Genomic DNA, 288,358 nt, shown 5'->3' on the forward strand with positions numbered 1-288,358 from the left:
CCGCCAGCATCCCTCCCTTAGTTCATGTCCATGGGTCGTACATATAAGTTCTTTGGCTTCTACATTTCTAATACTACTCTTAATCTCCCCCTGTCTATTTTGTCCCTGCCAATTATGCTTCTTATTCCCTGTACTTTTACCCCAATTCTCTCCCCTCTCCCTCTGGGCTAACTCTCCATGTGATCTCCATTTCTGTGATTCTGTTTCTGTTCTAGTTACTTGCTTAGTTTGTTTGTGTATCTCTTTTCTTTTTTGCTTATTAACAGGGTTGATTTAATTTTATATTTTATTTACTTATTTTGTTTTGCTTATTAACTGGGTTAGTTTTTGTTTGTTTTCGTTTTTGGTTTAGGTTCAGTTTTTTATTTATTATTTATTATTTATTTATTTATCTTTAGAGGGGAAGGGAAGGAGAGAGGGAGAGAAATATCAATGCATAGTTGTCTCATGTGTCCCCTGCTGGGAACTGGCCTGCAACCAAGGCATGTGCCCTGACTGGGAATCAAACCACAATCCTCTGGTTCGCAGGCCCGTACTCAATCCACTGAGCTACACTAGCCAGGGCTAGGTTCAGTTGTTAATAGTTGTGAGTTTGTAGTTTTATTGTTCATAATTTTGATCTTCTTCTTAGATAAGTCCCTTTAACATTTCATATAATAAGGGCTTAGTGATGATGAACTCCTTTAACTTGACATTATGTGGGAAGCACTTTATCTGCCTTCCCATTATAAATAATAACTTTGCCAGATAGTGTCATCTTGGATATAGGTCCTTGCTTTTCATCACTTTGAATCTTTCTTGCCAGCCCCTTCTTGCTTGTAAGGTTTCTTTTGAGAAATCAGCTGATAGTCTTATAAGAACTCTTTTGTAGGTAATTCTCATCTTTTCTCTTGCTGCTTTTAAGATTCTCTCTTTATCTTTAACCTTTGGCATTTTAATTATGATGTGTCTGGGTGTGATCCTCTTTGGGTCCAACTTGTTTGGGACTCACTGTGCTTCCTGGACTTGCGTGTCTACTTCCTTTTGCCAAATTAGGAAAGTTTTCTTTCATTATTTTTTCAAATAAGTTTTTAATTCCTTGCTCTTTCTCTTTTCCTTCTGGCACCCCTATGATTCAGATGTTGGAATGTTTGAAGTTGTCCCCGAGGTTCCTAAGCTTCTCCTTTTTTTTTTTTAAATTCTTGTTTCTTCATTCTGTTCCAGTTGAATGTTTATTTCTTCCTTTTGTTCCAAATCATTGATTTGAGTCCCAGTTTCTTTCCCTTCACTGTTGGTTCCCTGTATATTTTTCTTTATTTCATTTTGCATAGCCTTCATTTCGTCTGTTTTGTGTCAGTAGTCGATCATTTCTGTGAGCATCCTGATTACCAGTGTTTTGAATTCTACATCTGATAGGTTGGCTATTTTCTTGTCACTTAGTTCTTTTTCTTGACTTTTGATCTGTTATTTCATTTGGGCCATATTTATTTGTCTCCATGTTCCTGTTACATTGTAAGAGGCTGAGCCTTAGGTATTTGCTGGGGGTGGGGGACAACCTACTCTTCTGTGTTGTGGCACTGTCAATTGGGGAGGGGTCAGAGAGGGAACAATGCCACTTGCTCAGCTCTTGGCAGGCTTTCTTTCAGTCACTTACCCCCTCTACCCACAAGAAAATTGTGCCCTTCTGGTTCTCATTCCCGGGTGGATGGGTTTCTGTATGTTCTAGGACCCCATGTGACCCTTAAATGGATGCCCCTGAGAGAGTGGCTGTTTCTTTCACTGCCACAACCCCCACAGGTTTTCACAGCCAGAGGTTATGAGGCTTTATTTTCTGGTGCTCAAGCCGTGGGTTGCACAGTGTTCACTGGGCTGGAATTGCTTGCTTGCCAGTTATTCCTCCTGGTTTTTACCCACATGCAAATGTGGGACTGCCTGGTCTGCCAGCCACCATCTTGCCTGTCCAGTGTGCCAGCCTCCGCTTTGCCACAGGTCCTGCATCCTTTCCACCCTAGCTGCCTATCTCTGCCCCTCCTACCTGTCTGGATGAATGTTTCTTCTTTAACTCCTTCATTGTTGGACTTTCATGCAGTTTGGTTTTCTGGCAGTCCTGGCTATTTTTTGTTTTTAAATTGGTTGTTATCCTTCCTTTGGTTGTTCGAGGAAGCCAAGCATACCTACCTATGCCTCCATCTTGACCAGCAGTTGCTTTATTATGTTTTTGTATAAAAGCATTTGCAGTGTTTGTTTTTTCCTTAATTATCAGTTTATGTTTCAAAGTTGCTATACTACAAGGGCAATTTTGGGAAATAAACAAAAACATAGATGAAACCCCATTAAGGTAATGGTTGAAGGGGATGGCTAAGTTTAAGAAGAATTCCCGCTTTGTCTAATTCTAATGGCCATGAATGTGTCTTGCTCTTCACCTTCATTATTCTTACATTCCATTTCCAATGCATCAGGAAATTATGTCAGCTTTATCTTCAAAATCTATACCAAGTCCAACTACTTTTCTCTAACTTTAGTCTGATTCATCAACATCTCCATTTAGTTAGTGTAATATATTTGTCCCCCTACCCCACCAGCTTCTTTCAAGGGGTTCTATTTGTCTTTGGTTTTCTGCAGTTTGAATATAATAAACTTAGGGGTAAGGGTTTAGGTATTTATCTTGCTTAGTGATCTCTGACATTCCTAATCAGTGGTTTGGTGATGTTATAAAACAGAAAGAGTTTTTTCAACTGGTGCTAGCAAAATGAAAGTCTAGACAGCAATAATTATATTGGAGAGATATTGGATATTTTACTGATGAGTGGCACAGTCCAGGAGAATGGGAAGCTGATACTCAAAAGCCCAAATGCCCCAACGACATGTAGGTTCCAGAGGGCAAAAATCACCAGACCTGTGTGTTAGCAGATTGTAGTCATGCTAGGAGCTGAATGGTCAGAGGTGAGAAAAAGGTCAGGGATGGTTTCATCCAGTTTTGAAGAGAACTCTGAGGTCTTTTTTGGTGTCCCTCTTTTTGGTCTCAGGAGAGTGTTTCCAGGGGATTGTTCCACCTTAGGGCCTAGGAACTGAAGCAAAACTTAGGTCAAAGTATTCTCTGTAGCCTGCCAGAGTCCCAAACCCTATGACCATTAGTTGGGTTCAGGCTAATGTTTTTCAGGGGTTGCTGGTTATCTGGAGGAAAGGCTCGGTCTATGAGGGGGATAAGAAGAGAGAGAGAGAGAGAGAGAGAGAGAGAGGGAGAGAGAGAAGGAGAGAGATATCAAAATCATAAGGACCCTTGGTTTTAATTCCTCCCTTTCTTTTGTTTATACCTAAGTCTTGAGAGAGAGGAGATGAAAACTGCTCTGGAAGTCTCCTGTTGAAAAGGGGCAGAGATCAAGATTAGAGAGAGGAAACCCTCTTACATTCAATTGAAAATATTCTCTAGTTCCAGGTTTACGATGAATACTCTACTCCTATATTATTTGCTCTTTTTCCTAGGAGTCCTGCTTTTAGCCCTATAAGATGAAATATTTAGTCTAAGACATATGTCCTCTAAAAGTTACATAACATACCATGATAAGGATCATCAATGTAATGCTTCCCTATAAATAAAAACAAAGGCTAATGATCAGAGCAAAATATAAACCAGCTTTTGAATTTGTAGGGCTGTCAGCCAAAGTTTCTAGATGTAAGGCTGGAAGCATCTGTTGTTTGAAATGTCCATGATGATGTCATCAGGTGCTCAGGTAAACTTTGATATGGTTTAAGCACAAGCTCTTGGGGAGAATCTGAATTTTATAACAAGTTGCACATCTTTAGCTTGCATGACTTTGGAAAAAGGCAATTTTAGCTGTCAATGATTCTCACTAAAAGGAAGGCAGAAAAATTGGAAATGTATTTGGAGAGCTATAGGCAGATACTGGAGAAAACTAAAAGAATTCAAGATCCAGTCCAGTTTGCAAGTAGAAAGAAAAACAAAAGACAGTAACAGCACTAGAACGTAGTATCTACAAAGGTATATTACAATTTCTACTGAAATATAATTTTCCTCTTTCTAGTCACTCCTATTTTTTATCAAAGACAGCCAAATTAAGACTAATTTATTTGCAAACTAAGTCTAGCTTCAATAAATGGCCTAATTACTTCTGTAAGTCGCACAAGAATATTAATTTACTATTTATGCACTTTTAAATGTACTTAGCTGGAATCTTTCATAAGGAATCTTCAAATTGAAATTAAAAGGCTTCTCAAGGCCAGAAAAGGCAAGGCAAGGACGTACGACTAGATGTTGCCTGCCATACCTATAAGTTTTGGTTAAGTTCCTCTTTTCCTGAGGTCCTCAAAATATCTGCACATGTCAAGAAGTGAAAATTTTAAAAAGATTTTATTTATTTTTACTTTTAGAGAGAGAGGAAAGGAAGGAGAAACAGCGAGAGAGAAAAACATCAATGTGTGGTTGCCTCACGTGCACCCCCTACTGGGGAACTAATCTGCAACCCAGGCATGTGCCCTGACTGGGAATTGAACCAGCAACCCTTTGGTTCAGAGGCTGGCACTCAATCCACTAAGCTACACCAGCCAAGGCAAGAAGTAAGATTTTTTTATTCACATGGTAAGGCTGCTGGGAACCATGTAAGCAAACTAACAAGCCAAGATTTCCAAGGGTTTTTATTGGCTTTATAAGTTAATCTTAATTCCTTAAAGCTGCCTGGTCATATCTGATTCTACACATTTCTCTCACAAACATGACATTCCAGTCAAAGCCTTGATAATGAAAACCAGTTTCCAATTATGTCCTGTTACAAGGAGAATGGACTTTTAGTGAACTTGTGCAAATAATCACATTGCCATGAAAATAAAAATACCCATTAAGAGTTTTTGAATTCTGGAGGGATCAAGTAGGGAGAAAAAAATTATTCTTGCAATTCTTTTTACAAAGGCATATAATTTACCAAATTGCTAAGTTGTAGATAATTTAGGAGAAACAAGTTTCCTCTTATCTGGAAAATAAAAGATTAAAAAATAGCAATATTTTAGACAAAATTTTATAAAAATTTATAATCATCCTAAGTTCACTCAGTGTTATATAATCAGTTCTGGTTTATCTTGATCACTTGCCAGCATTTTATGAATACAGTTATTCTTTAGAGTTCTATAAATCTTTATGCACTTTAAGGGTGTGATCCAAAAGTTTATTCTCAGAGATCTGATTTTGGAATAAGTCAAAGTTCTCTCTAACTTTCTGAAGATGAAAACATATTTATATGTAAAATTATTAAGGTAAAATAATGACTGTCTGTAAATGACAAGAACTTAAAACAGCATAGCTATAGATCTGATTATAATGAAATTGAGAAAAAAATTTGCTTTTATCTGCAACATAACATTTTAAGAAACTAACTAGAATTGCAAAATCTTGGAGATTATTATCTCTTGAGAATTTATTTTTAGTAATAAGGGTATATCCACACAAATAAAAGACTATCATTTCTTTATTTGACAAAGCTTCCTATGTCATTTTAGTATATCAAATGTACTTAATTTAAAATTTTCTCTTTTAAAAAGAAAGGCAGAACAAATCTTTGAGACATTCCAGGGGCCCAGTGGGATAACCTAAAGTCATTTCCAGATTAACAAAAGTCTCCTTTTACACCCTGAACCCTGGGAATTTTGTCAAACATGTTTGCCCAAAAGGATTATATATCATTATGAAACAATATTAAATTACCCAATTACTCAAAGTAAAAGATGTCAAATGTAAATACAGGTTACCTACTACTAGCAAAACCTTACTTTTTAAAATTGAGAAGACTCATTTCTTGAGTAATCAAGTACCTGATTAAGACAGTGTAAAACAAAAATAAAAGACAATGTAAAATACATAAAAACAATTTCACTATAATATATAATCCTTTCTAAGTAGAAAACTTCACATATCTTATCTGAATCAGAACAATATAGGAAAACTTTGTCCTTTTGACGGTGTGAAAGAGAACCAAACTGTAATTTTGTATTAATTTACTTTAAGTACTTAAATTAACTTACTTTATTCAATTTATTTTAATTTTATTCAGCCTCACAATAGGTAACCATTTCCTTTCTCAGGATTCCTTTTCCACAAACCTTCTACAACTTTCCTAGTCCCTCTTAGTTTGTCTCTTCTTACTCATTCAGAAATAAACAGCCTTATATGATGACAAACCAATTTTGTTTAAATCCTTCAAAACTGTACCTTATAACTATTTCTATATGTTATAACTTCCTTCACTGAAAACACACATCATTTCCTTCCATATTAATTAGAATTTATAATCCTCAGAACCTTAATATTTACTGACAACTGAAATGTAAGTAATCAGATTGGTACATTTATGAATCTATTTTATAACTTTTAGAAGCATACATTCAGGTTTTGTGGTCCCTCCTACTTTTTTCTTCTTTCTCAACATTGCAGCTGCTATTCGGGGTCTTTTATGGTTCCATAAAAATTTTTGAAGTGTTTGTTCTATGTCTGTGAAATATGCCATTGGTACTTTAATAGGTATTTCATTGAATCTGTAAATTGCTTTGGGTAGTATGGACATTTTGATGATGTTAATTCTTCCAATCCATGAACACGGTATATGTTTCCATTTGTTTGTGTCTTCCTTGATTTCTGTCTTCAGTGTTGTGTAGTTTTCTGCATACAGGTCTTTTACCTCCTTGGTTAGGTTTATTCCCAGATATTTTATTTTTGTTTTTGCTATATCGAATGGGATTTTTTTTTCTTGATTTCTGCTTCTGCTGATTCATTGTTAGTATACAAAAATGTCTTTGATTTCTGGATATTGACTTTGTATCTCGCTGTTTCGCCAAATTCATTTATTAGTTCCAGCAGTTTTTTGGTAGAGTATATAGGATTTTCCATGATATCAAACTGTATTACAAGGCCACTATAATCAAAACAGCCTGGTACTGGCATAAAACCAGGCAGATAGACCAATGGAACAGAACAGAGAACCCAGAAATAAACCCAACTCTCTACAGTCAATTAATATTTGACAAAGGGGGCAATGACATAAAATGGAGTAAAAATAGCCTCTTCAACAAATGGGGTTGGGAGAAATGGACAGCTACCTGCAAAAAAATGAAACTCGAGCACAAACTTACATCATACACCAAAATAAATTCAAGGTGGATAAAAGGCTTAAATATAAGCCGTGAAACCATTAAAGTTCTAGAGGAGAACATTAATAAGAAAATATCAGATATTTCACACAGCAACATTTTTACTGATATGCCCCCTAGAGCAAGGAAAATAAAGGAAAGAATAAACAAATGGGATCTCATACAAATTAAAAGCTTCTCTGCAGCTAAAGAAAACAGTATTAAGATAAAAAGACAACCAACTTTTTGGGAAAACATATTTGCCAATGATACCTCAGACAAAGGTTTAATCTCCAAAATATACAAAGAACTTACTCGACTCCACTCTAAGAAGACAAGCAACACAATTAAAAAATGGGCAAAGGACTCGAACAGACACTTCTCCAAGGAGGACATACAGAGGATCCAGAGACACATGAAAAGATGCTCCATATTGCTAGCTATCAGAGAGATGCAAATTAAAACCACAATGAGATACCACTTTACACCGGTCAGAATGGCCATCATAAACAAAGCAACAAACAACAAATGTTGGAGAGGGTGTGGGGAAAAGGGGACCCTAGTTCACTGTTGGTGGGATTGCACCCTGGTACAACCACTATGGAAAACAGTATGGAATTTTCTCAGAAAACTAGAAGTGAACCTGCCTTTTGACCCAGCCATTCCACTGCTGAGATGCTGAGATTATATCCTAAGAACCCTAAAACACCAATCCAAAAGAACCTATGCACCCCAATGTTCATAGCAGCACAATTTACAGTAGCCAAGAGTTGGAAGCAACCTAGGTGCCCGTCAGTAAATGAACGGATCAAAAAAATTATGGTACATTTACACAATGGAATTCTATGCAGCAGAAAGAAAGAGAAGGAGCTCCTACCCTTTGCAATAGCATGGATCGAACTGGGAAGCATTATGCTAAGTGAAATAAGCCAGGCAGTGAAAGACAAATACCATATGATCTCACCTTTAACAGGAAGCTAAACAACAAAACAAACAAGCAAGCAAAATATGACTAAAGACACTGAAATCAGAACAGGCTGACAGGGACCGGAGGGGAGAGGGGAGAGAATTTCAGGGGAAAGGGGGAAGGATTCACAGCAACTAGTATAAAGGACATATGGAGAACAACTAAGGGGGGTGGAAATGGGAGGGAGGTGAGGAGCATGGGGAGGAGGACTGGGATGAGAGTGGGGGACAGAAAACTGTACTTGAACAATAATTAAATAAATTTTTAAAAAATGGGAAAAAAGAAGCATACATTCTTCCACTAGCAAAGCACAAAATGTTTCCATTAACAAATTTAAACTTATCTTTAAGTTTCTTTGTAATAAGAGGCCAAAATTAGGTACACTTAGACTTATCTACCAATTAGTGTTTCAGTATTTCATGCTATTTGGAACTATCTTGATTCGGAGTAGGGAAGGACATGGGTTAGAATTTAACAAATGAGCAGAGATGATCCTAAAGGAGTGGTTAGTAAAGTAAGAATAAAAGCAAAAGAGAAGGATATTCTAGAACCCAAGTGAAGAAAATGTTTCAAGGCTCCTGGCTGAGTAGCTCAGTTGTTTACTGCATTGTCCTGATACACCAAGGTTGTAGGTTCATTCCACCATTCAGGGCACATATGAAAATCAACCAGTAAATGCATAAATAAGTGGAACAACAGTTCTCTCTCTGTCTCCCTCTCTCTCTCTCTAAAATCAGTAAGAAAATAAATGGAAGGAAAGGAAGGAAGGAAGGAAGGAAGGAAGGAAGGAAGGAAGGAAGGAAGGAAGGAAGGAAGGAAGGAGAAAGAAAATGTTTCAAGAAATACAGTGAGCAACTATGTCAAATAGGTAGTGTTGGGTGATCACTTACCTTGTGCAAAATAGGATACTTTTGAGATGAAAGAGAATGTTATTAGCAATCATGTGGGGAGAACAGGCAAAACCAAGACTATCCTGGGCAAATTGGGACATACAGTCAGTGATATAGGTCATGTAAGATGAGAACTGAGAATTGGCCATTAGATTTAGCATGACAGGAGCCATTTTAGTAGAATGGTGACAAGAAAGTTTGACTGAAGTGGATTCAAGCCACAATATGGAAGAAGAATTGGAGGTAACATGGCTACACATCTCCTTTGAGGAGTTTTGCTGTTAATGACAGTAAAGGTAAAGGCTGGATGAAAATGTGGGATCAAGGAATTTTTGTTTATTTTGGAGATACATGAAATGAGAGCATGTTTGTTAATGGAAAATGATCCAATGGAGGACAAAATTTATAACACAGAAGAGAGTAGAATTGCTAAGTAAAGTTTTTAAATAGTCAAGGGGAGGTAAGAACCGATATACAAATTATTATCACAATTAAGTAGTTATTGTTACTTTTATTATTATGTTAATTCCTTCCAGTACAAATATTCAAATGCTCTTTGGCTTGCATGATTCACATGAATCTGTTTCTACTGTTCCATGTGAAGTTTTCTAGCCCTTTGCTAACATTTTAACTAGCCTTTCCCTGTAATAAATTATAGCTTGGACAACAGAATTGAGTCTTAATTCTGCTAAATAATAAGGGTCCCTCACTGTATGGGATGATGTTTTTAAAAGCAGGGAAGCCTAGAATTTATGATAAAAGTTAGTATTTTAATAGCTTCTACTACATTCCAAGCACTGTTATAAACACTTCCTATGTACTGGCTCATTTTGTTACCACAATAGTCCAATGAGGTTGACGCTACTGTTATTCCCATTTTACATACTGGGGAAACTGATATACACAGCGAGTAAATGGAGGAGCCAAACTGTAAAAAGCAACTATTGGGCTTGGAATCTACACACTTAATCCCACCATAGTATTCTTCCTCTCTTCTGAACAAGAATTAATTCAAGGCCCTGGTGACGATCTCGGGGTGTATTGAGCTTAGTTTAGTCTCCAAAGAAAAAAAAGTGACCTGATTTCCTTATTACAGTGCCTTAGGCTATTCTCCAAAATCTCAGAAGAACTGCTCAGATTAATCTCACTTCATTATGGGTCATTATTTATGGATTTGACTTTGTTCATAAACATGTAAAGAACAGTCAAAATGCCTTTCTGAGAGTAAAGGATCTGGCTTTAATTTACATTACTATTGTTATACTCTATGAGGAGCCCCAAACACTTCTTTTAAAATAACATTTTTATTTAAGATTAAATTCATAAAAATACATAAATTATAAATCCACAGTTAGATAAATTTTCACAAAGTAAGCACACCCATGTCACTACTACCCAGATCAAGAGCCAGAACATTGTCAGTGTCTCAGGGCTCCACTCTTGCCATCTGTCAGTCACTATTCTTCTAAAGATAACCACTATTAGTTTTATATGTTTTTTTAAACCTAAATCCAAACCTTATTTATTTATTTTTTAATATTTTATTTATTTATTTTCAGAGAGAAGGGAAGAGAAGGAGAGAGGGAGAGAAATATCAATGTGTGGTTGTCTCTCATGTGTCCCCCACTGGGAACTGGCCTGCAACCCAGGCATATGCCCTGACTGGGAATCGAACCGCGATCCTTTGCTTCACAGGCCTGCACTCAATCCACTGAGCTACACCAGCCAGGGCTATTTTATTTATTTTTAAACATAGAACACTTCACGATTTTGTGTGTCATCCTTGCACAGGGGCCATGCTAATCTTCTTTGTATTGTTCCAATTTTAATACACATGCTGCCAAAGTGAGCACAGTCCAAAACAATTTTAAAGTTCACCCTTACTTCCATTAAAAATCCATATATTTCTTGCCTGATTTTGTTGTTCTTTCCCACTCATTCAAGGGTGGAAGCTAAAATCATATCATGTCCTATCTACCTAAATGACCACTTTTTTATTCTTCTGAGTTTTTTGTGAACTACATTCATGTCGTAAAATTACAAATAATTGCCCTGGCTGGTGTGACTCAATGGATTGAGTGCCAGCCTGCAAAACCAAAGGGTCGCTAGTTCAATTCCCAGTCAGGGCACGTGCTTGTGTTACAGGCCAGGTCCCCATTAGGGGGAACATGAGAGGCAACCGCACATTGATATTTCTCTCCCTCTCTTTCTCTCTCCCTTCCCCTCTCTAAGAATCAGTAAATAAAAAAATAAACAAAATTATTGGAAACAAATTAAACAAAGATGGGCCAGGTAAGTTAAAAGTTATCTGTATTAAAAGGGGGCATGAAGGCTCAACTTGCAACTCTCAAGAAACTGCCATTTTATTGGTTGTCAGAAAGAAGGGGTGGAAAATAAATAAAGGACAAAATATAAGCAGGAAAGAGTACATAAAATATAGTTGTCAGTAGCTGGGGAAATAGTAGATTCTGTTTTACACAGGGGGTACAGTTTACAATTTATAAAAATGACCTAGATGGAAAATATGGTATGTAATACTAGCAATACATGAACAGATATCCTTGTAAGTGTGGACTTTGGGAGAGAGTGGGTGGGGGATAAAAGGTGAATGAACATGGGGGAGAATCCTAATGAAAGCCTGGTATCCCAGCTGGATTATGTCTGTGTCTCTTGCCCTGCATAATACTTCCTTCCCCCATCTACTCTTTACTTTTTCCTCCTGGCAACTTTCCTGACTTCTCTTTCTCTTTCTGCCTTCTTCCACTCCTTTTTCTTCTCTTCATCTCTTCTCTACCAGTAATACCCAATTATATCCTCACATTAGCAGTCCTGATGGCTACAAGGTCAGAGACCTCTAATTTTGAACAGGATTGAAAACTACATTCATAACCTAAGGTGTGGGCTTTTAGAAAATAAAACACTATGAAACCCAGTACAAAGATGAACAAATAGTTTTTGTATGTGACCAATAGCTGTGACTAAACTTAAGCAGTATAGAACTCACAGACAAGTTATGTATGTTCTATATATAGGAACTGTAGATATGGGAACCAACAGTTTATGATCAAAACATTAACCAGTAATTTACATAGACTGGAAGGAAAAAGTTCAAAGTCCACAATCCTCTATCTTCTATATAAACGTGATCTTCTATACAGTCTCAGATGATCACCTCTCATAACTGAAATTGTTAGGAATACTTGTGTTTCTGTCCAGTTCTCACCATGGTGGATTACATGTTTATATGGACTCGAGTTCTGTTCATCTACTGCTGTTTTCTGACTGTACATTGTGTGCAACGTAAGAAAATTTGCTTTATTTCTGTAGGTTGGATATGTAAATAATTAATTAGATTTTAATTAAAGAGGGAGTCTAAGCCTTGGGAGGTAGCCTAAGGGACTAGATAATATTCCAAGCAAGGAAAGGCTCTGTTGCTTAAAATTCACAAAATTGAAAGTATCTGATTTTTTTTAAAAATTACTGTTTTAGAAGGCATAAATAATTGTTTTTTCTTGAAGCTATCGTATTTGTCTCTGATCTCTGAGATAAATATAAAAAGTTCTATGAACTACCAACTAAATTTTTCACTTCTGTCGATATTAGTGATAGTATTGTACTACTTATATTTAAAAGCACTTTGTTTTTATAATATGTAAAGGTTATAGTTTATTTTTTCAGGAAAATTTCTCTCTGCAATATGTTCAAATCACATCTGCCTATAAAACATAGCCTAAGACATTTGCCAAGCCAGGAAGTACACTACTTTTTCAAAACACTGTCTGTTGAAAACAGATGTGACATATTTCTCCAAACAGCACCATTAGACATCCCCCCAGCAGCCCACAATTCTGGTGTGGAATTTTTGCAATGTTGGTTAGTTAAAGAATTGCTGGACCATTTTGATCAACTGAAGTTACTTCCATATTCAAAGGATAGGGTCATTGAAACTGTTTTATTAAAGTACTATATTGCATTTTCACTTAAGAATGTTATGTTTTCTAATGTCACTTTTTCATCTTTACAAATATATGTATGTGTTAAAGTCAGTGTGTTGTGTTTTCTGTTAGGGAAAATCTGCTGTCTAAAGTATAGCATTTCTTTGGATCCTATAGGCTTGATCTTATCTGAGACCTTTTCCTTTCATGCTGGCCACCTCTACCTTCAGATACTCAGAAACCTGGGACTTAGACAATCTGAAACCTTACTCTATAGAATCTCTCTGTGTTTAAGCTGGAGGAGAGTCAAAATAGTTCCCCCTTTCTTAAAACTGCAGTTTCTGTGCATGTTAATTGGTCCTGTGACTACTAATAAAATTTCCTACTCATCAATTTTCAGAATCTAGAAGGCCATTGCTTAGTCTGGAGTACTGGAGAGGATACATCAGCCATATCATTGGCAGAATGACATTTCAGGATAGCCTTAGAAATAATCATTAAGGGCTCGGACTGATGTCCCTACTAATCCCAGGGGCCTCCTAGTGGGGTAACTAGTCTGTCTGTAAAGAGAGAAGTATTAATAATTAGTCCCAGAACCAGACATAAACTGGAACTGTCCTAGCAAATTAGGATTATGTTGACCCTTTCGTCTTCAGATAGATCATTTTGTCTTCCTTTAGCCAAAGATGATATGCACATTTTGTCCAAAAGAACTTTATTTCAAATGTTAGATGTCCTTTGGGCTGTAATATTGTATATTGACTGTTTTTAAAGCCATGCTGTGAAAGCTATTAGGTTCAAAATAATAGAATGAAATAGTGTTTTTTGTTTGTCTTCATTTTTGGAGACTGGTACTTAAAAACATGATATTTGAATATTCTCAAAGTACCACAAATTTATTTTCATGGTTTAAGATTCTTGAACAAAAATAGTTTGTCTAACATGCTGAACTTTTCACATGTATATTAGCAAAGTTTGAAACATTTGTTCTCCATTGTTGAGGAATGTTTTGATGTTATTTACAGCCAATTGTGCCTCTGTGACTGACTTTGACAACTGCCTAGGGAATGTAACAGGCTTCTGTCCAAAGGATATTGTTTGTGCATGCAAAGATGGAGAGCCTTTTTGCAAGTAAGTGGTTATACATGCTGTTAAAGCAGAGTAAGCACAATATTTTGTGAATAATAAATTCACTTTGTATTTGTTTGCTATATTCAACAGGTGTGATACTTCTTTTAAAAAATATTTTAATCAGAAATGCCTCTTACACATGTGATACACATGTGATAGCTCTTGTTGACTATCTAAAATATTTTAATCTACTATTTTAAATACAACATATATAATTTAAAAGATTAACTGAGAGAATTGATATTCACTTTAAGAGAGTAGCACCATTCAAAACCACTTTCCCAGACAGACTTTTTAGAGATAAATTAGACATTCATCAATAAATGGCTTCACTGTTCTAAAGAAGAAAAATTAAGGTATATCTCATGTTATGCAGTGACAATAATCCTGTTGTTATATAGAATGATTTTTTGTAATTCCAGAAATATTTAAAATATACTCACTGACCTCTTTGTTTCCAGGTTTACTTCCTATTTAAAAAGTGTGTTTTTTTTCAGTTATAAATACATTTTCTTTTAAAGGTTAGGAAGATTTTCTAGTTTGTTCTAGTCATAAAAAATTAGAGTAGTTAGGTCAAAAATTGGAAGAAGATCCAGGAAAAAACATATAAGAATAAGAAAAATTATGTATGTGAGAAAAACATTTTCCAGGATCCATGCCTCTTGAACTGAATTTTTGAAACTGATAGAAAGAAAAGCAGGTATAGGTCCAAGATCTGTCAGTCTATTCCATGATCTCAGAGGTGAAGGGGTGAGGGGACTGGAAGAAGAAGAAATTAGCCAAAGGACATATATGCAGGGCCCATAGACACAGTCAACAATGTGGTTAAGGCCAGGGTGGGGGGTAGGGTAAGGGCTGGGTGGAGCAGGGCAAAGGGGAGAAGTGGGGGAAATCTGTAATAGTATCAACAGTAAAAATATATATACATATATATGTAATAGTACTTTAGTGACCATTAGAAACAGAATACTATAACAAAACTACTTTGTGAAAGAAAATGAAGTTAGAAAAACAACTGACCAAAATATCACTTTAAAAAATACCATTAAGTGAAATTTAACCACACACAAAACAGGTGTAGGCAAAGGGATTAATGTGGACAAAGCCATGAGATTTTAGAGAACTTTGTGTTTGCAGAAATGTGATTAGTTTTTAATCATGCTATTGATTTTTTTAATCCTCACCTGAGAATATGTTTATTCTGTTTTTTTTAGAGAGAGAGGAAGGAGAGGAGGGAAGAGAGAGATATAGAGACACAGAGAAAGACAGAGACAGAGAGAGAAACATTGACGTGACAGAAACATCGTTCGGTTGCTCCCATAGGAACCCTGACCAGAGATCCAACCCACAATCTTTTGGTGTATGGGATAATGCTCCAACCAGCTGAGCCACCCAGCCTGGACTTACATCATGCTCTTGACATACTGAATGAACATATATTTTCAGCCCCTCAAGTGCACCATTTCCTCTCTCACCTTTGGCTGTTCATATATACTGTAACTTCTCAGGTACTCTTCCCTTACTCTCCTCTTCTCATCACAGCTCTTCTTTCCACGAGAATTTCCTACTTAACCTTCAATACTAAGCTCCATCATACTGCTAAGATAGTACTTTAAACCATTCTTCTGCAATTTCTTTGAATGTAGGGTATGTTTCCTTTTTGAGAGCACTATAAAAGCCAAAATCTAGCACAATGCCTGTCATATAGAAGGTGTTCGGAAATGACTGGTGGAATGAATTGGTCATTCAATGGGAGTGGTTGCTCACTAGTGCAAGATGTTAAAAGACTATTGAAGAAGATGAAAAGTGAAGAAAACATTGGATTTAGCATTCAAGAGTTGTTGGTGATAAGCTTTAAGAATATTATTCCAAGCTTCAGAGGAGAATACAAGCCAGATTGTGAAATTACATTCGAGGAGTAGGGAGTAAATGTAATACAGCAATCAAGAAATTGTCATTTGACAATTTTAATGTTATTTGTAAACTCATAGCTTGAGGAATTCTGAAGGCATCTAATCAACATTTTGGCTAAAAACTAATTACCCTTGATTTATCATCCTAATCCTTATTATAATTATTTGCCTCATTTGTTTTACAAGTGTTAATTGCCACATCACATTAACATCATGTCTATTTTGAAATTTTTCTTTACCAAGTTGATTCAAATGACTTACTTCAAATTATTTAATGATGGATCTCAATGTGGAACATAATTAACTGCTCTGGACTTGGGTGACATATTTATATCTGTCACCTTCTTTGAATGATATCATTTTTATGACTAAATATATTTAGCACCACTTGGTTTGTGTCAGTTATTTTGACACTGTGAATCAGAGTTAGGCACTAACAAATCAAAGTTGACCGTAGAAAACTAAATGATATAATAATAATTTTAAGTTTTTTAAACATTTTAACAGCATTACTGAAATTGTCTAAGGGTACTCATACCATCACCACCACCCACAGTCTTTCACACACACACACACACACACACACACACAGAGATGTTACAAATGTTCCATTTCTATAAAAAATGAACACAATTAAAAGCCAAATTTAAAATGTTTAACAACAATCGAATAACATTGGAGAAACTAAGAACTCCTGCCTGATACATAATTTTTAATATTTCTGTTGTTTATTTCTATATTTTATTTCATTTTATTATTATTTTTTGGTTTTTAGTTCTTTTTTAAAATATAACTCTTGTTCAAGTACAGTTTTCTTTCTTGTATTCCCAGCCCTGCCCCCCCAGTGCTCCCCACCTTCCTCCCATCTCCGCCCCCCACCTTAGTTATTGTCCATGTGTCCTTTATACTTGTTCATGTGAGTCCTTCCCCTTTCCCCCTGTGATTCTCTCCCCTCTCCCCTCTGGACCCTGTCAGAACGTTCTGTATTTCAGTGTCTTTGGTTACATTTTGCTTGCTTGTTTGTTTTGTTGTTTAGATTCCTGTTAAAGGTGATATCTGGAAAGCATTATGCTGAGCGAAATAAGCCAGGCAGTGAAAGACAAATACCTTATTTCTATATTTTAAAAAGTATTTTCTTATTTATCATTTTTTAAGATTTTATTTATTTATTTTTAGAGAGGGAATGTGAGAGAGAAAAGGAGAGAAACATCCATGTGTGGTTGACTGTGGTGCGTCACCTATTGGGGACCTGGCCCACAACCCAAGCATGTGCCCTGACGGGGAATCAAACCAGCAACCCTTTGGTTTGCAGCCAGCACTCAATCCACTGAGGCACACCAGCCAGAGCTCTTTTTTCCCCTCTTTTTTACTGAATTTTTTGGGTTGACTTAATGTTATCTTTTTTAAAGAGAAACATAAAAATCACTGCATATTTAATTAAAATTTTAATTAAATTCTCTTTTTAGGTAAGATAGGGTCACAGCTTCTCTTTTGATAAAGACAATGGAAAAATATTTCCTATGCCCTATAAATTACACATTTACTATCTCGTTTCTAGATTTTGTGAGTAGCAGATTCTTATTAGGTAAAAGAATATTCTAAAGTATGAAGAAAATGTAAACACCAAAAGAAACAAACTATCAAACAAGCCAACTAAGTTATTTATTAAAACAGTACTTGGATTGAGTATCAAGAAATAACCAAAGAAACAGTGTAAATTTCTTAATTTAAATTTAAAAAAATCTTCTTTAAGCAACAATAGAAATTTAAAGAGGCTGTGAGAATGGGTGTTCTTATTTCTGAGATCCTCATTAACCTACAAGATAAATAACGGGGGATATTGTTGGAAGGAGAACGAAGGGGGATGTTTAAGGCCAAGAACGTAGTCTGTTTGGAAAACAGATGGCTTGTAAAAATCAAGCTGTATGAATCAAAGTTTGAGGGAATCTTGCTGGTTAGATTTAAGAAGGTTTTTTTCCCTCCCCTCTTAGTATTTCCATTTAGTCAGAGAAAAGCTTTTTGGTGATATTTCTGAAGCTAGTGATTCTGATGCTGCCAGCCAAGGAGTTTCAATGGTTTTCTCTGAAAAGTAGTTTCATACTTCCTTTTCCAAGACAGTAAATTACCCAAACAAAAGTAACATGTGTAGTTTGCTGGAGGCCACAGAAAGAAAGAGAGAAATGTGTTTGCACAGCAACAAAAGACTGTGGCTTTATTGGCAACACCATCAAAGCTAATCCATTTGCTTGCCAAGGCAGTGTGAATCCATTGCAAGATGTGTCAAATCTGTCAGAGAAACATTTTCCTGGAGCGCCCACTTGCAGACCACAGCTCTTTCGTCGGGTGCCCTGATTGAGAGTGAAGACTTGCCGTGACAGTGCCGAACTGCTTTCTTCTTAGTTTCCCTTCTTGCAGAAATTACATATGTGAGTAACAATTTTGATTCTCATTGGTCAGCAAATTTTCTATCAAATCACTGAAAAGATTTACTCAGGAAACACTCTCACATGTTTCTGATTAACAATCACTTCTGATCTTAAGGAGTTGGAATCATTCAAGATGTGATTCCAAGAATTATTCTGAACCATTTTAATCTACTCATTTTAAGTGTTCATTGACTGTTGTGAAGACATTTTGGAGAATTAATAGGGAGTATTTTAAGTCATGGAAATTTCACCTTCTGTCTTATGACAATATATGCTCAATCTATGACTACAGGGCAATACAAGTCCACAAATATAGCTTGTTTAGCTTCCATCCAAAGAGTAATTTAAGCTAAAGTCTTTTTGCTCACCAAGATAAATCTCTTTACACAGCAAGTATCGAACTGAGAATGTTTGGGTTGTTATTATCTGGTTGAGCTTGAAACCAGCCAGAATGCCACAAAGAAGCCAAAAAACAAAAACAAAAACAAAAAAACCAACCCCAAACAAAAAACAAGAGAGTGAGAAAATACATAGGACCCTGTTTCACATTATAAAAGTCTTGACTTTGAATCCTAATAAAGTGGTACATACTGTAAATAATCCTGTGCTGTAGTTTGTGCAATGTAATTCAGTATCTTCTAAGTTTTTTGAATATTATTTGATTTATCTTTGGTGTAGAAATGGTCAGTGTTACATGGAATTCACAAATCTTAAGTTTAGGCCTCAGTGATAGGTTTCATTGTGCATATGATTTCCTCATTTAATATATTTGATATGGAAATCTTTTTAAAAATATTTTATTTATTTATCTTTAGAGGGGAAGGGAAGGAGAGAGGAAGAGAAACATCAATGTGTGGTTGCTTCTCGTGCATCCCCTGCTGGGAACTGGCCCCTGCCGGGAACCGGCCTGCAACCCAGGCATGTGCCCTGACTGGGAATTGAATCGCGATCGTCTGGTTCGCAGGCCTGCACTCAGTCCACTGAGCTACACCAGCCAGGGATATGGAAATCTTTTAAAGATAATATTAGAATAATTTTTTTATGATTCTGGTGTGTTTATATTTGCTGTTGAGTAATAACTTACATTTGCTAGCACATAATAGTACTGGCTTGTGTGTTGCATCTGACCTATGATATCTAGGTAGACCATAAAAATGTATTTTTGCCAAGCCATTCAGTGTTACTGGGAGATACCTTCTTACAATAATTGTGGGAAATGTTCTTAAAGCATTTAAAGCATAAAGACAGAACTAGAACTCTTGGTCAGAATGGACATCAGATGGTCACTAAGCGCTTTTTCTTTTATCTAGGTCCATGGTCTCCTGGGCTAGCAGTGCAAAAAATGAGCCATTGACATATAGAAAAATGTTAGCCCTGTTTATATTTCTTGTATTTCATCTTTTAAAAACACACATTCATTTTACTCTTAAAACATACATAAAAATACATAAAGACCATGTGTAATATTAGTATCTATAATCAACTTATAAAAATATACATATGTTGTAAAGTTACAACATAAAACTGTTTGGAGATCATGTCTTTAAGTGATACTGATATCAAATAATCCTGGCAAAACATTGAAAACATACTGAAGAAGTGTTCTATAGTCCAGGTACCATATCTCACTGCTTATAAGAAGTAGATACTCCACATCTACATGACGGAATGCTATGCAGAAGAAAAAAAGAAGGAACTCCTACCCTTTGTGACAGTGTGGATGGAACTGGAGAGCATTATGCTAAGTGAAATAAGCCAGGCAGTGAAAGACAAATACCATATGATCTCTCACCTTTAAGTGGAACCTAATCAACAAAACAAGCAAGCAAGCAAAATATAACCAGAGACATTGAAATTAAGAACAATCTGACAGTAACCAGAGGGGAGGTAGAAGGGAATAATTGTGGGAAAGGGTTTAAGGAACACCTATAAAGGACACATGGACAAAACTGACAAAACAAAGGTGGGGTGTAATCAGGGGATGGAGGTGGGGTGACGGGTGAGGGGAGTAGTGGGGGGAAATGCAGACAACTGTATGAGAGCAACAATAAAATAAAAAAGAAGTAGGTACTTCATAAATGGAATTGAATAATTTTCAAGGCTTAAATTATTCTTTTTGATTATCTACTTGACAAATGAGTTGGACAACTGTAAAAATATTCTCTTCTTTGTGTTTATAAAAATGATTCAATTATTTGGGAATGTAAACATGCTTATCTTTAAGAGGAAGTAATTGAGAGGCAGAAAGAAAGAGGAAGAGAAAGGGAGAGGGAGAATATGTGTATGTGTTTAAGAAAACATTCACCAGATTAGAAAATATTTTATCTGGAATTTTTCTGTTGCTGTATGTACTATCTGATTGAGATTTTCTTATTTAAACATGGTTATACAAGTGATGTTTTTAAAATCTATATAAAGGTTGTGAAAGTTAAAAATATAACTATGATTCTAGATCATCTAATTATATACAAATGATATACTCAAATTCATTTCCACTGAAGTTTGCTTTGATAATAAACAAAATCTGTTTGTTCTTGTCATCCAAATTCAGCGTAACAGATTACTATGGTTTTATTTTAGGTGTTCAGGTTCAGTAATTCACCTTGCTTTTTCACCATCTAGGAATTATTACCAGTGCAGTTATTGACTCAACATATTTGTTTTTACCCTATAAAGAGATTGGTTTATGAATATTGTAATATTAATAATTAGGATAAAAATAACAACATATTGATAGTAGCAAGAGATACTGAGACCATCACATTTAATCCTTATAAGAACCCTATAAGGTGAACAGTATTAATTCCATTTTATATATAAGGAAACTGAGTTTCAAGGAGAGAAGTAGCTTTCTCACATTGCTGGCAACATGAAAATCAGATGTGAATATCAGATGTGAACCCCATTCTGCCTGGCTCCATAGTCCGTTACAGGGAAACGCTTCCTATGGCTATAGTGCAAGTCCTGGCTTCAGCCATTTGTTTTATGTATATAAACTACTGGTGATAAATTTGAAGATATAAGATCACTATTCCTGGAAAAACAGTTTAAGTCACACACGCAACATGATGATTTAAAGTATCATCCATCTACTTAAAAAGCCAGGTTTTTGTGCTTTAAACTAGACCAAAGCTTGAAGTTGGAGTAAAATTAATTCAAGTAACATTCTCCACAACATATTATTATTATTATTAATTGATTGCAATAACATGTACAGATTCTTCCTTGTTGAAAAATGCTACTTTCCACCTTAAATAAAATTCCCTAGTGTTGCAGATAAAATTTTTGAAAGCTGAAGTTTAAACTTTTCAAAAGAAAATAGTTTTCAAAACTAGGTGTTAAGAAATCAGTCTTGATAGCAAAGACAACTAATTAACAAATTTTGTATACCTACTAGATGTTCTGAAAAAACTGCCTTGGGTTCAGGGATAAATGACACTTTTCTCTCCTTCCAAGACACATAAGTGCCCAATTAATTAATTATAGTAATATGATAAGTGCTATAGCAATCTAGGCATCCACCAGGTGCCATGGGTGTACTGAAAAAGGAGTAGTGAAGAAGTCCATTGGAAAGGAGAGAGGAAGGAAGGTAAACTTGTCTTGAAAGAATTTCACTAAGTTGTAAAGACAAGGATGAAAGACATAACCATATGTTTTAGTGATTTAGGGCTAAGGTTATAGGATGAAATTATTCTAGGATAAGCTTATTTGCCATTTTGACCACTGAAGAGGATTCTGGGAATATGACTGCCTGGATATGTCTCAACTCTCTTTACTGCCTAACTTCCATCAGAGTTTCCTTAGTCAAATTGTTTCTGGAAATGTAGAAAACTATGAGTCAGACAAAGGAGGCTCAGTGGGAAAAAACAGTAAGTGGCTTTTGCTTCTATGGGTCAGATAATAANAATGGTATGCTATTAAACAACGAATGGGTCAAGATTGAAATTAGGGAAGAAATCAAAAAGTTTCTGGAAACAAATGAAAATGAACTCACAACAACCCAAAACCTATGGGACACAGTGAAGGCAGTCCTGAGAGGGAATCCATAGCAATACAGGCTTACCTAAAGAAAATAAAAACATTTCAAACAAACAACCTAACCCGACGCCTGCAAGAACTCAAGGAACAACAACAAAGACAGCCCAGAGCAAGTACAAGGAAGGAAATAACCAAGATCAGAGCAGAATTAAATGACATAGAGAGTAAAAGCACAATTCTAAGGATCAATGAATCCAGGAGCTGGTTTTTTGAAAAGATAAACAAAATAGACTAACCTTTAAGTAGGCTCATCAAGAAAAGAAGAGAGAGGACCCAAATAAACACAATCAGAAATGAAACAGGAGAGATTACAACTGATACCACAGAAATAGAAGGGATTGTAAGGAATTACTATGAAGAACTGTATGCCAAGAAATTTGAAAACCTAGGTGAAATGGAAAAATTTCTAGAAAAATATAATCTTCCAAAACTCAATGAAAAAGAAGCAGAAAACCTGAAGAGACCAATAACAGCAGATGAAATTGAAGCAGTAACCAAAAACTTCTATCACACATAAGCCCTGGACCAGATGGTTTCACAGGAGAATTCTACAAAGCATTTAAGAAAGAGCTAACCCCTATTCTTCACAGATTATTCCAAAAAATCCCAAATGATGGGAAACTTCCAAACTCTTTTTATGAAGACAGCATCATCCTAATTCCAAAACCAGAAATGAGACACAACAAAGAAAGAAAACTTCAGGCCAATATCGCTGATGAACATAGATGCTAAAATCCTCAACAAAATATTGGCAAATCGCATCCAAGAATACATCAAAAAGATCATAGACCATGACCAAGTGGGATTCATCCCAGGGATGCAAGGGTGGTTCCATATTCGCAAATCAGTAAATGTAATACACCACATAAACAAAAACAAAGACAAAAACCACATGGTCATATCAATAGATGCGGAAAAAGCTTTTGATAAGGTACAACATCCATTTATGATAAAAGTACTCAGCAAAGTGGGAATAGAGGGAGCATTCCTCAATATAATAAAGGTCATATATGAAAGACCTAGAGCCAACATCATACTCAATGGGCAAAAACTAAAAGCTTTTCCACTAAGATCGGGAACAAGACAAGGTTGTCCACTTTCACCACTTCTATTTAATATAGCATTGGAAGTTTTAGCCTCAGCGATTAGGCAAGAAAAGGAAATAAAAGGTATTCAAATCGGAAAGGAGGAAACAAAACTGTCATTGTTTGCAGATGACATGATAGTGTACATGGAAAATCCTATAGACTCTACAAAGAAACTGCTTGAACTAATAAATGAATTTGGCAAAACAGCGGGATACAAAGTCAATATCCAGAAATCAAAGGCATTTTTGAATACTCACAATGAATCAGCAGAAGCAGAAATCAAGAGAAAATCCCATTCGATATAGCAAAAACAAAAATAAAATATCTGGGAATAAACATAACCAAGGAGGTAAAAGACCTGTATGCAGGAAACTACACAACACTGAAGAAAGAAATCAAGGAAGACACAAACAAATTGAAACATAAACCGTGTTCATGGATTGGAAGAATCCGCATCATCAAAATGTCCATACTACCCAAAGCAATTTACAGATTCAATGCAATACCTATTAAAGTTCCAATGGCATATTTCACAGACATAGAACAAACACTTCAAAAATTTATATGGAACCATAAAAGACCCCGAATAGCAGCTGCAATTTTGAGAAAGAAGAACAAAGTAGGAGGGATCACAATACCTGATATCAAACTGTATTACAGGGCCACTGTAATCAAAACAGCCTGGTACTGGCATAGAAACAGGCACATAGACCAATGGAACAGAATAGAGAACCCAGAAATAAACCCAACTGTCTACAGTCAATTAATATTCGACAAAGGGGGCAGTAACATCAAATGGGGTAAAGATAGCCTCTTCAACAAATGGTGTTGGAGAACTCTACAGCTACCTGCAAAAAAAAATGAAACTCAAGCACCAACTTACATCATACACCAAAATAAATTCAAGGTGGATAAAAGACTTAAATATAAGCCATGACACCATTAAAGTCCTAGAGGAGAACATTGGCAGAAAAATATCAGATATTTCACACAGCAACATTTTTACTGATATGTCCCCTAGAGCAAGGAATATAAAGGAACGAATAAACAAATGGGATCTCATAAAAATTAAAAGCTTCTGTGCAGCTAAAGAAAGCAGCATTAAAATAAAAAGACAACTAACTGTATGGGAAAACATATTTGCCAATGATACCACAGTCAAAGGTTTCATCTCCAAAATATACAAAGAACTCACATGACTTCACTCAAAGAAGACGAGCAACCCAATTTAAAAATGGGGAAAGGACTTGAAGAGACACTTCTGCAAGGAGGACATACAGAGGATCCAGAGACACATGAAGAGATGCTCAATATTGCTTGCTATCAGAGAGATGCAAATTAAAACCACAATGAGATACCACTTTACACCGGTCAAAATGGCCATCATAAACAAAGCAATAAACAACAAATGTTGGAGAGGGTGTGGGGAAAAGGGGACTCTGGTCCACTGTTGGTGGGATTGCAGACTGGTACAACCGTTATGGAAAACAGTATGGAGTTTTCTTAGAAAACTAAAATTGGACCTGCCTTTTGACCCAGCAATTCCACTGCTAGGATTGTATCCTAAGAACCCTAAAACACCAATCCCAAAGAACATATGCACCCCAATGTTCATAGCAGCACAATTTACAATAGCCAAGAGTTGGAAGCAACCTAGGTGCCCGTCAGTAAATGAATGGATCAAAAAACTATGGTACATATACACAATGGAATTTTATGCCACAGAAAGAAAGAAGGAGCTCCTACTTTTTGCAACATCATGGATGGAACTGGAAAGCATTATGCTGAGTGAAATAAGCCAGGTGTTGAAGGACAAATACCATATGATCTCACCTTTAAGAGGAAGCTAAACAACAAAACAAACAAGCAAGCAAAATATAACCAAAGACACTGAAATAGAGAACAGGCTGACAGTGACCAGAGGAGAGAGGGGAGGGATATCAGGGAAAATATGGGAGGGATTTAGAGGATCATATATAATGGATACATGGACAACAACTGAGTAGGGTGGAAATGGGAGGGAGGGGGGAGTACGGGGGTGGGATGGGATGGGAATAATTGACAGAAAACTGTACTTGAAAAATAATTTAAAAAAGAAAATATGAATTATTTGCAATAAATAAAAATTGCCACTGACATTTATTTCAGACTGAATATCTTTTGATAAATTTTATAGAATGACAATAGGGGAGGGAAGAGAGAGTGAAGAGAATAGAAAAGCAAAAGATTTTGAAGGAAAAAAACTGGTTTTACTATGCTGTACCTCTAAAACTAATACAACATAATACTGAATGTAAACTATAATTGAAAAATAAAAAATACTTTTCAAAATGAAGGGGAAATTTGGACACAGACATACACAGAAGGAAGACTGTGTGAAGAATCAGGTAAAAGACCAGCTATAAGCCAAGGAGAGAGGCCTCAGAAGAAACCAACCCTGTCACCACTTTGCTCTTGGACTTGTAGCCTCCAAAATTTTGAGATAACAAATTTTTTTGATTATGCCATAAAATATCTGGTTTTATCTATCTCTGCAATCTGCCAACTCTCCCCAAGCCTAGTATAGAGCTTTGTACATTATGAACACTCAAGGTATATTGTGAAATTGAAGTGTAAAGAAAAATGAGGGTGGTAGAAGAACTGACTTTTAAATCCTCCTTGACCTTCCTAAAACAATTGACCCTAACTTAAATTTATTTAACCTGTGTTTTATAGTTACTTCTCTGTAAAATTCATAGGGTCACTGTGAGGAGTAAGATGCGATGTATATAAAGTATTTAGCATACTTCCTGGTACATAAGTGCTAAACGATGTGAGTAACTATTACTGTTTTTAAAAAATAATTCAGGAGGCAACTCTAGTTCAATGAAAAGAAGATTATTAAAGTTAGACTTCAAAGACCTGGTTTTGAATTCTGGTTCTATTACTTATTTCTCTGATTATGTGTGAGTAACTTATCTTATCCTTGATTTACTCCTATTGATTTATTTGTTTATTTATATTTAATATATAACAATTTATTTCTTTTCTTTATTTTTATTGTTGGTACTATTATGGTTGCCTCCACATCCCACCCCTGGGGATCATGACCCTCCTTTTTGGCCATCTCCACACTGTTGTCTATGTCTGTGGGTTATGCATATATGTTCTGTGGTTGATCTCTTCACCTTCCTTATGCAGGAAGATCATGAAGATTAAAAGAGATATCATAGGTTATCTCATAGATATCTCATGATGAGGAATATGCTTGGCATATGGTAATGGTTCAATAAGTTTTGGTTCTTCTCTACTTCATTACCTTACTCACATCCCAGAGGACTCTGATCACAGTAAAGCCTTAATGAATAGTGAATGGGTGATTGAAAAAAATTGACTGAATATGCTTGATGGCCATGATTCAGGAGATTCAGATTTTATAAATTCAAAATGTAAACAACTCAAGGTCACAAAACTATTTCTCAGACTCTGAATGCATGATTCCAAACTCAGAGCTTTTTTACACTATAACCCAAAGAGAGAAATGAAGGAACATACACAAAAGATATTCTTAGATTTAAAAAAATATTAGAAAAGAGACTGCATGAGTTATTTTCATTAGTTTTTACTGAGAGAAAATAATAATAGTGCTTGTTTGAAAGTGTTTGGTAAAGCAAATAGGTCAGAGGCATCAAAAAATTATTTTAAATATGTAGGATGATCTATGTGTATTCTATCCAAAATGGTAGAAATTAGCCAGATTTGTGGGTTTAAACTTAAATTAGTTAAAATGAAATAAATCCACTCCTTAGCTGCATTTCAAGTCTGCTATAGTCACATGCATTAGTGGCTGACACATCGAACATCATTGACATACATTTTTGTCATTGTAGACAGTTTTATTTAAAATAACTCATCAAGACTTAATTAATGCATTAGGTGTAGGAGAATCATACAGAGCACCTCTTGAACTGTTCAAAGAAACACAAAGTTGAAATTGTGGAATAGATGACCATGAAGTATTATATTTTGTTATTAGTGAGCACAATGCCAACTCCAAGCCATAAGAATAGAATCTGAGAACTATAGATCAATAATTCTTATGCCTCCATTGTGGGTGTGGTGGTTGATCAGCAAAGAGCAATATCAACAAATGCTTAAGAAAAAATATAACCTTCTAGGTAAAATCAATCATAATTTCTGAAAAAGGCAATTATGACTGATGACATCAAGTAGGGTTTTTGAGCATTTTGAGTGAGAGGGTTGAAATGGTTATAATCTATTTGGACTTGCAAAAACCTTGAGAAGTATCCACACCAAAGGCCTTTTAAATTTAGATCACCCTAGAGCTACATACAGAGAGTGTCTGTTATTGAACACATAGTTCTAAAATTTCTTCCAAGTAACATTTTATGCCAGCCTTCCTGAAAATGAACTGCCAATCTGACAAGGACAATGTGCATGGACATCTTCCAAGGCTGGATGAGTGGGTAGAACTCAGCAGATAAGCTTCAATGAGCTAAATGTTATTTGTTAGAAATCGAGCTTCAAAGAATAACCTTGGCATTTAACATACTGAGAACACAGAGTTGAAAGCAAAAAACAAGAGCTCCTTTGATTGTTCAAATATGAATGAAGCTAAAGCAAATCGAAAGTATGATATGCCAAAAGGGATACAGAATTTAAAAGTTGACTGCAGTAGAATCTTAGCTGTTATCTAGTCACCTCTCCCACCTAAAGGGGTCACTCCTGTCTCATCCTAGCCTTTTCTGGAATACTTCCACTTTTGAGGAGTGTGTTCCCCCAGTAGGACAATCCATTGTTTTTGATTCTTCCTTTTGGAACCATGCAACATAAATATAACCCCTCTTCTATTTAAATACCATACTCATGCTTTAAGACACCTATTACATACAATATGTGCATACGTTTCCCTGTTCCTGTTAAACTTAGAATCTAGTGGCAGAAGTAGACATTTAAAAATTAACTATCCAAATGAGTGTATAATTGCAATGTCATACGAGCTATGAAGGAAGAAACATCTCCCTACAAGAATGTATAGCAAAGGAATCTGAGTTACACTTGTCCATTGTTTCATGGATGTTTATCATATCCTTGAATACCGTGTCTTCCCACATGTCACAGCAGGACTGGGGACCAAAGAGGTTTTCAAGCAATGCTTATTTTAAAATAACTATTTATTTTGAAATAACTTTAACTTACTGACAAGTTGCAAAAATTGTATGATGAGTAACTACATTACCTTGACTGAGCTTTCTCTAATGTTAACACCCTACATAACTGTGGTACATTATCAAATCAGGAAAGTAACAATGGCACAGTATTACTAACTAAACTACAGACCTTAGGTGAATTTCAACAGTTTTTCCACTAATGATGTTTTCCTGGACTAGGGTCCAATCCAAAATCCCACAGTACAATCACATGTCACGTCTCCTTAGTGTCTTCCAATCTGTGATTGACCCTCAGTCTGTCTTTGGTTTTCATGACCTAGATGCTTTTGAAGAATTCTGATCAGTTATTCTGTAGAATTCCCTTTAAATAACTTTGTCTGATGATTTCTCATGATTACATTGAGGCTATTCATTTTTAGCAAGAAAACCACAGAAGTGATATGCCTTTCTTAGTGCATCACATCACAGGATACATAATGTCAATGTCTTATTACCAGGAATGTTAACATTGATCACATGGTTAAGGTGGTGTTTGCCAGATTGTTTTTTTAAATACAGTTTTTTTAAAAAGATTTTTTTTATTCACCTTTAAAAGGGAATGGAGGGAGAGAGGGAGAGAATATCAATGTATGGTTGCTTCTCATGTGTCCCCTCCTGGGAACTGGCCCACAACCCAGGCATGTGCCCTGACGGGGAGTCAAACCGTGATCCTCTGGTTCGCAGGCCTGCGCTCAATCCACTGAGCTACACCAGCCAGGGCTAAATACAGTTTTATTTATTGCATTTAAAAGCAAAGCACTCTTTAAGAATATTTGACGGACTGATACTTTAAACAAAGAAGTTCTTCACACCTCTGTCTCCCAAGTACTCAGTTTTCACCCCTGACCCCCAAGCAATAATCAGTTTTACAGTTACTTGTGTATTCCATCCAGTTTCTTTCTATAAATGTAAGCAAATATGAATATACATATGTTCTCTCTTCCTCCCCTTTGTTACACAAAAGAAAGCATACTATACACACTCTTTTGCACCTTTTTTTCGCTTAACATAACTTACAGAGCTTTTTATATCAATACAGACATAACTTTCTTGTTTTTGTTAAGTTCCATAACGTTCCATTGTATGCTTGTACTATAGATTATGTAGATAGCCTATCTCAATAGGCATGTGTGTTGTTTCCAGTTCTGTTCCATTGCAATTGATCCTGCAAAAACAATCTTGTAAATACACCAGTTTACACCTATGGGAATTTATCTGTAGGATATACTCCCAGAAGTGATACTGTTGGGTCAATGATATATGCACTCATCATTGCCAAACTGCCTTTTCACCAGTTCTTTTTCCTCTCAACTTTATAATCTGTATTGCATTGATTTAATCTTTATTGTATTTTTATATTACCATTTAGCCCCCTTATACCTCCCTTCCCCCAGTAATCACCACACTGTTGTACATGCCTATGAGTCCTTTTTTCCTTTTTGCTTAGTCCCTCCACCCCGTAACTTCCTCCACCCCATACCTGTCATCCTGCTCTCCATCAGAATGTGCTCCCATTTTCCTTGTTAGTTCAGCTTGTTCATTAGATTGCCATATGAGTGAAATCACATGGCACTTGTGTTTTTTTTCTCTCTTTACCAAAATGACAGGCAAAAATGACATTTCAGTGTACAGTCACATTTGCCTCATAATAATGAGGGAAGATGAACATCCTTTTATATGTTTAAGAGCCATTTGAATTTACTTTTCAGTGAACTGTCAGTTCATCTAATCTGTCCATGTTTTACTCAGTTGTGGATTATTTACTTCATCATTATGAAAAGTCTTTACATATTAGAAAAATTAGCCATTTGTTATATTTATGCTAGATATCTTTTTTGCTTACTTTTTTAGATCCACCCCCCACCTGTCTCTTCCCTTTTCTCTGCCCCAGGATGCTTACCCAGGTCATATTAATGGGCTCGAGTGCCCTGCAATATGTTTGGTTAATTGGAAGACTCGTTAGGAGATTAAAGGGTGGAAGGAGCATGAAATTGAAGTATTTATTCCTTCAGCTCCCTCCCTATCCAGTTGCCTTGGGATGACTACATTCATAGACCAATGTGATCTTCTCCACACACAACCTTCCTTTCAGGTTCCAGTAACCATTCCCTCTCCTTGGTCCTTCAAGCCTAGTGGTCATAAGAGCCCTGATGTTATTAACTCTGGGGTATTACATCATCCTTGTGGTTCCCTTATTTACCCTGTCCACGCCTTTCTAAAAAGTCTTTTTACCAAATTCTCCTTGAATTGACCATCTGTTTCTTACTGGGACTCTGATTAGTGCAATATGAGTTGCAAATATTTTTACTTTGTCTTTTGTCTTTGCTCATGGTGATTTGACTATGTAGAAGCTTTTGTTTTATTTTGTTTTTAAAACGTAGCAAAATTTCATTAGTCACTTTTGACAATGGTTGTATTTTGAGTCATAGTTAGAAAGCACTTCCCTATTCCAATGTCATAAAGAATTTTTCTAATGTGTTGTTCTAGTAGTTATATGATTTCAGTACTTTATATGAAAGTATTTTATCCTTTTTTATTTCTATTACTAATGGATTGGTTTCTTCTAAACTTGCTATTTGTACAAATGGAAGCTACTGATTCTCTGCAAAATTCTTTTTTTCTACACACATAATTTTACTTTAAATACACACAGACACTTCAAACTTTTTAATTTTTATAACTCTCATTTCATTCTTTGTCCAGTTATGTTGGCTGGTACCTCAAATACTGTTAAATAATAAGGATGGCAGTAAGCATCCTTGTCTTGCTCCTTACTTTAAAGGGATTAATTGTATACTTCTTATAACTGACAGTGACTTTTGGTCTAGGGGAGATATATTTTATTATGTGCAGGAATTTTTATTGAGTAATTTTTTTCATGAATGGGTATTACATTTTGTGAATTGCCTTTTGAATACTTGTGGAGATCATCATATTTTTCCTTAGTATATTAATATGATTAATTATATACCCTTGCATTCCTGGAATAAAGCTTATCACAGTGGCTTCCTTTTTAATGTGCCCCTGCATACTGTTTGCTACTATCTTTTTCATTTTTGTGTATATATTCATAAAAGTAATTGGCCTATGGCTTTCTATCTTTCTTTTTCCAAAAAGAATTAGTGTTTTAAAATTACAGTATAGCTAACACACAAAAGTAAATGAGTTTCAGCTGTACAACATAGCGATTCAACATCTGTATACCTTAGGAAGTGATCACAGTGATAAGTCTATTAACCATCTGTCACAGTACACAGTTATTATGACACTATTGACTACATACTCTATGCTGCACATTATATGCCTGTGACATTTATTTTATAGCTGAAAGTTTGTACCTCTTATTCTCCTTCAGCTTTTTTTGAAGCACCCTGTTATGGTTTTCTTTTTAAATGTCATCTTTATTATTATATTTTTGGAATTTTTTTCTTTTTTACTCTTCTAAAATAGTTTAAATATCATTGGAATTCCTCAGTGAAACTGGTGGCCCTAGGGCTTTGTGTGGCAGGGTGTAGTAGCTTTCTCTCTCAGTTCCAAGGAAATCAGTCTGTTTAAATGTACTACCTTTTCTGGAAATAGTTATACTTTCCTAGAAAATTATCTAATTCATCTTATAAAATGTATCTGTATAGGGTTAAGGAAAGTTGTCTCTTGTGATCCTTTTAATTTTTTCTGGCTTTGGAGTTATATTCCACTGTATCATCTACTTTGTATATTTGAAAAAAGCTTGCTTTTTTTCTTTTGTTGATTAGGTTTCTGTTAAAGGTGAGATCATAGTATAACCAGAGACATTGAAATTAAGAACAACCTGTCAGTAACCAGAGGGGAGGTGGGAGGGGATTATAGGGGGAAGGGTTTTCAGTAACGACTATAAAGGACACATGGACAAAACTAAGGGGTGGGGTGGAAGCAAGGGCGTGAGGTGCGTTTGGCTGGGGTTGGAGAGGAATGGGGGGGGTGGTAAATGCAGACAACTGTAATTGAACAACAATAAAATAATTAAAAAAAAGAAAAAAGTAAAAAGCGAATAATTTTTCATTTGGAATTTTGAAAAACATGGAGAAATAATAGAGAAAAAGAGCACTTAGAATCTCCCATCTGATGAAAAGCATCATAAGTATTTTGGAAGATGCATTTTCATCACTTATGTGTATTTTAGAAAAAGGATAGCTGTGATCCTTCAGCGTCTGTTGTTTGTATTTTCCTATTTTCATGTGATTGGTTCTTGCTTTACAATGCCATTATCTGTGACGCAGGTCAGTTGAGGGGGTGGGTCCAGGTGGAGGTTGGCAAAAGGAGAAATAACAACAACAGTAATAGCATAAACAATAAAATAAAAATAAGTAAATATATATTTATGAGTTCCAAAAAATTTATCAGAATCGTCGTAATTTGATACTGATGGTACAGTATTCTGAAAAATTTGCCGTTGAGTTCTTAACTACAGGTTTTATGCTTTTTTCACATTTACGTAACTTTTATTACAGTATATATTATAATGTTTCTTCTTTTTTCTTCCTGTTTTTGAAATTTTAGAGGAGTCTCTTCTCCATACTGGGATCGTCAACAATGTAATGGTTAGTTACTGCCATCTACTGGTCACAATGGAAAATGTCATGTAGTGACTTTTCCTTAGGGCATGGATATTTTCATGTGTACAAAAACACATTTAAAAAATAATTCAGCAAGATTTGGGGACACAATAATCTTTAATAAAATTGGTATAAAAATTAAAGAATCAGAAGTTTAGTCAAAACATAGTGCTCTTTCTCTTGGCTTTTCTTTTTAGTATAGATGTTCGTCTTACAGATGTACAAAACCAATGTAACCTTACTGCTCCCAAACTAATAGCTCTCTAAAACCTGATTTTTATGTTTATCATTATCTACAGTACCATATAGTCTTGTAGATGTAATAGTAGTGGTTTAACATAAGGTAGAGATTGAACATTGATTTTAATTACTTAGTTTTTATTGTTGATTCACATAGTATTTTTTGCTTAATACATGGCTATATAAGCCCTAAATGAAGACAATCAGTCCAAGAGGTGCAAGGAACAGAAGGAGAGATGAAAGGATGGTAATCATTTGAGGCACAGAATAACTGAAAGGACTGTCGCTCTGTCCTATTACACATACCATTGGAACTTAAACAGAAAAGAGATGATTTGTTTACCTAACACAATCTTGCTTTGAATAGAACATGTAAAGGTTCACACAAGAGACTTTATTATCCATTTCATAAGCAGGAGAATGCTAGTTATACCCCTAATCTATTGAATGATTTATTGCTGTACATAGTTACCCCAAGGTGTATGGGTTTTGTCATCGCTTTGTAGCTGGTAAAACTGACCCTTGGTGAGGTTAAGTGACTTGCCCAAGATCACAGCTAGTACATGTTGCAGTTCTTTATTCTTGATCCTCCTCTCTTCTTACTCTATGTTATTTCCCTAGACAAGCTCATGGACTTTCATTTATATGCCTGTGACTTAAAGCGCTTCAGTCTGGTCCACCTCTCATTACCCATTAGCTATAGACCAAAGCTCTTGTAGTGATTTGTTAGAAAAAAATCCTGAAAAAGTCATAGTATGCAGGCCAGAGTGTACATCCTGTTATTCTTGGAGATTAGGATCATGTGATGCTCCCCAAGTTTGACGCTGATGCCTGCAGTGCCCGAGGCATCATGGATGAGATATGAGGCAAATTCACACAGAGTACCAAGTCCTGTGGAGGAAAAGGGATGGCATGGCTACTCTCTCAAGGGGAGAGTGAGCCGACCCTTGCCTAGACATGCTTTTATTGGGTTTAATTTGCTCAGGAATACAGGTACACCTCATTAGTCATTGTCAGGCAGTAAGGATCAAACAAGTAGATAGCATACCAAAAACTATTAGGGCTTCTTCTGAGTCAGGGTCTATCAGCTAAGAAGCTACAAAACTTGGGTAAACAAACTCATTTCCTGCTTGGGCCTTTATCATTTAACTAAGAGCATTTTTAGCAAAGCAGGCTTCACAGGATTTTACACATCTTCTCTCAGGCCTGATCACCTGGGGAGCCGGCCTTTTCCAGCACAGGGCTGCACCACCCTCTGTCATTGTTTCAGGCTTAAGTCAGGCATAGGAGGCAAGATAGCCAAGGAATTAGGAGAAATGAGGACTCAGACTCCGTCAAAGCCGAGGGGCGAGGGTCCATTACCCCCTTTCTCCATAGCCCCCCAAGTCCTTCCTTGGGGCCTCCACGTGATCATGCCTGTCTTAGGCATGATCATTCCCCCCTTGGGGAATCTTACCTGTCATTGGCTAACTGATCAAGCACTGAGGGGCCAGTTATGGAAAAAGGAGCAGCAGCAGAGCTCCTGCCAGGGAGATAAGCTTTGCCTCTTTAGTGGCTTATGGCCCGAATGTCGCTCACTCTGCCTTAGCTATGGGCGGAGGTTTACAGCTCCTGAAACCAGGCAGTATGACTCCCAACACAAGTTTTATTATCTGGTACAAATTTGGGGGGCTAGAAAATTTCTCAGGGCACCACAGCCTCTGTTGCCTTTTAAAAATTCTCTTGCATGAGACAGAAAGCCTGATTGGCGGTTTTAGCAGCCCGGTACAAAGGTGATAAAAAAGAGTAGCTAATTCAGGATGGCGGTTCCACTTGTTTGACATGGCTGCTCTAGGTTATGATGTCTGGAAGTATCACTACATGGTACCCAGCCCCTTCAACACAGCCTTGAAGCTTCAATGAAATATTGATAGCCAACAGCTGTTAACTCAGTATGGAAAAACTACTTCCTAAAGAAGTAAACATGAAGATGACAAGCTACCACCTGGGTTATCTTGTGACAAAATAGCCTGCCTGCTCCATGGTCTTAGAGGCATTGACTGCAGCAGTGGCACTGTCTTTGGTTGAACAGGAAATGATACTGCAATTTCACTTCCAGACATTCAAATACATACCTCAGCATTGGCTCAAAAGCAGATAATCTAGGCCTAAATGATTCAAAGGTTCTAGAGGTCAGGTATACTGATTAGATGACGATATCATTAGGTATAGATGGAAGACCCTTTGATCTATAGGGTCACTCTACCAAGTCACTTTACTCTTATCCAGTAATCATTGAAAGACAGTATGCTTATGTCATAGGTTATAAAAACTAACTGTGTACTCAAATTAAGATATATTTGGAAGGTTCTTTTACATATACCACTGCTCATATCATTGTAGGTATCCCAAAGTTCCAGCGTTACTTATATTTTTTCTCAACAAATAGGAAATGATGGAGTTATAGAATGCCAACCAGGAGAGGTTGAAGACCGAGTAGATGATGGATATTACTAGCCTCTGCAGGCAGCCCCCTATGTATAGCTCAGTAACTATTAGTTCAGAGAAAGTTACTCATGAGCAACGATTTTGAACCAGGTCTTGTGGGATAAACTCTGGGGTATGCCAAGCCAGTTACTGGTCCACAAGACTGCCTACTGTTCCCAGGCCTATCATGGCTTGGACCTGAAAGCCAGTATCTGCCACCTTCTTTTTCATTGAGTGAGGTTGTAGGGTATCAGTCCCTTGTCTTTACAGCTGGTGAAGACTATATTGAATGCAGTTCTGTTAGTTATCCAACATCAGAATTTTATTTGTTTTGCCAGCAACCAGCATGAATTTTTTTAGGCCAGATACCAGCTTGCCAGCATGCAAAGAGTTTCTTTCTTTTATGCCCTTGCTAAGGGAACCAATAAGAACAAGTACAGAGTTAGCTTTATAGGTTCGTGCTCACCACAAAGGAATGAGGGAGTCTGTTGAGACAGTAAGGAGATACCAGTGGGATACAAACAACTTTTGCAGCACAAAGATCTGGGCCATGGGAAGCCCAGAGTCTTGGTGCCTCTTGCCCCATCATAGGCCCTTCTGCAATTAGGTCAACAACTCAGGTTAATTTTATGATAGTTGCTGAGCAAAACATTGAAATTTAATGAGAATTCAGGCTACTACCCCATATTCCCTCCACTATCCCTCTGCCCACCTTTGGCATTGTTTCTTTGACTACACATCAGTGAAAAGTACTATAAGAGGGTGCTATTTGGGGTACTAGGATTATTAGATCTACACACATAGATTTCTAGAATGCCACAGGGGTATAGCATCCTGCTTGCCTCCTCCTGAAAGACAGCTGGCATAGAACATTCTACGCTTGCTTACCTACCATAAATGTCAATAACATATCATTTTGAGATTGTTGACTATATTCAGGCATTGGTCCAAGCTTCTTGTATATAATATCTCATGAATCCTTTCCACAACCTTATAAGATCAATTAATTAAAATCTCAGACCCAGAATGTTGAAGTAACCATCCAATAGCTACTAAGTCTCAGGCTTCTGGCCCAACATCTTATGTTCTTATAACATTTTCATGTTACCCCATGATATTCAAACTCTGGCTTTACCTGTAAATCCACACCCTGGCTTTAACTACATGATTTGGGGGCATGTGGTCTAGAGAAATTCTTTGAAATGTTTTGGGTGCTAGGAGCACCAGAAGCCTGGGGAGAAAGTCAGGCAGTGTGCTGTTCGTAAGTGCAGTGTCAGTGTTTCACCTCTGCAACTTTGTAGTGAACAGCCTCAGTCAGGCAAGATCAGCCTGCAGCACAGTAGTATTACCTGTATATTGAGATTCAGGTTTGGGACACGGGCCAGCTGTATAAAGTGCTAGAGAGAGAGAGGACATTTACCAGGATTGATGCTAAGGTTGGAGAGAATTCTAAACACAGTGAATGTAAATGAATAAAGGGGAGAGAATGATATTGTTGTGTAGTGGAGAGAAGAGAATATATGAAAGGTATGACTGGAACATAAAATTTTAGTTGATTTGATAAGTTTGTGGGCCATCAAGTAGATTAAGTGTTTTTCTTACTAACTCAAGAGAAATGATCTAACAAAATACTTAGGAAACCAAAGATCAACATCTCTTTCCTCACTGTTTTGGTTGAACATTCCCAAAGAACTGCCTTAATTAATAGACTGTTAGAACTGTCTCAGTGCCAAACTCAAGTGTTTAAATAGCAATGGAGAAATAAGCAGATCAATTTTGAGCACGTATTTAAGAAGGAGAAAATGTCCAAATGGCACATGAAGTGTAGCATTAACAGCATGCTATTATTTTCTTTTTAAACTTCTATCATCAATTTATGTCTAACAATTTTTATCGTGAGTCTCAATGAAGGATAATGTCTTTTCTAACAACCTGCTTCATTAAAGAGTCTTTAATGATAAAGTTTCTGGGTATGAGAGATAATTTTTCTCTTCTTTTTTCAGGCTTGGGGTATTTATACTATTCAATGTATATGCAAGAAAACACAGACTTTCTTACCACAGATTGAACACAAGAGTTGGAAGGACAAGATTTTCTCAACATGAAAACATTTGTTCAAAACCACAATGACAGCTGTCAGAAGGGAGGGGGTTGTTGGGCTGAGTAAAGGAGGTGAAGGGATTAAGCAAAAAAAAAAAGAGAGAGCAAGAGAAGATTCATGGGCACAGACAGCAGTATGCCAGTGGTGAGAAAGAAAGTGGGTGGAGGAGGTAGAAGAGGGTAAAGGGGGGATGCATGGTCATGTGCCCTGACACCAATATAATTTTATTAATCATCACTGCAATAAATTCAATCAAACATAAAAAACAAATGAGATACCACCTCATACATGTTAGAGTGGCTATTATCAACAAGACAGGTAATAGAATATGTGTAGGAGAGGCTGGGGAAAAGAACATGTGGAGAAAAGGAACCCTCACTCACTGCTGGTGGGGATGTAAACTGGTGCAGCCACTATGGAAAACAGTATGGAGGTTCCTCAAAAGTTAAGCATAGAGTTCCCATATAACCCAGTGATCTCTCTTGTAGGTATCTATTCCCCAAAATTGAAAACATTTATTCATAAAACAATATGTACCCCTCTATTCATCGTGGCATTATTCAAGGTAGCCAAGATATAGAAATAAGCTAATGTCCTTCAACAGATGATTGGATAAAGAAGTGGTACATCCTATACACAATGGACTACTCAGCCACAAAAATGATGAAATCGTGCCATTTGTGACAACACAGACGGATCTTAAGAGAATCACATTAAGTGAAATAAGTCAGATGGAAAAACACAAGAACCATATGATTTCACTCACATGTGGGATATAAAGCATAAAACAGCAAATGAACAAACTGAACTCATACATTCAGACAACAGAGTGGTAGTTACTAGAGGGAGGAGGGTGGGGAGGATGCAAAGGGTAAAGCAGGGGTCAAATACATGGTGATGGAGGGAGCTTAGACTTTGGGTGGTGAAGCCACAATGCAATATATTGATGTTATATCATAGAATTGTATACTTGAAAGTGATATAATAGTACTAACCATATCATCCCAATAAATGTAATTTACAAAATAAAAAAAGGTAGACATGAGTCAGACAGGAAAAAGAACACATTCAAATGATGCTGCAGATTACAATTATATATTCATTAACAATATTTCAATAACATTTTTTAAGAAGATACCAAGAAAATATAGGAGTTAAATAATGTGTTGATGCTTTTATATAAATAAACCTTCATAGTTCAGCTGTAATGTTATCTTGGATTTGATTTTTCTTAGGTTACACAATAAACAATAAAAGGAATCTTTAGTCCTAATTAGATTACTAACTTACCTTTAAATAGTGTCCTGTCTTTTGTCTTGTGATCAGAACAAAAGACTGGGAACAGGGTTACCCTGATTTATGTTAACTCTCATATTTGTTTTCCTATAACCAGTGGTTTGCATTTACGGTTTGTAACCATGAGGAGCTATTATTATTCTATCAGTATTGTGTAGTTTCAGATCACCATGCTAGATATTCTGTACTCCAGACATGTCTTTTTAGTGAGCAGATCATCAACATAAGAAACACATGATAATATGACAGTTTATACAAGGGGTAGACTAAACCACATGGGGGAGTACTCCATGACCCAGTCATGCTCTAATTCATTTATTCAAGCACTCAGTTTCTACCATATGCCCAGTGCTTGCAGTAGGCAATGTTGACAAATAGGATGAAAAATAAGATTCACAAGTGATCCTCTGCCTAGACCTCTAACAATAGAGATGACTTATTTCCTTTATATGTTGTTTCTTGATTAAAGACTACTACTAGTTTAACTACACTTACATATTTACAAATGAAAACTTTGAAATGAAAGGGAAAACAGAAGGATAATTCATGACTTTGCTAACTGTACATTCCTGCTGTGGACATTGCCTAAGATAATAAGATACACTATGTGCTTTTCATCAGTGTATAGGATTGCTGTCAATCATCTTTTAAATCAATTAAAATAATATTTAGTGGAAATAAAATATTTCCACCATTGATTTGGAAAAAAGATAAAATACTACAGAATAATATTTAGTTTATAATTACTTGGATTCATTTACTGTTTCTAGCCAACTTAATATTTTTTATCCCTAAGCAAAACATGGGATTTTGAAAAAAATAATCATAATAAAAGATGTTATTTCTACCTTGGTGATTTCCAGTTCACTTTACATAGATGGTTGTCTTGAGCAAATTAATTTCATGAATTGGATAAAACTATAACCATTTACTGGTAAGGTAGAGTTAATAATGTATGTATTGAGTGATAACGTATACTGAGAATGTAGCAGTGGTCTGCAGATTATCGCATTTTGCACAGTGTCACCTGTAGCAGAGTGCTTGATAATGTCTAACCACTCAAAAATGAATGTGTATAAAGGACCCATGGACAAAGCCAAAGGGGGTAGGATTGAGGGTGGGAGGTGGGGGTGGGTGAGGCAGGGGAAGGTAGTAGTGGGGAAATGGAGACAACTGTATTTGAATGTTAATAAAGATGATAGAGAAGACGATATAAACAACTTCTAAAGAGATATTATTTAAATTACGATAATATTCTCAGGTACATTAAAATAATATCCACTCACACAATGATTGGATACTATTTTCATATATTATCTAGGAAGAATAACTTGTTAGATTTAGTAAATGGAAACTTTTAAGCTTATCTTACCATCTTTCACTTTCAATTATTCTATTTGAAAACACAATAAATCCAGCAATTTGGTTTGTAATTATCACTGCCAAATCTAGAAAATTTTATTTTTAGTCAAACTACTCTTTGTTTTCAGCGAGTATTTGTCATTGATTGTTGCCTCTACTATATGGTTTATTATATGCTTTTAAGCCATATCAATATTTATTTCAATGCCAATTTCTGGGTCCCTATGTAACAAATGTAGCCCCCTGTCCCCCAGTCATAGTTGGCATATATTTTCACTAGATGAAAGTATTCAAACATGATATATCCTGTGGAAATGGCCGAATCATGCCATCTAAGGTTGGTTTAAAAGCAGAAAAACTTCAAAAGCATATTTATGATCAGAACAACAGCTGAAAATAACAAAGGCAATGGTGAATTCTTCTCACAGGACTAAACTGCAGTACACCTTCCTGCAAGAGATTCACAGAGCACAGTGGGATTTCTAATTATACACTCCTGCTAGGACTGTAATAACTCTGAAAGTCACAAGCTACTTTGTGCTAATTGTAAAAGTGGGGGGTGGGGTGGGTAAAGAAATGGTAGCAAATATGTAGTCTTATTTCCAACCACGCAAATCTAATTGCTAACTAAATTAGAAAGGATTAGCTTTGACAATTCAAGAATGAACTCAGGCTGTGCCTATTAATTTCTGGTTCTATGTGTGTGAGCCAGGTGAATAAAGAAAATGGTGGCAAATTTGCATGAAAAAGCATTATTCAATTCTATGGAAACCTGAACTGGGCCTTAGCTTCTGAGAAGTCATCACATGCCAAAGTCAATATTTTAAATGCACATTTGGAGCACAGTGCATCTGGACACCTTTCAAAACAGTTTAACTCAATTGGAAAGTTTCCTAGTTCTGTATTAAATTGTTATCCCTAATTCCCCAGACTTTGGGAAACAATCAGCAAGAGAAGAATAGGGTAGATTGAGAAAAGGCATAGTAGTTCACTTGTGGTATCCTCAGTTAGGGGAAGTTTAGGAAATGGTCACAGCACTGAGAAAACAAGGAACAGACTGACAGGGACCAGAGGAGACAGGGGAGAATGTTAAGGGAGGAAAGAAGGGTAAGGGTGTAGTTAAAGAACATGTATGAGAGACCCATGGACATGGACAGCAGGGTGTGGACTGACTGTGGGAGTGGAGAGAGGGAGGATGGGGCAGGGGAGAGCAAAGGGGAAAATTGGGACAATTGTAATTGAACGACAATAAAAATATGTGCAGTGGAAGTATTCACATAGATGTAACAGAACTAAAACAGGCTTTCCTTCTGAATTTTATCCACAATTAAAGCTTGTATAGCATTAAGTAAAAAGGGATGATGAGAGAACAAGAGGAGGTCAACTAGATTTGAAATATACATGGGTGGCTGAAGTAATAAGGCTAAGAGTTTAAGTGAAGTCTTAAGAAAAGAAAAGCACCTCCTACCTGTAACATTCTGTAAACCTTAACAGCCACCTACAAAACAGCTGGCCACTTCAAGAGAAAATGTTGACAGCTAAGTCCACTTGACAACCTTAGAGTAAGCCTTTTGTAGCCATCAACATTATTTACCATGGTATATTCACCCAGGGGATCTTAACCATCTATTCACAAAATATTATATATAACACTCATGCATACCTTCTTCTTCCATGGTGTAGCATAAGTCTCAACATTTAACCATTCTGACCGTGAGTCAAACATGTTTGACCACTAGCCTTTCAATATCAGCCCTTTAACTTTTAAAAATATATTCTATTGATTATGCCATTACAGTTGTCCCATTCCCCCCCTTCATTCCCCTCCACCCTGCACACCCCTCCCCCCCATTCCCCCCTTTAGTTTATGTCCATGTGTCCCAAGTTCTTTAGATTCTATATTTCCCCTACTATTCTTGTCCTCCCCCTATTTTCTACCTGGTACTTATTCTCTGTACCTTCTCCCTCCTTCTCCTCCTCCCACTCCCCTGTGCTAACCCTCCATGTGATCTCCATTTCTATGGTTCCGCTCCTGATCTAGCTGTCCTCTTGGTTTGCTTTTGTTTTAGGTGTGGTTGTTAATAACTGTGAGTTTGCTGTCCTTTCACTCTTCATATTTTTATGTTCTTTTTCTTAGATAAGTGCCTTTAACATTTCATATAATAAGGGCTTGGTGATGATGAACTCCTTGAACTGTTTATCTTCACCTTTTTATGAGTTTCAATTTTAACTGACCTTGATATTATTGACAGGGTATCACATCAGGAACATATGTAGAATTATACTGAGGAGTTAATATACCATAACAAACAATGATTCTGTGGTATCTTACTAGTGATTTGTTTGATTTGAAACAATAATAGTAAATTACTGCTGCTTCTGATACTTGTATTTTTCTGTATTTAGAGATATTCTGAAAGTACAATGAATTTAAAAGATCCCCACAAATCTTATGTTTTAGAGGATCTGCACTACTGATACCACATTAGATGTTTTAAAAAAGAGATTTTCAACTAGTGTAAAAAGGAGTCACAAGGCTTGAATTTTTGCCCTCTTATCCATATCTTTCTGGCCTGCTGCCCTGTTTTACATACTTCCATTCCCCTTTGTTATGTGTTTTCACTTTTCTTAAGACTGCTTTCCATAGATGTTTTAAGTTACGTTTACCTGGAAACAAATGATGGAGAGGCAAGGAGAGAGCACTCCCATTGTAATTTGACCCAGGCCTGGCCTGCACTCTTCTGATAAATAAGCTGTCATCAACCTTTCCTCATTTGTGTGATTTGATCTTCTGATAACACTTCATTCTGCTCTCTGTGAGTACTTCTTTAATCTCCCAAGTTTCTTTTTGTTTTTGCAAAGCATTTCTGTCTTTGGTGTCTTTTGTACGCTTAGTCTATTTGGCAAATGGTTCTTGGTGTTTACCTGGCCTTGGTGAGGTTGAGAAAATATCACAGCATTATCGAAAGCATATGCAGAATTATGCTCAGGTTGGAGGCCTGATGAACTCCTCTGTTGTCTGGAAAGTTAAATGAAAAACAACACATAGTTAGGATAGAGCATTTGCTTGAGTAGTTATGAATCACTGTCCTTGATAAACTCATTTTGACCATACAGAATGAATGTTCCCATCTTAAGATTCTATTACTATATGAACCTGAGACAAGACTATAATAAATGCTACCATTTGTTGAAAAATTTCCATGTTCAAAGTGTTTTAACTATCTGATTTTCCCCAACAGCTTCTTATGAAAATTTTCAAACATATAGCAAAATCAATTATTTACAGTGAATGTCCATGTATCTATAACCTCAATTTTATTGCTAATATTTTACTATACTTGCTTTAACATGTATGTGTCCGTGTGTCCATCCCTCTATTCCTCCATTAATCCATCTTAGGTTTTTGACACAATTGAAAGTAAATTTCAAATATCAGTTCATTTCAAAAGAATCATATTATCTTATGTGAATATTTTTAAAAACCTGCAGGATAGGTATTGTTAACTCCATTTTTCCAGATGAAACAAACTGATGCTGAAAAATTTTAAGGAACTTCTCCAAAGCCACACAGTCAGTGACCTAGGGCAAGGATTTGAGCCCTACTCTGTCAGGCTCCATTACTTCACTTTTCCTACTATACTGAGGAATCTCCTAGAGTTTACACAAAATCACCTTGTCAATTCAAAATTGATAGATGGGAAAAGGGAAGTTTAAATTACATTTTTCCAGAGTAAAATAGGGCAGTTTAATTCTTTACCCCAAAAGCCTATAAATAATCCCAGATGATTGTGAAGAGTACTACTATCCTGGCTTAGAATTTTTTGTTTGCCTTGCTTTTCAGTGCAGTTTTCCATTAACTATGTTCTTTGATTCTCACAACTGTGGAGAAGTCACATCTGTCACTCAAATCTTCATTTATCAAGAAAGAAAAAGGGACTAAGAGGTTCATTAAAAGTCATAGCCATTTAGTAGAAGATAGATGATTGGAAAACAAATCCAGTGTTCTAGAAAGCTTCAGAGTAGAAAAGCTATGGAGAACGCTTAAAAGGTGACTTGTTTACAAGTATGAGTTCTAATGACAATAATTCTTTAAAATCTCAGGAGGTTTCTAAGCTAAGTCACAGGGTAGTATGAAATTCTCCACAGTAATTTACTTAATTTTTTATTGAATTTATTGAGGTGACATTGGTTCATAAATTTATATAGGTTTCAGGTGTACAATTCTATAATACATCATCTGCATATTGTATTGTGTGTTAACTATCCAAAGTCAAGTCTCCTTCTATTACCATGCTGATGAACATTGATTTTATGCATGTATACATAGTCACATTGTGATGCAACCATTGATGTGTGTGCATATCTTTTGGTTGTACTGTAGAAATACACTGTAAAGTATTTCAGTCAAAACTTGCCTCCTTGCTAATATCTTAAAAGCAAAGATCGTAATAAATCCTATTAGAAGCATTGTATTCCATGTACCCTATTGCTTTGTGTCTCATGTTTGATTGAATATTAAGGGAATACAGTATTTTAATTGCAACTTTGCCGGTATCTTTATCTAGGGGTCTGTTGCTATTTTTGTCCTTTATGAAATTTTTGTCACCAGAAAGGCAGGATTACACTTTTTTCTTCCAGAGTTGGTGCAGTGTATTCTTGGTTATCAGAATATTTGTATAGCTTTAAGACTATGAAGTGGTAAATATTCACGATGTGTGAAAAATCATAATTCATAGCTTCATGATCTTAATTACACAAAATGGAAGTTTAGTTGTGTAGATACACAGGGAACTGAGGACATGTCAGGCTGTAAACTGCTTGTGGTTATGGATGATTCTGTTCTTTGTTTCTTGTGTTTATCAGTTTCCTATTATATGTACCTGTTAACTCTTAAAAATAAATGTTGTTTTTTAAAAACATTGATTTTATGTATACATACATGTGTACCACGTGGCATTTTAAAGAGTATGGAATAAGGGTACAAACAAAGATTAGGAATTTGAAATTTCAGAACAGTTGGAGAGTTTATCGCACCCCTCCCAGAAGCAAATATCTAAGACTATTCAAATTGTTGATTTAATTACAATTTGTAATCATAGTCTTAGAAGTGTGAGGCTCACATTACCAGCTACTTCCAATTTAAAAGTAATATTTCAAATTCTCCTCACACTGTATACGGGGTAACATTATCTTGTCACTGGAGAATGATGCCTCAGTCAATGCTAATTTGAATTAACTGGTATAAATTGGATGAGATTTTAACTTACTGGTATTTACCCCTCATATCTCTATGGTTCAAAGGCAGCACAAAGTAAAAAGGGTATTGTTTCCTTTTAAGCAAAGAAATAAAGGGGAACATCCAGGCTTTGCAGCTTTCAAAGCAGCTTTTTATCTTATGAAATTCCATTCCTATAGCATGGGGGTTAAGAGTTTAGGCCTGGAAACCAGATTGTCCGGGTACATACTTAGCCCTGTAATTTCAGCCAAGTTATTTGATCTGTGTCTTGGGAATCTCATCTGTGCTTTATAGGGTGCTGGTGAAGATTATCTGGATTGATACATATGAAACACTTATAATTCAGCCTGACATACACAGTGAACCCTTAGTAAATGCCTATGGCTTTTGGTATCATTCTCACCATCTCTGTAAGGTGGGTAGGCCCGATTATATGAATCTCGATTTTATAGATGAGAAAATAGAAGCCCAGTGAGGAGAAGAGATTTACCCAAGATAGAGTCATATTACAGTGAAGTCCATTGTATTCCTCTTCTCATTTTGGTGACATTGTTGCTAGGGTTTGGGGTGAATAGGAAGGACGGCAGTCCCACCCCTGCTTAGGACAGTACATGTAGTGTACACAAATAGAAGAAAGACACTGAAATAGGACAATTCTTTAGTGAATTACACTTGGCTGTATGGATACTTTCTGTATCCACATTCTGACCAAAATATATTTGGTTATGGGAATTTTGTTCCAATATAATTAAATGTTATGAATGCGAAAGAGAATATACCATGTATATGCATGATAAATGATATCCATTATTTCTTGACTCATATGTTTATGTCACAAGAGATTTCCCATCATTCTTGGAGATACTTAGAAATGTCTTACCTTTGATCATTTATATTGTTCTTTGACTTCTTTTTACAGTAGTGGACGGTCTGGATTGTTACACCAACTATTAAAGCCAGTCCTATTCCAGGCAATGCTGCCACTAAAACCAGGTCCAGAGTATTCCAGAGTTGGTCACATTTGGCTCCCATATACCAGTAATTTCCCCACTGACCTCTGAAATTTGGACACCTAGATATAAATAATAGAAATAGGAAAAGCTCACAGATCAGAAAACAAATGTATTTCCCTGAATGAATCAAACCTTTCATTACTAATAAACCATAAGGTTTCCCTTTAAGGTCCTTAAGAGATTTATGTTGTCCCATTTTCCACTTGAGCAAACACTCTACAGCCTACAGGTTTGAACACATTGAGTCAGCACACAGAAGGCTGTCAGGATTTCCCAACCATTAGCTACCAAAGATGGGGAACTTAGAAATGAAAAAAAAAGCCTTTTTCAGAATGGCTGTCTCAAGACTGCTGTTACAACTATCCACATTTTGCCCTCTGTTCATACATCACCTCACTTCAGCTACTTTAGTAGCTGAAAAAAGTTCAAAGAGTCTATTCTACCAGTTATGTAATTGCAGGCTAGGCGTTCCCCCCACCCACTCTTACAGTGATGAATGCTGGTTAGCATACTGACTCTGTCACTCTACAGCAACTACAAGAAGAAACATGAGAAGGCGAGACTACACTGTCTGCCAGCAAAATCTGCCCCCATTGTTCCCATGACTCCAGATTCTCCTCCTCTATTTTATAGAAATAAATGACTCATATAAGAATGTCTAGTGTTTTTATAAAGCTTTGACACTCTGCCAAATAATCTGAATGTGGTTTTCTGATGCATAGAGTGAACTGGCATGCAATACACCCCCATAGAAATGTCTATGGGTTTGTGGAGAGGAATAATATAACTTTTCACCATCTTCCATGGGAGTGACTAATGCTGAGGTTAGCTCTTGTAGTATCTTTAGAGATTGCTTCATTGTCTTCTGCAAAATTGATAATGGATTATCCCATTGAACAACAGTTGTCAAATCCTAAATTGGCTTCTTTAGGTTAGCATCATTCCAATAAATTAACAAGTACTGTTGCTGTGGCTGGTGTGTCTCAATGGGTTGAGCATCACCCTACAAACTGAAAAGCCTCTGGTTTGATTTCCAGTCAGGGTGCTTGGGTTGTGGACCAGGTCCCTGGTAGGGGGTGTGTAAGAGGCAACCACACATTGATGTTTCTCTTCCTCTTTTTCTCCCTCCCTTCCCCTATTTCTAGAAATGAATAAATAAAATCTAAAAAAAAGAAGCGCTGTCATGGATAACACGAATGGATTCATTAAATGATTATCATAATCTTTTATAGTTCTGATAGTCTAAGATTCTATAAGGAAATGAGCCTACCAGGCTCAAGTAGGTAATAATCTGCTCAGTTAGACAAGGCTTCTAATATGTAACATAAAGTCCCTGGTCGGGTTGGTTGGAGCATTGTCCCATATATACCACAAGGTGGCAGGTTCATTTCCCCTTTACTATCTAAGAAAAAGAAGATAAAAAACATGTACAGTAAAATGACAGCAAAGTCACAATTATTAACAACCACACCTAAAACAAAAACAAAAACAAAAACAAACTAAGCAAACAACTAGAATAGGAACAGAACCACAGAAATACAGATAACATGGAGTGGGAGGGGGAGAGAGGGGGAAAAGGTACAGAGAATAAGTAACATAGATGATAGGTAGAAAATAGACAGGGGGAGGGTAAGAATAGTATGGGAAATGCAGAAGCCAAAGAACTCATATGGCCCTGGCTGGCATAGCTCAGTTGATTGAGCATGGGCCTGTGAAGCAAAGGGTTGCCGATTCGATTCCCAGTCAGGGCACATGCCTGAGTTGCGGGCGAGGTCCCCAGTGGGGGACACAGAAGAGGCAACCATACATTTACGTTTCTCTCCCTCTCTTTCTCCTTCCCTTCCCCTCTCTCTGAAAGTAAATAAATAATTTTTTTAAAAATAATTTATATGTAGGACAAATGGACATGATCTAAAGGGGGGGATGTGGTGGGAGGAGGAATGCAGGGTGGAGGGTAGTGAAAGGTTGAAAATGGGACAACTGTAATAGCATAATCAATAAAATATATTTTTAAAAATGAAGATACTATCCACATACCATAAAATATACTTTTGTAAAGTTATGAAAGAATATGTAACACAGTATAATTCATTTAAGGAAGTCAAAATATATTTTATGTTATTATTCTCATTTAAGCACATTTTTATTGCTTTAAGAGAGTGAGGTAGAGGGAGAAAGAGAGAGAGGGAAAGAGAGATGTGAGAGAGAAACACCAATCAGTTGCCTTCTTATAGGGCCCTAACCAGAGATCAATCCACAACCTGGGTAGGTGCTGTAATTGGGAATCAAACTTATGACCTTTTGGTCTATGGGAGGCAGCTCCAATAAAATGAGCCACTCTGGGTAAGGTGTGTTGTTGGAAAAAAAACTTGCAACAAAAGACCTACACAGACTAAAAGTGAAGGGCTGGAAACAAATTTTCCAAGCAAACGGACAAGAAAAAAAGCCGGGGTAGCAATACTCATATCAGACAAAATAGACTTCAAAAACAGGGCCATAAAGAGAGACCCAGAAGGTCACTTCATAATACTCAACAGAAGAATCCACCAAGAACACATTAACATCGTAAATATATATGCACCCAACATAGGAGCACCCAAATATATAAAGAAAATCCTAGAAGAACTCAAGAAAGATATTGAGAGCAACACAATTATAGTAGAGGACTTTAACACCCCACTGTCTAAAATGGACAAATCATCCAAACAAAATATCAACAAAGATATTGCAGCATTAAATGACACTCTAGATATAATGGACCTAACTGATATATATAGAGCCCATCATCCCAAAGAAGCTAAATACACATTCTTTTCAAATGCACACGAAACATTTTCAAAGATAGACCACATGATAGGGCACAAAATGAGCCTCAACAAATTCAAAAAAATTTAAATCATACCAAGCATTTTCTCTGACCACAACGGAGTGAAACTGAAAGCCAACCCCAAAGGAAAAAACCCCAAACACTCAAAATCATGGAGATTGAATGCCATGCTATTAAACAATGAATGAGTCAAGAATGAAATTAGGGAAGAAATCAGAAAGTTTCTGGAAAAAAATGAAAATGAACTCACAACAACCCAAAACTATGGGACACAGTGAAGACAGTCCTGAGAGGGAAGTTCATAGAAATACAGGCTTACCTAAAAAAGATAGAAACATTTCAAACAAACAAACTAACCCTATGCCTGCAAGAACTCGAGGAACAACAACAAAGACAGCCCAGAGCAAGTTCAAGGAAGGAAATAACCAAGATCAGAGCAGAATTAAATAACATAGAGACTAAAAGCACAATTCTAAGGATCAATGAATCCAGGAGCTGTTTTTTTTGAAAAGATAAACAAAATCGACAAGCCATTATGTAAGGCTCATCAAGAAACAAAGAGAGAGGACCCAAATAAACACAATCAGAAATGAATCAGGAAAGATTACAACTGATACCACAGAAATAGAAAGGATGGTAAGAAATTACTATGAAGAATTGTGTGCCAAGAAATTTGAAGACCTAGGTGAAATGGAAAAATTTCTAGAAAAATATAATCTTCCAAAACTCAATGAAGAAGAAGTAGAAAGCCTGGAGAGACCAATAACAGCAGATGAAATTGAAGCAGTAATCAAAAAACTCCCATCACACAAAAGCCCTGGACCAGATGGTTTCACAGGAGAATTCTACAAAGCGTTTAAGGAAGAGCTAACCCTTATTCTTCACAGATTATTCAAAAAAATCCAAAATGATGGAAAAATCCCAAACTCTTTTTATGAAACCAGCATCATCCTAATTCCAAAACCAGATACAGATACAACAAAGAAAGAAAACTTCAGGTCAATATCGCTGATGAACATAGATGCTAAAATCCTCAACAAAATATTGGCATATCACATCTAACAACACATTATAAAGATCGTACACCATGATCAAGTGGGATTCATCGTACAGATGCAAGGATGGTTCAATATTCGCAAATCAGTAAATGTAATACATCACATAAACAAAAGCAAAGACAAAAATCACATGATTATATCAATAGACACGGAAAAAGCTTTTGATAAGATACAACACCCATTTATGATAAAAAACACTCAGGAAATTGGAAATAGAGGGAGCATTCCTCAATATAATAAAGGCCATATATGAGAAACCTACAGCCAACATGATACTCAATGGGCAAAAACTAAGATCCTTTCCACTAAGGTCAGGAACAAGACAAAGTTGCCCACTTTCACCACTTCTATTCAACATAGTATTGGAAGTTTTAGCCACAGTGATCAGACAAGAAAAGGAAACAAAGGGCATCCAAATCGGAAAGGAGGAAACAAAACTGGCATTGTTTGCAGATGACATGATAGTGTATATGGAAAATCCTATAGACTCTACCAAAAAACTGCTTGACCTAATAAATGTATTTGGCAAAATAATGGGATACAAAGTCAGTATTCAGAAATCAAAGACATTTTTATATACTAGCAATGAATCATCAGAAGAAGAAATCAAGAAAAGCATCCCCTTCAATATAGCAAAAACAAAAATAAAATATCTGGGAATAAACCTAACCAAGGAGGTAAAAGACCTGTATGCAGAAAACTACACAACACTGAAGAAAGAAATCAAGAAAGACACAAACAAATTGAATCATATACCGTGTTCATGGATTGGCAGGATTCACATCATCAAAATATCCATACTACCCAAAGCAATTTACAGATTCAATGCAATACCTATTAAAGTTCCAATGGCATATTTCACAGACATAGAACAAACATTTCAAAAATTTATATGGAACCATAAAAGACCCCGAATAGCAGCTGCAATTTTGAGAAAGAAGAACAAAGTAGGAGGGATCACAATACCTGATATCAAACTGTATTACAGGGCCACTATAATCAAAACAGCCTGGTACTGGCATAAAAATAGGCAGATAGACCAATGGAACAGAACAGAGAACCCAGAAATAAACCCAACTCTCTACAGTCAATTAATATTTGACAAACGGGGCAATGACATAAAATGGAGTAAAAATAGCCTCTTCAACAAATGGTGTTGGGAGAAATGGACAGCTACCTGCAAAAAAATGAAACTCGAGCACAAACTTACATCATACACCAAAATAAATTCAAGGTGGATAAAAGGCTTAAATATAAGCCGTGAAACCATTAAAGTTCTAGAGGAGAACATTAATAAGAAAATATCAGATATTTCACACAGCAACATTTTTACTGATATGTCCCCTAGAGCAAGGAAAATAAAGGAAAGAATAAACAAATGGGATCTCATAAAAATTAAAAGCTTCTCTGCAGCTAAAGAAAACAGTATTAAGATAAAAAGACAACCAACTTTTTGGGAAAACATATTTGCCAATGATACCTCAGACAAAGGTTTAATCTCCAAAATATACAAAGAACTTACTCAACTCCACTCTAAGAAGACAAGCAACACAATTAAAAAATGGGCAAAGGACTTGAACAGACACTTCTCCAAGGAGGACATACAGAGGATCCAGAGACACATGAAAAGATGCTCCATATTGCTAGCTATCAGAGAGATGCAAATTAAAACCACAATGAGATAACACTTTACACAGCTCAGAATGGCCATCATAAACAAAGCAACAAACAACAAATGTTGGAGAGGGTGTGGGGAAAAGGGGACCCTAGTTCACTGTTGGTGGGATTGCACACTGGTACAACCACTATGGAAAACAGTATGGAATTTTCTCAGAAAACTAGAAGTGAACCTGCCTTTTGACCCAGCCATTCCACTGCTGAGATGCTGAGATTATATCCTAAGAACCCTAAAACACCAATCCAAAAGAACCTATGCACCCCAATGTTCATAGCAGCACAATTTACAATAGCCAAGAGTTGGAAGCAACCTAGGTGCCCGTCAGTAAATGAACGGATCAAAAAAATTATGGTACATTTACACAATGGAATTCTATGCAGCAGAAAGAAAGAAAGAAGGAGCTCCTACCCTTTGCAATAGCATGGATCGAACTGGGAAGCATTATGCTAAGTGAAATAAGCCAGGCGGTGAAAGACAAATACCATATGATCTCACCTTTAACAGGAAGCTAAACAACAAAACAAACAAGCAAGCAAAATATGACTAAAGACACTGAAATCAGAACAGGCTGACAGGGACCGGAGGGGAGAGGGGAGAGAATTTCAGGGGAAAGGGGGAAGGATTCACAGCAACTAGTATAAAGGACATATGGAGAACAACTAAGGGGGGTGGAAATGGGAGGGAGGTGAGGAGCATGGGGAGGAGGACTGGGATGAGAGTGGGGGACAGAAAACTGTACTTGAACAATAATTAAATAAATTTTTAAAAAATGGGAAAAAAGAAGCATACATTCTTCCACTAGCAAAGCACAAAATGTTTCCATTAACAAATTTAAACTTATCTTTAAGTTTCTTTGTAATAAGAGGCCAAAATTAGGTACACTTAGACTTATCTACCAATTAGTGTTTCAGTATTTCATGCTATTTGGAACTATCTTGATTCGGAGTAGGGAAGGACATGGGTTAGAATTTAACAAATGAGCAGAGATGATCCTAAAGGAGTGGTTAGTAAAGTAAGAATAAAAGCAAAAGAGAAGGATATTCTAGAACCCAAGTGAAGAAAATGTTTCAAGGCTCCTGGCTGAGTAGCTCAGTTGTTTACTGCATTGTCCTGATACACCAAGGTTGTAGGTTCATTCCACCATTCAGGGCACATATGAAAATCAACCAGTAAATGCATAAATAAGTGGAACAACAGTTCTCTCTCTGTCTCCCTCTCTCTCTCTCTAAAATCAGTAAGAAAATAAATGGAAGGAAAGGAAGGAAGGAAGGAAGGAAGGAAGGAAGGAAGGAAGGAAGGAAGGAAGGAAGGAAGGAAGGAGAAAGAAAATGTTTCAAGAAATACAGTGAGCAACTATGTCAAATAGGTAGTGTTGGGTGATCACTTACCTTGTGCAAAATAGGATACTTTTGAGATGAAAGAGAATGTTATTAGCAATCATGTGGGGAGAACAGGCAAAACCAAGACTATCCTGGGCAAATTGGGACATACAGTCAGTGATATAGGTCATGTAAGATGAGAACTGAGAATTGGCCATTAGATTTAGCATGACAGGAGCCATTTTAGTAGAATGGTGACAAGAAAGTTTGACTGAAGTGGATTCAAGCCACAATATGGAAGAAGAATTGGAGGTAACATGGCTACACATCTCCTTTGAGGAGTTTTGCTGTTAATGACAGTAAAGGTAAAGGCTGGATGAAAATGTGGGATCAAGGAATTTTTGTTTATTTTGGAGATACATGAAATGAGAGCATGTTTGTTAATGGAAAATGATCCAATGGAGGACAAAATTTATAACACAGAAGAGAGTAGAATTGCTAAGTAAAGTTTTTAAATAGTCAAGGGGAGGTAAGAACCGATATACAAATTATTATCACAATTAAGTAGTTATTGTTACTTTTATTATTATGTTAATTCCTTCCAGTACAAATATTCAAATGCTCTTTGGCTTGCATGATTCACATGAATCTGTTTCTACTGTTCCATGTGAAGTTTTCTAGCCCTTTGCTAACATTTTAACTAGCCTTTCCCTGTAATAAATTATAGCTTGGACAACAGAATTGAGTCTTAATTCTGCTAAATAATAAGGGTCCCTCACTGTATGGGATGATGTTTTTAAAAGCAGGGAAGCCTAGAATTTATGATAAAAGTTAGTATTTTAATAGCTTCTACTACATTCCAAGCACTGTTATAAACACTTCCTATGTACTGGCTCATTTTGTTACCACAATAGTCCAATGAGGTTGACGCTACTGTTATTCCCATTTTACATACTGGGGAAACTGATATACACAGCGAGTAAATGGAGGAGCCAAACTGTAAAAAGCAACTATTGGGCTTGGAATCTACACACTTAATCCCACCATAGTATTCTTCCTCTCTTCTGAACAAGAATTAATTCAAGGCCCTGGTGACGATCTCGGGGTGTATTGAGCTTAGTTTAGTCTCCAAAGAAAAAAAAGTGACCTGATTTCCTTATTACAGTGCCTTAGGCTATTCTCCAAAATCTCAGAAGAACTGCTCAGATTAATCTCACTTCATTATGGGTCATTATTTATGGATTTGACTTTGTTCATAAACATGTAAAGAACAGTCAAAATGCCTTTCTGAGAGTAAAGGATCTGGCTTTAATTTACATTACTATTGTTATACTCTATGAGGAGCCCCAAACACTTCTTTTAAAATAACATTTTTATTTAAGATTAAATTCATAAAAATACATAAATTATAAATCCACAGTTAGATAAATTTTCACAAAGTAAGCACACCCATGTCACTACTACCCAGATCAAGAGCCAGAACATTGTCAGTGTCTCAGGGCTCCACTCTTGCCATCTGTCAGTCACTATTCTTCTAAAGATAACCACTATTAGTTTTATATGTTTTTTTAAACCTAAATCCAAACCTTATTTATTTATTTTTTAATATTTTATTTATTTATTTTCAGAGAGAAGGGAAGAGAAGGAGAGAGGGAGAGAAATATCAATGTGTGGTTGTCTCTCATGTGTCCCCCACTGGGAACTGGCCTGCAACCCAGGCATATGCCCTGACTGGGAATCGAACCGCGATCCTTTGCTTCACAGGCCTGCACTCAATCCACTGAGCTACACCAGCCAGGGCTATTTTATTTATTTTTAAACATAGAACACTTCACGATTTTGTGTGTCATCCTTGCACAGGGGCCATGCTAATCTTCTTTGTATTGTTCCAATTTTAATACACATGCTGCCAAAGTGAGCACAGTCCAAAACAATTTTAAAGTTCACCCTTACTTCCATTAAAAATCCATATATTTCTTGCCTGATTTTGTTGTTCTTTCCCACTCATTCAAGGGTGGAAGCTAAAATCATATCATGTCCTATCTACCTAAATGACCACTTTTTTATTCTTCTGAGTTTTTTGTGAACTACATTCATGTCGTAAAATTACAAATAATTGCCCTGGCTGGTGTGACTCAATGGATTGAGTGCCAGCCTGCAAAACCAAAGGGTCGCTAGTTCAATTCCCAGTCAGGGCACGTGCTTGTGTTACAGGCCAGGTCCCCATTAGGGGGAACATGAGAGGCAACCGCACATTGATATTTCTCTCCCTCTCTTTCTCTCTCCCTTCCCCTCTCTAAGAATCAGTAAATAAAAAAATAAACAAAATTATTGGAAACAAATTAAACAAAGATGGGCCAGGTAAGTTAAAAGTTATCTGTATTAAAAGGGGGCATGAAGGCTCAACTTGCAACTCTCAAGAAACTGCCATTTTATTGGTTGTCAGAAAGAAGGGGTGGAAAATAAATAAAGGACAAAATATAAGCAGGAAAGAGTACATAAAATATAGTTGTCAGTAGCTGGGGAAATAGTAGATTCTGTTTTACACAGGGGGTACAGTTTACAATTTATAAAAATGACCTAGATGGAAAATATGGTATGTAATACTAGCAATACATGAACAGATATCCTTGTAAGTGTGGACTTTGGGAGAGAGTGGGTGGGGGATAAAAGGTGAATGAACATGGGGGAGAATCCTAATGAAAGCCTGGTATCCCAGCTGGATTATGTCTGTGTCTCTTGCCCTGCATAATACTTCCTTCCCCCATCTACTCTTTACTTTTTCCTCCTGGCAACTTTCCTGACTTCTCTTTCTCTTTCTGCCTTCTTCCACTCCTTTTTCTTCTCTTCATCTCTTCTCTACCAGTAATACCCAATTATATCCTCACATTAGCAGTCCTGATGGCTACAAGGTCAGAGACCTCTAATTTTGAACAGGATTGAAAACTACATTCATAACCTAAGGTGTGGGCTTTTAGAAAATAAAACACTATGAAACCCAGTACAAAGATGAACAAATAGTTTTTGTATGTGACCAATAGCTGTGACTAAACTTAAGCAGTATAGAACTCACAGACAAGTTATGTATGTTCTATATATAGGAACTGTAGATATGGGAACCAACAGTTTATGATCAAAACATTAACCAGTAATTTACATAGACTGGAAGGAAAAAGTTCAAAGTCCACAATCCTCTATCTTCTATATAAACGTGATCTTCTATACAGTCTCAGATGATCACCTCTCATAACTGAAATTGTTAGGAATACTTGTGTTTCTGTCCAGTTCTCACCATGGTGGATTACATGTTTATATGGACTCGAGTTCTGTTCATCTACTGCTGTTTTCTGACTGTACATTGTGTGCAACGTAAGAAAATTTGCTTTATTTCTGTAGGTTGGATATGTAAATAATTAATTAGATTTTAATTAAAGAGGGAGTCTAAGCCTTGGGAGGTAGCCTAAGGGACTAGATAATATTCCAAGCAAGGAAAGGCTCTGTTGCTTAAAATTCACAAAATTGAAAGTATCTGATTTTTTTTAAAAATTACTGTTTTAGAAGGCATAAATAATTGTTTTTTCTTGAAGCTATCGTATTTGTCTCTGATCTCTGAGATAAATATAAAAAGTTCTATGAACTACCAACTAAATTTTTCACTTCTGTCGATATTAGTGATAGTATTGTACTACTTATATTTAAAAGCACTTTGTTTTTATAATATGTAAAGGTTATAGTTTATTTTTTCAGGAAAATTTCTCTCTGCAATATGTTCAAATCACATCTGCCTATAAAACATAGCCTAAGACATTTGCCAAGCCAGGAAGTACACTACTTTTTCAAAACACTGTCTGTTGAAAACAGATGTGACATATTTCTCCAAACAGCACCATTAGACATCCCCCCAGCAGCCCACAATTCTGGTGTGGAATTTTTGCAATGTTGGTTAGTTAAAGAATTGCTGGACCATTTTGATCAACTGAAGTTACTTCCATATTCAAAGGATAGGGTCATTGAAACTGTTTTATTAAAGTNGGAGCATTTAATCCATTTACATTTAAGGTTATTATTGATAGGTACTTATTCATTGCCATTTATGTACCTGTGTTCCTCTCCATCTCTCTCTTTTCCTTCCTTTCTTTAAAGCAGTCCTTTTAGTATTTCTTGTAGAGCTGGTTTGGTAGAGGCATATTCTTTTAGACTTCTTTTGTCTTGGAAGCTCTTTATTTGGCCTTCTATCTTGATTGAGAGCCTTGCTGGGTAAAGTAGCCTTGGTTGTAGGCCTCTGGTTCTCATTACTTGAAATATTTCTTGCCATTCTCTTCTTGCTTGGAGTGTTTCCATTGAGAAGTCAGTAGCTCACCTTATTGGGGCTCCCTTGTATGTTACTTCCTTTTTCTCCCTTGCTGCCTTTAAGATTCTCTCTTTGTCTTGGAAGTTTGCCATTTTAATGATGATGTGTGTTGAAGTGGGCCTCTTTGGATTCCTCTTGAATGGGACTCTCTGTGATTCCTGGATTCGGGTAACTTTTTCTCTCATCAAATTAGGAAAATTTTCCATCATTACTCTTTCAAATAGGTTTTCTATCCCTTGTTCTTTGTCTTCTCCTTCTGGTATTCCTATTATTCAGATATTATTACCTTTCATATTATCTTGCATTTCTCTTAGTCCCTCTTCATTGTTTTTGAGCCTCTTTTCCCTTTCTTGCTCTTTCTGGGAGATTCTTTCTACTGTGTCCTCCAACTCGCTGATCCGATTTTCTGCCTCATCGATCCTGCTTTTCATTCCTTCTACTGTGTTCTTAGTTCCGAAATTGTATTCTTCATTTCCTCTTGGCCTTTGCTGATAGTTTCTATTTCCTTTTTCTTGTTGCTATAGTTTGCGGAGAGCTCCTTGTAGCTCCCCTCTAGTTTCTGGTAGCTCCCCTCTAGTTTCTGGTAGCTCATTGTGAGCTCTTTGAATTTCCTGATAACTAGTGCTTTGAATTCAATATCTGATAGCTGACTTGCCTCTCTTTCATCTGACATTATTTCTGAGACTTCCACGTTTTCTTTCATTTGGGCATTGTTTCTTTGTCTTCCCATTGCTTATGAGACTCTTCTTGTTAGCTTCAGCTTCTTAAATTGATCTGTTCTGACTCCCTAGGTTTATAGTGTGAACTTCTGTGGTAGAATACCTGTGAAATTCAGTGGTGCAGTTTCCTGAAGGTATCTTGATGTTCTCTGCTTCCACCTACTCCTTTCTTTGTGTGTGTGAGGTCAGCTCAAGGGGGAGGCAAAATGGTTGATGACAGCAGGAGAGTACTTTATGATGTTTACAGTCACAGCCAGTAGAGAAGAGATAGAAGATCTTTAGGCTCTATATAGTGTTAACTGTAATCTTCAACCCAATTTGCCACTTTTATGAAAGTATAGACCAAAGATAAGACTCTGGTTGGGGAGGGAAGGCTTGTGAGTTGTATCTAGAAAGCAGTGAGGTTGCAGGTGGTCAGATTTTGAGGTAAGGTGAGAGTAAAGAATAGTAAATAGATGTAGCATGTGAGCAAGTAGAGTTAGTCACTACAGTAAAAGAATTCAGGAACCTGTAAAGTGGGCTAAGACCCGAGAGATGTGTTGTGAAGTATTTATAGTGGTATAGAAAGCAACAAACAAACAAACACACACACAAAAAAAGGGCAAGAGAAGTGAGGAAAAAGCAATAAGTTTGGGGTGAAAGGAAGAAGGACTAAAACAGGAAAAAAGAAAGGAGAGGAACAGAGTACTGAAAGATACAGTAACAATAAACTTTTAAAAAATATACGATTACTGAAAAAAGTTTTTTAAAAAGTAAAAAAAAAGAAAGAAAGAAAAAAACTCCTTCCTTGTTGGTTTCAAACTGGCCAATCCGGCTTTTCTGGTTTTGGCAGGACCCCTCTGTGGGCTGGGTTGTAGGCCCAGGCGCACACCCGCCCGCCAGCCAGGCTACCAGACTGGGGTGCTGGCCCCGCCCACCCAGCAGCCTGCCTCGGTCCCACGGGATCTGGTACTGGTCCTTTCCAGTCCTGTGGCTGAGTGAGAAGCAAGTCAAGGTGCCTTCACAGGAGAACACCTCAGTCCACTTTCCAGTAAAAACTTCTCCAGAAAGGGTGCCTCTCAGCCCAGCCCAATCCCCAACCTGACTGGTTAGGACAATGCTCCTCTCAAATTTCCTGGGCTGGCAGGCTGTTGGGCTGGTGACCACAGAGATCGCAACTGAACATGGCCCCCTGTCCTTGCCACCCTCCCTGCACACCTAGGCAGACAGGTCTCTGCCTCCCAGCCCCGCCTAGATGGTGAGGGAGGGAGCCAGCTCTTCCAGGGACCCCACAGCCAGCCCAATGTTCCACTGGGTGCTGGGCTCCCTACGAGTCCTCCATGGCACTGGCCACAGACGGAAGCCTCTACACCCCTAACACAGAGGCAGTGGCGGCTCTGAGGTGTTTTGGGCTGGCCCAGGGCAGCCGGTCCTGCCACTGCCGCTTTTGTCTTTACTCACAGTTGCTGGGCTCCCGCCGAGTCCTCTGTGGCAGACGCCCTGACGCTGGCCGTAGACAGAAGCCTCTGGGCCCTGGAAGCTGCGGCAGCAGCAGCTCCGAGGTCTTTACGAGCCGGCCAATGGCTGCTGGTCCCGCCACTGCTGCTTTTGACTTTACTCACAGGTGCTGGGGTTCCGATGAGTCCTCTGTGTCAGACACCCCTGTCGCTGGGCTCAGGGGGAATCCTCTGGGCCCCGACCGCTGAGGCAGCCAAGGCTCCAAGGTCTTTATGCGCCGGCCAATGGCCGCCGCCACAGCTGCCGCTGCCCTTGACTTTTCTCAGGGTTCCCGGGCTCCCGATGAGTTCTCCGTGGCAGACGCCCTTGTCACTGGGCACAGACGGAAGGAAGCCTCTGGGCTCCAACCGCTGCGGCAGCCGCAGCTCCGAGGTCTTTACCCGCCGGCCAATGGCTGCTGGTCCCGCCACTGCTGCTTTTGACTTTACTCTGGGGTGCCTGGCTCCCGAGGACAGCCGGCCCTGCCGCTGCCTCTTTTGTCTTTACTCACAGGTGCCACGGTCTGATGAGTCCTCTGTGGCAGATGCCCCTGTCACTGGGCCCAGGTGGAAGTCTCTGGGCCCCGAGTCCTGCGGCAGCCTCGGCTTTGAGGTCTTTACGCGCCTGCCAATGGCTGCCATCCTGCCACTGCTGCCTCCGCCACCGCTGCTGCCCTTTGTTTTACTCAGGGTTGCTGGGCTCCCAATGAGTTCTCTTAGCAGTCACCCCTGTCGCTGGGCACAGAAGGAAGAAAGCCTCTGGGCTCTAACCGCTGCGGCAGCCACGGCTCCGAGGTCTTTATGCGCCGGCCAATGGCTACCGCTGGCCTGGCTACCTCTGTCCTTACTCGTGTCCCTGAGACCCCAACAACCTGTAGCTGTGTGGTTCATCACTATCTCTAGTCTCTTATTTTCATAAATGCTGGGGAATTGTTGGTTGGGGAATTGATTGTGCTGTTCTTCAGTAAATCTGCCAGGATTATCTCCCAGGGGTACGAGAACTGGAGTCGCTCCGTCCTACTCTGCTGCCATTTTCCTCTCCAATAATTCATATTTTAATTATGTTGAGGTAGGCAGGCCCAAGATGGAACATTAGACTGGTCTCAAAATTACTACTGAACTAACAAGCTAATTCTTGTTTATAAATTCATGACCCAGTTTTTCCAATATTGTTTCATTACTTAGATATTCTACACTGTCTCATGCATCTCAATGTTTCCTTTTCAGATCTTTCATTTTTTATCATAATACTAAAAACGTATTTGCAGTCATTTTCAAGCTTATAGTGATTTCCCTATTCAATTCCTTTTTTTGTTTTTGTTGTTGGAGACATTAAGTATAATCTACGTGGACAGATTAGAGCTAGCGGTGACCAAACTCATAAAAATTATCTAACAAGAGTAAAATCTATCATCTGATAAATAGCTCAACTGGAAAAATAAGTGAAAAGTACCTGGTGTGTGTGTACACATGCACATGCATGGGCACACACATACACATTTCCCTCCTGGAACTAAATATTGAGGGAAAATTTCCATGAAATAGTTGCTTTCCTCTGCATCCTTTAAAAAGAAAGATTTTATTTATTTAGTTTTAGACAGAGGAGGAGAGAGGGAGGGAGAGAAATATTAATGTGTGGTTGCCTCTTATGCGCCCCTTAATGGGGACCTGGCCTGCAACCCAGCCATGTGCCCTGACTGGGAACTGAACAAATGACCCTTTGGTTTGCAGGCCAGCACTCAGTTCACTGAACCACACCAGCCAGGGCTCTTCATCCTTTTTGGTAGTCCATTTCTGGTTCAGTCTGGGGAAGAACAAGAGGATAATCTGAAATTGAGAGTAATTCAAGATGCTGACTGCTTAAAACTGAAGACAGTTCACAATTTAAAGTGGCATTTCCATTTCAATTTGTGGGGAACTGGGGGGTGCAGTGTAGACCAAGATCTCTGGGAGCATTCTTGCTTGCCTCAGAGCAGACTCAAATCTGACTTGCTTGGAGAAAGAGTCGGATTTTTATGAGTTGTAGTTGACAAGTCACTCTCATTGAACTCTGAAAGCAAAACCTGAATATAGCTTGTTTTTAAAAAGCCCTTAAATAATTTCAAAGATCCTGATTTCTCAGATAGAACACAGAACTGTGGGTTTGGCTATGTGAACACAGTCAAATCACAGCTCTCTTTATTAGTTTCATGATGTATAGAAAAGAAGATGGAAATATACATCATCTATGCCTATTTCACAAGCCTGTTTTGAATGTTCAATAAGGTAATAAAGTGCTTCAAACACCCTAAATTGTTACACAAAATAATACATTATTACAGGGAAAGAAGCAAGACTTTTTTTTAGCATTAAGCACTAAAATGAGGTGTATATTTTTCTGTGTTTTAACATTTAAATATACATTTAAAAGATATATCTCTCAAAATAAAGTAAAACTATTTTTAAAAGTTCTAAGCCCTTTAAATTCTCCTGGAAATGTACAATCCTTATGATATAAGTATAAAAATTTTAAAAAATAGCACAAAATTTAAATAGTTTCTAGTTTGTTCATCTAAAAACATAATATATTTGGTAAAAGCCTCTAGTGTATTTCTAACACATTCTACTATTTATTATCTCTTTGGAAATAAATTTTTACCTTCCTTGCATGCAAAATGTAGTGTGTCAAAAGATATTTGTCCATAGCATACACATAACAATGCAAAAGGTATCTTTTAATCAGGTGAAGTTACAGGGCAACTTCACTTACTTTCCATGAAATAATTATTAAAAATTTCAGCCTGGTATGGGTTTAAAGATTGTTTTAAATGTCTATGAGCTGGTTGGGGTGTGAGGAAGTGGAGAGATTTAAGGAAGAATTTGGGAAGATGTGTGTGTGCCCATGGGTGTCTATTTCATGGTTAACAAGTAAAAATAGTTAAAATTATGAAAGGGAATTTCTTTTTTAAAAGGTTTTATTTATTTACTTTTAGACAGGGGGAAGGGAAGGAGAAAGAGAGGGAGAGAAAGATCAGTGTGTGGTTGCCTCTCGTGCACCCTCTACTGGGGACCTGTCTCACAACCCAGGCATGTGCCCTAACCGGGAATTGAACCAGTGACCATGTGGTTCACAGGCTGGCACTCAATCCACTGAGCCATACCAGCCAGTGCATGAAAGGAAATGTCCAAATGAAAGTAATGGATAGAATAAATTAGCTATGTCCTTTTTCGTGCAGAAATATGATTCTCAAACATGTACATACAAAAGTACATTATAAAAAGAATATATTGTAAAATATTGGTAGGAGATGTCTTTATTACTTTTCCACTTGAATTGCAAATTTCTTAATAAACAGATGTTACATTCATCTTGATATTCCTTGATATTCCTTAAATAAGTATTATGTGCCTTGTGATTGCTCAAGTAATGTTATTCAATAATAATAAAAAACAGAGATATCTAGTACACGGTGCTCCTTTTCACTTCTCCTTTCTAACTCTCATTCTGTATTAAAGGCAAAGCATAAGCTACATCAATATGTGGCTACCAAATTGGTCACAATATTCTCAGGTTTTATATTTCAGTGTATAAAACAAATTGTTGGTCACACAGTGAATTAACTCCACCATGCAGTAATATAATTCAGCCATTAGGCTGATCGGAATAACCACATCAAATACTTTAATGCTCCTGTTACTTTAGTCATATATGTGAATGCCAGACATAGAAACTGCGAACTTTCATTTCTGTTAGCTTTGCTAGAGTGTCATATTTTGAAAGTTGCTATCCCTCATTCTGTGAGCATGACATCTCAGAAAACTTGCTGGAAAGGGGGTCCCTTCTAGAAGCAGGCAAAATATTGATGTGTCCATTTTGTTTTTTTTCCAAAAAGTCTTCATTCAGATTCCACCATTGAAACTTGGTGAATTATGAATATGTCTGGAACAGTTTTTGGCTTCCCCACAGTTCAAGGCTTAAATCTAATCACATAAGATTTCCTGACAGCTGCAGAGCACCCAAAAAGGGAACCACTTTGTATAACTCTTGCTTCAGAACTTTGCTCAGTTAAAAGTTCTCTATGCGAAGAATGCTAATATCCACTTGAATCGTACATGGAGTTTTCAGAATCAGGCACAGCAAGAGACATCTGTAACACAGGACTATGAATTCTCCTTGGCAGGATTTGACATTCAATTGGTACGTATTTGCTCTAATATGGATATTGCACAGTTGGAGCCAGACAACTGCTAGTTATACAGCATGGTCAGAATAGCTAACAACAGCATTTAATAAGTGAATGCACACAGAAATCAAGCTCTTATAGCTACTTTAATCATTTCCTTGCTGATGAGTTCTAATTTATTCCCAAACCAATCTATTACTAAATTGAAAACTATGATTGCCAAGCTCCTTTTAGAAATGTAAAAACTTACAAATTTGAGCATTCAATTATTCATGCTTAAACATGTTCTTTTATTGAATTATGAATTTAATGCTCAGTCTCAGCCTTTACAGTTATTTGAGGTTGGTATTTCATAAAATTATTTTTAAAACATATTTATTCTGAAGTTATGGCTATATAACACAGCAACATTTGGCCAATTGTGACTTTATTTGTTATATTGAGCTAAGGACAAACTCATCTAGCCTGTAAGATTGACAAAAAAGGTAGAATTAACAGAAATAAAAGTTAGTGTTAAAATTTTTTGCCTCATCAAGAAAATTCTATTCTAACAACCAATGTCTGTGTGCAATGGTATCAGTCTTGTTTGAATAAGTTAAAGTCATAGTCATCTGATATAAAAATAAAATAACAATAGTAATAATACTAAAAAGTCATGATTTTTTACAGAAGGTTAATCCATACATGTTGGCATTTAACCCAGCTGGATAAATGTGATGGTCCTATTTTTCAAGGAACTTAGTCCAGCTTGCATTATTCTATGAATAAACATAATAACTGTGTCAACATTAATCACCAGCAAATGTGCTATAAATAAACTATCAACATGAATAACAAAATATCTTAAATAATACCCACTACAAATAAACTAGATGTTAGAACAAATACTGTGCTATATAGTAAAATTAATAAGTGAATGGAACTTATTCAGTTAGGAGTTTAACTTAGTTGTGTTATCACTAGACTCTATCAATCATTCCAAAGAGAAGCAATTTTATGATTCTACTATAAAATAATGAAGCCAGTTCTCAAAAGCTAAACAAAAAATTGGCCTCATTAAATTATTATTGTAATCCTATTATGACCATGGCAGAAAGGCTAGTGTAAATGTGAAAACTGAGCCTATTAGAATAATATCAATTATGTAGTCAATTGAGTAATTTCATGTATCCTAGAAGACATTACTTTTATACTATTGAATACTATTGAAATAGTATTTCAATAAAGCAATCCAATATCTCATTGCTAGGTGTTCTGTGAAATAATCAAGAAGTAAGATGTATTCCCTTGCCTCTGTGAGCTTATCAAAAATTGGAAAGACCAAAGCAACATATGACATTCAACTATAGTTAAAAGCTAAACTGACAATAACAACCATTATAGTTTAGAAAGAAATCAGTGTGAGCTAGAATCGTTAGTTTAATCATGGTGAAGTTAGAACTTGAGTTGGCTCTTAAAGGATCACCCTTTGACAGATACACCAATAATCAATCATGGTAATATACTTGGTAAAAGGTACAGATCAATACATAAAAATTAGAATGTCAAATGCATGTAGGTGGTACTTTATTTTGTAAATACAGAGAGCTTACAGTCTCATTCTGAATAGAGTGCCTGGTTCGAGCTTTCTCTGTTTTCATCTTAGACGCTAATATTATTGAGAAAAAGAAAGTCACTCTCAGCCTAACAAAAGTTGAACACTTACGCATGTAGATGCAGAAGAAAAATGATGTATCAACTATCATAAGGCATGCACTACCATGAAACAATTGAAACCAAATGTACATTATGTGACATATGTTGACATCTGCTCATAAGGGAATTGCTAAAGTACTGAAGTGAATGAGAATCAAGGTCAGTATTACAGCATAGCTGGGTGATGTTATCATTGTTTCCTTAGCAGGAATATTCTTCCAGCCTCAGTTGAGGTCAATTGCTCCTTTTAAAAATGTGAATGCAATTACTTGAGGTTCGAGTAACAGTGATGTGGTGTTCTCCAGAATGTAGCTCAGGATCTGGGCATGATGCTGTGGGGTCACTGGGTGGTCAATACTCAACTGTGACCAAGGGCTATGACGTTGTGAGAAATATCCCTATGAAACATAAAGCCTGACTTCTGACGCAAAGATAGAGCTAGGAATAGTCAGTGCCTGGGCTCTTGCCCAAGAGGTCAACTCCCTGGCTCTTATTCAAGCTATATGAGAGAATATAATGAAAAAGTGGTGATTTAGGAATTCGCTATTGTGTTTTCTTTTCTACATTCTCTGGAAAAAGCTAATGGCTTCACTGTCCTTAAAATCCTTGTTCAGTGATCTTTCATTACATGATATACCCACTATAAACAACTAACTGTATAATCCATTAACAGCTTAATCTCTCTCAGTAACATAGCATCACCCACCCAGCCATGTTACCAAAACATGGATTTGATACTTGGTTATTCCCTCTTCCTCTCTCACCATATCAATGACAAAGTCTCACCTGCTGGCTCTTCCTATTTCTTAAACACATCAGTTGCTTCTATTTCCATTGCTACTGTTATAATTCAATCAGCTGTCTTCTTTCACCTGACTTATTACATAGCCTTCTAACTGGTCTGTAATCTTCTAGTCCTATCCCACTCCTAATTTCACCATCCATTTTCCACAGTAGTCCCAGCATGATCTTTCCAAGACAGAAATCAAATCCTATTAGTTCCATGATGAAAATCTTTTTAATGGTGTCCAGTAACCTATAGGATAAATGCCACGCTCCCTTGGAATAACTCATTAAGACTTTCATGGCAGGTTCCCTGAATTCTTTGCCAATCTTATTCTCTATGATTTTCCTTCCATCCATTCTATGTTCTAACAATTTCAAGGTACTTGGACAAGCATTGTCCCAACTTTCACAAGCATTCCCTATATATATGCACACTTTCCATACTTTTTTTGCACATGCTATTTTCTCTGCCTCAAATGCCATTCCTTTTATGTGATTACTACTTCCATGTATGTAACAAACTCATACTCATCTTTCAAAGCTTAGTTCAAAAACACATTCTTTATAGAATCTTTCAAAGATAAAGTCAGGAAGTCATTTTCTTCACCCACTTGTGCCCACAACATCTTGACCACACTGTTTCTATAGTGTACACTTCTTTGAATTATAAGGATTTACAACTATATTCATTATAGCTACTACTTAGCCATCAACAATTATATGTTGGACAATTTGTGTTAGTGTGTTTATAGACGATATTTGGCAAATGAGTTATAGAAAAAATGCTACAAATAAAACACATATGCATGTGTTTTGAAGTCAGTTTTAATCTTAAGTGTTTGACCTCCACTCTATTCTTGATGTTTTCACTCTAAAAAGGTGGGAGAATCAAACTAAAGATGATAAAAACAGTTTTAGTTAAGGGCAAGGAATGGTTGTAGGTTTAGTGAGAGTTATATATTTCTGGAAGATATGCCAATATCAGGAGTCTAATAGTACTCAAAATCACAGTGTGGTAAGGAGAAAAAAATGACCTCGCAATACTATCACGTCTATAATTGAGAAGTACTCACAGGATGCTGCGTGATCGCATATGTGCCTAACCCAGGGACCGTTAAGAAACGTTTCCCAGAGATTAGTATGAGTTACTGAGGCAAAAAAGCAGTATAGATAATTCAGACACAAAAGCCCATGAAAAGGCATGGCAGTGAATGAAAGGGTGGCTTCTTTGGAGAACTGCTTATGATACATGAATGTCACACATATCTAAAACACAGGGAACATGCATTAAAAAGCATAGTCCAGTGTAAGGCAAAGATTGTGTAAGGCATGGTAACAGATTTTATCCTGAAGACTGTGGTAGTGGGTGGGGAATTGGGGCGAATAGTTGAAGAATTTTAAATAGAAGTGCGTCATGATCAGAATTGCATTTTAGAAATATTACTGACTGTTGTGTGCACAATGGATGGAGTTAATTTTGTTAAGATGGCAATACTCCTTGAATTGACCTACAAATTCAATACAAGCTCTATCAAATTTCCAACTACTTTTCTGGCAGAAAGAGACATTCTTATTTTTTTAATATTGCATTAGTTTCTTTTTTAAAAAAAGATTTCATTTATCTATTTTTAGAGAGTGGGTGAGGGAGAAATAGAGGGAGAGAAATATCAATCTGAGAAAGAAACATTGATCAGTTGCTTCTCCTATGCTCCCAAATCAGGGACAAACCTGAAATCCAGGCATGTGCCCTGACCAGAAATTGAACAGGTGACCTTTTACTTTGCTGGATGATGCCCAACCAACTGAGACACACCGGTCAGGGTGAAAAGGACATTCTAACTTTAAAATATGACACATAAAATATGAAAATGCAATAGAACAAGAATAGAAAAAAACTGAAAAGGAAGAAGAGAAAGTACTCACACTTCTCAACAAAGCTACTATAATCATAGTGGTAAGGTGCTCACATAAGGATAGACATATAGATCAAGGAAACAGAACTGAGTAATCTGAAATAAACCATCACATTATAGTCAACTGATTTTTCGATAGGGAACCACTACAATTCAATGAGGGGGATAATAAGTCTTCTAAAATGTGCTGGGATAACTAGATGTTCATATGCAAAAGAATAAAATTGGACACCTATCTCATACAATAACTAATTCAGAATGGATTGAAGGCCTAAATGTAAGAGCTGAAATAATACAAATCTTCAAAGAAGAAAACAGCTATAAATCTTCGTGACTTTGGTTCAAGCAATGGTTTATTAGACATAACACCAAAAGCACAAATGATGAAATAAAGAAAATAGGTAAATAGGTAAAATAGGTAAATTTTCACCAAAGTGAAACTTTGTGCTTCAAAGGACACCTTCAGGGAAGTAAAAAGATAACCAAAAAATTTTTGGTATGTTACATATCTGATAAGAGACTTGTATCTAGAATATATAAGGAGCTCATACAACTCAAAAATAAAAAAGATAAATAACCTACTTAAAATTTTGTCAAATGGATTTCTCTATAAAATGTACACATGACAACAAGCATATAAAAAGATGTTCAACATCATTAGCCATCAGGGAAATGCAAAATAAGATTCTGTTTCACACTCACTCAGATTTCTATATTTAAAAAAAAACAGACAGTAATAAGTGTTACCAACAATGTGAAGAAATTGGAACCCTCTTACACTGCTGGTGGGAATGTAAAATGGTACAGGCTGGAAAACAGCCTGGCAGTTTCTCAAAAAATTAAACATAGAGTTCCCATATCATCTGAAATTCTACTTCTAGTTATTTACCTGAGATAATTGAAAACATATCCAATCAAATCTTGTACATGAATGTTTATAGAAGCATTATTCATAATAGCCAAAAAGTAGAAACAGCTCAAAATGTCCATCAATTAATGAATAGTTGAACACAATATATCTGTAGAAGGGTCAAGCCAAGGAGCACATACAAAGGACTAGAACAACGGGGTGGGGTTTGTCTTTGGGAGGACAGGGCAGGGGAGAGCAATGGGGAAAAATGGGGACAACTGTAACTGACCAACAATAAAAAAATTGTGAAATACTGATACATGCTACAACATGGATGGCCCTTGAAAACATTGTGCTAAATGATAAAAGCCAGTCACCAGGGAGATTACATGTTGCATGATTTCATTTATATAAAATAGAGTAGGCATATCCATAGAGAAAGAAAGTAGATTAATGCTGGCCTAGGGTAGGGGTGGGAAGGACAGCATTTGAGGGAAATGATGAGTAAGTGCTGGTGGATACAGAGTTTCTTTTGAGTGTGATGAAAATGTTCTAAGATTATAATGATAGAGCCCCAACTCCATGAATATTCTAAAAAGCATTCACCTGTATAATTTAAGGGGAGGAATTTTGTGGTATGTGGATTATATCTGAATAAAACATCTTAAAAATGAAACTGAATAAGTGTAAGTGACCAGGATTCTCTTACTATAGTGTTCAATTTTTAAAATATTTCATGTATGTGCTTCACTGAATCATTTTATCATCCTTTGGACATGGAGGCTAAACTGTTTACTTACCTGTTTTCCCTTCCCCCAAAACTGTAATATCTGTGTCTTACCTCTACGGCACATAGAATGTGCTCTATAAAAAAGAAATTATGCCATAAATAATTAAAGAAGTTAAATCCCTATATTAAAGATTTTCTTTAAGATGGACCCAATGAAAAAATATGCCTTGCCAGGCATTGGGCTCAGCACTTCATATGCATTGTCCCATTTAATACTCATAACAGAAACCTCTAAGGTAAATATTAATATTATTACCATTTGTATTTATTTATTTATTGCCCAGTTACAGTTGTCCCACCTTTTCCCCCTTTGACCACCCCTGCTCCACCCCTGCTCCCAAAGTCAATCCTCCCCAGTGTCTGTGACTATAAGTCCTCTATGCCTGTTCCTTTGCTTGTCCCTTCCCCTTGTATTCCTATGTTTAAATAAGGGAAGTGAGGCTCCAATAATGCAGAACTGGTAATCAAATCCTAGGAGTAGATGTAATTACCCATTAAGAGCTCATGGATAATAAAATGGAGTAATGATAGAAACTTGCCCTTGATCTTCAGGCTCACCTCACTAAATTTTGTGCTCTCTTCCTTATCACTGGTTCATGTAGGAAGTTTTTAAAAATAAACTGCGATGCATGAGTGGTAATTATATTTTCTTTTAAAATTTATTTATTTTAATTGTTGTTCAAGTACAGTTTTCTGTCTTCTACTCCCATCCCAGCCCACCCACCCCCAGTGCTCCCCACCTCCCTACCATTTCCACTCCTGTTAGTTTTCTCCATGTTTCCTTTATACTTGTTCCTGTGGATCTTCCCCTTTCCCCTGAAATTACCTCCCCTTTCCCTTCTGGTCCCTGTCAGCCTCTTCTCTATTTCAGTGTCTTTGGTTATATTTTGCTTGCTTGTTTGTTTTATTGCTTCGGTTCCTGTTAAAGGTGAGCTCTTATGGTATTTGTCTCTCACTGCCTGGCTTATATCACTCAGCATAATGCTTTCAAGTTCCATCCATGCTGTTGCAAAGGATAGGAGCTCCTTCTTTCTTTCTGCTGCATAGAAAGTAACTATATTTTCTGATCTAAAAGTTTCTTTAGGAAATTAGGAAATGTGCTTTGAAACAATTGTTTCTTATCTGTGCATTTATTTTATTTTTAATCTGTATATTTCTTGCATAGACACAGCATTGTATTTAAGTAATATATTTAACAAATTTCCATCATTGAAAGTTTTTCATTTGCTTTTTATTGAATTTATTGAGGTGACATTACTTAATAAAATTATATAGATTTCAAATGTACAATTCTACATCATCTGTATTGTGTGTTCACCACCCAAAGGCAAATCTCCTTCCATCACCATTTATTCCCCTTTCACCCTCTTCTACTTTCCCCCACCCCCTTCCCTCCAGTAGTCACAATACTGTTGTCTGTGTCTATGAAGGTTTTTTTTTGCTTTAATCCCTTCACCTTTTGCATCCAGCCCCCAACACCCTCTGTTCTGACAGCTGTCAGTCCATTGTCTATCTATAAATCTGTTTCAATTTTGTTTGTTAATTTATTTTGTTCATTAGATTTTATATAGGAGTGAAAAGAAGTCAGTGTTTTCCCTACAAAAATTTGAGACATATGGTCTCTCTATTAGGTGTAGTGCCAATGAAGGAAACTGTGAGTAACATGAGTCAGATTCTCCTAGGATTTAAATTACTGAACACTTGTAAAATGTGTACCTTTGGCAGATGCACTCACTCTTTCTGGTTTACGACACCTCAGGGTACTCTTTTGTGGTACAAGCTAGAACCCAAGGGAGGTGACCGCATTTTGATATTTTAATGCAGCTTCCAACACACATAAATACATGTGCATGTGTGTATTTTCTGTGTGTGACTTAAAACAAGAGTAAGAAAAAGTGTTTGTCAAAACTTTACAATACATTGAAATTAAGAACAATCTAACAATAGCCAGAGGGGAGGGGGAGAGGACAGTGGGGAGAAGGGTTTTCAGGAACTACCATAAAGGACACGTGGACAAAACCAAGGGGGAAGGTGGCAGCAAGGGAGGGAGGTGGGTTTGGAGGGGGTAGGAGGTAGGGGGTAAGGGTGGGGAGAAAATAAGGACAAGTGTAATTGAATGGTAATAAAATAATTTAAATTAAAAAAGAAAAAGAAAAAACTTTACAATACATACTTAATTTCATTAGACTTCTGTGCTTCTGGCTAGAGAGGATTGAAACATAACCTAGAGAGTATTAATAAATGTGAAATTTTAAAATAAATTAAGAGCCCATTACACTATTTAAAAAAGTTTAAGATATTGTATTGTGTGTTAATACAGAGTTGATGTTTTTAAAGTTGTGGTCTCAGTGAGTTGTTTTAACTCTGTGTATGTGTGTGTATGCAGATGCATGGTTTTTTTGAGTCATAAGTGTTAAACTTTTCTCTCAGTTTTGCAGACCAGTCTAGCATAAATTAAAGAACATTGAGAAAGTTAAGATTCACTTCACAATTCATCCAAAAGAAATGAAAAGTGGCCTAGAGTAACTATTTTTTTTGTGTGTGAACAAGGCTATTGTTTGTGGCAGAAACAGGAATAAAAAAAAAAAAACAGCCCCTTTATGACCACTGGAATAATCCTAGAGTAGGTGGTTGAAGACTATTGACCTCTTTCTTTTTCTTCCATTTCTTTGACTCCCGTATATATGGATAGGTGACCACTATTTCCCAGATCTTAAATAGCCCATGTCTAATTATCTTTAGTCGCAATCCAGGACTTTCTCCATGGTAATGATTCTGAACAGTGTGCAGAGAATGGTTTGGAAGGAATAGCAACTGGAAAAAGGAGGAGTTCAGAGTCTGACAGTAGTTTGAGAGATCTAATGATGTCTTGGACTAGGGTAGTGATGGTGTAGATAAAGAGAAGTGATTTATTTTACAAGCAGAACAAACAAAAGTCACTCAGAGATTGGAAATGAAGCACAAGAAAAAGAGAAGAACCAAGGACTGTGGTTTGAGCAACTGGGTGGATGAGAAGCACTGTAGGATGAGCAGCACTTTTGCGGTGAGGGGAGGGGACATCAAAAATTTTGCTTTTGACATGGTTATTTTCAGTGACCTATTAGAAATCTAATTGGAAGTCTTGAATAGACAGTTAGATATCAGGAAATAAATATGGACTAAAGATATAAACTTGATAGTCATCAGAATATGGGTGCTATTTAAAGTCATGCTACTGGATTTATGGGTAGGGTATAGACATAAAGGAAAACAGAGGTTAGTAACAAGCCCTCAGGTATTCCAACATTTAGAAGTCATGTAGCAAAAGAGAAGCTGGGTCAGCAAAAGGAGCTGGGATGGGTGATAGAGAGCAACAGGGGAAAACCCAGGAGAGTATAATATCATGGAAGCATAGAGAGAAAAGAAAGTATTTCAAGAATTAGGATATGGTTCACTATATAAATGATACTGAAAGATAAAGTCAGACAAAGACAAAAAGGCAACACTGGATTTTGTAATGTGAAATGGTTGATTACCTTCATAAAGTGCTTGTGAGGGCAAAAAAAAGAAGGGTCCTGAGCATGTTTGGAGGAATTGGTCTTCCACACAACAGTTATCTATAATAGAGTATGTGAATACCAAATGCAGTTAGGCTGGTAAATTTGGCTGTGGAAGGATGCAATAGTTCTCTTCTGATTGTTCCTTTTTTAATTTTTAATTTTTTAAATTATTGTTCACATACAGTTTTCTGTCTTTCACTACCATCCCAACCCACCCACCCCCAGTGCTCCCCACCTCCCTCCCATTTCCACCCCCTTTAGTTTTTGTCCATGTGTCCTTTATACTTGTTCCTGTGGATCCTTCCCCTTTCCCCTGAAATTACCTCCCCTTTCCCTTCTGGTCCCTGTCAACCTGTTCTCGATTTCAGTGTCTTTGGTTATATTTTGCTTGCTTGTTTGTTTTGTTGTTTTGGTTCCTGTTAAAGGTGAGTTCTTATGGTATTTGTCTTTCACTGCCTGGCTTATATCACTCAGCATAATGCTTTCAAGTTCCATCCATGCTGTTGCAAAGGATAGGAGCTCCTTCTTTCTTTCTGCTGCATAAAATTCCATTGTGTAAACTTACCATAGTTTTGGGATCCATTCATTTACTGATGGGCACGTAGGTTGCTTCCAACTCTCGGCTATTGTAAATTATGCTGCTATAAACCTTGGTGTGCATAAGTTATTTTGGATAGGTGTTTCAGGTTTCTTAGGATATACTCCTAGCTGTGGAATTGCTGGGTCAAAAGGCATATTTATTTTTAGTTTTCTAAGAAAATTCCATACTGTTTTCCATAATGGTTGTACCAGTCTGCAATCTCACCAACAGTGAACTAGGGTCCCCTTTTCCCCACAACCTCCCCAACATTTGTTATTTGTTGCTTTGTTTGTGATAGCCATTCTGACCAGTGTAAAGTGGTATCTCATTGTGGTTTTAATTTGCATCTCTCTGATAGCTAGCGATATTGAGCATCTTTTCATGTGTCTCTGGATCCTGTGTATGTCCTCCTTGGAGAAGTGTCTGTACAAATCCTTTGCCCATTTTTAATTGAGTTGCTTGTCTTCTTAGAGTGGAGTTGAGTAAGTTCTTTGTATATTTTGGAGAGTAAACCTTTGTCTGATTGTTTCTATTATTCTAGTGTAATAACAAGTGAGGCCAGCCACTGGGAATAAAGAACATGGAGAAACTGGAGGTTTGTGGAGATAGATGGTTGCCTGGGATAGTAAAAGAGTTAATTAATTGGAGAATTGGATGATGGCCAGGGAGTGCTGTTGAACCGTTTGGAGATTTTTTCTCATAAATTTATTTTTATGAGAAAAATTCATAGAACCTGCAATTTCAGGTTCATAAAACTAGAACCTCAAATGCATCTGAGAAAGTCAGATGCAGCCTTCCATGATACAGTCCACTCCTGGTTCTAGTTATTGCTGCTTTAGATGGAGCCTGAATCTGTACCAATTGGTAAAACTTTATCAGCATTGGACAAGGGGGATGAATAGGATGACCTCTTCATGACCTCCGATATAGGGAGCACTTAGGCAGGCTATCCCTGATAGACTAGATGAACCTGTGTGTCTTCTTGCACACAATGATTTTGGTCTTTTAAATGCAATCAGAGTTCCAGCAACTTCTCTTGATTTCTTTACTTTTCTAACTCTCAGATGATGTTTTGTTCTTTGATCATATTCTAACGGCCCCTCCACATGGCTTTTCCTTTATCCTTTGAAACTGCCAGGCTGGACCATGGCTTAATGATATACTGAACACATATGTCCCACATACTGTCACAATGTCAACCTCACTGTGGGTGGTGAACAATGGAATGAATAGTAGTGCCTAAGTAACATCAAATAGGGTGTTTCAATGTTTTCTGAAATAAGATATGGAAGAGCAATTTCTTTTGATATAGAAATTGGAAGTCACATTGACTGTGTTTCTGAAAAACATGGTGAGGCTCATCTTTGGGCCCAACAATGGTGATTTTAAAGGAGGGTGACCAAGATAGTCCTATTTTCTGTCAGTTGTTCCCGTGTAAACATTAACAGTTCCCCCGGTCACACTCATATGTGTTCTTCTTTGGACAATTAATTATATGGTCACTATGCTTTAAGGGTCTAAAATATCTACTAATTCTGGAGAAAAGTGTCTTCAGTACCTAGCTGCTATTTTTTTAGGACACTGATATGCTTATAAGAGTAGAGTGCCACACTACTGTCACCAGTACTCCTAGGACCTTATCTAAAACAAAAAACCTCACCATATTAACGTGGCCATGCTTCTACTCTGTAATTTCCTACATTGAGTCTCTATTTTATAATTTACTACTTTGAGGCTCTACAGTATGCCATCGCTGTATGGTGATGCGGGTCTCTGTATCCATCCTATGTATTCAGTGTCTGAGCTGCTTTTGTGGAGTGTATTTTCTCTGGGCATAAGTGTTTTGCACTCAGTGACAACAGAAAGTTGAATTTATATTTACCGTATTTTGCCATATATAATGTGCAACCACATTTTTGTGTACATTATACACAGGGTTGTTTTTTTTTTTTTGCCTGTTGTTTGTTATACCCATGGTATATGATCATTATATCCACAGTATGTAATCATTATACCTATGTATATTGTGCATCCTTATTTTTCCCTTAAAAATTTGATCAAGAAAGCATACAGTATACATGGTAAAATATGGTAATCCTTTTAGTTGTAAGGGTCACTTAAGGCTTAGAGTGGCAGCTAATATGAAATATTTTTCTACATCTACCTATTTGAAACCAAGGGCTAGGTTGGGATCAATGTGTTTAAATTCTACTAAAACTAGAAAAATTAAAGATAAACAACAGATTCTCTACATGTTGAGATCCCCACTACCACTTTCTATGGGATCCTTCACCCCACTGTATTCATACTGCTGAAGCTAGAGAATCTGGTTATGGCCCCCAAATCCAAATTTTAGATAGGCCTCTTTTCATCATATTAGGTATACTACTGTCTCTTGCTTGCTACAGAAGAAGGCCTGGACCAATGAGCTTCAATCCTCCATAAAAGGAAAGGTAGCCCCTTTAAGACCTGATGTACAGAATGTTCAGAATCCCTGGATTCTGTCCACTGTGACATCACAGAACAGAGGCAGAGGTGCTGGCTACAGACCCACAGGGAGCTTCATCGCCAAGTTGTCTTTCAATCAAGCTTTCAGGAATAATGATTTTCTTATTATGTTTTCTTTTGTTCTTTTGTTTTCTTTTAAAGATTACAAAAAGAAACCAGAAAAAGAAAGGCCCAAAACAGAACACAGATTGTTAAACAACGGAGGAGTAATACTGGTCTGTCTCATTCTTCCTGTTTGTATTAGTTTGTTGTTTAGATGATGCATAATCTTTATCTTATCTTTAACATTGTTATCAGTCTGAAATTAACCACCTCCAGGAGTAGTTGTAGATATGAGCTGATACTTTAGGGTGAGTCATGGTATATATTTCACATACTACTTGTTTAAATCAAAGTAAAAAGGATCATTTTAAACTCTGCCTCATATTTCCCCATGTCAAATTATGTCTATCAAAATAGCTATGTAAAACAGTCCATTGAAATGGCCATGTCACTATGTTATAACTAATGTCAGTATAAAAATAGGTTCTGGGTAGGTCTGGTCTGGATCCACCATTATTTGCCTCATGTTTGTGTCAAAATGCTAATATCTTGCTTCAATGACTGCTGACTACAATTTACTCTTTTCTTCTACACTTACTCAAAGTACAGTCTTTAAGTACCAAGTTTTTAATCAATGGATTTATATGTGTTCCCTTCCCCCAAAACTCTCCGTCTGTTTGATGATGCAGGTCTCTGTATTCACCCTGTGTATTCTACATCTGAGTTCCTTTTGTAGACTATTTTCTCTGAGGATATGTCTCTTATACATGGTGAAAATAGGAAGTGGAATTTGTATTTGATCCTTTTGGGTGTAAGGGCCATTTAATGCTTAGACTGGCAGCTAAAATGAATCTTCCATATGTATTTCCCCTTCAGTAAGCCATTCTCCATTGTAGGTAGGAAGGTAGACAGGTAGATAGATGATAGATACATAGATACATAGATATATAGATAGATAGATACATAAATAAATGTAGAAATAAAGAAATTTGCTAAGGTATTATTGTAATACAAAAACATTTGTGGGGATGTCTGGGGTGGGAGAGTGGTGGTGGTATCTCCTGTATTTCCATGGAGACAACTGTATTTGAACAACAATAAAAAAAATTTTAAAAAGGAAAAGGTGCAGGGAATAAGTAGCATAAATGGTACATACAAAATAGACAGAGGAAGGTGAAGAATAGTAAAGGAAATACAGAAGCCAAAGAACTTAAATGTATGACCCATGGTCGTGAGCTAAGAGGTGGGGGGTGCAGGGCAGAGGGTAATAAAGGGGAGAAAAAATGGGACAACTATAATGGCAGAATCAATAAAATATACTTAATAAAACTTGTTTAAAAATTTGCCTTTTAGCAATATCTTTGTCATTTTTTAGGGCCAGAACTGGAGATACCTGGACATTTAGATATTTAACATGCACAGTCTGTGTGGGCTATTGTATCTCAAATTTCCTTAAAATCATGGCTAACACTGTCCTCTCTTCTTTAAAAAAAATCTATGTGCAGAATCCCTGGAGCTTACCCCGTCAGAATGGCCTTCCTACAAGTCCTGTATCTCTACAACAGCAATTCTCTGAAAGAGATTACAGGTAAGCTATGTCTTAAAGAAATATGAATGCTTGTAAATACAAAAAAAAAGAAAAATAGGATCTTATTTAGAAAGAATTTTAGGAGAGAGTTTTATGTATTTATTTTTCAGTAGGAGGCAGGGTTGCAGGCAGGAAGGGATACAGTTTCTAACGATAAATATTTACTGGTGTTCATGACAGAGAAAAATGAAGGGATTAGCCAGAGAACATATGCATAATGCAGAGGCACAAACAGCAGTGTTGGATGATGGGAGGACAGGGTCTGGGAGGAAGAGGGCAAAGGGGGCAAGTAGGGACGTCTGTAATAGTGTCAACAATAAAAGTGAAGTAAAAAAGAAGATAACTCTTTAACGTATTTTCTCAGAAAAAAATCAGCATTGATGAAAATTAATGTGTAAGATTTGTAAAATTGTGCTTCCTTCATTTGTCTAACTATCATAGACAAATGTAATGACATAAAATATATGTAATTTTTCATATATTCCACAAAGGAGCATAGAAAGTATCCCCTACCCAAACCCCTAATTTTATCAAGAAATAGCATAAAAGGAGAATGGTTTTCTTTATATCATGAGGATGTCATTTTTTTATTATATCTACTTAAGCAATCTAATGTGACTTTTGGATGTTTGGATGATTTCATTTATTTGTTTTCTATAAAATATAGTGATAATTTATTTCATCATAACTCAATACTATGTGTCTAATTTTTTAAAGTATCCTGAAATTTTTCATGTTTATTTTGTCATTTAAAATAGTTTGGGGATTCATAAAAAGAACAATCCATACATTTGTCCATCTTATAATTTGAATAGGTCTCCAGGGACAGCTAAACCTGAAGCAAATTATGGGAACAAGTACTCCTCAGCCATGCACATGAAGCCGCTCTTTGTATGTATCATGCATTCAATTTCTATACATGGTTATCACAACAATTTAAGTAAAGATAACAAGGCGATTGATAAAACAATTAGTTGTGATACAGATGTGGAAATTTAAGTTTATTAGAATCACTATCACTATTTCATTGTGTAAAATGAGATTAAGAAATATGAGTCACAGTTATGGTATATATAATATTTCATGGTATATATAATTATACCCACAATTATATACAACTATGTATATAATTATATATGTACTATGTATATAATTATATATATAATTATGTACATAATTATATATATAATTATATATATAGTAGTAATTCTTTATACTTATGTACCTAAGTACATAATTATAAAGAATAATACAAATTGAAATGTTATAGATACTATGTATAATTGGATAATTATAGAGTATCTGTAACATTTCAACATTACATATATTACATATAGTATATAGTATCTGAGTATATATTATATAATATTTAGATACTATATATAATCCCTAATTTTATACAATATACATAACATTGAAATTAATATGCTAGATATTGTAGTATATAAAATTTTATTTATATAAATATTACATATAAAGATTTTATGTAAAGCATATATGAGTCATATGAGAATAACGAATGGAATAGTGTATATACTATTTGATATGTATTAATATACTATACATATAAATGTATTTATATCCTACTGAATTTTACAATCTTTAGAAAGGAGATTAGAGGTCAAAGGAAGGCTGGTTAAATGCCATAAGACTAACTCACAGGGCTGACTGGTCTTGTTAACATAATCATTGCATTATCATAATTTAACAAGGTAAATGCTTTTTTTGTATTTTAGTATACTTAAATAATACATTAAATAATACGTTGCTCAAACTAATGGTGACCACTTAGCTAAGTGCTGATCTCTACTTAAAAGACATATTAATGTAAAGTGCAAACTGTTTCTTTGTACAAGTTTTTAAATAGCAATCATATAAAAACAGTGAAATGGATGATTACTTTAATGTAATCTTTTATGAGTTTTGTTGACAAATGCAATGAATTACAGAAAAATAGAATGAATACCTGGTGTTTGTTGACATTTTAAGGGTTTTTATTATGGTGGGGGACATTTTTAGTTGAGTAGACCACATGAACAAAATAACTTTCTCCAAAATCCACTATGGGGAGAATGATAGCACCAAGATGGCAACCTAGGTTGTTCCTAACTTTACCTCCCCTCACAAGAAAAATAACTAGCAACCATTCATGAACAAGACACAACTGAGACAATCCTAGGACACACGAGGGAGGCTGAAGCCATGAGAAACTGCATTAGATGGTTAACAGAAGTGGCTACACAGTGTCTACATTGCTCCACCCCAGGCCAGTGCAGCACCATGCAGAAGGGCGTCCTCTGAGTCTCTGGTTCTTCCAGTAGGAAAGAGAGCCCAGCACTCTGACCGAGGAATTCACTGGGAGACATATTTGCCTGATTTGGGTCCTCAAAGGAGTTTTTGTGGCCCTAGAGCCTGGTTTGCCCATAGTTAGTCAAGGGGTTGAGTCATAGACCCATCCACCAAGGAGTGTTTCCTGGCCTCATCTGGTCAGATGAGCTGGAGAGAGCACCTGGAAGCTGTGGAGACCCATGGTGCTTCAACTAAGAAAAGAGCAGAGCTGATTGCCCCTGAAGAAAAGCCAGCGCCTGACATGGAAGGCTTTCCTGCTATACCCAGGCAGGGGGATTAATTCATAGCCAAGGTTGACAACTGGACAGCTTGTTTGGAAAAAAATAGGAGAGGCCTGGAGTAGCTCCTCCCAGTCTAGTCCAGGCAAGGGAAATGATACAGACCCCTATCCACTGTGGGGAGTGTCTCCCAGCCCCATTTGACCAGAAGGAGTGGTTAGTACACCTGGAAGCTAGATAACTCACAATAGTCCAGCTGAGAGACAGGCAGGCCAGAGCTGATAGCCTGCAGAGCAAGTTAGTGGCCCTATTCAGTCAGGGAACTTGGGTGTGGTTGGTTCGAATTAAAACAACAAACACAGAGCATTACTGGCTTAAGAAGCTGCTTCTCACACTGTGCCTGGGAAAGAAACTAATTCCCAGAGCTGCTCATTCATAAATACAGCTATTATGGGAGAAACTCCCAGAAACTGGGTTCTTCTCATGGATGCAGTAAAGAATTATAGGCCAAACCCATAGTGTTCAAGCGAAGTGTATTAATGCTGAGTTCTAATAGGAAAGCAAAGCAAGGGTGGATACAGCAGGGGTAGCAAAAGTGGGGTGGCCAGAGGCGGGGTGGCCAGAACCCAGAGGCCAGGAGCCAGCTGGCTATAAGTCGGATGACCTAAAGTGGTGACCAGGCCCACTCTGCTCCCACCAGCCAGAGGTTGGCTGGCCAAGGGTGTGGCCAGAGAGCTACCAGGCCAACAGAAGAAGCCAAGAGAGGGAGTCCTTTTTTTCTGAGGGCTGACATGGTTGGTGGGGTGGGGGTGAGGGAGTTACACATTGATTAGCAGGTAAAGGTGGTGCCAGCTCTCCAGGGGAGACATGATGACCCAAACGTAGGTATGGGTGGGGGTGTGTTAGCCCAGGTCCTTATCTTGCTCCAGACTCCATTTGTTCATCTTGCATACATGAGCAGGCAGGCAGTTACCCAAAGTGGTGTTATGGGCTTTTTCTCTGGGTGCTGTAGACCTTCCTCTCCCTCCTTCCAGATCTTGAGGTGAACACACCATCTCAGGGTTTCCTTTTCCAGCTAGTGGAGATGATATACAGAGATTTTCAAGGCCTCTGCACTATCATAGTTTCACTTGTTGTTTGGGATGCCTGTCAGCCTTATCAGACCAGGCTCAGGTTTGCTGGGTCTACAGGTGACACATGCCTCCCTTTGCTTTTAGCCTCCTGGATTAAGTTCTTTGTTAGATTGTGATGGTGAAGGCTCTGCCTTTATTTCCTCTCTGGCTGGCTATTCCACTGTAACATTCCCCCCTAGAGCAATAGGGACCCCAATCTTTGCAGACTGGGGTCCCTTTGTGCTCAGACCTCCTGGGTCAGTGGGTGAGACATGTCTCCCTCCTCCCTGCCATGGTTTGCTGTCAATCCTACTGAATATTCCCCCTCAAGCACTTGGAACAAAAATTTGGGGGGCTTTGGGGTGAAAACTGCTCTGGCTGCTTCCTGCTGTAAAGGGGATGTTCAGCCTTCTTTGGGTTCTGTTTGCTTGCTATCAGTCAGAGGAGGTATGGGGAAGTGTCCTGCCATTGGCCCATGATAGATGTCTGGAGCCTCCTGTCCCAGAGTTTGACAGTTGTTCATGATGATTATCTGTAGCCTTATAGCCTCCATCCTAGAACAGATAAATTTAGTTAGTAAGTTGCCAAATAATAACATTATTACTATAATTAATCATGGTGCTCTGTGGTGGATCCAGGGCTTGATTCCTATCATCTTTAGGGAAGAATCCATTGTCAACAGGATGTCTAGGGACCAGGTGACTGTTAATCCAGCTGCTGTTCAGGGTCTTGAATCTTCCAGGTTTTTTTAGTAATACTCAGTCCCCTGGCAGGAAAAAGTGCAGGGGCTCATGCAGTGGATAGACAAACCTGCAATGAGCAAACATGTACAAAATAGTTAGTTCCCACAAAAACCTACAAACTTGTTTCTGAGTCTGTGAAACTGTCTTTTGGGAAGACACCCAGTTGCAAGGTCTTTGCTGGAATGACCTTTAACAGTGGCAATTGACAGGTCCTTTGTGTCTGTAAATTGAAGATCTTTGATGATATTACAAACACAGTTTTAACTTCCAAATGAGAAGAAACGTTGAAGACAGCTGTACTAGTCTAATGTCTACCACTGAGCGTTGTGATTTTCCTTGAATCATGATTTTTTCTTAAGATCATTCTTATTGTCATTAAAGGGACTACATTGAATCCAGTTTTAATATTGCCTGTTCATTTGCATAAACATAACAAGAGCAGCGATTGATCTTTAAGTCTCCTTTGCTGGTACTCACACAAGGAACCTTTATTTTTAATTATTATTAGGTTTCAAGTACAGTTGTCTCCATTTCCCTCCCCCCACCCATCCTCACCTCCCACTCTCAATCCTACCACCTTTGGCTTTGTCCATGGGTCCTTTACACATGTTTCTTGACAACCCCTCCCATTCTTTTCCCCATTGTCTCTTCTCCTCTCTGGTAACTGTCAGTTTGTTCTTTATTTCAATGTCTCTGGTTCTATTTTGCTTGCTTATTTGTTTTGTTGAATAAGTTCTACTTATAGGTGAGGTCATATGGTATTTGTCTTTCACCACCTGCCTTACTTCACTTAGCATAACACTCTCCAGTTCCATCCATGCTGTTGCAAAGGGTAGGAGTTCCTTCTCTCTTCTACTGCATAGAATTCCAATGTGTGAATGTACCACACTTTTTTGATCCATTCATTTACTGATAGACACTTAGGTGGCTTCTAATACTTGGCTATTGTAAATTGAGCTGCTACAAACATTGGGGTGCATAGGTTCTTTTTGATTGGTGTTTAAGGGTTCTAAGTGTGTAATCCCAGCAGTGGAACTGCCAGGTCAAAAGGCAGTTCCATTTTTAGTTTTCTGAGGAAATTCCATACTGTTTTCCACAGTGGCTGCACCAGTCTGCAATCCCACCAACAGTGAACTAGGGTTCCCTTTTCTCCACAACCTCACTAGCACTTGATGTTTGTTGCTTTGTTTATGATGACCATTCTGAGTGGTGTGACGTGATATCTCATGGTTTAATCTGCATCTCTCATGGCTAGTGATGCTGAGCATCCTTTCATATATCTCTGGGTCCTCTGTATGTCCTTCTTGGAGAAGTGTCTGTTCAGGTCCTTTGCCCATTTTTTAATTGTGTTGTTTATCTTCTTGGTGTGGAGTCATGTGAGTTCTTTACATATTTCAGAGATCAGACCCTTGTCCGAGGTATTCTTTGCAAATATATTTTCCCATATGGTTGGTTCCCTTTTCATTTTGCTGATGTTTTCTTTAGCTGTGCAGGAGCTTTTTATTTCATTGAGATCCCATTTGTTTATTCTTTCCTTTATGTCCCTTGCTCTAGGGGACATATCAGTGAAAATATTGCTGGGTGGAATATATGAGATTTTCCTGCCTATGTTCTCCTCTAGGACTTTTATGGTGTCATGATTTATATTCAAGTTTTTAATCCATATTGCGTTTATTTTTGTGTATGGTGTAAATTGGTGGTCAAGTTTCACTTTTTTGTATGTAGCTGTCCAGGTCTCCCAACATCATTTTTACTCCATTTTATGCTTTTGCCCCCCTTTGTCAAATATTAATTGACCATAGAGACATGGGTTTATTTCTGCATTTTCTATTTTTTAATTGATCCTATGTGTCTGTTCTTATGGCAGTACCAGACTGTTCTGATTACAGTGGCTTTGTAATGTAGATTGATATCAGGTATTGTGACTACCCCTACTTTGTTCTTCTTTCTCAAAATTTCTGCAATTATTCAGGGTTGTTTACAGTTTCATATAAACTTTTGAAATGTTTGTTCTCTGTGAAACATGTCCTTGGTGTTTTATTAGGGATTGTGTTGAATCTATCAATTGCTTTGGGTAGTGTGGACATTTTGATGATGTCTATTCTTCCAGTTCATGAACATGGTACATGCTTCCATTTGTGTCTTCCTTAATTTTCTTCTTTGGTGTTGTGTAGTTTTCTGAGTACAGGTCTTTTACTTCCTATACAAGGAACCTTTAGACTGACTCTTTAGTCCACCCCTCAGGGCACAGAAGCTGAGATACACACCTGCCATCTTGCCTCACCTGTAGTGCCTGCTTCTCTCAAGTCCTCCTAGCTATCTTCCAGGAAAGCAACATTTGTTCTCTCCCTGGAAAGACTGCTACTAACTGCACAACAAACTGAGGTACCAGGCTTTTCCTCCAGTGGGCTTTCACTAGCTTTGGAAGTCAATCCTGGTTCCCTAAAGGCTTTTTGGTGACAACTAGAGCTCAGGCATACCTCCTTCAGGTGTGACATTCCAGTCAAAATCTTGGTTGACAAAAGTACTATTTGTAACTGGCCTTACTGGCTTTATGCCTAGAAATCTTATGTCTTTATCTATTCCTTCAGAATAGTAACTTCTGGAGGGATGAGGTAGGGAGAAAAACATAAAGTGTAAAGGAAAAATCCTTGTCCTTAACTTAGAAGGGGATCATCTAGAATGTCATCAGTAGACCCCAAAGTAGATGTTTCCTTTGACCCAGAACAAAGACATGGAGCATGAGATAACAACAACAACAACAAAAGCTTGTATGTAGGGGAGCTCCGACCACTTGCCTAGCCTCTGACAGAGTGGATGTAATTGGAATATGGTGTTGCAAATGATACTGAGCCAGGCTGTATCACACAAGGAAATTAGCTTTCTTTGTCTTGAGTGTTTCAGGGTCAAATGTATCCCAGTTCCTAAGAATGACTATTCATTTGGTATATTTTCTGCAAGGACTGGAGGCCAATATAATATTATTCAGCCCAATAAGGGAGGTCCCTACTGCGGTAACATATTTGCCACCTATTTGACCCTGGGTTACTCTGGTCTTGAAGGCCTATTAGATAAGGAAAGCCTATTTTTGTAAAATACTGGGGGCTGGGGAAAGTTATCTGGGAGTTTAGAGTCTTCCTCCAGCCCACCACTTTCCTGCTCTGAGGCTAGAGAAAGAGGAAAAATTATTATAGGTGATTACTGTATTCCTTTAGAGTGCTCAAAAGTGGACTGTTTCATTGCCTAGTGACCTTGACAACTTTTGATGCTTTTGATATATAAATGTACCATAGATTATACTCTAAAAACCCTGAAACACCAATTCAAAAGATCTCATGCACCCCAGTGTTCATAGCAGCACAATTTACAATACCCAAGTGCTGGAGACAACCTAAGTGCCCATCAGTCCATGAGTGTATCAAAAAACTACGGTACATGTACACATGGAACACTATGCAGTAGAAAGAAAGAAGGAACACCTACCCTTCTTGACAGCACGGATGGATCTGGAGAGCATTATGCTGACTGAAGTAAGGCAGACAATGAAAGACAAATACCATATGACCTCACCTATAAGTGGAACCTAATCAACAAAACAAGCAAGCAAAATAGAACCAGAGACATTGAAATAAAGAACAAATTGACATAACCAAAGGGGAGGGGGGAGGGGGTAATGGGAGGAAAAGGAGGAAGGGTCATCAAGGAACATGTATGAAGGACCCATGGACAAAGCCAAAGGAGGGTAGGATTGAGGGTGGGAAGTGGGGCTGGGTAAGGCAGGGGGGAGTGGTGGGGGGATGGAGACAACTGTACTTGATCAACAATGAAAAAGGAATAAATAAAAATAGAAATATAGTAAAAAAAGAAAAACCATAAAGACCACACAAAGTTTACCACTTTAGATTATCAGAGTATCTTTATAGACTTCTATGTACATATATAAATTTTAATGGAGTCATTTTATACATCTTTATAAACCTTTTCACTTAAATATATATGACATTTTTCATGTAAATAAAGTTCTATATCTACAAAAAACCTATAATAAGTTATCACCTTGTGCTTGTTAGAATGACCATCATTAAAATAAGAAGAGATAACAAATGCTGGAGTGAAGGCAGAGAAAAGGGACACTTGTGCACTGTTGATATGTTTGTCAGTTGGTACAGCCTACGTGTGGAAAACAATATGTAGTTTCCTCAAACAATTAAAAAGAGACCTGTCATAAGATCCAGCAACTTCAATTCTAGGACTAGATCCAAAGGAAAAGAAGACACTAACTTGAAAACATACATGCACCCCCATGTTCATAGCAGCATCATTTACAGTAGCCAAGGGATGGATACAAACCAAGTGTCCCTCAATGAATGAAAGGGTAAAGAAGTCATGGTAATCCAGGCCCCATTACCATGACTTTTTTCATCCATTCATTCATTGAGGAACACATGCCATTGTAAATAATGCTGACACATAGACACAGACAACAATGTCATGACACCCAGAAGGAAATGGTATTGGTGGGTAGGTAGAAGCGGGCAAAGGGGAGATAAATCAGGGTGGCAAGAGACCTTGTTTGGGGCAATGAACACATGATGCAGTGTGCAGATAACATTTTGTTGGCTCATACTCCTGAAACATGCATGGTTTTGTGAACCAATGTCAACCCAATAAACTCAATAAAAAATACAGAAAAGTCTATAAAGTAAAACAATACAGAATAATAAAAACTAAATTTCCTATAAAAATAAGTGATGGTATAAATATACAATGGAATGCCATTCAGACATAAAAATGGAAATCCTACCATTTGTGATAACATGGATGGACCTTGAAGGCACTATGGTAATTGGAATAAGTCAAAGACAAATACTTTAGTACAGAGATTTTGGGTTACACAATATCTAAACTTGTCTGGGTGAATTATATTACAAGTACAGCATTTAATGTTTATTCGAAAGCAGCCAAAAATTCATTTGCTAAAATAAAATATTTTTGTGTTATTTTAAATCATTAAAACTTATGGTGGTGATTAAACAGATTTCAAAAATGACTCAGATATTATATGCTCATTTTTCTAATAACCATATCTAAACAGAACAGAAATTTTTTTAACCAATGTCATTGCAATAAATTTAATAATAAAACCTTTATTAAATGCCATTAATTTACATTTGATATTTTTAACTTCTTGCAGAATTTTTCCACACCAGGACTTCCAAAGTCAAACTACATTCCCAGGGAGAGACAACAAATTGGATACCCAAGTTCTGAAGAGCAAGAAATCCCTTATAGGATTGGCCGTGTGCAGATAAAATCTAACTATTAAAAGTTTCTTGCCACCAATTCTTATCTCTTTTATATATACCTTTAGCTTTTCCTTTCCCCTCCCCCTGTGGCCAAAAAGCAAACTTCCATTTCCAATATTTAAGTTCATTAACTCAGTAGGGGAGGTAAATACTTGTTATCTCTAAAATTCAGCATAAAACTTGGTTCCTGATTTATGGCATGTATCTTTATAAATTGCTCAGTGTAATGCACAAAAGGATGGTTACAAATTGCTTTTAGAAAATTTTGAATACTTTAGAGTTACTGGATAAATCTAAGAAATTGCACCAAAGCATCAGGATATAAATAATAGATTTTATTTGAAATGTGCAATTTGATTGTACAATAATTCCTTAAAATAAACTAAGAATTGCTAAATGATTTCTGTAAACTAATCAATGCAGTGGAATGATCCCAAGATCTGGGTTCCCCTTCCCTTTCTTTCCTTTCTTCCTTTCTTTCTTTGCTTCTTGTATTCCTCCTTCCTTTCATATGCGGAATCTAATGAAAATAAACTGACAAACAAAATAGAACTAGTGGCATGAACACCTGGAACACACTGACAGCTGTCTGAAAGGAGGGGGAAGGGAGGATGGAAGAGATTAGCCAAAGAACATAGATGCATATATGCAAAGCCTATGAACATAGACAACAATGTGGTGAGGACAGAGAGGTGGGGATGGGTGGAAGAGGGCAAATGGGGGGAATGGGGGACATGTGTAATAGGGTCAACAATAAAAATAATAATAATATAAAATACAAATAGAAAAAAAGGTACTTATTTGAGGCCCTGGCTAGGTAGCTCACTTGTTTTGAGTGTTGTCCTGATACACCAGGTTGTGGGTTCAATCTCTGGTCAGGGCACATAAAAGAATCAACCAATGAATCTTTAAATAGGCAGAAAAACAAATTGATGTTTCTTTCCCTTTCTCCCCTTCCTCTCTTTCTCTCTCTCTAAAAATCATTTAATAAAAAAAGAGTTATTTCACAACAACTCTGTGCCAAACACTGGTTAGTTACTGATGTACAAAGATGAAGCTGAGATAGTCCCTGGAGCTCAGACTGGTAGAAGAGACAGAGACAAAAAAAATCCACCACACTAATTACCCAATGTGATCAAGTGATCAATAAAATAATAAAATGTATGCAAAAAAGCAGAAAATTTCAAAGAACAACTAGCCAAGCCTAAGCAGAACTGTGATGATATGGTAGAGAAATAAGGCCATAAAAATGAGATGATGCCTAAGTTATTGTAAAGGTAAGTGGGAGTTAGCTTTACGAAGGGAGGCTGGGAGACAGTTTTTGAAAGAGAAGAAGCACAGAAGTGAAAAACAACATGGAATATGCAGGGAACTTTAAAGAGTGTAAAAGTGAGGAAGAGAACAGTGTACAAAATCAGGCTGAGAAGGTAGTCAAATATGTAATGGAGGGTCTCGGATGCCTCGTTTAGACTAAAGCTTATTAGTGACGGGGATATATTGAAGGATTATAAAGAATCATAATCAGATTTTATGGTTTAGACTGACCACTCTGATGGCCGTGTAAAGAATGGATGTGAAGAAAATAAGATGAGAGACAGGGTCACCAGTTAGAAGGCATAGATGATGAGTCCTGTAACTGGAGCAGTGAGGACCTAGAGCAGGGGTGTCAAATTCATTTTCACCGGGGGCCACATCAGCCTCATGGTTGCCTTCAAAAAGCCAAATGTAATTTTAGGACTGTATAAATGTAACCACTCCTTAATAGGGGCAAGGAGCTCAGGGGCTGCCACTGGGTAGAAACAAGGTGCTGGGCCAGATAAAACAACACAGAGGGCGGGATTCAGCCCTCGGGCCTGTGTTTGCTGCCTGTGACTTGGAAAGACTGATCTATGCAACCTCTAGGAAGTACACTGATAGAATCTGGAGGCTCATGAGATGTCACTGATGGGAGGAAGGAGCTTTCATGAGTGAAAAGATGTTGGCACTGTTCAGGGAGGTAGGTCTCTAACAGGTCAGCAGGTGAATAAGCAGGCTGGGTGCAGGTAACAATAAAAAAGCTGGAAGAATAGGGGCAGATCAATTCCAATGTAAACCCATGACTGCCAGACTCAATTGGGCCATTAACATTGTCCAGTCATGTGACCACAAAATAGGTCAGTTTCTAACACCCCACAGTAATTATGTGACATCTTTCCCTGAGCGCTGACCATCCGTACTCTCACACCCCCCATTCTCTGGAGATGACCTCACCCTGTAATTTAAAGAGTAAATGGAACCCACCATGCGAGAACTCCCAACCCTGTAAACGGTGCTGCATTCACCCTCTTTTTCAAGGTGTCTCATCCCATCTAACAGTGGCACCTTTAGTTCTCTCTGAACCCCGTCTTTCCTGCCCTGTACCTTGCTGCAAGTTCCTTCCTTTTCTCCTGGGTAACTTTGACCTCTCTCTCCACTGGCTCCACCTTCTCAGCCAAAATATATATTGCACTTTTGAAAGTACATAAAAACCCTCTATGGAAGCCACAAGAATATGCTCAGAGACCTCTAAGCAAGGGCCCAAGCTACTGTGTTCTGAAATTCATACTTGCATTTGCCTGGAACCTATGCTTCCCCAGGCTGCTCCTAGTTTGTGCCAGAGACAAGTCTACTCTTGTGAGTGCATTCCTGAGAATCATCCGACTCACTCCTCTGATGGAGGGCTTTTTAATGGCTTTGCCAAACCTTCCTTAGATTGCACAGCAATCAAAGACACTTCCAACTTTTCTTCCCTTTCTCCTTCACTCCAGGCCAGACTCTCTCAGACTTTTAAAGATCCCTCCTCACTTTCTTTCAATGGTTATTTCCTCTTTAAAAAATCATTGCATATTCTGACCCCATAGTGACGTTTGCTTCTAGGAGTATCTACTTAAACATCCACCCTTAATACTGTATCCACTGCAAATTCACTGTTGTTTCCTTCACACTCAGGCTTCTGGAATGAGTTGTGTACTCCCTGTCCATTTCTTTCTCTTTCCCTTATCTCTCAATTCACACAAATGTAGTTTGAATGCCTACCACACATAATATCCTGTCCAAACTGCACTTAATGGGGTCATGGATAACCTTTGTGTCACAAAATCTATGACTTATAGTCTTTATTGTACCTCTCACCAGCATTCATCACCAATGACCCTGTTTGAAACTTTCTCTTCCTTTGGTTTTGTGAGGTCATAGTCCCTCTGTCTTATGCCTAACTGCTACTTCTCAGCCTCTTTTGCTGGCTTCTCCCCCTATTCAACTCACTATTAGACTTAGGCCCTTTTTTCTTTTTACTGTATTCATCCTCCATAAGCAATTTAATGTCACCATTATTTTAATTATCATCTGTAATAGCTCTCAATTCTGTATTTGTAGTATCTTCCTGACACGCCCATGTGGCCATTTCCTTATTGGACATCTCCACTGGATTGATATCTCAAAAGCACTAAAACCTTAATATTTCTAAAAGTGAGTTCACCTCTCTAGTTGCTTGTATTTTTTTCCTTTGGCTACTGTAACAAGTTATCAGAAACTTATTTGGTATATAACACAAATTTATTCTCTTATAGTTCTATAGGTCAGAAGTGTGAGAGACTCTGACGTATAAGGTATGGGCGTGGCTGCATTCCTTCTGCCATAGGAGGGAATCCATTTCCTTGCCTTTTCCACCTTCTAGAGGCAGCTCGCATTCCTTAGCTCATAGCCCTCATCAATGCCAGTAATGGTGGAATGAGTCCTTCTTACATTGCACCGCTCCAAACTCTTCTGCCTCCCTCTTCCATTTTCAAGAATTACATTGATAAAGACAAATACCATATGACTTCAGTTATATGTGGAATCTAAAGAGCAATATAAGTGAACAAAGAACACAGAAACAGACTCACACAGTTAGAGAATAGGTTGATGATTACAAGACGGAAGGGGGGTTGGGGAACTGGGTGGAAAAGTTTTAGGGATTAAGAAGTACAGATTGATTGTGACAAAATAGTAGTGGGGATGTAAAGTACATCATAGGAAATATAGTCAATAATATTGTAATAACTATGTATGGTGCCAGGTGGGTACTGGAAATATTAGGGACAACACTTTGTAAAGTATATGATTGTCTAATCACTATGCTGTACATGGTACATGTGGAAGCAATAGAAAATATTCAATATAAACAAATTAAAAAATAAAACATAAAAAAGTTAAATTGGGTCCACCCAGATAAATCCAAGATAATCTCCCTATCTTTAGGTCAGCGGACAAGCAACCTTAATTCCATCTCAAATCTTAACATCCCATTACCTTTTAAGGTAACATTCAAAGGTTCCAGGGATTATGACCTGGATGAATTTGGGGCAAAGACATTATTCTGACTGTTGCATAAAACAGAAACTTGAGAGTCATCATTTAATTCTTAATCTCTTTAGCAGTCTATGTCTTTTAGGATTACATTTGTGTACATGTAAGAGAAAATCTGATTCCAGTACCTTCAAGAGATAGGTTTATTATTTCACATAAAATGAAGTCTTGCGCTAGGTGTTCTGGTGCTGGTTCAGATCCTCAAGAATATCTTTCTAGTCCACTCTCCTCAGCATGTGGCTTTCATCCTCAGCATGTGACAAACATCCACATATGTTACATGGTGACTGCTTCAACTACAGCCTTCCATCAACGTCCAGGAGGAAGAGGTAATGGCAAATGAATAAAGGGGTGAAAGGCCAAATACTTGTTAACTGTCTATTTTTGAAAACTTTCATGAATATCCCTGCTCAGACATTTCTCCTTACACCTAAATGGTCACATGGCCAGTCCTAATTTCTAAATTAGTGACTTGCTTTGATAGTAATGAGGATTTTGTTAGGAACAGGGGAGGAGAAAATAGATATTGTAATAGTATCTAGAAATGTCTGGCACATACCCCAAATACAATTCTAACCCATGCAATGCTTTTTTTTTCCTTTTTACCAAAAGGCAGTTAAAGATGGATAGATGAGCCCTGGCTCGTGTGGCTCAGTGTACTGAGTGCCAGCCTGCAAACCAAAGGGTCACTGTTGGATTCCCAGAGTATATGCTTGGGTTGCAGGCCGGGTCCCCAGTAAGGGGTGAGGGGTGTCCACGCATTGATGTTTCTCTTTCTCTCTTTTGAAAAAATATATTTTATTGATTATGCTATTACAGTAATCCCACTTCCCCCTTCACTCTCCTACACCCAGCACACCCTCTCCCACCCACATCCCCCCTGCCTTTAGTTCATGTCCATGGGTTATACTTGCAAGTTCTTGGCCTCTACATTTCCCATACTATTGTTACCCTCCTCCTGTCTATTTTCTACCTACCATCTATGCTACTTATTCTCTGTACCTTTCCCCCCACTCTGCTCCTCCCACTCTCCTGTTGATAACCTTCCATGTGTTCTCCATTTCTGTGGTTCTGTTCCTGTTCTATTGCTCGCTTAGTTTGTTTTTGTTTTAGGTGTGGTTGTTAATATTTATGACTTTGCTGTCATTTTACTGTACATGCTTTTTATCTTCTTTTTCTTAGATAAGTCCCTTTAATATTTCATAGAATAAGAGCTAGGTGATGATGAACTCCTTTAATTTGACCTAATCTGAGAAGCACTTGATCTGCCCTTCCATTCTAAATGAAAGCTTTGCTGGATAGAGCAATCTTGGATGTAGGTCCTTGCCTCTCATGACTTGGAATACTTCTTTCCAGCCTTTTTCTGCCTGTAAGGTCTCTTTTGTGAAATCAGCTGACAGTCTTATGGGCACTTCTTCGCAGGTAACTGTTTCCTTTTTTCTTGCTGCTTTTAAGATTCTCTCCTTCTCTTTTAATCTTGGCTAATGTAATTATAACGTGCCTTGGTGTGTTCCTTCTTGGGTCCAACTTCTTTGGGACTTGCTGAGCTTCCTGGACTTCCTGGAAGTCTACTTCCTCAGCCAGAATGGGGAAGTTCTTCTCTATTATTTGTTTAAATAACTTTTCCACTTGTTGCTTTTCCTCTTCTCCTTCTGGTACCCCTATAATTCCAATGTTGAAACGTTTAAAGATGTCCTGGAGGTTCCTAAGCCTCTCCTCATTTTTTTGAATTCTTGTTTCTTCATTCTTTTCTGATTGGATGTTTTTTTCTTCCTTCTGGTCCACTCCCTTGATTTGAGTCCCAGTTTCCTTCCCATCACTATTGGTTTCCTGTACATTTTCCTTTATTTCCCTGAGTGTAGCCTTCATTTTTTCATCTAATTTGCAACCAAATTCAACCATTTCTGTGAGCACCCTTATTACCAGTGTTTTGAGCTATGAATCTGATAGGTTGCCTATCTCTTCGTTGCTTAGTTGTATTTTTTCTGGAGCTTTGTTCGGTTCTTTTGTTTGGGCCATTTTTTTTTGTCTTGACTCACCTGTTACATAGTGAGGGGCAGAGGCTTAGGTGTTCACCAGGGCAGGCCAACCCACGTTTGTTGGATTGTGATGCTATATGTGGGGAAGGGGTCCAAGAGGGAACAATGATGCTTGCTCTGCTCTCTGCCAGATTTCAGTCACTTCCCCCACTTCCCACAAGCAAATTGGGCTCTTCTGGTGTTGATTCTCGGGTGGGTGGTTTTGTGTACATTCTAGGACCCTGTGGGTCTCTCAAGGAACTCTCCTGTGAGATTGGGAGTTTCTCCCACTGCCACCTCAACCCCCACAGGTGTTTTAAATCAGTGGTTTAAGCTTTATTTCCCCATGCTCCTCCCTCTCTTTATTTCTCCCTTTCCAGCTCTATAAAAATAAATAAATCCTTTAAAAAGTTGGGCAAACAAATGCAAATTAACAGCACAAGCATATATCACTAAACATCAATTAGACCAGCTGAAGTTAAAAATAGTGATGATACCAAAGACTGGTGATAATGCTGAGAAACTGATTAGAAGGTTCAAGTGATGATAATCTCAGCTTCTTTATAACGTTCCCATCAGTTTTACATCTAATATTTCCCCCACTGATGATCACTGCTAGATCTTCTACTTAATTATAAAATTGTGATTTATGTGATTATTTTCTACAACAATTATTTTCATTTCTTGTGAAAAGAAGAACTTGCTGCCCTGGCTGGTGTAGCTCAGTGGATTGAGCGCGGGCCTGCGACTCAGACGATCGCGGTTCGATTCTCAGTCAGGGCACATGCCTGGGTTGCAGGCCAGTTCCCTGCAGGCCAACTCCCAGCAGGGGACGCAGGAAAGGCAACCATACATTGATGTTTCTCTCCCTCTCTCCTTCCCTTCCCCTCTAAAGATAAATTAATAAAATAAAATAAAAAAGAAGAACTTGCTTTCATCAAACTAGGGCTATGTGTCTGTCCTGAAAAGGTTTGTACAGGAAAAGCAGAATAAAATTCTTAGTTATTTTCTTTTAATTGGTCATTGTCAGAGTAAGGAGTTGGTCTTATTTACTTCAAATGGTACCCAATGATTTCTTTGAGAAGATGGGGGTGGGTGTTTCTCCATTTCCTTCTTTCAGGATTCTTAATACACTTGGGATTTTTTATATATTCAATATGTTTCAATCATTTGCAGTTATTATTATTTTTGATACTTTACGTCCTTTTGACATGATCCTATTAGTCTCATTGTTTTCTTGCTCATTGACACAACCAGATAACACAATCTCATCTTATTTTCTTTAAATCAAGATTTTATTTATTTATTTTCAGACAAAGAAAGGGGAAGGGAGAGAGAAAGAGAGGGAGAGAAACATCAATGTGTGGTTGCCTCTTGCACACCCCCTACTGGGGACCTGGCCTGAAACCCAGGCATGTGCCCTGACTGGGAATTGAACCAGCAACCCTTTGGTTCACAGGCCAGCACTCAATCCACTGAGCCACACCAGCCAGGGCACAATCTCACCTTATTTATTTCTTATGTCCAATCCAAAATTAGCTATTCCACCAAACAAGTCCTGATACTTCTTATGTAGGATTATATTTAGAGGCCTTTTGTGGATCACTTGATATTGTTTATTACAAGCTAATTAAAAAATTGTACTCTCAATGTTGATTTAAATTGTTCTATTATAATGTCATTTAAACATTATAGAGCTATGCATAAATAAGTGCCTTAGGCTTACAGTGCTTATTAATCATAAAACCAAACAACAAGAAAACTAATAAATGAACAGTATTGATTTTATGTTATGCATTACATTGTTTTGCTAGAACTAAATTACAGTTCACAACATGAATGTGACTCCACAATGGCATATTGAGTGCAGCTTGTCTTATTATACACTATAGGATGACTCCCTTTCCACACCACTTTATTCTAACTACCAAGAAATTGTATTATGTACAGCACACCTGATACAGGAGCATGTAATTTACAAAGTCTGACTCCATTTCAAGTCAACCTAAAAACAATGAAAGTGCTAGTACCTGGTGTCAGTGTGCTTGTAAATAGAAAAACAAATGTGAGTGTTGATAATGTATGCCAGGGGTCAGTTATAAGGTGGTCTTCTAGAGGACCCAGATTGTGTTATGTTAATTTATTATGGACTATTTCCTTGTGAGATGGTCAGGTTACTATTAAAGTAAGAAGAAACTCTTAAGTTTTCATAGAAGAGGTTGAGGTCAAAGGGAATATAGCTCACAACAGACTGTGACTGCAGAAGCAGATAAGGAAGAGCAGACAGCAATATGTGGTTTCTAAATGTACCATAGCAAGATACTATTAGCTTAGATTATGGAGGTAAGTAGAAGGAGTGAAGTGAGCAAGCTGCGAAACAAAGCAAGACACAAATTACAAAGAGTATGGCATCTAATTAATATTATTGATCTTGGGGTAATATGAAACTGCAAAAAAGTTGAAGCATGGATATAAAAAACACTATTTAAAATAACAGCACAAACAGCCAGCCTTAATGTAGCATTCGCTGCTCCTTTTTAAAGAAATATTGGCAAAGGATCTACAAGACATATGTTGGATGGTATTCTATGTTGTTGCCTAAGTAGGGTTCCCATAAGCTTCCTTTGGTCCTTGCCTGAGTGTCAACCTTGACTTCTAATGGGAACTGACAGCAATGGTTAAACAGGAGAGTGAGATAATCAATTTTGTTTGTTTTGTTATGCAAGTAATCTCTGTGGTAGTGTAGACTGTACACTATAAAAGTTAGCAAGTGAAGTAAAGAGAGACTTGAAGCAGAGAAATGAGTCAGGAAGTTATTTCACAGTCTGATTTGTGAGTAGGCCTCAGCTGAGGTGAAATTGTAGTGGGGAGGCTTCATTTGAGATGTTTTTATGATTTGGTGGTGTCTGATTGCAGGATCTGATGAGCAAATGTTCACAGAGAAACTAGGTAGGAAGGTGCTGCAGCAATCTAGGCAAGGAGGGATGTGAATCCGAACAAGGTAATCACATTAAGGGTGGAAAAAAGGAATGAATTCCAGGTATTAAGGAAGTAGAATTCTCAAGACTTCTTTAAAAAGTTTATTTATTTATTTTTAGAGAGGGGAAGGGAGGGAGAAAGAAGGGGAGAGAAACATCAATATGTGATTGCCTCTTACATCCCCCCTACTGAGACCTGGCCTAAGCCGAGGCATGAACTCTGACTGGGAATCAAACCAGCGACCCTTTGGTTTGCAGGCCAGTGCTCAATCCACTGAGGTACATCAGACAAAGATGCATCCTCAAGATATTTTGATGAACCAGATGTTGGAGAAAGAGGGGAGAGCGAGGATGATCCTCAAGTTTTAAAAATTAGCTACTACAGTCTACCATTCACAAAGGTAATTGATATAAAAACCCCACATCTTTCTTAACTTTCTTCCAGCCATGTCCAGTTGGAATTGTCACTGGCAGAAGACCTTTCAAGTAGTATGTGCCAGAGTAGGCAACATAGAAACACATCATGTATAGGAACATAATCATAAAATACCTTTCTTCATCTAGGAGGGGAAATAAAAGTATAAATACAGGGTCTGGCAGAAGTGAGGCCTGCTTGAGTGTGGTTGGTAGGTAGGGTAATAATATAGATGTAATAATTTATAGTTTTAATTTGAACGTTTCACCTAAAATGTCATATGGTGTGCTTGAGTGTGATATTGTTATGTTACAGGATTACATGCTTATGACCTTGTAATAAAAGATTTTTGTAATAAAAGAGGGACATTATTTGTGTTGGACCCTGTATAGCACCTACAGGGGTTGGCAAAGTACAGCTCACAGGCCAAATCCAGAGAGTTGCCTGTTTTTTAAAAACTCTTGTTTATACTTTCTTTCTTTCTTTCTTTCTTTTTTTTTTGCCCCTTTTTAATGGCTGTGACTAAGAATGGTTTTTACGTTTTTTTAAAAAACTTGGAAAATATTCAAATAAGCATTTTGCATGACACACTAAAATGACATAAAATTCAAATGTTAGTGTCCCTAAATAAAGTTCTACTGGAACAGAGTCATGCTCATTTGTGTACATGGGGCTGCTTTTGTGCTATACAACTGCAGAGTCGGATAGTTGTGACAGAGACCCTACAGCCCTCAAAGCCTAAAATATTTACCATCTGGTTCCACACAGAGAAAGCGTGAGGAACCCTGGTCTGGTACTGTGGTAGGGCGTTCACATTGTGTGTTTATTTTTCCCAAAACGTTTAGTGGTGTATTAGGTTAAGCAATCTGGAGAAAATGTCTAGTTAACAGAGAACCACAACATGTTTTATTTGTAAAATAGTCAAATTATTTACACAAAGGTGGTGAGTTACCTTCTTTGTTTTTAAAGGAGCCTATCGTCTCCCGGCTTAAACAGTGCTGTTTACTTCAAAGGCTGATAGTACTAAAGCTAAATTTTCAGAATACAGGATAATGCTCTTCGCAAATGCAACCTTTTAGCCACATTTTATCACTTTTCCCCCCCACCAGTCAGCAATGAGTTTCTCACTGTTCTCCCATTTTGTTTAGGCACAAGTCGAAAGTGATATATTGAAAAGATATTTAGTGTTCACTTCATTTAGGTGCCTTGCCCACCTTTCCCTTGTGTGCCTTACTTCACTGTACTTTGTTCAACGAATTGCCTACCATTACGAAATAGGAAAGGAATGAAGGGAGAGAGGGAGGGAAACTGCAAAACACACATAGGTTTACTGGGGAGAGGCATACCTGTTATCACTGTGGCCAGCCTAATTGGTCAAATCCTCGAGGGTAGGGCCGATTTTTAATAAACGTAGTCCAACATCTGAGGTTCAGTGAGTAGCCATTCAGTCATTGATTCCTGCCTTTCCCCCGCCTCTCCCCACCGCCTCCACTCCCTCGGGAAACCAGGAAAACAACCTCTTCCCAAGGAAACTAACTATTCAGGGGCGAGGCAAGATCGAGGCTTGGTCATTTGGACTCGCCAGGCGCCGCAGCCCCAACTGCCAGTTGGCTGGGTCTCTAAGCCCCGAGGCAGCGCGGGCTTCTCTGTCTCCCCCGTGCGCGCGTGCGCGCGCTCCCCCTCTGGGCCCCTTACCCTGCAGCATCGATAGCGTGACGTAATGCAACCTCAGCATGTCAGCAGTGAAATAAAGGAGGACGAGAAGGCGCGCCTCCCAGACGCAGAGTAGCTCGTGATTGGCTCGGGCCGCGGAACCTCGGAAACCCGAATGTGAGGACCTTACAGATCCACAGCTGCCGCCCCCCGCAGAAATCCGGAGCGTGGTCAGAATCCAACTGGCGGCAGCGGAGGCGGCAGCAGCAGGTAAGGAGACTGTTAAGGACAAAGTACAGGGATTCGGGTCCCCTGTGCTCAGGGTCGTTGCTGTGCAGGGAAGAGAGGCTTATACCCAGCGTATACTGGAGGGCGAAGGGAACAATGGAAGTGGCGTCCAGTCCTTAAGCTTCGCTCCCCTCGGGCGCACGGTTCTCCTCCCTTACCGCAGCTGGTGGCCGGAGGAATCGAGGCGAGTAAAGCGTCTGATCCTTAGCTGATCTCTTCTTTCCGCAGGCGAGAGCCATTGGGGGTGAGAGCCCTCGTTGAGGCCGTCGGTTGGTTTAGGGTGACGGGAAAATGGCGGAAAACAAAACGGTGAAGTGAAGAATGCGACGTCCTACTGGCATTTCATTTCTGCGATCGCCCCCCCCCCACATTCGTTTCACTCGCACCCCACCTTCCCCCAGCCCCTACCCCCGCCCCCACGAATGGTAACCGTGGAATTCGAGAGGGATGGCTGCATTTATGAGGAGGTGGCACCGAATCGGGCATTTTAGGGGATAGGGAGCCGTCAGAGCTGGGAGGGGGGGGGGCGTGTGCTGCAAGTGTCGCCTCCGCTAAAACACCACCATTTTGGTTCTCTGCCGTCTCCGTGTAGCGGAGCCGAAACAGCGGGAGGAGGAAGGATGAAGGGCTGGGCCGTGCAGCGTGGATAGCAGCGGTGGCGACCGCTGCACCAAGTGAAAGGAGGGAGGAGGGGAAAGGTATTCTTGTCTCCGCTCTTCGCCTTTTCGCCGCGAAGGTTCTCTTGTTAGCTTAAAGATCCGCTCAGATGGGTGATATTTGAAAAGGCACGTGCGTGCGTTTTGCTCGAAATGATTGAAACTTGTCATGTTCTCGGGAAAGGGAGACTTATGCTGGAAGAGGGTTGCGTCCAAAGCTGCAATACTGCTACTTGCCAGGGCTCCTTTGTCTCCTATCTCTGCAAATAGTTCTTTCACATTTTTTTTCTCTGCTGCCTTAAGATTTCTCTTGCATCCTTTACCCTACTTGCATCACTAAAATCCTAGGTCCTGAATGAGCCATGTTTACAGGAGATTATTCAGAGTAACATTTGTGTGTGATGTGATTTCTGCCCCTCAGTACATTGCTGGAAAGATGTTTACTTGAAGCATACTTGGTGGTTATCTCCATTCGATAACGATGTGAGATAGACTCTTGGGAAGCCTGAGAAACCTAGCGATCTATCGGCTATTGAATACTTACACTGATGTTCTCATACCTCATTTATTATTGATCTTATCGAAACTTCCCATATGGCAAAAAAGATGCTTGAATGTATTTATTTGTATTCAGACAGCGTGGCATGTCCCATAATAGTTGCACTACGTGTTCAAATTTTTACACTTCATTGAGCGCTGCTAGTGCAGATTTTTCTCTGTACATTTGGCAAGGATAAATCTTGCCCTTGGTTGGTTCTCTTTCACTTTTCAAAATATGGTGTTGCTAGTGATTTTTGAAATGTGCTTTCCACAAGATTTTGGTTTCATGAAGTGGTCGAATTCGCTTATTTCATAGTAGATACTTGTTTCTGTTGGGATCCCTTTGCTTGCTTCTTCGATGAACAGATCTGAGCATAGCCCAAATTAAAAGTGTAAAGAAAAATTCTTAGTTGTGTAACAGATTTGGTTTAAAATGTTTTAAAATATCTAATTTAAAATATATTTTTATAATAGGTAAAGAAAACGTTTTTCCAAAGAAAATAATGTAGTTCAGAAGGAAAAATAAAAAGATTGCTGCATATTTTATTTTACAATATGTAAGAAAATCTACAGTTTCTTCAAGGCTCTATACTAAGGTGATTAACAAATTACAGTGTTTTGTCTTATTTAATAATGAAATAAAATTGTTTAAAATATTTTAAAGGTATTTATAATTGTTCTATTAGTGATAAAGCAATTGCGCTAATTAAAGTTGAAATGTACACTGTTTTTAATTTTAAAAATAAGTCCTTGTGGCATTCTAATTTATCTGTAAACACACAGGTCATTTATTGTGAACTCGACTTCATTTGAGACAGAAAAAATGTGGTATTTTAAAACTGATAATATACTGCTATGAATTTCTAAAATATTGTAATTTTGCTCATACAGAAACAGAATAATATTGTCTGAAACACTGATACACAGAAATATCACCTACAGCTGCAGGATCTTTATACACATGACTCAAATGTTGACAGAGGTCACTCGGTGGGACTCTCCCGCCTCTTGTACATCTATAGAACTTTAAAGCAAGAAAAAAAGCCTAGTGATCTCCTGTACTTAAGGATAAAGTTATTTTATGGAAGCTTGATAAAACGGCCATTAGTGATGTAACCTCGTCTTTTGTGCAGTATAGCTCTGCTTATTAAACACTCCTATCTAAAAAATGAGATACATGTTTTAGAAAATTCACAGATTTTTGGCTAATCTACTTAGAATATTATCTTCAAACAGAATATACACATAAGTAATTATAAGAAATGTGTTGAATGACAGCATCTGACTTTGGGTTTCCTACCATGTGGTAATCTTAGATATAGGATAAGTCATTTGAAATGAAATATGTTGATCCCTTGCTTTCAAAATTAGTATGAGGCTAGCATGACTTTATTAATCATCAATGAAAAAATGTTATACAAATACAAGTAAACTATATTCTGTAAGAAACAATGTGCTAAAATGTTGGTATGTGATTGATCTTATCTCTACCATATTTAGGAAGCAGTCATGTTTCATGAGTCCTCAAAACTGTGAGACAAGAGAATGTAGTAGAGTGAGCTCAGAAGTCCTTACTGACTCAAAGAACTCCAGGGAGACTGGGATAGAACATTTTACATTATAAGTAGAACCCCCGGAGCCAGAGGTGAAACACAAGTTTATCTGCAGAGCTCCGCTGCAGGGCTGATCTGGGTCTGGAAGAAATGGATGAGAGCCACTGGATGAAATTCACTAATACTAGACACCTGAGTTCTCTAGTAATGTATAAATATCCCAACTATTGTCTGTTGTCATCTTTTTCTTCTGCTTTTATAACCTGTATTTTAACTTGATCTTCAACACTATAGTTTTGTTTCTTTGCTTGCTTCTTTCACTTCCTTATGGCTCATCACCCTTACTGTGTCTTATTCTCCATATCTTTGGTTTACTTCCACTTAGTCCTTCTTTAATTTACGGTTGTCACATAAAGCATCTAATCAAAGTTTTTGTTTTGTTTTCCTTTGTAATGAGATTCGCACACCTGGTTGAGAGGCATATTTTCAATTGCATTTTTTTGTCTCAAAACAACGGACTGGCCTACGTGTTTTTTAAACTATTTTAAAAACCATTTCTTTTACAGAGATTTGTGAATGAACTTTGCTAAGTATGGATTCAGGTGGAGGAAGTCTTGGATTGCACACATCAGACTCTAGAATGGCCCATACCATGATTATGCAGGATTTTGGTAAAGCATTTTCTTTGTTGTACTTTTTCTTTCTTTTTTAAAACATTAGAACAAAGTAAATATGAGACCTACCTTGAGGAAGGGGAGAGTTGCAATGAAAAAAATGTTCTTTTCCTAGGAAAATGCATTTGTAGGGCTTATTTCCTTAATAAAAACATTCTTAAAATTTTGTGGGAAGTTTGAGGGAAGGAAACTTGGAATGTAGTGGTAATAGGCCATTGGAAATGCAACACTCAATTTGCATAAATAACTCAGTTTTTACATGTGAGAAATACTAAATTAGCTTTCTAAAATGCATTTTAATATGAATTGTTACTAAAGTTGAACAAGGAAATACTTTAGTCGTTTTAAAGAAGTAAGTTAGATGTTTATGTAGTAATACAGGAAAATTATGCACTAGATGATTAATTGTACTGTGATACTACATTCTCAGAAAGTTGTAACGAATAGCATTACATTTTTTAAAAAATAAAAGATTCACAATTTTTCAGTAGCCTCTTAACAGTAGTCATTGTGATGAGGGTGATAAGATTGCTCTGACAGTCCACAAAGCAATTGAATTTGGGCAAGGTGAATTTGAATTACAGAAGATATAAAGGTACCTGAAGTATAAGAGGCTGTGTTAGGGTACTAACGAGGAAGAAAAGATCAGCATCACAGTGTCAGAATCAAAAAGACATACGGTAAGTTGGGATAAAAAGTAAACAGAAAACATTGAGGTATTGTGAAATTGTCAAAGATGAAATTAAGGATGGGGACTCTTGGCTCAATTAAGAAAATGCTACTACTGTTTTCAGATAATATGGTCCAACATTATTTTGTACTGTTGTATTAAAATGTTTTTTAAATTGTATTTTAATCTTGCCAGTCCTATTAACTCTCTGTGTAAACTTGGGCAAATTATCTAGTTCACTTTTGTGAGGGGGTTGAACTACAAAACATTTAAGGTCCTCTCCAGTTTTTGGATTCCTTGACGTTTCTTCCTGATGAGTAAAGGTATGGTGTATAGTTCAAGATCAAATGTGGCGGAGATCAAGAGGAATGTGTAGTTAATTGATGAAATGGAAAGGAATCATGGATTTATTTTGCTAAGAGTCAGAAGTGAGTTGTATTGATTATGGATGACCTAGAAGGAGCTGGGGTGAAAAAAGTACAGGAATAAATTTTAGGAGAAGGGTAAAGGGTTGAAAAGTAACAGATATTATTTTGCAAATAATTTTGTGAATTCTTTGCTAGAGATAGTTTTTAAAATACTGGAACACTTGAACATCGATATGTTAACTTTGGGTTGAAATGTCAACTTTAATTTTTTACCTTTTAAAAATAAATACTTTAAAAGTATAAGAAATACAGTATTTCTCCATTTAATATAAAATGTTACCTGTACTATAGCATTTGGTAAAGTACCAGACCTCCCTCCATTCCTGAAGAAGTTGCTTGTTAGCAAGTAAAGTGTGATTCCTTTCAAAGATTGAAAAAAAAAACATTTCTGATTGGTGCTGGTAAAATGAGTATTTATTTGGCATTCCTCTTAACTTCCTTTTCATTGTTCATCCTCAGTGTTTCTTTTGAGGGTCAATTAATCCTTTATTATATCTAATACTTTATTTTCTTTTAGTTATGAGGGAAGTAGAGTGTGCATATTAAAATATTGTTATGTATATTCCTTTTTCCTATTTATTTTTATTGATATAATATACCATACAATTTACCCATGTTAGAGAATGCAGTTCAGTGGTTTTTACTATAAAATGCAACCATTACCTAATTTCAGAACATTTCATCATCATAAAAATAAATCTCATACCTCATTAGCAGTTACTCCTTACATTCCCCCCAACCTTCAGAAGTAGGCCATTGTTAATATTTTTGCCTATGGATTTACCTATTTTGGACATTTCATATAAGTAGAATCATACAATATGTGGCCTTTTGTGTCTGGCTTCTTTCACATAGTATAATGCTTTCATGCTCTATCTGTGTTGTAGCATATGTATCAGTGTTTTGTGCCTTTTTATATTCTAATAATACTCCACTGCCTGGGGAAACTCTTGTACATATTGTTTATCCATTCATCGGTTGACAGAAATTTGACTTGTGAAAATATTTTTAATGCACTAGAATGCCTTTGTGTTTGACCTAAAGCTTTGCACCTTAGACTAGAGTATGAGTGTCCTTGGAGGCATATTGGTGATGTGCCAACGTGTTCCTGAAACCACTGGATAAACAGCACATCTTGGAGTTCCTTTCATTTGAATCGGGGAGAATACACAAAGACACAGTTATACTCATGTGAACATGTTTTGGGCTAGAAAACAAAGTTTTCATTTACTCTTCCATTTCTTTTTATGAGTAATTGAATGGGCAAATTTGAGAACTACTCCCAGATTTTTTAATTTAAAGCCTTTTCTAAAATGAGTTTTATAGAGTAAATCAACTTACTTATGCCATAAAAAATTTAAAGCCACAATTTTTTTGTTATACAGCTGTTCATGATTCAGTTTCCTAGTAGTACTTTGTGATTATTGTTTTTTTGCAGCGATGCATTCTTGAAAATTTTTTTAAATTTAATTTTATAATCTTTTAAATTTAGACATAAATTGATGATGACTAAACTGATTTTACATTTTGGTTAAATTGATTAAATTATTTTGTTGAGTATCCAATTAGATCAGAAATGGCTTACATGAATAATGTTCACTCATTTGTGTTTAAGGATGATGTTGGCCTAAAGTATATATTAGGTTTCCATTTGTCCTTAACAAATAAGTTCTGAAATCTTAGAAAGTAGGAATTCTCTCTATATTTTTAATGTGCAGTTCTCAGCTCAATTTCATATATAGGTGTTTTCATTTTTGTATGATATTTTAAGAAAAGCAAAAGTATCAAACAGGTGTAAACCTAATGGGACCTTTATTGGGAGGATTTTTGACAATGGAAATTTCAGCCCTGGTAATTTAGGTTTCTTTTTGAGAGCAGCCTCTCTCTGATCAGTCCCCGCTCCATTTATTAAACTTTCCAAATTCTAAAATATAATTAGAAATGAGGTGCATTCCCTTTAAATTTCTGCTAACATAAAAGTTAGATATTTGTGAGCTCATAAATCAATGATATTTGTGAAACAGCTTAGCATACAGAGGTAGAGCTAGCTAAGTAAATACACTATGTGGCACAGAATCTCAGTCTCTAAATTCTGTAAGATTCTTGGTTGGGATGGGATGGCTACTATGTTAAAAATCTGAAACATGAATTTAATGCAGAAATTCATTACACTAGTTTCTTTTTAAGGATATTTGAGATTTAAAATTTTACAGCATTATGTAATAATCTTGCTTATGTCTCAGTATAATGGTTGTCCTCAAGTCTGTACCATTGGATTTAATAGTTGTTTAAGGTTTTATTGCTGTAAATAGTCTATGTTGCTTTGGAACTTAAATTTTTTTAAAAAAACAGCTTTAGATAATGGCCCAAGACAGAATCAAAACAAATACCAAATTTTATACTACCCCTCTCATGAAATTCCAACTATTTACCTTAAAATAAAATAACTTTAGTAAATGAAAAATCCTTGAAATGATGACTTGTTTCATATTGTTATTTGCTTACCTAATTGATTTCACACTTTCAAGTGATTTTTTCTTATTGTTTATAATTTTGTTAGCTAGTGAGATAAATTTTTAATGTCATTTAATGCTTTGAAATTTCAATGAATGCCTATGTGATCGATGTTTTTACTCTTTCTCAAACTGTCTATTTAGAAGTGATTCACTTGGTTAACCCTATACATCTATTTAAAATATAGTCTCTAGAGTAAACAAGTTCTTCTTTTATAGGTAAGTATAAAAAAATTAAGTCCAGTTTGGAGTCAAACAAGTAGTTCAGTTCCCATCTTGAGCATTGGGGAACTTTATTTAATCTCTCTAAACCACACTTACTTCATATTTAAAATGAGGATAATAACAACTCACCTTATAATACAGTTGTTTTGAGTCTTAAATGAGATAATATGCATAAAAGCATCAGCAAGTGGCTTGGTGCATAGTCAGTGCACAGTAAATATAGCCAGTGCTTAATAAATATAGCTATTGTATAGTTCAGTATGAGACTTTGTTTAGAAATGCAATGGAATCTAACCTATGAGCTGATAAGATGAAAGAGCAAAATTTCATAGGATTCTTGGATCTTACTCTGAGTCATTGGCCAGTGCTATGGAAAACTCATCTATTCTTGATCTAGCTCTTTGAGATTATTTAGTTTAGGGTAAACAAGCACTTCTTTTGCTTTAGATCTGATTTATTTTGATCTCTAAATCCTACTAGAGTAGAGGCTAGGTTAACTGAAAAGCACTCATTTTTTTAGAATCTTTTCTGCCAGGTTAATCTGAACCCAGGCTAGCATTAGCATTGCTCTAACCTTTCCTAGTGTCTCCTCTCAAGAACCAGAAGCCTCTAAAATAAATAGGATTTCCTATAATTTAAGTCTGACTTGTGAAAAGCTTTTATAAAATATTAATTTCATTGTTTATATACATAGAATTTCTTTTTTATGAGCAAATCCAAATTTACTTTAACACCACTTCATTTTCAGCAATTAAAAATAGTGTAAGTTAGCGGGAGCCTTAGTTATCTGGAACAGCATGGCCGTTACTTAATGAAATCCCTCACCCTTTTCTCCAAATCCCCAGAAATTCATCTTATCCAAATTCACAGCTTCAGAAAGCCAGGAAATGTCTCTTCAGCCAGTCTGCTCCTCTGGTTCTTATTTTTTTTTAATTAATTTATTTAATTGTTGTACAAGTACAGTTTTCTGTCTTTTACTCCCATCCCAGCCCCTCCCCAAATACTCCCCACCTCCCTCCCATTTTTCTCCTCTGGTTCTTGGTCTGTATTTCAAGAGAGGGAGGTCAAAATATTTGAAACAGGGAACAAAAATTAATTTGTAAATCTTTTTAGTCACTTTCGATCTGCAGGACTCTCCCCTGTTCCCCAAAGCTATAAAGGAGGAATGCATTTCAACCGGTCCATTTCTTTAGAGCCAGTGGGGTCTTCCCTTGCTCTATCTGCCATAAAATTTATTTTTTTTAATTATTTATTATTTTAGAGAGAAGGGAAGGGAGGGGAAAGAGAGGGAGAGAAACATCAATGTGTGGTTGCCTCTAATGCACCCTCTCCTGGGGACCTGGCCTGCAACCCTGTGTTTGCAGGCTGACTGGGAATCGAACCAGCAACCCTGTGCTTTGCCAGCTGCACTCAATCTACTCAGCCACATCAGTCAGGGCTGACATGGAATTTCAATACTTTGAATTTTATAGACTTAACATTGAATTTTTCTGGCTAAAAACCATGTTGCCAATCTGGTTGAATGCTAAATTTGAAACCCTCTCCCTGTCTCAAGTACTACTTGTGCACATACTTCTTTGTCTACCAGGTTTTCAACGCTGGGGCTGTGTTCTTTTGGGATAATATGGTGATTTTGGTGAGAGTTGGAAAATAGTGAGGATACAAGAAGGGTTGAAAGGAAGATAATCCTGAAAGGCAGCTTTCCCTTCTCTGTTTGTTTTTTGATGAGTTAGGGTATTAACAGTGTCCAGTGGTCTCCATCTTGAGCTTGTTAACTAACTTCCACAATGAATTGGTTAACAATAGTAAATAATGTATAGCAAATGACATTTTCAGGTATTAATTTATAGAAAGTGAGCATTGTATGGAAAAGGCTTTCTACTGGATTATTTCATGTAGATAATCTTGATAACCTGGTCCAAATACTATTACATTGTTTTCTGTACTATCTCAGGGAGGCAGAATTTAACAGATTTCCTCATGATGAGATTTTACACTCTCACAATATTTGCAAGGAAAGTAGGAATTGATGTTTACCATGGTGGCCAAGAAAATGTTAATTAAAGCTTTTTTCCCTACAGATTAATTTAGAATTTAGAGTCTATATCTACGGTGTTTTTTATCAAAACAAATCTTTGTCTAAAATTTGTTTTCTCCCCCCCAAATCAGGTGGTAAAGATGTCTTCCACTTTTCTATGTAGTAATTCTTATAAGATAGAGATGTTCAGAAACTTTTATGATTATAATACATATTTTATAATATGTATTAGATTAAGTGTGTCATTTTTAACTCACCTAATTCAACATGTTAGCTAGTACTCTTTTATGTTTGTGTGCCCTTTTTGTTTTTATTTTAATTTTTGAAATACTAGACTAACTAGAAGTAGAAAAATAGTACATAGAGTCCCATTTACCCTTTACTCACCTTCTTCCAATGGTGACATCTTTATAATTATAGTGCAATATCAAAACCAAGAAATTAACGTTGGTACATTACTGTTTAGACCAGACCTCATTCTGTTTTTACCATGCTTTACATTCATTTGTATATGAGTGTGTATAGCTCTATGCAGTTTTATTCTGTATATAGATTTGTGTAAACACCACTACAATGGAGATATGAACTGTTCCATCACCATATATGTATGCTATGCCAATATACTCACATACACCCCCACTATTGGCAAGTGTTAATCTATTCTCTATTTGTATAGCTTTCTGATTTTGTGAATGTATTATAAAAATGATTCCATTTATACATTGTGCAATATTGTAAACTTTGGTAATTGGATTTTTATCATTCAGTATCATTTTCTGGAGACTCATTCAGGTTGTTGAATGTATCAATGGTTTGTCCCTTTTTTACTGCTGAGTAGTATTCCATGATAAGTATGGGCCACAGTTAGTTGGTTTAACCAGCCATTCAGTTCTGAAGGACATTTGTGTTTTTTGTTGCTATGAGTATTAGTTAGTATGAGGCATTATAAATATTTGTATACAGTTTTTTATGTACACATATGTTTTAATAACTGGGAAAATTCCCTAGAGTGCAGTTGTTGAGTTGTACGGTAAGTACATGTTTAGTTTTGAAAGAAACTGCCAAACTATTTTCCAGAGAAGCTGCTACATTTTACATTCCCACAAATAACATGAGAGAGCAACTTTCTTCTCATCCTCACCAACCTGTGCTGTTACCAATTTCTTATTTCATCTGTTTTAATTGGTGTATAGTGATATATCACTGTGACTTTATGTTTCACTTGAAAATAAAGTACATTATTTTTAAGGTCCTAATTTATATTCTACTAATAACATTGTTTTCACCCACTTTCACCCCACTTTCTAGTTGGTGATGATTTTTATTACAATCAAATTATCAGTGATTTTTTAATGATAGTTTGCCCAGGACTATTTCATACTTATTTTAACATATTTTGTGAAATCTAATATAATAAATACAGTACTTTTAATTAATAAAATTACTTTTTGGATAATTGTTTGTATTATAGTGGCTGGAATGGCTGGTACTGCACATATTGATGGAGACCACATTGTTGTTTCGGTTCCTGAGGCTGTGTTAGTTTCTGACGTTGTCACAGATGATGGGATAACCCTTGATCATGGCCTTGCAGCTGAAGTTGTACATGGGCCTGACATTATCACTGAGACTGATGTAGTGACAGAGGGCGTAATTGTTCCTGAAGCTGTACTTGAAGCTGATGTCGCCATTGAAGAAGATTTGGAGGAAGATGATGGTGATCACATCTTGACTTCAGAACTAATTACAGAAACCGTGAGAGTACCTGAGCAGGTGTTTGTGGCTGACCTTGTTACTGGTCCTGATGGACACTTAGAACATGTGGTCCAAGATTGTGTTTCAGGAGTTGACTCTCCCACAATGGTATCAGAGGAAGTTCTTGTAACTAATTCAGACACAGAAACTGTGATTCAAACAGCTGGTGGTGTTCCTGGGTCTACAGTTACTATTAAAACCGAAGATGATGATGATGAGGATGATGATGATGATGTCAAGAGCACTTCTGAAGACTATTTAATGATATCATGTAAGTAAAACAGAAAGTCCATAATCACTTGAGGGATTTATTTATTTATTTATATATAACCTGGAAAGGTTTTGTGGGTTGTGGGATCTCTTCAATAAATGTCATGGGGTCATTTTTTTTGAAAAACAACAAACTGACAGTGATCACAGGGGAGGGGGATAATGGGGAAAGAAGGGGAAGGGGCAAGCCAGGGAACAGGAATAGAGGACTCATGGGCACACACAACAGGGGGGATTGACTGTGGGAGTGGGGGGTGGGGTAGGGGTGAGCAAGGAGGGGAAAGGCAGGACAACTGTAACTGAACAACAATAAATAGAAGAAAGATAACTTTTTTAAAGCTGTATTGTTGGAAAAAACCATTATTTTTTGAATTTGTTCATATTTTTAATTTGGTAAAAATTCATACCCAAACTAAAGTAATGTAATTTAGTAATGTCTTAGGACAGTAACGGATTTGGAAGGGTCAACAAGAACATTAACTGAGACAAAATTTTAATGGTAAAAATATGTTTTTTAAATGGGAAATTTATTTTAGGTAGCCACTGCTTTCTTTTCAATATGGTAAGTACTAGAATTATCAGTTCACTTTTGCATAGGAATTTGAACATAGTATGTTCAAAGATATAAAATTAGTTTGCAATGAAATACTTGGAAAGTAAATTATAAACTCAGATTGTGTTCTACAGTTGTTTATTTTCCTGTTTGCATAAATGTGTGTTTATTCCAGACTGCTTTATGATGTCCTTAAGACACTCTGTCTGAAGGAGGAAGGTAGAAATATCTTGTTCTCATTGTAAGTAGTAGGTTTGCCTGAACAGCAACAATAATAAAAATCTAATGATAAGTTATTCATGGAGCTAGAGATAGATGTAGGTCTATACTTTTATACAATTTGAAGGGATTATGCTGACACTAGTATAGATTAAGTAAAGACTTTACATTCTATAGAAGATTTTTGTTCTTTTTAAAATAAAAATGGTGGATTGAGATCTAGAGTATGTGGATGTATACGGTGATTGTATGTTATATGTGTATATCAGTGAATTTAAAACAAAAAAAACAGATTAATTCTGAAATCTAATGTGTTTTTCTTCTATATGCAACTTTGAAGGTGAATATTTACATTGTTTTTAAAGGAATGAATGATTCAAACCATTAAAAATGGTTTGTGCAAATATTACCTCTTTTTAAATTAATGTGGATTACTAAAGCAACTCCATATTTACATCTTAGCCTGACATTTAAAAAGCCATGGTTATGATCATATAAAATAGTGTGGCAAAGTTGTTAGTTTTCCTGCGCCAAAATAAATTCAATATACCCTTCAAAGGGTACTTGTCAAATTGAACTCTTTGGTATTAATGTGGTCTAAAATTTAGACATCATATATATTGATGACTAGTCTTACCTCAACATATCTCCTATGATTTGACTCTACAAAAGTTTTTTTTTAAGTTTCAATAATATTTTAATTTAGATTATTTATCTTCATATTACTATATGTGTCAAATACAGAGGATTTTTATGCTTTTAATAGACTGAAAATTATGAAGAACACTGTATTGCTTGAATAATATTACAATTACAGCAGGATCATTCTAAGGGGAATTTAAACTGGGGATTAATTAACTTCTTAATTATTAGTAAAAAAATAGCAACAGTTTTTTTAAAAGTCCTTTGAAAACTTAAGCATTTTTTAATTTTGGAAAGTAGGATATACAATTATACAAACTTTAAGTATTTTGATATCAGTCATTTCCTACCATTCAGATCATTGATCATATTTGATAATGGTTATAACACTCAAATTGGGACTGGGTACTCTTTCTTAACAATTTTCATATATTTTATTCTATTCTATTTTTATATAGCTTTTCTCTCTTTTTTAATCTTTTAATCTTTACTTCATTTTCTTTACCTTTTTGTTTCTGTTGGCCATTGAATCTTTCAGGAATGAAGAACAAATTGCCTTGAAAGGACTTAACATTAAATTAACTTTAAACATCCTCTCCTTCATTTTTTTCCAAGATGGGGATTTTCAAAATATCTAAGAGATAAAGTTGAAGACTTAAAACAGACTTTTGTCTTGTTCCTCAATCCCTGAGTAATCCTGTAAGGAAATCTTGACAGTAGCTGAGTTTTAGAGGTAGAGAGTTCAGATGCATCTCAATATCTGGGGTACACCTGAATTTTTCCTGCTTTCAGGCTGAACTTCACAAATTATCCATCTTAGTGGATGGTTAGGCTCTCCTATGTGTGCTAAGTAAGTTGGATATTATTATACGATAACTGTATCTGTGTAAAGTTAACCTAGGCTTGTTTTGGCTTTAGAAATACCTAACACCGCCCTGGCTGGTGTGGCTCAGTAGATTGGGTGTGGGCCTGCGAACCAAAGGGTTGCCGGTTCAATTCCTAGTAAGGACACATGTCTGGGCTGTGGGCCAGGTCCCCAGTGGGGCGTGTGCAAGAGGCAACCACACACTGGTGTTTCTCTTCCTCTCTTTCTCTCTCTATTCCCACCTATCTAAAAATAAATAAATACAATCTTTAAAAAATAAAAATGTTATTAAAAAAAGACCTAGCACCCATTAAGACATTTACAAGAGATGATTTCCTTTATGAAAAAAAAATATCACTGAAGGAGGGAAGCTTCTTGAAATAATAAATGAACATAATGTATTTAGATTATTTTTAATCTATAAAATCAGTTTCTATTTCTTTCAAGAACATATTTTTATATAAAGCAAAATATTTGGATAGGGTCATTGAGATCTCTCAACCTCATCAGTTTCAGGGGTACAAGAGAAAAGTTAATATGTTTTGTAATCTTTTTTAAATTTACATTTTAATTTTTTAAAAGATTTTATTATCTTTAAAGGGGAAGGGAAGGAGAGAAGGAGAGAAATATCAATGTATGGTTGCCTCTCGTGAGTCCCCTGCTGGGAACTGGCCTGCAGCCCAAGCATGTGTCCTGACTGGGATTCAAACCATGATGGTGTGGTTCGCAGGCCCACGCTGAATCCACTGAGCTACACCAGCCAGGGCTGTAATCTTTTTTTTAATAAAATGGCTTTATTGGGATATAATTCACATGCCATACAACTCACCATTTAAAGTGTGCAGTTCAGTGGTTTTTAGTATATTCAAAGAATTGTACTACCATCACCATAATCAATTATAGAATATGTTCTTCAACTCACAAAGAAACCCCATACCCTTTATCAGTCATCCCCCTGTCAGTTCACCCCCCAGGCAACCACTAATTCAATTTGTGTCAGTATAGATTTGCCTATCCTAACATTTTTACACAAATGGAATTATGTACGTGTCCTCTCGTGTCTGGTTTCCGTCACTTAGCATAATGCTTTCAAAGTTTATCCATGTACCATATGTCAGGGCTTCATTTTTATTACTGAGTAATAGTTCATTGTATGGATATACATTTTATTGATTTATTTATTTATCAGTTGATGGACATTTGACTTTTTACTTTTTGGCTGTTATGAATAATGTTACAAATATCGATATACAAGTTTTTGTGTAGATATATATTTTCAGATTTATTGGATATATAACTAGGAGTAGAACACCTTTCTAATTAAATGTTACTGATTTTTTTCAGTGTTGTAAAATACAATGGGATATAATATAATGGGATATAATGGGATATAATATAATGGGATTTTTATAATATAATGGGATTTTTTTTGTTTCAGCATTGTTAAATACAACAGGATATAATGTACTGATGTACCATAGGGATGGCGTACATCAGTACATTATATCCTGTTAATATATCCACCATATAATTTTTTTAAACTTAATTCTTGTTCAAGTACAGTTTTCTGTCTTATATTCCCCACCATATAATTTTGGAACGTAACATAAAATGGATGCAGTTAAAGGCCTACTTAGCTTTATAAAGGAATATTATATTGTACATTTTGCTAAAATGAAATTTTAATCATATTGTATCAATGGGTTAGAAAAGAACATTGAACATTAGCACTTTTCATTGTTGGCCAACAGTGCACCTTACTTGTTTATGTTATGGTTAGTGCCAGTTGAATTCTGTTGTGTATGTAATATTACCTACTTACTGCTGGGTGGAATGGCATATACGTTGAGAAACAGCACTGTGAGACTTGAGTATTGTAAGCTCTGCAACAACCAAAAAGGTTAAGTTTGAATTTGGGGTATTTTGAATAGTGTATGCATTAAGAAAAGTCTTTGAGGATCCATTTCTGAAGTCAGTGCCCTGGCTACCACCACCACCAGCACCATCTCACCAACCCCTGCCAGGACACCCCTCCCTCATCCACCTCCCTATGGCACCTACACACACACACACACACACACACACACACACACACATCACAGCTGCTGCACCTGTCCTTTCCCCTTCCCTTGCCAGGGCAGTGGAACCCCACCCCTCCACCTCCACCAGAGCAGTAGACCACTCCCCCACCCCAGGGGAGATCCACTAGCTCAACTGTAGAACCATTAGCTCCATTCTCCCAACTCCTGGTGACCCTAGCTTGCCAAACCTGCACTCTGCAGTACTGTAAGTGAGCTGTGACCAGCCTGGTCCCTGGGTGCAGAGACTTTCCAGGAGGTCAAGACAGACTGGGAAAAAATGAGTTGTGTGCTTCTTGGGTGGGATTCACTTTTCCCTCTCACTTCCAGTTGGTGCCGCTGGGTACTATGCAGAGCTCTCTCCTCATGTGGCCAAATCTTGATCTCTTTGGGCCTAATGAACTTGTGAGACCCTTCCCTACCACAAAGGTCCGAGGGCACCCAGCAGTACTGACTGGCCTGAATATACCTCAAGAAGCAAGAAAATCTCAAACCATCTAAACTTATACCTTAAAGGAACTAGAAAAAACAATAAACAGGTAAAGTGAGTGGAAGGAAGGAAAAATCAAAGATCAGAGTAGAAATAAATGAAATAGTACCTGAAAAACAATACATAAGATTGATGAAACCAAGAGCTTGTTCTTTAAAAAGATGTACAAGCTAGATAAACCTTTAATCAGACTCATTAAGAAAAGTAAATAAAATCAGCAATGATAAGAAGTAACATCTGACACCACAGAAATACAAAGGATTGTAAGAAAATACTATGAACAACTGTATGTCAACAATTTAGACAATCTGGACAAAAGGGATAACTTCCTAGAAATAAACAATCCTACAAAACTGAATCAAGAAGAGACATAAAATCTGAACAGACCAATTAAAACTAATGAAATCAAAGTAGTAATTAACAAAAACAAAAAAAAAACCCTCAGCAAACAAAAATCCTGGACCATATGGATTCACAGGTGAATATTACCAAATATTCAAAGAACTAGCATCTATCCTTCTCAAATTATTCCAAAGAATTGAAGAGGAAGGAAGACTTCCAAACTCATTTTATAAGACCAGCATTATCTTACTTCCAAAACCAAATGAAGATACCAAAAATAAATAAACTCATAGGCCAGTAACCCTCATGAACATAGATTCAACAATCCCTGACAATATATTAGCAAACTGAATACAGCAATACATCAAAAATCTCATACACTAAGGTCAAGTGGGATTCATTCTGGGGATGCAAGGTTGGTATGGTATGCACAAATCAGTAAACATGTTACACCACACAAACAAACTGAAGGATAAAAAACACATGGTCATATAAGTAGATTCAGAAAAAGCATTTGGTAAAATCCAGCACCCACTTATGATAACAACTCTCAGCAAAGTGGGAATAGAGGGAGCATACCTCAATATAATAAAAGCCATATGTAACAAACCCACAGCCAACATCATGCCCAGTGAGGAAAAGCTAAATATGTTTCCCTTAGGATCAGGAACAAGACAGGGATGTCTGCTTTCACCACTACTGAAGTCCTAGCCATAGCAATCAGACAAGAAGAATAAAAGGTATCCAAATTGGAAAGGGAGACTAAAATTGTATTTATTCACAGATGACATGATAGTGTATGTAGACAACCTAAAGATTCCACCAAAAAGTGCTAGAACTGAAAAATGAATTGAGTAAAGTGGGATACAAAATTAATATCCAGAAATTCATTCCAACCAATAATCATCTATCAAAAAGGGAAAGTAAGAAAACAATTCACTTTTTAATTTCATCAAAAAATAAAAATACCCAGGTATAAATTTAACCAAGGACATAAAAGACCTGTATTTGAAAAATTATAAGACACTGAAGAAAAGAACGGAAGAAGATACAAATAAGTAGGTGCACACATACTGTGTTCATGGACACGGATTGGAAGAACTAACATCATTAAAATGTCCATACTATCCAAAGCAATCTATAGATTCAACACAATTCCTCTCAAGATTCCAGTGGTGTGTCTTTCACAGAATTAGGATAAATAGTCAAAAAATGTATATAGGACCACAAAAGACTGAATAGCCTCAGGAGTCTTGAGAAAGAAGAACAAAGTTGGAGGCATCACAATACCTGTTCTGAAACTATACTACAAGCTGTAGTAATCAAAACAGCATGCTACTGGAATAAAAACAAACATGAAGATCGATGGAACAGAATAGAGTACCCAGAAATAAACTGGCACCATACTTAGTTATCACAATATTATTGACTATATTCTCTGCGCTGTACTTTACATCTCCAGTGACTATTTGTTTGTAACTATCAGTTTGTACTAAATCCTTTAACCTTTCTCCCAGTCTCCTTCCTGTGGGAAACCACCACTCAGTTCTCTGTGTCTATGAGTCTGTGTCAGTTTTGTTTGTTTATTTTGTTCTTTAGATTCCACACATATGTGAAATCATATGGGATTTGTGTTTAACTTTATTTAGCATAATACTCCAAGGGACATCCATGTTGCCATAAATTGCAGAATTAATACCCTCTATTTAAAAAGAAACAAACCAATAATATCAGATACTTCAACATCTTTTTAAAATTCCATTTTAATCTGCTCCATTGCCCTCCACCCAATATATCAATATTTGCCAAAAATGTAGTAATAGAATTAGAGGCTAGAAGGAATTAAAATACTTTATTCATTTTGACCATTTTGGTGGTTTATTTCATAGCTATTTCAAACTATTTGAACTCTTCAAATAGTACTAAATAGTTTATATTTAATTACAAAATTAGAGTAGGTTTACATTGTAAAATAATTTCTTCAATTTATTGTATTTCACTATTTCAAAAGGTAATAGATCCAAACTTACTTTTTTTTAGAGTACTGTGTTAATAACTTTTTAATATCACTGTTCACTCTGTTTTCAGTAGTTCTGGAATTGTTTAGATATAGTCAGAGGCTTCATAATTTTATGTTTTGTATATGATACTATGATGTCCATAAGAAGAAGGAGCACATTTTCAACTTATATTATATTGTAGTTTTTCAGGGACAAACATTGAAATAAAAATTGATAAGCATTTCATATTTGGGGAAAATATTTTTAATATTTATGGTCAAAGAAGAAAGTTTATTAATATAATCATTGCATAGTTGGTGCATAGTTTTCATGTGAAACTAAATGCTATTCTTAAAGATTGTATAGTAGAGAATCAGAATTTTTAAGTATGCTTAAAATGTAAGAAATATTTTCAGATAATGTTTCTTTACCAATGTATATGATTGTGACACAAAGTATACATTGGCCAGTCTGGAAGTGTACAAAATCTCTGGTTTGAAGTTGTCTTCCATTGACTTAACAGAAATTATGAGTATTTACTAATATTTTATTTTTCTAATGATCTCTGAAAAGCCCTTTTTAGAAAATCATTCAGGTGTCTTCTGTGTTTCCTCTTTTTCTTCATTCCTGGATCTCATATGTTAATTGATTTGAGAAATACTTTGGGAACTGTTTATATGAACATATTTCATAGGCGCATTCTACTTTTTTATGTTATTAATTTCAGCCTTAGGATTTAACTTAAAATGTTGAACATGATGGAAGATTATTTGCTCTTTTCTGAAACCATTTTAATTAAAACTGCATTGTTATTAAATATGTCATATAGAAATTGAAACCTGTGATTTTGAAATAAGCCAGGTGTTGAAAGACAAATACCATACGATCTCACCTCTAAGTGGAACCTAATCGACAAAACAAACAAGAAAAATATAACCAGAGACACTGAAATAGAGAACAAACTGACAGTAACCAGAGGGGAGGGGAGGAGGATAGTGAGGGAAAATAGGGGAAGGTCCATCAAGGAACAGGAATAAAGGACACATGGACAAAGCCAAAGGAGGGCAGGTTTGAGGGTGGGAGGCAGGGATGGCTGGAGCAGGGAGCCATGGTGGGGTGAAAATGGAGACAAATGTACTTGAAAAACAATAAAAAGAAATCTGTGAGTTAATTTTTATATAATTGTGATCATTTAGCACATCTGATTTTTACACTATTTTTTCATGAAGCATGCCACTTTTAGTGGTTGCATAATAGGTCATTAAGTGAATATAGTGGGTGGGTGATTAACACATAATTTCATGTTGCATTTATGCTTAACACCCACTAAATGTCAATGGTACTTTTTGACTGAAATAGTTTCCTCCTCATATTTTACAGTGGATGACGTTGGGGAAAAACTGGAGCATATGGGAAACACACCATTAAAAATTGGCAGTGATGGTTCACAAGAAGATGTTAAAGAAGATGGATTTGGTTCAGAAGTAATAAAAGTGTATATATTTAAAGCTGAGGCTGAAGATGATGTTGAAATAGGTACGAAGAGTCATGTTAGTTTATTGCTGTAATAGTTAGAAATTAGAACTTATACTTATCTTTTGTGGAGACTGTACTAAAATTGACTGAAGTATAGATTTTTTATGGGTTTCCTTGGGGATGGAATATAAAAATTGTATATGACTATAAAGCAGGAATGCAGCAGATATCATTCTTAGATCTTTTCAAACATATGAGTAGAATATTACAGCTGAACATTAAAACAAATGAGTGGAGAGCATTTTGTTTAAAGTAAGAAGTTATAGTAAGTATTTAAGGGCAGGCTGAAGCTAGAGATGGCCTGCTTGGATTGTAATCTTAGTTCTGCCATTTAGCTGAGTGGCCTCTAGTGAGGTAGTTAAATTTCTGCCTCAGTTTTCTCCTCCATAAAGTAGCTATAGTGATAGTAAGTACCTCATAGGACATAGGACTACTGTGAGGATTAAATGGGTAAATCCACGTAAAAGGTTTATAGCGTGCTTGGCATATAAATTTGATATGTTAACATTTGTCATCTGTCACTAATGACTGAAAAAGTTAAAATGTAAATTATGAGAAAATTCTCTCGACACTTAGACATTTATATTGGAATGTTTTGGGGGATAGTTTTCTAAAGGAAAATATGTCTTAATATAGTCTCTTTATTAATTTAGGAAATTATTCCATGATACTTCTCTATTCTGACACATTTCAATTTTTAAGGTGGAACAGAAATTGTCACAGAGAGTGAATACACCAATGGACATTCTGTAGCTGGAGTGCTTGACCAGAGCCGAATGCAGCGGGAGAAAATGGTTTATATGGCAGTTAAAGATTCTTCTCAAGAAGAAGATGATATCAGTAAGAAAAAAGGGCACTGAAGTGACTTATCAGTAGCCATCCTTATTCTTTTAAAAAATAAAGCAATCTCTGAGATATAAGCATTGCATAGGAACAGAGGTCCTATGATACAAAAGGTCCTATGATACACAAAGGTCCTATGAACAAAGGATCATTAAAATAAGTCTGACCATTTGTTCTAAATAATTTAAAAGAGAAGGGCCTTTCTGACCATGTATTGTTTTTTTTTAATATAATTTTTATTTAATTCTTGTTCAAGTACAGGTTTCTGTCTTATATTCCCAACCCTGCCCGCGCCCCACCCCATGCTCCCCGCCTCCCTCCCCTTTCCACCCCCCACCCTTAGTTATTGTTCATGTGTCTTTTATACTTGTTCATGTGAGTCCATTCCCTTTTCCCCTATGATTCTCTCCCCTCTCCCCTCTGGGCCCTGACAGCCTGACCATGTATTGTTGAAATCAGCAAACATGAAATACTATGTCCAGGTACCGAGGCTACAGAGATCAGCAGCATACCGTTGCTCACTTCAGTAGAGCTCACAAACATACTGGGAGTAACGGAAAATCTAATTTCTGTGTGTTAGTGGACGTGTCACAGGTATATTATCCCATTTAATTCTCACAACTCATCTCTGAGATAGCTGATATTATCCCTGTTTTCTGTAGGAAAAGGTGCTCAGGAAAGTTAAGTAATTACCTAAGGTCATTCTAATAGTGGGAAAGGTAGAATTTGACCTCCTATCTGTCTAACTCTATGGCCAGTGTTTTTGACATATGGCAATTAGCACTGTTGGCCTTTCTGGATTTAACAATGGAAGGGCTAACTGACTGATTGCCTTCTGTCCCTGAGGGATTAGCTGATTAAGTATTCTTCCAAGTCAAGCTGCCAAGATCTTTACTTATTATACCTTTGATGGCCTTCAAGTAGTTGCTGCTTAAGGCTTCTTATCAGGTCAGTACCAACAGGTGATAAAAGATTTTCAGATTTCCTTTCCTGCCACTTCCTTTTGAAGAATTTTTACTGACTACCTACTGTCTCCTCACCTCTTTGTAGGAATGCAGCCCTTCTCTAAGGCTTCTTCTCTCTTCTTTTCATACTGAGACAAAACTACTTTGTTTTGCCTGAGAAGGACAAGAGCTTCCACTTAAATTGCATTACTTGGACAATACCCAGCTTTCTGATCCCTACTCCTCAAATTTCCTTCCCTTATAAGCCATGGGGAACTGAATTCCAAGCCCAAGCATGAATGATATACCACACCGGAAAATATCAAAACAAATGAGTCCAGAGGGTTTCACTGGAGAGGTAGAGAGTTAAATAAAATAATTGCTGTATGGTCTTTTTTTGTCATTGGTAAGTAAAGGGGCATGGTAGAAGGTGGGAGACTGAAGTTTAGGTGAGCTGATTCCAAAAGTACGTGGGGATGTGGAAAACATAGACCAATGACTCTTTCTGCTTAATTTAAAGAACGGAAACTAAGAAGAGGAGGAGCACTTTTTCCCCACCTTTTTTCCACGTTTCTTCTATAGTGACTAGAAGATCCCATTACGTGAATCAAAGGAAAAGCATAAATCCAAGCCACTTTTCTATTTAACAGGTTAAATCTAAATGGGTTATTTCACATGAAATATACTAATTTATCTTTTATTTTTTTTTTACTTTAACACTATATTTTTTAAAATGAGTCCCACTTACTGTTTTTTCCCTTGGTAAAGTCTTGGAAAATCCTTCCTCTTAAAGGGTGTCCACATATTTTTGAGCACCAGCATTATACATACACATTACATGTAATATGTATACAATTTTAGTGATTTTTATTCAAAATTTTTTCTATTACTAGTATTTTTTACCATTTTTCATTGTATGTACAATACTGCATTTAAGCTACAATGTGTGAGATACAGTGGACCACTTTCTAGTATAGATTCGATGAAATGCTTTCTGAGTTTCAAAGAACTATCAGGTAGAATTATGGAACACAATGCCTTTAATAAAATTGTGATGCCCAGTGGACTATTAAATCAGTATGTTTCAAGGGCACATGTTTTATGTAATCTAAGACAAGGTTCTAAGAGGAGAAAAGAATTTTGATAAATGATTGTCTTCTAGTGGCACTTGCTTCCAAAGCTCCTAACATAATTTTTCAATTAACCAAATTGAAATGTTCAAAATTGAAGGATTCAAATTGTTTGGAATTTTCACCAATTTATTAAATGCTTGGCATTATAAACAAGCAATTATTTCTAAAATTTAGGTTGTGCTGAAATAGCTGATGAAGTTGACAGGGAAATCATTGTAGGGGAAGAGGAAGGAACTTCTCTCCCTGAGATTCAGCTTGAGGACTCCAGTGTTAATTTAAAAAATTGTTCTTGTTGTCTGGACTGCAGCATGTGGTATTTTTTCTGACATTTTTCATCTGATAAGTACATAACATATCTATTTGATCAGCCTTTAGGTCATTAAATATCCTGTGCTAATGCCCCTTGTGAGTTGGTTAACATGTTTTGCTGTGGACTGACCCTTCTCTAGTTACCCGCATGGTTTTTTGACCACATATCTTGTGTTATTTAAAAACCTTGCTTAATGCATTTTGCTTTTTGAGTAGGATTTATTTTAAATCCTATCTATAGAAGTGAGTGCCATACAAATTTTATTTTTATAAAATAGGAATATTCTTTGAAAATTGATCTGTCCCCTTTTGGAAAATTCTATTTTCTTGTATTAACATGACACATAATAAGATTTTGGGATTTTTAAAAGGAAAAGAAATCCAACCAGGTGTGATCTTCTAGAAAATACGTAATAAAAGGTAAATTTATCAAGTTATTTTTTCCTTTCTACTTTATCTCATTCCTACTTAAATTACAAGATGGTACAGGTAAACTCTTTACTTTTACAACTGTTGGTGTTCGAATGCCTTAATTTATCTTAACTTGGTTTTCCTAAAGGTTCATTTATTCATTAGTCTTTTAATGAGCGTCTTCAATTTCGAGGGTACTCTGCAGAAACACCTACCAAGTTTTTATTTAGAAAGTAAGATTGTTTGGGACATTAAGAGTTCCAAGGATGCCGACAATCTCTGGGAGTGGAAAAACTCAGCAACAAAAAAAGTCTAATCCAAGGAACGGTGGTCAGAGTAAGATTTTATACACAAAGATGTGATCCGCTGGTAATCATTATACTCAGCATATCAGTTTGTAATTAGTCTTTTTTTTAGGAGATGAAAGGAGAGTTTCACGAAGGTATGAAGATTGTCAAGCATCAGGTGAGAGAGTTTTATATGTCAGTTATAAGTTAAATAGCCAATTTTCTATACTGCTTGGCAAATGAAGAGTTACTGCTTGGATGGATTCTTCCTTCCCTGATCACATCTGATTAGTCACATAGGAATTTGTCTCTTTGGGGGATTGATTAATCTATATATAGACAAAATGTATGTTATTCTGTGAATGCAGTTATGGTAATTTAGATTTACCTCAAAGTTCACATACCAGGCAACTCACCACATGGTCCATAAAAGGTTGCTATGGAAAAATATACAACAGAAATTATTTTGACAGAAATGTAAAAAATGTCCATGATATCCACTACTTGGTAACATCTTCCTTGGAGCAGAACTGTTTTTTAATTGTTTTTATTGCAGCCAGGAGACTTATGTTACATAACAGTAGGATCAACTGTTACATAAAACCAGTGTGTCAGCTTATTTTTTAAATTTTAATATAGTGTTATATCATGGTTAATAGTTAATTTTATTTTCTTAAGCAAAAAGACTTTTTCTTGAGATATACTATATGTCTGTTCTCCCTTTAGGAGGTATTTGGCTCTCTAAATGCAGATTTCAGAAGAATTGATGAGAGGCAAAAATCATGGTAGATAAAGAGTTTTGTAGGTCTACATTTTAAACTAAATTGAATAACACAATGGGTTTCTGTGAACTGAGATTTTATTAAGTGCTTTATTCTGTACTGCACTGATCCCACTGAAATTGTGGTAAATTGCCTGCCATACCTGACTTAAAATACATCTTAATGTTTTTTTTACATTGAGTAAAGTATTCTAAAGCATATATGCAAGAGATGTCTTCTTTGTTATGTTGCACATAGTCACCATGACTATATTGGTTCTCTGACATGTATTTCTTTGCCAAATCTCTCTAATGTCATTAATTAGCCTTCCTTGGTGGTAAATTGACCTAATGCCAAGATTTTGTTTAAGGTCATAATAGTTTTTCATGTTGCATTCACCTGATCAGTTTATTCCTTTAGGATGACTAAGTTGGGATATTTTAAAATTAATTTTATGTCATATCCTATTTAACATGTTTGCATAAATATTTGTGTATATGTAAGAGTGTAAAAGAAGATAACATGGATATATTTTGTGAAATTTACTACCACAATGTGAAATTCAGTGCAATAATGGCAACTTGGTGCCATGTCATCTCTAGTAATTCACCTAACAAAAAGCAAATATGTGTAAATATATGTAGTTTAATTGTGTATCAATTTTTTCAGGAAATACTTTGGACTCAGCATTAGAAAACAGAAGCAGTACAACAGCACAGTACCTTCAAATTTGTGATAGCATTAATACAAATAAAGTACTTAGACAAAAGGCCAAGAAGAGGAGAAGGGGAGAAACGAGGCAGTGGCAAACAGGTAAATAACTATTACTTTGTTTTATGAATATTATAATAATTTGAAATGTGGATTTTTTTGTAACCAAGGGAAAAAATCAGTTGTTTTAGTATAGCTCTAGTCCCACATACATGTTTGTGTTTGATCTAACTAGTTGGGGTTTTTTTTAATACGTTTGAGTGGTACTTAATGAAACAATGCTTGTTTGCTTCTTATCCAAATGATGTTTTTAAAGACAATTGTCAGGTTGGTTTTACAATAAAGGGTGCCTGTTTCTGGTTCACAAAGTGCCTGTGGTGTAGCATTTTGGCCAGTGAGTAATCTATAGTGAGCGCTGCTCATTAATTTTTAGTGATCCACTTTATCATAAATTGTTTTTAATGTGCATTTTATCTTACATGATTCTGTTCCACTAGCATAGATTCTACATTGTGAATGTCGGGTAACTTTTGTGCTTTTGTTATGAAATCCTTTTAAACAGTCTGTCCAAATGTCACAACTCCCCTATTTTTTTAATCCAGCTGTCATAATAGGCCCAGATGGACAGCCCCTGACAGTATACCCTTGCCATATTTGCACAAAAAAGTTTAAATCAAGGGGATTCTTGAAAAGACACATGAAGAATCATCCTGATCATTTGATGAGAAAAAAATATCAGTGCACAGATTGTGACTTTACAACTAACAAGAAAGTGAGTTTCCATAACCACTTAGAAAGCCATAAGCTCATAAACAAAGTCGACAAAACCCATGAATTTACAGAGTATACACGAAGATACAGAGAAGCTAGTCCACTGAGTTCCAATAAACTTATATTAAGAGATAAGGAGCCGAAGATGCACAAGTGCAAATACTGTGACTATGAGACTGCAGAACAAGGACTATTAAACAGACATTTACTGGCTGTCCACAGCAAGAATTTTCCTCATGTTTGTGTTGAGTGTGGGAAGGGCTTTCGACATCCTTCAGAACTCAAAAAGCATATGAGAACCCATACTGGTGAGAAGCCATATCAGTGTCAGTATTGTGTTTTCAGGTGTGCAGATCAATCAAATCTGAAAACTCACATTAAGTCTAAGCATGGTAACAATTTGCCATACAAATGTGAGCATTGTCCCCAAGCATTTGGTGATGAGAGGGAGCTTCAGCGCCATCTGGATTTGTTTCAAGGACATAAGACACACCAGTGTCCTCATTGTGACCATAAGAGCACCAACTCAAGTGACCTTAAGCGGCACATCATATCTGTCCACACTAAGGATTTCCCTCACAAATGTGAGGTGTGTGATAAAGGTTTCCATCGCCCTTCTGAGCTCAAAAAGCACAGTGATATCCATAAGGGTAGGAAGATTCATCAGTGTAGGCACTGTGACTTTAAAACATCAGATCCATTCATTCTTAGTGGTCACATCCTTTCAGTTCACACTAAGGATCAGTCATTGAAGTGTAAAAGGTGCAAGAGAGGGTTCCGACAACAAAATGAGCTAAAAAAGCATATGAAGACCCACACTGGAAGGAAGATTTACCAATGTGAGTATTGTGAGTACAGTACTACAGACGCATCTGGCTTTAAACGACACGTGATATCGATACATACAAAAGACTATCCACACAGATGTGAATTCTGCAAGAAGGGATTCCGAAGACCATCAGAAAAAAATCAGCATATTATGAGGCACCACAAGGAGGCGCTTATGTAATGAGACCAACGTAAAAAAAAGAAGCTATTTGAAAAATTGGATATGCTATGTGGCAGGAAAATTTCACAGACTCTTTCATCTGGTTACAAACTTGATATTAAGTCATAACTTTACATTCTTTGTATTAAAGAAATTTGAATTGACAGGGGATCTCATGGCCCTCTGAAAATGACTTAAAGAATTTAAGAAACACCATGGAATGGTTGTAGAAAAACTTACTGTGTTGATTCAGTAGGATTATAGGCATAGACTACAGAGGGGAAGAGCAAAGACAGTGACTTTACTGCGCTGATCACACCAGAGATATGATTCTGAAAAAAAGTCATGCTTAATTGAGGAGTTTAGCAGTGATTTGCTATGACAAGCAAGTCTTACTTCTATGAAATGTTAGCAATGAAATGAGAAAGGAAACGCAGTCATCCATCAGTCATTTAATCATTGAGCCCTTTGTATGGTACCTGGAAATTAAATTCCAGAAATCCAAGTTCATGTATTCAAATAAATTTCACTGGCATAACAGGTTAGATTAACTCAATAATATTCAAAAGAATTTCAGAGCTGCCAAAAGTTTTACCATAGGGCAGGATGTTTGAAATACAGCACTCTGTGTTAAAGTCTAAGGTGAAGTCTAAGGATTACAGTTCCCCTTTGCCCGATGTTCGAGTTGATTGTTGTTCTGTATGGCATATATAACAAAAGTATATTTGAGGCAAATATGGCTTTCTAAAACGGATGCAACCAGTAGTGTTGCAAACAAAGTTAGCACTATATTTCTTAATGATCTAAAGATTAAATTGAGAGAACACAGTTTTCTTAAATATTATAATGTTTAGAAGGGTTTTTTTAGGACAGTTTTAGCAAGTATGATGGTTCTAGTCTTACTTGCTCTAATGTTTAAAGGTGCAATTTTATGCCATTATTGAAATTTTTGATTTTTAAAATCTATATACCATATAATTAACATGAATTTTCAATATGAGGCAGTGTTTACGCAGTATTTAACAAAACACTGTGCTGCCAATAGAGTTCAGAGGTGGATATTCAGTTTACAGTGTATAAATTTAAAATATGCATCCCTTTAACAACGCTTTTGTGTTAGCATGCTGCAAATCAAAATGGCGCTTAATATTAAAAGCTGGTTTAGGGAAATTTAATGAAATCCTGTTCATAAATGTAATGCATATGATGTGTACTTTTAAGTTTTAGTTGCTTCATGTTTCCACTCAGCTGTTAAACATAATTAAAATGTAATTTTACTTCACACTATATTGTGGCTTTGTGTTTTAACTAATGTTCACCTTTCTGTTTTTGCACCAGATAAGAATCAGTTCCTTGAGAATAAATTTTTTATCTTTCTTAACTTCAGAATATTAAATTTGGAAAATCTAAAATTGTGTGTTATGTGGCTGTAAATGATGTACACGCTGTAAAATAAGATTGTCAATGTTATGTGGGATTATTATTTCTAAATGTTACTCATTGAAATGAGCATACAATAAAAAGCATTTATTGCACTTCAGAGTTGTATGGATTTATTTAAAATTTTGCTCTACTGTTTATTCTTTATCAAAAGACTTTTCACTTAAATTGCTCTTAGGCAGTTTAGTCTGCAGTTTAATGTATTGTAGAATTTTGTGCATTACCAACACAAGTTAGGAATTTAAACAATTTAATGACTATGGCATGATTATTCCTCAAAAATGTAAGTTTTTGCTAAAGCCATGAGAGAATGCTATGAAAGTGCCCTTCCTAAGACTTGATATTTAGTATTATAGACAAAACTAAATATTTATAACCTGATTAATAAGTAATAACATCTTGATAAATGAATCTAAAACTATGTTCCTAATAGAGCATTATACATTTAAGAGGAAAACTTAAATATTTGACAGACTTCTGCAAATGAACATAATTATCTGCTATATTCAAAGCAAATACAATATTTGCTATATTATCTGTTATATTGTATCATTCAGTACAATTCATGCACCCAGATATATAGCAGTATTGCTTAAGACTCTATTAGTTGGGCTAATTATTTTTAGCGATCACTAACAGAAAAGAAATATTTAGTTAGTACATGTTACATCAGTGCTTTTTTAAGCTTTACTGTCTGTAGAGCTCACCTAGGGATCTTGTGCAGGGTTGGGCATATAAGACAGAAACCTGTACTTGAACAAGAATTAAATAAAAATTATATTAAAAAAATACATATTCTGAGTCAGTATGTGTGGGATGGGGCCTTCAATTCTGCATTTCCAGTGAACTCCCATGTGTCACTACCAAAAGGGACAAAAGTCCTCAGTGTGATTCTTGTACTTTGTGGCAACTTTGCTTAAACAGGTAGCTTATGGGTGAGATAAAGGCAGTCTGTACTAAGGATATGGCAGTTGAGCTGAGACACAAGTGAAAAGAAGGGCCCAGTTACATGAAGATCTGGTGGAAGAACATTCAAGGCAGAGAAACATGTCAATAACCTGAGATGGACCAAGCTTCGGCTGGACCATGGTGAGGGGGACTGATGAGAGATGAAACCTGTGAGAATTTACAAGGGGGAGCCATAAGAAGGTTTTAGAAAAGGAACATGTGGTATGATTTACATTTTGATGATTATTCTGGAGGCTGTGTAAGGAAGGTATTGTAGGGAAGTTGAAGGAAGTAGGAAGCCATAGAAAAATGTTATTATAGCTGCCCATGGTTACAGAGGAGCTGGAGAGAAGTACATGGATTTTCTCTTTTACTTATAAATCGGGTCTAGAAAGCCCCACCTGCGATAGAAAAACTAAAAATTTAGTTCATGTAACAAACAAAAATTGTCTAAAATTACAAATTTGACCGCACAGATCTGTCTTATGACAAAACACTTCACCTAAAAATGTGGGTCAAAATACCATCATAACAAAGAGAAATAATTTGGTAATTACTTTAAAAGCATTTTTCTAGAACAGTTCAGGACTATTTTATGGAAATGGATTTCTCTGATTGTCACTTCAAAATGGCCTATACTGTGATGGAGAGGAAAGGATTATTAATGTCAGTTGGGACTGCTACTCAGGTATGGCTCTCAAATTCAACTCATGCGCATACAAGACAACCAACAGTTTGAAACTTGAACTGACCTTAAAATTATGTATGATACATATATTTTTGACCACATATGAAAGTAGAAGAATATAATGAACCCTTATAGAATACAGCCACTATCCAGCTTCAATAATTATTTTGTGGCCAAGTTTGTTTTGTTTATATTCTCCCTCACTCCTTCCTGTACCCACTTACCCGATTGGTTTATTTTGAAGCCATGTAACCTTAGTGGTTTAATGTGGACTAAATCCTACACATCTTTTTAAGGACTCTTGAAATATTATATAGCAAAATTCTTAATCTTAAATATGCCTACTTCCAAAGAAAGGAAAAAAGACTCATCTCACACAAAGCCAAAGAAACAAAAGAATCCTCTTGTGACATCTTTGATGATTTTCCCTTGTGAGAATAAAAAAATACTGGCTAGTCTTGGAATTCTATCCAATAAAGTTTTTTCTGGCTAGTAAGGCTTCTTTTGGAGAAAATGCAGAACTAGATTAGTACCCTAGAATGTCATTGTATTACAGAATGTTTGCAACTTCGTACAGCTCTAACTTATTCTCCCAAAATAATTTGCTTGTGCCCTAGCTGGTGTGGCTCAGTGGATTGAGCCCCAGCCTGTGAACCAGAAGGTCACCAGTTCAATTCCCAGTCAGGGCACATCCCTGGGTTGTGAGCCAGGTCCCCAATAGGGGGCACACAAGAGACAACTACACATTGATAGTTCTCTCCCTCTCTTCCTTCCTGTCTCCAAAAAGAAATATTTCTTTAAAAGTAATGTTTTTTTCCAATTTAATTCTTGTTCAAGTACAGTTTTCTGTCTTATATTCCCAGCCCTGCCCCCACCCCAGTGCTCTCCACCTCTCTCCCACTTCCGCCCCCCACCTTACTTATTGTCCATGTGTCCTTTATACTTGTTCATGTGAGTCCATCCCCTTTTCCCCTGTGATTCCCTCCCCTCTCCCCTCTGGTCCCTGTCAGCCTGTTCCGTATTTCAGTGTCTTGGTCATATTTTACTTGCTTGTTTGTTTTGTTGTTTAGATTCCTGTTAACGGTGATATCATATGGTATTTGTCTTTCACTGCCTGGCATATTGAAAACCTAGGTGAAATGGACAAATTTCTAGAAAAATATAATCTTCCAAAACTCAATGAAAAAGAAGCAGAAAACCAGAACAGGCCAGTAACAGCAGGTGAAATTGAAGCAGTAATCAAAAAACTCCCATCACACAAAAGCCCTGGACCAGATGGTATCACAGGAGAATTCTACAAAGCTTTTAAGGAAGAGCTAACCCCTGTTCTTCACAGACTATTCCAAAAAATCCAGGAGAGAAAACTCCCCAACTCTTTTTATGAAGCCAGCATCATCCTAATTCCAAAGCCAGATAGAGACACAACAAAGAAAGAAAACTTCAGGCCAATATTGCTGATGAACATAGATGCTAAAATCCTCAATAAAATATTGGCAAATCGCATCCAACAATACATCAAAAAGATCATACACCACGACCAAGTGGGATTCATCCCAGGGATGCAAGGATGGTTCAATATTTGTAAATCAGTAGATGTAATACATCACATAAACAAAAGCAAAGACAAAAACCACATGATCATAATAGATGTGGAAAAGCTTTTGATAAGGTACAACACCCATTTATGATAAAGGCACTCAGAAAAATGGGAATAGAGGGAGCATTTCTCAATATAATAAAGGCCATATATGAAAGACCTACAGCCAACATCATACTCAATGGGCAAAAACTAAAAGCTTTCCACTAAGATCAGGAACAAGACAAGGTTGTCCACTTTCACCACTTCTATTCAATATAGTATTGGAAGTTTTAGCCACAGCGATCAGACAAGAAAAGGAAATAAAAGTAATGTTTAAAAAATAATTAGCTTAGAGATTTGATAGTGGTTCAAAAAGACCTCTTAGAACCTTGGATCCTAGATGAGAACTGGTGAGTGTGATTCGCAGTTTTGACACCCTGTAAAAGAGATTGTGAAAGGACAGCAAACTCACAGTTATTAACAACCACACCTAAAACAAAAGCAAACCAAGAGGACAGCTAGATCAGGAGCTGAACCATAGAAATGAAGAACACATGGAGGGCTAGCAACAGGGGAGTGGGAGGAGGAGAAGGGGGGGAGAAGGTACAGAGAATAAGTAGCCTAGACGGTAGTTAGAAAATAGATAGTGGGGAGGGCAAGAATAGTAGGGGAAATATAGAATCTAAAAAACTTGAGACACATGGTCATAAACTAAAGGGGGAATGGTTGGGGAGGGGGTGTATAGGGTGGAGGGGAATGAAGGGGGCAATAGAACAACTGTAATGGTATAATCAATAAAATATATTTAAAAAAAGAAATTGTGACATTTGTAGGGTTCAAGACTGTAGCACTAGGTAATCCCAAACAAAAATGTTTTCACCTGCATCATTCCAGTTGCTAAACTTTTCTCTTTCAACATTACCAGAATACCTATTTCAAAGGGAACTCTGCCTTATGCTTAATTTAAGACCAAATGGTCATTAAACTATCCCGTTTATCCCATAATATAAGTCCCAGTCACTTCCCCTTGACTCCAAAACTTTGTCACCCTAAATCCCAATACCATCTACCCATTATAACATGGCTGGCTCATCAGGCCCCTTTAGCAAACTATTTCAAAAGGCCTATATATTCTGCCATATTAAGAAACTGGTATGATTTGTTATATTTTGGCACACATGAGCTAGGAGTGTTCAACACTGATTGTTTTAGCAAACCAGATACTGAGTCACAGCATTACATTGCAAAGTCTATCCTTTAACATAAAGAATCTCTGGAACATAAATTTAATAACAAAAAATATTTTAATGTAATGGGATGGGAAACCAAACCCAATACCCTGGACTTCACACCTCACCTACAACAGACCAATCCAAGGAGATTCCCAAGAGAGCCTGGTTATCATGTAATTATGTCATATAACAATTACAGTGTTCCTTTGTAGACTCAAAAGATGTATGCCTTATTGTGTCACTCAATATTAAACATTTTATTAAAAGAGATGCAATAGTTTATTACATTCTTTATTTTTAAATGTATTTACTATTTTATCTTAGGATAGGAATAAAAGGGTTTGTATTTTTTATTAGACAGAAAGTGCTATAGAAATCCGATACATTTAATAGTGGTGTGTGGTGGGGGAAAGGTACCTTGTAGGGAAGTCCTCTTACTTTCAAAATAATTAAGTCTATAGGATTTTTTCTTAATTTCTCTTTCTGAAACTGCATTATTTGTATATAGAAATGTCACCAAATTTTGAATATTAATTTTGTATCCTGCAACTTTGTTGGATTCATTTATTAGTTCTAGTAGGATTTGTTGAAACCTTTAGGGTTTTTTTACTTCAACATCATCAACAAAAAGGTACATAGGAAGAAATTTAACCAAGGAGATAAAAGAACTGTACTTATTTCTTAGAACTATAGGACACTGAAGGAAGAAATTGAGGAATGCAAATAAGTAGAAGCATCTACTGCCTTCACAGATTAGAAGAATTAACATAATTAAAATGTCTGTATTGGCCCTGGCTGGCATAGCTCAGTGGATTGAGCATGGGCCTGTGAACCAGATGATCATGGTTCAATTCTCAGTCAGGGCACATGCCTCAGTTGCAGGCCAGTTCCCAGCAGGGGACACATGAGAGACAACCATACATTAATATTTCTCTCTCTCTCTCCTTCCCTTCTAAAAATAAATAAATAAAATCTTTTTAAAAGTCCATACTGACAAAAGTAATCTATAGATTCAATATAATTCCTATTAAAATACCAATGCCATATTTCACAGATTTAGAACAAATACTCCAAAATTTGTATGGAAACAAAAAAGACCTGAATAGCCTCAGTAATCTTCAGAAAAAAGAGCAAAGTTGGAGGGATCACAGTACCTGATATCAAACTATACTACAAGGCCACCATCATCAAAACAGGCTGGTACTGGCATAAGAACAGACACATAGATCGATGGAACAGAATACAGAGCCCAGAAATAAACCCACACCTCTATAGTAAATTAATATTTGACAGGAAATATTACTCCATTGCATGAAATGAGAGTCTCTTCAATAAATGGTTTTGGGAAAATGGGACTGGTACATGCAAACAAGTGAAACTAGACCACCAACTTACACCAATTTACACCATACAGCAGAATAAATTCAAAATGGATAAGAGACTTACATGTAAATCACAAAATGATAAAATCCCTAGAAGAAAACATGCAGTAAAATCTCATATCTCTGTAGCAATATGTTTACCAGTATATCTCCTAGGGTAAGAGAAATACAGGGAAAAGTAAATGGATCTATATCAAATTAAAAAGCCTCTATACAGCAAAGAAACCAACAAATGAAAAAGAGACCCACTGATTGAGAGAGCATATTCACCAATGATATATCTAATAAGGGGTTGATTTCCAAGATATATAAAAAACTTTACAACTCAACACCAGAGAGATAAATAATACAATTTAAAAATGGACAAAGGACCTGAACAGACACTTATCTAAAGAGGACACACAGATGGCGCACTCACATATGAAAGGATGTTCAGCATCACTAGCCATCAGAGAGTTGTAAATTAAAATCACAATGAGATACCACTTCACACTGGTCAGAATGGCCATCATAATCAAATCAACAAACAAGTGCTGGTGAGATTGTGGAGAAAAACCCTAGTACACTGTTGGTGGAAATGCAGACTGGTGCAGCCACTGTGGAAAACAGTATGGAATTTCCTCAGAAAACAAAAAATGGAACTGCCTTTTGACCCAGTGATCCCACTTCTGGGATTATATCCTAAGAATCTCAAAACACCAATTCAAAAGAATATATGCACCCTTATGTTCACTGCAGCATTATTTACAATTAGCTAAGTGCTGGAAGCAGCCTAGGTACCCATTAGCAAATGAGTGGATCAAAAAACTATGGTACACTTACACAATTGAATTCTATGCAGCAGAAAGGAAGAAGGAGCTCCTACCCTTTGCAACAGCATGGATGGAACTGGAGAGCATTATGCTAAATGAAGTAAGGCAGGTGGTGAAAGACAAATACCATATGATCTCACCTATAAGTGAAACCTAATCAACAAAACAAACAAGACTAGGCTTTTAGAGCAGAAACCTTTGAGAACTGGAGGTCCAACTATGTTAAGTTGTCACTAGTAATCCACATCAGGCCTTTTAAAAAAATTACAGGGTTTTTTTTATCTCTAACATAAACATTCAGATGACAGTAACTTCCTGAGAAAAATGTAAAGTTAAGCTAAAATCCATGCTATGTGTGTTTTACTAGGACTTTCACAAAGACCGTACAGTTTATATATTTCATTCAGACACTTAGATTGTTTTGCATTTCTTACACAGTCTCCATTTTATTTGACATCTAAAGTGAAACATACTGGAATAGAAATGAGATAATAGGCATTTTCCACCTGACAACATCTTTGCACTTTTCAAAGATAAGCTGTATAAAACTTGTTAGAGAAATGAAATCACTGCCCTTTTTATTTATCTTAGTCACAAACTGGAAAAGAAATACATACATTTACATTTATTAAGTGTAATAAGTACCTTGTTATCACAGACCCATTCAATCACTATGTGTGGATGAAGTGAACCAATGACATGCTGACTTCCTAACTGCCCCACAATATGGATTGTTCTTGGGAGGAAATTACACTTGTTCTAAGTTTCAAACAGTTATGGTGGTAGTTTTCTAGTAGGGTACTAAACACTTCCATTTCTATTATATATAATGGATATATAACATGGCATAATATTGTTACAGTTATTTGTATGAGTAGTTAGCAGAAGAGAAGCTGCCCACCTATTCCCACAGCACAGGGGAAAATGTAAGGACTACGTAGGTCATGAAGAATATTAACATTTTCTATCACAAAATATTGATAAAATTGGAATTATATCAATCCATATTATACATATAGACATCTTAAAGTATTAAGATGACAAAATAAGGCTTTTAGCTCCATATCAAAACCTATTTTAAAATTCTGAGTATTAAAAGCATTTTTCTCACTTATGATTTGATTTATTGTAGTATCTCATCTGTCCCTATCTTAACAGATATGACAGAATTCTGTATACATGTTTGCAAAACCTCATTAAAATGTAACCCAAATATATGTGTTGCCTTAATCTGTATTTTGTCAAATGCAAACATTTTAAATTTTTGCTAATTATCAGCTTTATGCAAAGTGCTTGAAACTAAGAAATTTCATTTTTTATCTAGTAATGTATTTAGAAAACATTCTTCTTCACTTTGCAAGGTCATTAGAACCTAACTAATCAACCAGCTTTTAAGTACATTAAATATTCTTACTAGAAAATCTCTTTCTCCCAAGTAGGATACAGAGATCAATAATTTGTTGTTGCTATTTTTCTTTCTTAAGCCTTTATGCAATATTTCAGTGTCACATTATGTATTCTCCTATAAAAATGTCTACCTTTTTTTACCCACTATTATGATATATTGTTATATGTTTTTAAGGAAGTAAATGAGCTCATTTGGGGATGATATTCTTTGAAAGCAGAGCTTTGCCAAGCCACTGACATATCCTTAGAACCATAATAGCACAATGTGCAAATTAGTGGATTTGTTTATTTGAAGATACACTATTCCACTTTCCTACTTAATGAAGTTAACCACCACCCTTGATTTAGTTATGTATCTGAGAGGTATAAATAGCATGTAATGAAACATCTCTTTTAGTCACAAGGTTTGATGTGAGAAAAACAAATATGCACTGTATATACCATGCACTAAGGTGTTTTTTAACATTCAGTAGTGTTTTGCCTATTTTTGGTAACAAACAGTGTTTATACTTGTAGCTGAATTGCTTACCTAATATTAGAGAAAAATCGTCTAATGAAATAACTTGTAAAATCTCTACTCCCACAAATTAATTCAGTATCTAGGAAGCATCCTATTGAAAAATAGTGAATTATGTCCTACATTGTCTGCAATGGAAGTTTACATAAGTGGTGAATGCTATATTGAATACAAGAATATGATAGAAAGGATTCAGGCCTCATAAATGGCTGGAAAAACTCATCTGGAGAACTAATTCACTACATTAGATTTACTGAGTAGTGCCATGGTTCAAAATTTTGATTGGCCTTTAGTTATAGAAACATAATAATTAAAGTACTAATGCAGACACCGCCCCCAAAAAACTTCTTTGTGTTGGAGAGTCATTCATGGCTAGAAGAGGAAAAAAAAGTTAGTTTACTACTGGCTCATAATAATTTTAGACATTATCACAGTATGCACACAGTTTTAAAAAATGATTTAAATTGATAGACATAAAACCAAAGGAAATGTACTGCTTTTTTGTGGTGCTCTTTTGTGGTGCTTTTTCAATGAAACTGCTTTGTCTGACTTTGGTCAAGGTAATGAGGGAGGAGGACTCAGTATATTTCTTCCTTGGTGACATACTTAGAGGTTAAATGTGTCCAAATGTCCTTAACTGTTAGTAAATATAGATTATTTCATCTTTAAACTTATTTAAATATATTTTGGACTTGCTATCACTATCTAGTCCTATAAGATACTAAGTTTGATATTTATTGCTGCAGGTTTTTAGTACAGAGTAGTAATGACTACCATTCTGTAGATCCTTTATTTGACATATGTTCACACTGAGGCCCCCTCCGGGCACTAACCAGTTGCAGCAATTGCTTTTCGGTCTTAAATTTGAACATCAAATAATCTCTGAGTGACAAAGTTCAAATTCTATACTGAATTCCCTTTACTGCTTGCTCATCTGGTTCTTGGGCTATCAAATACCCTTTATTAGTTAACAGTTAGTAGTGAGTAATTTGCAACTAATTAATGACTTAAGAAACAACATATGTCAAAGATGAAACTATTTTTATTTTGGCATTACTAAATGTTGGTTGCATTTATTGGTGATAGAGAACCATGTATATAAGGGTGATGGCTTGACTGTAGTTAGAAAAGGGCTTCTGAGGTAAGTACTTTCTGAATTATTTTCTTTACTTAAATATTTGACCTTGTTCAACCAAAATATAATTTTAAAGTGAGTTATTTAGTGGACACTTACTTTTTTAACTACACACCTGCAGTAATTTATTAACTACACATCTATATAATATTTTATTAACTATATACATATCTCTGATTTAAAATTTTTTGAAAGTTTTGCAAATGATTGATTGGCATTCGTGTATTTATCTATTGCTCATCATGGTATGTTTAAGCATTTTAAGACCTTTACTGAAGTATAATAAATATTGTAGGATTGTTTAACAGCATCCCTGACCTTTACCCCTGCAAATAGTAGCTAACCCCTAGTTGTGAAAACCAAAAATGTCTCTAAACAGTGCTGAATGTCTCCTAAGTGGAAAACTTGCCCCTGGTAGAAAACTGTTGTGCTAGGGGAAATATATCCTGTTTGCTGTTCTACTTTAAAAGTTAATTGGTTGATAGGTAGAATTTTTAGGAAACTAGTTTTTAGTCCTTTAGAACAGGGGAGTTTTAGTAATCAGCTCCCCTAGCAATGTATTGAACTATTTAGGAAAATGCTAAGGTCTGTATCATCTTGTCATCCCGGAGAATGTTGTAGAACATACATATTAGAGTACCTAACCATTAAAATACTCTTCATCAGCTTAACTATATGTAGGGCATTTAAAGCTAGAGAATCTTATGATCTAGTTAGAAATATAGACCTCCTCTTTCAAAAATCTTAAAAATTTATAACCTACAGGAATAAGTATCACGTAGAAGATTGCAAGACAAATTATATTAAAACTTGCCTCTCCATCTTGCATTCTCCTTTATAATTGTCTATGACATTTTCTACCAGCTTTAGAAACAATAAGGTTTTTTAAAAATTTGAATAGAATCGGTTCAATGACTCCAAAAATGTGCAAGGAAATAAAATTAGTACATTGCCAATGTTAACTGTCTTCCTTTTGGGGGTAAAATCCTATCTAATTTATTACTGTTTATATAATCAATGATAATACCACAGTATGAATTGGTTCAAAGTTTATTAATTCTTACTATATGTCAGTAAGGAAAATATGTAAAACTTTTAAGAGGAAAAAATCAAATTCTGTAAGATTGTTAGCTCATTCTGATCTTTTACCAGAATTTTCAAGGATGTTATATATAGAATATATATAAATATTTAGTACTAATAGGACTAGATATGTCCAAGTGAACTTACACAGGTCCATTTGTCTTCTGTTTTCTCAATCACAACTGTGTGTGTGTCACTACCTGGTGGTATATATTCATAGTCATCATACAGGAGGCCTAGGATTGGATATTGTGTCCTGTACCTGTACAGACAAAAAAGGTAGTTACAAGCTGTACAAGAAAATAACTTTCAAATACCGTATGCTCCCACCTTTAACAGGAAGCTAAACAACAAAACAAACAAGCAAGCAAAATATAACCAAAAACACTGAAATAGAGAACAGGCTGACAGTGACCAGAGGGGAGAGGGAAAGGAATTTCAGGGGAAATAGGGGAGGGATTTAGAAGAACATATATAAAGGATACATGGACAACAACTGAGAAGGGTGGAACTGGGAGGGAGGGAGGCAGCATGGGGGGTGGGATGGGATGGGAGTAATAGAAAACTGCACTTGAAAAATAATTAAATAAATTTTAAAAAAGAAAATAACTTTCATTCCTATTTAGTCTCTCCTAGTTTGGTTCACCTTATTAAATTAATGTGACTGCATGACTTAACTTTTTCAAAAAAAAAACTCACCTGTTAACTTATAAAGATTCACTATAATTATTTTCAAAAGAGTAAGAGGGAGATACTTCTATTTCTGGAAATAATGGACCACAAGCAGCACAAGGTAGTGATCACAAAGGAGGGAAACAAATGACATGAGTCCTACAAATGTCTAGAGATTTCCTTGGTCACAGTATAGGGAAAGGGTAGCCAAACAGATCCCAGCAGCCTCACCCGGTTGAGGTGAGAGGATTTCAAGTAAATGTATGTCAAAGCAGCCAGAATTTGTGGAGCAGAATAACAGACAGAAGAGAGGTCCACATGTGGGGAGAGGTCAGAAGACCTGTAGGGGGTTCCTCACAAGCCCTTGATTGAGTACTGATCAGTGTAGGAACGTGACAACATTACCAAGGCAGGGGGAAAAACACTGAAAAGGAGTAGTATGGAAATTCTGAGAGCTCACATAGTGATGGGAATAGATTGTGTTCCACTAACCAGAGTGGAAAGAACTAGTATGGGGGACATCAGGCAAAAACTACAGAAGATTATTGCCTCAGTAGTAGGATGACATTAGTTCTGGACTGCAGGTTCTAACAGTTTAAAAGCAAGATTTTAAAGTATTTAACTATTTCTAAGTAACTTAACTTTATCTGAGAACAAAGCCACAAAATACTTAGAGTGATATTAAAAATATTCAGAACTGAAGTATGTAAAATAACATGTATGGCATTCAATGGAAAATGAGCAACCATGCAATGAAGCAGGAATATATTACTAACAATGAAGAGAAAGATAAATTAGGAGAAGCAGACCAAGAAATGATATATAAAAGAAACAAGTAGGAAAATGTACCACTATTAAAAATATAAAAATATAAATTATATACTCAAGTAATTAGCAGAAAGCATGAACACTATGAGAAGAACAATGAAAGGTATAAAGATCTACATAGAACTTCTACAAGTAAAAATTACATTGTATAGGATTAAGAAAACTTAGACACTGCAGTTGAAACTACTACTAAACTTGAAGACATCAATAGAAAATATCTAAAATAAAACGTGAGAGTAAATACATTGAAAAAATACACAGAGTGAGTTAGCTATATAAAAATCTCAGGTGTTCTCATATAAGTGTAATTAAAGTCCTACAGGATTAGCAGGAGACAAAAATAATTGACAAAATAGTGACCAAACAGTTCTCAAAGTTATTGAATACTACATATACACAGATCCAAGAAGCCAGTGAACAGCAAGGAAAAGAATGATGAAAAAAAGCAGGCCCTGGCTGGTGTAGCTCAGTGAATTGAGCGCGGGCCTGCGAACCAGATGATCACGGTTCGATTCCCAGTCAGGGCACATGCCTGGGTTGCCGGCCAGTTCCCAGCAGGGGATGCATGAGAAGCAACCATACACTGATATTTCTCTCCCTCTCCCTTTCCCTTCCCCTCTAAAGATAAATAAATAAAATCTTAAAAAAAAAAGAAAAGAAACGCATAGAGGCTCATTATTGTCAAAGTTTTGAAAACCAGTGATAAAAAATATTGCAACAGCCAGAGATAAAACAACATTACTCAAAAGGGAAAATGGTCATAAGATAAGCAGCAAACTTATCAGACAGTGGAAATCAGAAGACAGTGGAATAATATGTTGAAAGCACTGATAGAAAAAATAACTGTCAACTTACTATTCTATACACAGTAAAATGACTTTGAATGATGAAGGCAAAGCCAACTTAAAAAGCCAAGAGAAGTGTTCCCCAGCAGAGCAGCATGGCAAGAAATGTTAAAGGAAGTTCTTCAGGCAGACGGAAGATGATAATCAGAAATTTGAAGCTAAGCAAAAGAATGAATAGCAACAGAAAAGATAAATATGTGGGTAAATTTAAAACAGAATTGGATATTATTTTTCTTTTTTTAAAATTATTGTTCAAGTACAGTTTTCTGTCTTATATTCCCAGCCCTGCCCGGCCCCCAGCCAATGCTCCCCACCTCCCTCCCATTTCCGCCCCCCACCTTAGTTATTGTCCAGGTGTCCTTTATACTTGTTCATGTGAGTCCATCCCCTTTTCCCCTATGATTCTCTCCCCTCTCCCCTCTGGACCCTGTCAACCTGTTCCATATTTGAGTGTCATTGGTCATATTTTGCTTGCTTGTTTATTTTGTTGTTTAGATTCCTGTTAACGGTGATATCATATGGTATTTGTCTTTCACCGCCTGGCTTGTTTCTTATTATTAATATTTCTTTAAAAACAATTGACTATTGAAGGGAAATTATACTGTATTGAGAGTTTATAATATATGTAAAGTAAATATGCATGGCAAAAATAGCAAAAAATTGTGAAGGAGATAGGGAAATATACTATCGTAAAGAGTGCACGCTACATGTAATGAGGTATAATAGTATTACTTGAAGGTAGACTGTGATATCAAGAATATTTTAAGCCTTTGCAATTATAAAAAAGAAGTATACCTGATAAGTCAATAAAACTGATGAAATACAATAATGAAAAAAATGACTAATCCAAAAGGAAAAAAGAAAAGAGGAACAGTAGAACAAGGACAATATGGAACACATAGAAAACAAATTGCAAGATGGTAAATTTAAATTTAAATGTAAACATAGATAATCACATTAAATATAAATGGTTTAAGCACTCTAATTAAAAGGCAAATATTGCTATATTGAATAAAAACACAAGACCTAACTATGCATATTATTTATAAAAATAACTTTAATATAAACAAATTAATAGAATAAACTAACAAGAATAGAAACATATTTACCATGTAATCTGCAATCAAAAGAAAGCTAGAGTAATTATGATATTAGATGAGGTAGCCTTCATAACAGGAAGCATTATTAGGGATATAAAGGGTCATTTAATAATGATAGAGGTGTTAATTCATCCACAAAAGGTAACATTCTTAATTTTGTTCAGTAGAACAGAACAATCCTAAATATGTATTTACTTCCTACCAAGAATTCAAAATACATGATGCAAAAACTGATAGAAATTAAGTGAGAAATAAACAAATTCACATGATGAGTTAGAGATTTTGGCATATCTTCTAAGAAAATACTAAAAGTAAACAGAAAGTCAGTTAAGATATAGAAGCTATAAACAATATTAAGAATCAAATTGAGCTAAATGACATTTATAAAATGCTCTACTCATCATCAGATTATATGTAGTCTTTTCAAAGACATAGAACATTCACCATGAGAGTCTCTATTCTGGTCTCCAAAACAAATCTCAATAAATTTAAATTGTTTGTAATGAATACTAAGTATGTTTTCTGACTATAATGAAATTAAATAAAGAATCAGTAATATATATATATATATATATATGGAAAATTTTAAAAGATTTGGAAACTAAAGAATACAGTTAATGAAACTACAACTTAAAATTGAGGGATGCAGTTAAAGCAGTGGTTAAACAAAAACATATAGCAATAACTTATATCAGAAGAGTTCTAAAATCAGTGTTCTATGTTTCCAGGTTGGAAACTAGAAAAGAGAAGATTAAGTGGAATATAAACATAACAAAGAAAATAAAGATAAGAAATCAATGAAATATAAAATAGTAAAACAGTAGAGGAAAACCAATTAAAATCTGGTTCTCTAAGAATATCACTAAAATTAATATAGCTCTAACCAAACTGATTAAAGAAAGATAACATACAATGTTCCAATACCAAGAAAGAGAAGTTATCACCTTACTCCTGTTAGAATGGCTTGTATCAAAAAGACAAAAATAATAAGTGTTGACAAGGATGTAGAGAAAATGGAACTGTTGTGCACTATTGGTGGGAAAGTAAACTGGTGCAGCCACTACAGAAAACAATATGGCCCTGACTGGTGTGGCTCAGTAGATTGAGTGCTGGCCTGTGAACTGAGAGGTTGCTGGTTTGACTCCCAGTTGGGGCACATGCCTGGGTTGTGGGCCAGGTCCTCAGTAGGGGGCGTGTGACAGAGGCAACCACACATTGATGTTTCTCCCCTCTCTCCCTCCCTTCTCCTCTCTCTAAAGATAAATAAATAAATAAATAAATTTTTAAAAGAATAGGCTCGGACCCCTACTGCACAACATACACAAACTAATTCAAAGTGATCATAGAACTAAACATAAGAGATAAAGCTATAAAAACTTTTGGAAGAAAATATAGTTCTAAATTTCTAAGACTTCAGATTAAGCAATGGTTTCTTTAGTAGAACTTCTGGCCTGCAAAAGACACATAAATTATAATGCTATAACTTGGATTATATAATAACCAAAGCTATATTAAATTTTATTAAAAATACATTACTTTTTAGTAGTGATTGTAGTCCTTCCACCACTGCAGGGTTGGTTATGAGATGAATATATTTCTTGTCTCAGCTTTGAGAGTTCCTTAGAAATAAAAGGCAGTATATAATCATTTGAAAACAGTAGAAATGTGAGATACAAAGTATGTTCGACCATTTAACAAGGTTACCAAGAATAATTACTTGTTTTTCTTCCTTGTTCACCTTGAAGTAAAAATGTTCTAATCCCACGTGTTGAATACTACATATTTTTGCTTCATGGTGCCCAATAAGTTACATTATATGTCTGTGCAGGACTCCATTAACTGGTATAGGATTTCTATATTTGAGGGATAACATGAGATTGAATGGATATGGTTCTCAAGATGATGTGGAAGGTTTTGTCCTAAAAATCTTGACAAGTAAAGCCATAGCAGAAAAGTGCTGAAACTTCACTATGGAAGCAGGAATTGTTTCCTAACAGAATTGCATCACTGAACCTTACTACAAGTACCATTTGTTCAACAACAGCAATACAATATCAGCCACTATTTTTGGTAGTTCCTTCCTTTGATACTGGTTTTATAACAGATCCTGGACTACCTGCTACAGATACAGAGAGGAATGTAACACAGTCCCTTGCTAAAACAGCTAATAATGTAGTGAGGAGCTGAGTCTTATTGGGAGTTCCATGGGTAATGAGATATAAAATCAATGTCTTAAAATATTAAATATACCATACTTATATTGAAGCAATTTTTGCTTCAATTGTAGCTTTCATTTGAATTCTGTCTCACAAAATATGTATCTTCCACCACTTCACACTCACATTCTACTTGCTGAATAAAGGGAATCTTGGAAACATGGCCACCTCTGATTCACGGAGAGTGTTTAGCTTATAGGACTGAGTTGTATTGTTCCCCTCTACCAATATTCCAACCTTTCTTACCTCTGACTGACGCTTTATAAGGGAATCCTTCTCTTCCAGCAAGCTTGTCAGTTCATGAAGCTTGAATTGGAAGTCACTGCAACTTCCTTCTCTTCTCAATACATCTTTTTGGTACTGATTTAATTGAGTCTAAGGATTTAAAAAGACATGACAATTATTTTAATTTTCATTTACCAGATAGGTAACTGAATTCCAGAAAGGTTAAGTGACATAAAGTCTTATAGCTAGCTATGAAATGAAAAGCAAAATACTAATAGCTATAAAAACTTACAGAGCCTTATGAATGTAAAATATAAATTGAAATGCAAAATAGAAATGTATCATTTTTTAAAAAGCGCCTTTACAATTAAAAAAAAAGGCATTACCTAAGTAACAGGCCTAGGCTACAATAATTAAAATAATGCTAAGAAAACAAGAACTTTAAATTACTTCAAATTCTAATTCAGGAAAACTCAATAATAATGGCTAATACATCATGATTTGCAGTTCACAAAATATTCCTCCTGCATGGCTTATCTCAGTTCTCCCAGTAGCCCTGTAAGATAAGCATTATTAGAATAGTTTATAAAATATAGGTGGATGAGATCCAAAGAGGTTAAAAGGACACAGATTTATAAAATTAATAAAAAGAATAGCTCCATGGCAGAAGCAATAACTCTATGGCAGGTATTCTGACTCCAAATCCTGTCCATTTTCCTCTTTAGGCACATTATTTGTGCACAGATGGCTGTTAAGTTGAAGTATTATAGTTCCCATTGGGATGGGAAAAAACTAGGGGAGAAAGTCTAATAGAAAAGTCACTAGGCTTTTGAAGAAATTATATTTTATTTCATTTTGACTTTTGGTTGGGATTGTCCAGTGATATTTCCTGAGAAAAACCTGTGGTCACTTTTCCATTAAAATATTTAATATATTTAGCTACATTTAAAATCACTAAAATAAGAGTTAGTCAATTTTGCCTAAAATTACAAGATAAGGCAATATATACTTATTCTCACAAATATTACTTTAATTTTGATGCCAATTATATGTACATAATTTGACACTGTTTTTAATCCTTGTGCTCGACAAAGGTTTTGCCATGTATCAAAGTCAAGTGAGGATTTGTATGAATCCAACTGTGGCTTTGCTGGATAATCTCAAATGTTGCTCTTTCCTGCATAAGAATGTTTTAGGCAAGATCATAAAAGGTTCCCTAGCTATCAAATAAATAAGTAGATAAAAATTAAAAACCGAAACCCTGAATTTAGTGTCTTTTTTCATTTCCTAGAAAAGATTAATCAAAATTAGAAAATAATTTAGCAATATTTCATGCACAGTGATATGTATTTAAGTAAAGGTTTTATGGCATATTCTTAAAACTCTATCTTCACTTGATTTTTTTCTTGTAGCTTTAAACTTGAAACCATTACTATCCTCTTAGAAATTTTGTCTTGACTTGTGTAATGTAATATAGGCTCAACATACCCTTAGCTTGCAGATCTCTCTATCTTTCTCCATTCTTAAGTTTTTCACCATCTCCATGTAATAGTTGCCAACCTCATCCATTTTAGCCTGCAGCATCGGGCCTGTGCAAGTCTCAGAAACCTATCCAAGACAACATAACTTTCTGTAATTGCACTGTTATGAAGGAAATAGACATTGTATTTCAAGATTTATTAGATGAAAGCCCATGATTATATGAGAAATTGAAATAATGAGAGCAATTTTTATGAAATGCATTATACAGCCCAAATGGCAGGGAGATAAGACATAACTACATATGAGAACATCAGAACAAACTCCATGTATTTTCTCAAAAGGAATAGGATTACATATATATATATATATATATATATATATATATATATATATATATATATATAGTTATATACTATAACTACAAATATATATACTTGCCAATGCTAAGATCACAATAGTATAACTAAGGCAGTCATATATGTTTTAAAAAATTAATACCTGCATTCTAAGATTTTTATTTTCTTGCTCTAAATTATGTTTACAGTATTCCATCTCTTTTAATCTATATTCCACATCTGATAGTGTATGTCGAAGAGAGAGATTACTTTCTTCCAATGCTTGGCATTTTGAGTTTGAGTCTTGAAGTCCTTGCTGTAAAGAAGACATAAGTAATAAGTCAGGTGGTGAAAGACAAATACCATATGATCTCACCTTTAACAGGAACCTAAACAACAAAACAAGCAAGCAAAATATAACCAAAGACACTGAAATAGATAACAGGCTGACAGTGACCAGAAGGGAGAGGGGAGGGAATTTCAGGGAGAAAGGGGAAGTGTTTGCAGGAACAAGTATAAAGGACACATGGACAAAAACTAGGGGCGGGGATGGACATGGGAGGGAGGGGGAGGGCTGGTAGGGTGGGCTGGAATGGGAGTAAAAGACAGAAAAGTGTACTTGAACAACAATTAAATTAAAATATATATGTATATATTTAAAAAGATATAAGTAAATATGACAAATGGGTTGTACTTTGGGGGGGCATAGTGTTCTTTTAGTAGATTAATGTGATGAATTAAAGCAAATATTCTTCCATCCCTAGTTTTCTTAAATATTTATTGACCTTTTAAAATGTAAATTAAATCAGTCAGGTGAAATATTACAATAGATTGGTGCCCTTAGTCTGATTTGCCTATCTTATGTGAGAAGGAATCAAGACTAGATGAATTTTCTTTTAAAATTTTATTTATTTATTTATTTTTAGAGAGAGGGGAAAGGAGGAGAAAAAGGGAAACATCAATGTGTGGTTGCCTCCCACGTGCCCTCTACTGGGGACCTGGCCCTCAACCCAGGCATGGGGATTCCCCTGACTGGGAATCAACCAGCAACCACAGGCTGGCACTCAATCCACTGAGCCACACCAGCCAGGGCAAGACTAGATGAATCTGACTCTTGTTTCCCTTTCACAATACTGTACCGTTCCTTCTAGTAGGCATCAAAATTACCATATGCTTGATTATTTATGTGACAACTGGTACTGTCATGGCAGTGAAGATTAGGAAAGGATCAGCCTTAGAGACTCAATACAATTTCCTAGGAATCAACTCTGCTCAGACATCTGGAGATCACTTCTAGAGTTGATTCTTTCACTGATTTATTGAAAAAAAACATATGTTAAGATCTTTAAAATGTTTTTTCATGGTATGTTAGTGGGTACAATCAATGAGTGAATTCAGATTTTCAATAGTTATGCAATCATTGTCATCCAACAGCATAGATAATTGGGGACTGTGTAAACTTTATATTTAAAATACCTAAGGTTGTCTTTTTCTGAGGAGCTTTTCTGTCATTGGAAATATCAAAAATCACTCAATTCTCATATGAACAAATTGTTCCATCATCTTTTAATTGTGTTTGGAGTGTATCTCATAACTCCAGTGTACCAGTAATTAAGCATAGGAAAAGCCATCCATCTAGTTTATCATCAATGAAAATATCAAATTACCTGCTGCTGGCGGTTATTTGCTCTCACTGATGCCAAGAGTTCTTCGTATTCCTTTATCTGAGTTTCTTTGAAAACCAAGTCTTTTTCAAGTCTTAACTTGTCATTTTCCAGGGACTAAAACAAAATTATGTTATGACTCAGAATTACAGAAACTGGTCCAAAGTCACATAACACAAAGACTCGTTTACATTGGAAGGTTTAAATAAGCACTTTTCACTTGTAGTTGCTAAGAAACAGAATTGTTAAACTTAAGCAAAATATGGGATGCAAAAGTATTGAGCTTTTAAAAACCTGCATATTAAGAGACAAGTTAATGAAATGACTAATTCAAAGTCCAACGAAGCAGAACATTTTGAATGATTTTAATGTTTTACTCCAATCTTCAAAGACTCCTTGTTAATCCCAGCAGGTGGTGAATTTTCAAAGTAGAGTCTAAATATGTTAATCAGAACTCAGGAAAAAAAAACTCCAAAGTCCTCAAGGAGTTATTCATTGTATGGAAAATATTCTGAATGGATCTAATTGATGGCACCAAGAACAATTAAAATAGAAAGGCTTAAATTCTTAGAGAAAGACATTTTCAAGTATTCAAAGAAATTCAGAGTGTGTTTCTATTATTATAGAAAAGGGGGAAATTCCCATTCAATGAGTCAGATTCTATATTCTAGTTTTAGAAGCTACTCCCTAGCTTTAAGCAGTAAATTGCCTTACTTGTAAACTAATTAATAAGTGCATTCTCAACTTTCTTTCTTTTTATATGGGACAGCTTGTTTTCCCTCTCAGCATAAACGAACTGTTTCAAGAAATTAACAATGTCTAGGTAAGCATAAAGCTGTATTGTACTAAATTTTAAAATTTAAAAGGTAGACTGAATGCCTTAATTTCTGTGTTAGGAAGGTAGGAACTAGAAGGACTTTGAAAAGAAAAATCAAAATATATGTTACTGTCAAGTCATTTTGAAGATGACGAAGCTCCTCTCGTATGTTGCTGAATGTGGATAGCACTAGCCGGAGTGATTTTTCAGACATACCCCTCATCTGCAGGAAGAAAACAATTAATGGTTTATTTATACTAGCATTTAAAAATAGGCAATGTGAGTGAGAGTGGTTCTGTTTTTCTGTTTCTACCAGCAAACTTATTAACAGTTTTATTTTTGATAAGATAATATTGTTAATAACATGCATAAATAATTCAAGCAATTCCAAAGAGATCATAGTTATATAATTAGAATAGAGTACATTATTTTTATGATGAAGTAACATCATTTTCACAAGATAGAAATGTATCAAGAAATCCTCAAATTTACTTTTATTCTTTATTTAAATATCAGAAAAGATGACACAGTCAACCTTCAAATAATAAAATACATCTTCCTAAGTATGCTGCCAAATGCATGGATTTGCCTGCTATACTAGTTAAGTTTAACCTTAACAGATAGAAATATCTAAAATTATAAATAAGTAGGATAAAGTCCTTTTACCAAGTTAAACTACTGTTTTCAAAGAAAAATGTTTTTTAAAGGCAATTGTCATTTCTGGAAAGATGAACTAGAAATACTTTTTCCTGTTTCTCTTGCTAAGTTTAACTAAAAGCCCTGGATGTTATGTCTAAAAAACTCTGAAAGGTGAAAAGACAGAAGTCTCATTAGGATCCCTGGGATCTAAAGAACAATACGGAAGTGAGTTCCCAGGATTTCTTTTTGCTTCATTCACATATCACAGGCTGGTGTTGGGGGAAATCAACAACCCAGAAACACCAATTGGTACAAATAACAAAAGTCCCTGGAAAAGCCTGCTCTTTGTAACCAAAGGACTGTGAAAATGGCAGCCTAGCAAGGTGAAGAACTTTTACATTAATAATCACTCTATTCCAGCTAAAACCACAGAAAAAAAGAAACCCTGCAACTCTTCTCCCACCAAAACATCAAAAGCCAGGAACAAAGCCTAGACTCTCCCTCTCAAGAGACCTTAAAAAGGTGCACTGATGCCACTCACCAGGTGGGTGTTAGAAAAGGGAGGGTGGAAAGATGGGGCTTTCATTCCCTCTGACCAAAAATGAGACCTCAGGCATTATGGTGCCTGTTGAGACTATGAAAGGAGACTATTCTCTCACTTTATTCAGCAGGAATGAGATACTGCCCCACCTCCCTGCTATGGTGATGTCAGAAGTTGCTTAGTGGAGAGTAGGGACTATTATCACTGCCCAAGGGAAATGAGACCACTTGACCTTCAGTGTTCCTCCTTCCTATCTAAACCAGGTCCCCCAAAAGCGGGGCCCTAGTAAAGGGCCACAATTCATATCTCTGGTCAGGAGGAACAAGAAGCTCTTTTTCTGATAAAGGTAAGTAAAGGCTAAGTGGGGAACTGGGACTTCTACCCTACTGCTGGCAATAACATACAGTGCACCCACCTCCCCTGTAGTTTCAATATCAGAGGAGGTCTGGTAATACAGAAGATTTGGAGAAGTCCAGAGTCATAACATAATACTCTAAATGTTCAAGTTTCAACTTTATTTTATTTTTTAAAAACTTTTGAAGAAATTTTATTTATTTACTTTCACAGAGGGGAAGAGGGGAGAAAGAAAAGGAGAGAAACATCAATGCATGGTTGCCTATCTTGTGCCCCCAACTGGGAACCCAGCCCACAACCCAGGCAAGTGCCCTGACTGGGAATCAAACCAGTGACCCTTTGGTTTGCAGGCCTGTGTTCAATCCACTGAGCCACACCAGCCAGGGCAAGTTTCAATTTTAAATGTCACTGGACCAGTGACATTCCAAGAACCAGAAAAATCTCAACTTGATAAGAAAATAAATTAATAGATGTCAACATCAATATAACAGAAATGTTAAAATTGTCTAAAAAATTTAAAGCATACATTAAGAATGCTTCAACAAGAAATTACTGACTTACATAAAAAGTAGAAAGTCCCAGCAACAAAATGGAAAATCTCAAAAAAGAAATAGAAGATATAAAGAACAAATAGATGAAAATTTTAGAATTGAAAAGCTCAGTAACTAAAAAACAAAAATCTCAATGGATGGACTAAAAAAGAGAATTGATCATACTGTGGAAAGAATTTGTGAAGTTGAAGACAGAACAATAGAAAGTACTGAATCTGTACATCAGAGAGAAAATATATTGGAAAAAAATTAAACAGAGCCTGGGAGACCTGTGGGAGTATACATTTCTAACATTCATGTCATCAAAGTCCTAGAAAGAAGTAAATGTGGAGCTGAAAAAGTATTTGAAAAAATGACTGAAAACTTCTCCAAATTATCAAAAACCATGAATGTACATATTCAAGGAGTAGAACAAAATCCAAATATGATCAATCCAAAGAAATCCATGCCCAGACAAGTTAGTCAGACTTCTTAAAATTAAAGATAAAATCTTGAAAGCAGTAAAAGAAATCTTGAAAGCAGTAAGGAGTAATGTTTCTAATTACAGCACATTTCTCATCAGAAACCATAGAGGCCAGATGAAAGTAATATAGACTTTGTAAATGCTGGAAGAAAAGAATGGAAGAATTGTCCACTACAAATTCTGTATGTAATGAAAATATCCTTTAGGAATGAAGGGGAAATCACAACATTTTCAGATAAAGGAAAATAAAAAGAATCTATCACTAAAACTTATCTTAAAATAACAGCTAAAGAGAAACAAAATGATATAAGGAGCAATTTGGAGCATGAAGAAGGAAGAAATAACATATATATGTATATATTACATTACATTATTTATTTATTTTATGAATTATGTTATATTGTACCTTGAAATTATTATGCTAAGTGAAACAAACCAGTCAGAGAAAGACAAATACCATATGGTCTGAGATATATATATAAAGATATATATATATATATATATATATATATATAAAGATATATATATATCTTTATATAGATATAGATATAGATATATAAAATCTAATGAACAAAATAAACTGATGAACAAAATAGAACCACAGGCATGGATACACAGACCAGATAGACAGCTGTCAGAGGGGAGGGGACTGGGGTACTAGATGAAAGAAGATGAAGAGATTAGGCAAAGAACATATATGCATGACCCATGGATGCAGACAATAGTGTGGTGAAGGCTTGGATTGGGGGGGTGGGTGGAGGTGGCAAAAGGGAGGAATATGGGGACATCTGTAATGGTCTCAACCCTCTCCCTCTCTCCCTCTCCATATATATATATATGAGTCATATATATATAGAAATATATATATATGACTCATATATATAAGACATTTCTGTCTTATATATGGAAATATATATTTCCTATATAAATAGGAATTATATATGGAAATAGGAATTCCTACCACCAGCAATAGGAAATATATTCCATATACATTCCTATATATTTCTGTCTTATATATGGAAAATATATATATGGAAATATATATATATATTTATATATATAGTTTATTTATTTATACATATATGTTTATATATCTACACACACACACATATAGTAAAAGGTTGGAAAAATTATACTGTGCAAACTTTAATCAAAAGAAAACAGGCATGCCATATTTACATTAGATAAAAAAGACTTCAGAGCAAAGACAATTACCAGGGAACGACAAGGCCATTACATAATGATAAAAAGGTCAGTCCACCAAAAAGACATAGATAGCAATTATGAATGTTTATGAACCAAACAAGAGAGCTGCAAAAATGTATGCAATGAAAAATGATAGACTGAAAGGAGAAATAGACAAATCCCCAGTTATAGCTAAAGACTTCTATACCCCTCTCTCAGCAGCTGATAGAACCACTTGGTAGAAATGTGGCAAGAATATAGAACTCAACAACACTGTCAAACAAAGGATCTAATCACCATTTATAAAAGACTCTATCCAACAACAGCTACACATTCCTTTCATTTACCCATGTAACATATAACAAGATAGACCACATCCTTTACTTAAACAAAACTTAACTATTTCAAAAGAACTGAGTTCATATGGAATATATGTTCTGACCACAATGGAATCAAACTAGAAATTAATAACAGAAAGACAATAGGAAAATCTCTAAACACTTGGAAACAAAACAACACACTTAAAAATAATCCACTGGCCAAAGCAAATATGTAAAGGTAGATATAGTTACCAGAAAAGGGGGTACAGGTAGGTATAAAAGGGAAGTGGGGGATAAGTGGCAATGGAAGGAGAGTTGAGTTGGGGTGGTGAACACACAATAGAACATACAGATGATGTATTCTACAATTGTACAACTGAAACCTACAAAGTTTTATTAACCAATATCACCCCAGTAAATTCAATAAGTTAAAAAATAAGATAGAAATACATAGAGCTGAAAGAAAATGAGAATATGTATCATAATTATGGGACACAGCTAAAGCCATGATGAGAGGCTATTTATAACACTAAGTGCTTACATTAGAAAATAGGAAAGGTCTCAAATCAGTCTAACTTCCTTTATCAAAATACTGGACAAAGAAGAGCAAAATAAACCAAAAGTAAGCAAAGAAAATAAATAATGCAGATAAGAGCAAAAACCAGTGGAAGTGTAAACAGGAAAACAGTAGAGGAGATCACTACAACTAAAACCTACTTATTTGGGAAAGAAATCAATAAGCATGATAAATCTCCAGCAAGAATGACAAATGAAGTCAAGGAATAAGAATGGAGGACTCATGGGCATGGACAATAGGGAGGATTGCCTAAGGGAGTGGGGGCAAGTGAGCAATGGGGAAAAAGTGGAACAACTGTAGCTGAATAAAAAAGGACAAGACACAAATTACTAGTATTAACAATTAAATAAAGGATAGAAATACAGACCCTGCAGATATCAGAAGGGTAATAAGGGGATACTATGAACAACTATAGCCATATAAATTTGACAATTTAGATGAAATGTACTATTTCCTTGATAATCACAAGCTACCACAACTCATCCAATATGAAACAGGTCATTTGAATAGGCCTATGGGTAGGTGTTGAATTTAGAATTTTTTAAAAACTCCTGCAAAACAAATATCCAGGTCCAGATATTTTTACTGAGGGTTCTACAAAATGTTTAAAAGAATTAATACCAAGTCTATGCAGTGTCTTCCAGAAAGCAGAAAAGAAAGAACCACATCTCATTTCATTTTATGAAGCAAGTATTATTATCCTAATAAGAAAACCAAAGATAATACAAGATAAGAAAATTATAGACCAATGTCTCTCATGATCTTAGATGCAAAAATCCTTAAAAGAATTTTTTGTACAAATAGGCTATAAATGCACTTTGGATGATCATCCCACTTCTAGATAGAACATCGAGGATGTCCCCAGGATTCAGGTTTTGCAGAGCATATACATTCCCCATACCACTGTCTCTTTATAATACAGAGTGTGTGCCACTAAAAATAATATTTTATTTAAGTTCTACAAATATGACACGAGGTCCAAAATTTGGATGGCCAACAAAGCTTTGAGAACAAAAATCAAATTTAGAAATTGTCTTCTTTACACAAAACTAGACTATCTTCAGAATCCTTTCTTTCAAACATATGTGTTCTTTATAGTCATATTCCCATGGTATTAGTCTATCCCTTTATTGTAGGGGAACTGACTTCTCCAGTGGTCTGTAGCCTTCCTTAGTTTAGGAAAGGCAAGGCAGGAAGGAGAGACCAAGGGCATTCCATGTTAAGGAATAATACAGGGTAGGGAAAAAGTAGGTATACAGTTGTTCATATGGAAAATAATAGAATATTAATGAATAATAAAACATGAATAAACTCTGTGTTTCAGTCTCACAAATGTAAACCTACTTTTACCCCACCCCATATTTCTAGAACTTTTCCCTGAGTGCTAGTCATGTATGTACTACTAGTGTTTGATGGTCTGACCAAACAATAATGCAATCAAAATCTAATCAATTATTGTGAAAAATGATTTTATTAGAAAATTTCCATTCTTAATTAAGGGAAGCATCTTAACTTAATGGTTTGTTAGTGTTGCTGTCACACCCACTTTTGACCCCAACTCACCTGCAGAATATAGCGAATTTGCTGTTTTGTAAACTCTGACAATCCTGTGGGAATCAAGGATTCAATGTCTTCTGACTGTAAGAAAAGAGAGGCTCATCCATTGAACAGTTACACATTAGTATTTTAATCTTATGGTCAGAGTTCACAGACTTTTGTGCATCAGGCTTATTTTTAGGAACATCAAAATATTATTTTACATTTCAGGTAATAGTTACAAATTTTATTTCTAACCTTATCAGTTCTTACTTTGAAACATAGATTATACTACATTCACCATGGAAAGAATACTGAATCTCAGGCATTTTAGGGGAAAGCTTTGGACAACCAATCAAATGTTCCATGTCTATTTTTTAAAGATTTTATTTATTTATTTATTTTTGACAGAAAGGAAGAGAGGGAGAAAGAGAGGGAGAAAAACATCAATGTGTGGTTGCCTCTTGCATGCCCCCCACTAGGGGCTTGGCCTGGCCTGCAATGCAGGCATGCGCCCTGACTGGGAATCAAAGAAGATCCTTTGGTTCGCAGGCTGGCACTCAATCCACTGAGCCACACCAGCCAGGGCCCATTTCTATTTTTTAAAAATGGTATCACTGTTAGCAGGAATCTAAACAACAAAACAAACAAACAAGCAAAATATGACCAATGGCACTCAAATACGGAACAGGCTGACAGGGCCCAGAGGGGAGAGGGGAGAGAATCATAGGGGAAAGGGGGATGGACTCACATAAACAAGTATAAAGGACACATGGACAATAAGTAAGGTAGGGGGTGGAAATGGGAGGGAGGCGGGGAGCACTGGGGGGGCAGGGCTGGGAATATAAGACAGAAAACTATTTGAACAAGAATTAAATAAAAATTAAAATTTAAAAAAAAAGAACAATTTAGACACAAGAGAATGGTCTCTTAAATCCCATTAAACACTTTATTTCAGTGTATCTTTTAAAACCTTCTGGAAGTTGGTAGATATTTTCATATCTACCTTCTTTTTGTGGTAGATATGAAATTTTAGAGGCTGATTTTAAACATAGAAATTTGGGGGAAATAAGATAATATTAAGGGTTTATTGAAAATTTACAAAGAGCTGTGGTGACTTTTGAAAGGTAATGTTGCCACAGCAATTTAGAACCTTAAACTAATTTTAAGTGAGAAGTTGAATTAAACTCAATATTTTTAAAGGCAATTTAGGGCTTATTGAATAATTGTAATAAATGTAATACATCAATACATTGGAAACAAAGATAAAAACTAACACAAAAATGTTTTATTACATTAAATTCTTTCTCTAGTTGATGACTTATTCCATTTAAAGTAATTATTTTTTATTTTTTAATTTTTTAAATTTTATTTATTCATCTTTAGAATGGAAGGGAAGGAGAGAAGGAGAGAAATATCAATGTATGGTTGCTTTTGGTGCATCCCCTGCTGGGAACTGGCTCCTGCTGGGAACTGGCCTGCAATCCAGGCATGTGCCCTGATGGGGAATCGAACCTCAGTCTTCTGGTTCGCAGGCCCATGCTCAATCCACTGAGCTACACCAGCCAGGGCGACATTTAAAGTAATTATTAACAGGATATGCATATGTAATAAAATTAATACTTGTAAAAATACTTCAAGTTGCTGGCTAATTATCATGGGACATACAAGTTTTCAAAATACATTAAAACTGAATTTGCTGTTTATTTAGTTAATGTAGATTTCAGTTTTATAAAGCAGAGAATATGTGGTCAGTGAAATTTTAAATGTTCTGATAAGCAAAGACAAATCAGATCATAAAGTAGAAGCTGATAAAACTCTTTGTATGAGTAATTAAGATCACTTTTATAGTGATTACAAAGATATAAATGGCTATATCATTTAAAAAGCAAAATGATCATTATTTCTTGTTCTCAGTTTAATCAAGATGCCAAATGAACCTGTGTTCCAGTCTTATAAAGGTACCAAATTAAAACAATATTATTAGTGCAAACATCAGAATTTGCTTTGCTATCAGCTATGTTTGAATTTAACTATCTTTGCACTTACCTCATCTGTGGACTCAAAGTCCTGTTTGCTGTAAAAATGAAAAAGAAAGATAATGTTAGGAAAATATATACATTGGTAATATATGAGTATTAATGTTCTAATTATTTTATATCACTTTTTAAATGTATCATAATAGTACCAATTCAAGTTATAGTGCAAATGAAAAAATTTAAATAACTAAATGGCACTTACAAATATGAAGATAATTTTCCTGTAGGTAGCTAATCTGTTCCAAATAAACAATAACCAAATAACAAACCAATAGAACATGCAGAATTGGTTAGTAGCATCCATTCATACCAGTCTGTTTGAGGCTAGATGTACAAGTCCTCCATGCCTGGCAATAAATGCTACCTGAGTGAATAAATAATGATAATACTTGTTCTCTATTTGTGCTTTCCTTTTCTCCTTGCATTGTTCATTTTCAATGTTGATTCCAGCTTCTCTCTACAGTGTCTTTCAAGTTTTATCAAAATCCAAACTTGCGAAGTAAGACTGAATAACTCATCCAATTAACACTACAATATAATTAGCAGATACAAAGCTTTGAGGATATTTGAATATTTGTATAGGAACAGACATTAAGCGACATGACCAAACTTTTAGTATAATAATAGAACTTCCAGCATCAAAATGAGGGTTTGACCATGAGGGTTGGAAGGCCCTTTTTGAAGCCGTGCTTGGTAGGCAAATGCTGGGAGAGAATCCCTGATGATTATATTGGTCTGCCATTTGTTTCATTGGGGAGCAGTGAAAGCTGGGAAGGATGCAGTTCTAGTGTTGTCAGTGGCAACAGACAGGCCTTTATTTTTGCCTGCTTGCTCCCTCTGTGCTTAGTGGAAGAATTGGGCCCAAAATACATGCAGTAAACATACTTCTCAAACAAAAAAAACCAGTACACATGTTCTGAAAGCAAGATAGAATACTTTATAGTACAATAAGAGTCTTAGAAAATCATAGGTCGTGATTGTCATATCCTCAGTAAAAGAGAAACATGTTTTAGAGACATTAAGCTAGTACATTTAAGCTAGCTTAATATTACATTAGCTAGTACATTATGCTAGAGATATTAAGCTAGCTTCTACATTTACCTTCTAAGTAACTGTTTATGAGTAATGTATTGCTTATTGAAATAAATGGGTACTCACTGTGCAAAATCTGTTGCATGCATTTATAAAAATGTACAAGGTAATATAGAGAAAAGCTGAAGACTCCATTTCCCAACACATAACTGCATATGCTGAATGATAGATAGATAGATAGATAGATGATAGATAGATAGATAGATAGATAGATAGATATAGATATATATAGATATATGGTATTTCCTGTGTCACCCCAAACAATAGAAATTGTTGAGTGCCCCTAGCAAACAAAACCAAGTATCTTCTACTTATCTAATATTTACTAAAGTAACTGCATGCATATATTAGAAGGTAAAACAAGTTCAAATATGAATCATGCTGCAGTTTTAGTAGTCTTACATTACTGTTAATTGAAGTTATCACTGTATTAACAGGTCTTTTATGTTTAAAATTTGAATTCCAATGCTGACCTAATACACATGTCCCCAGACCCTTACTGTTTTCTGTAAATAAGAAAGCAATACAAAGAAGCAAAACAAGAAACAGACAACAGCCCTTAATATTAGAATATTAAGGAGTATCCAGAATGGTTTTATGAGACAACCTTCCTTAATGTTGACCCTGGAGCGCACTCCTTGCTGAATTGCAATCTGGAATGCAAAGTGGAGACAAAAGAGAAGGGAGAAATGGAGAAAGCAGAAAAACAGAGCAGAGTGGGAGGTGGAAAGGTCAGTGAGGATTGCCTCTCTATTCAGCACTGGGGGTGGAGGCTGAAATTACATTGGGAAAACAAATAAAGTGGCACTCACTTTATCTACCAAGAAGAAAGAAATGTAATACAGAAAAATAAAGGGGAAACAGGAAAGGAATGAAGAGAAAAACCCTGACAACCTTATGAGCAACAAAACCATTTAAATGCCAAAAGTTTGAGATCCTCTCCATTATGGAGAGTTTAATGTGGAGAATAACTTTAGATTTTGGTAGGTTGCTTTGTCCACTTTGATTTAGTATGAGACTAATAAATTTAGAATATATTGAACTCTCCTTCTGAAAACCTTTATTGAGCAGCGACTTTGTCAGTGCCACATGTTCTGCACTATTTGGGTGCAACACAAAACACGAGTATTATCTTGTCTTGTACTTTATACAAACATAAGTGTTCCAAGGCAAAATTTGCTCTGTATAAAATTGGTCTAAATCCTGTGACTTTTCAAATGTGATGATTCAAAATTTTGATAATTTCTTTAATTTGTAAACAGTATCTTGTTTAAGTGGTTGGTACTTAAGCAATTTCTAGTATTGAAAACAAAGTTCTCAGAGTCCCAGATCTTGTCACTTGTGTGACCCAAGGTCAGCAATTTTCAACTTTTTTCATCTCATGACACATCTAAACTAACTACAAAAATTCTGCAGCACACCAAAAAACATATTCTATTTTTTGCTAATCTGACAAAATAGGTATAATTTTGGTTCATTCACACAGGAGAGCTTTAGTTATATTGGCTGTTATTTTTTTATTTGACAATCTAAGGGAAAAGAGGTCAGTGCCCCTGAGTAAATAGTCAGGTATTGCATGTTTTAAAGGTTCTCAAGTTACTTCGGTTGAATATCACTGCCTTAGGTCTGTTCTCAAACTTGAAAATGTCTCAGAATCCTCTGGGGAGCGTATTTCTGGGCCCTACTCTCAGAGTTTCTTATTCTGTAGGTCTGTTTCCAAGTTCTCACATTATGCTGATGCTGCTTGTAAGAAATCTGTGAGAGAAATATTATTATAACCCCTATTTTATGGATGAATAAACCAAAGAACAGAGAGGTTAAACAAGTTAGTCAATATTGCACATCTGGTATGTAACCAAAGCTGGAATGTGAATCTAACATAGGAAGTCTGGATCTATTATCAGGGCACTTAACAGTGTGTCTGTCTATATTCTCCTGATTTTATAAAGGGATACTTTGATAGGCATATTCACAGGGCATTATGAATGCAAAAAAGAGGAACATGGAGAGCAAAATGAGTATCTAGGGAACACTTTGCATAAAAACTAAGTCATGGTTTATAGCTAAAGAGTACTAAAAATGTTTGAATTCATCTCAAACACTTAGAAAGCATGTGATCTTGAGTTAATAACCTACCCCTTTTGAGTCTTCATTTAAAACATGCTAGCATTACTGTGCAAATTAGGTAATACAGAAAAAGCACAGAGTGGGGCATATAGTACACATTCAATAAATAATTGACTACTCAGAGTGAGGGAAAAGAGTTTAAGATACTGACTCATAAATGGATGAATCTGTGAAAGTTTTTTGAGTAATCAGAGAAAGTGTTGATTAGTATAAACAGTAATAAAAGCTTAGCTTCAAAAATGGAAATCATGCATTTATAATGACTCCAATTCAAATAAATGTCTGTGCTTTGCTGTAACAGTGCTTAACTGCATGGATGTAGAATTCATGATGCTAACTGTTAATGTAACTGTTCATTCATTCATTCATTCATTCATTCAACAGATTTACTGAGTCTGCACTAAACCAATCACCAGGGAAACAAGGGTCAATAAAACAGCCCTCATGGAGCGCTCCTAAATCTTTGGGTAGTGGAGGTTGGACACTGGGTGGAGGAGATAGTGATTTAAGAAAAACAATAAATAAAGCAGAGAGTTAAACTAATTCAGAACTGGGATTTTTCTAAGTGGGAAGGACAAAAAGATCCAGAGGTAAGGTAGTTGAGTAATAATAAGTGAATGGTTGCAGTCATGAATATAAAAGCAATAAAATTGAGGGAGAAAGAAGCTAAATATGGAGAGAAAAATGTGATAGATGGAAAGGAAAAGAGATGCACAACAGATTAAAATGTCTTAAGAAATACTAAAATCTAGTTTGGGAGTCAGAACTGGAAAAAATTCTCCGACTTTCTCCTACAGGTTTTTATGAATTTCTGGAGCTTTCCTAGATGACCACAAATACAGGGTGAGGCAAAAGTTAAGTTTACAGTCATAAGTATGTGAAACAGAGTTTATTCTCATAATATTATTTATTAACTATTGTATTACTTTTCATATGAATAACTATAAACAACTCTTGCCTCATCCTATATAATGAGACTATGTAGTAGAAAAAATTTTGGAGTGTGTAACATATATATTTTATTTATATCACTTTATAGATAATCATGTAATTTATATTTTATATATGCAATATTATATTAAAATAATATACAATGTTTATAATATATAACATTGAATTTATATTGAATGCTGGCCTTCATATGCTGACCACACATCAGCAAAGAAACAGTAATGTGTTGGCAGTGTGATTGTGTCTTGTATCATCAGTGTAGTATCTTAAAACAAGTCATAGTATATCATGCATTTTTGAGCTCTTTGTCCAAGAGGCTGCATGTACCATCAAAATACATTACAAAGTCATGAAATCCAAAGACCTACATCCAAGATTGCTCTATCCAGCAAAGCTTTCATTTAGAATGGAAGGGCAGATAAAGTGCTTCTCAGATAAGGTCAAATTCAAGGAATTCATCATCACCAAGCCCTTATTATATGAAATGTTAAAGGGACTTATCTAAGAAAAAGAAGATAAAAATATGAACAGTGAAAAGACAGCAAACTCACAGTTATTAGCAACCACACCTAAAACAAAAGCAAACTAAGAGGACAGCTAGATCAAGAGCGGAAACATAGAAATGGAGATTACATGGAGGGTTAGCAACAGGGGAGTGGGAGGAGGAGAAGGAGGCGAAGGTGCAGAGAATAAGTACCATAGACGGTAGGTAGAAAATAGACAGGGGGAAGGCAGGAATACTATGGGAAATACAGAATCTAAAGAACTTGTGACACATGGACATGAATGAAAGGGGAGGAATGGTGGAGGAGGGGTGTGCAGGGTGGAGGGGAGTGAAGGGGGGGAATGGGACAACTGTAATGGCATAATCAATAAAATATGTTAAAAAATACATTACAAAAGAAGATGTACAGAATTCTTTACTGATCCTAAAGGGCTGGTATGATCTCTTTGATGATTTTCAGAAAGTACATTAACTCTTAAGCCATTTGCTTATATCTCCTTATATAGTTGCGCTGTTTCTCCATTAAAAGTACTAGAGTTTTGCTGTGAACCAAAAACTTCTCTAAAATGGCTTGTTAAAAATACTAGATTATCATAAAATGTTAGATAGCTATACTATCAAGGTAAATGATATATTTACTGTACCTTCCTCCAATTCTCTGCAAATGTTCTAATAGGCAGTGATATAGATCTGTATTTTTGCGGCTTAGATCAGCAAGTAACTCTCCAAAATATTTGGGGTCCAGTTTTTCTGGGCCATCATCCTGAATTACCACCTGAAGAAAACATCAACCTCAATTATAAACAATGTCAAGTTATTCTAAATTCACAGATAATTTTGATAGAAAATGAAAAAAGTGAAATAACCAATTAATACAAGTAACTCATTACAAGGTCATCACATGAATCAAGCTACTGAACTTGTTTGCATCTGGGGTATACATTTTTTCAATATAGGAGGAATTTAAAGGAAAAGCAACACTGTAACAACATTTTAAATTTCATTTCACATAAGTCTAAGTGACCTAAAAATGCAAACTTGAATAATTTATATAAAAGTTCTGGAATATAGATGCTTACATAAAACAGTAAAACAAGTAAATCAAAATCTCTGAATTGCCCATTACCACCACATGGCTTACCCATCTGTCCCATTTTGGAAATGAAAATGTGAAACATTTGAATTATACTGACTACAGAAGAATTAATTTCATTTGGACTTGCATCTTCCCAGTGAAAGTCAGCTTGATTTATTAGCATATCTTAAAGTTAGAATAAATAATCTTCAGTTCCATGTGTTTGTATGAATTTCTTGTTGGATGCCATTCATTTATTACTTAGACTGAATATCCAATCAATCAGATATTGGAAAGAGTAGCTCAGGGCCAAATATAGAAAATTCTTAGACCCCAGATACTTCCAAAATCCTAAACATAAAGCACTATGAATAGTGTCCTAAATAAGACCTATTCTGCCTGTCCGGTGTGGCTCAGTGGATTGAGTACTGGCCTGCAAACCAGAGGGTCACTGGTCCATTCCAGGTGGGGGCACATGCCTGGGTTGTGGGCCAGATCAGGCCCCCAGTAGGGGGAGCGTGAGTGGCAACCACACACTGATGTTTCTCTTCCCTTCTTTCTCCCTCCCTTCCCCTCTGTCTAAAAGAAATAAAACCTTTAGAAAAAAAAGAACTATTCTATTAACTTCCTATTTTTGGTAACAATCTTTTCAATAGTGTTATCCACCTTGCCTCCCATCTCCAAAGCAACACTACTTGAAGGTTAATAAACTGGGTTGCATGTCATACGATCTTTGATATTGCATGTGGGACAAAGGTGCCCTATAAAAACACATATTCATAAGTATATGTATGATAAATGAACTTCAATTTTTTATTGAATTTATTGGGGAGACATTGGTTAATAAAATTACATACATGCCAGGTGTACAATTCTATAATACATCGTCTATATATTGTATTGTGTGTTCACCATCCCAAGTCAAGTCTCCTTCCATCATCATTTATTCTTCATTTACCCTCTTCTACCTGTCCCCACTCTCTTTCTATCTGGTAATCACCAAACTGTTGTCTTCATGAATCACTTTTTTTTTCTTAATCCTTTCACCATTCTCACATAGCTCCTCAACTCCCTGCCCATCTGACAGCTGTCCGTCTGTTCTCTTTATGAGTTACTTTCTATTTTGTGTGTTAGTTTATTTTCTTCATTAGATTTCACATATAAATGAAATCATATAGTATTTATAAAGACAGTCTATTCAATAAATGGTGTTGGGAAAATTGTACAGATCCATGCAAAAAATGAAACTACACCACCTTCTTACACCACACACAAGAAAAAACTCAAAATGGATTAAAGAATTAAATGTATGGCTTGAAACCATAAAACTTTCAGAATAAAACATAGGCAGTAAAATCTGAAACATTTCTCTTAGTAATATTTTTTCTGAGATAATTCCTTGGGCAAGGGAAACAAAATAAAAAATAAACAAATGGGACCACATCAAACAAAAAAGTTTTTGCACACCAAAGGAATCCATCAACAAAACAAAAAGACAACCCACTGTATGGGAGAACACATTTAGTATCGAAAATGTATAAAGAATTCATACAACTAAACACCAAAAAAGCCCAAGCAATTGAGTTAAAATGGGCAAAGGACCTGAATAGATACTTCTTTTAAAAGGGCATACAGATAGCCAACAGATATGAAAAATGCTCAATGTCACTAATCATCAGAGAAATGCAAATTAAAACCACAATCAGATACCATCACCTCACATCTCTCCAAATAACTATCATCAATAAATCAACAAACAGTAAGTGTTGGCAAGGATTTTGACTTCAAATTTGACCAGTGATACTTCCTTTTCAACCTGTCCTCTGGATGCAGATCCTAAAAAATCATGCATACTGAGGTAAATGAAAGGACTGTCAAAATAAGCAAAGATGAGCTTTGATAATAATGTGTGTGACCTTATAATCCATTCATAAAATACAGATGAATAGAAAAAAGCCACACTCAAAATACAGTATAACATCATTATATTTTTATTAATATATATATATTTTTTCATGTTTTAGAAAGTCTGAATACATCACAACATTATCTTGTCCCTGTACCCTTTCAAGGTTCTTTCTTGGGGAAGTAATGGCTACTTCCCAAACAGAGTAGTCTTCTAAATGAAAGCCTAAATAGATAGATAAACTGGTAAAGAAATAAACTAAATGGTAAGAAAAATGAGTCATATGAGGTCTGTCCAGAGTCAATATCATTACACAGTGTATTTAAATGCCATCATATTAATAAGTTGCATGTATTCAATATAAAACCTATACATCCTTACATTACTGTAGTAACACACTTTATGTCCTAACATGGTCTCTGTTCCAGCAATAGTAAACTTCACTTTCCTGGGCATACATCATGTTACTCTTGCCTGTAGTCTTCACTCATTTTTGCTGCTTCAGATACTCTTTAATTCTTGCTGTGTATCTAAATTTTACCCATACTTTGAAATCTATCTCAAGATTTACTACCAGCATGAAAATTGAAACTATTCTAGCCAACAAGCTAATTCAATTTATCTCTTTGTGCTCACTTATCTTGAATATTTTTCATATTATTTTACATATGTAAATCTTGTTTTCTCAGCACCTTCTCCCTACTTAAAAGAAATAAACTAAATGGTAAGAAAAATGAGTCATATGAGGTCTATCCAGAAAAATTCCAGCCATTGTTAATATGAGAACGGTTTGAGTGACATTGATGTAACCTGGCAGCCAAGGAGAGTGGACCTGAGTGCACATATGTGAATAATGACGACTTCACTGTACTAGTCAGTGGGGGTGGTAGATGCCATTGATTGAGCTTGTGTACTGTGTGGCTATGTATTAAAAATGACTGAGTGAGTAGAGCAATGAATTCTGCTTCAAATTCATGTGAAGCTTCAACATTCCAACACGGAAACTATTTGTATGATTCAGAACGCTCTTGGGGATGATTCAATGAGTGTAATGCAAATGAAAGTGTGGCACAATGTTTCAAACATGCTTGAAAGTCTGTTAAAAGTGATCCACATTCTGGAAGGCCTACAACAAGCAGAACACCTGAGAATGTTGAATGGGCTACAATCAACAAAGATCAGTGACTGACAGTGCAAGAATTAGAAGCTGATCTGGGGATTCCAAACACTACTGTGTCCAAGACTTTGATGCAGGATCTTGCCATGAAACACATTGTGGCAAAATTTGTTGTGCAGCTTCTGCTACCAGAGCAGAAGGAACATCGTGGTGCAGTTGCTTATGACTTGAATCGAACCACTAACAATGAACCAGATTTCCTCAAGGTCATAACTGGAGATGAATTGTAGGTCTACAGCTATGATCTGGACATGAAAGATTAGTTGTGCCAGTTGAAGTCACCTGGCTGTTCACAGCTGAAGAGTGTGTGGCAAAGTCACAGCAAAATCAAGACCATTAACTGTGTGTTTTGATTGGGAAGGTGTTGTCCATCATGAGTCTGCTCCCCATCCAGGAAGAACAATAAGGAGTACTACTTCACTGTTCTTTGTCACTTGAGAGATGTAATATGATGAAAATGGCTGCAGCTATGGGCAACTGGTGATTGGCAGCTTCACCATGACAATGCGCCTGCTCACGCATCATGTCTCATGCAGAGTTTTTTGGTGAAACATCAAATCACTCAGGTGACTCAGCCCCCCTACAGCCCAGATTGGTGCCCTGCAACTTCTGGCTTTTCCCAAAACTAAAATCACCTTTGAAAGAGAAGAGATTTCAGACTGAATATGAGATTTGGGAAAATATGATGGGGCAACTGATGATAATTGGGAGATCTATGTGAGGTCCCAAGGTGCCTACCTTGAAGGGGACTGAAGTGTCATTGTCCTATGGACAATGTTTTTGTATCTTCTTCAATAAATGTCTCTATTTTTCATTTTGCATGGATGGATACTTTCTGTACAGACTGATAATTTTTGTTATATCCCATAGTATGTAGTACAATACTGATTCAACATGCTATAGTTGCTCATGAAGTATTTGTTAAAATTGGAAGAAGTCAACTACCTATTTAGAAGTGACCTCAAACACCAACTAATTTTGGAAATAGTTTTTTGTTTTGTTTTTTACAGATTTCTCTCTTAAAGCAGCTGACCAAAAATGATTAAGAAAGCCAGAAAGAGCCTAGGCAACACTTCCTCAAGAATATTGTGACAATCCAAAATATACAAAGAACTCATTCGGCTCCACTCAAAGAAGACAAGCAACCCGATTAAAAAATGGGCAGAGGACTTGAACAGACATTTCTCCAAGGAGGACATACAGAGAATCCAGAGACACATGAAAAGATGCTCGATATCACTAGCTATCAGAGAGATGCAAATTAAAACCACAATGAGATACCACTTAACACCAGTCAGATTGGCTATCATAAACAAAGAAACAAACAACAAGTGCTGGAGAGGTTGTGGGGAAAAGGGGACTCTAGTTCACTGTTGGTGGGATTGCAGACTGGTACAACCACTATGGAAAACAGTATGGAATTTTCTAAGAAAACTAAAAATGAAAGTACCTTTTGACCCAGCAATTCCACTCTTGGGAGTATACCCTAAGAACCCTGAAACACCAATCCAAAAGAACCTATGCACCCCGATGTTCATAGCAGCACAATTTACGATAGCCAAGAGTTGGAAGCAGCCTAGATGCCCATCGGTAAATGACTGGATCAAAAAACTATGGTACATTTACACAATGGAATTCTATGCTGCAGAAAGGAAGAAGGAACTACTACCCTTTGCAACATCATGGATGGAATTGGAAAGCATTATGCTGAGCGAAATAAGCCAGGCGGTGAAAGACAAATATCATATGATCTCACCATTAACAGGAATCTAAACAAACCAAACAAGCAAGCAAACTACAACCAATGACACTCAAATATGGAACAGGCTGTCAGGGTCCAGAGGGGAGAGGGGAGAGAATCATAGGGGAAAAGGGAATGGACTCATATGAACAAGTATAAAAGACACATGGACAATAACTAAGGGTGGGGGGTGGAAAGGGGAGGGAGGCGGGGAGCATGGGGTGGGGGGCGGGCAGGGTTGGGATTATAAGACAGAAACCTGTACTTGAACAAGAATTAAATAAAAATTATATTTAAAAAAAAAATAAAAAAAATAAAAATTTATAAAAATACAAAAAAAAAAAAAAAAAAAAGAATATTGTGACAATCCTTCATACCCATTTCTCTAAGTGCAGACAAATCTAATTATAGCAACTAAACTAAACTCCTTGTAGAGATGGAGACTGACATTTGAGTTCTACCTATATTTCTAGATGTTGGCAATCAGATCTTCAGGGACAGACCCCTTTCAGGAAACAAAGGTCAAATTAAGCAAATATCTATTTATAATAATCATGAATACCTTTGCTTTCATATTTTATTCATGAATTTGTCCCTTATGGAATATCTATATATTCACCAAAATGGGACTGTTATAAACACATGATTTCAAATATGATTTTAAAAATCAACATTAACTGCCAGCCTGCTTTCTGTATTTATGGGACTGTTGCAATTTTGTTTGGTGGTTACCAAGAGGGGATGGGTTGGGGAACTGGATGCAAAGGTGAAGAGATTAAGAAGTCCAAATTAATAGTCACAGAGTAGTCACAAGGATGTAAATTATAGCATAGGGTATATAGTCAATAATATTGTAATAACTATGGTGCCAGGTGGCTACTGGAAATATTGGGGGTACACTTTTTAAACTAGATGATTGTCTAACCAACCGGTAGGCCGTATACCTCAAACAAATACAAAATAGTATTAAAATTAATAAACTAAGATTGAAAAATTTTTAAAAATCAAACTTAATTGGATGAAAGGAAATCTAGCTGTCATGTATATGTCACCCCATTGATGCTTAGGCTATCTCATTGCTGTAGCTACAGCAATTTTCCTGCCTTGCTTCTCTATGAAGTTTCCTGACTAGAAGAGGGCATTTATTTAGCCAAGGATATTCAAGTACTGGGCTTCCCTGTTAGAATCTCCAAACAACTAATTTGATAAGTTTAGTGTTCTTGCACAGTTTTTTTCTCATAGCTGATTATAATCCCTTCATAACAGTGTGTAAATTATGTTTCTTTTTATCTTCCAGTTTGATTCATTTGCCAAAGCCCTTTTGTAGTTTCAAACTATTGTGAAATCTTTATTTTTTATATTTGTACATATATTTTCTTGTCATTGCACTGCATACTAGTAGACTATTTATGTACATCTTTACCCACATGAATCCTAATGCCATTACTAAAACTTTTTTTACTCATGTGATTTCTTTTTGGTGGAAAATATAGGTACCCAAATAAAGAATCAGAGTCCAGGACAGGAATGATTAAATCAATATTGTGTCTGTTTTCATAGCTAGAAAGAAGTGTTAAAAGTTACCAAAGGTAAGTGATTTTATTTTGAGAAATTATAATAACTAATACTTATTAACCTTTTACTATGTTCCAGGCATTGAGCTACAAACTTTATGTAAAGATTAAATGAAGTAATGCTGTCTTGTAACCTCTACACATATTGTTTCCTCAGATGACCTCTTTTGTTTGTTTTCTTAGTTATTTTAGAATAACTCCTAACTGTATTATTTTGGAGGTTAGTTGCTTGATTTTCTTAGTTTGAAACTATGCTAGGTATGCCTGAAGTTCAGAAAATAAATTTTAATCAACCAGAGAAAAAGTAAGAGCATTAGAATTGAAGAATTGGTTATTTTGACAGAAGACATATCAAGATGGAAAAGTAGGAAGCCAAATTTCACTCCTTTGTGTATATATTCATTCTTTGTTTTGTACAGCTTATAATTTACAATACCATTCAACTAACATTTAGTAAAAAACCCAAAATCCAGTGGATTCAAAAGTTCGGAGGAGAGAGTACAGGCAGAAGTCAGCTTCTCACCTATTGTTAAGTCTTTGACAGGACTATGCTCAACAATAACATGAAATTTACTAACCATAAACTGCGATGTTCCCATTAGCAATTTTTCCATTTACTAAATCAGAGGTCTTCAGAGCTTGTTACTTTTATTTTAACTCTCTGAGGGTGTGCTTTAAGATCTCTTTTAGAGTTGGCTCAATAGCATGCCCTTGTTGCCTTGAAGAACCAAAAATGTGATGTTTCTCATATTAAAGAGCCTTGACTAGTGTGGCTCAGTTGGTTGTAGCACTGACCTGTAAACTGCAAGTCATGGGTTTGATTCCTGGTCAGGGCACATGCCTAGGTTGCCCAGTTGGTTCCCCAGTCGGGGAGCATATAGGAGGCAATCAATCAATGTTACTCTGTTACATCAATGTCTCTCTCTCTCTCTCTCACTTTCTCCCCTCTTCTTTACCCTCTCTCTAAAATCAGTGGGTGTATCCTTGGATGAAAATGGAAAAAATAGACTTCTGGCCAAGATGGAGGCATAGGTAGACACACTGTGCCCCCTTGCACAACCAAAATAAGGACAACAACAATTTAGAAACAAAATAATAACCAAAAGTGACAGAAAATTGAACTGTTTGGAAGTCCAAATACCAAGGAGTTAAAATAGACACATTGATCCAAACCAGTAGGAGGGGCAGAATCGGGTGGCTGGGCAGAGAGGGGTCATGGCAAAAAAGCAGTGGCACTGGGCATGCAAGGCAGTAACTGACAAACCCTGGGTGTGCAAGACGGCAGCAGGTGGACCCAGCGAGGCAGCAATTGTGAAGCTTGGTTTGGTGCGCAAGGTGGTTGACTGACCAGGTGGTCCCACATTCACATGCAGATAAACCAGGCTAAACTGGGGAGCAAGACAGGCCACGCAACCTAGGGTCCCAATGCTGGGAAGTAAAGCCTCAAAACACCAAATGAAAACACCTGTGGGGACTGAGGTGCTGGGAGATACTCCCAGCCTCACAGGAGAGTTTGTTGGAGAGACCCACAGGGTCCTAGAACATACACAAGCCGACCCACATGGGAATCAGCCCAGAAAGGCCTAGTTTGCTTGGGGGAAGCAGTGGAAGGGAATGAAATCTAACCGAGAGTAGAACAAGCACCATTGTTCCCTCTGGGACCCTGCCCCGACATACAGGGTCACAACCCAGCAACATGGGTTGCCCCGCCCTGGTGAACACCTAAGGCTCCACCCCTCATATGTAACAGGCACAACAAGGCAAAAAACAATGGCCCAAAGGAAAGAACATATCAAAGCTCCAGAGCAAATACAACTAAGCAACAAAGAGATAACCAACCTGTCAGATGCATAGTTCAAAGCACTGGTAATCAGGATGCTCACAGAATTGGTTGAATTTGGTCACAAAATAGAGGAACAAATGAAGGCAAAACTAACTGAAATAAAGGGACATGCACAGGAAACCAATAGTGATGGAAAGAAAACTGGGACTCAAATCAAGGGAGTGGACCAGAAGGAAGAAAAAAATGACCAAACAGAAAAATATGAAGAAACAAAAATTCAAAAAAAAAATGAGGAGAGGCTTAGGAACCTCCAGGACACCTTTAAATGTTCCAGCATCTGAATTATAGGGGTACCAGAAGGGGAAGAGGAACAGCAACAAGTGGAAAAGTTATTTGAACAAATAATAAAAAGAGAACTTCCCCAATTTTGCATAGGAAATAGACTTCCAGGAAGTCCAGGAAGCTCAGAGAGTCCCAAAGAAGTTGGACCCAAGGAGGAACACACAAAGGCACATCATAATTACATTACCCAAGATTAAAATGAAGAAGAGAATCCTAGAAGCAGCAAGAGATAAGGAGACAGTTACCTACAAAGGACTTCCCATCAGACTGTCAGCTGATTTCTCAAAACAGACTTTGCAGGCAAGATGGGGCTGGAAAGTAGTATTCCAAATCATGAAATGCAAGGACATACATCCAAGATTTCTCTATCCAGCAAAGCTTTTATTTAGAATGGAAGGCAAATTAAGTGCTTCTCAGATAAGGTCAAGTTAAAGGAGTTCATCATCACCAAGCCCTCATTATATGAAATATTAAAGGGAGTTATCTAAGAAAAAGAAGATAAAAAACATGTATAGTAAAATGACAGCAAATTCACAATTATTAACAACCACATGTAAACAAAAGCAAACAGCTAGAACAGGAACAGAACCAGAGAAATGAAGATCACATGGAGGGTTAGTGGGGAGTGGGAGGAGAGGGGGGGAAAGGTACAGAGAATAAGTAGCATAGACAGTGGGGAGAAAATAGAGAGGGGGAGGACAAGAGTAGTGTGGGAAATGTAGAAGCTAAAGAACTTATGACACATGGGCATGAACTAAAGGGGGGGAGTTTGGGTGGGAGGGGGTGTGCAGGGTGGAGGGGAATGAAGAGGGGAAATGGGACAACTGTAATAGCATAATTAATAAAATATATTTAAAAAGAAAATGGAAAAATATGTTAAAGATACTTTAGAATCTTTCAAGTACCTTTTATTAGATCACTATTTGAGTATAATAATGACCAAGCAGTCTGACACCTTGTCTCTGACTGAAGTTAAAAATAAACCCACAAAAAAAACTTTGATTAGAATTGCTGCCACAAACCCAAGGCAAGACAACAATGTTTAGGTGTGAAAGCAGAGGTAAATTAGTAATCATTTCTCAGAACATTTGTAGAATGTAATTGGTTTGTAGGAGGAAAACATGGGCCTCACCCCACTACTGCCTTGGAAGTTCTTGTCCTGGTTCCAGTTTAGGGTATTGTTCCTTATTTGTGGTCTATGAGATTCCAAAGGTGGCATTTTCTTCCTAGCATCAACATTATATTAACTTTGATATTCAAAGATGATACTCTTGACCAAGCATATTTACAAAGTTCAGTAGTAGTGATTATAGAGCCCTGCGGATAGTCAGCACATAATAGTTACGATTTGGGCTGAGCAACCTATATTTTCTTGCCTGCTCCATCCCCTCAAACTTAATGGCACACATTGGTGAGAAATGATGCTTAGGAGTAGTGATAGTTTGTGAGCAAGGTATAGTTACAACCCAATAGCACAGGGCATTGGCATAATTAATTTATTTCCACTAGGTAACTGGCTTAAGTGTGTGCTTTTTTCACCTGTTTAGAAGGGTTGCTTAGCAAATTATCAAGGGCTTAAAATGCCACATTATGTAAAATGGATTATACATAAATGCCTAACCCTCTAAAAGGTCATGAACATGTTAAGTGACAAGGTTTGCTCTGTTGAAACCTTAGTGGGTGGTGACTTTTTGCTACATGAAAACAAAACCATCTATTAATAAAAGGTCCCAAAGTATAGATTATTTTACTGCAAAGGTCATAATGACATGGTAACATGTTTAGACAGAAGGGTTACTGCTTCCTTTATTTTGCTTTGATTTGGGACATTTAATAGCTGTTAGACTGATTGAAACCACAGTTAATCTAGTGGACATTAATCCCTGTGAAATTAAATGCATTTTAGGTACAATGTCATTTGGCTAATAGGATAAAAAAATGGTGCCCTATTTATTCTACAAGAAGAAATGTAGCACAAAATGTAGCACATTTTTTCTTTCTTAGCAAGAAAAAATGTCAGAATTTTAGCTTCTGAAAATTCTCACTTTTAATATCCATAGATATTTTAGTTAAAAAAGTTTATACAGTATCTGGCACATAGATTTTCAATAAATGTTATCACTGAATTGAATGTACTATACAACACTCACAATTCTAAAATGAAGACTTGCCCATAACAACAGTTCTGTGCTTGAAATAAGACCTAATTTAATTTTCTTTGCGAATAAACCTAGATAGCAAAGCAATGCAGTGACAAAAGAGTAAAAATTGGAGCCAAAACTGCAGCTCCCGCTTCCTAGGTGTAGATTATGTTTATTGTTAAACTCTCTGAAATACAGTCTCCTCAACTGTAAAATGTAGGTAATTTACTACCTACATTATAAAGTTGGTAGAAGTATCTTTATCACATTTTCTTCTCTTAAAATGTTAAACTGTCAAATAAATAATGGTTTTATTTAATGTGGGGCATAAGGACAATTGTCTATTGGAATAATTATAGAAAGATATTTAAAAGATTGGTATCAAAGTCTATGAAGCCGGCAGATATAGTAGAAGTGAAAAAAATTAGGGTAATGAAGAACCATGAGGACAGAATATGGGAAATATCACTGACATGAGCAGTGAAATTCTCATAGATAATTGCAGGTCAGGGGTCCACGGGAAATGGAGAAGATTGTAAGCCTACCAATGGAACTGTGGAAGGATTGAGAGAGTGACTAGAAGGTCAATAGATAGTAGTAACACAAGCCAAGAGGGGCTGTGTATATGGATTACAGGGTTTTAAAGAGAGGAGTTGATAAACAAAAACCAGAATACTTGACTGTATAAAACTGCATTGAGAAAAGAATTAGCAATAAATACATAGAACACTAAACAAATAAAAAACAACTCCAGCAAAAATAGTTATACTAATAAAAGAAGCCAAATAGTATGCAAATTGGTTTAGTAATAATTAATATTTTCATTGCAATAGTAATATAAACACTGAATACTGATTTAGCCAAAAATGGGGATTTATAGAACTAAATTCTATGTACAGGAATTATCAAGAGATTACATACCACAGCAGTAAATCAAGAAATAGCAGCATAAGTATGTGCATACTATTTAGCTATATTGATGTAAATACCAGAAGAAAAAGCAAAGAGTTGAAAATTATTTCCTCTGGGAACAGGTGTGCATGAAGAGAGTTGGAGCAGGGAACTGCTGTTTCTTATATACCTTTTTGTATTAGGTGACCTTTAAGTATTGTGCATGTATTATTTTAATTTTAAAAATTCAAACTAAGTTTTAAAGAGCTAATAAATAACGACTCTTGTTTGCCACAAAGCAAGAATTCAAAAGGGCACCAGAGAAGGAGGTAGTGGGAAACAGATAAAGGGGGTGTTGGGAAAACATGGGTCCAGAACAGATATGAATTACATTTTTGGAAGGAGTAGCAGGGGGCAGAGGTCTATTCAAAAGACATGCATTTTCAGTAATGGGGGGTGAAGAAAGCAGTAAGTATGGAGAGAGACATGAGCCACATGTTAATAAGGAAGGGAACAGGCATAACTGCTGAGTTTATGGGGCTAAACAGCCCAGAGAATCCACCATTAATGAAGGACTTATGTTAAACTGACTTTGTGGCAAGGTTCCTGGATACTTGTCAGAAACACCTGATACTGAGCTCTGTGCTGTCTTGGTGTTGACAAAAATTGAATTTTCAAATGAAAGAGCATTGCAAGTTGGAGAATTTTCCTTCAGCAATAACACTATCTAAGTAAGCAGCACTGTTCTTTTTATATCTTCCCATGACTCCAAAAGGTTTTTTGGAAGCCGCAAGGCAAATGGAAAAGAGTTGCACATACGATATACATAATTATTTGTCTTTCTTATAAACACCACCTGTATGACAATTTGTAAAATGAGCTCAGCTGAATTTTTGCTGCCTTATTATGCTACCTCCAATTACAATTTAACTCTATACACAAACTAAAAATGGGCCAATCTTTAGCTGTAAAAGAGCCTAACTTACTTCTGCTCTATGACTTTTTAAAAATATAGTATTTATTTATTTTTAGAGAGAGGAAGGGAGGGAGAAAGAAAGGGAGAGAAATACCAATGTGTAGTTGCCTCTTATACACCCCCTATTGGGTGTCTGATGTGACACCCAGGCATGTGCCTTAGACCGGGGATCAAACCAGTGCCCCTTTGGTTCATAGTCCAGCACTCAATCCACTGAGCCACACCAGCCAGGGCTGCTCTATTACTCTTTTTTTTTTCTAAGATTTAATTTATTTATCTTTAGAGAGGAAAGGAAGGAGAGAAGGAGAGAAACACCTGTATGGTTGCCTCTTGTGAGTCCCCTGCTGGGAACTGGCCCACAACCCAGGCATGTGCCCTGACTGGGAATCGAACCGCGATCGTGTGGTTCGCAGGCCCGCGCTCAATCCACTGAGCTACACCAGCCAGGGCTCTATTACTCTTTAGAGAGACTCTTGTGCTGTGTGGAAGAAACATATAAACACCAAGGAGTATAGGTGAGAGAATTTACTCCCTGTCATCCTTTGTGCATGGGATCTGCACAACCAGGTCACTCTGTCTCCACTCTGACAGAGATCCTACATAACTCAGACATGTGGAATTACTAACTCTAAACTTGGCAAGGCACCGTACTATTTTCAGCAGCACTTCATCATTACCCTCATAAATTCTCTCTAGAAAATTTCTAGACAAACTAGAAAAATATCTATACAAAATCCCCTAGCATTTAACAGATCTCAAACTTAAGCATAAAAAAAGGTAGAAAGTAATATATTAGTTATGCAACTCTACCCATTTTCAGAATATACAATATCTGGTCTGGTCAAAATATATTATTAGTTGTACTGACCTAATGAAAGATTATAGCATCACCATTGTCACTGGACAAGATTGTTAACCCTATGGTATTATTCTTATCTCTGGTAATTGTCCCTCACTCCTTTCCTACTGTGATTATTCTAGTTTAAGGTTTACATTTAGACTTCTGAAATAGCTTCTAATAATAATATTCTCTCTGTAAATCCTTCTCTATGGCATTTTCCATGTGGTGATCTCTATAGTTAATGAAGCATTTTCAACATACATTTTCATTGAAATATGTTTACATCATAAATGTGAAGTAGACATGACAGCAAAAAATTTATGGACGAGGATGTTTCTGAGAAATTTAGTATTTATTATGAACACACAGCTTGAAAGGGACAGAACTGGAAGTGGAACCCAGGTCTTCCTACACTGAAGCTAGTCCACTGTTTGTAATATCACCAATATTTTCCTGCTGGCAGACTCTTAAACTGGTGCTCTATTTATATTTACACTATTGATCAAGGACGCTCCACATTACTTTTTTAAAAAATGTATTTAGTTATTTTTCAAGTACAGTTTTCTGTCTATTACTCCCATCCCATCCCACCCCTGTGCTCCCCACTCCCTCCCATTTCCACCCTTCTTAGTTGTTGTCCATGTATCCTTTATATTTGTTCCTCTAAATTCCTCCCCTATTTCCCCTGAAATTCCCTCCCCTCTCCCCTCTGGTAACTGTCAGCCCGTTCTCTATTTCAGTGTCTGTGGTTATATTTTGCTTGCTTGTTTGTTTTGTTGTTTAGCTTCCTGTTAAAGGTGAGATAATATGGTATTTTTCCTTCAACACCTGGCTTATGTCACTCAGCATAATGCTTTCCAGTTCCATCCATGATGTTGCAAAAGGTAGGAGCTCCTTTTTTATTTCTGCTGCATAGAATTCCATTGTGTATATGTACCACTGTTGGTGGGATTGCAGACTGGCACAACCACTATGGAAAACAGTATGGAATTTTCTCAGAAAACTAAAATTGGACCTGCCTTTTGACCTAGCAATTTCACTGCTGGGATTGTATCCTAAGAACACTAAAACACCAATCCCAAAGAAAATATGCACCCCAATGTTCATAGCAGCACAATTTACAATAGCCAAGATTTGGAAGCAACCTAACTGCCCATCAGTAAATGAATGGATCCAAAAACTATGGTACATATCCACATTACTGATTCAACCTCAAGAGGGAACTCTAAATCAGCTCTGAAGTCAATCTACCTATGTACACCTACCTTTGGCTTCACCATGAGCTAGCTGTACATGCCTTTGCAAGTAGCTTAACCTCTCTAAACTTTCATTGCCTTATCTGAACATTAAGATAAGGGCGTGAACAATAACAATGACACCTTCTTCATCTGATTACTGTGAGGAGAAAATTAATCAATATTCTTATCTAGCACAAAACTGCTAGGATTAATCGCCTGAAACACACGAATCAGTATTTTCCTACTCAATAACCTTCACTCACTCTCCATTGCCTACTAAATAAAGTTCAAAATTTTAAGCTTAACATTTGGATCTCATAATCTACTACTTCTCAGTCTATGCCTTCCTTTCCACACAAAGCAAACCACTAACTGAAAACATATTCCTGAAACCCAAAATGTAAATTCCCAAACCTACAACCTTTTTTGTGTAATTCCCTCTTTGGATGTCAGCTCCATGCCACACCATAATACCACATAGAAAAATCTGCTCACTCTTCAAAGTCCAGTTCAATTCCTGCCTCCTCAACAAAGCTTTTCTTGACCTCCCAGCTGAAATTAATTTCTTCTGTTGCCAAAGCACATTGCTTGTTCCTCTTTTATGACAGACAATACTATGCTTTGTATTATGTTTTATGTGTTTGCCACTTTCCCATTAGACAGTAAAAACCTGTAAGAAATGTGACAATGTTTTTTACCTACTTCTGCATTTTTGTAATACCTGGCGTGAAGCTTTAATGTTTCTAAATAGTAACTACTACTAAAAACTAATGATTACCATTTGTTAAGTGTTTACCATTGGCACTCAACTATGGTAAGCACTTAACATACAATATATAATTTATTCTTAGAATAACGTGTAAGAAATGGATGATGAATATGAGGAAACTGAAGCAAAGCAAATTATTAATTAGATTGAACTGTATGATACGCTTGCTGTTTGACCAACTTTGACCCCCAAAATGACAATTCCAAATGAATTAACCTAATAAGATCGTTTATAATGATTATTATTAATTCATTTAATATAAGAATTCAATACCACCTGGACCATGTCTCACAGTAATTCTAAAGGTCAGTATTTCCATACATGATATTCAGAGAAAAGATCATTATAGGCCTTTCTAAATTAGAAAAATGTGGATTTTTAAATTATTTCTGGCTCTTTTAGACCAATATGGCTAAAGTGCATATTTCAAAATCAAAGTGCTCACAACTAATCTCATATATAGTTAATATAAAACACCAAATTTGTATGTGGACAGGCTCCTTTATTTATTTATTTTTCCTTATTCTTTTCCTTTGTCTTTTACTAAAAGTTGCCTATGAAAGGGTCAATATGAGCAAGTTATTGTTACTGCAAAAACCAAATGATGTTGATTCCCCATCATTCCAGGTATAACTGTTAGTCTTACGAAGATGCAAGAAAATCTTTTTTTTCTTTAACACTTGTATAACAGATGTTTACACAAGGTTCCAAAGTCCTCAGAACATTAATTAGTCACTGACAATTGTATCCCAAGAGATCACTCCTTAGCAACTAAATTTTAGTTTCTATATTTTATGAATGTAATATACAATAATGTAGGCATATTCTAAGTTGACTTAGTATACCGTATTTTCAAAGAAGTCATCTAGGAAGTAATTACCAACCTATGAAATGTGGCTATTACAATCATCTTCAATATCATTTGCAGTTTGTTGTTCTTTTAAGTACCATACCTTATGAAAATGCTGAATGCTTTTTAAATATTTAATGTTTACAACCACTAGACTCAATTTAAAACTGAGGATCAGCTAGAAATTAGGTATTTTATTAATCAATTCATGACTTCCTTCATAGATTTAATGTACTAATAGACCTGAATTATTTTGTTTTCTGAGAGGAAAGGGAAGTGTATTTTTTAAATGCCATAATGAAATACAAATAGCAGTGGTATAACTATTCAAGGTTTTTATGAAAATTTAATATGGGTACTTGTACAAGGGAGTGAGAAGGGTTTAAGAGTGCTCATTCAATTTTATAAAGTATCAGCAGATTGACCTTACCTGTTCATGTATATGGCTCGATTCACCATGGCACAGTTCATTTCCACTGCTTGTACATATTGCATCACTTGCTGTGATGGTTTGCATTTGCTGGCTAGAATGGGACTGTTGACAGTGTGGAGAGTGGATGATCTGTGGCTGTTGGACAATGTGATGATGACACTGAACTTGAGGACAGCATTCCTGAAACACATACACATGAGAAAAGAGCTGCAGAGAAGAAAAATTACTGATCAAGAATAACCCAGCTGAAACTATTCTTAAAATCTGAATGTATTCTTTCAGAAGATAATTCAAGCCTTAGGGTTTGTAGCATTACTAAGTGATATATAATGATTTCTTTTTATTTTCTTTTATTTATTTAAAATTTTTATTGAAGTAAAGAACAAACTGACAGTAACCAGAGGAGAGGGTGGTGGGGGATAATAGGGAAAGAAAAAGAAGGGTCATCAAGGAACATGTATAAAGGACTCATGGGTAAAGCCAGATGGGCGGGGTAGGTTCAAGGGTGGGAGGTGGGTGTGGGTGTGGGTGGGGTGAGGGGACATGTGGGGTAAAAATGAACACAACTGTACTTGAACAATAAAAAATAAACATTTTAATTGATTTTATTAGGTGACCTTGGTTAATAAAATTATACAGGTTTAAAGAGTACAACTCTATAACCCATCTGCATATTGTATTGTGTGTTGACCACCCAAAGTCAAGTCTCCTCCCATCATCATTTATTTCCCTTTACCCTGTTCTACCTCCTCCACCCCCATTTTCCTCTGGTAATAACCATACTGTTGTCTGTGTCTGTGAGTTTTGTTTTTATTTATTAATAACTTCACCCAGCTCCCCAACCCCCACCCTGATTGTTGTAAGTCTGTTCTCTGTATCTATGGGCCTGTTTCTATTCTGTTTGTTTATTTTGATCATTTTAAAATTATTCCATTGGGGGGAAATTCTATTGAATTTTATTTGTATTTGATCAGGTGGATGTGACCAGCCAAATACTTAACTAAATTGGCCAGGAATTTACATGTTCTGATTAAATTAATACTTTGCTTACAGTTATTGCTAAAAGTATAATGAATATTACTATTAAATCATCTTTCTTCAGCATCTAATTATATAATAATACTATAATACTAAAGTACTGAAGCTGTACATGGGTATAAAATTAGAAAATAATATAATATATGATTTTGAATATCAGGAATCAAAGTAGGGGTGAGCAAAGTTCTTATGCTTATGGAAATCAAGCATTAAGAAAAAATATTCAAAAACAGTGACAGAATCTTCATATCCAGAAACTATAGACTTTAAATTTGACTTTGTAATTTACTGTGTGATCTTGGGAAATACATATGCAATCTCCATAAAGATAAACTGAAGTCCATAAACTTCAGCTTTCTCATTTTTAAAAGAAATAGTATGTGTCTCATTGGGTTGCTATGAGCAGTAAATGAACTACTGGATGATTATCTTAAAATGACACAACTAATTGGGGGCAAAATTGGAACTGGAACTCATGATTTCTAGATCACAGTCCTTTCAGAAGATTACGATGAATTTGCACTGTGCTTAAAATATTCTGAAACTTTTTAAAAACTAAATGTTTGCTATTTGCTTGTTCATTTGTTGTGGCAGGCTTTTTTCCTCATATGTACAGAGCACAGAATAAGAAAAGATATCTGGTTGTTACAGTTTGGGAACTTTCAGAAAGTTTTCAAAGAAAAAAATCTCTCTTGAATCATGGTGTTACACTCATGCACATACAATTAACTGTAAAGGTAGAAATTCAATGCTTGATTTCCTTTGACTGTGGAAAGCTGACCTGTATTCATAAAGGAAAGCACTTCAATCTTCCATTTGTTATAAGGAACAACTTCAAACTGTGTTACATGGAAAAAGTGAGATGCATAAGAATGAATGTAGTGTGCTCCTTCTGTATAATATTTTTTAAAAAATGTACACACACAAACTTACAAATACATATATGACAGCTTTACTACATAGAGCTGGACAACTTTGAGAGTGACGGCCTCTGTGGAGTGTAACTGAGGGACAGAAGGATTGGGATAGAGAGACTATTTTTTAACTGTACATTTTTATTCTTTTTATACTTTTTGTAGCTTTTTATACATTTTATGCTTTGAGATTTGTAACCATGTGTATAAATTATCTTTTCATGTATACAAAAATATTTGAAAGAAAGAAAAATATATATAGAAACACATTTTACAAATATAAACTGCCTTGGTAGACATTTAGATAGTAAAGGTCATAGAATCAGTTCACTGAATCATTTTCTCTAGGTTCTATTCAAATATAACTTGACAAATATGCTAGCACTAAGATGTCTACAGTTTAGAAGTCCAACTGAATATTAATCTGGAAGTTTTACACAAATTTGGTGGGTAAATGTATTATCTGTTTTTTTAGGTTACAAACTACCTTCATAGAATGGATTAGGATAAAGTCTTAGTGACTGAGAAAACTTTTAGTCAGTGGGGAGCTTGTATACTACTGAAATAAAATTTTCCTAAAATAATAAGTTTCTTAAAAAGCACAAGTTAGAAAATGCTTTGAAAGGACTTATAAGACAGAAAACTATACTTGAACAAGAGTTAAATAAAATAAAAATTTTTAAAAAAGGACTTATCAATATAAGACAACAAAGAAAACAAAACCCATTTCTCATTCATCTTCTTTTACTATCAGTTGCCTCTTGAATAGAATGGCAACAGGATGTCCATCTGGGCTGATTTGTGATTTCCCCAAGCCTATTTGGCCTCATTGGTACCACTGAAGTCTCAGCAGGTTTTCAGTTTTCAATTGTCACACCTGACTACTAAAATTGTTGTTCCAAAGCAAAATATTCATATGTTACTCATACTTTTGAAGTATACTGAAAACTGAATTTTTAATATACAAGAGATCAAACACTTCTGAGGTATCATACTTTGATAGAGAAAATACACACAGTACAATTCATATGAATGGGCTAATATCTTGCAACTGATACCACTTTACCAGCTTTCCCAGACAAAGACCTCCTTTTTGGACAGGTCTCATCTTCTAAGAGCTAGTCCTATTTGAATTAGTCTCATGTCACATTAAACAGGTTATCCAGATTCTGGCTTTATCTAGCTCATCCTACTGTATTTCTTTTTCTAATATTTTCCTTTATATATATTATTGACACTTTGATGGATGACTACATCTCCCCACCCCACCCTCACTTCTGCCCACCTCCACTCAGCCTACCCTGCTTCCCTCTGGCTGTCCCCATACTACTATCTGTGTCTGTGGGTCATGCGTATATGTTCTTTGGGTTATCCTTTCACCTTCTTTCATCCAGTCCCCATTCCCTCTGACAGCTGTCATTCTGTTCTGTGTGTCTGTGTCTCAGTTTCTATTTTCTTCCTCAGTTTATTCTGTTCATTAAATTCCACATATGAGTAAGATCAAATAATATGTGTCTTTCTCTGTGTGGCTCATGTCACATAGCCTAATAACCTCCAGGTTCATCCATGTTGTCACAAAAGGTAACAATTTCTATTTTAACAGCTACATAGTACATCCTACTGTATTTCTATCAATGAGAAAAGTCAACTACATCAAAGCAGTTGTAGTTTGTTCTATACATATGGCTCCTTTTATCCTGGGCAATCTCCATGGCAGTCCATTTAAGTCATTCATAAGAAAAGTAGAAATAAAAATGTAAACATTTAACTTAATAGTAAGTAGCAGCAATGTACTCTTAATGGGCTTCTTCTTTAATTGTTCCAAATGCAAAACAACAATAATGTACAAGATATTCAATATTTTCCTCTAGGGACCAAAATTTAGAAAAGGTGTTTATTCTCTTTGAAACAAGAAGTTAGAAGGAGCATGAAATAATGTGCCTCAAACATTCTTTATGGTTTAAAATGTGCCAAACTCATTGTTTTGGCAGTCCAGTTGGATAAAGGAAAAATGTTATAATTCAATAGCTTGAGGAAAGTACCCCTTGAAGAACTAATATATTTGATGCAATTTTTGTATTTGGTATCAAAATGGTCAGAAAAAACCCTGGCTGGTGTAGCTCAGTGTATTGAGTGTTGGTCTGCAAACCAAAGGATTGCTGATTTGATCCCCAGCCAGGGCACATGCCTGGGCTGGGGGCCAAGAGGCAGCCCATTGATGTTTCTCCCATACATTGATGTTTCTCTTTCTTTCTTTCTTTCTTTCTACCTTCCTCTCTTTTTAAAAATAAACAAATAAAATCTTTACAGAAAAGAAATATTTTGCTGCTCGTCTGGAAGATCTGTGTACTGTGTTCTTCAGACTCTATCCAGCTTTCCAAGCAGCCCAGAATCTTAAGGATCTGGATGCTTAAGATTCTAAGAGTTTATTCTATTTAATTTTTATTGGGCATCATATAAGTAAATGCATTAGTTCCTATAAATCTGGTAACAACTGCTCATAAATTTCACAAAAATAACACATTTTCATGACAAGAAAATTAAAAGGAAACATTTAGTATTATTTTAATGTTTCATTTGTATATGAAAAATGACTTTGATCAAAATTCATTCAGTATTATTTAACTGCCTATTTGGGGTTGAATTGTGCCCCCTGCTCCCACAGAAAGATATGCTAAAGTCCTAACCTGCAGTTCCTCAGAATGTGACCTTATTCAGAAACAGGTATAATCAAGTTAAAATGAAGTCACTAAGATGGAGCCTAATCCAATGGGACAAGTGCCTCATAAAAGGGGAAAATTTAGACACAGAGGCAGAGATGTATGAAAGGAAACAATGTGAAGACACACAGCAAAGATGACATTTAAAGTGGAGAATTAAAGTTGTGCATCTACAAGTAAAGGAACGATTAAGGAAACCAGAAACTAGAAGATAGGTATGGAAGAGTTTCTTTCCTAAAGGTTTTAAAGGGAGCACAGCCCTGCCAACACTGTGATTCCATAATTCTAACCTTCAGAACTGTGACTCAATAAATTTCTGGTGTTTTACGCCACACTAGTGGCAGTTCATAACAGCAACCCTAAGAAATGAATACACTCTCTAGTTCAAAACTGTCCAAGAGATAATTCCTAGACTTTGTCAGGGTGCACATGCTTGAATCCACTAAGTGGATCATGTGGAAACTTTTGCTGGTTGCAGTAACATCCTTGTTTTGAAGGACTGGGCCTCTAGATGTCATGGAATTTTTTTATTTTTTTAAATTTATTTTTTAAAGATTTTTTATTTATTTATCTTTAGAGGGGAAGGGAAGGAGAGAGGGAGAGAAATATCAATGTATGGTTGCCTCTGCCAGAGACACACAATGTATTGTGTGTCCCCTGCCAGGAAATGGCCTGCAACCCAGGCATGTGCCCTGACTGGGAATCGAACTGCAATCCTCTGGTTCACAGGCCCGTACTTAATCCACTGAGCTACACCAGCCAGGGCTTGTCATGGAATTTTTTAAATGTGACTTGAAGTTTTACTTACCTAGACCTTTTACTGTATACAGTATTTTACATGTCTGTTCATATATCATCATTGGATATTTTATTTTATAGTAAATGAATTTAAGATAAAATAGTAATATTTTAAATTATTATTTTGTAAGACCAGTTTAAAAGAAACATACAAAGCATCGGATATCTATACAAGTTTGGATTCTACTGTTGATTTTCCATGTCAGTTGATATACCCTTACCTCAGTTTCCCAATCAGTATAATGTGTGGAAATGGATATGAAAGTGTTAATGGTGATATGAAGGGCTGTAGACATAACAGGTAACTATTAAAACTCATACTGGTCTTGCCTACCACTCGACATTTAAATGCCATTTTAGCTCCACTAAAACACTCATAATTCAAAAGTGTACACTTATGAAATAAGCCTTAAAACAAATTTTACATACCTGATCCATATTTAGCTTCTCTACTTTTCTTATTGTTTTTTCATAAATAACATTGTTTCCTGGGAAGAAATGGCTTCCTCTTAGGAATGGAGACAGTGGTTCCTATAAAGACAGTAAAGATGGTGTTGTTCTTTGAACGGTACCTTTTCAGGGAAACATTAACTTGAGCAAATATTTGGTCTCTAATAAACTCTATGGTAGTGTCAGACTTTAGCAGAGGATTGGCATGATATCCCATTACAGTCTGGGAGACATAAGGAAATAGTAAAATGAAGATAGGCTATTTTCCAAACAGAGTAAACTGGATCTCTCCTATTACATTTAAGCAGGCCTAACACAGTGGTTGGGGAAAATAAGAAGGGGGCAGAAGAGATAATTTGTTTTTATTCCTAAGGCAAAATATAATGAGTTTTCTCTGAGGTACACAAGCACGAGGTTGACCTCATTTAAATTGGGTTTGCTGGCAGGTTTCTCTCTATGCAAAAGTATTATCAGAGGAATGCAAAATAAACGTAAGTCAGCACCATTGAGCAATAAAGTAGGGAGAACTATATTAAATATTTTTTTCCTGGAACTCAGGTTGGGTACTTTTGAAGAGTATGCTTCTTGCTTGTGATTATAATCAAAGCTAAGGCTCCCAGTGTAACATATACTTTGAACACTGAGAACAGAGTAGATGTTTTAATGGCCACTGTATCTCCATATAATCAACTAAATTGATGTAGCATTATGTTAGAACATGTCAGCTAATGAAATAAAGGCTGGTGAAATGTCCACAATCTGAAAAAAAAGCAGGGAAGAGCTAATAGGAATCAGACCGGGAGTCTGAAATAAATGTACTGTATACTATATTACGCTGCTTTCCCTTCTTTTGATTTTCATTTGAGTCTTTAACTTGTACAGGGGGAGTGGGGGTTGTTTTGTCACAAAACGACATTTGCATTCATCTATTTTTGTATGCAGGACAAAGGTTTACAAAAAGATCGGCCAAGCATGTTACCAGTTGATGTATTTAGGACCATTTCAAAATCAACAAAACATTCTAGCAATTTTGGAGTCTGTTATTGCAAAATAGAAGAACAGAACTAAAACACTGGTTATTGAGACACAAGACGCTCTTGAACCCAAAGCTACGTACTTCTTATATTAACATTTCAACAAAGGGTGCTTTAACTAAATGTCCCTGGGATACTTTGGTAAAAGTATGTAAGTGATTAAATTTGACTAGCTGATGAATTATTAAATGTAAAAAAGAATGTATTTAGATAAATTCCCCTAGAAGCTATTTTGTATTTGTTCTTGAAAAAGCCTCTTTGATATTCATTTTCAATCATGTAACATGTTTAAGAGATTAAAAATATACAAAAGTAGAGTTTATATCAATTTGAATACCACATAGCAAACGAACAGATGATTGGGTGAAAAGGGAATAGCTGAACCTTCATCTCAAGGATACAGCTTCTTCTAAGAGGGAAAGAAGAAATTTAGCAAAAACAATGAAATTTTCTTCTCTGTGAACTAAAGTTTACTATAAACACTGAATTAATGTTACTTTTTTAAGAAGAAAAATGTGTTAGGTATTGATTCTCTCTGAAATGAGTGTTGGGCTTCTTATTTTAAATAACTTATTGAAACAATACTTTAAAATTTAGAGGGCTATTATTTTCCCCAAATCTATAAGAAGGTAAAACTGAATACTATGAACAAATCATTCTAAGTAAAACAGGTTATCAAAATAAATTCAATCTCAAGTCTTAGATTTCTCACAAATGAGCTACTGAACACTTTAACTATTTTGGCAGCTTATTTTTCTTCTGCCTGTGCATTTGAATTGCTGCCAGATCCACCCTAAAAATTAACAGGTGTATTCAAAGATGGCTGATCTTATAATTATAATTGTTACTTTTAGGACCTCTGGCAATAGTTCTCACATCTAACAAAGTCCATAATCCCTAACATCTACTTTACTGTTCCCAGGACATGAAACCTTGCTGGAGAAAAAAAAAAGATAGATTCAGTACAGATTCAAGTTGTCCAAAGTTAAGAGGCCCTTCCAACCCTGACTGTCATATTTGTATTCATCAAATTCTCTATAACTATGGTTACAAATTATTTTAATTTTTCTCAATGCTCTATGCTCATGTTCCCTCATTGCCCTTCTACTTTTTGAGGAAACCAAGATAATTTATCCAAGGTGGTTACTTCATTTCCCTCCCCACCTCAAAAATCTCACTTTAGTTTCTGCTCCTTCCATCTCATTACAGTGAAAGACATAGTCCTCTTTATTTTCCTCAAAGTCACTCCTCTATCTGTACCTGGAATTCTTCTCTCTCATGTCTCTTCCAAAATCTTATCCCAGTTGTCTCCACTCTCTGATACATCTTTAGTCTTCCTAACTACTATTTTTTCTCTTTATGCGAATGTCTCAGATGTCCAAACTTTTGTTTTTTTCTTTAGCTACTGTCCCATCTCTTCTTCCTTTGACCAATATCTTTTTTGTAAAAGAGGCTCTGGCTGGTGTGGCTCAGTGAATTGAACACCAGCCTGCAACCCAAAGGGACACTGGTTCGATTCCCAGTCAGGGCACATGCCTGGGTTGTGGGCCAGGTCCCCACTTGCAGGTGCTCAACAGGCAACCACACATGGATGTTTCTTTCCCTCTCTCCTCTTCTTCTTGCTCTAAAACTAAATAAATAAAATCTTAAAACAATTCAAGAGTACTCATCACTTATTTCCTCCACTTCTTGACCTATACATCTATTAACTTTTTGCATCTAGATTCTGTCTTCACAAGTATGCCAAAAATGATCTCTCAGATGTCACCAGTGCTTTCTTGATGGTCATGCTCTATTGTCAAACATCATCTTCCTTGGCCTTTTTGACATTTGAGACTGTTGACCACCCTTTTTCTGAATTTGCTTCAGTCACTCTGTCAGTGTTCACGTCCCTCTGTGGCAGATCCTCTGCCTGTGTATGTGATTCTTTCCTTCTGTTCCCTTAAAGTAGGACTTTCCCAAGGTCCTAACCTCAACCCTATCCATTACCCTTAGTTATTTCACCCATTCTCACAGCTACAATGATAATTTTGAGACAAATAACTATGATGGTCTCTACCTCAAATATGGCCTTTCTCCAGGTCATTTCTGTCTGTTGGGCATTTTCCTTCCTATGCACCTCAAACACCACTGATTCAAACAAATATCAAATCTCCCCTTTTCCCAAGCCAGCTCCTTCTCCTCCTCACTTTGCCTTTTTAATTAGCCTACCATACTCCCAGTACCTCATACTCAAAACCTTAGGGTCACATAAGAGTATGTTTGTTGCTTTTAACCCCATATCCAATATAAGTTATCAGATCTATCAAATAGACAGAATACTGTACTTGAAAAATAATTAAATAAATTTTAAAAAAATTTAAAAAAAAAAACTAGTCCCAGAATAACTGTTAAAGACAAAGAGGGAAAGATTTGAATCAGAAGACTTGAGCATGTCACACTGACTTAAGCTTCAGTTTCCTCATTAGTAAAATGATACTAAAAACCATGTTAATTGTAAAATACCTTAAATACCATGATAAAACCTTGTCTGATTCCTTCCCCCAAACAAATGTGTTATCTCCAAACTTTATACTTCAATAAGACTTCATTTGCATTTCTCTCATGGTATCTATCACACGTCTCACCATATATTTTGTATAGCTTTTTGTGGCCCTTATCTTACTTCCCTTTCTGAGAGGAATTGTAAGCTCCTTTGCTTTGGTAACAATGTCCTGTGTCCATTTTGTTTGTTTGTTTGAAGGCTGCTCTACCCGCAATAGGAGTGTTATGCAGGACAATTAATGAAATTAATTATTATCAATTGGGCTCTATCTACTTGAAGAAATAGAAGTATTTCCCTCATGTGTAGGTCAAGTTATTACCATAATGCATAAATGCTGTGACAAAAATGACAATAAATGAAGAATAAAGATGGTCAGGAACAACCAAAAATAAAAAGACTGAACAAAGGTTGAAGGAAGTAATAATGAGAAAAGTGGAACAAGATCAGTTTAATTACAGGGAGGAGAAGTAAAGATTACACAAACTGGGAGGTGAAAAAGGATACAGTTGCCACTTAGGAGGCTTAGCTTATTATAAATATTGTAATTAAGCCAGAATTTTCTCCTGGGGAAATTTTAAAGAGCAAACAAAAAGGCATATACTTAAGATAAATAAAATGGAGAATATATCTAGACAGGATTTTCAAGCTGTTTGGTAAAACCAATTAGATTATTTTTGTTTATAAAACATTGGATTGAAATTTGTTTTATTCCTCAAAAATGGAAAGAGTTAAAAGCATTAAAATTATTACTTTGCTTTAACCCTCTATTGAGGCTTCTCCCAAGGAAACTGTTTGCTTCCTTGTAGTTGGACATAATAATGTTCATATAATGCCATAGTAATAAGCAGGTGCACTGTTACAAATATGTTACAAACTTGCATACAGACTTCTGATTTCTCTGTGCTTCTGTTTTCTCACCCTTTTAGGATTAAAGGGGATAAAATATGTAAATTGCCTAGCAGAGAGTGTATATCCAATAAATATTAATTCTTCCCTTTCCCCATTAACTAAAGAATAATAATTCATCCAAAGTCACAGAAGAATCACTGGCAAAGTGGGTTGGAATTCAAATGATCTGATATTTTAAATCTCTCTGTGGATATATGCTCAGCAAACATGGCAATTCTCACATTATGAAAAAAATCACCATCTAAAATTAATTATTTGAAAGCCAGGGTTATCAAATGAAATATGCATGCAAATATGCACATGCTATCGTGTGTGTGTGAAAGACATACTCTATCATCTTCCAGGCCCTCCTCATGACCTCCTCTCCCACACACTTTGCCAGGGTTTTTTTGCTTAAACATTTGGTTCTGCAAAAGAAGGAGCAAGCAGCTGCTTTACTGTAACCATAGTCTCTTTTGATATTTACATAGATATATGAAACCGCAAGCAAATGTCTGAAACACCTCCAATAGAGACTGCATGCTCACAGGCTTACACACACACACACACACACACACACACACACACAAGCAGAACAGCCTCTCTAGCTAAAGAGACATGAGAAAATGATTTTAAAATAAAGAAAGAAGAGGCAAGATCGATAAAAGCAAAAAACAGTACATTCTCCCCATCTACATAGAATAGTAGCACGTGTGTTACCCTAATTTAACCCTTTGCTTTCCACAGCTGTAGCAAATGATCAAATTTATTTTGCGAAAAAGGGAAGAATTGTTTCCTGCAATAGCAGAGATTCACAACAAAGAGCAAAGCAAAGAGCTGCTGTGTAATTATCTGGGGCACACTGTTTCTATTTGGTGAACTTCTGCCTTTATAACCCCAAGAAAAACTTAACTGTTGCTGCTAAAGAAGTTTATATGTGTGTGTGGCGGGGGTGTTTGAGGAAGGCTTATTACTGTGAGGGGGAAGTTTTCTTAATTTTATCTTCAAAATTATACAGATAATAATATCCTAGTTAATTAAACATAAGGTCATATAGTTTAGGAGAAAATGTAACTATGAAATTTTCAAAATAGCTAATTGATAGGCCTGAAAATTCATACATCATAGGCAACCAAGGCATGGGGACACTTTGGAACTAGTGACTTCTCATTTTTCTCTTCCAAACTGATATGTCAATGGCCTATGTAAATAGACTAAAGACTACAACCCCTGATGTAACAACTCATCATTTTTTATGTGAAGCCTATGATAGAACTTTGCCTCTGTTTTCTTTGGTTCAAAGCACACAAAAATCCTTTGTAGCACAAGGGTGGGGCTATAGAAGCCAAAAGACTTTATAACCCATAGATTTCCATGCTGCTTAGAACTGTTTCAGCTCTGACTCAGAATGTATGGTTCCTTAGAATTAAAGGTGATTAGAAATTAACTTTATAATCAGAAGAAAGTTCAACAATCTGATTTTAGGGATATGGTAACTGACTCACCTTTCCTCTTTACAGTATGCACTTCTAAGGAATTATACATTGGAACCAGAGTTTGCATGACATAGATTACCTGTTCAGGATTTTGTACTATATATCTCCTAATAGTGGTCTGTGGATATGAAGTGACTTTCACTGTTGGAGAATGGAGTTCCTGTGAAGAAAAAATTTTAAAAATGCATATAATTATAGTTATTTAGTGACTGCAGAACCATCAATAATAATGGGGAGCAATTTTCAGAGGAAAATTGTTAGTCATTTGCATAAATGATGACATCTGAATTTGTGTTTTAGTTAATTTCAGTTTCAAAAACATATATGAAAACATGTTTATTTGCTAGGTACTTCTATTATATTTGCCTCACAGTAAATTCATCACACATTCCAAATTATATTTGATGAGAGTTTCAAAATATTTCTTTTATTGCAAATGCTCCCACATGATTAGAAAAATATAGATTAATACTTACTAATTAAATCTTCTCTTTGAAAAGGACATCCTATATTTTTTTTTAAAAATGGAAGGAGATGCAAAGAGAAAAAAATGTATGTGTAGCCCTGGCTGGTGTAGCTCAGTGGCTCAAGCGTGGGCCTGCGAACCACACGATCGCGGTTCAATTCCTAGTCAGGGCACATGTCTGGGTTGCAGGCCAGTTCCTACTGGGGGACTCATGACAGGCAACCATGCATTGGTATTTCTCCCCTTCTCTCCTTCCCTTCCTCTCTAAAGATAAATAAATAAATAAATTCTTTAAAAGATTAAAAAATAAAAAAATGTATGTGTATATTTGTGTGTGTGTGTTTAAACATTTAAGTTAAATATTCAGTGTGGTAATGGGGGAGGGCCATAAGTAACATTAAAAGGGAGACAAAACACCAAAACAAAGTCATTTGCAAACTTTTAATGGAAAAAGGGCTGATATTATTAATGCAATGAGAGTTATTATAACTCAATAAGAAAAAATATTCACACTAATAGAAAAATGAACAAACAGCATGAACATTTAAATAGAAGAAAAGCAAATGCCTATTAAGAAAGTGTTCAGCCAAACTAGGAATCAAATAAACATCACAAAAAATGTCATATTTTCCCCTAGCTGGTGTGGCTCAGTGGACTGAACACAAGGCTGCAGACTGAAATGTCACTGGTTCAATTCCCAGTCAGGGCACATGCCTGGGTTATGGGCCAGGTCTCCAGCTGGGAGTGTGGGAGAGGCAGCCAATGTTTCTCTTGCACATTGATGTTTCTCTCCCTTTCTCCCTCCCTTCCCCTCTCTCTATAAATAAATAAAATATTTTTAAATGCCATTTTTTAACTGGAAAAATTTTAAAACCAGTAATGTTTATAGGGTTCAGTAAGAGGAACACTTTCCTATGGAGAAGGGAAAGATTAAATAATCACCCATAGGCAGAAATATGCAGCCATCAAAAAAAGCATGTTGAGTAATACAAATTTCCATGAAAAAAAAGCTTACAATATTATATAAGGTTAAGCGAAAAATGAAGATATAAAACTGTATATATGCTATGATCATAATTTTTATTTGAATGGAAGAAAACAAAATGCTAAGAGCAGTATTTCTGATTAGGGGAGGGGATCATGAGTGAGTTTTATTTTTTCTTTATATTCTTTTATACTGCCACAATTCTACAATAAACACATATTTTTATGGTCAGAAGTAATACATATAGTAAACCCAGTTTTAAAGCCCTTTTATTATGAAAAGTATCACTTAATGCAGTTTTCTGAGTGGATTTAAGTATAGTGGACAATGCTGTGATTTAAGTGGACTTTTGGGAGACAATTCTATCTTGATAAATATATAAGATAGGGCTCCATTTTTTAACTCAATTGTGGCCTTTATTCCACTCTCTTATGTTTTGTCATGTATGTGACCCATGCTAGTCTGTGAGCTCTTAGAGAATAGTGATTGGATCTAATTAATCTTTGTGTAGTATTTGGTACATACTCAGCACTAAGCAAATGTTTGCTAAATAAATGCATGACTGTTACTGACCTAGCTCTAGATTAGATAAAATTAGGAAGAACTAGGCAAACTTTTCTTTGGTTAACTTATTTGTTTTACATAATTTCACCTTTTCTTTACTGTACCCAAGTTCCAGAGACCAGTTTTGTCCATTTGTCCCTGTACTGTCCAAGTTCACACCCTGGCACCTCATCTTAGAATAGCATCTTTCTCTCTCTCATCCTCCATATCTCATAAATGTTATACTCCCCTCCTATGTAGTAACAAATTTTGGATGGTTTATATTTTATGTTCTTAGAATTTTCTTTTTTGAATATGGTACCTAGCTCATTAAAAACATATTCTTAATGTATTTACTTATAGTACCTTTTGAAGGTATAATGCTTGGGCTCAAAAATAATCTTTAAAGTGGGATTATTAGGTCATAAATAGTAAGGAATCTAGTCACTTGTGCATCTTTTCAATCATGAACTTTTGAGAAGGACTAGCCAGAAGGTACTGTTAGTTATTCTCTCTGAAGGAAAGCTTACAGTACTTTCACTTCCACAAATCATCAATCAGTCCTAGATCAGTGTACTTTATTTGTTATCAAATCAAGGACCCTTAAAATATACATAATCACAAGGAGATCCTTGGCTAAAAATAAGCTTCACTCAAACTAAAAGCAATCAGATTGAGCAGACAATCTCAGTTTACAGCAATTGTTTCAGCGCTTATTTCACGTTCTCGGATGGACTGAGCCAATCCTCATATGTGAAAATACTCTTTCTAATTCGTTGTTCTGGACATTTTTCAATGTGTAAGCCTTCTGAGGGCCCAAAGATTGTTTAAACATATAAGCAAGGCTTACATAAGGAGAAAATAATCCAATCGGATCTATAAAATCTTTTACCTGTTCAGTATTTGTAGTTATGTGCAGAGTGTTTGGAGCACAAGTAGATATTTTCAGAGTTGGAGAATGCAGTTCCTGTTGAAGGAAACCCAAAAAAAAGGAGGGTCAGAAATTGTTCCTGGGCAGCATCATTTGAATGTTTTATGTTCTTGAGGTATTATTTTCTTTATTTGTATAGTAACCCAAACTATCAGAGGTAGAAATATTTTATGCTTTCATAGATGACGCCCATCTATCCGAAGAGTGTAGTACTGACCCAGCCTTGCCAATAACCCAATGATAAAATAATTTTAAGAGTGCTTTCTTCAAAGTATAACCAAAGACACTGGAATAGAGAACAGGAGGACAGTGACCAGAGGGGAGGGAATTTCAGAGGAAATAGGGGAGGGATTTAGAGGAACAAATATAAAGGATACATGGACAACAACTAAGAAGGGTGGAAATGGGAGGAGGGGGTAGCACGGAAGGTGGGATGGGATGGGAGTAATAGACAGAAAACTGTACTTGAAAAATAATTAAATAAATTTTTTTAAAAAAGAAAAAAGAGTGCTTTCTTGATAATACATCCTTCTTATACATTTAGGTTGCATTCCTTTTTTTGAGAACTCTGCTAATCTACACCCCAATGTATAATATGTCTGAAATTAAAACAAGATGCAAACTTTATCAATGAAAAACATTAAATGTAAAAATTCTCAAACCAATACAGGAAACTCCCTTTGAAATCTCAACTAAAGACCACTGCCCTTATATTCTTTCAGGCTGACTTGTAGTTCTGCTTTATCTGGTCTGCTTCTGCTTTGATTTAAAAGAGTAGGTTCTGATGTTTAAAAACAATCCATAAAACTGACAATATGATTTTAATAATGAGTAGATAAAAGCAATTCTATTGATTATCTTGGCATTCTTTATTTTTTCTCAAATAAACAAAGATGCATAACTTTATTAGTGTGCAAAGAATTGGTAGCATTACTTAATCTCTTCATACATTACTTTAATTTACAACCAATTGATACAACTTCAGGATATATTCCCACAATCATACAAGTATTTTTTTTTCTTTAGAACAAGGAGGTTATTAAAAGTCAGAATACAGGCTTACAAAGGGTACACTGGCAGACTCATATGCAAGTACAGCTATAATGTTGATGTAACATGCTGTTCTTAAAACAGGACTACGCATTTACTCAATCTGCCAAATATTCTGCACACTGTAGTTTTTCTTTTGCTTTTCTTTGGTTCAACTTCTGACATTTTCATTCCCCTTTGCCTGTTAAATCAAGAGTGATAATGCAAGCTTAATGTTACAAGAAAGCCTTTGGGCATTCTGTTTGTAGCTGAGGAAAAGTGCTTGACATGCGCAGATAATTAAAGATAGTAGACCAAACAGGTACATGTTCTTCAGTTAGGAAAATGCTTACAAATACAACCAAGATCAGGTGGGCTTGGCCTTCAGATACAAGAGGAGCATGTTCCAAGAGATAAAGGGGGAAGGGAATGTTTTTAGTTATCCAGTAGTATGTGAACACATTCTAACATAAAATTGTATACAGATCTTCCCCCATGAAGTCAAAGGCCTTCCCTTAAGCATCCTCCCTCCATCTGAACCCCTTACCAAGAAGTAACCATCATTGTCAGATGTATCTTTACATAAATATATATGGATAAATAATAATATTGGTTTATTTTATTCCTCTGCAATATTTCTTGTTTTATAGATTAGAAATATGTCTTAATTCATTATTTTAAATTGATACATAATGTTCCATTGTGTTGGTTCAATATCTTATTTATCAGAGTCTACATTGTTTTGGGTTTTTTCTCTACACTGCAACGAGCATTCTGGTGCACTGTGAGGATTACTCTAAAATCCCACAAAGAAGCAGCATTGCTAGGGCACAGAGTGTGTGCACTATTTGTTTTAACAGATACTAGCTCAAATTCCCAAATGTCTATATCAATATGCATTTACCAGGAGGTAATAAAACTATTTGTGTATGGAGGGTGCATTTCTGCAACTTGGTACTCTTTTTTGACTGGGGCTACTGAAACTACAACTGCTTTGACAAAACAGTTTGGGCATACTGCCTGGCACCTGGTAGGTGTTCTATAAACAGTAATTCTTTCCCCCTCCCTTTAACCAATTCCAATTTGATGATATCATCAAATCAAACAGAATGAAACTCACTAGCTAAGTGGACTAGGCTTTAAGATAAAAGAGTTTACTAGGAAGTTTTATAAACTTGCAGATATCAACACAAAATACACACAAAAATATACATATCTGTATCTATATCCATATCTGTATCTATATCCATATCTGTATCTATGTATATATCACACCTTTAAAATATTTATTTATTGTAGTATAGGCATGGTTACTTTATTCAGATGCCAAGATAGTAAATATTTAATAGGCAAATTGGTATATTTACACAAAGCCTAGCATGATCCTAAAATAAAATATATAAACTTTGTATATTTTGAAAACTGGCACACTTATTACATAGATTATAATTTACTTATCTATTTTGAGTCTTCATTATTATCATTGATATAGGCAAATGTGGCTTACAATGCTCATAAAAACAAGAGAAATGGGATAGCTACAAAAATTATGATATTAAGGTTGTAGCTTAAAATGTATTAGACATTAAACACACGATATTGACCAGTGTGAACTGAAATCATATTAGGTTGACTATACAGTGGGAAAAAATATCTGAATATAAATTTATTAATTCCAGAAATACTTGTTAAAGATAACTCTTTTGCCTGGAAGCCTACAGAATTAGGTAAGATAGTCTGAGTAAATGTCCAAAATGAACATTATCTTGATAACGGAAGGCTCTTCAGTGGTATCTCACTATGGGTAGGATTGCAGCAAGTCACCCCAGAAATAAACATTGCCTATCCTATAGGAAGTGATCGAAATATTTTTTATTTTATTCTTTATTTAATTCTTATTCAAGTACAGTTAAATGTTTTTGAATGAAGAGGATATCTTAGTCTTAAAGGTGCCTCAGGAGAAGGGTCTAAATCTACATCTTTTGTTCTTATGCCTCCTGTGCCACAGCCTTACATTACTTATAACAAAATAATGAAAAGAAGAGGAAGGGTAGTGGTGACTATTATAAATCATGGAAAGAGACCTGGCCATGGAGTCAGGAGTCCTGGGTTCTAATTCTAGTTATAACAACACCAGCTTTGTGATATTAAACAACTCATGTCTTCTTCCTGAACTCCAGTTTCCTCCTTTGATGAATAGGATGTGGGTGTGGGTTAGTGTGGATTAGAGAATCTTAAAGTCTCCTTTTTATTTCTAATGTTCTTTGAAGATGGAGATCATCCCCAATATATTTTTTTCAGAAACAAAACAATTTCAAGTCCTTTAAACTTGTTAGTCTTGTTCTCTTTTGATAATGATGATAAGTAAAGTTTCTTAAAAGCTTTCTATACCAAATATGTTCCACAGATTATTTTAACATTCAAAACAACCAAACGAAGAAGGTACTACTATACCCCTATTTTACATATGAATAAACTTAGTGAAAGATGAGTTAAGAAACTAGATGGACATCACACAGTTAACACTAAGGTGTTGGGGCTGAAACACAAGTAAAATAACTCCAGAACTCATGCTCTTAATCTCTATACTTTGCCACATGTATAACATGTCATCCCATTTTATGCTTTTCAAGTTTTATGCTTTTCATAATTCCACTGTTAAATTTGACTTATCTTTCTAATAGGAGACTAGATATTTGTCATTTTTATTATTTGTCAAATACAACTTTTGGGTGCCTGAAAACAAGAGATCCACCTGGAAGTGACTATGACAGAATAGCTCTGATTAAATAATTTAAACTACAAATCCAATAGATTTTTTATAAACTGCATTATATATTTATAGTGTACTCTAAGCTTTGAAGCTAAAAATATTAATTTTTATTTAACACATATCACTTAAGCCCTTCAATTTTGTAGAAAAACCCTATTTTTCTAATCAAATATTCAGCATATGAATCATTTATTCCTGTGGCTCAGATTTGCTAAATAGATAATTTTGTTTTATTGGAAACTTTCTTCAGGTAGAGGTATAGTGAAAATAATTTTGTTTATAATTAGGCAGGCTCAAGCCTGGTATAAAATGCAGATCTTCTTTTCCCACACTGCCTAAAGTAGTGATTTCCAACTTTGGGAAAGATGTGGCAGCCCTCTTCCTCTTCCTCTTTATATAAACTAAACATGGCATTGCTAATTCTAAGATCACAGTGGATTAAAAATCAGTTTGCATTGGAGAAGTAAGGGAAAGAAGATGGTCAAGAGGTGTTATTCTCCTTCAGGTGGAAGAAAGAACCTTAAAAACTTAGGACATACTCTAAATGCCAGAATTATTTCATTGTGAGATCTTGAAAATCAGCACAGAATCTATTTTTGTCCTTTAATATATTTTCGATACTTTCCACTTTGATAATGGAACATTAGAATGAAAGAAAACACAGTGAATATAGTCATAAAATGATACACTGAAACCAAAAAATACAAACTTGTTTAAACTGAAAATACCTTAGTATCTAAGGTTAATTAAGTGAGACAGCTCATAGAGTAGAAATATCAAGAGCTTGTTCCTAAGCCCAAGGCATTCATTAAGTAACTGCTCTAACTTGGAACAGCTATTTTGAGCTATTTGAATCTTGATTACTTTATTGTCTAAGACAAATCATACACAATGCGTATTCTTACATGTACACTGCATAATTTGTACAATGCCAGTAATAATAATTTTTCTACTTAGTATTTGGAGTTCTAGTGATTAAATAATATGTATAAAAGAATTCTGAAAAATTAAACATAGCATCTATTAATATGAGGTATTATTTTTATTGGATTAGTTACATGTGTAACAAAGTTCTTTGTTCAATATTTGTTATGTAATGATATTGAAAGAGATGCTAAAAACTATAAGGAACTTTCTATGGAAGTTTCAAAGACTAATAGATAGCTTCAGCCTGAGACAATTTGAGATTTCATCACAAGGTTACAGTTGAAGAAAGTCTTGAAAAATAATGTGATTTTAGTATATCTAGATGGTGAGGATAAGGGATAGGGTTATTTCAGTTGTAACGTGAGCAAATGCATAATTGTGGGAAATTGGGGGCTGTATTTAGAGAACAACAGTTCACATTTTGGTTGAAACATATAACACCAAAATGGGATTTCTGGGATATAAGTAAGTTCATAGGAGCTGGGTAGTAGAGGGTATTGAAAGTCAGAGTAAGAGATTTGTAGATAGTGAGTGTCTTTGAAAGTTTTTGGCAAAAGAGTGATATGAGATGTTTGTAGGGGGTTTAAGCAAACTTCCTAGAGAATTTTCTTAGATGTAACTAGATTTGTAAAGTTTTTATTTTTTGATGAGGGTTGCTTTTAACATGTGTAGTTATGAATGTGTTTACAACAAGTATTTTCCTTTTACTGTACTTCAGACTTGTGTTCCAATGGTTATATGGAATAATAAATAATGGCACCTATATGTGTAAATATTTGTGAAGATTTTTAAGTAATTGTATGCAGGAAGCTATGCATCCAAGCTGAAGTCTGTGTTAGAACAGAAATGGGTAAAATACTATGTTTAAGAAAAAAGATATTTCCTTGAAAAGTTCTACATGTATTTTGATATGTGGATGAGTACTGAACAGTACTAGTCATTTTCACGAGGGAGTCTTTGTTAGAGAATAAGTAAGTAAGATTCAATAAATAAAAATATTTCACCTAGACAGAATTTCAGTAGCAGGGGAGGTAGAGGGACTATATAAGCAAATTAATTAGCTAATTTGAGTAAAGGAAGTATCATAACAAATTCCAGGGAAATGATATCATGACAGGTAGGAATCACAAACCTTTCACAACATTTGATATAATAAGTAATCATAAATATTTTTCATAGGGAAGAAACTATAAATGAAATATAAACAAATCAAATCCAGATGCTTAGTGACACACAGGAACCAGGAAGAAAACTAATTGACATAAAATAGTTCCTTATATTTAATATTTCATTTAGGTTTTTAAAGGGGCAATTCATGCCCCACAAACAAGGCACAGAAGAGTGAAAGCCACAACCAATCCTAATTATATATCTTTATTAAAACCAGTGCTGGCAGCCACATTCAAACAGTTTTGCAAGCCATAATCACAAAGAGGAGGGTAGAGGGGAGAAGGGAAGGCAGAAAGCAGAGAGAGAGAGAAAGAGAGAGAGAATTTTCATTTTGTTCCCTAAAACATTTATTTTGATTTGTGTTAGAGTTTTGATTTAAAAAAACCTAAACCCTCAGCAGTCCATGGTGGGTGGGAAGAAGAACAACAGAAATAACATACTACTTACTTGATATAAGTACGTATAGTGAAAAAATGAAAAGTGAGACTCGCGTTAAAAGAAGACCACATCCGGAATGAATTTGGAAGTAGAATATTGCATTGAGAAGGTAAGAAGTTTCAGGGTTGGAGAAGATATCTTGAAGTAGATGACTTTCCAGATAGATTTTGAGGGATGGGTAGAATTCCACAGTAAGTGAAGGAATGGTGAATGTTGCCAGAGTGGGGAATGGACTGAACAAAGGGGGATGGGGTGGGAGGAAAGCAAAATGCTTAGTTTATTTATGAAACTGAGAGTAGTACAGTGTGTCTGGAACACAAAGTGGGAGGAAGTGGGTAGTGTGAGATAAGACTGTAAAAATAGGATGGGACTCTCCTAACATCAAGGCAAGGAGTTTCAACATAACTTTGGAACTTGACTATCAATGATTTTTAAAAACATTCTAAATTACAATCCAAATGTCATTTCATTGCTGAGATCTTAATTTCCACAGTAAGATACAAGCCAATTTTATATCTTCATAATATTTGTATCAAACTTCTGCCAAAGCATTTATGAGCTTAAAAAATTAAAAACTAATCAACTTATTACCCAATGATGGATCTTTGTCTATTTTTATACAAAAGAATCAATAAAATTTATGAGAAAAACATTTTTAAAAAACAATTATGAACAGCAATAAAAATATCTGCCTTTTTGATAAACAACACAATATTTTAAAAGCATTGAAATGTTGATATGCATTATTTATTTATGCCCTGGCTTATGTCTCAAAAGATTTTAGGTGGTTCACAATGGGAGTGCATATAAGAAAATGTGTAGACCAGAAATACACAGGATACCATGCACAGACCTGGAGCTAGGATTTAAATCTAACAGTCTAGCTCTAGGTCTGTGCTTGCAACCACCATGGTATACTGTGTATTCCTGATCTATACATTTGACTGATTTATGTTACACAGTCTCCAATATCTGATGCCTATTTTTTCACTGAAGCTAATCATGTAAATTGGCAGCACTTTGATCAGACATTTGCACCAGCATGAATTTCTTTGAGTGTGATATCTTAGGGGAATTTCTATATTTGAATGAGTAGCTTGAATATATAGATCTGCCATGTCCAGTAGACCTTTCTGCAATTTTGTTTATCTGTTCTGTCCAATGCAGTAGCTGTATGTGGCTGTTGCATACTCAAAATATAGCTAGTGCCACTGAAGAACTGAATATGTGTTTAAATTTATTGGATGTTAATTAATTTAAATGTCAATAGCCACATGCTACCCTATTGCAGGAGCAATTCTACAGGCAACATTAGGTAAGAGGCAGACTGCAAGTGTGCTTTCATGCTCAGTTCCACTGCATTTTAAAAAGACAAAAGAAAAATACCACAGACACAAAAGTCCATTTCAAATATTGAGGTTTAAGATCAAAGACTCCAAGAGCATGAGAATTTCCAAAGTACTCTTTCTAAAGGATATTTATGTTAGTAAACACTATAAATACATTCCTGCTGTTCCAGTCTTTTGATCGTATACTATGAGTTTTAGAAAATTGCTTTAATGCTTTTCCTCATTAGTCTTTTTTAGCTAGTAGAGCCCTAATAAGCTTTCTAAGCATATGTGTTTACCTACTCTTTCCAATGTGAATGGAAGTCTTACTTTATAGTCTGCTCATTGAGATTATTAACTTATTTTGTCTGTGTCACTTAGGGCTTTGTTGTCTATACTTTTATAAATTAATACCCATGGAAATAATTATTTAGTTCCAGTCATTGTGCTGGACACCTTCACATGTTATCTTATTCAATACTCACTGCAACACTAAAGGAAGGTGTTGTTGTCCTCACTTTACACATGAGGACACTGAAGTCCTGACAGGTCAAGTAATTTATTCTGGGTAATGTGTCATTAACCCTTACTATGTTTCAGAGTACTGTGCTGTGTATTTTTCACCCTACATTATTGCATTTGCCTTTAACAACAATCCTATGAGTTAGGCATATTACAGACAAGGCAACTGCTGAATATAGCTGGCAAGCTCTTGAACCAGGAACTAAAGCCAAGAAGTTTAAAACCTAAGCCATTATTCTAGCCAGTTTCATAGTTTGATGCTGCCAAAGCCATTTCTACACAATTATTTGCAGCTCTACATGGACACATGTGGAGACACATTCCACATAGACTCACTTGTACAGGCAATTTCTACACACGGTGTTCTCTGTGACCGATCTTTAGACTTCAGAAAATATGAAGCCCTTCAGTAAATCCCTATTGGCTTTCATTTTTCTATTGGTAGCTCTGATCAAAGAATTCAAAACCTTGGTCCAATAGACACAAGAGAGACAGTGAGACAGCTGGGAGTGAGAATTAGGTAATAAACAGAGAAGATGACATACATAGTACAGGACATTGTTCTCTAAATATTTGGAACCTTGTTGAAATGAACATGGAACTTTTTCATATTGTTTAATTTGACTCATAAAACTGTACTTAAAAACTAATCAGTAATATAATGTTCATAGAAGAAAAACCATGGGAGACTTGTGGATGTTCCTGTCAGTCCTAATGACTGGGAGAATCACTCTAAGTAATAATTGGAACAGCCCACGCCAAACAGTTTCCAAAGAGGCAATATCTTTAAGAACCACCTGACATTTATGCTGACAAAATTTGCCAAGGCAAACTTCCATTTGAATAAATTTTCTGAATAGTATGGGAGATGCTTTTGTTAGAACTTTTCAAAGCCAGTGACGTGGTTGAACACCTGCCTTAGCTTATTGTTGAGATGTTGTTTTGAACTTTGTACAGGAGTAATCATGTAAATTATAATGATCTCTCTTTAGATGAAACAAACACTTCCTTAATTAAAATCTGTGATTCTGTTCTCATGTGATGAAAGCAGTAGAAAATTACTAAAATGTACTAGTAATAGAACTCCTTCCCCTCATCTCTTTCCCCCAGTACCAATTCTCATTTAAGAAACTCATTCCAGAATAATTTTTCTTCTTTTCCTACAGGAAACTAGAAGATAAAATAGAGTATATACTTTCTTAGCAATGCATGCTTTTTGTCCTTAAAAATGAGAAATATATATGCTGCACTGGAAATCAAAAAAGGATCATTATTGAAATAGCTGCTGGTATGATGAAAAAGTTACCACAAATAGACTTGTTTAAAAAGGTTTTCACTTTTAAATGGGGCTTAAGAACATGGCAGATCTCCCACTTATTTTACTATGAATCATCAAGAAATGAAATTTGGCCAAAAAACATATATGCATAGCCCATGGGCACAGAAAATAATGTGGTGAAGGTGGCTAGGGGGAAGAGTAGGGGCTGGATGGAGGGGGGCAAAGTGAAAGGGGTCATCTGTAACAGTATAAACAATAAAAAAGAAAAAAGAAATTTGGATCAGGACAGTTAAAGAACAAGTTTGCTCCCCTCCACCTTGCTCCCCCTCCCTTGCCTTGACACACACACACACACACACACACACACACACACACACACACAAATGACAGCTTGTGTGTGAATGTCATTAACTGAAAACAGCCTCGAGAATTCATTATACCTCCCTTAAACAAGAGACAAAGACAATTGGCATGAACAATTTCACCCAGCAATTAGCTGCACTCACAATTTCTATAGCTGCATTTAATTGTCGGCACTAAAGGAATGACCAAAGCTGAAAATGTGTGCCTCTTTATCCTATGACCTCATTCCTTTTTCAGGCCACCTACTTCCCTGAACAATCATTCACTTTAGTAACCACACCTCTTAACAGACCACACCCTTGAACAACAATTTATCAAAGCACTACATCCCTCCCTACAGAATAGGAAAATTTTCTGATAGTGTATAGAAGTCCAAGCACAGTGAGGGAACTATCCACAATCTTTGTAACAAAAGAAAATGGAAAAACAATCATGTAACAAAGGTAAGTCCATGCTGAACAATTACTGAGATCAGAGGCCATGTATAAACATCTATTTTCCTCTGGGCTGCTCTCTTGAATTTAATTTAGTTGCAAGTTTCAAATTCAAACCTTCTTTCATCAAACCATGCTGTATTACATGAAATAATCAATGGCCAAGGCACAAAATAATACTTAAAAATGAAAGATAGACATATGGGATACCTACAAACTAGGTACTATGTGTCTGTCCTCAGTGTAGCCTCTCCCTACATAAGCAAATGGTACTTATCCACATAATTACAGTGCTTCCTACATAATAGGCACTTAATAAATACCTATTCAATGAATGAGTGGCATTAAAAATTAACTTGATCTATTTCCTACACCACACATCTCTGAACGCAGGGAAACTACCTTGAACTTTGTGAAAAGCTAACTTAATGGAATGGAAAAACACATGTCCAGTGAGTAATTCACATCAATATTGTTCATTTAAAAGATAGTATATAATTGTATGTTGTGGTGGTAGGTTAATATTTAAGCTTTTTAAAAAGTTGAATCATGAAGATTTTTACATTTCTTTTGTTTTATGTAGTTTTTAGAACTACATTAATTCACAATACCACATTCAATTTTCAAATGTATCCATGACCTTTATTACACCTGTGTTTGATTTTACCTGTTCACATGAATAAACATAGTAATTGTAATTCTACCACCGATGTAGACGATTTCACCAGCAACTATTTTTCTATACTAAATTTTCTTTGAGGAATACTCTATCAAGCAATCAAAATAATAATCAAGAGAATAATAATATATGTCTGATCAATTATAAACAAGAAAGAAAGCAACATTAGATCTGGAGAAATTGAAAATATGTTTACATCTGTAAACAATACCATTTTAGTATACAAGAAGGCAAAAGAGGAAAAACATACACTAAGAAGCCATATATAGAAAATACTAACATGCTAAAAAAGCATTTGGTTAAATCTAAAATTAAATACATAAGCTAAAATTAAGATTCAGGAAGCAAAGCAGAGTGGCGTCGATTTCAGTTTCTCAAAGGGAACATATTTTACTATTGGCAATTGTGTCTTTTTTAAAATCTTATGAATTCTCAGAATGTCATCCAAATACCAAAATGCTAAAAACAATTAAAGTAAAAGTTTAATTGAATTCAGATGACTAACCGTTTTCATAGGTGTCACAGTCACAAATTCTGGCATGAGAATCATTGCTACATGCCAACTCAAAATGTCTCTGAAACAGCACATGAGACAAACAAACAAAAGCATTTTGAATATTATTTACTGCTTGCTTGTGCTTGGCATGGTACATAACAAAGCTGTCACCACATCTCACCTGGCCACATCTTAACCATTTTGTTAGCAGGAAGGTACTTTCAGATCAAACCTAGGTCCTACTTTATACAATATAATCCTGCCAAGAAACGGGAAAAAAGGAAAATAAAATAGAAGCTTTTCCTATTTACATTCTTTACGGCAGCTGTCAAAGTTTCTTGAGTGTCCTTTGATATCTAACTCAATTTGAAATATTATAGCCAAATTTTCTTTCCTTTTGTTTCACTAAGAGAATGAAGCTACTTATTGTTTTACTTCACCACATATCCAGAATATTACCTCATTGATTTTCACCAAGCCCTTACTTTTCTTTCTTTTCAATTATAAATAACTTCAGACTTCACAACACCCTCCATTGCAATCTCTTCTCCTAGTGTCTGTAGCCATACTTTTGATTTCTCAGGTTCTTTATAGAGTCCTCTATGGAGAGCTACATATTCCAATGAAGGCAGTATCATAAGGACCAGTTACACAACTATCAGGTAGAAACGAGGAAAGGCTTGTAAAAAGCCCAGCCAGCTTGGTCGTAGGATTATTAGAAAGGTAAATTGAACTGAGGAGCATGCAATAAAATACAGTCCTAAAAAGTGTTCTGTGGTAAATATTTATGAGCTGCCAAGCTTCAGCTTTTTAATTTTATCTATTTATCTTTTTCTAGCAAGTTGACAAGAAAAGAGATTGTTTAAATAACTATGACAAGTAAGGTGGTTTTCACATTCTTATGACAATGGCAACTGTTGCTTTTGTACTTCTCATTGTTTTGGGGCTACTAACAAACACAGGTGACATCCACTTCAGTGTAGACTATTGGAATGCACATTTGCATTATTATCACTTATACAAGCTAGTAATTTTGACCTGTATATTTTTCCCCTTTGACTTAAATATAGGTAGAATTTTTCTCAATGAAGAAATTCATAACAGTAAATCATGGATTTTTCTTCATATTTTCCCCACAAGTTAAGCTAAGGATGAAAGAAAAGATTGTGGCTTTGTAGTTGTTGGGTTATCTACATATATTTTTTAATTCTATAAAAATAGTCCTATATATATATGTCAAAACATTGCTTTATATCCTACTCTAAATTGAGCTTAATTCATATCATTGAAGATTGGTATGATAATGCAATGTAGGATAATATTCTAATGGTTATATTTTTCTCTTTTTTAGAGCTCTTTACAATACAAATTGTGTCTTAAAAACATAATTTCAGTTTGGACAGAAGTTTTCAGAAAGTTTAAAGACATAAAAATTTAATGTAAAGATAGTTAAAGAATGAAAACAAAGAGCTGTTATTTTATATAATCTTGCAATGTTCATTTACATTTGTTGACATGATTATTAGCACAGATACTCATGCTAAAATAACTCCTTTAAAGCCAAATTTATTTCATTTTAAAGGGTGTCTTAGAGTTCTACCCTTTTTTAGCTTTCATATAAGCAACTTCTTACATCTTGACTTCCCTAATCCTATATCCACTCTTTCAATACTCTTTTTACCAGCATTCATAAATTATTCCCTTAGTTATACAAGAGCCAATGTGTCATTTTCAGAAGCTGAAACACATGTGGCAATTCAAACAGGGATTTATGCCTGTCATTTATCCTAGAACAACAGACTATTTGCTGAACACAAATATTTATTTGTCAGTCCATTCATGTCATTGTATCAGTGTCATTTGATACAAAAAAATTGTTTACTTCTGATATGAAGTGAATCAGAAAACTAATTCTATAAAAATTATTGTAGTCAAGTTGAGGACTACTTTGTGGTAGGGGCAAAAGTCAACCTCAGATCAGATACTCCAATCAAAAACAAGCCATCCTATGCTCTAGTTGATTATATGAAAATCATTGGAACTGGTAACAAACAACCACAGGCACTAGCAAATGAAAAAACAGCTAAGAGATGAAATTAGGTTACTATACATCACATATGTAGCTGTATTCCACCGAGCGATAACATCCTTTAAAACAGAGGCAAAGAAACAGAAAGAAAAGAAATAAGGTTCAAGACTTCCTCTTTCAAATAGCTTGTCTTTGTGGTACCTGGGAACGGTCGCTCCAAACCAAATTTTGGTAGGAGGAGGAACTTTTCAGAGGGGAGAGCACTTCTCGTGAGCCGATGGGGTCCAAGGCCTGAACCACCTTGTTCATTGGCCCACTGTAGGTCCTCACTCGCTCATACACTATATTTTTTTCTGGAGGCTGTTGGTTTTGACTTGACTGATGGTAGCAGTGGTAATGCTGGGGCTGGCACTGCAGGACCTCTGGAAGCTGCTGAGTCCCACAGCTGCTGCTGCTGCTCGTCTCATTCCAATAGCTTGAACTCATCATCTTGTCGGTGGTCAGTAAGGTACTCTCCAGATGCTCTCCCTAAGGAACAAACAGAGAGAGAGAGAGAGAGAGATCATAAAAGGGAGAGAAAGACAGACAGGTCGGTGCATGTACAAGACTTTTATCAACCACCTCTGTCTATAGTGGTGCCAGGAAGGAATGAGATTTACCTGAGCAGCAGCAGGAGCAGGTCTGGCAGCTGTAGAGGAGGCAGCAAAGTATTTGAACAGGAATGGAAAGTGGAGTCACCCTGTGAGATTGCTCCAGGAAATGGTACTGACACGCCTCTGGGGGTGGATTCACCAGACAGGTTTACCTGCCAGAAGGGGCCTGGCATTGCTATGGAGATAACTACAAGGCTGCCCAGTGGGTTGGGAACCTGGAAAGAGCAGGAATTTGGACTTTTGAGGCTAAAGCCAGAGCTTTCAAGTCCACAGGCTTCGAAATTCACTTTAAACAGAAATAGGCAGACAAAGACATGCTCATACCAAAAGTTATTAGAGAACAAAAAAGTTACAAACATGACATAGAAGTGGTTTTAACAAGGTTCTTTTGAAGCTTAAAAAGGCATGACTATGATCATTCCAGAGTCACAGACTGAAATAGGGTATTGCCTTAGGGATACACTAATTCACAAATACCTTTGCATTCTTTGCAAAACCCAGATGATAATTGTAGTTAAGGGGAATTATTATGGGGTCTCCTTTTGGCAACTTTCTTTAATTTATGGACCTGTTTATCTTGCTTCAACCTAGTATGGCTTTCTAACTTACAATGAGGTAGATTTGTCCAAATAATTGAATAGACATTTATTCATGGAGATTGGTTAAAAATATTTAACAATTCCACAAATACTTTGCATTTTAGCATTTAGATTTATCCTTTTGCATTTTTTTTACAAAAGAATATACCTCTTTTAAAGTCCTAGAGGAGAACATTGGCAGGAAAATCTCAGATATTTCACACAGCAACATTTTTACTGATATGTCCCCTAGAGCAAGGACTATAAAGGAAAGAATAAACAAATGGGGTCTCATCAAAATAAAAAGCTTCTGCGCAGCTAAAGAAAACAGCATTAAAATAAAAAGACAACCAACTGGATGGGAAAACATATTTGCCAATGATACCTCAGACAAAGTTTTAATCTCCAAAATATACAAAGAACTCACACAACTCCACTCAAAGAAGATGAGCAACCCAATTAAAAAATGGGCAATGGACTTGAACAGACACTTTGCCAAGGAGGACATACAGAGGATCCAGAGACACATGAAAAGATGCTCAATATCGCTAGCTATCAGAGAGATGCAAATTAAAACTACAATGAGATACCACTTTACACCGGTGAGAATGGCTATCATAAACAAAGCAATAAACAACAAATGTTGGAGAGGGTGTGGGGAAAAGGGGACTCTGGTCCACTGTTGGTGGGATTGCAGACTGGTACAACCATTATGGAAAACAGTATGGAATTTTCTCAGAAAACTAAAATTGGACTTGCCTTTTGACCCAGCAATTCCACTGCTAGGATTGTATCCTAAGAACCCTAAAACACCAATCCCAAAGAACCTATGCACCCCAATGTTCATAGCAGCACAATTTACAATAGCCAAGAGTTGGAAGCAACCTAGGTGCCCGTCAGTAAATGAATGGATCAAAAAACTATGGTACATATACACAATGGAATTTTACGCTGCAGAAAGAAGGAGCTCCTACCTTTTGCAACATCATGGATGGAACTGGAAAGCATTATGCTGAGTGACATAAGCCAGGTGTTGAAGGACAAATACCATATGATCTCACCTTTAACAGGAAGCTAAACAACAAAACAAACAAGCAAGCAAAATATAACCAAAGACACTGAAATAGAGAACAGGCTGACAGTGACCAGAGGGGAGAGGGGAGGGAATTTCAGGGGAAATAGGGGAGGGATTTAGAGGAACATATATAAAGGATACATGGACAACTGAGAAGGGTGCAAATGGGAGGGAGGGGGAGGATGGGGGGTGGGATGGGATGGGAGTAATAGACAGAAAACTGTACTTGAAAAATAATTAAATAAAAAATTGGAAAAACATAAAAATAAAACCAAGATGATGCCCTTAAGATAAAAAAAAAGAATATACCTCTTTTATATGCGCCATGGGAAATACTGGGTTTGATTACCTGTTTTCATATCTACATTTTAAGTATTCTGCAAGTCCTTACCTAATATGAGATTTAAATGTTCACAGAACTTATATCCATTACTACTTAAAATTACAATTAAAATGCTGATTTACCCACCAGATCTTGCCTTGCAAGGTACTTCAGCACCACTGAGCACTACAGTACCCTCTGAGGGTGTCTTCAGAAAAGGTGAGTCTTTCTAGTGTTTAGATACACCATTCAATCAGGATTACCATAAACATTCCAGAGAAGAGGTGAATATCATGAAGCTGGCTAGCCAGCTTTTTTCTACTGAGTGAACGAAAAGTAGTGATTTACTACTTGTCACTCACTATGACTAGGTACTGTATGAGAAGCTTTATATGGATCATCTGTCACTGTTACAACTTTATGAGGTTTTATAGGTGAGGGATTCAGATACAGGCACAGAGAAGTTAAAAACTTTCCCCAATTTGAACAAAGAGTAAATGGTGGATCTGAGATTTCAACATAGGGTAACTCATTTTACAGTCTAAGCTCTTATCTATATTATACTGCTAGATAAATTTTAAAATCATGTTCTGCATCTGGCCATATAATAAATCTTCTAGATGAGAAAATAAAAAAATAGTTTTAACTGCTAGCTTGTAAGTGACTTTAAAAAGACCCTGGCTATTTTACAGGGTAGAAGTGTCCAAAACACTGAAAATTGACCTTAAAAACTCTTTAAAAATTTATTGTATATTTACATTTAAATTTATGTGTTGAACTTTGAAATCTAATCTTTGCTTATTTTAATGCTGCTTCTGAAGAACCAATGAAAACTTAAATAGAAACATGTGACCTGCCAAACAGCCTGACAAAATATTATATCAATAAATTGTTAATATCATTAGCAGTAGCATTTTGAATATGTTTTAAGACTGATCAGGATATGCATGTTAAATTGGGTCATCCACTTAGCTCTGATTTTTTGAGATATAAATTTAAGACACAAACACATACACATAGTGCTATTGATATCTGCAACTAAGAGGTGACCTAGTAGATAAGGTTACTGAAATGAAGAATACAAATTTTTTCATCCATTAAATGGTGACCATACCTTCCCCACATATTTACTTGCTATATGGGATTTTGAAGGCAACCAACCACATACAGTTGGGCAAAAATTAATGTGTGAAACTGACATCCTCATCTAATCCTTGAACCTGATGCATCACTATACCCCATTACTGGGTATGAGAAAAAGAAAGCTTGAAGCTCATAGAGTATGTAAGAAATGAGATTAAATACTGTCTAGAAGACAGACCACATCTAACCAACTGTAAAATATGTGTTGAAAAACCTAATTCACCTCAGAGTTTTATCAATCATTCTTGTCAAATTTTCTGCTGCTTCTCTGAGAACTCACGTGTGGCTTCAATGATCTGCATCACCAATTGTTTTATTTCTCCTTTATACAGATTATGCTAATACCTATATTTAATAATAAATGCATATGAATATTATTTTGACTGTTTTATAATGGTACTTGCCCTGTTCTCTACTTAAAACCCAATGGGTTGACAGTGTGCATTCTAACAACTTCATAATTAATTATGCTACCTCTCTAACATTGCTGAACAGGATAGTAAAAATTGATTCCTTATTGTTAGCTCCAGACTTGTTCAGAGAATCCTTAATTATATTTCCGGTATTTATTTTGTTTCACTCAGTAATATAGTTAGTGTTCAGTACTAAAAACCCTCATTTATGACTATGAATTTTATTTCCCCTTAGAACTGATATCCCTTGAGAAACTAATTCAGTTCTAATAGATTTTCAAAATCTTCATTATTTCTCATTGTAAAGGTAATTCATTCTTTTTTTTTAATATAATTTTTATTTAATTCTTGTTCAAGTACAGGTTTCTGTCTTATAATCCCAACCCTGCCCGCCCCCCACCCCATGCTCCCCGCCTCCCTCCCCTTTCCACCCCCCACCCTTAGTTATTGTCCATGTGTCTTTTATACTTGTTCATGTGAGTCCATTCCCTTTTCCCCTATGATTCTCTCCCCTCTCCCCTCTGGGCCCTGACAGCCTGTTCCATATTTGAGTGTCATTGGTTGTATTTTGCTTGCTTGTTTGGTTTGTTTAGATTCCTGTTAATGGTGAGATCATATGATATTTGTCTTTCACCGCCTGGCTTATTTCGCTCAGCATAATGCTTTCCAGTTCCATCCATGATGTTGCAAAGGGTAGTAGTTCCTTCTTCCTTTCTGCAGCATAGAATTCCATTGTGTAAATGTACCATAGTTTTTTGATCCAGTCATTTACCGATGGGCATCTAGGCTGCTTCCAACTCTTGGCTATCGTAAATTGTGCTGCTATGAACATCGGGGTGCATAGGTTCTTTTGGATTGGTGTTTCAGGGTTCTTAGGATATACTCACAAGAGTGGAATTGCTGGGTAATTCATTCTTTAAAAATTCAAATAAGTGTTTTCCACAGTGGCTGCCCCAGTCTAGATTCCCACCAACAGTGCACCAGGGTTCCCTTATCTTCACAACCTCACCAGCACTTGTTTGTTGATTTGTTTATGGTGGCCATTTGACAGGTGTGAGATGATATTTCATTGTGGTTTTATTTTGCATTTCTCTGATGATTAGTGATGTTGAGCACCTTTTTCATATGACTATTTGCCATTTGTATGTCCTCTCTGGAGAAGTGTCTATGTAGGACTTCGCACATTTGTAAATCGGATTATTTGTTTTTTTGCAGTTGAGTTGTATGAGTTCTTTTTAAATATATATATATATATATATTTTATTGATTATACTGTTACAGTTGTCCCAATTTTTGCCTCTTTGCCCCCCTCCACCCAGTAACCCCATTTCCTCCATCAGTCCCTTAGTTCTTGTCCATGAGCCATGCATATACTGTAAGTTCTTTGGCTACTACATTTCTTAAACTGTTCTTAATATCCTCTTATGTATTTTGTACCTACCAATTTGTACTTCTTAATCCCAGCACCTTCCCCCTATTCTCTCCCTTCTCCCACCAGCTGATAACCTTTCAAATGATTTCTGCATGAATGATTCTGTTCCTGCTATAGTTGTTGGCTTAGCTTGTTTTTGAGATTCAGTTGTTGATAGTTATGCGTTTGTTGTCATTTGAATGTTCACAGTTTTGATCTTCTTCTTATATAGTTCCCTTTAGAATTTCATGTAATACTGGCTTGGTTATTATGAGCTCCTTTAGTTTTACCTTGTCTGGGAAGCACTTTACCCACCCTTAAATTCTAAATGATGGCTTTGCTGGATAAAGTAATCTAGGTTGTAGGTCCTTGCTTTTCATCACTTTGAATACTTTTTGCCAGTCCCTTCTAGCCTGCAAAGTATCTTTTGAGACACCAGCTGACAATCTTATGGGAACTCCTTTGTTAGGTAACTCTCTGCTTTTGTCTTGCTGCTTTTAAGATTCTCCCTTTATATTTCACCTTGGGCATTTTAATTATGATGTGTTTGGGTGTGATCCTGTTTGGGTCCAGATTGTTCAGGACTTTCTGTGCTTCCTGGACTTGTGTGTCTATTTCCTTTACCAAATTAGGGAAGTTTTTTAATTTTTCATTTTTTCAATTTCTTGCTCTTCCTCTTCTCTTTCTGGCACCCCTATCATTTGGATGTTGGTACGTTTGGAGATGTCCCAGAGGTTCCTTATTCTATTCTCATTTGTTTTGAATTTCTTTTTTTCTTGCTGTTCTGATTGAATGCTGTCTTTCTTCCTATGTCCCAGATTTTTGAATTACATCTTGGCTTCATCCCTTCCATTGTTGGTTTCCTGTGGATTATTTTTTATTTCACTTAATGCAACTTTCTTTTCTGCCTGGGTATTTTTTATGCAGCTGCAGTACCCATTGATTTTTTTTTTAGCATCTTGATAACCAGTGTCTTGAACTCTGAATCTGATAGGTTGCTTATATTCATTTCATTTAGTTCTTTTCCTGGAGTTTTGTTCTGTTCTTTCATTTGGGCTACATTTCTTTGTCTCCTCATTTTGACAGCCTCCATGTGCTTGTTTGTGTGTATTAGGTAGAGCTGTTTTTTCTCCATGTCCTAGTACTATGGCCTATTGTAGAAAAAGCACCTGCAAATTGTGTGGGACAGAGCCTTAGGTAGTCACAAGGGCAGGGAAACCTGTTTCACTGCTCTGTGGCTCTGTGTGGGGAAGGCTCAGAGAAGAGACAATGCTGCTGCCTGGCCTATGGAGATGGCCCGAGAAGAAACTCAGATAAAAAAAATAGATTTTTATCCACATCACTTGAATGTAGGGCTGCCCATTCCACTGCATCTCTCTACCTCTCTGCACCTCTCCAGGCCTCTGCATGCCTCAGCATCTCCACTCCTCCTACCTGTCTGGATGAATGTGGCTTCCTTAAGACCTTGGTTGTCAGTCTATTTTCTGATGGATCTGGATAAAATTTGTTTTGTAGTCTAGATGTGATTTTTGCTGTAGTTGTATGCAGAGGTGAAGCGTGTTTACCTATACCTCCATATTGGCCAGAAGTAGTTGTATGAAATCTTTATGAATTTTGGATATTAACCCCTTATCAGATGCATTATTAAAAATATGCTCTCCTATTTAGTGGGCTGTCTTTTTAAAAATATTTTATTTTTTTAATTTTAGAGAGAGGGTAAGGGAAGGAAGAAAAGAAGGAGATAAACATCAATGTGCAGTTGCCTCTCGCGCACCTCCTACTGGGGACCTGGCCTGCAACCCAGGCATGATCCTAATTGGTAATTGAACCTTTGACTTTTTGATTCACAGGCCAGCACCGAATCTACTGAGCCACACTGGTCAGGTTTTTTTTTTTTAGAGTTTATTTTAGTAGATTGTCTTTTTCTTTGTTGATGGTTGCCTTTGCTGTGTAAAAACTTTTTTAAATTTTTATTTATTTACTTTTAGAGAGAGAGAAAGGGAGGGAGAAAGGGAGAGAAACATCAGTGTGACAGAGAAACACTGATTGGATGCCTCTCTCTTGTACCCCAACTGGAGACCAAACCCACAACCCAGACATGTGCTGTGAGTGGAAATCAAATGTGTGACCTTTCACTTTGCCAAGCAAGGCTCAACCAATAGAGTCACAACAGTTAGGGCCCAAAACTTTTTAGTTTGATTTTGTCCCATTTGCTTATTTCTTGTTTTGTTTTCCTTGCACAAGGAGGTACATCAGAAAAAATATTACTAACAGAGATGATAGGGATTTTACTGCTTATATTTTCTTTTAAGAATTTTATGGTTGTGAGTCTTATATTTAATTCTTTTATCCATTTTGAATTTATCCTTACATATAGTGTAAGTGGGTGGTCTAGTTTCATGTTTTTGCATCTATCTGTCCAATTTTCCCATAACCCATTACTGAATAGACTATCTTTACACCATTGTAGGTTCTTGTCTCCTTTGTTGAATATTAACTGATCATATAGTCATAGGCTTCTTTTGGGATGTCTTATCTGCTCCATTGATCTATGTGTCTGTTTTTATGCCAGCACCATGCTGTTTTGATTACTATATTCTTATCTAAACACTATGTTATACACTTGAATCTAATACAAAATAATGTTGAATGTAAACTGTAATTGAAAAAATTAATAAAATTTTCAAATAACTAAAGACATAAATAAAGTAGAATATGAAACTTCCCATATTGATTGTTGGAGTAAGGGGTGGAATAAAGATCAGTAATGTGTACAGTATACATATTGGTAATAAGAAAAAACAGTGATTTATATTTTAACTAAACTGTTTTTGTGGCCATCTGAAAAAGTTCTGATTTTAGTAGCTCATACGATTATTATGAGGATCAAATATGAAAATGCTTCTTAATTTTAATAGGTAATCCAGATGTAATATTTTAAATATATTATTCACAGATAGTATGGTATAATTTTTATGAAATAGTAGGCTTTGAAAAGCAAATAGGAATGTCCCAGTAGGCTATAGACTTGGTTTTTGAAAAGCTTAGCTGCCTAAAACCATTAAGATAAGAAGACTAGTAATTAATGTATCAAAATTAATATACAGAACTATATTAGAATCTAAAACAATATAAGTCACTATAAATATAACACCAAGTGAATTTCATCAGAACCAGCAGTGGAGTTTTGATGTGTATAACTAATCCTATATTCTATTCCCTGCTTTATGAGAATGATGCACAAATCTAGACCTGGTCCACTGCTTGAGGCTAACAGTATAATGGCAAAGGATAGTTAAAGAGGTTACTCAAGTCTTTGTACTTCTGTCTTCCATATGATAAAGGAGAAGCATGTTTATACAGCAAGGATCAACAGGAATTGGTCAGAGAGCATGAAGCCTATGGTAGTGAGATGATTGTATTCTATATTTTGCTGAATGGGTCCAAGTTACACGATCCAGCAGAACTCCATTCCTGTCTTCTGACAGAACTTGAGTTGAGCTTGCTTAACTGCTGTTTGGAAACTTTAGACTGGGCAATGTTTCAGAATATCACATGTGAAAAAAATTATCCTGATTTAAAAGCAATGGCAAAGTTAAAAGAGTTTAGTCTGGCATCAGTTCAAGTTCAAAGTGTAGATCAGGTGTCTGATGTTACATATATTTAGAATAGTGCTAGGTGACCCCTGAAAAGCTCTTTAGTATCCCCTGTCTTGATTTCTGTCTCCATCCTTTAGTACATATTATGCCACATTACCTGTGGCATAATTTTGCCCAGAAATAAATCCAATGTTCCAAGAGCCATAGTAGAAGAAACAAGACCTACATTCCAGGAAGAGTAAATAACTTTTTGGTGTCATTTGAATGCAGCTGAACAGGCATCAATCCTCTGATTCTGGCAGATCCCCAGGGATGCCTGACCTTTCCTGTAAAAAGGATTATTTTGAGCAGCATTTCTCAAAGCATGTCCCGAATAACACTAGTCTACAGTGTATTCCACATAGCCAGAGAAGAGTTTTGTGACAAAATGAGTTTAAGAAATTCTTGGTGAAATATAATTTCAGAAGTAGCTTTATTTATAAAATTGTTTTTAGCATTTCATGAACTAATGTACACTGTAACCTGAATGGGTCAATGATGTGTAGAGGGGTTAAAGCTTTGTTGGTGATGGAATGTATTTTGTGTGGAATAACTTCAGTGACTTAAATATTCTTCAGATTTTATGTTCATCTTTACTCTTTTTTTCTCCATATGATTCAAAGTAAATTCATCAAGTAAGCTGGAATTCATATCTAGTTCATTATTCTACAAATATCATAAAAATATACCAAAGACCATTTGAGCAGCCACATCACTGTATCAGTGATACTGAAAGTGAGGTAACTGATCCAAAACCATCAGCTCCACCAGGGCAGTTTTAAACAAGGCAAATGTTTGGGCCCCAACCTAGATTTACTGATTCAGAAACTCTTGGGGATGGGGCCCAGCAATCTGCTTAACAAGCCCTCTTGGTGATTCTGATGCATGCCAAATCAGTTTGAAAATGCCCAAATCATACCAGTATGTTGGGTGGCAGGTTTGGACAGAAGAGGAATATACTAGTGCCAGAATGATGAGACTTCTAATGTACTGGGTATGAAATTGTAAGCATGTCAGGAGTAAGTCATTAAAAGTCTATGAGTAAGTAGAGTTGAGCTATAACCCTGGGTAAAAATCAAATTTTTCTATATATATGGAGAAGTTAAGATGAGAACAAACTATATTGTGATATATTGGTAATAGGTACCTAAGTTATTCTAATATTATAAATAAAATAGCTTTCTTTTAATAAAAGGAGAATATTGAAATATACTAGAAGGTTATATAGTGTGGTGTTGATGAGTGTAGCTTTGCAATCAGATAGACCAAGATTTAAATTTTGGCTCTATTTCATATTAGTTCTGTGGGCTGGTAAATCATGTTACTTCTCTGATCTGTTATTCTTAATGGAGTGAATAATAAGCACTAACAAAGGACTTGTTGTGTATTTTAGATGAAATGTATATAAAGTATCTAGCATAATGTCTGGTGCCCAGCAGCTATAAAATAAATGGCAATTCTTAACACTGTGCTCTAGATTTGATTAGGGATAAAGGAAGAAAGGGCTTGCAATGGTTTTACACATAGAAATTAGCTTATAATAGAAAGCATTATATGAGGCAGCAACAAGTAGGGAAATTCCAGATGATACAGTCATAGAGAAGGCTCACATAACTTAACAAAAAGAAGAAGGTAGAATGAATCTTGAATGTAAAGCAGTCATTTATAATTTTAAAAGCTTGTCTAGGATGGAAGAGTTTTGTTAAAAGGTAAAGTCCTGAGTTATATGTTCTGGATATCTATGTTTCAATATAGAGAAATTATAAGGAATAATTTTAATGTAATCTAATTATTTAAAACATACACAAAATTACCCAAACCAAACAGAAGAAAGGAAATCATAAATATAACTGAAATCAATGAGATTAGCAACTGAAAAATAGATAAAATCAATAAAATCAGAAGATAATTCTTTGAAAAATAATTGATCATCCTTTGATAAGATAGAGAAAGAAAAAAGAAAGTACAAGTAACCAAAATCATGAATGAAAGACGAGACATCATTACTGACTCCAAAGACATTAATAAGGTAATGAAGTATTCTATGAACAACTCTATGCACATATATTCTCCAACTTAGATAAAATGTATCAGTTCTTTAAAAACCACAAATTACCACAACTCACCCAAGATGAAATAGATATAATAATTAACCCTGTATTTATAAAATAACTACAATCCATAATAATACACCTTCAAAAAATGCTGAATTCTACCAAACATTTATGGAAAAATCGATGTATTTTCTATATAGTAGTCTCTTGCACAAAATAGAGGAGGAACATTTTCTAGTGTATTTTATCAAGCCAGCATTATCCTAATGTTAAAAACAAATAAAGACAATACAAGAAAACTACAGAACAGTAAACTTCATGAACATAAACTCAGAATATTAACAATTAAAATTAAAATATATTTTAAAATAATGTATTATAAATGAGTAAGTTTTATTGAAGAAATGCAAGGCTAATTCAACATTCAAAAATCAATTAGCATAATTCACTATATTAACAAAAATATATAAATAATCATCTCAGTAGATGTGGAAAAAGAACTTGACAAAATCTTCTATTCATGCCAGATAAGAATGCTTAGTAATCTAGTAAAAGAAGAAATTTTCCTCAATATGATAAAGAGCATATACAAAAGAACCTACAGCAAATATATTTTACAGTGATGGACTTGATGCTTCCCCCTTGTGATCAGAAAGTAGTAAGGATGCCTACTCTCATTAAATATCATAAATGAAACCCTTGATAGGAAGAAATGGAAAGAAAATGAAATAAAAGGATTTTAAATTTGAAAGAAAAATAAAGCAAATTTATCCCTATTTACAAATGACATGATTGGTTTTGTATGCAATCCCAAGAAGTCTGTAAAAAACCTTTTGGAACTAATAAGTGAGTTTGGAAAGACTGCAGGATACAAGCTGAACATACAAAAACCAGTAGTATCTTTATGTTACCAGTTAATAATTAGAGATTGAAATAAAAGCAAACAACAGCATTCACAGTACCAACCAATGAAATATTAAAGAATATAGCAATATATGAGTTGTATGCAGAAACTAGAAAATACTAATGAAAGAAATCAAATAAGGCTTAAATAAATGCACAGATATCCCATGTTCATAGGTCAGATGATTCCATATAATTATGATATAAATTCTCTTGCAACTGGTCTACAAATTTAATGGAACACCAATAAGAAATCTCAGGATTCTTTGTAGATATAGACAAGTAGATGTTTAAAATTATATGGAAATATAAAGGTGTTAGGATAGCCATATTAATTTTGAAAAAAAATTGAAGGACACATACCACTTAATATTATTACCTGTTATAAATCTACAATAATCATAAAAAATTTATCCAAAAAAATCTACAATAATCAAGAAACTATGGTATTGGACATTTCTTGTAGCAATATTTTTTTCCTGATATATCTCCCTGGGCAAGGGAAATAAAAAGAAAAAAATAAACAAATGAGACTACATCAAACAAAATAAAAAGGGTTTGCACAACAAAGCAAACCATCAACAAAATGAAAAGACAACCCACTGTATGGGAGAACACATTCACTGATACATCTGATAAGGTGTTAACATCTGAAATTTATATAGAATTTACAAAACTCAACACCCAAAAAACCCCAAACAATTCAATTAAAAACTGAGCAAAGGACCTGAATAGACACTTCTCCAAAGAGGACGTACAGATGGTCAATACACTTATGAGAAGATGCTCAACATCACTAATCATGAGAGAGATATAAAGTTAAACCACATTGAGATATCACCTCACACTGGTCAGAATGGCTATCACTGATCAACCAACAAGTGCTGGCAAGGATGTGGAGAAAAGAGAATACTAGTGCACTATTGGTGGGAATGCAGTTTGATGCAGCTACTGTGGGAAGCAGTGTGGAGTTTTCTCAAAATTTAAAAGTGGTACTGCCTTAGGACCTAGCGATTCCACCAATGGGAATTTATCCAAAGAAACCCCAAACACTAATTCAAAAGAATATATGCACTCCCATGTTTATAGCAGCATTACTTACAACAACCAAGATTTTGGAAGCAGCCCAAGTGCCCATCAGTAGCTGAGTGGATAAAAAAACATGTGGTGTATGGACAACAGTGTTCTGATTATTTGGATAGTAGCCAAGTACAACAAGAGAGCCCACACAAACTGAATAAAGGGCACCCTTAGAGCACCTAGACAAGGATCCAAGAGACCACACCACTGAGTTCCACAAAACCCCTACCACAGAAGGCCACCCCAAGGACACAGGCAGGAAAATCAGAACAACCTGAGACATAGAAACAAACAAAAAGGGAACTTCTGGCCAAGATGAAGGCATAGGTGGACACACTGTGCTTCCTTGCATAACCAAAAGAAGGACAACAACACATTTAAAAACAAAAACAACCAGAACTGACAGAAAATCAAACTGTATGCCAGTCCAACAACCAAGGAGATAAAGAAGAAACATTCATTCAGACCGGTAGGAGGGCCAGAGTCAGGCACCAGAGCAGACAGGGCTCGAGGCAAAGCAGCAGTTGGTGGGCCCAGCAAGGTGGCGAATTGTGGATCAGGGTGCAGCCCTCAAAGCAGCTGGCAGGCCGGGGGGTCCCACATTCATGCACAGATATACCAGGTGAAACTGGGGAACAGGACAGACCATACAACCCAGGGTCCCAGCGTGGGGCAATAAAGCCTCAAAACACCAATTGAAAACACCTGTGGGGGGTTGAGGAGCTGGGAGAAACTCCTGCCCTCACAGGAGAGTTTGTTGGAGAGACCCACAGGGTCCTAGAACATACACAAACCAACCCACATGGGAATTAGCACCAGAAGAACCCAATTTGCTTGTGGGTAGTAGGGGAAGTGACTGAAAACCGGTCACTTCTACGCTCTGCAGAGAGCAGAGCAAGCACCATTGTTCCCTCTCAGACTCCCTCCCCCACAAACAGCATCATAATGCAGCCACATGGGTTGCCCCACCCTGGTGAACACCTAAGGCTCCACCCCTTACTATGTAACAGGTGCACCAGGACAAAAAAAAAATGGCCCAAACAAAAGAACAAATCAAGGCTTCAGAAAAAATACAACTAAGTGTTGAAGAGATAGCCAACCTATCATACGCACAATTCAAAGCACTGGTAATCAGGATGCTAACAGAATTGGTTGAATTTGGTCACAAATTAGATGAAAAAATGAAGGCTATGCTAAGTAAAATAAAGGAAAATGTACAGGGAACCAACAGTGGGAAGAAAACTGGGACTAAAATCAACAGTGTGGACCAGAAGGAAGAAAGAAACCTTCAACCAGAACAGAATGAAGAAACAAAAACTCAAAAAAATGAGGAGAGGCTTAGGAACATCCAGGACATCTCTAAATGTTCCAACATCTAAACCATAGGGGTGCCAGAAGGAAAATAAGAAGAGCAACAAGTCAAAAAGTTATTTGAACAAATAATAAAGGAGAACTTTCCCAATCTGGGAAAGAAAATAGACTTCCAGGAAGTCCAGGAAGCTCAGAGAGTCCCAAAGAAGTTGGACCCAAGGAGGAACATAACAAGACACATCATAATTACATTACCCAAGATTAAAATGAAGGAGAGAATCCTAGAAGCAGCAAGAGATAAGGGGGCAGTCACCTACAAAGGAGTTCCCATCAGACTGTCAGCGGATTTCTCAAAAGAGACCTTACAGGCAAGAAGGGGCTGGAAAGAAGTATTCCAAGTCATGACATCCAAAGACCTACAGCCAAGATTGCTTTATCCAGCAAAGCTTTCATTTAGAATGGAAGGGCAGATAAAGTGCTTCCCAGATAAAGTCAAATTCAAGGAGTTCATCATCACCAAGCCCTTATTATATGAAATGTTAAAGGGACTTAGCTAAGAAAAAGAAGATAAAAATATGAACAGTAAAATGACAAAAAACTCACAGTTATTAACAACAAAACCTAAAACAAAAACAAACTAAGCAAACAACTAGAACAGGAACAGAATCACGGAAATGGAGATCACATGGAGGGTTGTCAGCAGGGGAGTGGGTGGGGAGAGACAGGAAAAGGTACAGAGAATAAGCAGCATAAATGGTAGGTAAAAAATAGACAGGGGGAGGTTAAGAATAGTATAGGAAATGTAGAAGCCAAAGAACTTATATGTACGACCCATGGACATGAACTAAAGAGGGGTAATGCAGGTGGGAGGGGGTGTGCAGGGCAGAGGGGAGTGAAGGGGGAAAATTGGACAACTGTAGTAGCAGAATCAATAAAATATATATTTTAAAAAGAGACATACAAAAAGGGTCAGCTAAAATGGGGAGACAGAAAAAACCTGCAATAGAAAAGACAAGAGGAATACCTAGGAAAAAACTGGGAGAAATCATTGCAACAATGTAATATAAATATAATAGAGGAGGAGATAAAATGACATCAACAACATACCCACAAAGAATAGAGTGGCCATGATTTGTACTTTCATAACAATAGGTGATCTTCATTAAATGATAATAATCCAAGGAGTATCCCAAAGTAAATGTAATACTGAGTACAATCAAAGTGCACAGATATACAGAGGTGGGCAAAAGAAGGTTCACAGTTGTAGTATGCAAAACACAGAGTTTATGCTTTTATTATTATATATTAATTATTGTGTCATTTATTTGTATTACAACTGTAAACCTATTTTTCCCTGTCTCTATTCTCTCATAGAACCTACTTTTCAGAAACAATCACTATCATACTTGGATTTATACCATATACACACAACAGAAAATTAACTTAATGTCTAGATTGACTGGAAACTCCTTGAGGGGAGCAACTGTGTCTATTTACAATTCTAATACCAATCGTATGGCTGAAATTGTGTTCTTTTTCCTATAGACTGATGGGGCTTCACCAAGGGCACATAGACTTGCAAACAGAAGTAAGTAGTTGCAAGCAGTCTTACGTGGCTGCATTGTTTCTTCATATGCAATGGGTGAAGAAAGTAAGAATTTATGACTGGATTAAGAGATATAGTCCTCACTGCTCCAGGTAGGATGGGGAACATCATGTAGCAAAGAATGGTGAGGATGTTCTGATGGCTCAAGAGTTTCCAAGGTCATTGAAACCTTTGAGAACTGGTTGGGGAAGAGATTCAGGGTAGTCCAAGTAGATTCATGATCTGTTGCTTAAGAGTGACCTGGAGAGACAAACACTGGACCCTTTGCCTATACAGGGTCACTGGGTAAAGTTTTGACTCTTATTGACTTTTAATAAGTGTGGCCAGACAAGAAAGAGAGTTGGCTGCCAGAATAAAATTATCTCACCAACATTTTAAACCACATAAACAGAGGCTAAGCATAAGTTTCTATTTCAAACTTAGCACTGGAACTTAAAATTCAAATTTCTGCATTACGAACAAGTTGCCTTAGCAAGCTTCATATCTAAGGACTATAGCTTCAATTAATTTATGGATGAGTCCAATAAACAACTAAGAAAATGACATTATGAAGTATTGTATTGTTGATCTTTCCTGTTAAAGGCATTGATGACTATTCTGTTTTTAACCGTACTTTACAGGGTATCTCCTTTCTCAAGCTTCTTAAGTAAAATATTCAAAGAATTTCTTCTGCTAAGAGCTAACATAGAGATTCTTTTCTAATAACTCAACTCTACATTTAAAATTGTTCAGCTCATTTGGTTTGATGTTTGTAGTCACAGGAATTACCCAAATAATACAAAATAACTTTTTGGTCACTAATAAATTAATAACTTAGCAGATCAATCACCCTTTAATTTGAGATGCAGTCACATATTAAGCAGATACTACTTATTCATACTTCAGCTGCCAGAATCACAGCCTACAATAGTGTAGTGGTTATGATTTGAGAATCTATATTCAGACAACAGAGATTCAAAGTTTGGCCTTACAATCTTCTAATTGTATAATATTATCAAACTTTCTAAAGTTCAGTAAGAACATATGAAAAGGTTCAGAACAATAACTATTCACAGTAAACCCTCAGTGAACGCTAGTCACTCTCCCTCATTCACCACTGCTTTTTCCTAGCAAACTTCTCTTTAACATTAACTTCAAATGAAATCTTTGTAAAGCTTTCCTTAAGACTCCCAGGTGGACTTGGTACTCACCTTGAATTTTGTAAATGATTAATTCTTATGATACTGCACTTTAATTAATCATTTGCACATCTGTTTTGTCATTTGACTCCAAGGATTAAACAACCTATCTGGACAAGTTCTTCACTCCCACCCTGGACTTATGGACCTAATGTATATCTCAGCCCTTAACATATCATGTGGCAATTTGTTGTTAACAAATCTCTCTATCCCAGTAAAATGGGAGCTATGTATTTGGTGACCAAATCAGCACTTAGCACATGATAGATGCTTAATAAATCTCTGCTAAATGCATAAATGAATCCTGTGTAGTTAACAAGTGGGGTGAGATGAGAGTGTGGTAGGAGTGAGAATACCAAACATTTTATAAGGTTTAATTGCCGTTGCAAGATCAATCAATAAATTATTTCATTCAGAGCCATGATCAAAGACAGTGTTTTTCAATTCCAGCTCCATGTTACAATCACCTGGGGAACTTTTAGAAACAAATGACCAGAAATCAACCCCCCAAATTCTTTCAACCCCCCAAATTCTTATTTAATCAGTCTAGGAGAACAAATATTCATATCTTTATTTATAATTACATGGCATAAAACTTCCTCATTTAAAGTGCACAATTAAGTAGTTTTCAACACATTCATAGTACTGTGCAATTATGAACACAATCTAATTTTAGAACATTTGCATTAATCAAAAAAAATCTCCTACACATACATGCCCAATCCTAGCTCTAGGCAACTGTCAATGTACTAGTATCTATGTTTTCTTTATATTGAAGTATAATTCACATACCAACTAGTTTATCTATTTAAAGTGTATGATTAAGTGTTTTTTAGTATTATGTAGGAGTTGTGCAACCATCACTACTATCTAATTCTTAAAGCCTTTCATCACCCTCCCAAAAAGAAACGAGTACACATTAATAGTCACTCCTCTTAGCTCCCTCCCCAACCCCGAGCAACTATGAATCTATTTTCTATATTTTTTGGTTTGCCTATTCTGGCCATTTCATATCAATGGCATTTTATAAGTTTAGTGTCTCACTTCTTTCACATAGCATTAAGTGTTTTTCACTGATCGTGAGATGCTTTTTCTTTGTGGCCTTGAATTAGAGCAGATAATGGATAGGGGATGAAGGAGGAAGTTTTATCCTCTGTTTCAGTATCATAATTGTTAAACAAAATCTTCAGTATTCATTTAAAGGAGGTATAAGGAACGATGCAAAGGCATTGGTATTCAGAAAAGGAGATTTTACAGGGCACTGTAGAAGCTTCAAGTGATGAGAAAAACCAGGGTAGGAATGGCAGACCAAGTGGTGAGAAGCATCTGTGAAAGTGGGCACTTGTAATTTATGAATGCATATAAAACACTTGAGTCTCCCTGAAAGTGTGATACCAAAAAGAAGATACCTTAGGCACTACAATTTTAGTAAATTATCCAAAGACTATTTTGTTTACGAAATCACCCTATTTTATTACCAGTACTGATGCCACCTAAAGTAATAATGGTTATGCTACTAAATTGCAATTTATTCAGGCAGGCCAGATAGCCTAGCTTCTAGCTTATTACTCAGTAAAATCCATTTACCTTTTCTTTGCTTCTTCCCACTTCCCACCCTATCTTCCTTGACACTTCTTCCTTTTGAACATTCTGAAGTAAATTTAAATTTAACTTTGACTCCTGGACTTTGTATTTCTGGTATCTATAGGTAAATCCCAACTGTAAACACCACTCCAGACCATTTACCTCTCAAAATTCTGGTTTTAACTAAAATTTCTACTAGTTTTCAATTGAGTTTTTCTGGACCATTCCCAAAAAGTATTTTCTGTTACAACTTAGAATAAATACTTCAACCGCATTGTGAGTTAAATTGGCTTTTGTGTGCTAGTCAGAGAATATAATCACCATTTATGTCACTATTCCTGGGGGGGAGTGTACTGCTAATTTTAAAAAAGGCTAATAAGAGATGCTTTAGAACAATATTGTTCTAGATTTGGATTTTTCAATATGCAAAATATAGGAGCCAACAATAAAAATAAATCACATGTGAAACTTGCAGATTACTTTTCTGTCCAGAGACATACACAATTAGAAAGAACATTTTCAAATACAAAGAACAACATTTCAGATAAATATGTTTTCTTTCTGAAGTTCATTGTAACCAATCAGGGTGAAATTCTACCTAGGTTAGTCTACTGATAATTTTAAATGAGTAGATATAGGAGTATTCTTGTGTAGGATTGGTCCTTCAAATCATTCTTAACTATTTACGTTCTCTTTGTAGAAAATCATGCAAATATATGAATTTAAACAAAAGTTTAAATTCTTCCTTGCATTCTATTTTATATTTGTGATTTATTTTCTGAAGTATTTGTTGATTTTATATTATTTTTACAGCCAAAGACATGCATCCTACTTTCAAGGAGTCATGCTTTTTACTCATTAGGATATGGAGAGTTTAGGACTCTCCAAGAGATGTGGACAGTGTTTCTTCCTACTGCTAGGGAACTTAAATATGGAAGATGGAGTTCGTGATAAAATTACTGAACAGAGGAAGAAAGGAACCCCAGATGATTTTCTCAATATCATACAGACAATTAGCAATAGAGCCAATGCTAAAAGTGTAGTACATTGCCTCTGTACCTCCATATCTAGGTGGTGCACTGCCAGGTCTATACTGAAAACTTCAGAAAATTCTCCCAAAGGTGACAGACAAAAAAAGTGTCAATGAGTTTTATTATGGCCAAGTAAGAATAAATGAATTTGTGAGAAAATTACCCAAAGTCCAAAATGTTGCATACAACCCTGATATAGTATTAAAAACTCATTATAGACATATAGATATCATTAATAAATGTGTTAGTTAGAAACTAATAAAATGTCCATAGATGGATGAATGGATGAAGAAAGTGTGATATTGCCATAGCTGGAGTGGCTCAGAGAACTGAGTACTGGCCAGCAAACCAAAAAGTCGCCGGTTCCATTCCCAGTCAGAGCACATGACTGGATTGCACCCAGGTCCCCAGTAGGAGGTGCGAAAGAAGCAACCACACATTGATGTTTCTTTCCCTCTGTCTCCATTGCCCCTGTCTATAAATAAATAAATAAATAAATAAATAAATATGATATGTTTATACATACAATTGAATATTATTCAGCCATAAAACAGAAGAAAATGTTACCATCGGTTCTGACATGAATTGACCTCAATTCAATTGTGTCCTACAATGATACAATGTGTCATGTGACCATTACAGGTCACATTGACCTGCAATGCTATATAAACTAAATCAGGCAAAGAAAGGTAAAATACAATATGATTTCACTTATATGTGAAATCTAAGAAAAATCAGTGAACTCACAGAGGTAGAGAAAAGATTGGTGGTTGGCAGAGGTGGGATTGGGATGGGTGAAGGGAATTAAAAAGTCCAAGCTTCCAGGTATAAAATAAATTAAGTCATGGGGGACATATGTACATAATGATTACATACTACTGTATTGTATATTTGAAAGTTGCTAAAAGATCTTTAAAGTTCTCATCACAGAAACATTTTAACTGTATATGGTGATGAATGATAACTAGATTTAATGTGATCATTTTGCAATACATAAAATATCAAATCATGTGTTATACATCTGAAACTAAGATAATATTACATATCAATTTTATTTTAATATAAAATAACAGTGGATTGTCTTAAAAATACAATTGCATTTAAAAGAGTACAAATAACCCTGACTGGTGTACCTCAGTGGATTGAGCACTGGCTTGTGAACCAAAGAGTCACTGGTTCAATGCCCAGTCAGGGCACATGGCTGGGTGTAGGCCAGGTCCCCACTAGGCAACATTCGAGACAACCACTTGTTGATGTTTCTCTCCCTCTTTTTCTCCCTCCTTTTCTCTCTCTAAAAATAAATAAATAGAATCTTTAAAAAACCAGTACAAAGCATGAACATTATCTAATAAAAAGCTATAATGAATAAACCTAAAACACTGTGTTCAATGTTAGTCACTCTATCAAAGAAACAGGAAGGGAAATATCTGGAAAAAATTGCAGGGAAGATAAAATAACATTATTAAGGAATAAAGACTTCCATTTAGAAAATCTTTCCAATGTAGGAAAATATAAAGTGTGTGAAAATAAGATAATTATTTATTACATTTTATGAGTTTATGATTTAGGTGAACATGTTCTGTTAAAACTGGGAACATAAAAGGTATAGTTTCAGAAATCTTTTTTTCACCAGAGATTTAACACTTTGAACAAAATATTTATTGGCCCCATATGCCCTGTCCTTGATTCAATCCCTTCAGGGGTCCTGGCATATGCATCAAAGACTTAAAAAGTAGGCTGCTTTAAAGAGCCACCACAGTAATGAAAAGAGTAACATGAGGTAGAAAAATAACATTTGGAGGGTCAGAGAATAATGGACATTCCCTGATTTTCACACCCAACTTTCTTTCCACATTAGTACAACACATGATATATGAATAAGGACTTTATTGTGTGACACATGCATGGTGTCACTAATGGTTAGACTTTCTGATTACACAGATGTAATAGTGCTCAGCTTTTATCTTCTATCATACTGAAAATGTGATTTTCACACTCTCACAGCAAAAAAGAAGTGCAATTTACATTAAGTACCTGATTTCAGTTACTTTTGATAAGTCCATTATAATTCCAATAGTTATAAAACTTTTGCTCCAGGAAATTTGGGTGATTGCATAATGCGGTATGTGCCCACCTCTCCTCCATGTGCTGATGGTAACAGTAATATAATTATAAAAACCTTTCTTCCTCTTTTAGTGTCTTGATTCATTCAGTGTTAATACAGGGAGAGGCTGATTTGGTGACCTGGAATTTATTCTGTCCAGTAAATGTCTTTAACTCTCCATAACTGGGAGGGAGGAATCCAAGCAGGGCTTTCTTGACAGAGTCCTTAAACTCAAGAAGTTTAAAGAAGAGCAGAAGAGGGGATTTTACTGAGTCACTCAGTTAACCAGGGCATGAAAATCAGCAAGGATTAGGACCAGGATCACAGTGTCCAGGAATAGGTAGATAATCCATTGGACAGGGCTATAGCCAGCGAGCCATTTCTCAGGACCCTGACTTAATGAGGGAATCAGACACTTGGGTAACAATCCTCCAGCAGGCATATGGGAAGGCACATAGCTTTATCCCACTTCCTCTTCCCACTCATCCTAATGCACCTTAGTACTCTTTAGAAAAGAGAGGAAGGAAACCTGAAAAATCATAAAGCCAAAATAAATGTCTTTTAGACATCTTCCATGGCACTGATTTCATTGGTAAAAGATACAAGTTGCTTTATTTTCCCTCCTAGTTTCTAAAATAACACACACTTATTATCACAGAAAACAGAATAAATGGAAAAAAATAAAATAAATCATCCACATTTCCACCACCTAAAGACAAATGTGATTACAGTTCTTTATGCACATGCATAACAATTATTTTTTCTTTTATTTATGTATTTTTCCTGTTCAGTTACACTTGTCCCTTCTTTTCCCCTGTTGCTCACCCCTGACCCATTCCCCTCCACTCTCACAGTCAATTCCCCCATCTTTGTTTGTGTCCATGAGTCCTCTATTTGTATTCCTTTGCTTGCCTCTTCTTTTTTTCCCCCATTGTCCCTCTCCCCACTCCCCTCTGGTCATTGTCAGTTTGTTCTTTATTTCCAAGAAAATTCAAAACAAATAGTACCATCTGAACATGCTGTCTTATTACTTATTTTTAACAAGCAATGTTTCATAAATATTTCAATGCCAATACATATTACATTTGAACATTTTAATAGCCCACTAATAAAATTATTTTATACCTTAATCAACAGCTCTCCTGTTATTAAGTATTTTCTTTAATATTATAAAAACAGGTTTGACATATATTCCTGTAAAAAAGTCTTATTAAATCTTAGTTAAACGGGAAAAAAGTCTGTGGTTTTTAATAATTATGTGTATAGAATAAATTAGCTGAATGGAGGAAAAGGGTATATGTTATTTTTTTAAATTTACCTCTTGTTCAAGTACAGTTTTCTTTCTTGAATTCCCAGCCCTGCCCCCCCACCCAGTGCTCCCCACCTCCCTCCCATCTCCACCCCCCACCTTAGTTATTGTCCATGTGTCCTTCATACTTATTCATGTGAGTCCATCCCCTTTTCCCCTGGGATTCTCTCCCCTCTGTCCTCTGGACCCTGTCAGCACATTCTGTATTTCAGTGTCTTTGGTTACATTTTGCTTGCTTGTTTGTTTTGTTGTTTAGATTCCTGTTAAAGGTGATATCATATGGTATTTGTCTTTCACTGCCTGGCTTATTTCGCTCAGCATAATGCTTTCCAGTTCCATCCATGATGTTGCAAAGGGTAGGAGCTCCTTCTTCCTTTCTGCAGCATAGAATTCCATTGTATAAATGTACCATAGCTTTTTGATCCAGTCATTGACCAATGGGCATCTAGGTTGCTTCCAACTCTTGGCTATTGTAAATTGTGCTGCTATGAACATCAGGGTGCATAGGTTCTTTAGGATTGGTGTTTTAGGGTTCTTAGGATATACTAGCAGTGGAATTGCTGGGTCAAAAGGCACGTCCACTTTTAGTTTTCTTAGAAAATTCCATACTGCTTTCCATAGTGGTTGTACCAGTCTGCAATCCCACCAACAGTGAACTAGGGTCCCCTTTTCCCCACAACCTCTCCAACACTTGTTGTTTGTTTCTTTGTTCATGGTAGCCATTCTGACTGGTGTTAAGTGGTATCTCATTGTGGTTTTGGTCTGCATCTCTCTGATAGCTAGTGATATTGAGCATCTTTTCATGTGTCTCTGGATCCTCTGTATGTCCTCCTTGGCAAAGTGTCTGTTCAAGTCCTTTGGCCATTTTTTAATTGGGTTGCTCGTCTTCTTTGAGTAGAGTCATGTGAGTTCTTTGTATATTTTGGAGATTAAATCTTTGTCTGAGATGTCATTGGCAAATATGTTTTCCCAAACTGTTGCTTCTCTTTTTATCTTGATACTGTTTTCCTTGGCCATGCAGAAGCTTTAAAGTTTGATGAGATCCCATTCGCTTATTCTTTCCGTTATGTTCCTTGTTCTAGGGGACGTATCAGTAAAAATATTGCTGTGTGGAATATCTGAGATTTTCCTGCCAATGTTCTCCTCTAGGACTTTAATGGTTTCCCGGGTTATATTTAAGTCTTTTATCCACCTTGAATTAATTTTGGTGTGTGGTGTAAGTTGGTGCTCGAGTTTCATTTTTTTGCATGTAGCTGTCCAGTTCTCCCACCACCATTTATTGAAGAGGCTATCTGTACTCCATTTTATGTTACTGCCCCCTTTGTCAAATATTAGTTGACTGTAGAGATTTGGGTTTATTTCTGGGCTCTCTGTTCTATTCCATTGGTCTATGTGCCTGTTTTTATGCCAGTACCAGGCTGTTTTGATTACGGTGGCCTTGTAATATAGTTTGATATCAGGTATTGAGATCCCTCCTACTTTGTTCTTCTTTCTCAACATTGCAGCTGCTATTCGGGGTCTTTTGTGGTTCCATAAAAATTTTTGAAGTGTTTGTTCTATGTCTGTGAAATGTGCCATTGGCACTTTAATAGGTATTGCATTGAATCTGTACATTGCTTTGGGTAGTATGCACATTTTGATGATGTTAATTCTTCCAATCCATGAACACGGTATATGTTTCCATTTGTTTGTGTCTTCCTTGATTTCTGTCTTCAGTGTGTAGTTTTCTGCATACAAGTCTTTAACCTCCTTGGTTAGGTTTATTCCCAGATATTTTATTTTTCTTTTTGCTATATCAAATAGGATTTTTTTTCTTGATTTCTGCTTCTGCTGCTTCATAGTTAGTATACAAAAATGCCTTTGATTTCTGGATATTGACTTTGTAACCCGCTGTTTTGCCAAATTCATTTATTAGTTCGAGCAGTTTTTTGGTAGAGACAATAGGATTTTCCATATACACTATCATGTCATCTACAAACAATGACAGTTTTGTTTCCTCCTATCCAATTTGGATGCCTTTTATTTCCTTTTCTTGTCTGATTGCTGTGGCTAGAACTTCCAATACTATATTGAATAGAAGTGGTGAAAGTGGGCAACCTTGTCTTGTTCCTGATCTTAGTGGAAAAGCTTTTAGTTTTTGTCCATTGAGTATGATGTTGGCTGTAGGTCTTTCATATATGGCCTTTATTATATTGAGGAATGCTCCCTCTATTCCCACTTTGCTGAGTACCTTTATCATAAATGGGTCTTTTACCTTATCAAAAGCTTTTTCCGCATCTATTGATATGACCATGTGGTTTTTGTCTTTGCTTTTGTTTATGTGGTGTATTACATTTACTGATTTACAAATATTGAACCATCCTTGCAACCCTGGGATGAACCCCACTTGGTCATGGTGTATGATCTTTATGACATATTGTTGGATGCGATTTGCCAATATTTTATTGAGGATTTTAGCGTCTATGTTCATCAGCAATATTGGCCTGAAGTTTTCTTTCTTTGTTGTGTCTCTATCTGGTTTTGGAATTAGGATGATGCTGGCTTCATAAAAAGAGTTGGGGAGTTTTCCCTCCTTTTAGATTTTTGGAAATAGTCTGTGAAGAATCGGGGTTAGCTCTTCCTTAAAAGCTTTGTAGAATTCTCCTGTGAAACCAATTGGTCTGGGGCTTTTGTGTGATGGGAGTTTTTTGATTACTTCTTCAATTTCGTCTGCCATTATTGGCCTGTTCAGGTTTTCTGCTTCTTTTTCATTGAGTTTTGGAAGATTATATTTTTCTAGAAATTTGTCCATTTCATCTAGGTTTTCAAATTTCTTGGCATACAGATCTGCATAGTAATTCCTTACAATCCTTTCTATTTCTGTGGTATCAGTTGTAATCTCTCCTGTTTCATTTCTGATTGTGTTTATTTGGGTCCTCTCTCTTCTTGTCTTGATGAGCCTACTTAAAGGTTTATCTATTTTGTTTATCTTTTCAAAAAACCAACTCCTGGATTCATTGATCCTTAGAATTGTGCTTTTAGTCTCTATGTAATTTAATTCTTCTCCGATCTTGGTTATTTCCTTCCTTCTACTTGCTCTGGGCTGTGTCTGTTGTTGTTCCTCAAGTTCTTGGAGGTGTCAGGTTAGGTTGTTTGTTTGAAATGTTTCTATTTTCTTTAGGTAAGCCTGTATCGCTATGAACTTCCCTCTCAGGACTGCCTTCACTGTGTCCCATAAGTTTTGGATTGTTGTGAGTTCATTTTCATTTGTTTCCAGAAACGTTTTTAGTTCTTCCCTGATTTCTATCTTGACCCATTCGTTGTTTAATAGCATACCATTCAGTTTCCATTATTTTGGGTGTTTTTGGTTTTTTCCTGTGGGGTTAGTTTCCATTTTCAATCCCTTGTGATCAGAGAAAATGCTTGGTATGATTTCTATTTTCCTAAATTTGTTGAGTCTCGTTTTGTGTCCTATCATGTGATCTATCTTGGAAAATATTCCATGTGCATTTGAAAAGAATGTGTATTTAGCTTCTTTAGGATGAAGGGCTCTATATATAGCAATTAGGTCCATTTCATATAGAGTGTCATTTAATGCTCCAATATCTATCTTTGTTGATATTTTGTTTGGAAGATCTGTCTGTTTTTGACCGTGGGGTGTTAAAATCCCCTACTGTAATTGTGTTGCTGTCAATATCATTTTTGAGGTCCTCTAGGATTTTCTTTATATATTTGGGTGCTCCTATGTTGGGTGCATATATATTTATGATGTTAATGTCTTCTTGGTGGATTCTTCCCTTGAGCAATATGAAGTGACCTTATGGGTCTCTCTTTATGGCCCTGTTTTTGAAGTCTATTCTGTCTGATATGAGATTTGCTACCCCGGCTTTTTTTTCTTGTCCATTTTTCTTGGAAAATTTGTTTCCATCCTTTCACTTTTAGTCTGTGATGGTCTTTTGACCTGAGGTGGGTCTCTTGTAGGCAGCATATATGTGGGTCATACTTTCTTATCCATTCAGCTATTCTGTGTCTTTTAATTGGTGCATTTAATCCATTTACATTTAAGGTTATTATTGAAAGGTACTTATTCATTGCCATTTATGTACCTGTGTTCCTCTCTGTCTCTCTCTTTTCCTTTCTTTCCTTAAAGCAGACCTTTTAGTGATTTTTGTAGAGCTGGTTTGGTGGAAGCGTATTCTTTTAGACTTCTTTTGTCTTGGAAGCTCTTTATTTGGCCTTCTATCTTGATTGAGAGCCTTGCTGGGTACGGTAGCCTTGGTTGTAGGCCTCTATTTCTCATTACTTGGAATATTTCTTGCCATTCTCATCGTGCTTGGAATGTTTCCATTGAGATGTCAGTAGCCAACCTTATTGGGACCCCTTTGTATGGTACTTCCTTTTTCTCCTTTGCTGACTTTAGGATTCTCTCTTTGTTTTGGAGTTTTGCCATTTTAATGATGATGTGTCTTACAGTAGGCCTCTTTGGGTTCCACCTGCTTGGGACTCTCTGCGATTCCTGGATTCGTGTGACTTTATCTCTCCTAAACTTAGGAAAATTTTCTGTTATTACTCTTTCAAGTAGGTTTTCCATCCCTTGCTCTTCTTCTTATCCTTCTGGTATTCCTATTATTTGGATATTATTACGTTTCATGTTGTCTTGCATTTCTCTTAGACTCTCCTCATTTTTTCTGATTCTCTTTTCCATTACTTCGTCCATCTGGGAGATTCTTTCCACTCTGTCTTCGAGCTCGCTTATGCGTTCTTCCACCTCAACAATCCTACTCTTCATACCTTCTACTGTGTTCTTTAGTTCAGAAATTGTATTTTTCATTTCCTCTTGGCCTTTGCTGATGGTTTGTATTTCCTTTTTCATGTTGGTATAGTTTGCAGAGAGTTTATTGTAGCTCCCCTGTAGTTTCTGGTAGCTCGTTGTAAGCTCTTTGAATTTCCTGATAACAAGTGCTTGAATTCCACATCTGATAGTTGACTTGCCTCTATTTCATCTAATATTCCTTCTGAGGCTTCCTCCTTTTCTTTCATTTGGGGATTGTTTCTTTGTTTTTCCATTGTTTGTGATACTCTTCTTGTTGTCCTCTGCTTTTTAAATTGATCTGTTCTGGTTCGCTGGGTTTATGGTGTGAACTTCTGTGATAGGATACCTGTGAAAGTCACCGGTGCAGTCTCCTGCAGGTATCTTGTTGTTCTCTGCTTCCACCTACTCCTTTTGTTTATTGTGCGTGTGTGATCAGTTGGGGGGGAGGCAAAATGGTTTATTATAGCAGAAGATTATTTTACGTTATTTACAGACACAGTGGGCAGAGAAGAAATAGACAATCTCTAGGCTATGTATAGAGTTAACCGTGCTCTTCGTCCCAGCTTACCACTTTTAGGAAAGGGTGGGCATACGTTAAGTGTCTTGTTAAGAAGGGGGGGCTTGTGAGTTGTATCTAGAAAGCAGTGTGGTTGCGGGTGGTCAGATTTGAGGTAAAGTGACAGTACAGGTTAGTAACTGGGTGTAGCGCATCAGTAAATAGAGTAATAGAATTCAGGCACCTGTAAGGTGGTCTAAGGTCCGAGATATGTGTTATGAAGTATTACTGTTGTACAGAACAGCTCTTATTTACCATAATATTAGAGCAACACTCACCTGATAGATTCTATGTGATCTGTCTAAATGAGGGTTATAGAGCTTGGGTAGTATAGCAAAGGAAAGCACGTGAAGTATAGAAAATCAGCAAAACACTGTGGAGGAAAGAGCAGTGGAAACCTGTCAGGTAGTACAATATACCCAGCCAGGACTAAAAAACCTCTACAGAAAGAGGTGGGATACAAAGATATTCTTGAAATGAAAAAAGGAATAAGAATAATGCAAAAAAATAATAATGCACCTAAAAGAAAACTAAGCAAGACACAAACAAACAATCCAACACACACACACACACACTCAAAAGTCAGGAGAATAGGAAAATTTGGGAAGAACAGAAGGACTAAAACCGGACAAAAAGGAAAAGAAATGAAGGATAGAATATTGAAAGATAGAGCAACAATACAGTTTACAAGATATAAGATTAATTACAAAAGAGGTTGAGAGAGAAAAAAAGGGGGGAAGGGAAAACACACACACACGCGCGCACACACGCGCACACACACACACTAGAGAAGGAAAAAAAAAGGAAGCACCCTTCCTTTGTTGGTTTCAAACTGTCCAAACCGGTTTTTCTGGTTGCAGTGTCTCTGAGGGCAGGTATGCAGGCGCAGGCGTGAGCGAGCAGGCTTCGGATTGGTCTGTGGTTGCGCACAGCCCCGGGAGGCTGCCTTTGTCTCTTGGTATCCGGCACCATCCTTCTCTGTCCCATTCAGAACCCAGGCGTTCCCACCCCTCCCCTGGATGGCTGCTGGGTGATTTGAGCCAAGCCGAGGTCTTAGAGCCCTTCAGTTCACTTTCCAATAGAGACTTCTCTACAAAGCCTGTCTCTCAGCCCAGCCCAACCCCAAAAGACCAGCAACGACAGTGTCCTTCTTAAATCCCCCGGGCTGGTGGGCTGGCTGGCTGGTGACCGCAGAGTCCACAGTTGCCACACTTTATGTTAACTTAAGCCCACAGGTCTCTGCCTGGTATTAACCTGCCTGCCTAGACTGGGAGGGGGGAGTCAGTTCTCTCCCAGGAGTCTGTTGCCGGCCCACTGGGTGCCAGGCCTCCAGTGTTCACTCAGTCACCGGCGCCCTGGCCCTGGATTCAGACGGTGCTCCTGTTTCCCCCTGATGGTGCCGGCCCCCATTGCGCGCCAATTCTCGTGGGTACTCACGCTCTGCCAGAGTTTGCCTGCCCTGGGCACGCCCGGGCGCAGCCTGCAGCCTAAGAAGCCACGGGCGGGCAGCCGCTTTTGTCCTCACTCGCTTTCTGGAGTCCTTGCCGACCTGCAGCTGTCTGGTTCATCTGACACACTCTCTGGTCTCCTATTTTCATAAATGTTGGGGAACTGTTGGTTGATTATGCTGTTCTTCGGTAGATCCGCCCGGATTTTCCACCATATGCACGAGAGCTGGGTTCCCTTGGTGCTACTCTGTCGCCATCTTAACCCCTCTCCCTGTTATTTTGTTAAAAAACATTTTTGATTTCCACAACCTCGTCAAGATTACAACTAAATTACAGAACAACCATCATTCAGAACTGCCTGAAATGGAGAGGAGTGGAAGTCCAACCACTACAGAATTAAAGGAGAAACCACATCAAGATTGGAAGGAGGGGCCGAGACAAGGAACAGACTGATTCACGTGTGGCAGATAAAAGTCCAGAAGGATATCTCAGCTGTCCAGTTCCCCCTGGAGGAGCAAGGGGTACCAGCCCCACATCAGGTCCCCCATTCCAGGGTTCCAATACCAGGAAGAGAAGTCCCCATAAATTCTAACTGGAAAAACCAGCAAGAATTTTGGCTGGGTTAGAATGAGGGTTCTAGAGTCCCAGGCAGTTTCTCTTAAAGGGACCAATGCACAGGCTTATTCAGTCCCACTCCCTCTGAACTCCAGCTCTGGGGACAGCAGTTTGAAAGGCACTGGGGACATAGGGGGAAGAACTGAGGTGTCTGACATCAGAGTAAATGATGGGGTGGCAGCTATCTCCCTGATAGAACAGTTGGTGAAGGCATTGTTCCTTTTCCGAGCCTCCCCTCCACAGAGCCAGCAAGCAGGTGCCATATCTGAGACTCCATCAACAAGGTTCACGCTGTTCATAGTGCCCTGGTGATTCCCTGAGAACCTGTCCCATCCAATCTGTGGGCCCACTCAAGCTGTTTACACTGGCTTTTCCATAGAAATACCCATTCTTGCCTCATGCTTCAGACTTTCTGAAAATCTTTCAGACAAGCAGCACCTGGTCCATGCAATCTTGGTACCACTTGCTAAGTGGTCCCAGGCCCAGTACTAGCAGCAGCTGGCCTTGGTTTGCAGCTTGGTCTCTCCTGGGCACCTCCAAGCCCAGCACAGGTAACATCCATCTGCAGATCACTTTGTAGCTTATGCTGGTTGGCCCTGGGCAGGGCTCAGGTGGTGACTTAGCCTGTACCTCCTGGGAGGCACCAGGACTAGTGCACCTAGTAGACACCTTGAGACCACGTTGAAGCTCTGCCCAACAGATACACTCAAGGGGAAGACTCAGTGTTCACCAGATCCTGCTGAATTAAGTCCTGCTCTGTGGGGTGGAACCCTGCATGGATGATTCTCCATGGCAGTTACTGGTCACAGCCAGTCCTTGAAGCCAATTTGCCTGGAAGCAAATCCCTCCCATTGACATGCCAACTGCAATCAAGGGGAAGTACACAGCCCACGTTGGGAATGCTGGGGGAGGAAACCCCTGGAATACCCAGCTTGGTGATAGGGGAGGCTGTGCCCCTGGACCCTACAGAACACTTACTACATTAGGCCACATTATCAAGACACAGAGTCAAAGCAGCTCTACCTGATACACAGAAACAAAGACAGGGAGGCTGCCAAAATGAGGAGACAAGAAACATGTCCAAATGAAAGAACAGAACAAAAATCCAGAAAAAGATCTAAACAAAATGGAGACATGCACAGTTTCAAACACTGGTTATAAATGTATTCAATGAACTTAACAAGAACTTCAATGACATAAAAAAGAGAATAGGAACCATAAAAAAGAACCTGTCAGAAATAAAGGATACACTAACTGAAATGAACAATGATTTACAGGGAATTGACATTACATTAGATGGCGCTGGCTGGTGTGGCTCAGTGGATTGAGCATGGGCCTGAGAACCAAACAATTGTGTTTTGATTTCCACTTGGGGCGCATGCCTGAGTTGCAGGCTAGTTCCCAGCAGGGGATGCATGGGAGGCCACCATACATTGGTGTTTTTCTCCCTCTCTTTTTTCCTTCCCCTCTAAAGATAAATAAATACAATCTTTTAAAAAGCCCATTACAGTAGATGAAGTCGAAAATGAAATCAGAGATTTGGAATATAAGGAAGCTAAAAACACCAAAATTAAAACATCAAAAATAATAAAAACAAACAAACAAACAAACAAGGACAGTGAAAGGAGCTTCTGGGACAACTTCAAGCATACCAGCATTCACTTATAGGAGTGCCAGAAGGAGAAGAGAAAAAGCAATAAAATGAAATCTATTTGAAAAAATAGTGACAGAAAACTTCCCTAACCTGGTGAAGAAAATAGAAATACGTGCCCAGGAATTATAGAGAGTTGCAAACAAGATGAACTCAAAGAGGCCAATACCCAGACACATCATAATTAAAATGCCAAAGGTAAGGACAGAGAAAGAATCTTAAAAGTAGCAAGAGAAAAGCAGTCAATTACCTACAGGGAGCTTCCATAAGACTGTCAGCTGATTTTTCAACAGAATCTTTGCAGGCCAGAAAGAAGTGGCAAGAAACATTCAAAGTCATGAAAAGCAAGGACTTACAACCAAGATTACTGTGCACAGCAAAGCTATCATTTAGAATTTATGGATAGGCAGAAAAAGAGCTACCCACATAAGAAAAAGCTGAATGAGTTCACCACTGACAATCCAGTATTACATGAAATATTAAAAGGTCTTCTTTAAGAAAAAGAAAAAAAGGCTAAAAATATGAACAATACAATGGCAGCAAATATATATGTATCAACAAGTGAATCTAAAGAAAATAAGTGAACAAGCAGAAAAGAAAGAGTGATAAATACAGAAAACATATTGACCCCCAGATGGAATGGGGGTTTAGGAGATGGATGAAACAGGTGAGGAGATTAAGAAGTACAAATAGGTAGTTACATAATAGTCATGAGGATGTAAAGTACAGCATAAGAAATACAGCCAACAGTATTCTAATAATTATGTATGGTGTTAGATGGGTGTAGGATCTACCAGGATGATCACTTAGAAAGTTATATGGATGTCTAATCACTGGGGTGTACACCTGAAACTAATACAATTTTGTACTGTTATACTTACAGAGGGCCAAGAGATATATGAAAAGATGCTCAGCATCACTAACCATCAGAGAGAAGCAAAGTAGAACAACAATAAAATTTGAAAAAAAAAAACAAAATGAGATACCACTTTACACTGGTGAGAATGGTCATCACAAATAAATCAACAAACAAGTGTTAAAAAAGAGGTGGAGAAAAGGAAACCCTAGTGCACCATTGGTGGGAATGCAGACTGGTGCAGCCACTGTGGAAAACAGTATGGAATTCCCTCAGAAAACTAAAAATAGAACTGCCTTTTGACCTGGCAATTCCAGTGCTGAGATTATATCCTAAGAACCCTGAAACACCAATCCAAAACAACCTATGCACCCCAATGTTTGTAGCAGCACAATTTATAATAGCCGATTTCTGGAAGCAACATAAGTGCCCATCAGTAAACAAGTGGATCAAAACACCGTAGTACATTTACACAAGCAAATACTGTGTATGCAGCAGAAAGAAGAAGGAGCTCCTATCTTTCTTGACAGCATGGATGGAACTGGAGAGCATTATGCTAAGTGCAATAATCCAGACAAATACCATATGATCTCACCTTTAAGTGGAACCTAATCAACAAAACAAGCAAGTAAGCAAAATATAACTCGAGACATTGAAACTAAGAACAATCTAACAGTAAACAGAGGGGAGGTGGGAGAGGATAATGTGGGGGGAAGAGAGGAAAGGTTCTCAGGAACAATTATAAAGAACACATGGACAAAACCAAGGTGGGGGGGAAGCAGGGGAGGGAAGTGGGGGTGGCAGAGGTAGGGGGAATGGAGAGGGGTTAATGCAAACAACTACTTGAACAACAATAAAATAATTTTTAAAGAACCTACAAACAAGAAAATTAATACCAACAATGAAAAAATATTGAATGTCAACTGTAATTGAAACAGAAAAATAAATTTAAAAAAGAGAAATCCCACATTCTAATGTGAACTGTGCCTCTAGCCAGATCAGTGAAGAGAGGAAATTTCTTCACTGTCTCAAGACTTCAATTTGTCTATTTAAGATATTGCTATGAGGCACTATATTTCCAAGGGTTTAATCTCTAATTCCTGTATAGTATCTTCCCTGTTATATTGCATTTTTCATAAAATCAATTTAATTTAGTTCAGAAAAAAAGTTTTGATTTGCTATTTGGAAGTATACAAAATTGTACATCTTCCATTCATGTATGAGTATGCCTGCCTCATTGTACCTTCACCAGAGAAAACACGCATTCTATTCTTTCAGAAAATACAGATTGATTGAATTTAACACCACTACTCCATCAGATATAAGTACTGCTAATAATAGCTACCATTTTTTCTTTTTTTAAATTTTAACTGTTGTTCAACTACAGTCTTCTGTCTTTTACTCCTATCCCAGCTCACACTCCCCGTGATCCCCACCTCCTTCCCATTTCCACCCCTGTTAGTTTTTGTCCAGGTGTCCTTTATACTTGTTCCTGTAAATGCTTCTTCCTATTTTCCCCTGAAATTCCCTCCCCTCTTCCCTCTGGTCCCTGTCAGCCTGTTCTCTATTTCAGTGTCTTTGGTTATATTTTGCCTGCTTGTTTGTTTGTTGTCTAGCTTCCTGTTCAAGGTGAGATCATATGGTATTTGACTTTTACTACCTGGCTTATTGCACTCAGCATAATGCTTTCTTTCTTTTTTAATATATGTTATTGATTGTACCATTACAGTTGTTCTATTCCCCCCCTTCATTGCCCTCCACCCTGCACACCCCTCCCCCACCATTCCCCCCTTAGTTTATGACCACGTGTCTCAAGTTCTTTAGATTCTGTATTTCCCATACTATTCTTGCCCTCCCCCTGTTTATTTTCTACCTACCGTCTATGCTACTTATTCTTCGTACCTTCTCCCCCCTTCTCCTCCTCCCACTCCCCTGTTGCTAACCCTCCATGTGTTCTTCATTTCTATGGATCTGCTCCTAATCTAGCTGTCCTCTTGGTTTGCTTTTGTTTTAGGTGTAGTTGTTAATAACTGTGAGTTTGCTGTCCTTTCACTGGTCATATTTTTCATCTTCTTTTTCTTAGATAAGTCCCTTTAACATTTCATATAATGAGGGCTTGGTGATGATGAACTCCTTGAATTTGATCTTATCTGAGAAGCACTTTATCTGTCCTTCCATTCTAAATGAAAGCTTTGCTGGATAAAGCAATCTTGGATGTAGGTCTTTGGATTTCATGACTTGGAATACTTCTTTCCAGCTCCTTCTTGCCTGTAAGCTCTCTTTTGAGAAATCCACTGACAGTCTGATGGGTAATCCTTTGTAGGTGACTGTCCCCTTATCTCTTGCTGCTTCTAGGATTCTTTCTTTCATTTTAATCTTGGCTAATGTAATTATGATGTGCTGTGGTGTGTTTTTGTCTTGGGTCCAACTTCTTTGAGACTCTCTGAGCTTCCTGGATTTCCTGGAAGTCTATTTCCTTTGCCAGATTGGGGAGGTTCTTCTTTATTATTTGTTCAAATACGTTTTCCACTCGTGACTGTTTCTTTTCCCTTTCTTGTACCCCTATAATTTGGATGTTGGGACATTTCAAGATGTCCTGGAGGTTCCTAAGCCTCTCCTCATTTTTTTGAATTCTTGTTTCTTCATTCTTTTCTGGTTGGATGTTTCATTCTTCCTTCTGGTCCACTCCATTGATTTGAGTCCCAGTTTCCTTTCCATCACTATTGGTTTCCTGTGCATTTCCCTTCATTTCAATTAGTTTAGCCTTCATATGTTCCTCTAATTTGTGACTATAATCAACCAGTTCTGTGAGCATCACGATCACCAGTATTTTGAACTGTGCATCTAAGAGGTTCGCTATTTCTTGTTTGCTTAGAGTTATCGGCTCTGGGGCTTTGAGTTCTTCTTGAGCCATATTTTTGACGGTTTGTGCCTGTTACGTATGAGGAGAAGAGCCCTAGGTATTCACCAGGGCGGGGCAACCCAAATCGCTGGGTTGTGATGCTGTATGAGGGGGCAGAGTCAAAGGGAAGCAATGGCGGTCCCCTCTGCTGCCTCCTGCTGCCGGGGCCACAAGGTCTGTCCCACTGTGTGCAAAGTGCAACCGAGGTCAGCCTGCTGCCTTGCGCACTCACTGGGCTCACCCACTGGGGCCTGTGTGGCCCATCTCACTGCTCACTCCTCTGCTGGTTTATCTAAGTGGGAATGTGTAACCTTGGTCAGCCTGCCCCGCACCCTCACTGGGTCCATGCTGCTACCCTGGCTGACTGTGAACCTGAGTCGGGGGATCTTTTCTGCCCAAACCTGCTCCACTGCTGGCTCTGCTCTTCTTACCGGTCCCAGTTGAATGGTTTGTTGTTGTTGGACTTCCATATAGTTCAATTTTCTGTTCTTTCGTTGCATCTTTGTTTACTAAACCTTTGTTGTATTCAAACTTGGTTGTGGGAGAAGTCACAGTATTTCCACCTATGCCTATATCTTGGCAGAAGTCCCCTTAGCATAATGCTTTCCAGGTCCATCCATGCTGTTGCAAAGGGTAGGAGCTCCTTCTTTCTTTCTGCTGCATAGAATTCCATTGTGTAAATGTACTACAGTTTTTTGATCCATTCATTTACTGATGGGCATGTACATTGCTTCCAGCAATTGGCTATTGTAAATTGTGCTACTATAAAGATCGGGGTGCATAATTTCTTTAGATTGGCATTTCAGGGTTCTCAGGATGTAATTCTAGCAGTGGAAATGCTGGGTCAAAAGGCAGATTCATTTTTAGTTTTCTGAGAAAATTCTATACTGTTTTCCATAACGGTTGTATCAGTCTGCAATACCCCAACAGTGAACTAGGGTCCCCTTTTCTCCACACCATCTCCAGCACTTGTTGTTTGTTGCTTTGTTTATGATAGCCATTCTGACTGGTGGTAAGTGGTATCTCATTGTCGTTTTAACTTGCATCTCTGATAGCTAGCGATATTGAGCATCTTTTCATGTGTCTCTGGATCTTCTGTATGTCTTCTTTGGAGAAGAGTCTGTTCAAGTCCTTTGCCCACTTTTTAATTGGGTTGCTCGTCTTCTTAGAGTAGAGTCATGTAAGTTCTTTGTATATTTTGGAGATTAAACCCTTGTCTGAGGTATTATTGGCAAATATGTTTTCGCATACAGTTGGTTCTCTTTTTATTTTAATACTGTTTTCTTTAGCCATGCAGAAGCCTTTTATTTTGATGAGATACCATTTGTTTATTCTTTCCTTTGTATTACTTGGTTGAGGGGACATATCAGTAAAAATGTTGCTGCGTGGAATATCTGAGATTTTCCTGCCAATGTTCTCCTCTAGGACTTTAATGGTGTCATGGTTATTTTTAAGTCTTTTATCCACCTTGAATTTATTTTGGTATATGGTGTAAGTTGCTGCTCGAGTTTCATTTTTTTGTATGTAACTGTCCAGTTCTCCCAACACCATTTGTTGAAGAGGCTATTTTTACTCCATTTAATGTTCCTGCCCACTTTGTCGAATATTAATTGACCGTAGAAATTTGGGTTTATTTCTGGGCTCTCTGTTCTATTCCATTGGTCTATGTGCCTGTTTTTATGCCAGTACCAGGCTGTTTTGATTACAGTGGCCTTGTAATACAGTTTGATTTCAAGTATTGTGATCCCTCCTACTTTGCTCTTCTTTCACAAAATTGCAGCTTGTTTTCGGGGTTTTTTTATGGTTCCATAAAAATTTTTGAAGTGTTTGTTCTATGTCTGTGAAATGTGCCATTGGCACTTTAATAGGTATTACATTGAATCTGTAAATTGCTTTGGGTAGTATGGACATTTTGATGATGTTAATTATTCCAGTCAATGAACACAGTGTGTTTCCATTTGTTTGTGTCCTCCTTGATTTCTTTCTTCAGTGTTGTGTAATTTTCTGCATACAGGTCTTTAACCTCCTTGGTTAGGTGTATTCCTAGGTATTTGATTATTCTTTTTGCTATATCAAATGGGAATTTTTCTTCATTTCTGATTCTGCTGTTTCATTGTTGGTATACAAAAATGCCTTTGATTTCTGTATATTGACTTTTTATTCTGCTGTTTTTCCAAATTCATTTATTAGGTCACGTAGTTTTGGGGGTGGAGACTATAGGCTTTTCCATGTACACTATCGTGTCATCTACAAAGAGTGACAGTTTTGTTTTCTCCTTTCCGATTTGGATGCCTTTTATTTCCTTTTCTTGTCTGATCACTGAGGCTAAGAATTTCAATAATATATTGAATAGAAGTGGTGAAAGTGGACAGCCTTGTTCCTGATCTTAGTGGAAAGATTTTAGTTTTTGCCCATCGAGTATGGTGCTGGCTTTAGGTCTCTCATATTTGGCCTTTGTTATGTTGAGAAATGCTCCCTCTGTTCCCACTTTGCTGAGTGTTTTTGTCATAAATGGGTGCTGTACCTTATGGAATGCTTTTTCAACATCTATTCATATGATCATGTGATTTTCGTCTGTTCTTTTGTTTATGTGATCTATTACATTTACTGATTTGTGAATATTGAACCATCCTTGCATCCCTGGGATGAATCCCACTTGGTCGTGGTGTATAATCTTTTTAATGTATTGTTGAATGTGGTTTGCCAATATTTTATTGAGGTTTTTAGTGTCTATGTTCATCAGCAATATTGGCCTGAAGTTTTCTTTCTTTGCTGTGTCTTTATCTGGTTTTGGGATTAGGATGATGCTGGCTTCATAAAAAGAGTTTGGGAGTCTTTCATCACTTTGGATTTTTTTGGAATAGTCTGTGAAGAATAGGGGTTAGCTCTTCCTTTAATGCTTTGTAGTATTCTCCTGAGAAACCATCTGGTCCAGGGCTTTTGTATGACGGAAGTTTTTGATTACTGCTTCAATTTCATCTGCTCTTATTGGTCTCTTCAGGCTTTCTGCTTCTTCTTCATTGAGTTTTAGATTATATTTTTTCTAGAAATTTGTCCATTTCACCTAGGTTTTCAAATTTCTTGGCATACAGTTCTTCATAGTAATTTCTTACAATCCATTCTATTTCTGTGGTGTCATTTATAATCTGTCCTCATTCATTTCTGATTGTGTTTATTTGGGTCCTCTCTTTTTTTTCTTGGTGATAATGCTTAAAAGCTTGTCTATTTTGTTTTTCTTTTCAAAAATCCAGGTCCTGGATTCATTGATCCTTAGAATTGTGCTTTTAGTCTCTATGCCATTTAATTCTCCTCTGATCTTGGTTATTTCCTTCCTTGTACTTGCTCTGGGCTGTCTTTTTTGTTGTTACCGAAATTCTTGTAGGCATAGGGTTAGGTCATTTGTTTGAAATGTTTCTATTTTTTTAGATAGGCCTGTATTGCTATGAACTTCCCTCTCAGGACTGTCTTCACTGTGTCCTCTAAGTTTAGGGTTGTCGTGAGTTCATTTTCATTTGTTTCTGAAACTTTTTGATTTCTTCTCTAATTTCATTCCAGACCCATTCATTGTTTAATAGCATGCTATTCAATCTCTGTGATTTGGGGTGTTTGGGTTTTTTTCCTTGGAGTTGGTTTCTAGTTTCAGTCCCTTGTGGTCAGAGAAAATGCTTGGTATGAATTCAATTTTCTTGAATTTATTGAGGCTTCTTTTGTGTTCTATCATGTGGTCTATCTTGGAAAATGTTCCATGTGCATTTGAAAAGAATGTGTATTTAGCTTCTTTGGGATGAAGGGCTCTATATATATCAGTTAAGACCATTTCATATAGAGTGTCATTTAATGCTGCAATATCTTTGTTGATATTTTGTTTGGAAGATCTGTCCATTTTTGACAGTGGGGTGTTAAAATCTCCTATTATAATTGTGTTGCTGTCAATATCTTTGTTGAAGTCCTCTAAGATTTTCTTTAAATATTTGGGTGCCCCTCTGTTGGGTGCATATATATTTACAATGTTCATGTCTTCTTGGTGGATTCTTCCCTTGAGTAATATGAAATGACGTTCTGGGTCTCTCTTTATGGCCCCTTTTTTTTTGAGGTCTATATTGTCTGCTATGAGTATTGATGCCCTGGGTCTTTTTTTTTTCCTTTCCATTTCCTTGGAAAATTTGTTTCCAGCCCTTCACTTTTAGTCTGTGTTGGCCTTGTGTCTTGAGGTGGGTCTCTTGTAGGCAGCATATGTGTAGGTCATGCTTTCTTATCCATTCAGCTATTCTATGTGTTTTGATTGGAACATTTAATCCCTTTTCATATAAGGTTATTGATAGGTATTCATTGCCATTTTTTATTTTAATATATTTTATTGATTATACCATTACAGTTGTTCTATTCCCCCCCTTCATTGCCCTCCACCCGTACCCTCCCTCCCCCACCATTCTCCCCCCCTTAGTTTATAACCACGTGTCTCAAGTTCTTTGGATTCTATATTTCCCCCACTATTCTCGCCCTCCCCCTATCTATTTTCTACCTACCATCTATGCTATTTTCTGTGCCTTCTCCCCCCTTCTCCTCCTCCCACTCCCCTGTTTCTAACCCTCCATGTGTTCTTCATTTCTATGGTTCCACTCCTGATCTAGCTGTCCTCTTGGTTTGCTTTTGTTTTAGGTGTGGTTGTTAATAACTGTGTGTTTGCTGTCCTTTCACTGTTCATATTTTTCATCTTCTTTTTCTTATATAAGTCCCTTTAGCATTTCATATAATAAGGGCTTGGTGATGATGAACTCCTTGAACTTGACCTTATCTGAGAAGCTGTTTATCTGTCCTTCCATTCTAAATGAAAGTTTTGCTGGATAAAGCAATCTTGGATGTAGGTCTTTGGATTTCATGACTTGGAATACTTCTTTCCAGCCCCTTCTTGCCTCTAAGGTCTCTTTTGAGAAGTCTGCTGACAGTCTGATGGGTACTCCTTTGCAGGTGACTGTCCCCTTATCCCTTGATGCTTCTAGGATTCTCTCCTTCATTTTGGTCTCGGCTAATGTAATTATGATGTGCCTTGGTGTGTTCCTTCTTGGGTCCAACTTCTTTGGCACTCTCTGAGCTTCCTGGATTTCCTGGAAGTCTATTTCCTTTGCCAGACTGGGGAAGTTCTCCTTTATTTTTTGTTCAAATACGTTTTCCACTCGTGGCTGTTTCTTTCCCCCCTCTGGTACCCCTATAATCCATATGTTGGAACGTTTAAAGATGTCCTGAAGGTTCCTAAGCCTCTCCTCATTTTTTTGAATTCTCATTTCTTCATTCCTTTCTGGTGAGATGTTTTGTTCTTCCTTCTGGTCCATTCCATTGATTTGAGTCCCCGTTTCCTTTCCATCACTATTGGTTTCCTGTGCATCTCCCTTCATTTCAATTAGTTTAACCTTGATATGTTCCTCTAATTTGTGACTTTGTTCCTCTAATTTGTGACTATAATCTACCAGTTCTGTGAGCATCCTGATAAATAGTGTCTTGAATTGTGCTTCTGAGAGGCTGGCAATTTCTCAGTCGCTTAGAGTTATTGGCTGTGGGACTTTGAGTTCTTCTTGCGCCATCTTTCGGGTTGTTTGTGCCTGTTCCATAGCAGGATCAGAGCCCCAAAGTGTTCACTAGAACAGGGCAGCTAAGTCGCTGGGTTGTGACGTTGTATGTGGGGGCGGGGTCAAAGAGGAACAATGGCTCTCAGTGGTATTGCAGGGCAACTAAGTCGCTGGGTAGTGACGCTGTATGTGGGGGCAGGGTCAAAGAGGGACTCTGGCGTCCCGTCTGCCGCCTGCCGCCCCGGCCCTCACTGGTGCCGAAGGGCAACTAAGTCACTGGGTTGTGACACTGCGTGTGGGTGCAGGGTCAAAGAAGGACTATGGCATCCTGTCCGATGCCTGCCGCCACGGCCCTCACCAGTGCCGCAGTTGCTGCCGTCACCGGGCCCTCGCGTTTCGAACCACTGCACGCAAGTGTGCCACCGCCGTCAGCCCTCGCCCCCTGCGGCCTGCGTGGTCTGTCTCACTGTGCGTGAATATGCGCCCGAGGTCTGCCCCACACCCCAACTGGTTCCTGTCTGCCTGCGCGCCTGGGTCGGGGGCCCTGTCCTGCCCGACCCTGCTCGCTGCTGGCTCCACCCCTCTTACCGTCCCTGTTTAAAGGTTAGATGTAGTCGGACTTCCGTATAATTCAATTTTCTGTCCTTTGGTTGTGTCTTTGTTTCTCCAAACCTTTGTTGTATTCAAACTTGGTTGTGGGAGAAGGCACCGTGTTTCCACCTATGCCTCCATCTTGGCGGAAGACCTCATTGCCATTTTTGTATCTGTGTTTCTCTCCGTCTCTCTCTTATCCTTCCTTTCCTTAAAGCAGTCCTTTTAGTATTTCTTGCCAAGTTGGTTTGGTGGAGGTATATTCTTTTAGACTTCTTTTGTCTTGGAAGCTCTTTATTTGGCCTTCTATCTTGATTGAGAGCCTTACTTGGTAATGTAGCCTTGGTTGCAGGCCTCTGGTTCTCATTACTTGAAATATTACTTGCCATTCTCTTCTTGCTTAGAATGTTTCCATTGAGAAGTCAGCAGCTAACTGTATTGGGGCTCCCTTTTATGTTACTTTCTGTTTCTTCCTTGCTCCCTTTAAGGTTCTCTCTTCGTCTTGGAATTTTGCCATTTTAATGATGATGTGTCCTGAAGTGGGCGTAGTTGTGTTCCTCTTGATTGGGACTCTCTGTGTTTCCTGGATTTGTGTGACTCTTTCTCTCAACAAATTAGGGAAGTTTTCCATCATTACTTTTTCAAATAGGTTTTCTATCCCTTGTTCTTCTTCTCCTTCTGGTATCCCTATTCTTTGGATATTATTACGTTTCATATTGTCTTGTATTTCTCTTAATCCCTCTTCATTCTTTCTGAGCCTCTTTTCCTTTTGTTACTTTTTCTGGGTGTTTTTTTCCCCTACTTTGTCCTCCAACCTGTTGATCCGATCTTCTACTTCATCGATCCTGCTTATGATTCCTTCCACTGTGTTCTTCAGTTCAGAAATTGTATTCTTTATTTCCTCTTGGCCCTTGTTGATAGTTTCTATTTCCTTTTTCATGATGGTATAGTTATCAGTGAGTTCATTGTAGTTCCCCTGTAGTTTCTGGTAGCTCATTGTAAGCTCTTTGAATTTCCTGATAACCAGTGCTTTGAATTCAATATCTGATAGTTGACTTGCCTCTATTTCATCTAACATTCTTTCCGAGGCTTCCTCCTTTCCTTTCATTTGGGAATTGGTTCTTTGTCTTCCCATTGTTTGTGAGACTCTTCTTGTTAGCCTCAGCTTCTTAAATTGATTTGTTCTGGCTCCCTGGGTTTATGGTGTGAACTTCTGTGGTAGAATGCCTGTGAGATTTAGTGTTGTGTTGTCCTTGATCTTTCAAGTTCACTGGTCTTGGGCTGTGCTTTACATTGGCTCTGTGTTTGTTTTGGGGTTTAGATTTTTGTGAGATCTTTCTTCTGTGGGTCCTTCCCACCAGTTGGTTAACTGATGGCCACTCTGTCCACGACCTCTTGTAGTGTGTTGTGCTGGTGAGAGCGTGTTGTGTTGAAGCTAGTTCTTCCGTGTATACAAGGTTTTGAGGATTCTCTTTTGCTCTTTTTCAGTTTTTGGACTGGGTAGTTTCTTCACTATTTAGTTGTATTTTCAGATAGTTTCTAGATTGAGGTTTGTGTGGTTTCAACTCCCTCCTTCACTTTCTTCTGCTGTTATCTGTTGGTGGTTCCTTTGTTGTTGGGTTTCCTCTTCCAGTGGGTATCCTGGTGTTCACCACTTTCACTTATTCTTTTTTTTTGTGATCAGTTGAAAGGGAAGGGAAAATGGTTTAAGACAGTAGGAGAGTATTCTATGATGTTTACAGTAGCAGGCAGTAGAGAAGAGATGGGAGATTCTTTGGGTATTTATAGTTTTAGCCATGACCTTCAACCCAACTAGCCACTTTTAAGAAAGGATGGAAAGAAGATAAGACTCTTGTTTGGGAGGGAAGGATTGTGAGTTGGATTTAGAAAGCAGTGAGGTTGTGGAAGGTCAGATTCTGAGGTAAAGTGAGAGTAAAGGATAGTAAATAGGTGTAGTGTGGGAGAGAATAGAGTTAACCACTACAGTAATAGAGTTCAGGAAACTGAAGTAGGCTAAGATCTGGGAGGAGTGATGTGAAGTATTTACAATGGTATGGAACAGCTATTATTTACAATAATATTAGAGCAACAATGTATATGACAGAATCTTTGTGGTATGAATAACATAAATAGGGGGTGTCGAACTTTGAGTAGTGTGCTAAAGGAACACAAGTGATGTGAAGGATAGTAAATTAGCAGTACACTGTGGAAGAGAGAATAGGGGAAACTTGTCAAATGAATGATTCAATATAATCAGCCAAGTGTGGAAGACTATACAAAAAGGAGTATAAAAATACTATTAAAATAAAAGATGTAAGAATAGTGAAAAATAATAATACAAATATGCAGTAGCTTGTAATTTCTCTGCAATACCAAAGTGAAATTTGTCTCACTGTCTTAACTGTTGGGATGACCCCTCTTTGGGCCCAACTCTGGTCCTTTCACAGTTCCAAGTTTTTTGTCTCACTTGTGGGTATTTTTTTAATACTGTTATAAGTATTTTTTTAAGATTTTATTTATCTTTTAATTTATCTTTCTTTTAGAGAAACATCAATGTATGGTTGCCTGTAGTGCATCCCCTGCTGGGAACTGGCCTGCAGGGAACTGGCCTGCAACCCAGGTATGTGCCCTGACTGGGAATTGAACCGCGATCCTCTGGTTTGCAGACCTGTGCTCAATCCACTGAGCTACACCATCACTTGTGGGTATTAACAAAAAGAAAAGAAAAACAGGCAGGAGAAGTGAGGAAGAAGAGATAAAATTTGAAAGAAAAAAAGGAGGAATAAAACAAGAAAGAAGGAAAGAGAGGGAAAAGGTATTGAAAGATAAACAATAATAAAATTAAAAAAATAAAAGATTAAAAACAAAACAAAACAAAAAAAAACAACACTTCTTGTTGGTTTCAAATTGGCCAAACCAGTTTTTCTGGTCTTGCTGGCTGTAGCAGGCTGAGGGGCAATTGGTATAGCCTTTCTTGTGTAGTCAGCCAGTCTTTGCAAGCACTCTCCCAAGAGCTAGTCTGGTGCCACTCCCCAGCACCCCAGGCAGGGGATCCAGGTCTTCTTTATAGCACCCTTTCACTGGAGGTCATTGCTATGGGCTGGGGTGTGGGTAGGGTGGGTGTGCAAGCTGGCCAGGCAGCCTAGGTCCCACAGGACTGGGTGCAAAACCCTTCCCAATGCTATAGGGAAACACATGGACTTCTGTGGAACCTTGGGATTGCTGCCCAACTGGGTGGGGAGTATGCCAAGCAGCTGTCACAGGAGAATCCCCCAAACAGTTTTACTTTTTGAGGAATTCCTCCTACTCAAGCCTGCTGCTCAGTACAGTCCAATTCTCCAGCCAGACCAGTGACTATCTGGGCCAGTGCTCATCACTGTCAGGTTCTCAGCTCTCCCAAGCTGGTGACCACAGACTCCATGGGTGCTCACGGCCCTTGTGTGTTTGCCTGTTTGTCCTTATTCCCCTCTCTGCAACTTCAAGCAACAAGGTCTCTCCTGGTGCTGTTCAAACCCTGCTTAGCCAGGGAGGGAGGGAGCAGTTGACCCAGCTGTATCCCAAGGACTCTATGGCAGGCCCACAGCTCCCAAAGAGTCATGGTCTGGGTAGACCCAACGCCATCTACCACAGATTCTTTGGGAGCTGTGGGCCTCCAGGCACCAGGAATGGGCCTACAGCTGCGTCTCTGTGCTGGTCCCTGGGACTTTATTGTCCTGGAGTAGTCTCCTTACCTTCCGTTTTTTCAGTGTTTGCTACAATTTCTGGTTTCTTATTTTCATATATGCTGGGGTACTGTTGGCTGTTTGCTTTGTTCCTCCATAGATCAGCCAGGTTTTTCTCCCATGTGTAGGGGGAAGTGGAATCTGCTCCCTCCTACTCTGTCGCCATCTTCCAACTCCCCAGCTGCTTTTTGGGGGATGCTGCTGCCATTTGAGATATTTGAGGATATTAAAGTGTTGGAAACATCTGAGTGTTATGTCTCTGAAAGTGTCTTTGTTACTCATTAAGAACCTGCTGCTCTTTTCTATTTTTTTTTTTAAGCAGAGGGAAAGAAACATCAATGTGTGCTTGCCTATTGCACACCCCTCACTGGAGATCTGGATCACAACCCACACATGTGCCCTGACTGGGAATTGAACCAGCGACCCTTTGGTTTGCAGGCTGGCGCTCAACCCATGGAGCCACTCCAGCCAGAGCTAATAGCTCCCATTTTTTAAATGTTTTATATAGCATACCCCTTCCCTGAAATTTTAACAATAATCTTAAAGGATATGACAAATTTACAATGCACATATGTTCAGAGAAAACATACATAGTAATCTATGCTAATTGTATGTGTTAACTGGGAGAAATGGCTCACGATGAAAGTTGAGTTTGAAGGTTACTGCAGGGAAAGCTTCCTGCATAAGTCATAGTCATTATTATCATTATCTTTACCTAAGTAGCTACCAGGCTGTTGAATTAAGTGCTTCATGTGCTCTATTTAATGAGAAAGGAAATAAATTGAATATTATGTTTTCCTCACCATGGCTGTTGCTGTTCTTTGGTACCACTGAAAGAACTCAATTCTAAAGATAGTATTTATCTATCCTTTCCCTTTTCCTAGTACCTTATCTCTAGCTTTGTTTTATTGGCTTCTAAAAATCACTGCAAAGGCAATTATTTTGAAAGAGGTCAAGGGCCTATTGAATTTATTTTAGCACTGACATACAGATTAAAGGTACAAATGTAATGAAATGTGGCTAGTCAGAATGAGCTTGAAAAAATGTATTTTAAAAAATAAAATTCAGCCTCACAGATGGGTTAAAAATGTTTTATTTTTAATTATTATCTCTGCTTGACTTGAAAACAGAAGCTGACTGGAGTCTATTTTGGGATGATTTTTGTCTGTTACAGTGACATGGATTGAGTAGAATGGTTGCCCATAAGAATATTGAAAATTGAACATTAAAAATTATATTTGAATCAGATTCCATTGGCCAAAGATCATTCAACTTCTTCTATAGGTCTAAGTGTTATCTCATTTCCTTAAATTTGGAACTAATACTGAAAAAATGTATTTTTTCAATGTTCAGAATAGCTCATGGAACAGCTCACCAATTTTCTTTAATTCCATACTTTTTTACTAGGTGAAAGATTAACACACAACTTCCATGAAAAATAAATAAATCTTTTAATAAGAAACTAGCTAGGTCACTGGTCTTTAGGGCGAGTTCTTAAATGTAAGAACTGTCCATCCTACCAAGCATTTCATTAGAAATTAGTTCCCAGCTTGTGTGTTCTACCACATTAAAAGAGATTTCCAGACAAAAAGTTCGTAATTAGCTGATGGTGTGCCACACCCAAACACATTCTCAGCCAGTTTTTACTAGGCTCCTGCAAACAATAACACATCAAATATTTATCTCCAGCAGGCACGACCACAGTTGTGTATTTTATAAAAAGCCATGCCAAGTCTTTCTTTTTAAACCTTATTAGATCTCATGGCTCAGCAAAGGTCTTGTGAAAGTAAAGCCTTAGATGGAAAGAAACAATGCTATGTGGTATTTAAACAGTGTAGTCAGCTCTCAAATATTCATGTTCATGGAAAAGCTAATGATGCAGATTCAAAAAAATAGAAGATAAACAAAGCTTCTCTCCATTAGTGTGAATAACTTAAGGTTAGTTGAAGAAATTGGTGAGGAAGGTAAACCTCAGATAATTAGAAGTGGAGTCCTGTGTCTGAGAACAGAAGGTGATGGGGTCCCTGGAAGTTAGGGGAAAAATAGTAGTATATGTCTGTGTTCATGTGTGTAATAGAAAGATAAAGACACCATTGTTCAGTTTCCACTGGTGGTTGGGGGCCAAATGGAATACAATTTCCTGTTATCTAGCTTTGGGACCCACTTTATCACTACATACTTCACTTCTTTATGCTCCCATCAGTGAGTTTAATGACACACTCATTAATATTACCACATTTGTGTTTAGTTGTGACCCTTTTGCACATAAGCTAATTATAAAATAAATAAAATGATTTGCAAATACAAGACATTATTCATCACTTTAGAATTTGGGAAGGGGGAATATAGGAAGAAAAAAAATGCTAGTGTTACTACTGTGGAGATTTCATATCCAGAAATCAACTTCTGGATTTCTTTCAATTCCTATAATTTTCTACCTCCATTGTTCCCAAATGCATGATTTCAATTTCTGAAATGTGTAACACTTCAGTTGTTTTTGACTCTTAATTATTTAGGGGGTTGCTTATTCTAGTGTCCATTCACCATCAACTGTAAGATCTTTATCTCTATTGAGTTTCAAAATTTTTTTCTTGCTTGCTTTTCAGACTTTGTTTTTGTCATTTTGTTGGATTTACTTCTTAAAGTTTTGGTGTTTCACTTTTTACTTTGGTGACTTCCCCCACTACAATGTTTTCTTTTCCTGTAAGCGTAGTAGATTTTGATCCACAATGGTTTACAGAATCACATTTGTTCAATGTGTTAATATGATTAGATGACATTAGCTTTATTTTATCTAGATTGCAAGTAAAAGTGAGAAATTTGCCTCTAAGTACCAAGAAATTGCTCTTATCTTGAGAACACTCTAGTTTAGAATCCATTTTTGTTCAGATAATTACCAATGACATATTTGTCTTTCCAAGTGAGAAATAAAACAGGACATAAAGAAAACTAGGACATCAATACCAAAAATCAGACTACATCTCTGAAGTAAAGAAAGAAATGAAGCTACCCTGACTGGTATGGCTCAGTGGATTCAGCAGAACCAAGGGGTCACAGGTTCCATTCCCAGTTAGGGCACATGCCTGGGTTATGGGCCAACACCCCAGTGGGGGCCACATGAGAGGCAACCACACATTGATGTTTCTTTCCCTCTTCTTCTCCCTCCCTTCCCCTCTCTCTAAAAATAAATAAATAAAATCTTTAAAAAATAAAGCAAATATTATAAAAGTTTAATGTTTGTTTAGATCAAAATATAATTTTATGAATATGCAAAAAGTATCACTATATAGAAAAAGAAGAGCAATAAAAACAGTATGTAGCACATAGGAATAAATTTAATAGGTACAAAGGTAAAGTTCTACACTTAGTGTAGAAAATTAGAGAACTAAAAGAAAATTGACAACAGTCAATGGGGAAAATATCTATAATTCTATTGATTGCAAGCACTCTTTGAATTAATTAATACCATAAAAAACTGTGAAACAATCTTAGGTGGAACTAGTAAGAGCTTAGCATCTAGATCTATAAAATCAGGGTAATAAAAATAATATCTTTTTCATAGGATTATTACAAATATTAAATGACAAAAACCCACATCAAATGCTTAGCAGTTGAGTTAAATATAAATATTCAATACACTCGTGTGGAGATTAGGACCAATTAAATGATGTTGGTTTGGTCAATATAGGATAAAGTGTATAAAACAAAATGGAGTCACTTATATCAACCAAAAGGGCTGCCAGTCAGCCATGACACTTGTTCCAGAAGGAGACTGCCTAAGTCACAATACAGATATCTAGCAAGGAAGCATGTTGAAGATATGTGCCCACATGACCAGAACAGCCATGTCTGCAGAATGGGACCACCCACAGGTAGGCTCCTGAGGAGATTCCATACTGGCCAGCAGGGGTGCCAAGCAGAACAGCCATGTACCACCCATAGGCTCCTGGGGAAATTCCACACTAGGTATTAGTGGTGCCAAGACATTTATCAAGAAGACCCAGAAGGGTGGAATCCACCACTTTCTGGGTATAACTGAGGCAGGGCCAGACCACAAATGAGGCAGCCAAGCTCCACACACCAGAGGGCTGCTCCATACTATGCTGCTCTCCCTTGGCATCAGCCGCCAGAGGCTCTTCCCTGCTGCACGGAGGACTTCATTGGCCCTGCTGCCCACCTGGCTCCGGAGATCCTTCCTTGCAAGACGCTGACAACTCCCTTGCCCACCGTGCTGTCTCCCGGACCTGTGGGCTGAGACTCTGGGACTTGGGTTCATTACCCCCCATTGATTGCTGTGTGTGTATTATAATTCCCTTAGATTGTTAGAGTGTGAGTAGGATATTAATGTATGTTGATGTTCTGTAAAAGCTGAGTGAATATCATAGTTATTATATGTGACTCTTGTCTATTCCTTGGTGCCAGGCTGCTCAGCAGGCAGCTAGCCAAGCTGTTGCCCAGCTGCCTATATTGGGAAGCATATACTAGTGACATTTAGTTCTTATTGTTAACAAAAATATGAAAGTCCTACTTGTGTCAACTACATGTGTAAAAGTATGTCCATATGGATTATACTGCAGAGTGTACAAATATTGGAGCCAATATGATATGAGAAAATTTGGAGTGGGGAAGCTGAGATTAATGGTAGCATTCCAAAATATTGGGGGGCTAGTAAATAAGAATTGGATTTACTCTTGATTCCAAGCATTACTGATAGTGGCAATAAATAGGTGGAAGCCACAAGGAGAATCACTTTAGTTCTTTTAGGACAAACTTTTTAATTATCAGACCTATACAAAGGTAGAAGGAATTACTCAGGTGTTGGTGAGTTTCTTATCACTTGAGGTGTTCAGATAGGGTGGATCACCAAGTGGAAGGAAATCCTGTAGAAAGGTACTTGCGTGTGCTGTATTTGTGCAATCATCCATTTATTAAGTCCATTATGACACAAATAGTTAACGAATCCCTACTAGGGGTCACACTGTGATAAACCCTAGTGGATATCCAAGGTTATTTCCAACTCAAGGATTACATGATTTTGAAGAAACAGGATGTCTTAAATGTTCACAAAGGGACACCTCAGCTTCACATAGAGGCTATTTTTCTTAGAACTTACCTTTCCCACCCCCTTCTTCAACAACCCCTCACATCACTTAGTACACAAGTAAATACTGCTATCTTATTCCATAGTCTACACTAGAAACCAATGCCTGAAATCACATTAAGTTGAAGGCTTTGCCATTTCATAACCATAACTGTTTTTTCCAACTTAGCTGAGCCTCGGGGGCCATCCATAGTTTCCAATTCAGGTTCTGCTGTTGCTGTCTGATGCTTCATGTTGAAATGGCATTTTCTTTTCAATGTAAACATTTTTAGAAGTGCTGTGAGGAGAATTCTGTGTAACAAATGTACCAGAATAGCTATGCCTAGCCTACTGGGTGAAATACTTTTTTTTTTTTGAAACAATATTAGAACAAAGAAATTTACTCCCTGTGAAAGGAGAGCTGGCTTGGAAATCATATAAACAATATTCACACTCTGTTCCAGATCAGGTACTCTCCCTGGTGCTGTCAGCAAAACTGGCTGCCAAATTCACTAACTGATTTAGCCTGACCTTGGAGGATAAACCATACAGAAGTGGGAAAAAGTATGTTTACAGTTTTTGGCATTCTCTGCCTTCCAGGATTATCTGTGCATATACATTTGTTGGTAGTTGGATAAATTACCAGCCATAATTACCTAAAAGATAAATCATAACTGATGATATAAAATACTGAAAATAATAAGACAAATAATACAAATAAATAACATAATAATTATGCTTGGTGTGGCTCAGTAGATTGAGTATGGGCCTGTGAACCAAAGGGTTGTGGGTCATTCCCAGTCAGGGTACATGCCTGGGTTGCAGGCCAGGTCCCCAGTTCAGGGTGCACCAGAAGCAACCACACATTGATGTCTCTCTCCATTTCTTTCTCCCCTTGTTCCCCCTCTCTAAAAATAAATAAATAAAATCTTTTAAAAATAATATAATAATTAAATATAATAATGCAAGAATAAAATGTTTCATGTACTCACAATTATAAACTTACTCTTGCCCACCCCTGTATAATTTTCCATACCACATGTCACCAACCATTACTAGTCAAGAAAAGCATGCTTCTTTCATAATTATGTCACAAAAGCATCTTGTACTAGAACAGTAAAGCACTTGAATAAACAAATCTGTTGTAAGATTTTCTAGCCAACCAAACAAAATAAGCCCTCTCAAAGTCCAAACACACAAGAGGAGAACAAGGCACTGGGTAATCAGTGAGAGCAGCTTAAACACATTCCAAAATGCTTCAGAAGCAACAGGGTGCAGCACAGAGGACTGTGACAAGAGTGATCAGTGGAAAGAAGGAGAAGAGACAATTGGAAAAATTACTTACTTCCCCAGAAGAAAGAATTGGAAGTAGTGTAAATGTTGGTGCATGCAGTTTTTAAAGGAAGACAACTAAGAAATGTAACAAAACCTAATTTAAGTATAAAAGATTAACATACATATAAAGTATTACGAACAGTTTACACCCCTTCCTACCACACCTCTAGACCATTTTCTATGCAGCACACACATAGGTAGTAAAACAATGGCAATTTTCATTCTTCTCTACTCATTTGGAATATGTTTTCCTTTGTCCCAGTTGAGTGCCCCTTTGGAAGTCTATGTTAATCCAATTTTAAAACTGGGTATATATTTGTGTCCATTCAGCAATATTTGTAATGTCATCATCTCTAAAATAGGCATCTGTATATCACTTTAGAATTATCTAAATAAGTCAACAAAACAGAACTTTCTAGCGTAACAAAAAATGAAGTGGCTGAGTACTGTTCCTTATGCTGCCCTTTGTGAATGTCTGAAAAAAGAAGTGATCCTCACTAGAAATCAGGGGTGAAAATTATGGCAAACATAAGATACTGTTTTTTTATATATTGACTTAATAAAAATGAAAAATGAATGACAGCACCCAATCAATTATTGTATTGTCAAAAGGACACTAATATAATGCTGATATGTGCACTTTCTGCAGATAAAACTGAAGGTGAGTACACCTATATTAACTGCGGTTTCTCCGGGTGGTGAAACTATAAAGTGATTTTAATTTTCTTTATATTTTCTGTACTTCCCAAATATTTTATAATGAACATATTTTATAATTTCACAAAAGCTTTAACAAGAATGTTTTTAAAAGTGAATTCTGTAAGTAAGAAATATCTTCTAAATTTAAAAATATGTTGCAGCTTCCCCCAACCCCCAGCCAGCTTTCCTGGACATAAAAGTGTAGGTATTTAGTAAAAAGTTTTATGTATCATGTATTATGTTTTATTTATTGTCTCATTTACACAACAGGATTGCAGAATTCTTGAGGGTAGGGATGTTGTCTTTGTATCACCCACATCCTCACACCAGTGGTTAGCCCAAAGAGACACTCAATCAGTGCATGTTAATTGTATTTTCATAAACCAAATTTATTTTCTTTTTTCCTAAACCAATTCTCCACCACTCCTCTCCAGTATTGTTTGTGTCACTATCATTATCTTAGGCACTCAGCCTTAAAAGTGCTAGAGTCCTGCTGACTTTTCTCTTTCCCTTACCTCCAATATCTAACAACCAAATTCTTGAGATTCTTTGCACTGCTTTATTATCTTGTTCATTACCATGGCAACCATTTATTTAAAGCCTCAGATCTTCACTTCTGGACTACTGCAGTTGCTTCTTAAGTGCTCTTTCTACCTATAAATCTATCCTACACAACCCTCTCACATCAATTTTCCTACAGCAATATTTCATAAGGGGCACTTTCCTGCTACAGGGAGAATGTTTCATGAACTAGGGGATAAAGTAAAAACCACTCTGTCATTCATTTAGAGTCATCTAGAATGTGGCTTTGTGTTCCCTTATCTCTTTTCTCTGTAATAGTAACAACAACAACAACAACAACAACAACAAAACTGCTTATTTAGTACTCACTATGGGTCAGAGACACACATATACACACTCACATATTTATTTATTTATTTATTTATTTATTTATTTATTTATTTATTTTCTCAACAACCTTATGGGGTAGGCCACATAATAATCCCCTTTTACTGTTGGTACAGAAACAAACGATCAGAGTGAGAAAGTGGTAGAACTATGTCTTGGACTTTCCACTCTCATCAGATATTCCTATTCTCAGTTTCCTGAACATAGTTCATGCATCTCTGCCTTGGCATCATTGTTCCTTTCATGTTTTCTGTCAAAAACATCCATTCCTTTGCTGTATTGGAAATTCCATCAGTATTTTGGGACCAAGTTCAAGCTTTCTGTGATTATCCAGCCCAGACTATTTTCTTCTTCATAGTCCTTCATTTTTAGTTTCATAGCATTTGTGCTTATCACCCATTTGGCACTCAATGGAGGGTAATCTATGTTGTTTTATATAGTTCTGCATATATATTTTATTTAATTCATTCTGTTACCTTAACTAGATTTGAAGCTGCTTGAGGGCCAAAACCATGCCATGAATTTTGTTTGACTTACCCTGTACCTAGCACAGTGCCTATGAAGAGTAGATAATGAATGAATGTTTGTTGATAATAATCATTCATTCATTTATTCATCAATATTTCTAAACATCAAATAGATGTTGTCTAAGTTCTGAGGAAATAAAAATATAAAGATAATTAGAATGCTGCCTTGTCCCTGCCCTCAGTCTCACAAAGACCTTCCTCATCTTGCACAACTCATACTTGGCCTCCTCCGGTGTAATAGGATGAACAGCAAAGTGACCCTTGGTGTCATGGATCAGATGAAAATTTTCTCCAGTCTTGACAATACTGAACACAATATAAAACCAGCAGGGAAGGTTATATCAGTTCAGACCTTGCCATCAATCTTAATGAAACACTGCATGCAGATCTTTTTTTACTTCATCTCTTGTTAGGGCATCATTTGCACCCATCTGCTACCCTGATGCCCTCATCAAGGTGAACAACATGCAGACTAATTTGGAGTCTGGAAAAATTGTTGATTTCATCATTTGACAATGGTAACCATTGTGTGGTTACCGGAGGTGCTCACTTGGGAAGAATCAGCATGATCAACAGAGAAAGACACCTGTCCTTCTGACATAATTCATGTGAAAGATGCTTAATAGTAACAGCTTTTTCACCTGGCTCTCCAATATTTCTGTCATTGACAGAGGAAACAAACATGGATTTCCCTTCCCTGTGGAAAGGGTATCCTCCTCACCATCGCTGAAGAGAGAGAGAGAGAGAGAGAGAGAGAGAGAGAGAGAGAGAGAGAGAGAAAAGACTGGCATAACTAATTGCCTTTTTGGTATGGGTGGGGACAGTTTATTGTTTTAATTTACAGTTTTATGCTGCTCTACTTTATAACATGTAGAACATATTGAAATTTTCAGGCAGAAAAAATAAATAAAGTAATAAACTACTATTTCAACACAATGGTTATAGAGAAAGTAAGATACTATATAGTAGATAGAAAGGATAGAGGATTGAGGGAAAACTCTTTGGGGAAACTGGAGAGAGGGAATACATGATGGACTTTGGACTTTAAAGAAATGGGAGAGGATAATATATAGAGCATAGGCAAAGGCATTCTTTCAACTGAAGAGGAAGAGGGAACAAGAAGATGAAAAACAGGGGAAAATAGGTATGGATGTAGGTAAATTTATCAGCATGAAATAATATAGAGTCTAGCCTAATCCCTTGTGAAGGAAGTGGGATAATTTGCTAAGACTTTAGGCATGGGAGTTTCTAGGTGCCTTGAAAGGACAGGTAAATACGTGAAATAAGCCAGTTGATGAAAGACGAATACCATATGATCTCACCTGTAAGAGGGACCTAATGAACAAAATCAAACTAATAAGCACAATAGAACCACAGGCATGGAAACATGGAACATATGCACAGTGACCAGAGGAAAGGGGAAAGGGGACTGGGGGGGAAGAATGGGAAGGGACAAGTCAAAGAACATGTTTGAATGACCCACAAACATGAACAACAGTGTGGCGATGGACTGTAAGAAAGGGGGTGGCATGGGCAGAGGAGGGCAAAGGGGGAAAATTGAGACAACTGTAATAGAATAACAATAAAATATTTAAACTTCCAGAAAAAAATAAATAAATGAAACAAAATAAGGAACAGTCTTTCGGATGGATGTCAGAAAGTAGATGGATGCGATGGTGAGTAATGAAGTCTGAGCTGAATGGTGGAAGAAGGAAAGATCAAAGGGGTCTAGGGACCTCATAGGGAAACCACTGAGTCAGAAGACCAGAAATACTCATAAGGTGGAATGTGAGTGCAGCATAAGGAAGGGAAGGAGAGGATAGAAAGGGATAGAAGGTATTGTAGTCAGAAAGTGAGGTAATGAAGGCTAAAATGTCAGCAGTCAAGTATTCCCAGGCAAAGATAAGTCCATAGTTTGATCAGCAGATGGAGAGGTAATAAGGAAAGTTGGGAAATAAAGAATAGTGAAATCTTTGTTAGATGCTCATAATCTTCAAACTGTATCTCATATCAGCCTGCTTCTCACCAATTCTGTTGCAACCACCTAATCCAAGTCACCATCAGCTTTTGCACTAGCTTCCTATTTGATCTCTGCACTTCCCTGTATGCCCACTCCCCATCTCCCACCCCAGACTGTAATCATGAGTTCACACTCTCTCTGTTCTTTTCTTGAAACCAAATATTCCACTGGATTCCCATTCCACTTAGTTTCTACAAACCCTAACATGGTCTGGCCCCAACTTTTTCAACCTTACCACGTACCGCTTTTCCTATCATTGTGCTTCAGCTACCCCTAGTCTCTTGCTGTTCTAAGAGCACAGTAAGCATGCCTTAGAGCCTTAGAGACATAGGGCCTTAGGACCTTTGGATTTGCTCCCTCACCTATAATACAGACTTGCTATCATCTCTACAGGTCTCTGCATGACCCCTCCCCTTACTTCATTTGAGTCTATACCAAAATTTCTCCTCAGAGAGGCCTTTCCCTTAGCTATCCTACTGAAAATTGTAAGGCTCTGTCTTTCTCTACTCCAACTTCCTGCATTGTTTTTTTCTTAAAATGCTTATCATTGACTGAGATATTTTATGTTTGTTTGTTCATTTCCCCTGCTCCACCCTGTACCTGGAATTTATGGTTTTGGGGAGCAATGACTTTGTCTGTCTTATCCCCTGTTTTATCTCATAGCACCTAGAAAAATTCCTGGCACAAAGTAGGACTCAAGACAAGTAGTAGAACAGTTGCTCAAGGCAAAGCTCTGATTTAAATGCTGGCGATATGAAGATGAATAAGGTGTGGTTCCTCCTATAAGCCACAGCAACCTCTGCTGAGGAACCAGGAGGAGCCCAGAACCAAGGATACCACCTGGAGAATGGCAGAAAATGGAGTAGATGTTGGGAGGTTAACTGTTTAAGCCTTCTTTCTGCATTTTTGCATGCTCTGTCAACTTGTATAAAATCAAGGACCCTGGTTTCTCAAGGATCATCCTAAACGGATCTTTACAAACATGTTAAATTCTGGGCCATGGACAGGGCTGTTTCCTTGCCATTTAATAATACAAACAGTGAATGAAAACAGGATTGGAAGTTAGGTGACAAGAATATTTCAAAACATTTGAAAATGATAGCAAGAAGTGCCTACGAGTTTCTACTTTGTTTAAATATTGCTTTTCCTGAAAGAGTTAAAGTTGAAGAAAATGCTTTTCTAATTTATATAAAATAATCTTTTGCAGGATTTCTTTAATCCTTCCAGGAGAATGACTTAACCTTTCCAAGATCTTTGCCCTAAGGAATACATCCCCATTCTTAATGTTGTTTTATTTGCACTCATTTTCCAAGGCAAAAACCAAAAAAAAAAAAAAAAAAAAAAAAGGAAAGGAAAGTTTTTAAAAAAAGCCTAGAACCAATTATGGGTGTTTGTAGTCATCCTAAAAAGTTTTCTATTTTCATTCACTTTTTTTCTCAGCTTTTGCTTAATACTTCTGAATTTTGTTATTTAAAATAGCAAGGCTTGAGGGTGAGAGGTAGAGAAGGGTGAGGTGGGGACACATGGTAGGGGGAAAATGGAGACAACTGTACTTGAACAACAATAAAAAAATAAAACATCAATGAAAGACTAAACTATGGCTACTAAGCCATAATGGTTATCAAAGAAACAGACTAAGGGTGCCTGCTACTATGATAAGATTTCCTAAGCCTTTATACCCACCCTTTACCACACTTCCCTCAAGGAAAAAACAAAAGCCCCTGGTGCAGAGTAGTACAACATTCTTCCCACCCTTAATCTCTTAAAGTGCATCTGTTACCCGCAGGGATCTGTAAATCTGTAAATTCCAAAAGGCTGTGTATTTTTATATCAACACTTTCTAGTTTATTTTTGTTAATGTTGTATGCTCTAGAAATATCTTTGTGTATGTTCATATTTATCTGCACCTTGAGATGAGTGAGGGAGAAATGAGGCAAAATTAAAGAAGCAAATTTGCTTCCCACAGGAAACAGTTAATTTGCAGCTGAAGCCACTTTTAAGAAAAACTGTGGAACAATACTCAACAGAAAGCATGTTCCATCTAATTGGTGCACTTCCCAACCTCTTGCTCAAGCTGTGCTTCTCTTTTGATTCCATGATCTCATGTGCTTGACTGAATGAGTGACAGGCTTTTTTGTTCCAGGTTTCCCGGGTTAGCTTGTTGTGAATGTGGATTAATTGCAGTAGGACTTCGTGAGCTACCTGTTTTCTAATTTCTATTTTTCCCCGAAACAAAGGAAGTGAAATGAGAATGGCAAGTATATTAAAAAATACTAAATGTACCCTACTTTTTGTGTGTGATTTTAAAAATATTAAATGGTAAATATTTAAATTAAATCCATACAATACTTTCTAGTTTTGGATCTTTATCAAGAGGAAAATAAATCATGCCTTTTCATTAATCCTACTTTCCCCTATCTTTCAGGAGACGCTGCATTAGCCCCCACCTTGTCTTCAAATAAATGCTTGCTCTTTATCCCCTTCGGTGTTTCTGGCAATATGTTAACTTATGTTAATTTATATACCCATACAAACAGTTTTATTTGTAAACATTCCTAAATTTGTCCTGCAGACATGTGTCATACTATATTGCAAATTCCATTATCAGTTTCCTAATTGGCCATGACTTGTATTATTATATTTTGTAGTATATGCGTCATGGATCTTAAGTTTTTCATAGAGGAGTTGCTGAATTAATATATCACCAGCCCTGGCCTTCCCCTGGTGCCCAGACTCATATATTCAACTGCCTGTGAAAGCTCTGCTTGGAAGCAACTTAAACTTGGTGTGGCCAAAAAAGAACATTCAAGTCTCTCCATGCCTATTGGCTTTTCCTTAGCACTTCCCCTGTCAATGAATGCCACCATCATTTTCTCAACTGCTGCTTAAAAATCTAGCATCATTTTTAAAAAGTGTTTTTTAAAGATTTTATGTATTTATTTTAGACAGAGGGGAAGAGAGGGAAAAAGAGAGGGAGAGAAACATCCATGTGTGGTTGCCTCTCACACACCCCCTACTGGGGACCTGGCCCAAACCCAGGTATGTGTCCTGACAGAAAATCAAACTGGTGACCCTTTGGTTTGAAGTCTGGCACTCAGTCCACTGAACGACACCAGCCAGGGCACCAGGAGTCATTTTTGCCCCTCCTTTTTTGTTCACATCCCCAGTCCAATCCATTGACAAGACATGTCAGTTTTTCCTTCAAACTTTATCTAAAATCTAAACATTTTCCACCATCTCCACTATTATATTCCCAATCCAAATCACTATGAACTGTTGCCTAGACTTGCATACATATATGTATGCAGTAGCCCTTTACTGGTCCACCTGTTTCTACCCTTGACTCCTTCCAGTCTACCCAACTCACAGCAATTATATTGATCTTTTAAAAATACAAATTGTATCATACCACATTCCTACTTTAAATGTTCCAGCGGTTTCCCATTGCACTGAGAATAAAGTCCAAACTCATTTAGCAGGACTCACAATATATGATTTAAGCTCTCTGACCTATTTTCCTATTACTCTTTCCTCCACTCACTCATCTTCAACCACCATCTTGTTGTTCTTTTCTGAGAACACAAAAACTCATTCTTTGATTCAAATCCTTTACACTTGCTTTTCTGTATGTGATGAATGCTCTCTCTTCAGAACTTTGAGTGGCTTGCTCACTATTTTTTTTCAGGTTTCTACTTAGTCACTCCCTCCTCAGAAAATCCTTTCCCTGACTGCTTTAGTTCTTTATTTTTACTTATTTCCCCCAGAGTTATGATTGACAATAAAATTGTACATATTTAAAATACACAATGTGATGTTTTGGTATACACTATGTGTTCACATATCCACTGTGAAATGATTACCACCATCAACCTAATTAACATATATATCACATCACAAAATTACCTTTTTTGTGTAATGATGACAATTAAGATCTCCTCTCAGCAAATTTCAAGTATATAATACATATTAAGGATACTCACCACAGGATATGTTAGATCCAAAATTTATTCATCCCACATAACTCAGATATTGAACCCTTTGACTAACATCTCCTCATTTTCCCCACACTCAACCCCTGACAACCACCATTCTACTCTCTCTGCTTTTATGACTTTTAAACAGCCAATTGAAAACAAGTTAAACACAGCTGCATATCCACAGATGTTTCCCATTGTGTTTAGAGGCTAGTGTAATGCCAGGTTCCACATTTATAATATTTATCTTTTCAGCATAGTAACTCTAAGTTTTCTCTCTCACTAGAGAGAAATCTGGAGAGAGACTAGGAGAGACATGGAGACATGTTGACACAGAGGGGTATCAAAGAGCCATTAAACTGATAGAAGAGATGGATTGGAAAGGTTTGTACGTACTTGTACAAGAAAACTCTCAAAATGGATGACCTTCAGAGTGTAAAAGATGTTGATAGAGAAAACCAAGGGCTGTGGGGAAGATTCCTGAGGAATATTAGCTGATTTATGTTGCTGTGCATCTCCCACTGTGAGTGAGTGTCAGACCAGAAATCACTATTTCCCAGAACTGCAGTAATGGTAGAGCTACTTACTGGTTTTATAACTTTCAGTAATTTCACTTACACTTCTTGAGCTTTAGTTTCCTTATCTGTAAAACACAGATATTCTCACCTACCTGGTACATTAGTTTATTGCCTGACACAAAGTTCTTGCTCAGTAAGTAGTAGTTGCTATCGCCATCATTCTTAAGATATCTGAAGTGCCCCCTACACTCGCCATTTATGACAGCTACAGTGTCTTTAAAACCACAATTCTCTTCCAGAAAAATAAAAAGTATATTGGACTAATGGTCCTGGAACAGTCTTGTGTAGCACAACTGCCAAGTATTTGTTCATTTGCTTCCTACAAATATAGTCTCACTAGATTTATTAGCTGTTGTAATTCATTTGTGAGTTAGTGTGTGTGTGTGTGTTGGTTTTGTGAGTTATTTAATCAAGAGTGTCTGAACTGAAGGTCATTATTATTGTGTTTACTGAGATGATAGTGTTATTTTACTGTGCAGAGCAATTGTTTGTTTAGCAGATTCATTTGTTCTGACTATAAACTGTGCTTACTTCATAATCAAGCCAGTAAGTGCGTGCTTTCAGCTCTTTATATTCATTGTTTAATGTCACTTTATGAGGAGGAAAAAGAGAAAATGAAATAAAACTACAGTAAGTAAATGAGGCAAAAAACACCAGTGAATCACGGAATGTTAGCGTGAAAGAAACATGGTAATTATCAAAACTGTCAAGCTATAGAGGAGAAAAAAATGAAGCCTATACAGAAAAAAGAAAGACTATTTTTCCCAAGCAAACAAAGCTTAAAATCCAGGATTTCTAATGTCTAATATAATGCTGTTCTCCCTACCTAGCCTACTTGCTTAAAGATATGAAACAGAACAGTAAGGAGGGTTTTGCAAAGTGACTTGAGAGCACTTTGGCCCACTTCAGGATGTAGAACAAATGTGTAGAGGAGAGCACCATGGGAGAATAAAGATGGAAAAACTGGAGTGCACGTAGGGAACATTGTTCACATTGTTAGCAGCTGGCTTTGGCTTATTGAGTTTGAGGACTGGGGGAGGAGGTGCAGCAGCCTCACTGTGTGATCTCTCCGAGGATTGCAGTTATAGAGTTGAACTTGTTACATGTACAAGCAGTCTTTAAAAGCACATTAAAACAATTCTATCAAAATTTGACTTTATTTCGTTTAATTTAATCACAGTTTTAGTTATTTTGTGGGTGTTCCCTGAACTTGGAAAAATATGTACTAAATATGGATTGAAAAGAATCTTCCCCTTTCATTCTCACTGGGCTACAAATAGTACTGATAGTTGTTCTCTGTGTGTGTGTGTGTGTGTGTGTGTGTGAGAGAGAGAGAGAGAGAGAGAGAGAGAATGAATTACTAAACAAGTTACAATCCCTGACCTAGTCTCAGGATAGATTTTTTTAACCTGTGACCAGTATTGAAGATTTTACTTAGAGGTATTGAAATACAAAACTTTATGGAAATTCAGCCTTTGCTTGCTTGCTTGTTTTTCCTTCCTTCCACAGAGAATGAACTCTAATGTTTATTAGGCAACTGATCATTTGTGATGACATCTAAGTTATCACTGCTATGTAAAAAAAAGTGGAAAATGGAAAAGAAATTCTGTAGATGATGTGGGGAAGGAAATGTGTTTTTAATGTAGTGCAGTATTGCTAGTCACAACATGAGGGCGTTTTGGGGAGACTGTGGCATATAGAAGAATCTATGTTCTCTTACTCTGGGACAAAACAGGTATTTTTTAAAAATTTATTTTTTTTACAACATAAGCTCAGTTCCACCCTATCATTTTTGTGATTGGAGTGGAGACAGGGTACTGAGAAATAATTGGACATATCAAATCCTTGATGGATCTCTAATTTACTGTGAAATGCAGGTTTTTTCCAAGCCACATGTTTCACACTAATAACTATGTTACTGCTGCACTAACACACTAGCTTGGCCTACAAAGAATTGCTTTTTTTGATGTCATGTGTCCAAAGCCCCTATATTCGTAAAAAGAAATCACTTAAATGGCAACCTCTAGAAATTTGTTGCTGTTGAATAATGAAACCATTGCCTCTAAAAGAAGCTTAAGTCATTAAAAAGTTACACATGTAATGACTCAGGACTTAACATCTTTACTGTTATGATTACAACATTTTATAGCTCTATTTACATTATTAGTGGAACAATAGGAGCAACAAAGTATGAAAGACTTGGATTTCTATGTGCTTGGTACACTCAATAAACTATTTACAAATTAAGGCTTACACTTTTGGTTCTGAGTTTCATTTCTCTCATTGAGACCAATTTTCTATTTTAGTTACTGAAATGATGTGGCTTTGAAAGAACTTTATAAACAAACATTCCCGATCAATAATAATATAATTTAAAACAAGCTTTTCCATCAGAAGGCTTTCTTTCTTTGTGTTCATTTTATTGCTAATAAACAGTATGAAAGTTACAATATTTGAAGAAGTAAATGAACTAAAAGGAACAATCATAATAACATAAGCAATTTATGGAAACCATAGTAACTTGAAAATTCTGCAAATTAAAGTAGAAGCCCAATAGATTATTATAATGCTGCATGTAACTGGATACTTTCTCCAAGACATTTGAAATTTTAATTTAAGCTGGTAATTTAAATTGGTATTGCAGTGGGGAAAATAAAAAATAATTGTTTACTCTCATCTGTAATCAAAATTTTGGCAATTATGAAAGGCATGGAATTAAGGCAATTTTAAATGTCATCAGAAGCAAACATGTTTGCCCACCAATGTTTCAGCTCTTGGAACTATAGTGGAAATGAAAAGTAAAATCAATGACTTATGCTACAATTACTATAGGACTCAAATTGCAGACATATTCCTATAAATATTAAAATAGGACCCTGAATACTCTCTTTAACGAAGCTGAGAAATTTTATTGAAGCTGAGAAACTATTTAGTATGGGCTGAATACTAGGGAGAATTAAGAGACTCCCACGTCTTTTCTGCATTCCATCATTGACCAACTTGTTTTTCAACTTGGATTTCTTTCATTAGAACAACTGTGAGAGTGCTACTTGCCTCACAGTAATTGTTGCATGAAGTGGAGACTTTGGGAAGCAAGGAGACCTGATGAGTACAGTAGACACTTCTGTGAGATCTGCACTATGAGTATAGAGGGCTCTTTAGTTTCATGTGGTGAGGTCTCTGGCAGAATTACAGGGCTACAGAGGGCAAATGTGGATTTTATCACTAGCTCTACTTTCAGAAAAATGGTAGGGAGAGAGACAACAATTGTGGCTTAAGCATCTCCTGAGTGGGACCAAGAGGGTTGAGAAAAGAAGAGGCTGAATGTTCTAGTAGCTCAAAAAGCAGCTGAAAAGTACCCAGGCACCAACTATAGTAGAAAGTTTGAGTGACTCAAGGAATGTCATTCCAATGACCTTTCTGCTCAGAATACATTCTCTCTAGTAGCTTGTCACCATACACGAAATATTACCACTTGAGAATTACTGCTTTGACTTACACCATTACATTTTCTAGAAGTCTTCTGTGAGAGGTCATTATATCATGACTGTATTCACAGTGGTTTTTAAAAAGGGTCGCCCATTAGAAACACCTGGTAAATGTTTTGAAAACAGATTTCTAGACTATATCCTAATAACTTCTGAATTATTGTGTCTGTCATGGGGCCCTGGAATCTGTATGCTTGTCAGGCTACACAGGTGATTGGATACTGTGGGCTAGTATTTCATTAGAAAACATTAACAATCATTGGTAAATGAATTTACTTTTCTCATCTCATATGTTTCTGGAGGAAGGAGAAAAGATAAAGGCTTTGATGAATGGTTTTGTTGGGAGAATGGACAGGTTTAGAGCTGAGGGACACTTTGGGAAATAAAGATGCCATTCAGGAGTATACAAAAGTCAAAGCACTACAGTAAGTCATGGACTACCTGAGAGAAGTTTTCTAAGAGGGAAAAAAGAGACTATGAATTCTAACACAAAAGTTATGTGGATACATAACCTTGTCCAAATAGACTTCCACCTTCTTCAGCGTGCAATCAATGGACCTCCACATGCAGAGCTTTCTGCTTAGACCTTATTAGGAAATGAGATGCAGTAGAAAAAACAAGGAAATTAGGGGTGTGTCTGTATCAACCATTGTGAAATAATTGCTGCTTCTTCTGTGATCATGGGAATTTCAGGTGACACTTCTGCCAACTCAGTAGAAGTCATACTATGGCATTTACAATGTGGATCATAACCACCCCCCACCCCATCTCTCTCCCAAAACACCAAAAAGTGATTTACAAAAATCCCTAACACTTTTTCTTAGAGTTTTGGAGTTTCCATTAGATGCTCCTTTATTCACCATGGGGTTTCAAAGTAAAATATAAACCTGGTTCAGTTGTGAAAGGTATTTAATGATGACAGTGCCTGGAAAAGATTGAGTAGAGGCAACAATTGGGAACATTAGGAATGTGTCATAATTTTCACAGTCGAGTGCAAGCCCAAGTATAGGAATTGGAAAGCATCAAACGAATTCATTTGCTGCGTTAAGTTGCTTGATTTCAAGGCCCAAGTCTTGCAGGATCTTGCTTTGTTTTAGAAGGAGACTCCGTTTTGTGAATACAGAAGAAGTGCTGATTGAACCTATGCTGACTCTCTCAGAAATCTTGGCTGCCTGAAAAGAGAAATGACAGAGATCACAGTCGGTCATATAAAAGTTAACATAAATCAAGTGCTTACCATAATCCAGATTCTTCTGCTATGCATAACTTTGGCATGCTGTGCACCATTTAATCCCCAAAACAATTACAGGAGTTAGATAATTTAATTATTTGCATCTTACAGGTAAAAGAAACTGAGGGTAAGCAAGGTTAAATCAACCAGCCAAGGCCAAGCTTTAAGAGCCAGAGATCGAATTCAAGCCAAATTTCATCTGAGACGGGACAATATTCTGAGAAAGCAGATCTCATAAGACAGAATAATTCAATTCAATTTCAGTGCTTGTTTATGGTGGTAGTACATATGGACTCCACAGAGATCATCTTTGTAGCATAGCAACCATACCAAGTTACTAAATTATAGAGCATGGAAAAACTACCCCATACTGCCCACTCAAGTTGCTGACAATTTAGTGCTGCATGGTACTTCAGAAACCTTTGTTTTTTTAAATAAGTACTCATATTAGATTTTTATAGAGACCTTATTATACAACTTTGTTTGGTCCATTTCCCTCTCCCTCCCTTTTAGGATAAAATGTGTCTATGAAATGATTAAGGAGCCAAAATTCCAACGATCAAATTCCAAAATTTTTACTGCTGAAGTGTCTAAGTCAACAACAATGTGTGCTTTCATTAAGTTAAAACTCTATTTATACTTCTTTTTAAGTGTTACTAAAATAACCTGTTTATACTTCTAATTATTACTTAAACTAAGCTCTCCTTGATTTCCTTAAAATCACTAATGTTTATCATGAAAATTATCATGTGTTTACAATTTTTACACTCAGCTAACTTTTTAATTTTTCTATTTCTTACATATTTTGTAGCAGAAAATGTGTTATAATTAGGGTTCAATGTAATATTTATGTTCATACATGCTAAATGATACTGAACTCTGTATTTGCTGGTTAGTATAGATTTTTAAATAAATATAAAATAGTATACCATGTATTGAATATTGCTGACAATACTTTCCAATTCTCTTGTCTTTTAGCACTAACAGTATATACTGTAGTTTTAAAAAAAGTTAAAATATTCTAAGCATAGTTTAGTTCAATATGAAGAGGTTTTTGGACTTGATTAATATATGATGCTCAACTGAAGGCTCAATTACGATTATCGTCATCACTGCATGTGATGGTTCTAAGAAACTTCTCGAGGAATAGTGCTTAATCAATGTGAATAAAGTTTTCAAACAGCCTCATGATCATGGCCTGAAGAATGCAATGAATGGAGGCACAACAATCTAATATAAGGCCAGAACAGGGGTAGGTTTCATTTTCTCTACTCATTCTTGTATGAAACCTGTTTTGAATTTTATCTTTTACAAAGGATTAGATCATGAAATCTCTATATTCCACTGAAAGCAATGTGACAAACTATGTTTTTCTAAATTTTTTACTAATTATGATCACAGAATTGGACTGCAACATTTAATTTTCTTTTAAAAGGGGTTATTTGGTGCTCTTTGTCAAGTACGTTTGTTGAAGTCAAATGGGCAACTTCATGGAATCTCTTGGTTTCATTTTCTCAGTACCTGTAAGTTCTGTCATGGTGACAGCAACTGCATCTTTTATACTTGTCTGTGTATGGCCCATAGTAAGCACTCCTTAAATGCTCATTGAATGAATGGGTAAATAACTTAATAAGCATTCAGATAAAATAAACATTATGGTAGATGTGTTATTGGTTATTCTATTCGTTGGGTCCATATTGGTATCCTGGGTCTTCTTTTCTCACTGTACATATTGTTTATAGATTATCTCATATAATCTCATGATTGGAACAACTCTCCGCATTGATGACTCTCAAATCTCTATCACTTATCTCAGATAGTTCTCCTAGATTCCAGACCAAATATCTGGTTGCTTATAGGACATATCCACCTGAATGTTTCTCAGCCATCGCAAGTGTAACACATTCATATTTAAACTCATCTCCATTCTCACTCTTGAATCTGTGCTTCTGTGTTCCCTGTGTCAACAAATTCCAACACCGCCTATTTCATTGCCCAATTCACAATCTGGATGTAATCTTTGATTCCTCCTTCTCCCTCATATCCTACATTTAATCAACTGCTGAATCAGGCTGATTCTATCTTCTTAATAAGTCTTCAATATATCAGCTTCTTTTTATACCAAATGTTACTTTACCTTAGTTCAAGTGCCATTACTTCTTACATGGACCATCACAACAATCTTTTAACAGGCCATCTTTCTTACAGTTTACACCTCTCCAAATTCATTTTTCATTCTGTAGCTATACAGAGACATCCATTTATGAACTCAAAAAGAACTTTATCATATAGTAAAATACAGACTGGCTCATATTTATCCACAAGGCTGAACCTTTATTTTCTTCTTTTTATCTGATTTTGGGTAAATATAATTTCCATGCCTATAAGACATCTAATACTTCATTTATCTTGGTACTTATCACATTGTACCATAATTGTTTATTGACTCTGGGTACCTCCATATATTGAAAGTTTCTGGAAGGCAGGAACTTGATCTGTCTCATATGCCTCTCAGCCAGGAAGTATTTGACATATAGTGAGTACTTAATAATCATTTGTTATATGAATAAAAGAAAGAAGAAAGGAACAGATGAGGAAAGAAGGAGAGAAGGAAGGGAAGGAGGGAGGGAGGAAGGGAGGGAGGGAGGGGAAGGAAGAAAAGATGAAAGAAAGAAAGGAAGGAAGGAAGGAAGAAGGAAAGGAAAGGAAAGGAAAGGAAAGTCTATCTGATTATTCTAGTTTCACTTAAAAGTCTTTAAAAGTCTGGGATTCTAGTAGATGTTTGTTCAGAGTATGTGCGTTATTTGAATCAATTAATTGGAGAGAAAAAAGGTGACTGGCAATGTATTCAGAATTCAAATAATGTTTGTGCTTTCCATTATAAATTTGAGTGGGACTGGAACAAAACAAGGGTATTCTAAAGAAAAAGGCATCTTTGGAAACACAGGTTGTAGTCATTGTTTTCTTGTGGTGGTTTGTTTTTAATTTTGTATTTTTTCCAGTCAGATATAACTACAAAGTCTTAGTATATTGCAAGCAAAGATATGCCATGTGAGATATATCATGATAGTCATCCTTCTTGTCTGAAGAGATATGTGTGCATAGCTCCTGATTTTCTCCCCCCAGCAAGGATAGGATGTCTTAGATGGGTTTCTAATTTGCCTAATCCAGGATGTCATTATGTTTATTGGCTTCAAGGTATATTGAAAGAATCAGTGTGGGCGACAATGGCTTATATTTGGCATTAGTTACATCATTTTACATGGCTATTCTGTGATTGGCATTTCTTGTACTTTTATGTTTTGTGAAGGGATCAGCCAAAGAACATATATGCATGACCCATAGACAAATACAACAGTGTGATGATGGGCACAGGGAAGAGGGGGAGGAAATGGGTGGAGGTGGACAAAGCAAGGGGAATTAGGATGTCTGTGATAGTGTGAACAATAAAAATAAAGTAAAAAAATAAAAATAAAGCAAGCTTTCTAAGCTAGGAGCTCTGATGTTTTTATTAAATGTGATTTAAAGGACACATCTAAGACCCTAACAAACAAAGCCTATATTATGTCATTATATCTGTTATGGGCAGGTCATAGACAAAGTGGGGATGAGAGGGGAAGGGGCTGTTTTATATCTTTCACTTCTAGAAAGCAAATAAAACAATGTCACATATTTACCTTATTTAGGGGAAGGAAAGTTAGAATTATGCAGCTTCACTATGCTAAGAATGGTCTTGTTTATTTTCTGGTTTTTGTTACTCTTGGCCACATCACTTCTTTGGAAGGAACATCTGAAAATAATCAACTTACAGCCTCAAGTTGGCTTTGTGCCCCATCCCCATAGGCCTTGAAATGGTGACTTCTTACAAAACCACATAGGAAGTATTCACTAGGTGCTAGAAAATGGCAGATCATACCTGTCCATAAAAACTGCAAGAAGAGAAGACCAATCAATATGAAGAAATATGTTTGAAAATAAAAATAATAGGAACTTGGCATCTTGATTACTCTAATAGTGCAGATTCTCTACCTTATTTTTTTTTAATGTCAGGAAACAAAACTAGAAAGTTTCTTTCTTAAATTTACTTGAAAAAATTCTGATTGCTTTTCTGACTGCAAATCTGGTTGATTTAAACACGCTTTTTTCAAGCTCAAAAATAAATGAACAGTAGAACACTAATCACTATTAAATTTTTTGGTTCACTTGAAAAGTTCAGCTATTTAGCCAGCCAGCCTTTTGTATTGCAAAATCTGTCTTGATTCCATTTTCCTGAAGTGTGGATAATCTGAGAGGAGGGACTGAAAAGACGGAAGGGTGTTTAAAGAAGAATGAGAGAGATTAGTATACTGTGTTTCTCTTCATTTTTGTCCTAGCAATACCTTCTACCTACTTCTTTTCATCAAAAATTTCCAGCATCTAAAATAATCACACAGAAAAGTTCCTTTTTACTTTAAATGACTGGTTTGTTTTTTAAGGTTATACAAATAATATATGAACACATTCTTTTAAAAAAGATTTTACTTATTTATTTTAGACAGAGGTTAAGGGAGGAATAGAGGGAGAGAGACATCCATGTGTGATTGCCTCTCACGTGCCCTTTACTGGAGAACTGTCCTATAACCCAGGCATGTCCCTGACTGGTAATCAAATGGGCACCCCTTTGGTTTGCAGACCCATGCTCAATCCATTGAGCTACACCAGCCAAGGTGAGCACATTCTTATTATAGACAATTTAAACACTACTGCAGAAGTATATGCACTGAAAAGTGGCAGGTCTGTTAGATATGCCCACCTTTATCCTGATCCACTCCCCAGTGGCAGCTATTGCTAATAATTAGATGTTTATCTTTTCTATCCACATCAGAAAACTTTTTTTAATCTTAAAAAATAATAAACTTTCAAAGAGCAAGGATCATGTTTGCATGTCTTTCTATTTTTACACTGAACTTCTTGCACTGAAACCTCATTAAAAACCTTTGTTTCATTTTGCAGAGGGATTCTGTATAAGAAAAGAATTATATATATATATATATATATATATATATATTGCTGATTGGAAAAAAAGAAATGTTTATTTTAGTTTCTGAGGCAATGGAGTACCAAGAGACTCTCTATAGGATGCTGTTTCAGTTATTAAATCATCTCCTTTGGATCAGGAAGAACAGTGGGATAGGAAGGCTTCAACATATATCCTGCATGAAGTGAGCATAATACATACATTTCATTTATACCAGAAATGCAATCTTCTCGGTAGGCCAACACAGACAAAATATAGAAGAGCGACTATCTAATGAGTTTAATCAGTCACTATTAGTGTTGGTCCTTACTAAATGTTTTAATCTCTCAATTGCTGAGGTTTTGGCATCAGGAATATATAATACTGCCTCAAGTCTTCTTTACTGTTATTGTATAGAGAGGTTATATATAATAGTGAATTTTCCTATAGTCAGTTAATAATTAAAGATACACTAAATATTCCTATATATTTAATATATTATTATTGTATAATATATGTAATATATTATTAAATATAAAATATATTATCATGTATTTATTCTACTTATTATTTAATGTTATAATAATATATATAATAAATATATATTTGTTAGGCACATGTTTGGCTGTGAGCTAAGCACTGTGGGGCATACAAAAGAATGACTGACTCCTATTGTCTTTTCTCAATGAGTCTAGCAGGTAGAATGACACACAAATACATAAAAAAGCTAAAAACAAAACTCTGTGATGTTGAGTAATAATGCAAAAAGGGCACCCGGAGATGGTTTTACCAAGCCAGTGGCACAGGGGCTAGGTCTTAAAGTTGTATACAATTCAATTAATGTATTAGAAGTGTTAAGAGCAACCTGAAATGAAACTACCTGCATTACATACTCTAGCTTCAAAACCAGCTGGTTGTATGATCTAGGGAATGTGTTTAGTCCTTTTGCCTCAGTTACCTCATCTGTAAAATAAAAATGTTACTAATACTATTTCCCTTATAAGATTGAACTGAGTATAAATTGAGATCATACCTGTGAAACACTTAGAATAGTATCAAGTATATAGTATATATTTCTATTTAGATTATCACTGTGATGAAAAGAAGTTTTGAATTTTTTGAATTAACTGCTCTTTGTGTAACATAGTATTATGTGGCAATATTTTCTCTCATTCTTAAGATTTTCAGTTAATTAATTTAATTAAAATTAAAATTAATTTTATTCTTAAGGATCCTTAATTAATCTTAAATACTATGTTTTATTTTTTACTCTGTACTCTTTTGTATAATTAGGATTTTTAAGCATTTAATGTACTTTTATGCAGCTTTACTGAGATATAATTTACATCCTATAAATTTACTTGTTTTAAGTGTGTAATTCAGTAAGTTTTATTAAATTTACAGAGTCGTGCAATCACTACAACAATCTAAATCTTTAAAACACTTCCATCACTCCTAAAAAAAACTCTTCATAGCCATTTGTCATAGTTTAGATGTCCATGTTCATGTTTTATTTGTTTTTAATTGTTAAAATATCAGTAGAGAAAAATAATGAAAGAGAACTTGACAGCAAACCTAGGAGACAATTAATAAACTATGACTGTTTCTTTTGAAAACAATGCTACCACCCAAAATTATACTTTTGACACTTGTCTCACTGTGTCAAATTATACTGCTTCTATAGTACATTTGTGCCCACTTCTAAAAAACACTTACAGAGCTTAAAACAACCCATTTATCTAGTTTTAAAATACATCTGGGTAGAGAGGAAGGTAATGAGGGGATGCATGGTGATAAGGGAATGGAGAATATAGTCAATAATATTGTGATAAATTGCATGATGACCAAGGATTACTGAAATTAATGAGGTGATCATACTGTAAGGTATAAAAATGTCGAATCACTATATTATACATCTGAAACTAATATAACTGATATAATATTATATACCAACTACACTTAAATTTTAAAAAGACAAAAATACACCTGCATAAGTTGTTCTACAATATTTTCAGGGGAAAAGGGGAAGGATTCACAGGAACAAGTGTAAAGGACACATGGACAATAACTAAGGTGTGGGGGGAATGGGAGGGAGGTGGGGAGCACTGGGGGTGGGAGGGCTGGGAATACAAGACAGAAAACTGTACTTGAACAATAACTAAATAAATTTAACCAAAAAACAAAAAAAAATTTCAGTTCGTTGGCCCTTTGGATGGGGCAAAGGAATTGATGGACCATGTATTTCACTTGCTTCTACTTTTCTAGAGAAAAGGCAACCAAATCTTCCCAGAATTGAGGAAAGCCATAGTTTTGATGAGATGCAATGAGGTTATGTCTACATATTTATGAAAAACACAAATTCTGAATTAATAACAGGAACTAAAGAATAAGTATTGTTATACAAATTTAATTAATAATGTAACATAGCTTGTGTTCCATATGGACCCTACAGGGCTTGAATTTTGACTAAGCCACTTAAAATGTGCAAGACCTTATTCAAATCATTTAACCTTTCACAAAATAAAGTAACAATACCTACGTTGTTGGGTTATTGTGAGCACTAAGTGAGATTGTGTGTGCCAAGCACTTGGCATTGAACAGAAAATAAACATTACTTATTTTCCTCTGCTTCATTTTTTCTTTCCTGCCCTCCCTCTTTCTCTCCTTTATCTCTATGTTCTTCCCTCTCTTTGTTCTGTCCTTCATTCCTTTCTTTCTTTTGGCCCTGCATTTGAATTCTTTCTAACCTAGCTCTGAGAAAGTTTTATAAGATATCCATCTTAAAGGATTCACATCCAATAAATCCATTCCTGAGCACAGTGTCACAAGAATGTAATCACAATATTCAAACTGGCTCTCTCCCTACCCAAGCCCTTTGTCATCATCTCCTGCCACTAGTTTTTCCCCCTTAAGTATAACTGAGCTTGGATGATTTAAATCAAGTATCCTGTAAAAACATGTTACTCAAAATCATATCGTTACATGTATTCTTGAGTTTTCCACCCACTAGCTCTTAATTCTTCTTATTTTATATTAATTTACATTTTCTTCATTGGTTTTCAGAAAACACTCTGTACAATCCATGACTGGAGAGATACTGCTGATTTGACATTTTAATACCAGACAATTACTCTCTGAGATAAGAGTAATAAACTTGGAGAATGACTGAAATCTCTATTTTATTATCATATGATAGCAGCAAAAATGTTAATGAAAAAATTTTGTTTAGGAGTTTCTTTCTCACACTTACTGCTTTGTAGCAAATGTGATTTAGCATGAGCTCACATTGTTGCTGGATTTGTGCCTACAGAAACTGCTCTGGTAATGTGTTTGCATGGCACATAATTAAGTGCATGTTGTAACCTGCTCCTAATTATTATACACACCAGTTTGAGGAATGCGCAACATCCAAACACAAAATTAAGACCTATTTTACTCATTATGTCTGTCATGATTTTAAGAGTAGTCATGACCTACAAATCATAAAGAAATGAAAGTCAATATAAAATGCAAAAGTCAAAGGTGCCTGGGAAATGCTTGATAAAACAAGCAGGTGAGACTTGTTAGTTAATTTTACTACTACTTAGTTGCCTGAGAAGTCAGATTCATTCATCAATCCATAGCTAATAGATCTTTCTTATCCAAGTGCTAATGCCCAGCTCTGAGATAGGAGCTGCCACACTCAAGAAGTGGCCTCACCCGTTCAGAACACGTTAACTTTTTGCAGGGTAACCACAGCAAACCAGCAGCACAAAGTAACAGTACCTCTTGGAAACTTTGGTTTCAGAAATAGAGGCAGGCACAGAGGAAATACAAGGACCAAGTGCAGGAAGAGAGTAATACAACAGAAACGTAGGAGGAAAGTGGAAATTATATAGGGCATTTATTTGACCACTTGAAAGACTTTGGTTTTACTTTGAATGGTATAAGGTGTCATGAGAGAGTTGTGAGAAGGGGAATGACATAATCTGATTTGTTTCAAAGAGATTGATCTGGCTTTTGTATTGAGACTATACTGTAGTAGGGGCATTGGCAGAAGAAAGGAAATCAATTTGGGAAGATGTTGTATTTTACTGGCAAGAGATTATGGTAGCTTGCACTGGAGTAGGTGGTGAGAATTGGTCATATTCTACACGTATTGCAAAAAGGATAGGGTGCAGTACAATAATAATGATCTCCTATTACAAGCCCCTCAAAATCTAGTACCAACATAATATTTGACTGGCCTGCTACCCACAACTCAGAACTATAAGATAATAAATGTATAAGAGAATTATGGAGATAATAATATATTTATGAACCACTATTCTATCAAATCTCCCACCCTCCCTCAATTAGTTTCAGATGAAAATATGTTCAAGCTGGTTTTACATGACTAATCATATCAATTATACTGAGTCAATCATTACAAAGCCAAACAGATCACAATTAATCAGTCCTGTTCTGTCCTTATGACTGAATAAGGCCTGGTTTCAAGGTGTTTTATAAATCATCTAGATTATAGATTTCCAGACTTTTCTCATATAGAGACCTTTTTTAACATTGAAAAATGTGGTGGCACTCCCAAAAGAATGGTCGCACTTTTAGTAGCCATTTTGAGAAAATACATAACAAAAAGCTACATTGGATTCAATATCAGTTTTGAGCGTGTGTGTATTTTATGAATCTTAGCAGCATTTATATACACATATGTACAATATGCTATTTGTGTAAAGACTATGTTCAATAGATATATGAATGTATGTGTTCCTTGCAATATTTTTGTTTGAGTCTTCCTCCACTCCTGCCCCAAAGAATCCTTGGTTCACAGGTTTGAACCACTGAGATTCAATCCTTACTTTCTACACCCCATGACCAATTGTGCAGTTGGACAAAGTAGACTCAAAGAGGATAAGTGATTTAAGGAAGTTAATATCAGTACCAGGATATGAAGGCAGAGCTGTAGGATAGAGGATGAAGACTTAGACTTGGTGTTAGAAAAACTGAGCTTGAAGCAAAGCTCTCAAGCTACTTCCCTATTCTTTTTGAGCCTCAGGGGTTTTTTTGTCCATAAATGGGAAATAGAAAGACAAACTTTAGAGAATCATGCCGAGGATAAAAAGAGATATTGTATATACATGTATTTTTTTCATTGAAATGTGTGATACGATGGGAGTATTTTACCATTATTAGAACTTGGCTTCCAGTTGAGCACCCATGAATTATTTCTATCCTCCTTATGACAACACCTGGCCATGTTATTTCAATGATTTGAGGCTAGAATAAAACAGTGACATCAATTTGCTTAACGATAGATAATAGCCCAAACCATTATTGAAATGAAGAGGATTTAAAGAGTCTTATGATGAGGACATTGTCTCAGTTAATGACCAATATTTACATTATGTTGGGGTTTTTTGCCTTGCCATGTCTGTTTCTGAATTCAAGAAGACTGAATGATGTTTCTTATTATCAGAATTGTTCTTCTTCTTGGGTGTTTGGGTAGGTACTTTTTCTGTTACATAATGTTCACTAATTACATGGATGTGAAAATCAACTATAGTGGTTAAATGGAGTTCTCTAAAACCCAGTATTGTGGGTTCTTTTCTGATAAATAATTTAAGGTAGAAGCAACTTCCAGCACATTCTTTGCTTGTGATAATCACATGACATGACATTATGTTAGTAGCCATTGTTATTAACATATATGAGTCACATTACCTGATTATAACTTTGATTTTTTCTAAAGTAAATTTAAAACAATACTTTTATAATTAATAGCGGATGACATAAAATCTAGACACTCTGTTTTAGTCATATTCTCCAAACAAGCAAATCAAGTTTTCCAGTCTATTACACTTTACTGTGCAAACAGAGATTTTAAATATGTAGATATGAACTCTAATGACTTCCTGGTGATTGTGTATATTGCAAGTACTTAAAGTGGGAAATAATGGGCCAATTGTTGTAAAAGATTCCTTAATTATGTTTACAGCATATGACACACAAACATATGAATGATTTTATAACATGAATTGAGCCATTAGATACCAGTGTACCATTCAAAAGCTATGTCTCTTGAGACTATGGACAAGAATTTTGAAGTCTGAAGAGGGAACAAATGGTGAGTATTTTGGAGAACATGGTCAGTGAATATAGGAATGGACTTACTATGAAAGTTAGAGGATTCAACTTTTCTATTGCCCATGGCTTGATTGCATCTACAACTTTCTTACTAGCTTAGGATGAAGACTGTGAATATTCTTTTGAGATTTTAGCTAAATTGAAGGTTACTGAGTGTGAGGAACCAAGTCCTTTGGAACATGTTCCTAAGAGATAGGCATTTTGCCTCAGTTGTGCCTCAACATTAGCTGTTAACTTAGAGCCCTTTGATATCTTCCCCACATTTCTTACACAACTCAACAGTGAAAATGAGAAGATTTTTTTTTGGCTAATATGGAGAGAGAGGGAGGGAAGAGGGAGGGGGTGAGAGAGAGAGAATTTACATCAATTTCCCTGAGAAATTAATCTCAACAACACTGGATAGTTTTGATATGATGAGATTTCTGATTTGTACTTCTTGATACCTACTGCAGTGCCCATTCCATACGGTGTTGAAAATGTCATTGACAGAGTCTCATTAGTTTATGTTTATTCCTTCTAAAATAGAAATTCCCCAAGATAACATAGCATTTTCAATTTTTAATTGTTCTTTATCCTTTGGTATTTTAGGTGCTGAACCCTGGAGTGAAGTTTCTATCCTGAAGAAAAAAGACAAAATATCATCAAAGACAGAGATCTCTTCTTACAATTTGATTTTGCAATATGTTTCAATTTGGAATTATTTATTTTTTGCCAGCTTCCTTAGACCTGTAATTAAATACCTATGTCATAGGGGTATCTTGGGAATAGGTGAGATAACCCACGTAAAGCACCAAGCACAATGTTTGGCAGAAAGTATGTTCTCAGTAAATGTTAGCTGTAACAATCCCCCAGCAATTTCCTAACCAATAGCAACTGAGAATTGGCTGGCTGTGCATCACAGAGTTGAAAGAAAAACAATCACATTTACATTCATAGAATGTACATATGCATTCATAGAATGCTTTTCCCAAAGATCTTTGTGACACTTTCTGTTTAATTAGTGAGGCATCACATGCGGTAAGAGGAATTTCCCTCTCAAACTACTAAAAGTAAGTAGGCAAATTATTTAAAGTCACAGGATAAATCATTGGCAAAGTCTGAAGACATTTAGGTCTTGTACAATAACTCTAATTTCAATGTCCTATTAATCATGCTAAACTGCTTTACTAAGGTCCAATCATGAAGGTATATGAACTACTTGGTGTAAATTTTGTGAAAATAAACTGAGAATTAATTACTTTCTAAGAGACTAAAAGTATTAGGCCAGTTTCCAACCCTCTGGACTTCCCATGACTCAGTTGTCTCTACTCACTTGGTAGCCCTTGGCTTAATGGAACCCCACCTCCTGCACACAACAGACACCTGGTGCCAGCCACAATGGCCAGTGGGCAGACTGACCCTCCTGTACCTGGGAACAGTCCAGCCCTTTACCTGACCCCTCCCCTACCCCCCACAAAGCCCCAAGCTTCTTGTTTTGAAAACCCCACTCCTGCCTTCCCCCGGTGCTGAAGTCAACCCCAACTCAGCCTGCCTGTAAGCACAGTATCAAATAAAGGTACTTGGATCAGATCACCTGGTTCCTCCTGCCTCCATTTCTCACACATTTCTAACAGACCTTATGTTATTTTTAAAGAATTTTTATATATAAACTATTTGTAACCTGATTTACTGGAGTGGTCTCAGAAAGATGGTTTTCTATTTTTCCACCCATATTTATTTTTTGCCATTAACTAACTGGACATCATGCCAACTTGCTGTCTCACTATCATAATCTCAGGTGACTTCAGGATTGAAAAGGTCATGAAGAGCAGCTACTATGTGGAGCTAGGGCTTTTCAGAGCTACTTGTTAGCTTTGCAAACTTTGTCCTCTCATTTTTAGTTAGATAAACTTGCAACATTAGACTGGAAATTTTAGTAATGCTTTCCAGAGGTCAACTGTTTTGAACAAAGCCTCTAGCATTCAAATATGACCTTGGGCAGACCAGCTGTTATGGATTAGGGGCTGTAATTGTAGCATCAAATGAGATAGTTGATTAATGGCCCATGACACCTGCCAAGAACTACTCCTGCAAAAAGCATATTTAGTAAGCAAAGGATCACTGCTTGCCCTAGTGCCCTTCCTATGCAAGGAAACTCAATAGTTATCCATGTATTTGCTCATATCCCTCACCATTTCTCTAAAGTACTAACTATTGAAATTCACTCTCAGGTCAGTGTGTACCAACTGATGCATTTTTGTTGTTTCCCCAAACATATTAAAAATGAGGTATGAAGTGTCACATTTTACAATATTAATTTGTCATTATCATCTTTCTGTAAAGCACCTTTTTTATTGAGATAAGAAGCCAACAATTCTCGTCAACAGTAAATAAAATGACTAAAGTACTCCTGTTTTATTTTTTTTCTTAGCCTACTCAGTAAATCAACCACATCATGTAAAAAATAAATACATATCTCAAA

At 36.4% G+C, this 288,358-nt stretch overlaps 2 protein-coding genes, 2 long non-coding RNA genes and 2 other non-coding genes across 12 annotated transcripts; 3 read left to right on the forward strand and 3 right to left on the reverse strand.

The window, feature by feature from the left end:
• Positions 1–10,713: 10,713 nt before the first annotated feature.
• LOC118981550 (U6 spliceosomal RNA) lies at positions 10,714–10,820 on the reverse strand. The gene has a single exon (XR_005065366.1). It is a non-coding gene; the product is annotated as a U6 spliceosomal RNA (small nuclear RNA).
• Positions 10,821–45,586: 34,766 nt separating this feature from the next.
• LOC118981541 (uncharacterized) lies at positions 45,587–52,815 on the forward strand. 2 transcript variants are annotated; one of them, XR_005065363.1, is made up of 3 exons: positions 45,591–45,673; positions 49,409–49,415; positions 52,806–52,815. It is a non-coding gene; the product is annotated as an uncharacterized LOC118981541 (long non-coding RNA). The 2 variants fall into 2 exon arrangements; XR_005065364.1 differs by lacking the exons at positions 49,409–49,415; positions 52,806–52,815 and adding an exon at positions 49,497–49,507 and having other exon boundaries at positions 45,587–45,673.
• Positions 52,816–55,714: 2,899 nt separating this feature from the next.
• On the reverse strand, positions 55,715–55,821 carry LOC118981551 (U6 spliceosomal RNA). The gene has a single exon (XR_005065367.1). It is a non-coding gene; the product is annotated as a U6 spliceosomal RNA (small nuclear RNA).
• Positions 55,822–78,818: 22,997 nt separating this feature from the next.
• On the forward strand, positions 78,819–88,674 carry LOC118981548 (uncharacterized). Its single transcript, XR_005065365.1, has 3 exons — positions 78,819–78,898; positions 79,714–79,789; positions 88,515–88,674. It is a non-coding gene; the product is annotated as an uncharacterized LOC118981548 (long non-coding RNA).
• Positions 88,675–100,113: 11,439 nt separating this feature from the next.
• Positions 100,114–129,083, forward strand: ZNF711 (zinc finger protein 711). Of its 5 annotated transcripts, XM_037038333.1 has the most exons (10): positions 100,114–100,325; positions 102,014–102,135; positions 103,040–103,296; positions 103,659–103,763; positions 111,112–111,666; positions 120,235–120,390; positions 121,093–121,230; positions 124,448–124,495; positions 125,748–125,891; positions 126,392–129,083. In XM_037038333.1, exons 4-10 carry the CDS (start codon positions 103,685–103,687, stop codon positions 127,567–127,569), a joined length of 2,298 nt encoding a protein of 765 aa, XP_036894228.1. In that variant the 5' UTR covers positions 100,114–100,325; positions 102,014–102,135; positions 103,040–103,296; positions 103,659–103,684; the 3' UTR covers positions 127,570–129,083. The 5 variants fall into 5 exon arrangements, with proteins under 5 accessions (XP_036894228.1, XP_036894230.1, XP_036894229.1 ...); XM_037038335.1 differs by lacking the exons at positions 102,014–102,135; positions 103,040–103,296 and adding an exon at positions 100,572–100,652; XM_037038334.1 differs by lacking the exon at positions 103,040–103,296.
• An 8,151-nt stretch (positions 129,084–137,234) lies between these two features.
• On the reverse strand, positions 137,235–209,593 carry POF1B (POF1B actin binding protein). 2 transcript variants are annotated; one of them, XM_037038339.1, is made up of 17 exons: positions 209,507–209,593; positions 209,049–209,375; positions 195,342–195,416; positions 192,535–192,615; positions 186,472–186,573; positions 180,570–180,752; positions 163,480–163,610; positions 158,171–158,198; positions 156,149–156,223; positions 150,086–150,178; positions 149,142–149,255; positions 147,638–147,790; positions 147,146–147,265; positions 145,679–145,807; positions 144,753–144,835; positions 139,919–140,033; positions 137,235–137,925 (listed from the first exon to the last, which is right to left on the reverse strand). In XM_037038339.1, exons 2-17 carry the CDS (start codon positions 209,334–209,336, stop codon positions 137,920–137,922), a joined length of 1,776 nt encoding a protein of 591 aa, XP_036894234.1. In that variant the 5' UTR covers positions 209,337–209,375; positions 209,507–209,593; the 3' UTR covers positions 137,235–137,919. The 2 variants fall into 2 exon arrangements, with proteins under 2 accessions (XP_036894234.1, XP_036894235.1); XM_037038340.1 differs by lacking the exon at positions 192,535–192,615.
• Between the last annotated feature and the right edge of the window lie 78,765 nt (positions 209,594–288,358).

Source organism: Sturnira hondurensis, unplaced genomic scaffold, assembly GCF_014824575.4.
Source record: "Sturnira hondurensis isolate 20B ecotype Veracruz unplaced genomic scaffold, ASM1482457v3 Scaffold0024230, whole genome shotgun sequence".
NCBI lineage: Eukaryota > Metazoa > Chordata > Mammalia > Chiroptera > Phyllostomidae > Sturnira > Sturnira hondurensis.

Excerpts from the sequence above, each read along its gene's own strand:
- ZNF711 (XM_037038335.1), top strand. The coding sequence starts at position 103,685 with ATGGATTCAGGTGGAGGAAGTCTTGGATTGCACACATCAGACTCTAGA. Across the intron at positions 120,391-121,092 it reads TGAAGATGATGTTGAAATAG|GTGGAACAGAAATTGTCACA; the intron begins GTACGAAGAGTC and ends TCAATTTTTAAG. Across the intron at positions 125,892-126,391 it reads AACGAGGCAGTGGCAAACAG|CTGTCATAATAGGCCCAGAT; the intron begins GTAAATAACTAT and ends TTTTTAATCCAG.
- POF1B (XM_037038339.1), bottom strand. The coding sequence starts at position 209,336 with ATGATGAGTTCAAGCTATTGGAATGAGACGAGCAGCAGCAGCAGCTGT. Across the intron at positions 163,611-180,569 it reads CGAGCCATATACATGAACAG|GTGGTAATTCAGGATGATGG; the intron begins GTAAGGTCAATC and ends TGTTTTCTTCAG. Across the intron at positions 150,179-156,148 it reads AAATTCGCTATATTCTGCAG|ATGAGGGGTATGTCTGAAAA; the intron begins GTGAGTTGGGGT and ends TTCTTCCTGCAG.